A 288,358-nucleotide genomic window follows, 5' to 3' on the forward strand; every position below is an offset into this window, starting at 1 on the left:
ATTTCCTGCTTCCCAGGAATTCTAAATTTTTCCTTGGTTACTTCAGGTTTACGTTGCCGTCACCATCAGCAAGTTTTCTTCGTCTAGAGCAAAAGACGTGACAAAACACATATGAATAAGCTAAAACCTAGAGGCTTTAAAGAACTATGTGGCATAAGTGAAATATTGGCATTTGCAATGTTCTAACATTACTGGAGGAAAAGAACAGAACATGTGAATTTCACCCAGGTTTTCTCACCTGGCTGGCAATTACCCACTTCCTCATGTCACCAGCCTTTGTTATCCTGAGTTTTCCCCATTGTTCTGTGTGTCGGTGGGACTGGCCCTCTGGCCCTTTCTAAATCCATGTTCTCTCCCTCCCACTTTCCATTCCTTTTCCACCTGCCTGGTCCCTTTGAGCAGCAAGCACGTGGTCCTGACACTTTACATGGCCTCCTGCCCACAAAGCCTGTGTCGTCACCCTGAGGCCTACTGCCAGATGGGACCTGCTGCATCTAGTCTCTCTCTAGAATATGCCCTGCTTGGTTCTTCCCATCACTTGTAGAAGTCTTTATTCAGTTGTATGATCAAGAATGAGTCCACACAAATACCAGCACTCAGCGTAGCGCCATGTGGCCTGGCTGTGCTGGCGAGCCTGGCCCCTGAGCCCTCTCTTCTTCAGGCGTGGACACTCCAGGGCTGAGTAGCAGCCACTAAGGAAAATATAGCTCTTGTTTTTGTTCATACTTTACTACTTATCCTTATACAAATGTTTTCCCCTCGCCACATATCATAGAGGGAATCCTAACCCACCTGCTCAACTTCAGTTTCATAAAAATGCTGAAGTGGGGCTGCTGCTTTTATAGTTCTCCAGCCCCCCTCCACATACACACACACACACACATATGCACAGAATTTGGATAAACGTTCTGCCTTGGGATTTTTTATTTCTGTTGCCGTCAAAATACCTGTAGTGAGTTGCATAGTAGTTGGGCTAGCTCAGGAAAAAGAATGCCATGAGAGGTTTTCACTCAGCACTGCATTTCCTACAAGATCTAAAAGCCACTTAGCCTCCACTCCTCCACGCCACCTGCTTTCAGGTGAAGATACACGAGCAGTCACTGGGACTTTCTCTGGGACCCTGTCAGTCTCCTGACAGGTGAAATGGTTGTGGATTTATGAGCCCAAAGATCGGCGTATCCCGTCCGTTTTCTTATTTTCCCAATTTCTGAAAGATAACTGTCGCCATTAAATTGAGAATCTGTCTTAAGATTAGCAATTCTGAGAACTGACTGGATGAGTGTAATTCTGTGATTTGTGAGACATGCATTGAAACAGCCAGCAGAACATTCTGATTATCTGCTAACATTCGAAGAAAATAGAATTATCACTGCAGTTAAAACCTTCTAACATAATCTACTATTTTCGAAATCAAAGTATTAGATGTGCTGCTTAAAGGATGGTGCTACTTCAGAAGAAAAGGAGTTGGCAAGACATCTCTTCACAGATGTTCCCAGAAGCCACTTTGGTGATTCAAAATCCCCTACCCCACTTACTCCTTTCCCACCCCCACCCGCCACTGAAAAGAAAACAATAGGGCCAGCTTACCAAAGTCAGTGAAAATACAGCTAGTTCTCACCCCCAAAATAGGTATTTTTTGGAAGAAAACACCAGAAGTAAGTTATTCTTACAAGAAACCAGAGTAAAGACTCGTCATTCTAAGTCACTGTGAAGGTTCAGACCTCCTGAGCACTCAAGCTCCCTTTACCGGCGTGTCTCCTGTGCCGGCACTGTGCTGAGGGTCTTACCATCTCCTTTATTCTCGAAGGTTCGCAGACTCTGCCCTGAGCAGTAGCCCCTTAATGGAGTCAAGTAAAAGCCCCAGTCACTCCTTCGGTCTGGTAGGATGTTACGGGGATGTCTGCCTGGCGCCGCTGAAGGAAACCTCATTTAACCTGCTCCTCTTTCTTGTGAGCCGCGCTGGCTGGTCCCCACTGAGACCCTGTCACACCGCCGTCATTCCTGTGCCGACACTGGACCAGTGTTGCCATGATGACCTAGACACCAGAGCACCCTTCTCCTTAGCCTTGCTCCTCCGTTGCCGACGGTGACAGGAATGCAGTGAACATGGTGAGGCTTGGCAGCTGTGATGTGAAACCTTGTTTCAAGTCCCTTGTCCCTGTCTCCACCTCGAGGCAGCGAAGATGAAGGTCTTGCCTTTTCCTGGGAAGGAACGCCAGGCTGGCTTACAGTCCGATCCTGAGGGGAGCTCCTTGGGTGTAGTTGTACTTTGTGGGGGCGGAGAATTTGAAAAGCTCACTCTTCCTGTTTTCTCTCTCTTCAGCTCTCTGAGCATTTTCAGAGCCGGTTAGTTTTAGGCATCCTGCTTGTGTGTGGAAGTTTTGCTAAGCCATTCCCACTTGTGAGCGGCAGGGGCCAGGCAGGCGCTTTGGAGAGCCATGGCCTGAGGCCGGCGTTTTGTCAGCATTGGCTGTGGGCTCCCTGTGGCTCAGAGTAAGAACTGCTAACAAGCACAGCCCAGCTCAAGGTCAGCACCTTGGGGCTTGTGTGGCGGATTAGGGCCACGGGCACTAAGCTACTTGGGGTCGCGACTAAAATTCCATGTTTCTTCCTTTTTCCAGCTCTTTTCCTCTCAAAAATAGGTGGTTCTCCAGGGGCAGGCTCTGTCACTTCTCTCTTCTGACCACTTAGTCACACCCTGGGCATCTCCAGAGCCCTGAGCCCTGGAGAGTAGAAACCACCCCAGGAGCAAGGCCTTGCTGGGAGTGGCCCCCTGAGTGGGTCCCCAGGTTGACGGCTGGGGATTGGCAGGCCCTTGTCCCATTCATTAACTGACTCGTGGGGTTTTCCATTATCCGCCCCACCATATAAACCTGCCCCTAAAGTGAAGGGGAGAGGGCATGTGTACCTTCTGCTGTTACACTGATCCCGATCTGGCATCTCTGGTGGCAGCTGGGGACACTGAAAGTTCAGAACGGAGACGGGGACTCCTCCCAAGGAGTGACTCACCAGCCAGGGTGCAGGGCAGAGCTGGTCACAGAACTTGTGTTCTCGTCACAACTTCCCCTCACTTCCAGATCAGGTCTGACCTCAGGCTGGTTGCTGGCTTCCTTTGAGCATAGAAACTGCCTTTGGCTTTATTGGAACTAGGAGCCCAGCATAAAATTGTGAGGGTCATTCTTCCACTTCATCATCAGCTGTTAAACAGGAAACACAATGACATCATTGCTGTGTTTGTAAACAGCAGCCAGTCTAGTGATACTGCAGTGAACTCTTGTTTTCATGCCAGACTCATGGGTAGGGGTGCAGCGTAAACGCCAGTAGTGGGCTTAATGGCGAGCTCGGCTGTGGGCTCCTGTCAGGATAATGTTTGTTATCATTTGCCTCTGAAACCACACTTCAGTATTGTTAGTGAACCCCTTAATCCTGCATCTCAAAAATGGGCACCACGAAGCCAAAACCAAAGCTATGGGGGCGGGGGGGTGGGGAGAGCTCTCTGCAATCAGTGGCAGCTCTGCTCTTGATTGCCCTTCGGTTTTGCCAGAACACTCCTCTCAGAAGGTCCTCCTCTTTTCCTAGTAGTTTTTTCACAGCGATGTCAAGTCTGTGCGGACCACGTCTCACCCCCATCCTGTGGCCGAGCGCCCAGAGCAGGCCACCCTGACTTCTGTGCTGGCTTTTTGCCCTGTCCCTTCCTCCTGCTCTGCAGAACCTCGGAAGACAAAGGCCTCGGCAGGTTCACCCAGGCTGCAGGGTGGGACGCTGGCCCTGCCAGAAGATGCCAAGAACATCATAGTTGCCTCCCCTGGAAGAGCCCACAGCCTTCTCTGATCCCCACGGGCTCCCCTCCCTCCCACAGCCAAGGTCGCGTTGGGTATGCAGTACCTTCCGAGGACGAATTTTCTCTTTGTTTTTTAAGTGCCTACACACGTTACAGACCTCTGGGACCTGCCAGAGAGTCAGCTCGTGCCCTGCCCCTCCCTCCCGGACCCTGCACTTGGCCCTGCCATGGGGGCGGCCCCTCACCAGGGTACCCGGGTTCTGCAGGCGGAGCAGCAGTGAGGGCGGCACGCGGGGCGAGGTGGTCATTGCCCATCAGGCTGGCTTTGTCGCTCTTTCCTCTGCTGCTCCTTTAGGGGTGTTTCTGCTGATGGGGGTCATGGTCCTGTCAGTGAGACTGTTAAGGAGCTTTCTCAGCAAAGTCTGTAGCCGCCAAGTGAGGAAGACAGGAAAGCGAGGCAGTCTCAGAGCAGAAACCCGAGTGTCTGACAGCAGCCGGAAGGTGCGTCCAGACCCCAAAGGGCGAAGGATGAAATAGTCACAGTTAAGAACAGGATGATTCATTTGCCATCATTAGTCACGGGACCCCTGGCTGCCCGACCTCGTCCTCTTCCTAGATTGGAGTGATCAGGGGTCTGCCCTCAGGGGCACAAAAAGGCTGTCGTTGGGAGGGGGGTGGGTGAAACACCATCAAAAGTGCGTCTGTGCAAATGTGTGAGATTGTTTGCTTCTTTTTTAAAGTACCTTCAGTCTGACCTAAATTTGGGGCCTTGATCACGTGGTGTGGACGAGGTTGTTCTGTGACCACACTTGACATCACACCACTAAGCAGTGCTCAGATGATTTGTTGGTGCATTAGAAGGTTTTGCAGAATGGAACAATCCATACCCAGGCACTTTATTTTCATGAGTAATCCAGCATTTTTGTTCAGACAGTGGAACAGCCCACACACCGGGCCTTCCCATTTAACCCATGCGGGCGTTTGCCAGAGGAACCCAGCTGGGTGGAGAGTGAGCAGGTGGCCGGGACTGCCCCATGGTGGCCAGTGAGGCTGTTCTGGACGTGCACTTGTCGGCTCCAGTTGTGGTTGAGACGAGATGAACGTGAGCGAGGCTGAACCAGGGGAGCCGGCCTCGAGAAGCCGCCAGAGGCGGGAAGGGCTGGGAGCTCCCCGTCCTTGTGTGCCGCGGGGGCGGGAAGCAGCTGGCACAGCAAGTTCTAAAGTGGAAAGCGAGTTGCTGGTGGTAATTTGATCAAATACCGCGGACCAGATGCCTGGGGCTGCCTGAAAGCCCGCAGCATCCACCAAACACTGGAGTGTCTGCGGGGGGCTCCCCCTGCCTTCGCCGCCTGTCTTAGTCTTCGTGTCTCCCCTTGGCGTCTCCGGTCTGTCCCCATCTTGTGCACCATGTGCCCCTGAGGGGAGTCGCACCTGTGTCTGAGTCTGCTGTAAGGTGTTCAGTCTACCTCAAGGGGTCATCATGGTCAGCTCTGTCCCATAGCAGTCCTGCCGACGTCGCCACACACACTGGAATGTATATCTGCCCCGGCCCCGCCTTCCCGTCAGTAACCTCCTGACCCCGTCTTTTCCTCTGTCACCACCAACTCCTAGTGCAAATTGGATGCTGCTTTAAATGTGAAAACAATTGTTCAAAAGCTATAAAACCTGAATGAAAGCTAAAGCTGAATTTATAAGCCTTGTTGCATATGAGCCAAAAGTGCAAAAAGCTCTATATAATGAACTAACCTGCCACTCGTATAAATATAAATATATATAAATATATTAAAATCAGACTGTTCTACAAAATTGTGTATTTGTATTTTTGTGTACGTACAATTTTCTGCTAAGCAGAAGGAGGGTGTAGTATAGGGCGCTGTGAGAAGAGATTTCGTTTAATCCTATTGCTTTGTTACTTATTTTTGTTAACATCAGATGCCTGTCTTCGTCTTACGTGTATGACACTGTTTGGAAAGCTGCAGTATCTCTCTTCCTTAGGGCCAGAGTCCATTGGAGAATGAAATCCGGGGTGGAGAGAGTCGGTCTGGCAGGACTGAGGGAGAGAGCACGGCCTCTGAGAAGCAAAAATCCCATTTCTAGAAATCAGCTTCCAAAGAGATTGTCAGATCTGAGGCAGACTCCCCACTGGGTCCGCCGGGAGGGGACGCAGGACCTCTCTGAAGTGAGGGACAGGGCCTCTTATCTCTGGGCCAGAAGTTTGCCCAGAAAGCAGCAGGGGGCTGTGCCTGGCCCTCGTGCCCAGCTCACCGGCCATCCCTGGGCTCCCATCCCTCTTCCAAGTAGTTGCTGCCTTTCTCAGATCAGGTTATAAAACGCCTTCCCTCTGCTGAGCAGCTGGCGCTTCACCACCCAGAGCTCCAGCCCCAGTTCCCTGGAGGGTCTCAGAACCCACCTTCCCGGTGCTAACACACAAGAGGGGGTAGCATGGCTGCCAGTCATGGCCAGAAACCAACCACCGGACAGGCCGGGCCCAAAGAAAAGCTCCGCGTGCCCGGGACAGTTGGCCCTCCCACCACAAAGGCGTCCAGAGGCCCCAGGCCCGGGCCCGCCCCCTGCTGCCCACTCACCTCTCAGCCCCGTGACAGTCCCTCTTGACGTGAACCTTCTCTAGGGAGAGCGATACTGCACCTTCACCTGTGGGACTCATATTTATAACAATGTGTAATGACTGTAGCAAAAAGCCCTTGTTTCTCGATGTAAATGGTCAAAGAAACAAGTGCTCTATTGTATTGATTAAAATAGTTCAAATGAGTCCTGTATCATTGTATCTCCTATTCTGGATTAGTGCCTTTTGGACAGTAGACTGTTCTGTAATTAAAATGTAGTATACTGCTTTTTTGTACAGTTTTGTTTTAATAAAACTTTTTTTTAATTTGTGTTTACTTTAGTATTGTACCTATTAGAGAATAAAATGTATAACTGAACGAAGACTGGCTGGGATTTCTTTGAATAAGAGCAGTCATTTGAAAGTGCCCTGATACTTTTGTTCTGAACATCTGTCCCCTCCTGCTTTACAAAAGGACTGGTTCCCCAGAGACTCAAAGACACTTGACAGAGGTTGAGGGGACAACCCAGCACCACCAGGTTGAGAGGGAATGTCGGCCCCGAATCCAGCCACTTCTGCCTCTAGCCTGTGCTCCCTCTGTGCCTGCCTTGAATTCCCCAGAAGCTATGCCTTCCCATAGCTTTCCTGTCCCCTCACACCATCCTCCTCCATCTTCAAACCACTGGGATGCCGCCTCTTCTCTACCCCGAAGACCACAGCCTTTACTGTGCTATGAACTCCCAGCCCAGGCCACACCCTGAGCACCTCATTTTCCTAAAAGAGCCATCTTTCTTAGGGCTTCACCGCTAGCAGGAAAAAACAAAGTGAGACCAAGCTGCATTTCTTTGAGGCGTCCAAAGATTGGGAGTAAATTCTGTTAAGCAGGACTCAAGGACCAGGTAGGTGCCCACAACCCCCTGTCACCCACAGACTGAGATGGGTTTGCAGGTCCCTCCTCAGAGAAAACTGAGATGTAAACTGTTTTCTTCTTACACAGAATTAGAAAAGACTATACAAAACCTTAACCTTAATGAGGGGCAGGGGGATGTGAGGCCCCTTCTCAACTCCATGCTCCTCTATTTGGGCCAAAATTTTGCTCCTTCTAGTCCTTTCCTTCAGGGCCCACCTGCCCAGCAGCACCCCCTTCCCCCTGAGTCCTCCAAACACACTTGTCTGGAGGAACCTCAACCCCTAAAGCTCAGGCCCCTCCCGTGGGCAGGTGCTCTAGATTCCCCAATGTGGGACTCATCCAGCAACACAAGGCTGGAGCAGGACGGTGTGCCAGTGTTCCCAGGGACCCAGCGAGTCAGTGAAAACATTAAATGTGATGCACACCAGCGCCCATTGTGGGGTCTGAGCAACTGTTAAAAAAAGAAAAAAAAAAAAAAAAAAACCCATACTCTTCTCCAAAGGAGATCTCAAGTTGCATGAGAGTAACAGCTCAAAAAGTAAGATTCACCCTAGGAGCCAGATCAATGTGAGACTCGCCTTAGAGCAGGACAGCTTCTTGCTGCCAAATTTGTCATTATTTGGCAGGGCTTATCTCTGAGAGCAAGTCTTGGCACTTGGGAATATAAACAAGTCACACTAAGATGTGCTCTGATGGCTCCTCCAGTCAGCGTGGCTGCAGCCCTATATCTGCAGAGCATGTCACGATGCAGGGCCACCAGTGCACCCGGCCAACCGTGTCCCACCACAAGCAGGGCCCTGAGGGCCACCTCAGAAGGACAGCTTCTCTACCCTCCCCAGTGCTGGTTCAAGCCTGCACTGAGCTGCAGGTGGGCGCCATGCCCTAAGGATACTGGCCTCGGGGGCAAGCAGGGCCCAACAAATGCTGTCAGGTTTCACAGCCCATGGGGATTAGACCCAGCCCCACTGGCATCCACAGCCACAACCGTCTTCCTCTGAACACTGCGTTGCAGAACCTTTGAAGGTCCACTCACCTCTGCAGCAGTGGAGAGAAGTCCTCTGATCCTCAGGTGGGGAGTCTGACGTGGGAGCCGTGAGGCAGGTCAAGGTGGGCAGCAGAGCCAAGGCCTGAGAGCCAGGACACCCCTGCTCAGAGAAGCAGTCTCCCAGTTTGTCAGTCCAGAAGCTCCGATTACCTTGAGTCTTAAGGCTGTTGGAAAGTTTCTGTTGGTACTTGGTTCCTGATAAAGGTATCCACCAAGGGGTAAAAGACACCACTGAACCAAACCACAAAGAGTGCAGGGCTGGGGAGTGGGCTCAGGGGACTTCCTGCTTCCCTGGCACCCCTCTTCCATTTCTCTTATTTACTTATTTATTTATTGCTTTTTAGGGCCACACCCGAGGCTTACGAAAGTTCCCAGGCTAGGGGTCAAATTGGAGCTACAGCTGCAGGGCTACACCACAGCCACAGCAACGAAGAATCCTTAACCCACTGAGCCAGGCCAGGGATCAAATCCGCATCCTCACTGATACTAGTCAGATTCTTTCCACTGCATCACAACGGGAATTCCTCTTCCATCTCATTCTTGAAAAGTCCCACCTTGATCACCCAGAACCAGGCCACCCCAGCCTGAGGGATAGTCTGGAATGAGCCCAAACATCACTGCCTCAGCGTGGAGGAGGGGAAAGCAACCAGACAACCTCAGACAAAGGCAGGAAATCATATGGTTTTATTTAGAGGCTGCTGGTCATACATGGAAAGGCATATATGGTACAAAATTACAGAGGTTTAGTTCATTATACAATACAAATCATTAAATCTTTACAATTTATTACAGAGTCTTTGGATTTTTTTTTAACTCCCATTTCACAGGTAGTAAATCAATCTACTCCCCCAGTCAAGATACCCATAGTATTTACAAAACTCCACACAGAGAGCCGCTCCAACTCTCCCCAACACGTTCAGTGTCAGCAGCAGGCAGAAGGCACGCGGGCTCCTCCAAGAGAAGGAAGCACATGGGAACAACGGAGTCAAGGTTTCAGGCTGCGCAACCTGTCCTGGAGGTGAGGCACAACCGACGGCCGACCTCAGGCCAGTGCGGCCCATCTCAGCCAGGAGAAGGAGTACGTGACCTCCTGGTCAGTTCCCCATACAGGGAACTTTAACCCCAGAGGAGGAAATGCAAGGAGGTAACGGGGGCTCTGAACGCCTCCTCCGCCTTTCTGACTCCAAAGGGCCCCAGTCACGGTGACGCCCTCACTAAGCCACAACAGGCCTGTCCCACCAACCCAGTCCAGACATACCCACACCCACCAGCCGGGTTTTCTGCCCTGGGGTCTGGGCAGGGTGACCTGGGTGGGCACCGTAGTAGAGAGGCCCAGGAGAGCTTCCACTGGCTTTGACCCGACCTGGCCTGGCCTCGGGCAGCCTGGAGCCACAGATGAACAGTCCCTCCTGCCATCTCACTAAATCCCAGAGCCTGACCTGTGAGGGACAGCATCTCCAATCCTAATGCTGACATCTACTTAAAATTAGGTGGCTTGTTAGTAAGTCAAGGACAGACGACAGATGAAAGGCAGGAGCCCCTCCCTATGCACCCACCCAACACTCCTAAGCCTCACCCTCCATCCAATAAACCCAGGGTGCCGGGACTGCCTTCGGTTCAACCAAGTGACAGAAACAGCGCAACCCCTCATCCCAAATGGCCTGACCATCCCGAGCTGGTTCTGTGAGGCTGCAACACCCTGTTACAGGGCAGATGGCCCCAACGAGTATGTGACTCCATAAATGGCGATGACAAACACCCAACCACCTTCCATTCCTATAGCATCTTCTCTCCAAGGCACTCAGTGCACAACTGCCCCCGGGGCAGGTCACCCAAGGCCTGGGGAGTGGGCTGGTGCCCCTGTCAGTGGACCAGTGACGGTGTCCACGGAGGGGGAATCTTGCACTGAAAACAGGTCTGAAGGTGAACGCTGGTGCTGGGAAGGTTACCTAGAAAAGCTGGCATGGAATTGAGAGCACTTAGAACAGGGACACGCCTGTCAGGTGCTCCCCAGACACCAGTGCAAACAGGAGGCAGGACATGCAGAGTCCCCTCAGATAGACACAGGAGCCCCGCCGGCCCTCATGACCTGGGGCTCTGGCAGCCCCACTCCCCGGAGAGAGACGCAGGCTGCACAGCAAGCCACTAGCTGAGGCACTTCTGTCCCCCAGCCCTTGCTCACAGTGCAGCACCGGATCCCTCGGTGAGAGGCAGGGAAGGCGGCTGAATGTTCAGCACCAGGCTGCTGGGATCCCACCTCGGCCATACCAGAAGCACCGAGGAGTAAGGAAGGGGCCCTGGCCCAGGGCTGACCTGGTGGAGCAGAGTGGTACTCTGGGACAGCTCCTGTTGTCCCCATTGCTGTCCAGGCCCGCCTGGCCCGCAGCTCTGCAAGGGACCCAGGGACACAGCGGGGGGCCACAGGTAGGGGCCAGGCTCAGTGGGCATCAGGGGCCAGAGCCGCCACGAAGCTCATCTGGTCTAAGGACCTTCCCAGAGCCAGAACCGCACCAAGTAAGGCCGCACTGCCTCTGACCGGCTTTGTCGCCGACCGCAGAAGCACAACAAAATTCTCCAAGTTTTCCCTGTCAGCGTAGAGTAAGGCCACTCGTGCATCTGTGTTAAAGGACACAAGGAGCAGCACTGTCCTCAGTCCCCCCCAGGAACCTCCAACTGAGGCAGGGGGCTGGCAGCTCCCAAGTGGTCACAGAGGCCGGCAATGTGCTGGGCAGGCCCCGGGCACTCACTCGCACTGGGCAAGTGATTGTGGCTCGCAAATAATTTCGGATTTTGAAAAAAATAAATATAAATAAATATACTCCAAGAACTCTTGTTAAGGGGAAAAAATGGCAAAGAGAAAAAATTTCCCAGGTATAAAGACGTTAACATATCCACAAAGAAACCTCTGAGAAACCTTGTGGAAAGAAGAGGGAAAGGCAAGGGGGCCCAGGGCCCGAGGCACTTAGAGGAGCAGCGCTCAGCGTGGAGGGTGTGGGCCACGGGGGAGAGGAGCCCAGGCTGGGCCAGGCCTTGGGGCAGCGGCAGCGCTGGCCCTGGAGGAAGGAAAGGCACTAATTATGATTATGTTTTAAATTAAGAGGTTAACGGCATCACCAGAGGAGAAAAAAAGAGCAACAGCAGCCCCAAGGTGGGGCCACCCCAGGCCCAGGCCCCTCGCTCCCCACCATCCCGGACCACTCTGGGCTTCCAGAACCTTCCACCTTGTAGCTTGGCTGAGACGTCGCCTTCCTCTCTGGGGAGAGAGAAACGGGAGGAGATCAGCGGCCCTGTGTCGTTGTGCAAAAACCTTCCTGACCTGGTCCCCAGGGAGCAGGCTGACGCCCCTGTAGGGCTGTCCCCGCAAAGGCTCGATGGGGCCCCCGCTCAGCTGGCCCAGGACTTGCGGTTCTCCGGGCTCCTGTGGCTGCGCTCAACCCGCAGCGCAGCGCCCTCGCCCTTGGCTAGAGCCGCCGTCAGCGACGCCAGGTTGGTGGCAGAGCCGGAGAGAGTGGCGCTCCGGCGGGGTTCGGGGCCACCCTGCAGCCGGAGACCCGCGCTGCGCCGCCGGCCCGGGCCCGCCGCCCTGCGCACGCGGCCCGGCCTCACGAGCAGCCCATAGCCCGGGTTGCACTTGAAGTACTGCTTCCCGCCGATGGAGCCGTCGTTCTTTCCTGCGGGGAGAAAAAAGAGGATGTGCAGGTGGCTTCCCGCCCCGCTTCCCCCGCCATGCACCCCAGTCCACGCTGTTCCCCTGGGAACCAGCAGGCCAGGCGGCACTTCTGGGCAGCTCCGGTGGTCACTGCAGACGCACCTGCGGCCTCACGCACAGTCCAGGCCTTACCACTCCTAACACCCACGTGCCACCCAAGCAGAGCCCAAGCCGCCGCCACCCACTGCCAGTGTGGACAGTAGAAGTGCAAACCTAGGATGGATGTGCTTGGTGAAATGATTAAAGTTCCTAAATCGGAGTTCCCGTCGTGGCGCAGTGGTTAGCGAATCCAACTAGGAACCATGAGGTTGCGGGTTCGGTCCCTGCCCTTGCTCAGTGGGTTAACGATCCGGCGTTGCCGTGAGCTGTGGTATATGTCGAAGACGCAGCTCGGATCCCGCGTTGCTGTGGCTCTGGCGTAGGCCGATGGCTACAGCTCCGATTGGACCCCTAACCTGGGAACCTCCATATGCCTCGGAATCAGTCCAAGAAATGGCAAAAAGACCAAAAACAAACAAACAAACAAAAAAACCCAGCTCGTCCCAGGCCAGAGGCTGTATCCTTGGGGCCCTCAGCTCACCTGCCTGCTCCACCTCTCAGGCTTCTGCCTCCATCAGTATTTAATACTTAACATCTCACACCCACACTCATCCAGTTTCCTTTTCATCAGAGCACTTACTAACATCACATTTTGTTTACTTGGCAATTCTCTCACCTCTAAAATGCAAGTCCAGGGAAACGAGGGAATTTGTTTTGCTCACCAGGGTGTCCTCGGAATGCAGGACGGGGACTGGAACAGAGTAGGTGCTTAATATTTATTTGCTGGATGGAAGTGTCTACGTGCTAACCCCTTTTAGCTCTTGAGCTCAACTACAGATAAAAACATTTCCCAACTCTCCTTCAGATTTCAGCAGAAGTGGAGTTTAAAAATTATTCCAGGAGAGTTTCTGTCATGGCTCACTGGTTAACGAATCCAACTAGGAACCATAAGGTTGCGGGTTCGGTCCCTGGCCTTGCTCAGTGGGGTTAAGGATCCAGCATTGCCGTGAGCTGTGGTGTAGGTCGCAGACGTGGCTTGGATCTGGCGTTGCTGTGGCTGTGGTGTAGGCCGGCGGCTACAGCTCTGATTAGACCCTTAGCCTGGGAACCTCCATATGCCGCGGGTGCGGCCCTAAAAAGGCAAAAAGACAAACAAACAAACAAACAATTATTCCAGTCTAGAGTTCCTATTGTGGTTCAGCGGGTTAAGACCCTGACATAGTCTCTGAGAGGATGCAGGTTTGATCCCTGGCCTCTCTCAGTGTGTCAAGAATCTGGTGTTGCTGCAAGCTGCTGCACAGGTCACAGACGCTCAGATCTGGTGTATCTGTGGCTATGGTGTAGGCCACAGGACCCCTGGCCCAGGAACTTCCATATGCCGCAAGTATGGCCTTAAAAAAAAAAAAGAAAAAAAAAATTCCAGTCTGTGCTATACTAGTCTTCGACAGCCTCATCCAATTTATGATATTCTTCACCAAAATTTTTATTTTTATCTTTTTTGTCCTTTTAGGGCCGCATCCGAGGCATATGGAGGTTCCCAGGCTAGGGGTGTAATCGGAGCTATTGCTGCCGGCCTACACCACAGCCACAGCCATGTCAGATCCGAGCCGCGTCTGCGACCTACACCACAGCTCACGGCAGTGCAGGATCCTTATTAACCCACCGAGCAAGGCCAGGGATCAAACCCACAACCTCATGGTTCCTAGTCGGATTCATTTCTGCTGCACCACAACAGGAACTCTGCCAAAACTATTTTTAAAGACAGTGACTTCACAGCTGGGCCTGGGGGCCCCGAAGCAGTCACTGGCGCCTGGGGTGCACAGAGCTCCCCTCTCCCAACTCTCACTCTGCTGGACCAAGAAGAGCTGCTTGCCACTCTCTCCCTCTGCTCCTAGTCTCCTTGGCGACCACCATCATGCCACATAAGCTCTGCTAAACCACAGGCACCACACCTCACCTCATGGAGAGGCTGCCCCTCTGCCCCTGCTACTGGGACACCCTGGTGGGACGGAGAAAGGCACTTGGCTGGCAGATCTCAGCATGCGAGAAGCACACTAAAGTCCTCGTATCTCAAAAGACTTGAAAGTGTGTGTCTGCCCAAAAACTTACACCTGAATATTCCCTGCAGCCTTACTCACAGCAGCCAAAGAGTGGAAGCAAATCCAAATGTCCACCCACCAACAGGTAGATGAACAGCACGCGGGGCATCCTACAAGGGGACGCTATCCGCCATAAAAAGGCATGAAGCGCGGGCAGAGGCCCCAGCTGGATGAGCCTGGGAAACACAGGAAGGGAAGTAAGCCTGTCACTAAAGCCCGTGTACCGTATGAGCCCACTTCCGTGAAAGTCCGGATTAGAACCTTTCATATTGATTCAGACAAAAAGTAGATTAATGGTCACCTGGAGCTTGGGGAGGGTTGGGTTTTGCTAATGGACATGCGGCTTCTTTCGGCGGGTGAAACACCTGTTCTGAAATTAGCTTATGGTCAAGGTTGCCCAACTCTGTAAATATACTAAGAACCAATGAACAGTATGCTTTACACAGGTGGATTTTCTGGTATGTAAATTGTATCACAATAGAGCTATTTAAAAAAAAATGCTGGCCATTAGCTAGCACATGGATGGACCTGGAGGGTATGATGCTAAGTGAAATAAGACAGCGAAAGCCAAATACCACATGATATCACTTACACACAGAATCTAAAAAGTAAAGCAAAGAAGGGAATATAACAAAAAGGAAACAGATTCACAGAACAAACTAGTGGTTACCAGTGGGGAGGGGGAAGGCAGGGGGTGCAAGAACGGGTAGGGGATTAAGAGGTACAAACTATTATGTATAAAACAAATAGGCTACAGGACATATTATACAGCACAGGGAACAGAGCAAATATTTCATAGTAACTTTGGAGTGTAACCTATAAAAACTTAGAAACACCATGTTGTATAACTGAAATTAATTCTGTAAATCAACTATACCTCAATTTGTTTATTTATTTTTTGTCTTTTTAGGGCCTCACCCGAGGTATATGGAGATTCCCAGGCTAGGGGTCGAATCGGAGCTGCAGCTGCCGACCTACACCACAGCCACAGCAACTCGGGACCCGAGCCACATCTGCGACCTACACCACAGCTCATGGTAATGCCAGATCCTTAACCTGCTGACTGAGGCCAGGGATCCAACCCGCAACGTCATGGATACTAGTCGGGCTTGTTAACCACTAAGCTGTGAGGGGAACTCCGATATACCTCAATTAAAAAAAAAAATTCAGGGGAGGCAGAGCAAGATGGCGGAGGTCGACCACACTTTCTCCCACAAACACATCAAAAAACCACATCTAGGAGTTCCCGTCGTGGCGCAGTGGTTAACGAATCCGACTAAGAACCATGAGGTTTCGGGTTCGGTCCCTGCCCTTGCTCAGTGGGTTAACGATCCGGCGTTGCCGTGAGCTGTGGTGTAGGTTGCAGACGTGGCTCGGATCCTGCATTGCTGTGGCTCTGGCGTAGGCCGGTGGCTACAGCTCCGATTCGACCCCTAGCCTGGGAACCTCCATATGCTGAAGGAGCGGCCCAAAGAAATAGCAAAAAGACAAAAAAAACAAAAAAAAACCACATCTACATGTAAAACTACTCACACAGAACATCAACTGAACGCTGGCAGAAGAACTTAAACCTCCACAAAGGGCAAGAAACTCTTGACATAACTGGGTAGAACAAAAGAAAAAAAGAGAGAGAAAAGCAATCAGGATGGGACTAGCATTCCCGAGAGGGAACTGTAAAGGAGAAAAGGAACCCACCTCTTGGGAAGCCACCTAACGGATGAAAGATTGGCTGAGTTGGCGGGACCTCAAAGTCGCCAAGAAAAGCACAGCAGCTGGACTGAGAGCAGTAAAGCAGAGTCAGAGCCGCACAGATCAGCTGAACCACCAGCCTGGACAGCCTGAGACACTAGGGCGGGGGCTGGGCACTGAGACTCAGGCTCTGGAGGTGAGTCGCAGGGAGAGAACTGGGGATGGCATGAGGGGCTAAGGAGCAGTGCACCACGGACTAAGGAGGGGAACGCCATGGCAGAGGGAACCTGGGAAAAGGTCTGGTCCCTCAAGAGGGGCAAAGTGCCACTGTTGGGGAGGGGAGAGGAGGAGGGGTGGGCTCCCATAGGAAACTCCCTGCACCGGAGTGTGTGCAGGCCAGCGGGCTTAGAGGGCGGAGCGGCTCTGCAGAGGCTACGGCTGCAGCTGTGAGAAGCCTCTTGCTCCTCTAAGGGAGATCAGGCACTTCTTGTGCAGGCTATGGGTGGCCAGGCACCTATTGTGTGGGCTAAGGGCATAAGGGGGCTAAGTGCAACATGGTGCCTCTTGCGCGATCCACAGGTGGCAGGGACAGACTGCACCGGTCCTCTCACAGGCCAGAGGGAGGCGTGGCTTGCCACCGCTGGGGGCCTGTGAGTGGGCTCCACCAGCGACCCATCACCTTAGGGATTGCCAAAAAAGAAAAAAAGAGGGCACTGCAACCAAGCACCATACACTGTTGCTCTCACTTCCCCAGGAACACACCCATGCTGCAGCTGCCACTGACAAACGCTCTGGGTGACCCCCAGACACTTGGTTACTGTCCCTTTCTAAGACCCTACAACTAGGAGCAACTGGTGCAGCACCTCCTGTGTGGGCTAGGTAGGACAGGGTGCTTCTTGCGTAGTCTGCAGGCAGCAGGGGCAAAACGCCAGTTATCCCTGATTCCAAAGGTGGGCATGGCCCACTGCCATGGGAGATATCTGAACAAAAATCACTTGCAGCCCCATTCACCTTAAGGGCACCACAGAGGAGGGCATTGTGACCAAACGCCACCTGTTGGTACTCCTGCACCTCCAGGAATACACCCGCCCTGATTCTGCCACTGCCAAACGTTCTGGGCAAACCCACACACCCGATCTCTGTCACTTCCCAGGATCCTGCAACTAGGCGCACCCTTTACAACACCTCATATGTGGGCTAAGTGAGATGGGTTTCTTCATGCATGGTCTACAGGTGGCGGGGGCAAACCACTGCAGTCATCACTGACTCTAGAGATGGTCATGGCCTGTTCCCAATAGGGGTCCTTGAACAGGCACCACCTGAAGTTCCAATCACCTCAGAGGAGGGCGCTGCAATCAAACACAAGCTGTTGTTGCTCTCACTTCCCTGGGAACTCACGCACCCTGCTGTTGCTACTGCCAAATGCTCTGGTCACCTTGAAGATCTGCCAAGAGCTTATTACCACTTCCCAGGGCCCTGCAACTAGGAGTAGCCTGTGCCACCTTCCTGCAGGTCCTTGCTGCTACTGAGAGCCCAACGACCAGGAACTGGCTGCTTGCCCTACCCATTGCCTCCTTCTCCCTAAAAACACACTGAGCATCCCGGAGTTGCTCACAAGAGCCTGCTCACACCAAAGGAAGAGACAGCAAATATTCAAACTCCCACACCAAAAATAAATAGTAACCCCCCAAAAAATACAAAGGGGTATTCTTGCATAGAAGTAGCCTTACAAGACTACAGTTTGGCTTCCCCAAACTCACAGAAAAACACAAGCAGGATGAAGAAGAACAGAAACCATTCCTAGTTAAAGGAACAGGAGAATTCACCTAAAGCAGACAACAATGAAAGAGACCTCTGCAGTCTGAAAGACAGTGAGTTCAAAAGGCAGGTACTAAAAATACTGAAGGAATTAAGAGAGGATATGAACAGTAATGCGGATTCCCTCAGAAAGGAACTAGAAAATATAAGGAGGTGCCAAGAAAAACTAGAAAATTCATTTGCAGAGATACAAACTGAACTAAGGGCAATAAAGACCAGAATGAATAATGCAGAGGAAGGAATTAGTGATGTGGAAGATGAAATAATGGAAATCACCCAATCAGGAGAGCAGACAGAAAACCAAATGAAAAAACATGAAAGCAATATAAGAGACCTGTGGGATAATATAAAGCAGGCCAATCTATGCATAATAGGAATTCCAAAAGAAAAAGAAAGGGGATTGAAAATGTATTTGAAGAAATTATGGCTGAAAACTTTCCAAATCTAAAGCTTACTGGTATCAAGATACAGGAAGCACAGAGGGCCCCAAACAAGCTGAACCCAAAGAGGCCCACACCAAGACATATTATAATAAAAATAGCAAAAGTTAAAGATAAAGAGGATTCTAAAGGCAGCAAGAGAAAAGCAAAACATTAATTATAAGGGAATCCACATAAGTCTATCAGCTGATTTCTCTACAGAAACACTACAGGCCAGAAGGGAGTGGCAAGATATATTTAAAGTGCTGGAAGGAAAAAATTTTCAACCTAGAATACTCTATACAGCAAGAATATCATTTAAATTAGAAGGGGAAATAAAGAATTTTTCCAACAAACAAAAGCTAAAAGAGTACAGCAATACTAAACCCATTCTAAAAGAAATACTGAAAGGACTTTTCTAAATTAAAAAAGAGAGAGGAAAAAAAAGAGAAAAAGAAGAATTAGGATGGAGGAAACCACAGTTGGAAAGCAATCACTTAAATAAGCCAGCATACAGATCTAAACATGAAGATGTTAAAAAAAAAAAAAAAAGACATCAAAATCATACAATGTAGGTAAGGAAAGTAAGAAAATAGAGATTCTTTTTTTTATTTTAAGGGTATGTCTGGGCCTATATGACTATCAGACAAAAGCAAGCACATATAGGAAGGGTTTAACCTGCTTAAAAAACAGGGCAACCACAAATCAAAACCAAACATTACATTCACAAAAACTGAAAAGTACTTAAGCATAAAATAAATGGAAACCATCCAACCCAAAAAAGAAGAGAAACATAGAATCAACTGGAAAACAAGGTTTAAAATGGCAATAAATACATATCTATCAATAATCACCTTAAATGTCAATGGACTAAATGCTCCAATCTAAAGACACAGAATGGCAGATCGGATAAAAAAGCAAAAACCTTCAATCTGCTGTCTACAAAAAACTCACCTTAGGACAAAGTATACATATAGATTGAAAGTGAGGGGATGAAAAAAGATATTTCATGCCAATGGCCAAGACATGAAAGCGGGAGTTACAATACTCATATCAGACAAAATAGACTTTAAAATGAAGCCCATAAAGAAAGACAAAGAAGGACACTATTTAATGGTTAAAGGATCCATTCAAAAAGAGGATATTACAATCGTCAATATATATGCCCCTAATATAGGAATACTTACAACAAATACTAACAGATATAAAAGGAGAAATCAATGGGAATACAATCATAGTAGGAGACTTTAACACCCCACTTACATCAATGGACAGATCCTCTAGACAGAAAATCAATAAGGCAACAGAGATCTTAAAGGACACAATAGAAAAGTTAGACTTAATCAACATTTTCAGGACATTACATCCAAAAAAATCAGAATATAACTTCTTCTCAAGTGCACATGGAACATTCTCAAGAATTGATCACATACTGGGGCACAAAGCTAACCTCAACAAATTTAAGAATATAGAAATTATTTCAGGAGTTCTCATCATGGCTCAGTGGTTAACGAATCCGACTAGGAACCATAAGGTTGTGGGTTCGGTCCCTGGCCTTGCTCAGTGGGTTAAGGATCCAGCATTGCCATGAGCTGTGGTGTAGATTACAGATGCAGCTTGGATCTGGCATTGTTGTGGCTCTGGTGTAGGCCAGCAGCTACAGCTCAATTGGATCCCTGGCCTGGGAACCTCCATATGCCATGGGAGTGGCCCAAGAAATGGCAAAAAGACCAAAAAAAAAAAAAAAAAAGGAATTATTTAAAGTATCTCCTCTGACTACAGTGGCATGAAACTAGAAATCAACCACTAGAAAAGAAATGAGAAGAAACTGACTACATGGAGACTAAACAACATGCTACTAAAAAACCATGGGTCAATGAGGAGATCAAGAAGGAAATTAAAAAATACCTCGAGACAAATGACAATGAAGACACATCCACTCAAAATCTATGGGATGCCACAAAAGCAGTGCTCAGAGGAAAATTCATAGCAATACAGGCTTTCCTCAAAAAAGAAGAAAAATCTCAAATTGACAACTTAACCCAACACCTAAATGAATTAGAAAAAGAAGAACAAACAAAACCAGCAGAAGGAAGGAAATCATAAAGATCAAAGAGGAAATCAATAAAATAGAGATTAAAAAAACAATTGAAGAAATCAATAAAACCAAGAGCTGGTTCTTTGAAAAGGTAAACAAAATTGACAAACCTCTGGCTAGACTCACCAAGAAGAGGAGAGAAAAAATCTAAATAAACAAAATAAGAAATGAAAAAGGAGAAGTCAAAATGGATACTACATAAATACAAAAAACCATGAGAGAATACTATGAATAATTGTATGCCAACAAATTTGACAATCTAGAAGAAATGGACAACTTTCTAGAGACTTACAGCCTGCCAAAACTGAATCAAGGAGAAAGAGATCGACTGAACAGACCAATCACTAGAAATGAAATTGAGTATGTCATAAAAACACTCCCAAAAGACAAAAGTCCAGGACCAGATGGCTTCACAGCCAAACATACAAAGAGGAACTTATATCCATCCTCCTTAAACTTTTTCAAAAGGTTGAGGAAGAAGGAACACTCTCAAAGACATTCTATGACGCCACAATCACCCTAATTCCAAAACCAGACAAAAACACCACCAAAAAAAGAAAACTATAGGCCAATAACTTTGATGAATATAGATGCAAAAATTCTCAACAAAATTTTAGCCATCCGAATCCAACAACATATAAAAAAGATCATACACCACAACCAGGTGGGATTCATCCCAGGTGTACAAGGATAGTTCAACATATACAAATCAATCAACGTCATACACATTAACAAAAGAAAAGTCAAAAACCACATGATCATCTCAATAGATGCAGAAAAAGCATTTGACAGAGTCCAACATCCATTCATGATAAAAACTCTTACCAAAGAGGCTATAGAGAGAACATAACATAATCAAAGCCATTTATGACAAACCCACAGCAAATATAATACTCAATGGAGAAAAGCTGAAAGCCTTCCCACTAAAATCTGGAACAAGACATGGATGTCTACTCTCACCACTGTTATTCAACATAATACTGGAAGTCCTAGCTACAGCAACCAGACAAACAAAAGAAATTAAAGGCATCCAAAGAGGAAGAGAAGAGATAAAACTGTCACTGTATGTGGATGACATGATACTATATATAGAAAACCCTAAGGACTACCCAAAAACTAAGTGAACTGATCAACAAATTCAGCAAAATAGCAGGATATAAGATTAACATTCAGAAATCAGTCACATTTCTGTATACTAACAATGAAATATTAGAAAAGGAATACAAAAATACAGTACCTTTTAAAATTGCACCCCAAAGAAACAAATACCTGGGAATACACCTGACCAAGGAGGTAAAGGACTTATATGCCAAGAACTATAAAACATTAATCAAATAAATTAAAGATGCAAAGAAATGGAAAGACATTCCATGCTCCTGGGTTGGAAAAAATTAATATTGTAAAAACGGCCATACAACCCAAAGCAATTTACAGATACAATGCAATCCCTATCAAACTACCCATGACATTTTTCACAGAACTAGAACAATCCAAAAATTTATATGGAACCACAAAAGACCCAGAATTACCAAAGCAATTCTGAAGAACAAAAACCAAGCAGAAGGCATAACTCTCCCAGACTTCGGGCAATATTACAAAGCTACAGTCATCAAGATAGTGTGGTACTGGTATCAAAACAGACAGACCAATGGAACACAATAGGGAACCCGGAAATAAACCCTGACAACTACGGTCAATTAATCTTTGACAAGAATATAAAATGGGAAAAAGACAGTCTTTTCAGCAAGCATTGCTGAGAAACCTGGACAGCTGCATGCAAAGCAATGAAACTAGAACACGCTCTCACACCATGCACAAATAAACTCAAAATGGCTTAAAGACTTAAATATAAAACAAGACACCATCAAGCTCCTGGAAGAGAACACAGGCAAAACATTCTCTGACATCAACCTTATCAGTATTTTCTCAGGTCAGAGTCCTAAAGCAACAGATATAAGAGCAAAAATAGACCAGTGGGACCTAATCAAACTGACAAGCTTTTGCACAGCAAAGGAAACCAAAAAGAAAAAAAAAAAAAAAAAAAAAGACAACTTACAGAATGGGAGAAAATAGTTTCAAATGATGCAACGGATGAGGGCTTAATCTGTAGAATATACAAGCAATTTATACAACTCAACAGCCAAAAAGCCAACAACCCAATGGAAAAATGGGCAAAAGACCTGAATAGACATTTTCCAAGGAAGACGTACAGTTGGCCAACAAGCACATGAAAAAATGCTCAACATCACTGATTTAGAGAAATGCAAATTAAAACTACCATGAGATACCACCTCACACCAGTCAGAATGGCCAAAACCAAATGCTGGAGGGGGTATGGAGAAAAGGGAACCCTCCTACACCATTGGTGGGAATGTAAGCTGGTACAATCACTATGGAGAGCAGTATGGAGATACCTTAGAAATCTATACACAGAACTACCATATGATCCAGCAATCCCATTCTTGGGCAAATATCCAGACAAAACTTTCCTTAAAAAAGACACATGCACCCACATGTTCACTGCAGCTCTATTCACAATAGGCAAGACATGGAAACAACCCAAATGTCCATCGACAGATGATTGGATTAGGAAGATGTGGTATATATAAACAATGGAATACTACTCAGCCATAAAAGAACAATGACATAATGCCATTTGCAGCAACATGGATGGAACTAGAGACTCTCATACTGAGTGAAGTAAGTCAAAAAGATAAAGACAAATACCACATGGTATCACTTATATCTGGAATCTAATATAAGGCACAAATGAACCTTTCCACAGAAAAGAAAATCATGGACTTGGAGAATAATAGACTTGTGGTTGCTAGGTGGAGGAGGAGGGAGTGGGATGAATGCAGTCCTTGGGGTTAATAGATACAAACTATTGCCTTTGGAATGGATTAGCAATGAGATCCTACTGTGTAGCACTGGAACTATAATCATTTACGGTGGAGCATGATAATGTGCAAAAACAGAATGTGTACATGTATGTGTAACTGGGTCACCATGCTCTACAGTAGGAAAAAATTGTATTGGGGAAATAACTATTAAAAAATTTAAAAAATAAAAGTTAAAAAAAAAAATCTGCAGGACAATGTATTTCCCTAAGTCCTATCCTCAGTCCTAGAGGGCACCTGCTGCCTGTTTTTCTAAAAATGATGATTTCTTGGCTTGGAGGTGAGCCATTTTACAAACTTAAAAGACTAGCGAGCCCACAAGGCTCTTGGATGGTGGGGGGTCCCAGGACCCTGGGGATGTCTTAGGAACACCTGCACCTACACCCAGGTGGTGTGTCTGACCAGAACTGAGCAAGCAGTAGAGCTGTTGTGACAGTTCAAATGCAGATACTTCTGTGACTGAAGAAACAAAAACCAGGATTCAAATTCATTTCAATTAATGTCTTAGATTTCTGAGAAATTTCTACATGTTGAAAAAAGAAAATCTGATTCTTAAACGTTTAAGAAGTTCTTATCTAGATAAAATTTCTGATTTTGAAAAGGACAGTTCTGAGAAGACAGAGATGTGTCCAAGGGCACAGAGCAGGCGCTGGGCAGGGGTGGCGCCAGCCCACAGTCAGCATGGTGAGTCACCTCTGATGCCAGGACCCTGTCCCTAACAAGCACCACTCACCTGAGGGTAAGTCGAGCTCCACTCCGACCCACGTGCCCTCCTGAAAGTCGGTGGGCCCCACGTATCTCACGATGCCCGTCTTGTTGGTGCCCACGGTGACATATTCTCCCTCTTTGAGCCACTCGGGGACTTCACTGGCTTCTTCAGAATCGGAGGAAACGTCCAGCTTTCCCAGGGGCTGTCCCCCGGCGCTGCTGTCGCCTGGCCCCCCAGAGGCTGGCGGATCCTCCTCGGTCCCCGCGGGGCCGCCAGGGTCCCCGCCCAGCATACGCGTGAACGACTTCAGCTCAGAGGTCCGCACCTTCTGGATCCGGAACGGGGATGCGGGGGCGGGCGGCTGGGAGCGGGGCTCAGGAGGCGGCTGAGGCTTGGAGACATCGGGCTCTAGGCCAGCGGCCGACTTCGCCCGGGGCTGGAAGGCGCCCGCTGCCTCGTCCTGCTTCTCCGCTGCCGCCAAAGCCCCTTCCTGGGCCGGCTGGTCCCCAGGGCCGGGTGGTGTGCGGGAAGCGGCAGGGCCGGCAGGACCGGGGCCCGGAGGGGACGAGGCCGTGACATCAGGGCCGCATGCGTCGGAAAGGGTGGCGGTGGAGACACTGTGCGAGAAGTAGCCGCTGGACGCCTCGCTCAGGGGGCTGGGTGGCCCGTCGGCGCCTTCGAGGGCCGGGGAGCCAGAAGTGGTCTTGGGCGCGGGGGCAGCCGGCACAGCCACGTCCGGGGTGACGCGCAACCCTGCGCTCTCTCGGGGCACCTAGAGTGGGGAGGGGAGAATTCGGAGTTACTCTTTACTGCCCAGACTTGAGATGACTTCTGAGGATCAGTGGAGACGTCAGTGCTTCGCTACAGCTTCGATGGTGGGGAGAGAGCAGCCCTGCAGCCTGGAGGTTCCCACACGGTTCCCCAGCTCCTCTGCACGCCCCGCCCTCTGCGTACCAAACAGGAGACCACTTGGCTCTAAGGCCGTGTCTGCCACCACTCCAACTGGGCTGAGCCAGTCACTGCCGGCGCCCCTCATCCCCTCGCCTTTCCATAAACTGGTGATACTACAGCTGCCTATGAAACTGTGATTTCTAGTAAGAAATACATATTTGGTCTCAGTCCCATTCTTGGCACAGAACTCCTAAAACCCTTGGGATTTCCTAAGGGGTAAGAACAATAAAAGTTTCCTGATACTCCTAAGAAGCCCCTTTCGACCACATCTGAGGTTACTTATTAATGGGGTGCCTTCTGGAAAGCCCCCGGAAGGGGGCTGGTGGCCAGGAGGGCTAACCATGTGACTAGAGGGTTGGAACTTTCCATCCCATGCCTAACCTTTGCCGAGGGGCTGGAGGTTTGAATCAGTCACTAAAGGACAATGATTCAATCATGCCTCTGTAATAAGTCCTCTATAAACCCAAAAAGGACAGGGTTCTGAGAGCTCTGTCTGGGCTGGTGAACAGGGGAGAGAGATCTGGACCGTGCTGGGCCCAGAGAGGGCAGGGTGGCGCCCCCTCCTTTCCCACCCTTGCCCTCCACATCATCTGCCTGTTTCCGTGTCATATCCTTTCATAAAAAACTGATACTCTAGTGACTAAAATGTTTCTCTGAGTTCTGTGAGTCCCTCTAGAAAATGAACTGAACCGTGGAGGGTGAAGCCCTTGAACTTGGGACTGGCATGGGAAGTGGAGGCAGTCCTGTGGTACTGAGCCCTTAACGGGTGGAATCTGCTGCTGTCTTTGGGCAGATGGGGTCAGAGTGGAGTTAACTGGAGGGCAACCAGCTGGTATCCGAGAACCGCTTGGTGGTGAGAACCATGAATCCCATTCCATGGTTACCAGAGACACCTCCCACCCCCTGCACTCAGACTAAGAAACAGGTCCCCCTGCCCAACACCGACATCACAGGGAGACTGAGAGGATCACTGGAGGCCAAATGGAAAGGGTGGGCTCAACAGAGACCCTGGAAGTGCAACAGTACCACAGCACAGCTCAACCAGCTCAGGCAGGAAGCACCACCCTGGGGCCTGCAGGCGGGGAGGCCCACGAGCTGGGCCCTTTATCAAAGAGGCCATCTTTCCAGCTGCTGCTCAAGGCTGGCCCCACGTCTCAGGTCAGGGCCTCTGATTCCGGGAGACGCAGGCTGAGGAGCAGCCAGCCCTGCAAGCAGAGGCTGAGCGAGGACAGAGCTGCGCTGGTCTCCCCTCTCCTGCCAGCATGTCCCAGTCCCTCCAGCAGTGACTAGCCCATCTCCCGGGGAAGATGACAGCCACTGTGCGCCCACACGCCATGGTTTCAGAGGTGCGCTAAGGTGTTCTTCCATGATAACTGAAGCCATTTGGAGAGGGTGGTGGATTATCTTTCTATTTCCAATGCACAATGACAGGGGACAAGAGACAGGGTGGGGAGTGGGCTGGTGGGGTGGAGAGGGGTGCTGCTCAGAAAAAGAAATATGTTTTCAATATTTACGGAGAGATTATTTATATCACAGGAATGGCCATTTTCCATTTGAAATACAGGATTTATTTGAACTGGGAAACAGCTGAGATCTATAAGTCTCTTACAGTTACTTGGCTTAACTCAGCAGTTTGATAAATCATACATTTTCACGTGAACTGTCATCTATATTCCTGTCTCCAGAGGCCCTCCTTCCCCGACAAGGCACACTCTCAGGGTACGAAATTAACGGCACCTCTTGAGATTAACAACCCATTTTTGTGATGGATCTCTGGGCTGCAAAATTTACTAAATCCAATAGATCAATAACTGTCACCAGCATAAATACTCTAAAAGATTAGGCAATCCTTCAATCATTTTTCTTTTGCAACTTGTACATGTTTTATTTATTCTGTTCTACTTTATATTTACTATCACTGACCAAGCAGGGAGGAGTACACAAAGAGAATCACAAGAGTCTAGAATCTGAACAATAACTACGGTCCTGAAATAACCTGTGTGAGACCCTGCCACGGATGGGATCTGCTGTCTGCTCAGGGCAGCTAGGCCTGGCCGGAGGAGACAGTCCAGAGACAGTTCCTGAGAGCTTCCTGCTGTCACCCCATTAGCTGCCACTGAACCCTCTGATGTGGGCCTGCAAGTACTCACTTTACACCATGCCTCAAAGAGGTGAAAGGATTCACCCAGGGCCTCCAGGAAGTGAAAAGGCCAGGATCAGAGGTCAGATCCAGGCAACACTGAGGAGGAGATGCAAGGTGGAGTTGGGCCTGATTACCTGCTTTCCCCGAGGAGCCGAATGCACCTCACATCTTCCTCCCGGCCCTGCGGGCGGCTGCTCCCACTTAACATGAGTGGGTGTGTGTGTGGGAACCTCCCTGCCACCTTCTGGTTACCCTTTACCCTGCCATTCCTAGAGCTGCCAGGAGCACCTGGACATGAGAAACCAGCAGGATGCTCAGCAAAGCTGCCCAGGCTGCGCGCACGCAACGCCCTCAGGAGAGGGACTCGGCCCCATTCTGCCCTACCAGCCTGGGGGCCCCAGTCCTGCCTTGGCAAAATAATAAACTGACTCCTGGGGGAGGGGGTGGGGATGTGGATGTCACAGGACTACCTTCAGTTGCATTCGTGCACTCCGAGGATGTCCTAGATGGAAACAGGACTGTTTAGAAAGGAGTGAATTCTTGGCCATCTGAATTCTTTCAAATTACTTGTCCTCTTTTGCTGTTGTTTTAATAAATAAAATTTTCCTATGAAGATACAGCATTTCCTAAGAGAATGAACGCACAGTGGGAGAAAATAGATTTGCTATTCATAAGATCAGAAGTGCTGTTCATCTGCAGGAGATCATAAGAGACTATTTTCTCCCTAGCTTAGCATCAGTCTTTTCACGCTGATATCATGAATCAGAATGAAATGTAAAACTGAGAATTAAGCCAACACTTAGAATAAGGAGATTGTTCTGTTTATAGAAATCGCCTCTGCCTAGCAGTGGGCTATTAAAGCAGCAGACTACATTAGCAGTCAAGCACCTAAAAGTTTAGCAATCATATGATTAACAAGTTGAAAATAGAAAAGTGTAACAAGCAAAATATAGAGGAAGAAGACAGTGACCTACATTATAATGATCAAAATGGGAATGCTAAAATAAAAAAGCACAGGTGTGGACCCAACAATGAGAGCATTGGGGCCACCCGCCGTATGTGGGGCAGCCACCAGTGAAGGCACCACCCCGGCCCGGCTGACTCACCTCTGCCATCCTGGGCATCCCGCCATCCGGGAGGGCAGACTGCACCATTATCCGGGGCACGGGCTGAGGAAACAAATGGACAGGTGGGCACGGGGATCCAGAGAAGCAGAACAGAGATGGCCCGAGAAGGATGCAACTGGACAAAGGAGACAGCCATCGGGGGACCCACCCAAAGTGAACTTTTACAACTTCGAGGAAATCAGACAAGTCACCGCCTAGCAGGCATGAACCCCACCTCAGAATGCTCAGTTCTAAGAGGCCCTGGATACAGAACAGACTCCCACCCCCCAATCCAGCAGGAGTCAAAACGGGGGGCGGGGGAGGGGCGGCGGAGTTTGTTTCTACACCGTACAGGTGTCTTTCCTCTTATTGGGTCTCCAATCTATTATATAGTCCAAACTGTCGGGGGAGATTCCCAGTTCCCTCCCCTGGCCCTGAGGCTCCACTGTCAAGGCTCCTCACACAGAGTCTGCAGGCACTGAGGCTGGACGCCAAAGCCTTGCTTCCTAGTTGGCAGCCCAGCTCTTAGCCGAAAGGAGAAGAGCCCACCTGGAACAAGATGGCCCACTGAAGGGGCTTCTAACCTGAGTTCACACACTAAAAACCACAATTTAGCAATGACACAGCAACATCCAATTACGCTTGGTACTGCCTTTGGGAGAACAGTGCTAGAAGGGATTCATTCTGCAGAGATAAGGGCCCAGCCACAGGAGTAGATACTGCTCTCCCAGAGCACATGCTGTCGAGGGTGAGGACACAGACACATAAGGTCGGCTGTGTGCCAGTTCTAATGGAAGCCAGATAACCGTACAGAAGGCTGCCCTATAGCATGCACTCTGCTTTTATACACTTCAAAAGGTTTCCATAAGCCCACCCTACGTGAAATTAACTGGGGCTCTGAGTCGATGTATAAACTCAGCTCAACAAAGCTTCCAGCCTCAGGTGTACCAGGCCCTGCAATTGCACTGTGGGACACAGAGACCAGAAGGACATGGGCTCACTATCGCTAGAGTGACAATCCAGACTAGGGGAAGGACATGTATGCAAAAAACAAAGACATCAACAATGACAGCTACCAGAATGAGAGTGTCAAAAGCAGAGGTGATTCTGAGGAGCAAGAGATCATCCAGGGACCAGGTCTAGAACCCCTCCATGGGAAAGACTGCACTTTGAGACAGGCCTTGAAGATGGAACGGCTTTTCCCAGGGCCAAGGGACACTTCAGACATGAAGAGCTAGGTGACAAAGGCGGCTGCCTTCTGTATCTGGTGAGTTCCCTCTTCCTACCTCCCTGCCCAGGAGGTCTCAGGAGAGAGAATGACCTAGACTGACCAGCACTGGACAGAAGGAAAGGAGGCTGGAGGTGGGCAGAGAGGGCCCTGTAAGCTTATGGTGGATCTTCATGGCAATGAGGAGCTATCAAACATACTGAATGAAGCCAAGATGAGAACTAGCCTTACAGAATATTAACCCTTAAATAGGGGAGATAGAAAACTTGGAAAGATAATTAAGCAGTTGTTTCGATGCTTCAGTGGAGAGCCAATAATACAAAAGCCTGAATTTGGGTAGTAAGAGGAAAAGGAAATAGAAATGAAAATTCAGAGATATGAAGGGGACTACTAAATACCTGGGAACAACTGGCTAGGGAGGCAGAGGTACCCAGGAAGAACAGGTGATGGTGGCCTCAGCAGGAACAGCATGCACGTGTATGTACATGAGTGCAGGGGCCGGGGGCTGGGCAAGGTGGGGTACGAGCATTCTGTATTTGGCAATGGCTTGTGGTGACTTAGCAACACTAGTAAGGGTACCAAAAAACACCTACAAAGTGTACTGAAATCTTCAGTGTGTCATTTATCCTTCACACATAACAGCTCACATTTCCAAATGGTATTGTTTGCATTTTAATGCTCTTTTACATAGCCCCTGTGCAGGCGGCTGCCTCCTATTTCTAGAGCTCAAAACATTTCAGATCATAAGTTCATTAATCCTTACGACACATCTGGTAACTATTAATAAAAATGACTGCAAAGTATTTGGCAGCTATAAATATTAAGGAGAAGTCCCATGAGGCACATGAATATAATTACCTACATTTCACACTACAGAAACCAAGGCTCAGAGGCATTTGCCTAATGGTTAAATGCAGGCACCTGTGCCCCAGGGGGTCAGTGACAGGGAGAGAAGGGGCTGCATCCTCAGGCCAGCTGAAGCCACAAGTGCGCAGTCTGCGCACAGCTCAAGACTAGTGGATAAGCAGGTCACAGGCAGAGGGCTGCTCAGAAGGGTTTCAGGGGAAAGGTGATGTTCACTTCTCACACTGTATCTTGTCTTTTTTAAACCCTGGCTTTTACCTGAATGAAAGCAGAGCAGACAAGCTCGGAATTTCCTAACTAGGGATAAAAGCTAACTTGGAGACCTCTTTGCGGGAGTACAGTTTTAACTCTTTGCCATGACATGAGAGAACCTCGCCTCTCAAGAGGCTGCACCTTCCCATGCTTATTACGCTAACCTACTCTGAGTCGAACACGTGGCTTCTCTAGAGCCTTCCTGGCGTTGCCCCTTTCACTAGGGAATCATGTTCCTCCTGGGGAAGACCTAGTCATCTCTAAGTTTTAGCTCAAGCATTGCAGGGAGAAATACCCCCGGCCTCCACTATCAACCCTGACACACACACATCACAGCACCTATGACATCGTCCCTCTATCTGCTGACATGTCACTGAGGGAACCCCCCTTGTAACCGCAAGCTCTCTGCAGGGGAGGGATTATGTCTCATTCATCTATATTTTTATTTTTATTTTTTTGACTTTTGCATTTTAGTGCTGCACCTGAGGCATATGGAAGTTCCCAAGCTAGGGGTCAAATTGGAGCTACAGCTGCCACCCTACGCCACAGCCATAGCAATGCTGGATCTGGGCTGCATCTGCGACCTACACCACAGCTCATGGCAACACCGGATCCTTAACCCACTGACCGAGGCCAGGATTGAACCCATGACCTCATGAATACCATGTCGGCTTTTAAAACACAGAGCCACAAAAGGAACTCCAATTCTGAATTTTCCGATGCATTTTTTTCTTGTTTGAAAATGAACCTTTTCTAATAATCACTCCTTACCCTGATTTTGATAAATTCTTTTTTTTTTTTTTTTTTTTTGCTTTTTAGGGCCACACCTGCAGCATATGGAGGTTACCAGTCTAGGGGCCCAATGGGAGCTATAGCTGCCAACCACAGCCACAGTCATGCCAGATCCAAGCCACATCTGCAAGCTACACCACAGCTCACAGCAACTCCGGATCCTTAACCCACTGAGCAAGGCCAGGGATCAAACCCGCAACCTCATGGTTCCTAATTGGATTCATTTCCGCTGTGCCACGACAGGAATCCCCAATTTGATAAATTCTTAAATGTCATTTTATAACAGTTCTTAAGTGAATATGATCCTCTTAGTCTTTTTAAACTCTAACCACTCTCTTAATCCAAGCACAATATAAATACAAGAGGTGTAAGATTTATTTCTGCTATAAATACCCAATAGCCAACCTTTGATTTTTCACTCTGGTAAAGTGAGAAAAACATAAGGAGCACCACCAAGCAGGGACGTGCACATAAATAAAATACTTCCTCATCTTTGACTGTGTTCTGATAAAAGTAATAAACATTAGATAAAATCAGACACATACAATTACCTAAAGAGCAAGAATCAGCAATAGGCTAATCAATATAAATAAAATTTTAAAGGTTATGTTAATCAGAGGCAGGGCGGTGAGGCTGGAAGTGACAGGAGGAAAGCTGGCAGTGCTCCCAGCGCTGGTGCAGATGGACACTCCAGGTACTGCCCAGTGACATCCTCGTGATCCAGCTCACACAGCCAGCCATCTCCCACGCCCACCAGGGGCTCGTCGTAAGCAGCCTATGGCTTTCCAGGGGTTATGGATAAGACTGTGCTGGCTGTGATGACGCCAGTACTTTTATCTGCGTGGCAGTTATAGTTCTTACTTTAAATGAGTAACTCAGCACTTGAATTGATCCTTCAGTCCTTCTGTAAGCTGATCACCTCTAGGTTGCACATCTCGAAAACAGTCATCTCATCTATAGGAGTGCTTTAAGCAATTCCACCTGGTTAGGATGGTGGGCAGTCACCAGCTGGTCCTCACCACAGACACTATTACCCTACCTGCCACATGCTCCTTTCAGTGACACTGATGTGTCAGTCTGTCTGCTCTTAGATTGGAAGAATTAATATTTAAAATAGCCATACTACCCAAAGCAATTATGTTAATGTGACCCTTAGCAAATTACCCATGACATTTTTCACAGAACTAGAACAAATAATCCTAAAATTTATATGGAAACATAAAAGACCTGGAATTGCCAAAGCAATCCTAAGGAAAGAGAACAAAAGCAGGAAGCATAATCCTCCGACTTCAGACAATACTACAAAGCTACAATAATCAAAACAATGTGGTACTGGCACTAAAACAGATATGTGAACCAATAGAGAGCCCAGAAATAAATCCACACACCTACGGTCAATTAATCTTTGACAAAAGAGGCAAGAATATACAATGAGGAAAAGAGAGCTCTTCAGTGAGTGGCACTGGGAAAGCTGGGCAGTCACATGTAAATCAATAAAGTTAGAACACACCCTCACATCATAGACAAAAATAAATTCAAAATGGCTTAAAGACTTAAACATAAGGCACAGCACCATAAAACTCCTACAAGAGATCATAGGCAAAACATTGTCTGACATAAACTGTACCAATGTTTTCTTAGGTCAACCTCCCAAGGCAATAGAAATAAAAGCAAAAATAAACAAATCAGACCTAATCAAACTTATACGCTTTTGCAGGAAACCATAAATAAAAAGACAACCTACAGAATGGGGGAAAATATTTGCAAATGATGCGACTGACAAGGACTTAATTTCCAAAATATACAAACAGCTCATACAACTCAACAACAAAAAAACAAACAACCCAAAATGAGAAGACGACATAAAGAGACATTTCTTCCAAGAAGAAATACAAATGGCCAACAGGCACATGAAAAAATGTTCAACATCACTAATTATTAGAGAGGTGCAAATCAAAATTACATTGAGGTACCACCTCAGACCAATCAGAATGACCATCATTAATAAGGCTACAAATAACGAATGCTGGAGAAGATGTGGAGAAAAGGGGACCCTCTACACTGCTGGCAGGAATTCAAATTGGTATAGCCACTATGAAAAACAGTATGGAGGTTCCTCAGAAAACTAAGGATAGAGTTACCATATGATCCAGCAATCCCACTCCTAGGCATATATCTAGACAAAACTATAATTCCAAAAGATACATGTACCCCTATATTCATAGCAGCACTATTCACAATAGCCAAGATAAGGAAACAACCTAAATGTCTGTCAACAGATGAATGGATAAATAAGATGTGGTACATACGTACAATGAAAATACTACTCAGCTATAAGAATGAAATATTGCTATTCGCAGCAGTATGGATGCAACTAGAGATTATCATACTAAGTGAAGTAAGAAAGAGAAAGACAGATACCACATGATACCACTTATATGTAGTATCTAAAATATGACACAAATGAAGCTATCTACAAAAAAGAAACAGACTCATGGACAAGGAGAACAGACTTATGGTTGCCTAGGGAGAGGGGGTTGTGGGAAAGTTGGGGTTAACAGATGTAAGCTATTAAACATGGAGGAGATATACAACAAGGTCCCACTGTATAGAACAGAGAACTGTACTTTTTTTCCTTGTCTTTTTTACCGCCACATTTGTGGCACATGGAGGTTCCCAGGCTAGGGGTTGAATCAAGAGTTGTAGCCTCCTGCCTATGCCTACGCCACAGCCACACCAGATCCAAGCCCAAATGCAACCTACACCACAGCTCACAGCAACTCTGGATCCTTAACCCACTGAGTAAGGCCAGGCATCAAACCTGCATCCTCATGGATACCAGTCAGATTCAGTTCCACTGAGCCATGACGGGAACTTCATAGAGAACCATATTCAATGTCCTGTAGTAAACCATAGTGGAAAAGATTATTTTTTAAAACTGTGTGTGTGTGTAACTGAATCACTCTGCTATACAGCAGAAATCAACACAACACTATAAATCAAGTATAGTTCAATTTTTAAAAAAGCATCTATGTGCTAAGCACAGGAAAGTGACTTCGTTTCTTCTCACCAATATTACAATCCTTCGTGAGGTTTGAACATACACTTGAATAGATTCTTCCTCTTCCAATCCACCTTAGAAGAGCTTTCCAAGACACAAATTTGACCATGTCATTCTCTGGCTTTAAAATTGTCAATGATTCCTCATTGCCCAGAGATAATTTTTTAAGAAGGAATGGGCAAAAAGAAAAAAAAAGAAGTTATGGTTAGATCCTACTCAGTGTATTTTCATGGCATGACCAGTCTCTCCTTAGAATATTACAGACTTACTCACTCTACAAATATAGTAACTTGCTATTTTTAATCAAATCCAGTGAAATCTCTTAAAATCACAATTGTGCATTACGTGTCTAAAGTGTAAGTCTCAGTTCTGCTACTCACTGGGCTTTGTAACCATAGACAAGAGGCTTAGCCTTCCTGAGCCTCACCTTCCTCTGCATCTAACTCTGCGCTGTCCAGCATGGCGGCCACCAACCACATGGCTTCTGAGCACTTGAAATGCGGCTGGTGTGATTGAGGAAATGAATTTTCTATTTTACTTAGTTTTAATTAATAATATGCAAATCTTAAAGCTGAATTGCCTTTAAGTATGTTTGGAATGGCTTGGGCATGTGGATCTATTTTTTCAACTTTATGAACTCTAAATACAGATCAAGTATTTCTGAGGAAACTTTAGTATCCAAATTGAGATGTGCTAGAAATATAAAATATACAGCTGATATTGAGAACTATGTAGGATAACTCAGTAAGTTTTTAATATTGATTACATGTTGAAATGACAATATTATGAATATACTGGGTTAAGTAAGTTATTTGATCAAAATTAATTTGATTTTTTCTTTTTTTAAATCTGTTAGAATATTTAAAATGACATGTGTAATTTGTATTTTATTTCCATTGGACAGCACTATAGTTGAGCTGATGCATATACAATCCCTGGCACACAGTAAGCACTCAGTACATTTTTAAAGGATCATGGGGGAGTTCCCTTCGTGGTGCAGTGGTTAACGAATCCGACTAGGAACCGTGAGGTTGCGGGTTCCATCCCTGGCCTTACTCAGTGGGTTAAGGATCTGGTGTTGCTGTGAGCTGTGGTGTAGGCCAGCAGCTATAGCTCTGATTGGACCTCTAGCCTGGGAATCTCCATGTGCCACGGGTGCGGTCCTAAAAAGCAAAAAAATAAAAAATTAAAAAAAAAAATCCTAATCACTGGAATTTCGTGTGTTGTCTTCAAAGATATTTCTAGGTTGGCTTATTACAAGCACATTTTTAAACAATCCAACAATTCTCTCTGAAAGCTCCTCTAATAAAAATTGAAAGTTTCGGAGTTCCCGTCGTGGCGCAGTACTTAACGAATCCGACTAGGAACCATGAGGTTGCAGGTTCGATCCCTGGCCTGGCTCAGTGGGGTAAGGATCCGGCGTTGCCGTGAGCTGTGGTGTAGGTTGCAGACACGGCTTGGATCCCGCATTGCTGTGGCTCTGGCGTAGGCCGGTGGCTACAGCTCCGATTCGACCCCTAGCCTGGGAACCTCCATATGCCGCGGAAGCGGCCCAAGAAATAGCAAAAAGACCAAAAAAAAAAAAAAAAAAAAAAAAAAAAAAATGAAAGTTTCTACTTGTTTATTAGTTCCAAAGCCAATCAAGATACAATATTAATTCCATCTTCTTTCAAACAAAGAACTTTGGATTTCCTTAATTTACCCATTTGCAAACAGGAAGCATATGCCTACTACACACTAAAGGCTGTGCCAGGAATGGGGGATACAATGTATTTAAAACCAAACATAAACATAATCCTCCTCCTCAGAAATAGACACTCGGGGTCTGAAACTCAATATTCTTATTTAATTTTAATTATATAAAACAACTAAAAGACCCATTTCTTCTATCAATAAGTAAATTATTTTATCACAGTTGATAAAGGTGAATAAGCCCATCCAAAGAGCTTTTTTATTTCACTCTATTACATACATGTTAGTCCAACTTATTTGAGATCCTATATATAGAAAATTTTAAATACTAATATTTCGGAAAATACTAGTATTGTCAGAAAAGAGACAGCTTATTTTTTAGAATTTAGCTAGCTTACTTTTTAAACTTCTACATAATTGCTAAAATATATGTAATAATGAGAAAAAAATTTGTTTTTTAAAAAGATGTAATAGGGGAGTTCCCGTCGTGGCGCAGTGGTTAACGAATCCGACTAGGAACCATGAGATTGTGGGTTCGGTCCCTGCCATTGCTCAGTGGGTTGGGGATCCAGTGTTGCCGTGAGCTGTGGTGTAGGTTGCAGACGTGGCTCGGATCCCGCGTTGCTGTGGCTCTGGCGTAGGCCGGTGGCTACAGCTCCGATTCGACCCCTAGCCTGGGAACCTCCATATGTAACAGTCACTCCATCCACTTCGTTTTTCAAGTGTCAATGAATGATGAAACACCGAATGGCTGTTAATTTAAAAACAGGGTGTACATCTAGACTGTCCCCAGCTTGGTGTGCCCTGGAAAGCTAAGAATGTTTTTCTGCCTTTTGAAAATGTTGAAAATAAAAGAATAATTTGTGACATGTAAAAATTATATGAAATTCAAATTTAGGAGTTATAAATACATGTTTTATTGCAACAAAACCAGATCCATTGTTTAGGATCGTCTACAGCTAGTTCTCACAGCAACTGTGTGGCCTGCAAAGCCTAAACTTTACCACAAACATCTGCCAACCCCCAGTCTAGAGAATCACGCAAACATATACAATGCCCACTTATGAAAAATGAGTGACAAACCGAGGTCTCATCAATCAACTCCTATACTGCCTGAGACTATCTTCTTTGTTGTTTTTCAGATCAACTACCTATGCTGATTCTGAAGACAGCCTGTCAGCTTAGTGGCTCTATGTATGTCAATATTCATACATTTCTGGTGCAAAGATAAAGGGCAAGGGAAAACAAAACGGAGATAAGATCCTTTTTCTTATTTAGTTATTTAAGATGATGAATCTTTAAGACATCCTGATGATGAGCATTTACACGGCTTGTTTCATCAAAGAAGCCCAAGTATGAAGAGCTTAAAACAGCACCTTAGTGCACAAAGGAAAAATCAGTAGTTGTTTGCTTCTCCCCATTATACATGTGGAGGAACTGCTGGCATGAAAGCTGGAAGAACCATCCAAGCATTTTTTCAACTGTGCAGAGAGGCACAGGGTGGGGCTTTCTCTACCCAAGTCTTTGTCCATCTACCTCACTGGAAGCTGTGTTGAAAATGGAGACAAGCATCTCTTGGTCAGCAAGGCACCCCTAAGCAAACACAAGTCACTTAAGAGGGCAGACAATAAAACAAAGATAGACCAGGAGTTCCCGTCGTGATGCACTGGTTAACGAATCCAACTAGGAACCATGAGGTTGCGGGTTTGATCCCTGGCCTTGCTCAGTGGGTTAGGGATCCGGAGTTGCCGTAAGCTGTGGTGTAGGTTGCAGATGTGGCTCGGATCCCGAGTTGCTGTGGCTCTGGTGTAGGCCGGTGGCTACAGCTCCAATTCTACCCCTAGCCTGGGAAACTCCATATGCTGTGGGAGCAGCCCAAGAAATGGCAAAAAGACCAAAAAGACCAAAAAAAAAAGACCAGAAATGTGTGTTTTTGAGGGTGGGAATTAAATGTGAGCATTAACTCTTTAATTCCCCAAATGAATCGAAGACATCATTTGGAGGACCTGAGTTTGAAGAACATAAAGAGCTTCATCTGAACACAAACTTCTAGATACATGAAAAAACCTATTATGCCAAATTAATTCAATCTAACTAATTAGAGAGCAGGAAGTTCTTTCAATTATTTTATGTGCTGTCTGAGAAACACACTTGAATATGAGTGCAGATTTCATTAATTGCAGTTCATTATTTTCCAGATTAGTTACTAAACTTGCATCAGAAGGTCAAAGACAGCAATTTTGTCAGCTGCCACCTCTTTCAGTGCTGTATCTTTTGCATTTCTGGAACTCAGACAGAAATTGATTACAAACAAAAACACATCTCCCTAAAAGTGGGAAATATAAATCATTATTAATATGTTCAAGCCAAATGATTTTGTAAAATAGAAGAATCTTTGTTTTTAAACACTTTAAAAATTTTTATTCTTCAGAATAAATTAACTTCTATCTTACAAAAAAAGACCCAAGAATTTTTTCAATCTTCTCAAATACTGAAATATGCTCCCCTCTGCCCCACAAAAAACAGAATCTTCATCTGAGAACCTGCTGATTCCAAAGAACAAGTTAATAAACATTAATTTTTTCATTAGAGTTTCACTATGGTTGTGTGTTTGTATCTTTGCATGAGGGATGAAATTGAACATTCTTGTTTGAAAATGTCAAGGACACTCTGATTAAAAGTACTTTTTTTGATAATAATCATTCCTTCATTATACAACTTCTGCCTCTCTTTCATCTAATTTAACAAAGAAAAGGGGAGGAATGACTCATAGAAACAGGGTCTATTCTATTCCTCAGCTCTTACTGGGAACATTTTGGTTTTCAAAATCTTATTTTTAAAAAATAGAAGTGACAGAAGTCCATGGGTTTTTGGAGACTACACTGCCATCTATAAATCACTGTACTCATTCACGCTTGCTAACGTTCTTTTGGTTAATTTCATTTCTGTCGTTCTGTACCTTTCGTCCTGCTGCTTTACTAGAAACATCCTTACACAATTCTTCCCAGTCTTTGGTGTTGATGTCCCCTGAATGCTTATACAGTCAGCACTCTTAGTCATTGTTTGGTCAAGCTATAAATAACTCCCTTAATCCTTCCTCATAAATCATTTCTGATGTGATTCTCTGAAAGACTTTTAGTTGGTCATTGGCTGTCTAGTAGTAACATACCCAGAGCCAAGTGCAATGACCTAAGAGTCACCTAATGATGCCCGAGAGAAGCCCAGTGTGGTATTTAGGTGGGCTGGTATGAGAGTCTTTGTTACTGGGACTCTTCCAGAGAAGGAGTTTTAAGTCTCCAAACTAACTTGGGACAGAAACAGAGAAAGGAAGAATTTTTTGTTGTTGTTGTTGTTGTTGTTGCTATTTCTTGGGCCGCTCCCGTGGCATATGGAGGTTCCCAGGCTAGGGGTTGAATTGGAGCTGTAGCCGCCGCCCTACGCCAGAGCCACAGCAACTCGGGATCCGAGCCGCGTCTGCAACCTACACCACAGCTCACGGCAACGCCGGATCGTTAACCCACTGAGCAAGGGCAGGGACCGAACCCGCAACCTCATGGTTCCCAGTCGGATTCTTAACCACTGCGCCACGACGGGAACTCCGAGAAAGGAAGAATTTTTAATCTTTTGTCATAGCTAGGTGGGAAATGGAGAGAGAAATGGCTTTGAAAATAATGAAAAGGGAAAGTTGGGAGTGGGGCAGAAATGAGAGTATGCTTATCTTACATGGTTTGTTGGGTTACTGCATATTACCTCTGCTGATCCATCTGGGGGCTTCTGTTTAGTTTTTGGTGCTGACTCACATTATAAATCTTAAGTGAGGTAACTACCCATTTATGTTCTCTAAGGTTTTGTTTGTTTTTGTCTTTTGTCCTTTTAGGGCCACAGTGGTGGCATATGGAGGATCCCAAGCTAGGGGCCCAAGTGGAGCTACAGCTGCTGACCTACACCACAGCTGAGGCGAGCCGAGAAAATGCAGGGACTCAAAAAAAGGACCTTGCCTGATGGCAGAAAAACCTGAAGGCAGGTTCTTAACCAAGAAAGGGAGCTCACCTGAATGGTGCATGCCGAAGGTGGGCCTCTGGTCAGGGTAAAAGCCTGCCTGCACGGTACAAGCCGAGGGCAGGCCTCAGGTTACACAGCTCTCACTTTGATGTTGATGGGGAAGAATTGGGGCTTTCCTGGGAAAACAGTTTCCATGTTTGCGCTGGAGAACATGGATTGTTTCTCGGGTGACCTAGTCTTTCCTGTTGTTTTATTTGTTATTCAGTTTTCCTCAGTCTTTCCTGATTATTTACTTATTATTCTTATTTTCCATTCTTATTTTCCTGTGGTGATTTGCGATTTAACAACGTTACAACAATAATATAATACGAATTTCATCCTGAAAGATTTTCCCCTATTTAAATCCAACTTAGTTGAAACATAGTGTTTATCTATTAACTAGTCATATAGTAAACTTTAGAGTTAGGATCTTAATGAGGTCCATAGAAGTTAGCCATATCTTATCCAAAAAACCTAGCTGTGAGTTTTGTCCTTGATTTTAAAAGCTTTTTAGTGATAGCTAGTTTAATTAAGTTGGTTTATATTTACTTACACTGTCTCCCTGCCATAACGCTTTGAAGATAAGCACCAGTCTACAAACAAGGTTTGTGAATGCCAAATTCTTGTGTCTATGGCCTCTTCAAAGTACTAAGTTTAGTTAAGATAGAGATCTTAAAACAGGATGCATAGCTGCTATACCATGTAATAGTTAACCAATGTACTTTTAACACTGTGATGTAATCTGTAGTGAAAAACTGTCTATATAATCAACTACTATTGCCAATAAAGATTGAGCAATCCAGCGCCCTGAAAGAAGGGACAAAGAGGCTGTCTCCGATGCAAAAGCCGACATCCGTCCATCTTCTTCGGGAAAGTGTACACACCCTGGCGGCCGGAGCTGGCCTCTGACACACAGCCACAGCAATTCGGGATCCTTAACCCACTGAGCAAGGCCAGAGATTGAACCCTCATCCCTCATGGGTACTAGTCAGGTTTGTTAACCACTGAGCCACAATGGGAACTCCATTTTCTCTAAGTGTTATGCAATATTATATCAGTAATTATCCCTTCCTATACTGCAGAACTGATCCAGGTTTCTTTTAGGCATATGCACTGATTTCTATTTTTCTGCTATCTATCTCTGATGCTATTCCAAAAACTGCATGTTTTTTTGTCTGGTATTGGTTATTTAATGACTACTTATATAGGCCACTGAAATCAGTGTACTAACAAGGCACTAGCAGCAAATAAAAAAACAGAATCAAAATAGAGAGCAGGTTTCAAAATAGAGAGCAGAATCAGGGTGTTTGTGTATTTTTCTGTGCTACTGGTAAACTGCACTAGATACTTCACATGGAGCTATGGCAAAGCCAGGCATGGACAGCATGGTCTAGGAACATTTATCAGCATGAACTGTGTCCTGGGCTTGCTAGACTGGTGATACAGAGGAAGATGTGGTATCCCTTTATTTTCATAATGGTATCTAACCAAGTCTCCCGTAATCTCTTTGGTAGAGAGAGGGGAAAACATGGGCTGGAGATGGCAGCTCCCAAGCATGTAGGGCTGAAATGTGTTGATCTGTCTGACTGGAGGAGTGATCTCTAGCTGCATGTGACAGAGATCTCTCTTATGCCCTCAATATTTTGTTTATGATTTGAATGCAGACTATGCCCTTCAAAAGTTTGCAGATGATAGAAAAAATGTATTTTTAAAATAATTATTCAAAAAAAAATCTTGCTTTGGAGTTCCTGTCATGGCTCAGTGATTAATGAACTTGACTAGCAACCATGAGGTTTTGGGTTTGATCCCTGGCCTTGCTCAGTGGGTTAAGGATCTGGCATTGCCGTGAGCTGTGGTTTAGGTCACAGACACGGCTTGGATCCGGCATTGCTGTGGCTCTAGCGTAGGCCAGCAGCTGTAAACTCCAATTAGACCTCTAGTCTGGGAATCTTCATATGCCAAGGATGTGGCCCTAGGGGGGGAAAAAAAAATCTTGCTTTCTAAGAAATGCTAAAATCAAGATGGAAAATTTTAGAAATCAATCTAAAGATCCTTATTTGTATTCTTATACTTCAAATAAACAACAACATGATAAAAGAGAAGTACATTGATAAGAGTGTAAACAAACAAGCAAACAGAAAAAAGGAAACACTAACTTACCAGAAGCACAATAAACTAAAAATGCCTGCCTTTAAAAAAATGTGCAATCTGGAGTTTCCGTGGTTAATGAATCAGACTAGGAACCATGAGGTTACGGGTTCAACCCCTGGCCTCGCTCAGTGGGTTAAGGATCTGGCATTGCTGTGAGCTGTGGTGTAGGTCACAGACAAAGCTCGAATCCAGCGTTGCTGTGGCTGTGGCGTAGGCCAGAGGCTACAGCTCCAATTTGACCCCTAGCCTGGGAACCTCCATATGCCGAGAAAAGACCAAAAAAAAAAAAAAAAAAAGTGCAATCATATGCTACTTTGGTAAGCACATTATTCAGAAGAGAAAGATAATAGCTGCACTATTTTCAAGGATAGGGATTGGAGCATCACTCCTGGGCTCTCCACTCTAAGCAAGACCCTGGCAAGACAGCTGAAGAATGATAAGGCATCTATTACATGAGATATAATTGACTAATCTTTAGCTGTTAAGTCTGGAGAACGTCTAAAAGATCACAGAACCTTTAACTCCTGGGCAATAGCAGAAAAAAATGGAGGCAAAGACTAGGTGGAAATGAGCCAACCTTTTTCCTGGCGGACCTGGAGGTTCCACAAGGAGAAAAAAAAATTATCAAAAAAGTAAGAACCTCAACTTTTAGGTATCAGATATGATTTCCAAGTGAACAGGATGCCATTATAGGGAAGATTATTATGAAAAAATTTGGGAAACATTAAAAAAGTCTAGTAAATACAGCTCTGTTCTTGTTGCTGTTGTTTTGAAATTCTTTTGGCACCGAAGTGTTCCAATTCCAAGGATAAAACATCATTTAGGTGGTAACGACTTAAAGCATATTTAACGTGGCCCTACTAAGGAAAACCTCTATATTGATATTGTCATTTAAAATTATAATTTACTTCTCTTAAAGCTTTAACAGAGATAGTAAGGATGAAAAGAACACAAGCATTTCTGATCAACTAAATTCCAAAAGATAACCTCAAGTTTTTCCCTCTTTTGAGGATCTTTCTTTAGTAGAACTTGTAGCAATCTGGGGAAGAAACTTCATAAATATGCCTTAATATCTCAAGTCTCCACTCTGACGTGATTCTCTCACCTCTCAACTGTAACCACAGTCCTTTACACCACTGGATGAAGATTAGTATGTACAAACTAGCTGATATCATAATCTGTGTATATGTCAATGGTCAACCAACATACATTCTCTATCAACCATGCTTCTGCCCTCAAGGATCACATTCCAGAGCGGAGATAACCAATAAACATATAAACTTATTAGCAACTCCTAACAAGAAGACTAAATATGGGAATATACTGTACCATGCATGCTGGAGGCTGCTGTTTTAGTTTGGTTGGTCCAGGCTGCTCTAAACTCAAACATGCTTCCTCAGGACAGCCTTTCTTAACTATTCAAGCAGCAGACCAGTGTACTAGAGTCCCAGTAGCCACACAAAGATGAAGAAATGGCGTTCCAAGCAGAGGAAAGGCAAGTACAAAAACTCTTGAGATCAACAGAAACTTCATGTGTTCATGAGATAAACAACAACAAAAAGGCCAATGTGGCTTTGCACAGTGAACACAGCAGAAAATAAAGGGACTAAAGATTAAAATAAAGGTCGGGGGTGAGATCACAAAGGAAACCATAAGCTGTAGTAAGAGATTTAGATTTTATTCCATTTCAATGAGAAGCAGTAGAAGGTTTCAAGCCATGAGCTAATAATGTAAGGCCGTGGAAGATCACTCTGGCTACTTTGTAAGGCAATAGTGCCAGTTAGACCCATCAGTAGGCTGCTGCAGGAGACAGTGACTCAGGAGATGATGAGAAACTGAGATGGTTAGAAGTCACTGGACTGAAAGTGGTACCTGCAAAATTTTACTGACCCGAAGCAACCAGGTGGACGTTTGTGCTATACACTGAGACTGGCATGTATTTCATGTGTTGGGAGCAAAAAAGACTTGTGAGCTGAAACCAAAAGTAATGCTCTGGACTTGTAAAAGGTGAATGTCTAATTGCTACATAAGCGGAAAAGCTGACCAGGCAGTTAGTGCCAAAGCCTGAGTTGGAGATAGAAATGTGAGAATTGTCAATGCATAAATGGCTGAAGCTGGATGAGATTACCCCAGATGGAGCTCTGGAACACCTGAGAATTATGAAGCCTGATGGAATAAAGGGTCCCAGAAAAGACAACTGAGGAAGACTGAGCAGTCGGCAGAAAGGAAGCCTGGAGACAAAAATGGTGCACGATCATCAAGTCAGATGAGGACTGAGAGGTGCAGCCAAGTGTAGCTCTGGTGACCTTGAGAACAGGGCCTTGGGCAGGGACAGAGGCTTCACAAACCAACAGGACATTTCAGCTCCGCCACTGGGCATCTTCCTTAAGGCCAGTCCTATATTTTGTTTTCATTTATATTGGAAATATCAAGCACTTGGGGCTATTTTCTCCAATACCTTTGCTCATATATGCTCCCAAAAAAAAGTAAACTGAATGAACAAATGTTACTTAATGTAACTTCAATGCATTTCAAGACTGCCTCTCTCAAACTGGACACTACAAGCTGAAGTTATCACCAACCACTAGACTTCTTTCTAAATCACTGCTATTCCTCACATATCCAGAAGAACCAATCACTCATTAGCAAAACAGTAAAAATAATTTCTTATTGAAGCAGGTGATTTGACTTGCTACATCAAAAGCTCAAAGTAGCTTAAAAAGAATAATTATAGCCATAGTAGTCTGATTCAATGACTTCTGATGTCATTCCAATTTCCTTTAATTTATGCAACTCTGTCTTCACCAAAGAGCAATTGAAAAATGGTGGATATCAAACTTTAATGTGAATAAGAATCACCGAGGGTACTCATCAATGCAGATTATAAGGCGCCCCCACGTGAGGTATGGGTTATAAGGTCAGGTTCTATTTTTTTAAGTTACCTTTTTGAAGAACTACCATGGAAATTCTGGCACAAACAGTCTGTGAATCATACTTTGTGCAATAATGATGTAGAAATTTGGAACAGAATCATGTATGCAATAACAAATCCTTGAGAAAACATTTTTTTGCCTACCCTAACCCCCCATTACAGATTCATTTTGATAACTCTCAAGTACCCATTATGTGCCCAGTTAAACATTTCCAAAAATCTTGATTTTTTTCATCCAATATGTGTGCATCTATACTGATGTATATGCTCATATAATGCTAGACTGGAAAAAATATGTATCTGCATATTTTACAAAACTAATACCATCACCCTGGAGTATGTGCTTATAACTCAGGAAATAATTTTAAACAGTTAAGGTCTCAGACAAGGACTAACCTGCATTTCTGCAACTTGAATGTTTAAGTGAATGTGGAAAAGCTGATGTCAAAGACCTATTTCAACAACTGAACCTGCGCTGTATATGCGTTTTGAATGAGTAAAAATAAATCCTCATTTATCATTTTCTGCTGAATTCATACCTATATGAGGCTAGAAATTGTTTCCAACAGGTTTCCCATACACCATCGCATGAGAGCAGTTTCCTGATTATTTGGAAAACACTTTGACATTTTCTCTAAAACTTATTCTAAGGCTGGGTGGAGAGTCTTAAGAAAAAAGGGAAAGATAAAGGATCAATTTTCATATTTTAAGTGAAAGAATAAGTAAGCCACAGTAGAGGGAAAAAAAGAGGTTGAGCAGCAAGGACAGGGATGATGTAAAACTGTTTGAAATCAGAAATGAAATCAAGAATTAAAAATAGAATTACATTTTCTGTTTGGCAATACACAAACAACACTAAGTGCACTTCATAAATTTCACTATTGTTGCTCTAAGTGATATTACCATAAATCACATTAGTAGCGTACTCCGCATTTTTTAAAAGCAAAAAGGATTGAGAGTGTCAATAAGTTTAAACAGCTCCGTTATCTCCAGCGAGGGTGGAAGAGAAATTACCAGAGCTTTTACCAGGTCTGAAAGCCCAGCTCTGATGCCCCCACTGTTGCTACCCTCTCCCTCCAGCTTCAGCGTGATGCAGAGTGGCATGGCCAGCGACCTACTGGCGCATGCTCACTGCTGCTTCCTTCGAGCTTTTACCTGATGTGCCAGGGGTGACGGCTGTTTGCCCCTTTTCTCATCACGGATGGGGAAGAGAGACTTCAGCAGCTTCGGCATCTGTGGCACAAAGGATCTTACTGGATTCAAGTAGGAGGCCGCTAGGCTACTGAGTCCTGCCAAAAATATCAAAAAGAAAAGAGATAAGGCAATAACAATTACAGAGACATTTGCTTCACTATAAATTGGCCAAATATCATTTCTAAGCAAATCTAATATAAATAAAAAATATCCTTCAAAATTAACATAAAAAAATAATATTATTAGAGCTACCCTCAAACACAATGGTGTTTCCTTTTCTAATTAAATAACAGCAGCTGGGGTACTTCTCAAATGCTCTAATATCCAGTGTTTCTATTAAATCCAAAGGGTGATCCAGCCCCAGTCCTCATGACTACTGGTCAAGTACTAACTCCTGCCTTAGAATAAAATGAGGCTTTTCTTTTTTTTCTTTTGGTCTCTTTAGGACTGCACTTGCAGCGTATGTAGTTCCCAAGCTAGGGGTCAAATCAGGATTGTAGCCGCTGGCCTATACCACAGCCACCACAATGCCAGATCTGGGCCGTGTCTGTAACCTACACCACAGCTCATGATAACACCGGATCCTTAACCCACTGAGCAAGGCCAGGGATCAAACCTGCGTCCTCATGAGTACTAGTCAGATTCGTTTGCCCTGAGCCATGACGGGAACTCCATTTTAAAATTGCATCACTGGAGTTCCCATTGTGGCGCAGTAGTCAGCGAATCCAACTAGGAACCATGAGGTTGCAGGTTCGATCCTTGGCCTCGCTCAGTGGGTTAAGGATCTGGCATTGCCATGAGCTGTGGTGTAGACTGCAGATGTAGCTCGGATCCCACGTTGCTGTGGCTCTGGTGTAGGCTGGCAGCAACAGCTCTGATTAGACCCCTAGCTTGGGAACCTCCATACGCCACAAGAGCAGCCCTAGAAAAGGCAAAAAAGACAAATAAATAAATAATAAAATAAAATAAAATCATATTGCCAATAACACACATGTATACGTTCTCCATCTAGAATTTAAACTCTTCGAAGTCTATATTATTCCACTTTAATTTTTCATGCTGTTTACTGAATGAAGATGATGAAACTGACCTTTCAGGAAGACAGTGGTGTTGGGGTTATTTTTATAAGACAGGGATAGATGCCCTGAACCAACCATGTTCTTACTTGCTCTTAGTTACCAAAGGCTGGGAGGTTAGATGTGCAGATAATGCTTATGGTATAAGAAGACTTCTTTCTCCTTAGTGAATAAAACTAAATTTTTAGGACAATCTAATCCAAGTCATAAATGAATGATTTAAAAAAAAAAACTGTATCCTAATAACTCTTAAGAAAGAATAAGCCAGGAGTTCCCATCATGGCTCAGCGGAAATCAATCTGACTAGTAACCAGGAGGACACAGGTTCCATCCCTGGCCTCGCTCACTGGGTTGAGGATCTGGAGTTGCCGTGAGCTGAGGTGCAGGTCACAGATTTGGCAAGGATCTGGCGTGGCTGTGGCTGTGGCGTAGGCCAGCGGCTACAGCTCCAATTTGCCTCTAGCCTGGGAACCTCCATATGCTGAGAGGGCGGCCCTAAAGAAAAGAGAGAGAATGAACAAGGCAGTCAACCTTGAGTATGTGAGGTTGTGTACCTCCACCTCAATTCCATGCTGGCCCCTGAGATGATGCAAGTTCATGGTCACACAGGTGGTACAAAGACCTATAGAGTTGTAAGGTTTTACACTGTCCATAAAGGAGAATATTTTTTTTTTCTTTTTTTAAGACTGCACTCACAGCATGTGGAGGTTCCCAGGCCAGGGGTCAAATAGGAGCTAAGAGCTGCCAGCCTACACCACAGCCACAGCAGTGGAGGATCTAAACCGAGTCTGCGACCTACACCACAGCTCATAGCAACGCTGGATCCTCAACCCACTGAGCAAGGTCAGGGATTGAACCCACAACCTCATGATTACTAGCTGGGTTCGTTAACCACCGAGCCACGAAAGGAACTCCCATAAAGGAGAATATTAACCCTAAGTAAACTATGAAAAGTTATGTAAGATATTTTGTAATCCTGAGCACAATCACTAAAAAATAAAGCAAAGAGATAGCTATATGACAAGAGATACGTCAAAACTGAGTTCTAAAATGGTGATTTCTAAGAAAGTCAAAATAGGAATGAAACAAAAAAGAGGAGACAAACAGACAAAAAGTTTAAGTTGAATAAAGAGGCAGAAGATATAATCATCTAAATGCTGAGAAAAAATAACTAGGGACAATCTTGAGCTCCCTGGTACCTCAGTGGATTAAGGATCTGGCATTGTCACTGCTGTGGTATGGGTTCAATCCCTGGCCTAGGAACTTCTGCATGTCATAGGCATGGCCAAAAAAAAAAAAAAAAAAAAAAGAGAGCACCAATCTAAAGTTTTACATGCAGTTAAACTAACATCCTAGAGTAAGGATGACCCCTAGTTAAATATCTAGCCAATAATCAACCAAAGGCTGCATCTATCACAAAAGGAGAGACAACCAGACATGATGTGTCTCCTAAAGGAAGCATATAAAACTACCCATTCATTTAACGTACCTCCCACCCCTCCCACAAATTAGCCTGAATCTGATCAATGCTGAAGCTCTAACTACCAATTTCCAGGAAATACCTGAAACAATCATGTTTAAATAACCTGATGAGAGGGAGTTTCCATCCTGGCTCTTTGGAAACAATCTGACTAGTATCCATGAGGATGCAGGTTCCAACCGTGGCCACCCTCAGTGGGTTAAGGATCTGGCATTGCCGTGAGCTGTGGTATAGATTACAGAGGCGGCTTGGATCCCAAGTTGCTATGGCTATGGAATAGGCCAGCAGCTACAGCTCTAACTCGACTCCTAGCCTGGGAACTTCCATATGCTGTGGTTGCCGCCCTAAAAGGACCAAAGAAAAAAAAAGTAACCTGATGAGAATATCACCAGCAAAAATAAGAATGTGCAGCATGTACCATACACTCTGATCTCTTCAACAAATACAATCTAACATGGGAAAAAGAGGAAGAGGAGCATACAGACTAAAGAGGCCTAAGGCACATATCATCTAATCACAATGAGTGAAACTTACTTAGATTTTCATTTAAAAAAACTAAGAGATATTCTTGATCCAGTTGGGGAAATCTAAACCCTGACTAGATGTTTAATGATATTTTGGAATTATTTTTAATTTTTCTTAGGAGTGAAATGTTAGTATAGGTATTGCTTTAAGACTCACATATATTTACAAATGAGATAATATCTGGGATTTGCTTCAAAGTCATCCTGAGAGTGTGGCGATGTAGTGGGAATTCAGATAAAAAAGATGGTGATGCACTGATCATTCTGAAACTAGGAGGGGCACTTGAGGGCACATCAAGTCGCTCTTTCCACTCTGTATGTCTGATATTTTCCATAAAGGATTCTTCAAAGTGAAAGCAAACTAACAACTTTAATATAGCAAAGAAACAGTTTATTACTAAAAAAAGATGGCTACTAAAAGCACTAATGACGGATATTCACTAAAAAAGAAACTAAACTTGGAACTGTGGAGTGAGGTATAAGAAGCAATGATGAGCAGAGCAAAGTAGTAAATATGTAAAGCAAGTAAACTCTGATTTGAATTTTTTAAAAATTTACAGAATTTTAAAACAGGGTAGTAGCTTATGATCAAGTAATTTCACTCCTAGGTATTTACTCAACAGAGATGTTACAAAAAGACCTATACAAAAACAAGCTTTATTTACAGCAGCCAAAAACTGGTAACAAACCACATGTCCATAAACTAAAGCACTGATTAAAAATTGTGATAAAAAAAAAAAAAAAAAAAAAAGGGAGTTCCCGTCGTGGCGCAGTGGTTAACGAATCCGACTAGGAACCATGAGGTTGCGGGTTCGGTCCCTGCCCTTGCTCAGTGGGTTAACGATCCGGCGTTGCTGTGAGCTGTGGTGTAGGTTGCAGACACGGCTCGGATCCCGCGTTGCTGTGGCTCTGGCGTAGGCTGGTGGCTACAGCTCCGATTCAACCCCTGGCCTGGGAACCTCCATATGCCGTGGGAGCGGCCCAAGAAATAGCAACAACAGCAAAAAGACAAAAGACAAAAAAAAAAAAAAAAAAAAGTGATAAATTCGATTATGATAGTGAAACATCTCTCAGCAATAAAAAGAATAAATTATCGATACATGCAAATGGTATGGATGATTTAAAGAAATATACTCAGATATGTTGAGCAAAAGAAGCTAACACAAAAGAGCATATACTATATGATTCCATTTACATGAAATTACAGAAGAGGCAAAACTAACCTGAAATCAGAACACTGAATGACTGTGGGGAGGAAATGAAGTCATGTAAATTTTCTATATCCTGACCAGGGTATAAGTTACACAGGTAAACACATTTGTCAAAACTCATTAAATATGACCCATATTCAAGAAAAAAGCAGTCAGAAATAGACTATGAGATAGGTCCCCATGTTTAATTTAGCCAATGAAGGTCTTAATAGCAGTTTTTATACACAGGTCCAAGGATGTAAAGAATATGGTCTTAACAAATACACAGATAGGAAAGGAATATCAGCAGAGAAATTTAATAAAAAAAGCAGGCATTCCCGCCATGGCTCAGCAGCTTACAAACCCAACTAGTATCCATGAGCATGCAGGTTCAGTCCCTGACGTCGCTCAGTGGGTTAAGGATCAGGCGTTGCTGTGAGCTATGGTGTAGGTCACAGATGTGGCTTGGATCCGGCATGGCTGTGCCCATGGCCGTGGCCGGCAACTGCGGCACTGATTGGACCCCTAGCCTGGGAACTTCCACTGCAGGTGCAGCCCTGAAAAAGAAAAAAGAAAAAAAAGGCAGCAGCAGCAGCTGCCCTTCCTAACAATTCAGAAATATTGGTATTTTAAAAGAAAAAAAAAAGGCAAATAGAAATTCTAGAACTAAAAAGAACAGTAACTGAAATTTTAAAATTCCTTGGATGTGCTTAACAGAAGAAATATCAGTAGAAATCATCCAATCAGAAGAAATATGAATAAGACGAAAAACTAAAATAGTGCTTCTGTGACCTGTACGGCAATATTAAGCAATATAACATGTGTATGATTAAATTCTCAGAAAGAGTAGAAAAAGCACAGGGAAAACATAAAATGAACTAATAGTTGAACAACTCCCAAATTTGCTGGAAAAATCTCGATGTTCATATTTAAGGATATTAGTGAAACCCAAACAAGATAAATACTAAGAAAACTATACCTAAGCATATCAATGCCCAATTCCTGAAAAGAAAAATAAAGAGAAAAACTGGAAAGTAAACAATATAAACAAAGATATACTACATGTACAGGGAAAGTAACACATGATGAATGAATTCTCACCAGAAAAGAGATCTAAAAGTTAGTGCAACGTCTGAAGTGCTAAAGGAAAACAAGCTATCAACTCAGAATGTTCTATCTAGTGAAAATACCCTTCAAAAAAAAGTGAAACAAAGATATTCTCAAAAGAACAGACCCTTCTCCAGGAAAACTGTGCAATAAGAAATAATACAGGATATTCTCAGGCTAAAGAGAAATAATTATGAGGTGAACCTAAGATCATCAGGAAAGATTAGATAGTGACAGACATAGTAAATATGAAGCAAAATATAAAAGGTTATCTATAGTATCTTAGTTTGCTATAAGATTGGTTATACAAGTGGTTGTTTTAAAAGCAAAAGAATAAAAAATAAAAATAAAATAACGTTGTAAAATGAGTTAACATCTGTAAAAGATACAACAATAATACAAAATAAGAGGAGTAGGGGAACAGGTAAATGGAATTATGCTGTTGCAAGATTCTTATATTTGTGCAGTGGAAGTAGTATATTATTAATTCTAAGTAGACTATGGTAAGTTAAGGATGCCTTCTAGAATTCTTGAGCAAAGACACTAATAAACAAATACAGGTATACCAAAAAGCCAAAAGAAAAAATAAAATCAAATACTACAAAATATTTTTCAATTATCCCAAAGAAGGCAAAAAAGATTACAGTAGAAAATATAAATAAGTAAAAAGGTCAAAAAGAAACCAATACCAACATGGTAGATATAACAATAATATTAGATGTAAAAGAACTAAACATGCCAATTAAAAGGCAGAAATCAATGGACTAGATTTTTTAAAAGCTAAACCTAAATATGCTATCTACAAGAGAATCACTCTTAAGGACAAACATAGGCTAAAATTTAAGACTGAAGAAAAGCTACACCATGCAAGCAACATGCAAAATAAAGTTGATGTGGCCATATTAATATCAAGCAAGACAGATTTCAAAGAGTATTACCAGAGAGATAAAGGGACATTTCATGATGAAAAACATCACTTCATCTGCAAAAAATAACAATCCTAAGTGCATGTATACCTAATTACAGAGTTAGTTTCTAAATAAATAATGCAAAAACTGATACAATTAAGGGAAAAATTAGACAATTTTCACAATCATATTTAGAGATTCAATGCCTTCTGTCAGTGACTGACAGACTAAGTATGGGGGAAAAATCAGTAAGGATACATACAGCAGATTTGAACAAGGTTATCAACCACTTTCCCCTGATATATACAGAATACTATGCCCCAAAGCAAAATAGACCTTTTCAAGTACATGCAGAACATTCACCGAGGTACAACAGCCTCAAAAAATTTCAAAAGATTGAAATTGTGAAGTCTATTCTCTGCCCATAATGAAATTAATTCAATAATAATTCCCCAAAATACATGAAAATGAATTAACATGTAACCATGTTACTACCATGAATCAAAGAATAAATAAGAGGGAAATTAGGCTAACTAGAATGCTAATGAAAGCATTTCATGCCAAAATTTGTGAAATGCAGAAATAATTAACAGAAATCAATGAAATAGAAAATAAAACCAAATGTTGGTTCTGCAAGAAAACTAAGAAAACCGATAAACCTGTCTCCAAAAAAAGTATTTGAGAAAAAGAAACAAAAAGTATCTATATTAGAATAAAAAGATGTAACATAATAACAGATCCTATAAACATTAAAAGGTCAATAAAAGTATTTAAGAAAACAAAAATTATCTATATTAGAATTAAAAGACAGAACATAATAACAGATGTTATAAATATTAAAAGGTCAATAAAGGAGTATTGTAACAATTATGAAAATGAATTCAATAACTTAGATGAAATAGAAATTTCCCTGAAAAAAACATAATTTATGAAAACTTATAAATACAAAAAAGTTAACTTTATATTAAAGAAATCGAAGTCATAATCAAAAATCTTTCTACAGAGAAAATTCCAGGCCCAGACAGTGTCACTGGTGAATCTTGTCAAACATTTAAGGAAGAGGTAATAGCAAGTTTACAGAAAGTCAGAAAAAAAGATGAGGAAATTCTTCTCAAGCCATTTGATGAGGCCAAGATAAACATGACACCAAACCTAACAAAGGCATTGCTGTGAGAAAGTACATACCGATATTCATCATAGGACATACACACAAAAATTCTCAACAAAATATTCAACAAACAAATAAAAGGATAACAAATTATGATCAAGTGATATTTATCACAGGAATGCAAGATAAATTCAACATTTAAAACAATGCAACTCAACATGTTAAGAAAGGGAAAAAATAAAGACAGGCATTAACCAGTAGGACAGTGGTTACCTGGTAGGAAATTCTGACTTAAACTATTTCTGATAGATGCTAAAAATTTCAGAATGGTGACTGAAAAATGAAAGCATTAACTCACCTGGATCAGGAGAATGGTTATTTTGGGGACAACCAGGGAGGGGGGCGGCAGAGGGAGTTATTCCTCTAGACACTGTAGTTTGCGACACGTCCTGTTGACTTTCCCACCGGCCCTATTAAGGACAAAATCAGTAATTTTGATTCATATCGATCAATAAACCCAAAAAAAAAATCTAAAGTTACTGAAGAGAAAATGTTACACATGTAAAGCTTTATTCTCGTTGCAGAATATGATCATTCTGATCACTTAAAATACTTTCCTCTTTAGAAAACTTATCTCCCTTATAAAAATAACTCCTCTCATTTGACCTTCCCTTCCAGTTATAATTTAGTCTCCGAATAGTCTTCCTCCCATATCCTGCTGCTTCTCACAAAATATGGATATAATAAGACATTCCTTTTGAAACCCTCCTTAGGCCGTTTCCGATCTTCAGCCTCAAGATAACCTCTTTCACTTCAGATTCTCGAATGAAACCCAGGAACAACTCCAATACCGTCAGGGTCTCTTGTCTCCTGGAGCATGTCTTTCATCCACTCTCATACCGGTGATGACAGTAAAAATTCTAGAAGAGGATACTAAGGAGCCTCCCACTTTTAATAGGTATTAAAGATGAGTTCCAGTTAAGCCTGAACCAAGTAATCAGAGGTTCCTGATAATGGAAGTCACTGAATTAACAAGTCAAATTGGACTCTCAACTTATGTTGTAAATTCCCATTAAAGAGATTTCATTACATACACCAAGAAAAATGCCCGTCAGGTGATGGACTGATTTACCATGCTAGAACTTGTGGTGAGCCATAGAGACGGTAATCCCACCAAAGCACTTTTTAACAGCAATCCCATCCAGTAAAGAAATAACCCCCAAACAGCAAAAAAAAAAAAAAAAAAAAAAAAAACAGTAATGGTGATGAGATGCAAGTCTTTTCAATGCTGTACATTCACTCCCTTTTGATCCTCTGATAATCACTCTGATTTTTTTTCCATCAGTTTTTTAAATGGTATTTTGTATTAGTTTAAACTAGTACTCCACAGGTGCGTGATCCAAACAATTGCCTGGGGTCCTCATTAGTAATCGCCTGCAAAGTAAGTTCTTCGCTGCTCCTGAAGATGGATCGAGTTGGAAAGCCCTTTAGGTTGCAGATGTGTATTGGAAACCTATCTGCTTTTAGCAGCAATCTAAGTACTGATCATAATAAAATCAATAAGCCCTAAGTGATCTGGATCCTGTTTACCTTAGAGAAGGCCACTTTCCCGGGGAACTCTCACAGCCCTGGATAGTTTTAAAAAACGATATGCTGCTCAGCATTAGGCAGCAAGGAAACAAAAGGGATGTGAAAAGATGACGAGAGAAAGATGTACTCTGAGACACTTCACTTAGTAGTGTTTGTGTTACTATGAGTCACACACTGATCTACATACTTTAATGTTTCGTGACTGTTTTCTGCATTTAAATTTAATTCTCTCTCTGGAAGCTGCAGCTTTGTGTGCTCTGGGACAGCACAATCAGGTGGCTGGACACTAAGGTCACCACTCTTCAGAGCTTCTCAGAAGAAGAAAAGCCCCATGCTTTGTTGGCAGTGTTAAGTTCGTGCAAGGCTGCTCTGAAGACAACTTACTTAGTTTGGGAATAAATCCATTTTCATATTTTAGATTTTTCTTCCTCGTTTGGCAGCGGACATAGTGGCACTCTGTCCCTTAAGAAAACTAAGGAGCTGATTTGGAGTCAGCACCTTAGCTGTTTGGTGTATAACGTGGTCCAATGACAAATAAAGTAGGTGTCACCTCTTCTCCGAGGCACTCTCGGGGCTCTGCTAGCTTCCCGGGTAATTTTCCCCAGCTGGCACTCCCACATGTAATGTTACTCTCAAGTCTGAATGGAAGCAGTAACTCTTGCTGTCTCGTTTATTCAAATACCTCAAGTGAGAACACTTGAAAGGATGCAGAGAGAGCATACACAGCCCCGTAGTCATGCTGCTAGCCCTATGGGAGAACATTCCATCTCATCTGTCTCCCCAGTCGTCATCTCAATCTTGAGGATCTCACTGCCAAGGGTTCCCAGGTCTCGCGGACTAGAGACAAGCACACAGAGTGTCTCAAATCTCTCTGGGATACAACAGGCTCTGCTTGCAAGGGAGCAACAAACACGGATGATCAACTGGGTACAACACTTCTCCACCTTTCCGATGCCCACAGATCTCTGGGGCAACACTCCACCAAAATCATCCGCTATATTCTTTTTCTCTAGCAGTACATGTCCATTCTCCTGCCACAAGTGAAATTTGTGGTCCAGGGTCTAGCAACACAAAATGCACCCCACCCCCCACCGCCGGACAAGGCAATCAGTGTCCTTCCAATGAATCCTATGTGCCTGGCTGCTCCAGAGTTATCCTCCTCTTACTGAAATGTTGGGGAGACAAAAGGGAGCAGCCCAGATGAAGGACTTCAGAGGGAGATGAACTTGGAACAAGGAATAAAAAGGACCTGGGCAGGGACTGGATCTTTCTGCTTTCTTACAAGCACAGCTTCCAAAAGGACAGAGTGTGGCTTTTTTTTCCCCTTCCACCACAGCAATGTACACTCTATTGAAATCTGAAGAGAAAAATCTGTAATGTTTCTGATACTCTTCACATCTATGGGCCTTCAGAATCGGCCACAATGAGGAGATCCAAGAGAGAAAATGCTGGCTTCGTTTTGGGTCCCTAAACTAGCTTCATACTCCTTAGGGATTACTTGTGCTAATGGGCTCAATTCAAAGAAATAAAATCCTATCTGAGGTAACAATTATTTGGAGCTAGCACTGTGCTTAAAGGCAAAGCCCAACAGCGAAAAACACAGAAGGCTCTCAGCCGACCTAAGGACAAGGCCGGTCCCCCTGAGGCACCTCTAGTTTTCCTGTTACTGCTCTCCAGACAGGCACAAGTGCTTTGGGTGTTCCATGAGGAGGTCTGGTTTTGATCAGGAAAGTGACAAAGAGGTAAATAAAGAGAAGTGCCAGTGACATTCCAGGTCCAAAGGTGGCTTCTAATGCAACTAGAGAAGAAGTGACTCATAGCTGGCACCAGCCTTATCCAGGGCCACACTAAGTAACTGCAGTTTTCAGGAAAGTGATGGAACCAAAATGCACAACTCACTTTATTAGCTGAATATTCATTTAAGCTTTTGCCTACTTTTAATCGCATCAAAAACCTCCAATCAGAAGATGATAAATCCCTTATAAGTTATTTAAAAATAATAATTCCACCTAAAATGGCTTTAATAATACCAGTTATTTTTATGTTGACCGAGTTCCTTGCACTGCAAAAGATCACAATGCACAGCCACTGTTTAGATGGAAAAACAATCTGCTGAACTTAATTCTGCACCTAAATATGGGTCCAATCTGGTAGACTGGTCATAAAAAGTTTGCTAATTTTTCCTTATTATCTATAAAAAAGCCTGCCTTACAATAATGATGAACTAGCCAGTAACAGTAAATAACAACATCACTGTGATTAGGAAGATTTTAAATTGAAAAGCTTATCAAGAGTGATTTCTTTTAGGCCATAAGGTGAAATCAAAAGTTGGGAGTAGTTAACAAAATTTAATTTATCTTTTTAAGATTAATTATCTCATCAATTCCATCTCGGTGAAGCTCAGCAAAACAATTCTAATTTTAATATGCAGTGACCATCAATAAATACAGGCATGCAGAATGTGGCTGGCCAAAGTCAGAGTGTTATAGGCCAAAGTGGGAGACTGTTTTTAGCACTTCACCACATCCTCCCACCTCCCCAAGAACCCTGATCCTATCAACTCCTGAAACAAGGGCCCTTTCCTCTGGACTCTGCCCCACACCACGCCCTCTGCCTTACTCACTCCACATGTACTGTCATCTCTCCTCCTACCCGCTGTTCACACTCCTGCTTGGAACCCTTTCCCCCCTTGGGTAGAACTTATCACCTTTCAGCAAGAAGCTTAAGCTCCTCTCTGCAGCTAGGGTTAGGGTTGGTCTCTGAATCATGCCTATGAACATGTGTACCCCTCCCCCAGGCTCCTACTCTTCCTAGGCACGCTTCTAGTTTGGCATCTATGTTCCTTTATTCTATTTACTTGGTGTAGATGAAACACGATCATTTATTTCAAGCACACATACTATCATTTTCTCCATTTAAATGTAAGGAAACTAGAGGGAGATGGAACGCTTAAGAAATATTGGGCACTTTTTTCATGGAATTTTATGGTAGAGGATTTTGACTGGATGGATTTTTTTTCCTTTTTTTTTGGTCTTTTTTAGGGCCACACCCACAGCATATAGAGATTCGCAGGTTAGGGGATGAATCAGAGCTGTAGCTGCCAGCCTACACCACAGCCACAGCAACTCGGGATCCAAGCCATATCTGTGACCTACACCACTGCTCATGGCAACACTGGATCCTTAACCCACTGAGCGAGGTTAGGGATTGAACCCGCGTCCTCAGGGATACTAGTTGGGTTTGTTAGCCACTGAGCCATGACAGGAATGCCTTTGGGCTGGATGGATTTCAACAAAACCCCCAAAAGGCTTGTTTCATATATTTTCCTTAAAATACTTCACTTATACATAACTAGTGACACAATCAATTTTCCAAAAACTCTGCTTCATTTAGATAATCACAACTGTGCTTATCAAGAGCTAAGTGCGCCTATCAATGGACCCAGATCAAGGAGTACCCAGCAAACCTTTCAGAGGCATGGTAGGTGGTCAGTGAACTGAGGAGCTGGAGACCAGTCTACATGTCTATAAACAATGAGATAGATATAGATTTAAGATTTAGATTACTGGTAGTCTGCCTGAAATCATAGGATATATATACCTATAAATGCATTATTTCAGACAAACTTCTAGTAATCTAGATCTTAAAGATGAATCTGATTTTTCATCAACTTCATTGTTCTTCCTAAGTTTTTATACGGAAAGTTTCAAAACATATACAAAAACAGAATGTAGAATATTGAACAAAACTAGAAAGAGCAGTATGAGAGGTCTTTGATAATTACTAAATTGCCAGCCTTCTTTTATCCATACCCTACTCTTCACCAAGATTGTTCTCAAACAACTTCCTGATATCAGACCATTTCATATGATACTTTGGCCTCCTCAAGGGCTAAGGTACCAATACAGAGCACCTTGTTCACAAGTAGCAGCACCAACATCTAATGAGGTCCATCAAAAAATGGCAGGCACAAAACTGTGTTAAATGACATCCAGTTACAACCATGTCAGGTGTGATCCGTTAGGTAAATGATAATGAATGATCTATGCTTAAAACTCTGATAAATTGGGGAGAGCTATGTTAACAAGTAAAATACATTCCACCTAACAATATTTGTGTTCCCTTATTTCTCTTTCTTCTAACAAATATTAACTTCTAGACATAATCTTATTCCTCATACATTTCCAATCATTGTACCAATATACTACTATTAAAAATCTGATACAAGGAGTTACCATGTGGCTCAGCAGAAACAAACGTGACTAGCATCCATGAGGACGCAGGTTTGATCCCTGGCCTTGCTCACTGGGTTAAGGATCCGGCATTGCTGTGAGCTATGGTGTAGGACACAGACATGGCTCATATCCTGAGTTGCTGTACCAATACAGAGCACCAGCAGCTATAGCTCTGATTAGACCCCTAGCCTGGGAACCTCCATATGCCACAGGTACAGCCCTAAAAAGCTAAAAAAAAAAAAAAAAAAAAAGTAAAAAAATCTGATACAAAGTTCCACAAACAGGAAGAATATTTTCAACAGAAATAAGAACTTAAGCAACTAAATTGTTTTTTTAACCTCTAAAAAGTAGAGTGATAATAAGGTCTAGGTAATATTATTTTAAACGACAGATTTTTGAAAAAATGAACCCTAAACACTTTCCAATAAATTGCACATAGTATAGAAAGGTGGGAGAAATTTTGGCATGCAAAGCTAGCATGAGATATTTGAAAGGAGGATGGTGAATGGGAAATAGGTCTAAGAGGGATCGAGAACAATAATAAACACTTACCTTGTTGCTACCTAGACTACAGGATGGAATGAGATCCTGTCGGCTGCCAGACAACTGAATAAGAAATAAAGTGGGGGGTTAGTTCTTCATGTGCAAAAGTACACAAATCTATGGTACTGGAAATACAAGACCTTGAAAACCAAATCCACAGAACATTAAGCAGGATGGTATCAGAGAGGATGTCAAGAGTAAAGTTGCAAACTAGACTAGCGGCCTTCAGGACACTGCTGAGCACAATATTTTTAAAATCTAACTGATAAACCATATTAAGATGGGAGGTTTAAGTAAGGCCAGATACCCAGCTTACACTGAGGTAACAACCACCTGGGCTGAGTGCAAAATGCTTCTTCTGTTCACCCCTTCGTGAAGGGCACCACGTCCCTGGTTACCTCCTGATGTGATGACCCCTTTCTCTGGGTACTAGAGCAAATGTATACACACAAGTCATTTTAAACCTAAATACCAAATCTCTGCACATACCAGCACATTTTAATCTATCATTTTCTGAAGTATTGAGAAGACATTTATGCTGAATTAAAATGGTATTTTTTACTGTCAGAGAATGTTCCCAATCTTTCTGTCTGAGATCACCAGTGATGTCATTCGGTCTCACAGAGGCCACGTGTGCCCTTCAGCTTGACCTCCTCCTACCTCTGGCTGTGATCTCTCCAACACACAGGCTAAGGGTCAGCTGCTCTTTAATGCTGTACCCTGCTTTTTCTTGGTGTGAAGTTCAGACAGAGGTGTACTATTTCTCATATCCGTATCTTTATCAAAGGTAAGGAAAGGAGAGATAAATCACAGGGCCACAAGCATATTTCTTTGTGAAGAATTATTTGTAAGCTTAACATGCATATTAATTATATCTATGTTTTAAAACACAATGAAAAACTTTTGACACTGTAACAAAACAAACCTAACTCATTTTACTCTTTTATGCTACCTGGATGGCCTTTAAGCAACTGAGTCTGTAAACCTAGTCCAGACTTCACGATTTAGAATTCAGTTAAGCCCAGAAAATTCCAAGAGCTTTCCCTGGGCACTCAGACAGTTTTGCTTTAGTCAACTAACAGCTGCCTAACACTTGCAGCCACTGAGTGAGGCACTAGTGACATGAACATCAATGAGAAACACCAGAGAGGACTTCGATGGATACTTTCCCTGTAATATCAGGAAGGACAATGACAGAGGGAAGCACCGATGCCATAGGGGAGAGAAGGGGACGCTTACATTTGTTAAGAGAAGGAAATGACATCCAAGATGAGATTTAAAGGGCAGAAAGGAGTTATCCAAGGAAAGGGGGGGGTGAAAGCAGATCCCAGGCCGAGCAGGGAATGGACCCCAGGTACTCACTCTGTTCACGTTTGGGGAACTAATGCTCCTCCTATTCAGCTTCCCTTTCCCTGTCAGCTGCTCCTTCACAGCAACTTCCTGTCAGCCAGAGGACATGCAGAAGAAAAATAAACATGAGCCGTCTCACCTCCAAAGTCACAGTCTCTAGAGCAGGCTCTAAATAGTTATTTAAATAATGTTACTTCACGCAACAGAATGACCCAGTTCCCATCACTGTGAATTATTCAAAGTTAATTAAACAGTCTGATGGGTTACCTGGATCATTCTTTTCCTTGTCTACTGATGGCCCCTTTGAAACTGGCCAGAAGTCAGCTCCAGGTGAAAGAGTATGAAAATCAGACCAGGAGTTCAAGCTGTGGCACAGCAGAAATGAATTCAACTAGGAGCCATGGGGTTGCGAGTTCCATCCCTGGCCTCACTCAGTAGGTTAAGGATCCGGCATCGCCGTGAGCTGTGGTGTAGGTCACAGATGCGGCTTGGATCCTGCATTGCTGTGGCTGTCGTGTGGGTTGGCAGCTGCAGCTGATTGGACCCCTAGCCTGGGAACCTCCATATGTTGCAGGTGGGGCCATTAAAAAGACATAAAAATGAAAACAAAAACAAAGGCAGACCATTCACTTTTATTTTTCATTAGTATTTCTGGTTAAAAAAAAAAAAAAAGCCTCAATCTTGCTACATTTAGGGTTCCTCAGAGGCTTAGGTTTACAGGTGGCACTTTCCTTTTCCCTTCTAGAAAGCCACTCTGAGGCTGTAGCGGGCAAAGAAGGGCACAGCATTCTGCTCCCAGGCTGCATAGTTCTTCAGCCACATCACTGCCCAGCATCAAGGAATGTGTAAAACACTTTTTTAGCCAGGAAGAGTTATGTATCTTCTTCTACTACTTCCAAGCAACCAGACAGCATTTGGTGTCTTGGAAAAAGGAACTTTCCAAATGTAGTTTTTGCATCTTCAAAGACTTACCTGGAAAATTTAATCTAAATTAAATATGCTCCATTTAGAGGTTTCAAAACTTTAGACCTAACCATACTGTGAATTGCACAAAGTCAAACCCAGGACCAGGCTGGGTTGGCACCTCTGCGACCGTCAGCTGACCTGGCGAAGACGGTCTAAAGTGAGAAGGTTCTCCACCGCTAGCACGCTCCTGAGGTACTTCTCAATGTAAGCCTCCGAGTCAGCAGAAGCTGTGTTTTCAACATTAGCTGCCATCCTTGCTAATGTTTCTCGTTCCTCTACTCCCTGGGCATCCTGCAGAATGGAAAGTTGGATATTAAAACTAAGAACATTGCAGAAGAAAACGTTATAAGAATGTCTTAATCTATACAAACACACACAGAGTACTAACAAATGGGATGCATTCCAAAATTCCATTTTCCTTTTTCTTTTTTCTTTTTCTTTTTTTATTTTTTTTTTTGGTCTTTTTAGGGCTGCACCTGCGGCATAAGGAAATTTCCAGGTTAGGGGTTGAATTGGAGCTGGAGCTACAGCTGCAGGCCTACATCACAGCCACAGCAACGCGGGCTCCAAACCATGTTGCAACCTACACCACAGTTCATGGCAACACCGGATCCTTAACCCACTGAGTGAGGCCAGGGATCCAATCCACGTCCTCATAGATACTAGTCAGGGTCATTACCACTAAGCCACGATGGGAATTCCCAAAATTCCGTTTTTAAGTCAGCTTTTGGAACTCAAAATGTATTCTCTTACAGAAATCATGGTATACATGCTGGTTAGGTTAACTTAAAAGGCTACTTAAACACAGTGCAGGTGAATCAGTAGTTTGATCAACAAAACTGTTCACTCCCATGTCTTTTGCAAACAAAGACACCCTTGGTGGGAAAGGATTTGGTGGGCCAACTGGAAATCTAACCACAACTGTACTTCAGGAACATATCTTGAGGGGCCAGAGGGAGGATTGAGGAGCTGGGGTAACAGCTAGATGTGCGTGGGATCCAAACAACCTTCACAGAGGGCAGATACAGGGATGGAGGGAAAGAACACCTTCACTATAAGCTGCCTCCCACGGACCATATTTTCCAACTGTGGTCTCGATCCCCAGCTCTGGAGGGGCAGAGGCCAAAAGCTAGGAGCCAACCAAGAAAAGAAGCAGGCAGGCAAATTTCCATTCGCTGTGCTTTCCAGCAGAGCTGCCCCCTGTTCCCTCTACACGGCCAGTCCAGGCATATAAATGGGACATTCGAGAGTCAGGGAGGGACTTTTTCACGCAGTTAACTATCTCAAGGTAACCTGGCTCATAACAAAGGACTCTTCTCAGGAAAAATCAGATACTTTACTTGTGAATTTGCTATATCAAAAACTACAAAATACATATCCACGTGCCACTGCAACTTAAGATGCCATCAACTTTAAGAAAAAATATTTTATGTACCACTGAGGAGAAAAAAACAACTCTGCCAATTAACTTAAGGCATCATCAATTGTAAGATACAGTCTAACTTCAAAAGTACTTTTAAAATTAACATACGCCTTAGAACAGATAAAACATGGAAAAATCTGGAAGATGGCCTAAGTTTACAAAACTTTTGTCTCCTACAGTAATTCATTTGGGCCTAGGAATCATCCACATTTTATGATAAAGAGGAAAACAGCATAATTAGAAAAAGAGCAGGACTAGAACTTAGGTCTCCTGATTCTTTTTTTTTTTTAAGCCTCCTGATTCTTGATAGGAAATTTTTACCAATCAACATGGATACTTTATGGTGTCTAAGTGAACAGACATTATCCTCATTTTCTAAGGAAGAGGATAACTGACTTTTAAAGAAATGTACTTATCCACGTTATCCACACCCTTAACAAGATCTCAAACACATCACCTCACAAGCAAAGATGAAGGGAGAAAAGGAAAAACTGAAGCCAAATCACAACAGCCATCCCTGTTTCTCAACGGCATTCGAACCGTTTTATAGAGTTAGGCTCGGACACAACTGCAGAAACTCAGAAATCATTTCAGATACAGAGAACAAGAAACAGTCTCTCACTAAACATGTCAGCATACAAAGAGTAATCTATTTCAGACCCAAGACACTGCAGCTAGTCTAAGTCAAAAACAGGCTCCATTTTTAAATGTTCGGCAGGCTCCACATTAAATAAACAATTACTATTTGCTGTGTGAGCCTAACACTTTGAAGATCCAGGGAGGAATTAGTCTCTATTTGGTATTATTTGAGAGGAAAAAGTGTTCTGTGATATACTAACTCTAAAACAAAGCCTGTGTCATCTTTTCACTCTTCCCCAAACCGATTTCTGTCTTAAAATATATATCGTCCCTCTATTATTCAAATATTCAACAGAATCAATTAACAAATACCAAGCCCTTGAATGAGGAGAATGAAGGCACTGTGGATGGTGTGCTTGGGAGGGATGCTCATCTCAGGGTCCCAGTCCCATTTTCCATCCCCAAGGACAGCAGAGTCTGAACTTCCCCACTCACTCCCTGGTTTCAGAGAAACAATGTAGCAGAAGGAAACCTTCTCCTTCCTCTTTTTCAGAGTCCATTTCTTAGACCCCTCACTTCTTCTACCCTATAAGGAAGGCCTCCTTACTAGCTGTGCAACAACCAGGTGAACAAATCTGCCTAAATCAGAGATTTAGTACCAGAAAGCATATAGAAACTACATCTGCTAGCAAGCTTCCTCAGGGATATTTTCAGCTCCATTTGTTTGATTCCTGTGCATATTTCAATTAGCTCAGAAAGAGAAATAAAATAATATAATCATAATAGCAGTTATAACAGTAATTGCTATAACAACAACTACAATTTATTGTTTAGCATGTGCACAACAATCTGTATATACTGTCTCATTTAATCCTTAAAACCACCCTGTACAAAAGGTATAACTAACCCAATTTGATAAATGAAAAAATTTAGGCTTAAAGTAACTTACCCAAGTTTGTTTCACTAAGAATTGACAGAAACAAGATTTCTGTTTGATCCCAAAATGAAACCCTGAAACTCTATGTTAGGCTGTGTTATCTCCCTTCAAGGGTTACATCCTCTTCTACGGGTAAAAAGGTATTGATTTGCTTTTCAAAAGATTCTTCTTTAACTAAATGCTAAAATCAGAACCTTTCAAGCCACACAAGTACATTTTTCTTTTTCTTTTTTCTTTTTTTTTTTTTTTTTGTCTTTTTGCCATTTCTTGGGCCGCTCCTGCGGCATATGGAGGTTCCCAGGCTAAGGGTTGATTCAGAGCTGTAGCCGCCGGCCTACACCAGAGCCACAGCAATGCAGGATCCAAGCTGCGCTGACACCACAGCTCATGGCAACACCAGATCCTCAACCCACTGAGCAAGGCCAGGGATCAAAGCCGCAACCTCATGGGTCCTAGTCGGATTCGTTAACCACTGAGCCACTACAGGAACTCCACAAGTACATTTTTCTATGAATCAAGTTAAGATTAAGAAATTCCTCTACAAATCTATAACATTTCCCTAAATATACATTTTCATTTTATAAATATTTCTTAGGTACGTGACTTTTCAGGGAGTCATCTCTTTTTACATGCTTATCTTTAATAAATCTGAATTTCATATGATCCTTTACCTCTGGAATATTGGAGACAATTTCAAAAGTCACTCCACAGCCTGGAATAGAACTTCGATGTGACATCTTTTTTAGGAGACTCTGAGCAAAACCCTAGAGAAAAACAAATATGATATGGTTTCTCATCTCAAAGACAAGAGTTTTCATTAACACAGAAAAGGCATAAAGGGAGCTACATTCACTCTAACCTAAAAGAAAAAGAACATATTTCTAATACATATCAAGATCCAAATCATTAAATATAGGTTCCTCAACTTTGTCTTAGTGCCCCAAACCAATTTATATGACCCCTGCCACGTGACAGGTCCTATACCCACCATATGAAAAGTACAGACCCTAAACTCTGGAAACTGGCACTAGGCATCTGGATCAATTCTGCTTAAAGGCCACAGAAATAAGATTGTTGACTTCTACACAATAAAATGACCTTCTAACTAAGATGTAAGCGAGGACTGGTGACTCTTTCCCCTCCACCCCCCCAAGCACGATGGACATCTTGCACTATGAATATTGACAAGTTCAGGCATTAAATTCTTGACCAAAGCAGGATCGTTATGAAGAATGATTTAAGAGTGCATGGTCATTGTTTATGCTGACTGTGCTCTTTGCACGGTTAAGAATTGAACTGTTGAATTAATGCATAGATGACTCATTTGAAGATGCTGCTAAGACTGAACATTCTGCAGAGGTTGAAAAGAGCAGGGATGAGGCCAGAATACAATTGGTGAATAAAGATAAGAAGAAGAGAGAATATTAAACTGACAATGAACCTTTTCCCCATGCAAAAGTGAAGTAGGAAATAGGTAAAAATTCCCAAACAGAAAAGAAAAAACACTGTTTGGTCTCAGAAGTACATATTTTCACAAACTTAGTTAATAATAATTTAATGGTCTGTAGTTAATTTTTAAAAATATTTTAGCCTCTTAGAAGCCATTTCTTTCATCCCTTCCCTCTTGCCTCTACCCTTGCAAGGCTGGAGCCACTGCCAATTACACTGGTCAAAGTACAGCGACAGTTTTGTTTTAATTGGTAGAAAGAGAAGGAATGGGTGCTGCCTTTCTGTTTTCTATTTGCATGGAATTGAGGCTAACCTGCATGTATTAGGGTCATAAGAAAGTCTCTGTTCTTGCTACAAAGAAGCAATTTTTAGGAATGAACTATCTGAATAGAGAGGGAAACTGCCGGCAGTTTCACATTGATACTACCAAATCATTTCAACCAGGGGGAATATGCACCAATGCCTTATCCCTATAATTAAAAAAAAAAAAGTTAAAAAAAGAAGAAACTTGGTGACTCCATAATGCATCTTTTAAGGATTCTGCAGGGCTGGTGGTTATACCAAGTCAGTCTCAGTGCCTGACAACCACAACCTCTGGAATGACAAATAACTCTTCAAAATGCTCCCTAAGAGCAACGTGTCTTTTTCGATCCCTTAAAGACTTCCAAGAAAAGGGAGACTTAGAAAAGAGTGAATGGGAGACACACCATATGACCTGTATTTATTGATGCTGGATGGCCAAGCTAAAGAGCTGCAATTTTAACAGCATTACTGCCAGTCTTCATTTCAAAGATTGATATCAGTGTGACATTTAGAACTAAAGATTAATTTTTAGGGGTGGAGATTACATCTAGGGCTCTGTCAACCATGACTGTACTCTTCTAAATGAAAAGATTTATTTTCATCTTTCCTGGTTTTAGGCCGTATATTGAGAGGAATCCCTAGAATCAACCTACCAGATCCTATCTTTGCAAAACCAAGAGCAGAAATAGTTTATATGCTCATCTAGAAGTTTTCTACAAAACCTATTCATTTTTTATTTTTTATTCACTTATTTATTTTTGTCTTTTTAGGGCCGCACCCATAGCATATGGAAGTTCCCAGACTAGGGGTCAAATCAGAGCTGTAGCCCTGACCTACACCACAACCACAGCAACTGGGGATCCAAGCCACATCTGCAACCTACACCACAGCTCACAGCGACACCGGATCCTTAACCCACTAAGGATCGAACCCAAGTCTTCACGGACACTAGTTGGGTTCATTACTGCCGAGCCACAACAGGAACTCCCTATAAAACCCATTCAGACAGCTCAAGGTCCTTCATAATCTGTCTGCAGCTATGTCGACAGTCACAGTCTCAGCCTCTGCAGCACACCTTGCCCTTGCCTTCCTCACCACCTCTGTGCATGTGTTCCTCCTCTCCATGGAACCCCCACTGACTCTTTCTTGGCCTGCCAACCTCCCCTGTCTGCAGCAGAGCAGCTCACGTGCTACCCTCCCCTCTGAAGCCTTCTCTGGCTGAACCCTCAGCCTCTGTCTGCAGTTGGTGAGCACCTGCACTGTAGCACTATCACAACAGGAAAGAGCCTTCTGTTTATGCACACCTCATCGGCTAGTGGACATTAGCTCTTTAAAGCTGCAGACTATTTCTTTTTCTTTTTCTTTTTTTTGGCTGCACCCACAGTGTGTGGAAGTTCCCAGGCCAGGGATCAAACCCGCGTCACAGCAGTGACAACACCAGATCCTTATGCAGACTACTCCTTACTCATTTTTATTCCAAAGCTCAACAGAGTACTCTCTACAAATACATGAATCAAAGACCTGGCAGGGGTGACTAAAAGGAAAGAAAGGTTTGGAAAATGAAGGGTAGGCAGCACAGACAACAGCACATCTGCAGTGAACCTTCTCATATTATAGGACCCAGATGAAAAGCCAAAGATGAAGCAGTGGCAGGGCTCCCTGGCACCCAAAAGAATGGCTATGACTTGTGATTATGTAATAAACAAGATCCATGCAACAATTTAATGCCATCAGTGTAGAACGAAGTCAGACTGATGTGCGCCAGGATAGAAGCAAGCACGGTTACAGGACAGTCAACAGTCACCTGGAAGGACAAAGCTCAGAGCCTGTTAGGACAGAAGGCCAGACCCAAAGTCGTTTCTTCACGTACAATCAGTGACTCACCTGCCGGCCATGAACATTGACACAAATGCGCTTGCGTAACACCAGCTGCATGTCAGCCGGGTGGCTGAGCTGGACCGTCACCCGCACAATCAGAAACACTCGCTCATCCGCAGGTGTGCCTTTACTGAGCTGTGGGCAGCCGTGCACTGCGGAGTCCCAGGAGGCTTCGGCTTTCACCTGAGGTGGGACAGAAAGAGAAAGAGCAGAGTCAGTCTCACCTGCCTCCTAAAAACCAAAAAAAACCTCACAACGAAGCACCCAAGCTTGGGTTGACATGTAGTGTGCCAGGCACAAGTGTGGTTCTGCTCAGAGAACAGCCTGCAAAAGTAGGTCCTCAAAGGATGTGGGCCCCATCACCTCACCCTGGGGAGCACAGAGCAGGAGTCTCCTGGTTGGCAACTAAAATTTATTTATTTTGAAAAATAAACAAAAAGAAGAGCTGAAAGTTAGTACAATGAATTTTCATCTATCTTTCACGCAGATTCAGCAACTGTTAAAATTCTGCCCCTTTCCCCTTTCTTACACATATACACACAGTATTGTTTTTTTTCCCTGAACCACTTTAGAGTAAGTTACAGACATATAACTCTACATCCCTAAATATTTCAGCAAGTATCTTCTAAGAGCAAAGAATTATCATATTCAGGAAACTTAATGTCGATACTATGCTATCATGTACGAGAGAGTCCATACTCAAATTTTGCAATTATTCTGACCCAGAATCACAAATGGCACTTGGCAGTTCTATCCTTTTAGTCCACTTTAATATGGCCTATTCCGCAGTCCTTCTTGTCACTCATGACACTGACTTATTAGATAAAGGTACAGGCCCACTGTTTTATGGAATGCACCAAGCTTCAAGTTTTGCATCTTCGGAACTCCACTAAGTGAGGACATGTCCTTCAGAGTATCGCATCAGCTTTCCTTCCTGAAAATATTTACAATTTTTCCAACAGACTCAAAATTAGAGAATAAACCTGACTACATACCCATAACTCAGATTCAAACATTATCAAGATTTTGCCTTGCTGGCTTCATCTAGTCTTTTTTCCCCTTTTGACAAAGTCTTTACTAAAGCACTTCAAAGTCAATCCCGAACATTGTGCCTTTTCACCTCTATGTACTTCAGGAGCATTTCCCCAGGCAGTGGCCTACTGCTGACCTGAACTATGAATACTAACAGAGATGTGCTCCACCAGGAAAAGAAGTAAAACACTGAATGGACGTCATTGGACTGCTCTACTCCCTCTGGAAGTGGTTCTACTCTTTCTGGAAATCATAATGAAAGGTTTCATTTAGATTTCTTGAGAAACATAAGCACTGAAATGATTACCTTGCTGATTGTTTCCAAAGGTTCATGGAAAGGTTAAAGAAACTACTTTTCATCCAATCTTCCCGAGTTAGGCTTTATTTACCTCTCCATCATGCTGCTTGACAATCTGTAGTTCAAAGAACTCATCCTCTTCTTCCCCAGTGAGGGTAGCATCCCATCCACCAGCTTCGGGGTCATCAAGATTATCCTGAGAGCTGAAATCGTCAGCTGAAAGCAAAGAAGTTCCATTAAAGAAGAAGATCCTTTCAAAGGATAACCCCTACCAGCTAAATTTCAATGTGCTTAGTATGAGAATTCTTCTGCCTCAGATTTCATTTGCTTTTGGCTCTGAAATCTGACATGACACAGATGATGACCATTAAACAATTCACAGATCTTAGAGATGGAAAGTGCCTCAAGAAATTATCTAATCCAATCTCCTCCTTCTATGCCTTGTTTTACACGGGAGGCAACTGAAGCCAAGAAACCCAAGAGGTTTCTCCAGGTCAGCCCATAAATGTTAATGATAAGATTATAACCCCAATTCCCTGTCTTTTAGTACATCGCAGAAATGAGAATGAGAGTGATTCCAATTATCTGACTGTTAAATTCAACAAAAGAATCAATTGGCTATATGAGCTAGAAGCTGAAGGGTTGCCCTGTGGTACTTTGGTTATTCATTCCAAGCCTGGCCCTCCCAACTCCCTACCCCTCTTGAGCTTGTGAGCAAACATCAAAAGTACCTTTTCTAGTATGTGTGGGCTTGGGTGGACTGAGAATGGGCACAGGCTGAACAAGGTCCTGCTCCTGTCTTGGAACAGCCCTACAACAGACTTCTTTAAGCTTATTCTTTTCTACGTTCTAACCCTCCTAAATACACACACACAGCCTCACCTATCTAGGAAACTAACGTAAGGACAGGCCAGAGTTGCCCTCAGTCTCCAAAGCTCAAGAGAACAAGAGAGGATACAGGGCTGCCTTGAGTGGCAAGACATTAAAACCCCAACAGGTGGACGGACAATGGAAGTGGCAAAGTGGTCTTCTCTGTCTCCGTGTGTACATAAAAATTTCCCACACATATAAGTAAGCTAGCGGCACAGGGCTTAAGTACCTGATGTCTTATAAAGCATTTTCAGCTGGGCAGAAGAAAAACCACTGAGGACATCCAAGCCTGTCTATTTAGGATAGTTCATTTTAATACACAGTTCTTCTGCAGATGTCTTTGGAATTTAAATGCTGGCTTTTAACTTATTTTTAGCTCTTTAATCTACCTTTTCATTGTACCTCCTCCTCAGACAGAATATACGTAAAATGTAGCCACATCCAAAATATTCTACATGAGGGGGAAAAATGACAGTTATTTAAAAAAACTAGGCAGGGATGAATGGCAAAATAACTCGAAAAGTGAGAAATTCATTAGGGAATGCTAAGAAGACACCAGATAAAAGAAAACACTCTACTTAAGCACCACTAGTTACTAGCCCTTTCCAGAGAGAAGTATTTTCCTAAGAATTAAAGAAAAAAATATTTTAAGTGCAGGAAAATATTGCTAGCATCCTAAATTGATGGGAGACCAAAGCACACATAGAAGTATGGGTTGTAGAATGAAATGTGAGAACACATGATGAAACACACCTATTACAATTATAAAGACACTATTCTTCAGGCAATTAATTCTTTGTCAAGTTTTAGAGTCCTCTGACACACAGAAAACAGACCTGGGTAAGGTCAGCCTGTGAAGGAGGTGGTGGTAACACAGGTTTCCCCGCTGTTACAGAGAAGCACCAGCCAATCTGACGATCCCGGCCTGAGGCAGCGGGGAGAAGCAGACGGGCAGTTTGCTGCTATACCAGGGAGGGGGGTGGGGGAAGCGGCAACAAAACCACAGGGGGGTGAGCCGACTTTTTTGGAGCTGGCGGGTCTGGTGGTAGTCTTGCTAACTGGTATGAACCCTCTATCTCCTTATTTAAATGTGGATCCATGATATCTTGTGCAGGACACAGATGAGTGTATTTTGCTAACTGGAGCTAATAAAACCTGGGGCAGACTTGAACTGGCCTTCTTTACCACTGGAGGATGTTGTAAGACAGGGGTTGCATTTGTAGTTGTAAATGGCCTACGGCTAGGATTGAAGGAAACCCAGAACAGGTCTGGTCCAAACCAAGAAACATACAGATTTTGAATATGATGACTAGGCAAGGGGCACTTTGGGCTAATACTGTAGGTTCTCTGGCTTTGCTCTATAGCGCATTTGCTGTCATCATTGAGAAAACTAGAGGTGCAGAAGATGACCGCAACACAGTAGCAACTGGAACCATGACAGGCATGTTATATAAATGTACAGGTGGTCTTCGAGGGGTAGCACGAGGTAGTCTAGCAGGACTAACACTTATAAGCCTCTATGCACTATATAATAACTGGGAGTACATGAAAGGCTCCTTATTGCAACAGTCACTCTGAAGATTGTGCTGGTTTATGAAGGGAGGACACTTTAGTAGTCATCCAGACCAATTTAAAAGCCAGTCTGGAGTCATTCACTCTTCTATCTACAACTACCGTGAGAAACTGGAGAATCCAATTTGCTGGGATGAAGATCACAGATAGCTAACCAGGACTGGCGCTCCTTCCAGCCATTAATGAGTTGAAGCCAAAACCTCTGGCAGCTGAGTAATGTGGTTCTCTTCTCCTTTGAAGAAGATCTTGCACCTCTTTTTTCTTCTACTCCTTGGAAAACCACTTACTCCCAGAATTCAGGTCATCTTGTTGTCAATACTATATCACTACATGTATTCATTTAATGATCCAAGACTGTAATACTGCCCTGTGTTCCGAATAAAGGGTGAAAATCGGAAGGAAAAAAAAAAAAAAAGAAAGGAAACAGACCTGGGGAGTTCCTATCATGGCTCAGCAGTTATGACCCCGACTAGTATCCATGAGGACGCAGGTTTGATCCCTTGACTCACTCGGTGGGTTAAGGATCCAGCCCTACTGTGAGCTGTGGTGTAGGTTGCAGACGCGGCTCAGATCCCGTGTTGCTGTGGCTCTGGCATAGGCTGGCAGCTACAGCTCTGATTTGATCCCTAGCCTGGGAACCTCCATATGCCACAGGTACAGCCCTAAAAAGAAAAAAAAAAAAAAAAATGAGAGAGAGAGAGAACACAGACCTGAACCTTAGGCTTTCAGAATTGTCTAACTGCATGTTTTGTTAGAATCTAAACATTACTTGGACACTAGTTTGTCAGAGGAAAGCCTGCAGAAAGCACCTCTTACCATTTAGGTCAAGGAATATAACAGGAATGTGTGTTTCCATTCCAGGAACCGGAGTCCTAAAACATAATGAACAACAGCACCTCAAATAAAGCAGATTTTCTCCACAGTATATGCTTTGTGACTCAGCCTTAATACATTCAGAGCTATGACAGGTCAACCAATGATAATTCTGGGTACTGGGTTTGCTATAATTTCACGTCAGAGATGCCACAAAGACTTAACTATAACTGCTGCTTCTTTTCCCTGATGTTCTCATGTATAATTATTGTATGCTCTGATACCAGAACTCAGTCTTAAAAGACCCATGTACCTGTTTATACTTGAAGCTCCCTTGTTTAAAGGTACTTTCTTATAAAATTATATACCTAACAGCCCCATGTGGCTTACATTACTATTTTTAATTTCTATAAAGTGGCAGAGAACATTTGCTGACAGTTCAGTTTAAACCAGCACCAAACTCAAAAACTCCTGGAGATGCAATTTTATTATGACTGAACCGTCTTTTAAGGGAATGACCCAAGTAATTAACATATTAACTGTTTTTTTTTTAAATGCTAAGTGCAATGGTACTAAATATTGATTTAGATTCTCAGAAATCTTAATTATTTGGGCCAATAATAGTATTATTTAATAAAACACAGTTTTAGGCCATAGTTATTCCAGTGGTAAAAATAATTTAACACTGCCTCTAATTCAAACAACTTTTTTTCCCACGTGCTATGCTGAGTCCTCCATTAATCAAAGCAGAGGCAAAATTCACAGAGAAAGCCAGCAGCTCCATGAGCACAGAGAACCACCCATCCATACCATTCCGCCGGGGCGCCTGGAATCCCACTGCCAGCCGAGGGGACCATGACTGCGTTCCTCTCCTCGGTCAGGGTCAATCTCATCTCTAGAAGTTGAGCTTCACGGTCAGCATCATCCTCTGTTTTATCTACAACAGTAACAATGAGGGTCATACAGCTATCTCACTCCTCACCTGCTGTCCACACTCTGTCCTGCATGTCAACAGGATGTGCCAATAGCCCAGGAACTGGTCAACAAGGGTTCACTAGCAACTTATTACTTCTCCAAATCTGTAGTTAAAAGTTCACAGTAAAGAGTTCCCATTGTGGCGTAGTGGAAATGAAGCCAACTAGTATCCAAGAAGACGCGGGTTCAATCCCTGGCCCCGCTCAGTGAGTCAGGGATCCAGCATTGCCCTGAGCTGTGGTTAGGTGGCAGACGAGGCTTGGATTCCACATTGCTACGGCTGTGGTGCAGGCTGGCAGCTGCAGCTGCGATTCGACCCCTAGCCTGGGAACTTCCATTTGATTTGAATGAGGCCCTAAAAAGCAAAAAAAAAAAAAAGTGCACAGTAAAAACCTAACTCAAGCTAAAGAGGCTGCTGTACTCTCAGAGAGGACATTTGCAGTGCATGGAAGGCCTACAGTGGAACCACACAGGATGATCACTTCAAGAGTCAGAGGGTTCCAGTGCTTTTGGACAAGAAATCAAGTAATATTAGCACCTTCTTTTACCTATTTTTGAGGGACAATGTTTGCTGCAGGTTCTGTATTTTCTCCTTGCTACAGAGTGAGGGAGATCTATGCAAAGACATCATTACAACTGGATAAATGTGCTTCTGAAAGGATATGAGGCAAATAAGCACCGTCCCTATGCTCTCACCATCCCTATCACCGATGTGTTCATCTACTTGTTTTTATTTTTTTGTCTTTTTAGGGCTGCACCCGAAATATATGGAAGTTCCCAAGCTAGGGGTCGAATTGGAGCTGCAACTGCTAGCCTACACCACAGCCACAGCAATGGTGGGAATCGAGCCATGTCCACAACCTACACTACAGCTCACGGCAACACTGGACCCTTAACCCACTGAGCGAGGCTAGGGATCAAACCTGTGTCCTCATGGAGACTTAGATTTGTTTCCACTGAACCATGATGGGAACTCCTGTTGGTCTACTTTTAATTTCTGTGCCTGCAAATGGGGATTCATTGCATACTGATCTGGGGGGAGGGGAATATTCAAGGTGCTTTTCCTACCATGTTTACTGACAAGCTTTTGCAGTTGTTGATCCAAGTACTCCTGACGTTTTGTTAATGCATTTAGCCATTTTCTACGTAGTCTCTCTAAATCCCGATCCTGGAAGAAAACAAGGGAATAAATAGTAAATATAGTAAAAATAATGTCAAGACAAGATATCTGACGCTCCATCTTACCTTACTCTGATATGTTTCAAAAAAAGTGTTACCCTAACATCTTTATTGCCACCACTAGTTGACTCCACCCATTATTCAGAAACTTTTGAAAATTAAGGTATTAGTGTCCTAGAGTCAGACCATTTCCAAAAGGACCTTCTCTGATCCAGAACCAGTCTCATTTCTGGTGGCTCAAAGGGTAGGACCCCAAACACTCCCACAACTAAGGTCTCTTCGCTGGATCAAAATCACAAATACAGAGTTCCTGTAGTGGCTCAGCAGAAACGAATCTGACTAGTAACCATGAGGTTGTGGGTTCGGTCCCGAGCCTAACTCAGTGGGTTAAGGATCTGGCATTGCCGTGAGCTGTGGTGTAGGTCACAGATGCGACTTGGCTCTTGTGTTGCTGTGGCTGTGGTGTAGGCTGGCAGCTGTAGCTCTGACTTGATCCCTAGCCTGGGAACTTCCATATGCCACAGGGGCAGCTCTAAAAAGCAAAAATAAAAATAAAAAATAAAAAAAAAATCACAAATACTTAGTAATCCCCAAATTTATGTCCCTCAGAATCATCATAAGAACTTTTCAAACTTCTTAACTCCAGTCTTCAACATGTTTCACCAGTCTATACAAGCCATGTAAATGCTTCTCTTCCTTGTTTCCACGGGGTTTTTTTTGAGTGGCAGGGGTGTTAGCCCCAGAGGAACAACTCTACCAGTCAACACCTGCCCATGAGCCCATCTTACCTCATTTCTTTCTGTAATAAAGTTACAGGACTGGGTAGATCAGTGGAATGCTGAGGATAGTGTGCAGATCTGGATTTTACTAAGGCACTTAACCAAATAGCTCATGACATTCTTGTGGACAAGATGGAGAAATGTGCAATGGATCTACTTGGACGAAATTATAAATGACTGAAATATCACATCCAAAGAGCAGTGACTAATGGAATAACGTCAGCTTAATAGAAGTCTCTATGGTTGTGCCACAGGACTCTGTATTTAACCTTCTCTGATACAGTACTTTTATCAGTGACTTATAGGAAGGCAGACATTTTTATCGAATTAGAGTGAAGCCAAACCAGAGGACTGACTACAGTGGATGACATAATCAAGATCCAAAGAGCTCTGATGGTCCTAAAGGATGACTAACCAGACTCAGGAAATAAAACCTAACAGACAACAAAATCCTGCAGGAGATTAGGGAAAGAAGGGGAAACAAACAAAACCAAAGCTTTATGATTCCAGGAAGTGGGAAAAGGAGAGCTGGCTTAAAGTTTGGAAAGTACCTAGGGGGCATAGCCTGGCTGAAGCCCAGAGTGAGGCAGCTCTTCCAAGAGAAAAGGAGAGGAAAAGTACAGGGAAGAGGATCTGAAGAGATGGATCTGTAGGGACCTGGATGGGGAGCCCTGGGTTTGGAAAAGGGTTAAGAGTCACAGCTGATTGTCCCCTACTGGGTTTTTGGTTTGGTTTTTTTGGTTTGGTTTGGTTTGGTTTTTGTCTTTTTAGGGCCGCACCCAGGGCACAGGGAGGTTCCCAGGATAGGGGTCGAATTAGAGCTTCGGCTGCCGGCCTATACCACAGCCATGGCAACGGAAGATCTGATCCGCATCTGCAACCTACACTCCAGCTCACAGCAATGCTGGATTCTTAAGCCACTGAGCAAGGCCAGGGATCAAACCCACATCCTCAAGGAAACTACTCAGGTTCATTACTGCTGAGCCACAACGGAAACTCCCCTACTGGGTTTTAACTTGAGAAAACACAATATTTGAGAAAACGCAGTATTTGTAACTATTAAGTACCAGTTTGGTGGGACTCAGGATGTGTAATTTAGTATTTTAATCAAGCTGATCTTATGTGCTAACCAGTGCTTCATTACCTGGTAGCTGTCCATGTCCTCCTCTTCCTCCTAAAAGAAAAAAAATATATTATGCAGAATCACAACAATTATTTATCCAAGAATCAGGCTAAACTAAACAATCTGAACAAGCATACAAATTTGGGTAAAAAAGAAAAAAAAAAAAACCAATCTGAATCTTTTCCCATATTTTATATTTTCTGATTTACTGAATATGCTTTTTCCTCCCCCACTTACACTCATCCTCACTCTTGGTTTTATAGTTTCCGGGGAGTTGGAGGGAAACCTTGAGTTTCTCATAGCAAAATGAAGAACAACTCCTTTGACCTTTTCGGGAGCCAGTACAATACTTTCCCTGCTGGGTTTATAGTCCCACTCCCCAGGGGAAATCAAACACCTGCTGGCAAAGAGTCTTTACCAGCCAGTAGGGGGTTTCTGCAGTGGGGTGGGTGATGGGGGAGGTTAATCACTAGCAGGCACTAAGGAGTTTCTGGAGGCTGAGATGTTTTAACCCTCAGTTTGCCATGTACCAGAGAAAACCAACAATCTGGTGCAGTGATTTCATGCAAATGCAACAGAGTGTTTTTGTTTGTTTGTTTCTTTTTAAGATATCAAAAGAAGCAAAATACGGAAAGGACTGTTTGTGGAAGGCAGTTTTCTGAGGTTCCGAAAGATTCTTTCGTTTGGGTGGGTCCATCAACAGAAACTTACATGGAAGGTCTCCTGCATCTTGGGTGACCTGGGTGCTCTGACTTTTACACATCCAATGCCAACAGACAATATACACTCTTCCATCAGCGGTAAAGTCCCGGATTCCTGCACAGACTTCACTTCTACTTGAACTCGCCGGGACTGTCCCTGCATCCCAGACAATGATAAGAGTTTCTTAAAACCAATTTGATTTCCAAAAATTTGGCTTAGAGAGACCCCTACAGGCTGATGTTGAAAAGCATTTATCGTTAGAGACACTCTCTCACCATCTTACATGTTTTGTAGTAGTAAACTACAAATTAAAAAACTAATCAGGAACAAATATACGGTTTATATATTTTTCAACAAAAAGAAACAGTAAAAGAAAACATTGTAAACAAAGGAAATGTAAAACGCTAGACAATATAAAATGTTCGACTTACTAGCAAATAACAAAGTAATAAAGCATGAAACATCTTTATTTTCACTTATTAAGCTAGCGATTATCTTTTAAAAAAGCAATTTACAATACTGCCCAAAGTTTATGAAAAAGGAAATTATATCAACTGTTCGTAGGAATATAAATTGGTAAAGCTTTCTGCAGGGCAATTTGCCTTAAAAAGTAAGTATCTCTTGACCCAGCAATTCAACTTTCTATGAATCTGTTTTAAGTAAATAATTATATACGTACATAAAGAATCTTACAGCGATGATAAGAATAACAAAAATAGATACAAACTAAATGTATAGTATTGATAACTGCTTAAACTATAGTATATCAATGAAATAATTACATAGTTATTAAAATACTGCTATAGAAAAACACGCATGGTATTTAAGTTAAAGAGGATGGTGATAACAAGACTTCCTTTAAAAATGCAGATTACCAAACTCAGCGCCTATAGTATGATTCACTTTAAAAAATAAGCAATCACAGTAACAAGAATGATTACACTATCCTGAATTCACTGCTCTAACCCCAGAATAAAATAATTTTAAACCAAGTTGCAAAATGAAGGGCTGACCAAAAGAGAAGCTGTTCTTTCTTTAAGCACATTTCACAATAAATACTATATGACTTTTTACAATGAAGCAATATTATAAAAAAATTCCCAGTATCCCTAAGCACTGATTTCAAAGTTGGTTTATAAATTTTAGGAATGTAAAACAGAATCTGAAAAACAGAATCTGAATATACAATTTCATGTCAGTTACTCTTCCCCTCTTTCATTGGATTTCAATTCCCAAGAGCTTTATATCATCAGGAAAATCAACTTAGGCAATGATTGATCCTATCAAGCTAGATTTAAAGAGATGGGTTGCAGATGTCTTTGATTTAATATTTTCCAAGGACTATGCATCAGATATTTTGTAGAAGGAGTAACTCGGAAAACATTTTAATTGTCTACAATAGTTTAGTCATTTTAACTAGCTACCTTTTGTTTTTACTTTGCCTGAGACAGAAAGTGACCTATTTTGAACAGGGGCCTAAATGTGAATGGTGAAGTAACCACGCCCTGGGGGGAGATACAGGACAAAAGTGTGTGTGTGTGTGGGGGGGGGGTGTAGGAAAAGTCCAAATGGCTTTATGGTCCATAGAAAAGCTTTGAAGAGAATATGTAAATTATTAGATTGAACTTCTTGAAACTGCTGCTATTTGACCATTTTTTAAAACTACAAAACTAGCAAATGCATAGAGTAAATCTCATCAGTTCCCCACCACTACTTCCCTGTTCAATAGGTCCCAATTTTGGCATATGTTAAATTCCAATGAGCCTACCATCCAAGGCCCTCCATGAACTAGCTGCCAAAGACTCTAGAACCTCTTAAGTTACTGCTCTCCAGTTCTTCCTACATGTTACTTTCTACCCAAACGTACCTAATTTCACCCTCTGTATCTTTTATTCTTGCCCTTTCTATATATATATAAAGACTTCCCAGCTTTTGCATGATTCTTTCGGTATCAGGTCAAGATGCACATTCTTCAAAAAAGCCTTTCCTAATAAACCCAACAAATCTTTGAACGCATTTAGTAGAGGTTGCCAGAAGTGCGACAAACACTTAAATACCCAATGTATACCAAACCACAGAAAATTATCTGGTCTTGCCTTCCAGGAGATGAATTTCTAAGGCAGCCAAAGAAGATATATATAGTTTTAACAGATGTTCACAGAAAAAGATGTTCTTCACACCCTTTGGAGTCCTATTTTATGTCTATATCTCTTGCCATAATTTAAACTAATTTCCTTTTGCTTTTAGTGCCTTGTCCATACAAGAATGGATTTGCTAAAATTCATTTGCTAGGGTCAAAGAACAAGTGCTTACAGTTTTCCTCCTCCTAAGAATTCAGAAATTTAAATGTTTAAGCAAACTTTCTTTTAATCTTTTTTCATATTTTGCTTTGAATGGTTTCAGCATTCGTTTTCTTTAGCCATTCTAACACTTTACTACTGTTTTAAAGTATAGAAACTACCACAGGATATAATAGTCTAATAAATGTTGACTTTCTGTAAAGAACAGCAAAAAACAGTATTTGTAAGTCTTACACGTAAATTCCATTAAGATATTCATTCTCAAATTTCACTGGCAGTACAGACACTACAAATCACATCTTTCTGGGGTTAAGTGACAAATCCCACATGTCTCCACTATATTGGTTTCTGACAGGTATTCATACCTATCCAGCTATATTCACTTAACACATCCCCCGGTATCATAGAAAGGTATTTGGTCTTTGTCCTCCATTCTTGGCACAGAGCTCCTAAAACTCTGGAAATTTCCCTGATGATAATGGTGATAGGTGTGTCTTTTAACTATGTGACTTTTCATCTGGTAACTGCTGGCAGCCCCAAGATGGTATCAGGATGGGGCTGGTCACCAGGAAGACCAAGCCTTGATTAGGAGGCTGGAACCTTCAGAAGAGGGGCTGGAGGTGGGGTTAATCACCAAAGGCCAATGTTTTTATCAACCATGCCTACATAATGGAACATCCATAAAAATCTACAAATGATAGGGATGGGAGAGCTTCCTGGTTGGTAAACATATCAGGTGCTGGGAGGGCAGTGCACCCAGACAGGACCCGGAATTTCCTCATCCCTTCTTCATACTGTGCCCCAGGCATTTCTTCCCTTTGGCTATTCCTGAGTTGTATTTTTTAAAATAAACTGATTAACAGTAAGGGAAGGGCTTTCCTGAGTTTTGTCATTCCAGCAAATTACCAAACCTGAGAGTTGTAGGAGCTCTCGACCACAGCCAAGTCAGACAGAAATGTGGGCATCTGGGGTCCTGATAGCTATAGCTGGCGTCTGGAGTGAGGCAGTCTTGTGCTTAAGTATGGGCTGTTACACCTGTGGAGTGTGATGCTCACTCCAGGTGTTTAGGGTCCCAAATGAATTGAATCATACCAACACTCAGTTGGTATCTGCACAGAATCAGAGAACTATTGGGCACCAGAGGGAAAAAAACACTTCTCACCTCCCTGTACTAAGCAATGGGTTCCATATACACTATTACCAATCTTCACACTAGCACCGCAAAGCTCCCCTCCACTTTACACCTGAGGAAAGGTTCTAGGAGGTGACTGAGCTTGATAGACAGTTCAGGCCACAGGACAGCCAGCACCCAACCCTGGCATGTGAGATGCCAAAGTGCCTGTTCTTCCTGCCATGTCACATGGCCTCTCCTTGTCTTTTTAAACGTTCTAATGCTGCTTGATATGTTTATTTCCTACAAATTCAAATCTAAGTCATTCTTTAAAGCTTATCTTTTCCTTACTTAAACTTAACAGAAGCTGATTTTAAATATTATAAGTAGAATTATTTTTGAAAAATGAAATACACATGAAGTGGGAGAGAACTTTAATATAAGAAATGGACGTGGCCAATCTAGATTTCATCATCACTGACATTTCTGCTAAAAGGAATTCAACAATAAGCTTTATGGCACCAAAGAATTCCATGTTAGCATTCACAATTTTATTACCTGCCGGAGCTGGAAGATTCCTCCTGTTGGCACGTCCTTTGCAGAAATTACCTCTACAGGGCAGTATTCACCATTCTCATTCTGTTCCAAGATTTGAACCCAGAATTCCACTTTTCTCGTGACTTCACTCCATCTAGGAAATAGTTGAAGTTCTTGGAAAATCATACATTTCTATTTCAATACAGGCAGCTTAGGGTCCTACACATGAGAATTAACAACAAAAATGACCTCCAAACAGAATTAACTCAGTAGAATTATCTGTAGTTCGATAAGTAATATACAAGCACATACTGGCAAATGTAATTAACAGTGCAGGTCAACAAACAATATCAGAACTAGAAATGGCTCCTTTATTTCATTCAAAAAGCTGTGATAATTATAAATCTCTTTCAATGTGGTTATTCAAAATTCTAAACACTGTTATCAGGGTAGAGAAGCAAGTGCAGTGATTATCTTTTCTTAGAAAAAGGTAGTGCTGTATGCCTCAGTGACAAGTACCTCTGCTGAGGTCAATAAGAATTGAGAAGAAAAATCTCAAGGTTTAATTTAGTATGTGCCAAATATTTCTAAATGCAAATAAAAAAGAGAAAAGAAAATCTGGTTCTCATCTATAATTAGATACAGTACAAATACATGCTCTTTTAATCTTTTCCTTTTAACTCTTCTTTTTAAAATACTGGTCAACAAGTAAGTATTCCTCTTTTCACGACTGATGCAACTTGAAAGAACTTTGAGATAAAGGTAAAATAAGCAAACCCGAATTCCAGAGTATATCTTGATCCATTTTCTCTACAACTGATTAATTGGAAGTATTTCACAATGATAAGCAACCTACTCTCCAAAAACACATTTCACTCTTTATTCTTTACTATCTACATTCTTAACTTTTTATCATCACTCTTCAGAGTTCACTACTCTAAGGAAGCTTTGCTGTGCCATTAATATCCCGAATATAACACCACCCCACGCCTAGAATATTGGTAATGCTCAGGAATGCATGGCCTTTAGAAATGGCAGTATTAACTTCCAGCAATTTTGTAAAAATTATAAATGGAATCAGAAGGATATCTAAAATTCACCTGTCCCGAAGACTGCGTGTTTTTGCCTGGATAATCCCCAAGTCCCATAGGGCTGGGTTTCTCCGAGGATCATTCATCTTATGGCCATAGACTTCAATTGCCAACGCCCCTTCTGAAAGATGCTCAATAAAGTCTTCAGTGATGCTAACGGAAAACTCCTGAAAGAAAGTAAGTACCAAAGAAGAAACATTTTCTGGTGATCTTATGCTACTTACACTGAAATCATATCCTCATTTCATCATGGAGAAGGGAACAAGGAAAAAATGTTTTACTTGGAATGAAATTAATCCAACAACCACATTGAATGCTCGGTTGGCCTAAAGTTCTTTTAACTCTGATTTTTAAAGTTTTCATTTTGAAAATCTAGTGTGAAAGACCAGCACTGTATTCTATTTTGTTTAGCAATGTTTAGGGAGCTATTTTTTAAAGTATTAATAATTATATTAAGAATTATAACAAAGTCAAAGAACCCAATTAAAAAATGGGCAGAAGATCTAAATAGACATTTCTCCAAAGAGGACATAGAGATGGCCCAACAGGCACATGAAAAGATGCTCAATATCGCTAATTGCAAGAGAAATGCAAATCAAAACTAGAATGAAGTACCACCTCGCAATGGTTAGAATGCCCACCATCAAAAAGTCTGTGAATAATACATGTTGGAGAGGGTGTGGAGAAAAAGGAGCCCTCCTACACTGAGGTGAGAATGTAAACTGGTGCAGCCACTATGGAGAACAGTATGGAAGCTCCTTTAAAAACTAAAAATAGAGTTACTATATAGATCCTGCAATCCTACTTCCAGGCACATCTGGAGAAAACCGTAATTCAAAAAGATACATGCACCCCCATAGTGTTTACAATAGCCAAGACATGCAAGCAACATAAATGTCCATAGATAGATGAATGGATAAAAAAGTGTTATTTACACCATGGAATATTACTCAGCCATAAAAAAAGAATGAAATGATGCCATCTTCAGCAACATGGATGGACCTAGAGATTATTATACTAAGTAAGGAAATCAAAGACAAATACCACATGATATAGCTTATATATGGAATCTTAAAAAATTATACAAATGAACTTATTTATAAAACTCACAGACATAGAAAACAAATTTATGGTTTCCAAAGGCAATAGTGGGGGGAGACAAATTAGGAGTCTGGGATTAACATCTACACACTGCTACATGTAAAACAGATAAACAACAAGGACCTACTGTATAGGGAACTATATTCAATATCTTATAATAACCTATAATAGAAAAGATCTGAAAAAGAATATATATATATATTTACATATATGTGAATCACTTTGCTGTACACTTGCAACTAACACAACATTGTAAATTAACTATACTTTGACTAAAAAAAGAATTACAGCAATGGTCTACAATGTCTTAATATAAAAGTTATTATATCCAATAAGATAGCAGTGGTTTTTTCCCCAGTCTTAGGAAGCTATCTCCAATACTAGAAGAGACAAAGGAATAAATAACGATCATCAGTGCAAAAAAATGACCTGATTTTTAAAAACTCTCCAATCTGTTCGTCTTTATAAGACCAATTTAAGACAGCCTTTTGCAATAATTAGGATTAAGCTCTAAAACAATTAATTTTAAAACGGCATAGATTCTCCACTCTTTTCTCTCTTGATCTTTACCACACCAAAAGTAGTACTACGTTTTAAACAGATTAGAAAGAGACCTTTCTCCTGAACACATAACAAAAAAAACCCCTGAGATGGCTCAAGTGAGATACCATAGAAAAAAAGAATCTAGAATCTGACAGTCCTGGCTCTGCTAGTTACTAGCCCTGGGCAAAATGACCTCTGAACTGGCTTCTTCAGCTAAAAAAAAAAGCATGGTCATCAAACAGAACTGTGGGAAAGATCAAATGAAAGAACAACAAAGTGCTGAACAGAGCGTTAGGGGCTCCACAAAGTTAGTTCCTATCTCTCTTCTATCTTCACCTCCTCTAAAACACCAGTTTCTTAACCTCTAGATGACAATTTCTCCAGTAACGCATATAAAATATGAATTCTTTTTAGAAGAAAATACACATGTATACATATATATAGTCACAAAGAAGTTAACTTTTGATGGTGAAGGAGTGACCTGCACTGACACTCTTGTTTTGGGCTTTTCTCAGCTTTACTGGGGTACAACTGCCACACAACATTGTGAGTACTGGGTGTGCCCACAGTGTATTGGTGACACTTCAGTCTTTGTCTCCAACCTCATTCTAAAAAACTATGGATCCAAGACATATATCAGTACCAAATTATTCAACAAAATATGAGTCGGTTTTGTTTTGTTTTGTACCTAAATGCTGACCGAGTCTGGAAAACACACTTACACTGCAATGATCAAAGACCACCATGCACTGAGGTTCCTTGCTGACAGGAGAGGATGAGGTATCTACTTCGGGTGCAACAATTACAGGCTCCTGCTGATCCCAGAAGTCATACTTGCAGAATACAAAGTGGGACAGATGCTGTGGCAATCCAGTGGCCTGAAGTATTTTAACCTGAAAGAAAAGGAAGGCTGTTTATAACTTAGAAAGTTCCAAGAAGCACTATGAGTCACAGACACAGGCTCCAGTCCTGACTCTGCCACTAACAGCTAGTTTACACTGACCAAATCCCATTCAATCCAGGGATGTATTTCTGCATTTGTGAAATGTCTTATTTAGGGAGAGGTTGACATACGGTATCAATGACCTTGAGTATATACAAGAGGATATTTTACAGCATTTACAGGCTGATGAAGAACATTTAAAATTCTAGTTTTGTGAACACAGTAAAGGTGTTCAACACTGCTAATTACTAGAGACATGCCAAGTCAAACTATTATGAGGCACCACTTTGTACCAGCCAGAAAGGCCATCATCAAAAAGTCTGCAAACAACAGAAATGCTGGAGAGGGTGGGAAGAAAAGCAAATGCTCTTTCACTGTTGGTGGGAATATAAGTTGGTGTAGCCACTATGAAAAATAGTATGGAGTTTCCTCAAAAAACTAAAAATAGAACTACCAGGAGTTCCCGTCGTGGCTCAGTGGAAATGAATCCGACCAGGAACCATGAGGTTGCAGGTTCGATCCTGGCCTTGCTCAGTGGATTAAGGATCTGGCGTTGCTGTGGCTCTGGCGTAGGCCGGCAGCTATAGCTCCAATTAGACCCCTAGCCTGGGAACCTCCATATGCTGTGGGTGAAGCCCTAAAAAAGAGACAAAAGACAAAAAAAAAAAAAAAAAAAAAAAAAAAGGACTACCACATAATCCAGCAATCCCACTCCTGGGTGTATATCCAGAGAAAACCATAACTGAAAAAGATACATGCACCCCAATGTTCACTGCAGCACTATTTACAATAGCCAAGACACAGAAGCAACCTAAATGTCCATAAGCAGCGGAATCAATAAAGAAGATGTGGTACATATATATAATGGAATATTACCCAGCCATAAAAAAGAATGGAATAATGCCATTTTCAGCAACAGAGATGGACCTAGAAATTATCATGCTAAGTGAAGTTAGTGAACGACAAACGTCATATGATATCACTTACATGTAAAATCTTAAAAAAAGGATACAAATAAACTTATTTGCAAAAAAGAAAGAGACTCATAGACTTTGAAAACAAACTTATGGTTACCAAAGGGGACAGGTGGATAGGGAGGGATAGACTAGGGGTTTGGGACTGGCATATACACACTGAGGTATATGGAATGATTGGCCAACTGGGACCTGCTGTAGAGCACAGGGAACACTATCCAATATTCTGTGATAATCTATGTGAGAAAAGAATCTGGGAGATGCCCTTGTGGTTCAGCAGAATCGAATCTGACTAATATCCATGAGGACGCAGGTTCAACCCCTGGCCTTGCTCAGTGGGTTAACGATCTGGCATTGCCATGAGCTGTGGTGTAGGTCGCAGACACAGCTCAGATCTGGTGCTGCTGTGGCTGTGGTGTAGGCCGACAGCTACAGCTCCAATTCAACCCCTAGCCTGAGAACCTCCATATGCCCCAGGTTCTGCCCTGAAAAAAAAAAAGAAAAGACAAAAGAATCTGAAAGAGAATGGATGTGTGTACACATATAACTGAATCACTTTGTTGCACAGCAGAAATTATCACAACTTGTAAATCATCTATAGTTCAATAAAGCTTTTAAAAATGAAAAAATAAAATTCTAGTTTTTATATCCTCCTCCTCAGAAGGAGAAAGTTCTCAAACATCAATACCAATCCATCACACTTACTTGGCCTAGGGATACAGCACAAGAACACAAGATGGTTAAGAAAGACGACTGAAGAATGAAAACACTGCATTATCAATGAGCAGAAAATATTCAGAAAAGGGCAAAAAAAACCACAAAACTGTATTTGAATGCACAAAAAGGAACAAGGTTCTCAAGTGGAATGTTACTTGCTACCAGAGCATTGTGGGGGGAAACTTAAAAAGCAGGAACGTATACCTTGAAGATCTGGAGGGGTGAATGGAGGAGATGAAAGCTGGTGACTGCTGACCATTCTCTACAGACATTTCCTGATGCTTCTTGGTGCAGGTTTAGGGAGGAGGGTCAGATCAATGAAATGTACCCTGGACTGCAGGGGGGTAGGGTTTTGTGATAACTATGCGCACTTAGAAATGTGTTTAATTAGACCCAAACACCTCCAGAAGAAATGCCTATGACAGATTTTAAAGTAGCCACACAGTCCAAATGCTGGTTTTGGTAGGCAGCGTCAGGCTAACTTTTAAGTTGGAGTTTTTGTGCTAAGCTGTGATATTTTACAATTCCTCCAACAATGAAGGAAACTAAATTCTCAAATTAATTAAGCTAAATTCTGATTTTATAATCGATGAGGCCGACTTTCACATGACTGAGCCTTGATCACTTATTATACGCTACACCTGATCACTTCCTGCACGTTGCATGATGCACTCTAAACCCCCAGTAAATTAATTAACAATAACAGATTTGAATATGTGGCAAAGCTGATGTGGTTCAGCAACCACAAATCTAATAGTCTGCTTCGGGAGGTATTAATAATGACACAGAAAATCATGCAAAGCAGATGACTATTTTCTTCTATACCAGGCATGTAATGGGTAAGCAACGGATGGGAACTCCTATTATTATTCATTTTTCCCTATGATGGCAACAGGAGTTTAAAACATCTAGACAGCAATTCCCTGACAGCTACGATAGATAGACCAACACATTTTATTCATCCAAACCAAGGAGAGGGATCAGTATTTGGTAATTAATTTTTCATTAAATTTTAGAAACCATCACTTTTTCATTAAGTATTTTTAAATGCTTATTATATTCTTCAAGATAAGGCAATGTGGTATTTGGGAAGATTACAAGATTCTGGAGTACAAAGACCTAAATAAAAATTGCTGCTATGCTATTAGTTTTTTTTTTAAGCAAATTACTTAAATTCTTCGTTTTCTTAGGCTTGGTTTTTCTCCTATGCAAACCAGGAGAGCTATCTAATGATAGCTGTGTGAGGACTAACCACACTGATGAGATACAATGAATGAAAACACTACCAAGCATGAGTGGATGGATGTTCAATACATGTGTTTGTGTTTGTGACTGAAGTCCAGCTGAAAGCTATTTTCTTCCGTAGAAGTTGATCTCAATTTCAAGATTGAAATAAATAAAGCAAGATTTCATTTGCTGGACTCCCGCCTACAGGCAACTCCTTAGGAGAGAGACTACCAGGAAAAAAGGGTGCCGGGAACGAGGAATGTCTTGATCTAGAACACAGGCTTAAGTTTTTGCATACAGAAACCAAAATCACCACCAGGTGTCAGAACACCACAGACTTCAACTTGCTGTTGCTTGAGACACTACAGCACAGGAGGTCAGAAGACACTGATGTTTAGGGTTTTAAAATATACTAATTCTACTTAAGGTAATTAAAGTGATCAATATGTTAATATGAGCAACTTTTTTTTTTTTCCATCACAGAAAAACAAATCTAGGCTCCTTTTAAGGGCCAGTGATACTCCTCACCCATGACATCTTAAAAGTGTCCCCAAACTGGTTTCTTTCTTTTCCTACCGGTATTTTATTATCACATAGTTTGTCTTCCTCCTTCTACAGAAAAGGTGGTTACACACTCAGAAACCACTTCCCACTGAAAGGAATCTGGTTCCCTGGAGAAATGGTTGATTCCAGGTCTGGGGCAAGAAATGTACAGGGCACATCAACACCAGAGAGAGCAGGGAAGCCACCATAGTCTCTGAGGGTCAGGGTTGTTCCCAGGGGTCGAGAACCAACTGCAGAGGCCCCCAAAGGCCAAAGATGGAATCGTTTGAATTTCAATACAGGTAGTAAATACAATGGAGCATATGACATTAAATATATTTAAATCCAAGAATTCATAATATGAAGATCAAAAATTAAAAAAAATCTCGCTGGTCAGTTTTGGATGTTAGTAGGAAAACCAATTCATTATTTGGAAAACTAGTGAATAAAAAGAAATATTAGAGTGTTCACCCTGACTTTCCCATACAAACTGTAGCCCTGAATAGCCGAATGGTTGACAGCAGGGAGATTCACTCTACAGAAGAATTCCAGCTAATAAGTGAATGGATGATGGAAGGATGGTGTCATTCTTTCCTAACTCCTAACGAGATGTCTAGGTAATAATCACCAGCGATTGCTAACATCCCCAGAGAGAACTAGACATGATGTGCCTTCTGATGGAAGGAGACACTGTCCCCCCCAAAACATCACCTTTATCTCTAACTCCCACGTCACAGCAGATACATCTTCACACAGTCAAGAAAGCAATCAGCAAACCCCAAACAATGAGAAAATACAAGACAACAATCAGTTTCTACAATAAACAGATTGTAAGGTAAGAGCATAGGAATGCACATAGAAGGGAGCAAGCACGAGGGCCAGAGCCTGAAGATTAAAATACACACAACAGACCAGAGACCCGCCGACTGAGACAACCAAGGGAAGTTACTTCTCCATATTAAAAAAGCATAAGTTTTTGATTATGATAACATGGCTGGGTTGGTTTCTTTTACTCTTCTTTGAAGATACATAGTAAACTTGGAGTTCCCACGTGCCTCAGCAGAAATGAATCTGACTAGCAGCCATGAGAACGAGATTTGATCCCTGGCCTCACTCAGTGGGTTAAGGATCCGGTGTTGCCATAAGCTGTGTTGTAGGTCGCAGACATGGCTTGGATCTGTGTTGCTGTGGCTGGGGTAGAGACCAGCAGCTGCAGCTCTGATTCGACCCCTAGCCTGGGAACCTCCATGTGCCACGGCTGCGGCCCTAAAAACACAAACAAACAAACAAACTATTCTTGATGAAATATGACATCCCGGATTGCTTCAAAATAATCCAAGGGAAGGTGACAGCAGAGAAACAGCTCATGTATGTGAATAAAATAAGACGGACCATGAGTTGGTAACTGTCGAGGGAGGGAGGGTGAATGGGGAGTCAATGACATCTTCCTCATTGCTTTCCTATATGTTTGACATCTTCCATTAAAATAAAATCTAAATACATTTTAACTTCATTTTTTTTTTTTAAAGTTTAAGCTACCCAGTGACAAAGATACATTTCTCAAGTGAGACAGTATCCTCGTATGTTACTTCATTATGCTACCTTTCACACACTGATCTTTCACAAGGTTGCATCTCTGGTCCATTGCCCTTAAAGTGGACCATTACAAAGTCAGCAAGGCTGTGTCTCCATCTTTGATAATCTTATAACCTCAAAGGAAATGTTCTGAAATCAAGTACAGTACAGTAAAGATTAACCTTTTAGTGAATTAAGAGTTTTACTCCCTCACACTGAAGGAATGGCCCTTCAACTACTACTTGAGGTTTTCCCAATATATACAAAGACCTACAGAAAGTGGCCCAACTCTTTTTGTTTGGGTCTTTTTCTTTTCTTTTCTTTCTTTTTTTTTTTTTTAAGGGCCACACCCCTGGCAGCATAAGGAGGTTCCCTAGCCTGGGAGCTTTAGCCTCCCCATACCTTGCAGCTGATGGCTAACTCACTCCTTCCCAAATCAACCCCAACTCTAAAATGTTCATGGAGAGACAGCACTGGACCTAGGATAGTAAGCTTCCTTCACCTCACCTTTTTTTTTTTTTTTTTTTTGTCTTTTTTGTTGTTGTTGTTGTTGTTATTGTTGTTGTTGTTGCTATTTCTTGGGCCGCTCTCGCGGCATATGGAGGTTCCCAGGCTAGGGGTCTAATCGGAGCTGCAGCCACCGGCCTACGCCAGAGCCACAGCAACGCGGGATCCGAGCCGTGTCTGCAACCTACACCACAGCTCACGGCAACGCCGGATCGCCAACCCACTGAGCAAGGGCAGGGATCGAACCCGCAACCTCATGGTTCCTAGTCGGATTCGTTAACCACTGCGCCACAACGGGAACTCCATTCACCTCACCTTTAAAGGGCCTCCTCCTCCTCATTTGTACACTGTTTTTAAGCTCCTTTCTGATTTCTCCCCCTTCAAAAACCTTTCTAAAGGGTTCCTACAGTGATCCTCAACCCATGGCACTCTGCTCACTATCATGTGCTTGGAAATGCACAAGGGGATGTCTTCCTTGTCGTAATGAATGAGGGGCAGTGGCAGCTATGAAGGTAGTGGCAGTCTAGGAAGGTAATGACCTACTGACATCCACCCAGCAGTTACCCATGACAATGACAATACCACAGCGCCACATGGAAAAGGGAGTTTTACGTAACATGCTCCCCAAGTTCACCCTGAGTCTTATTTTTCCAAATATGTTCCCCAGACCTCTCTGTATTAATTAAAGACCTTTGCTCTATGTCTCAGAACAACCCTTGTCTACCCCTCAGAGCATGTGGATCAGACAATACTGGAGTCTTCTATTCACTATGTGAATCCTACACAGACACACCAACTAAACGAGCTGTTCCTTTAGAGCACGAATCCTGTCTCATTCATTTTCAGATTCCAGAACCTGGCACAATGTCTCAGAGATAACTCTACACACAGTTCGTGAACAGCATGCCTGTGAGGAGCAGAAAGCAAAGGGTCTGGAATTGGGATGGGATGGATTAGCATAAACAAAGGCACGTTCCTGAAGAGGAAACCAAAAAAATGTGGGGGAAAAAAAAAGAAAAAAACAGTGTGCAGAGTGACTCAAGGCCAGAGCTTAAGACCAGGACCAGGGCGGGGTACGTCTCCAGCATCAGAAGGAATCAAGAGGCCCAATAGGAGGAGGAAACCTGTGTGAAAAAAAAAACCTGACTTCTCAGAGTTCCCCTTGTTGCTCACTGGGTTAAGGACCTGACAGTGTCCATGAGGATTTGGGTTCGATCCCCGGCCTTGCCCAGTGGGTTAAGGATCCAACATTGCCATAAGCTGCAGTAGAGGTAGCAGATGTAGCTCAGATCCTGCACTGTGGCGGCTGTGGGGTAGGCCTGCAGCTGTAGCTCCAATTCAACCCCTAGCCTGGGAACTTCCATATGCTGTAGGTGCAACCCTAAAAAAAAAAACCACAAAAAACAAACAAACAAAAAACCTGACTTCCCTCTATAAAGGTTCAGATAAACATGCACGCATATCATTTTAGAGCAGAATGGCCCAGAGGAAAGAGGTGACCTGGCCAAGGCTTCACAGAGGAAGGGAGCAGAAGTACTTGGCTGCTGGGGAAGCCTGGATATATGATGAAATATGGTCTCTAGAACACTAAATATTAAAGATTTATTTAGAGACAGGTATCTCCGAAAAAGGACATAATAATTACTGTCTAAATACCCAAGACAAGCCCCATTTCTATGACTTCTAAGAAAGACTGGGACTCACCATGCATACAAGCTTGTTCTCCTGGGTCTCCTTATCAAAGGAGGCGTCTGGGGCATCATCACCACCGGCAAGTCTCTCCCCCACGTCCCCACTGATGCGCATCACCTCCACATGCAGCCGGCCCGCCACCTACAGCAAGGGGACAAAGCAGAGCCTTTTCCACATTTTGTTCTCTCTTCTGTTTTAGAGTCAAGTGGTCAGGTTGATGGTATAACAGGTTCTAACAGTTACTTTGCATCAAAGCACTTGGAACCATCACCATTAAGCAGTATGGAGACACAGGTATTATCAATACACATAAATGTGGCTTGCCATCATTGATGAAAAACTGTAACAGCAGTTTACTATCACCACCCTGCTGTGTCTTGGACTGTTCTCTGCAGGAAACATGGCATGAACAGAAACCTGTTTACTATCACCACCCTGCTGTGTCTTGGACTGTTCTCTGTAGGAAACATGGCATGAACAGAAACCTAACTTCTCCTTCCTTAATTTAAAAAAATTAAGCTCCCAGGCCAGGGATCAGATCCAAGCTACGGTCTTGACCTAAGCCAAAGCTGCAGCAACACTGGATCCTCAACCCACTGTGCTGGGCCAGGGATTGAGCCCGCATCCCAGAACTCCCAAGACACCGCTGATCTTGTACCACAGAGGGACTGCCACAGAGGGAGTGCCTAACCTCTCCTTTCTGGTTGACAATTGGAACAGCATACTGCAACTTCACATCATAGAAGAGGGACTCCAGGAAGACGTTAGCCACCCCAATGAGACTGTGATTCTCCTGCTCATCATAGAAGGGATCCGCACGCTTGAAGTAAGACCGTATCACCTGTAGAGACCCAAAACATACAACTTCATAAAAATCACTTACAATAACTTAATTCAACCTACAACTTTTTGATGCTGTCTAATAAAGTCATTAAACTTAGCTGAAGTATAGCACTGTGTTACTCAGGCATGAGTGAGCACACGCACACACGCACACACACATACTTCCCTACTCCCATTTAGAATGGTAGTCAGCACCCTTGACCTACGAGAGAGCAGTCCCAATAACACATCATTATTTTCATCATTTCTTCTCCTTTATGTAGAAACTTGCCACCTAAGGACAATGACAACAGAGAAAGCACACACTGGACTAAAAAAAGCAGCAGAATGGAGGAAACTGCTCTTCGTTTCTCACACCTATTCCATTTGTTCCTACGAGCCATCAGACTCACTATTGCTATAAGGTGACTCCCTTACAGATGCGTGGTTTGGTTTTTGCTATTTTTTGTTAATGCTTCATTTCTAAGTTGAAACAGAGAGGAATACAAAAGACAATTTAAAAAATTCACATGTGATCTAACTGTAAGAAGTCATTTTGACTGGTGAATATTTTTATAAAACAAGAGGCTCAGGGAGTAAACAACTTTATGGGGCAACAGGATCAGCAGTGTTGAAAATATGTAAAATATACATAATTCATATTTCTATTTTAAAAGGGACAAGTTCATATTTCTGTTTTAAAAGGCTGACCTAAATGAGGAAACCTGCAACTTGGAAAGAAAGCACCAGAGTTCAGAGCTATGGCACCTACTTTAGGCTCAAAAGACCTTCAAAAAATGTTAACAGTAATAAATACTAAGGTATCACTGATGTTCCTCTCAAAAAACAGATGCTGTAGGCTTATTATTTGCAAGGTTAAGTATGTTGAGAAATGGGAAGAGAAAAGGCACAGTCTCTGTCCTAAAAGAAACGACAGTTCAGTATGGGAGACAGATACAGACAACACCAACAGAAGTCAGAATAAACATAAAGATTCTACTAGAAATTCAGATCACACAAATGAAGATAAGAAAAAAGGAGAGGCCAGAAAAACAGGCTACTAAAATTCTTGATTAGCTAAATGATTTACAAGATTAAAACAAGTATTTTATGTATACAACAACGTATTTTGGACAACTGAACAGTTCTTCCCTAAAATGGGTAGGCTCATTCCTATGTAGCTCCTTCTGTGACCATCAGTTAAGTAAATTTTCTCAAATAACTTACTGGGGTATCTTCTTCACACTCCTTCCACTCCTGATAAAGGTCTCTCATGTCCAACAACCTGTTGTCCAGTTTTTCCAAAGACCAAATTTGCTTCCCTTTTCCTTTTCTTCTCACCTGGATGGCAGGCTCACTAAGGAGAGAGCCTCGCTGTAAAGACAGCCAGAGTGACTTTGTGAAACACAGAGACATCAACACACATCATGCAAGTCAACCTCGAATGTTCTTTATCTGCCAGTCAAATGTCATCAATTGAAACTGAGATTGTATCACTTTTTAATCTGTTCAGTAGAAAACTTCCCAGAAATCTTGCAAGCTTAACACCTTTCTATCCAACTGCATTCAAAATTTAAATTTAAGCATAAATTTAAGTTTAGATTACACTTGGATATAAATTTAAATTCATAATCCACAAGACCAGATGTTTAATGGCAAGTCAAAAATGTCTTATTTAGACCATTATATGACTGAAGAATATCGGTGGTAGAAAGAGCAGCACCAGTGGGGAGGAACGTCAGCTGAGATGGATGGCTAACAATCTTTTACCTTTCAAAGGTTCAAATTTAAAATTTTTCTTGAATGGGCAGTATCTTCATGTGGTACAAAACGGTTAAAGGAGTAACTGTGAAAAGTATCCTGTTTACCCACTGTGAGGCAACAAATGACACCATCTCCCAAATACATATCATTTGAGTTTATTATTAAAACAATATAGAACTAGAGATGCTGATTGCATAACACTGTCAGTGTACTAAATGCCATGGAATTGTTCCCTTTAAAACAACTTTTTTTATGTTATGTAAGCTTCACCTCAAAAAATTATACTCATTAAAGTTTTTCCAGCTTCGAAAAGCAATGTACTTTAAAGGTAGGAAAAGGAGTTCCCGTTGTGGCGCAGTGGCTGACGAATCCGACTAGGAACCATGAGGTTGTGGGTTCGATCCCTGGCCTTGCTCAGTGGGTTAAGGATCCGGTGTTGCCGTGAGCTGTGGTGTAGGTTGCAGACGCGGCTCGGATCCCGCGTTGCTGTGGCTCTGGCGTAGGCTGGCAGCTACAGCTCCGATTGGACCCCTAGCCTGGGAACCTCCATATGCCACGGGAGCGGCCCAAGAAATGTCAAAAAGACAAAACAAACAAACAAAAAAAGGTAGGAAAACTTTTTAAACTTTTTGAAATCATGAAGTGGAAAAAAAAAAACCACCCCTGTGCACCTCCCCCACAGAGATGTACCTATCAGTTATCTAATCAACTGAGATTTACTGGAGAAAATTTTAAACTCTTCTGATATGTCCACTGAGAACACTGGAGAACTGTGAAAGACGCCAGTGTTGCCTTAACATCCTGCCTATTATAATCATTTCCAAAGGAGCAGAATTTCCAAAGCAGCATAATGAAGCAAGGATTTTTATAATTCTGACATTTAAAAATGATCATTCTCTCCAACACTGTAAAGGCCCTTCTACCTTATATTCAGCCAACCAGGGAATGAATAGGAAAATCTTATTAGTGATCCATGGGGAGCGGTTTTCAGAGGAGAAGGCTAGAACTGGGGCTAAATGGCCCTGAGCAAGATACTGCGGTGCCATGATTTGGCCCTCCTGCAAATAACTACAAGGATTGGAAAAGAAAAAAGAAAAAAAAGAAATGTCTGCTCCTTACCAAAAATCACCAGAGGCCAAGAGTAAGGACCACAACAACAGTGGCATTCACAGCATGGACAAGATAATAAGTGAAATAAGAATTCTAAAGTACAAAAAAAAAAAAGGTTTTGTTGGATAAAAAAGTTCAAGACCCAGACTGAATTAAGGAGACTGTCTCCTTAGGAAAATACTTCCTGGCCAGCTCCTCTCTCTGGCTGAAGTCTGAAAATAGTAATCTCTTAAATCACTAATAATGGAGTGGATTAGTAGCCACTCATTAACAATGTGCACCATTTCTACCAGCAATGGAAACAGCTCCAGGAACACACTCCCAGGTGTCTGGGCTGCTCCTTCCAACAAAGACCAAGCCAGGATTCACAGGAAAAGGCTAAAGCTATGCTTAATGGGAACATGTTCACATTTCTGATTTTTCAACTCAAACACTACAGACTACTGGAAGACTTGCTCTTGCTCTTTTCGGTCTTTGAGAAGATGCTGAGCCCTGTACCTTCTGTCCATGATTGGCTTTCCCCTACTAGTGTTTGTCTATGGAATCCCACTGCACCCATGATTTGTCCTACAAATTCCATCAAGTAAAATAAAGATCTAAGAGGGCAAAATCTTTCAAACTACACAATAATATATATCGAAAGGCATTTCTCCATAAAGTAATGACTGTATCACTTCATAATACCTTTATTACTAAAAACATAAGCATCCTATCGGCCAAATATCTACCCTGTGCAAAAACACTGATCTTGATGACATGATGCCATCCAAGAAAGACATGGTCCTTGCTATTAAATTAACAACAGCCAAGAAGGATTCATTACAGCTGTGCTGTGTCAAGAACTATGGGAAAAACAAAGCACATGGACCTCAAATATTTATTCAAATACAAAATTCTACCTAATCCATTAAAAATAATGCATTAACATGATTAAGAGCTATAACAGAAACTAAAAAAGAAATAAAACGACTGAATGGCAAGGATAAAAGATTGTGGTGGGACTTTCCCCCTATATTTTACTAGGTTTCTGACATTACACAAAAAAGAGAGAGATGTGTGACCTTGAAATATCCACAGGAAACAACCAGTGAACAGTTTTCCCATGCCATCCACTGACAAGTAGAAAATTCCCTGCTATAAGTAAAATGAACACCTAACTTGGGTGGGCAGTGGGGAGGGTGGCAGAGTAACAGAATTAAAGGAAGAACCACTTGGGGAAGATTCAACAGGAAAGACGTCTCAGAAATAATTTAAACAAATTTGAAAAAAGGAGTGGAGTAAAATAAATTGGTAGAGCTGGAGAGGCGGGTGGCATTGGAAAGGATATTTCCAATGGATAAAATATGCATATGCACAAAGATAAGTGAGGGGAAGTAAATTCTGCTCAAGGGAAGAGGGCCAGTACAAACAATCTAGACTGCGGAGGGCACGGATGGGGACAAGGACAAACCCCACCACCACCACATCTAAATAACACAGAAGAGATTTTATCCAGCAATAGCTTTGTTTTCTCCATTAAGGGCAACCTCACCTTTCTGTTGGCATCCAGGCTGGAGGCTGGAATCTGGAGGGTTACTTTATACTCTGTTCTTTTATCCAATTCTTCTGCAATGTAACTAGCTTCTCTCACCAACAAATTGGCTTTAACAATTTGTTCCCTCAGCCTCATCAGGCTGTTATTCAGGGTGGCTTCTCTTTAAAAAAAGGGGGGGGCAAATAATCATTAAAGCAGCACATCAGAATATTATAGAATGCATAACACATTAAGGCCACACTGCGAACCAAGCTTTACAACTGTCTCTTGCACACAGGGAATACATCACCAACACGGACTCATGCCCGCACTTGAACATGGGCCTCGTCGTGAGCACTGGCACACACCGGCCAGAGACTATGGCAGAGCCTGGTAAACCTGCCTGTGTATAACAAATCACCTGTGAATCTGGATAAACTGAAGATTCTGACTCAATAGGTTGTGGCGGGGGGAGGTGGCAGTGGGGGCCAAAATGTTACATTTCTATCAATCTGCAGGGGACAGAAATGCTATCAGTCTGCAGACCAACTATGAAGAGCAAGAGGTTAGTTAAGTACAGTCCGTAACAATGGATAAGACACTGAGCGCAACGCTAATTAGCCCATGTAGAGACGACGCTTACGCTCTGAATCTCACTTGGCACCATGCTTTACCTACCTGATAAACCATCTTTCTCTTTTCCTTTTTAAAAAAAGCATCTACCCCTGCTTCAGAACCTAAAGTATAATACAATGATAAAGTATAACTTTTAAGCACAAACATTTGTTTATTCAAATCCAAAAGCCATACAAACTGAAAATGGGGCTGCACCTAACAGGGGCAGTCTGAAATAAATCAGTGCCAACTGACAATTCCCATTTTCTTTCAAAAATGGAGGAAAAGAAAGATAACGCCGAGGGGTTCTTAGCTGTACCATTCTCTTAATATCATTCGTGTTTAAAGCAAGGTCTAGATTTTTCCATTCTGCTACCCAGGTGGGTTCAAGGTGACGAGCACAAGCTACAGGCAGCCAAGGCCCCAAGCTCTGCCTACCTCTCCTCGGCCCACTGCCTCAGCCGCTGCTGAGCACTGGGTGAGTGGAAAGAAAATCTGTCCGTGCTCCGGCAGTTCTGTTTCTCCGGAGACAGCCGTCGCCGGAGCTGTTCTAGTTCGTGTTCATACATGAGCCTCTGGCGCTCCAGGGCAGACCGTTTCTCCTCTTCGTGCTGTTGTTCTAGGCTGTTCAATATGGACTGCATGGGATCTAAAGAAGTTTTTTTTTTTTTTTAAGGTAAATAATAAATAAACGGTTAACTGCACAACATAAAATGACTCAAATGTTGTTTCTCTATTGTTATGCTGTTTGTCATCCTCATTAATAATGTAAGACTCTTAAAGACAGCTTTCCTTACTCCTAATTACTGACTGCAATATCTATTCTCTCAGATACATACCAAACCATCTCCCATATAGAAAAAGCAGGTATGTACCTTCTACACATAACCTAAGACCGAGTTAATGCGCCAGAAATCCACTACACGAGTAAGCCAGTGGCAGTCAAGTTTCGAATCTGGGAGATTGTATCAATGAGAATAAATTTTGCAGTCATTTGTGTATCAGGGCAGAAAGAGTAAGTTTTAGTAAGTATACTAAGTGAAAGCCAAAGACACAAAAGAACTGAGTACAGAGAACAATTGAAGATTTCCTTTTTCCTAACATTTAAAAAGTCTTGGCTACAAACATCTCTAACATTCTACCACCTTTGAGATTCTTAAACGCACGACGGGTCTGCTCACCATTCCTGCCCAGGGCCTTCATGGTCACCTCCATCTGCGCGTACTCGTAACTGAAGTTGATCTCACTGGACACCTCACTGGAGGAGTCTCCGTCTACATCCAGCTGCTCAGAACTGGCGTCATTCTTCATGGACGGGTCTTGTTCCTCATCCTCTCCACTAGCTTTCTTTTTCTTTTTAGGCAAGTTAAGTCTTGGGGGCAAAAAATACAATTTTTTTAAAGAAAGATATGCATTTACTCATTCCATTCATTAAATACTGGCTTCTGCTAGATGCCAAAGGGTTATTACTAGGTATGTACCAGGTCATGACTGTACTCAGAAGCTTATATCCTAGCGGGAGAAGTAAAACATGTGTGTGCAAATGGACGGCAACAGAGAGTATGACACAAGGCCACGTGACCAGCTAGGTGTTAAAGAAAAGCTGAGGACCCCCTTAGGCTGGAATAGCAGAGGAAGAGATGATGGAGGAGGAGGTCATTTGAGCCAAGCCTTAAAGGGTAAGGAGAAAGCAGGGTGTTAGGACAGAGGAACAGCATGAGATAAAAATGGAAATTCCCATAGTCTCCGGAGAAATAAAACACCACAGACGGAGTTCCCATTGTGGCTCAGTGGAAATGAATCTGACTAGCATCCATAAGGACGAAGATTCGATCCCTGGTCTCGCTCAGTGGGTTAAGGATCTGGCATTGCTGTGAGCTGTTGTGCAGGTTGCAGACACGGCTTGGATCTAGCATTGCTGTGGCTGTGGTGTAGGCCAGCGGCTACAGCTCTGATTCGACCCCTGGATTGGGAACCGCCATGTGCCTCGGGTATGGCCCTAAAAAGACAAACAAACATGCAAACGAAAAACAACACAGAGACACACAAAATCTGTACAGCATAAGTTGTGAGAGATAATGGTGAAGAGATGGACTTAACCCAACTATGAAGGCTCTGAATGCTAAGCCAAGCCATCTACACTTGATTTGAGAAAAAAAAATGAAAAATATTTTCTATACACTTTGTCCCCTCTATTCTTTCTTCAATAATCAAAATAGCAACTGGCCCATAAGCAAAGGATCTAGTCAGTGTGATACCTGTAGCACGATGACCAATGACAGGAAGAGGAACAGACCAGGATTTTAATTGTATACCACATCCACCCCCTTGACCTTGCCAACACAACACCAGTTCTATGTGGGAAATGATGTGTGGTCCCAGGTCAGTGTCTTTGTCAACCTCCCTTGTAGCTGAGAGACAAATTCTAGCAAATGAGATGTACGTGGAAGATTGATGGAGACTCTGAGAAGATTTCTGCATTTTCTGATCAAGAGGACAGTTGGGGCTAGTCCTGCCACCCTTCAACTTCATCCTTCTCCTGTGTGCCTGAATTCTGCTTTGACGCCTAGAGTGGCATGGCCATCTTTAGACCACAGGGAAAAGCCAAGACATTGACAAGAGACTTCTGGATGTAGGGCACTTTTGAGAGGCTTGGCCAATGCCAGTAACTATCTTCTTTCAGAATTCTTGTTTTCTTGGAGAAATGAATTATCTGTTTAAGCCATTATAGTCAAGTTGACATTACCTGCAGCTGAAAGCATTCCTAAATCAAGTGTTTTTTATCAAAGTATTTTATGGATTAGGAAACAAAACCACTACTTTTCCAATAAGAAATAAACAAAAAGATAAGCATGTCAGAAAATAATTTTTTTTTTTTTTCCATTTCTTGAGCTGCCCCCATGGCATATGGAGGTTCCCAGGCTAGGGGTCGAATTGGAGCTGTAGCCACCTGGCCTATGCCAGAGCCACAGCAATGCGGGATCCAAGCCACGTCCGTGACCTACACCACAGTTCACAGCAATGCTGGATCCTTAACCCACTGAGCGAGGTCAGGGATCAAACCCACCACCTTATGGTTCCTAGTCAGATTTGTTAACCACTGAGCCATGATGGGAACTCCCAGAAAATAATTCTTATACAACCATCTTCTACTGGGAAATAAAAAGGGGAAAATATGCAAGTAAACAGTATTTTTCCTGAGTGTACTGTCCATGTATACCATGGGATCAAACCATATAGCAAACAAGCATATACACAGTGAATAAATATATATATTCACAAACCAACATATAATTTTTATGGCATTATGTTTACTATTTAATATATATTCTTCTATTTCAGAGTATAATCATCAATGATCTCCCTCTAAAAGCCATGAATAATGTCATACCTGAAGAAGTGGTTGTTTCCCCATAATATCCTGTCCCCATGGTGTAGCTGAACAGGACTGGATACAGAAGAGCCATTTACAAACGTTCTGTGGGCAGAAGAGGGCAAACATGTAAACGATGATTATCTTGATCTTGCCTTTAATTTTTCCAATACAATACAGGCAAAACGAAATCATCAAGTCCCCAGAAATAAAACCTGCCCTTAGTGAATTTTATTATCTGTATTTTCTTCTTTGCTAATTGATTTACCTAACATGCTTATGGTACCAAGTACAATAGATTATTGTCCTCTATTTCTCAAAGTTCTAAATTTGTTATATAGCATATTAAGGAATAAATATGGAACCAGTATAGCCACTAATAAAAAGATGGTGGCGGGGTATATTACAACTAAAATGAGTATATCCAATATACATGGATAAAAAGAGCCACCAACTAACTCAGCTCGGACATATCTACAGGTGTCACTAGCAAAAAACGAGACTTCTGTTAAACTCTGTAACTTCCTACCACACAAAAAAAGTCCATGTTCTATCAACATATAGAAGATTTATAAGATCCACTTGACTGCTTATCTCAACAATAGAGTTCAAAAGAAGAAATGGTGGGTAGAAGGATTACTAAGGAAAAAGTCTGGAGAGGCAGGAAATAAACAGAAAATTATGCACACCACTAGAAGATTGACATTCCTGGAATACCAGTTTCATCATGCCTCTCCCCCACTGAAAGATACATCTGCTTAGACATAGGCTAAAGGTCAATTCTTTAACTTCAAGGCCCAACAAAAGGAAACCCTCTTTATCTCCTCCATTCTCTCGTCTAGTGAATTCTCAACTTAAAAAAAAAATAAAAGCGGGGGGAGAGGGGAGATAATGTTCTGTCCACTAAACATGACTACCTCTTCCTCTGAAGAGAGGCTTATCCCAGTCCTACAACCTAGAATAATAGGGTTCCCCTTCCTCTTCACTCCCCTGAGTCTCACTCAATTTGGTTTCTACTTCTGGCCAAGGAATGGCAGATGCTGAGAAATATGAGAAAAATAGGAAGGATGTAAGGGATTTTGTTTCAAAAATAGTAGAAAGCCATCTGGCTGTATGGCGAGTGGACAAGGAAAAAGATTAGGGTGCTGGTAGGGGTTCCAATCAAGATTTAATGGGGGCTTTACTTAAATAAGGACATGCTAGTGTGCAAAGACAGGAAGGATGGCTCTAAGTAATATTAAAAAGTTAAATAGTAGGAACTTGGTAACTAACCGGTTATCCTCATTAAGTTAATGTAAAGTACACAAGGCCAAATGTCCTCATACCATCCTCAACTAGTGTTCTTTCTTCCTTTTAAAAATTACCGTGACAATGAGACTAATCAAAGTACATTACCTGGTGTTCTTCTGAGGAGTCAGCATAACCTGGCCTTCTGATGTGATGTCTATGATACAATGTTCAGGAAGAATTCCCATTCCACACAGCTGGATATCTTGGGAATTTGCTGAACCTATCAATGTATGTTCCTACAAAAGAATTAAATTCACTGATTAATACTGCATTCTTACAGGTACACAAACTGAAATCATCTACTTTGAGCTCTCATACGTTGCTCCGTTACCTTAGCTAAAAGATTTTTAAAGCAAATGAAGTGGTGGGAGGAATTTCTACCTTTCTCCAAAATTCACTCTACAGTTCTATTTCCTTACAAGGAATAATGCGCTGAGTTGAGTTATAACTTTTAAACCTAAAACTATATTTTTATATCAATGTCTATACTGTATTTGCTTTTTTTCCATTGCAATCTTAATAATTCCAAAATATTTGGAATTAATCTAAATATTTTATACTACTCTCAGAGTATGAACCACATGTCAATAAAGTTCAAAAATACTCATCCGAAAACCCACAGTTACTTAAGTACAACACCTACCTGGTCTCCAGCAAGATAAGTCCATAAAGATAAAGAGCTATTCAAATGTAAGGAGTTTGCTAAAACTAAAGGTATCTTGTGAATAACAGTTTCCCTGAACCTCCTAAAAGATGTGGTAGATGCATTCCTCTCACCACAAACCACCACTCAATTCTCTAACCCCCAATCACCAGCATCACTTTTTGGCAGGTAACTGAGAAAATGGACATAAAAACTGAGCTCCCTCTTATGTGCTTCAACATCTGACTGCCCTTAAGTGTTGACATGACCTGCAAGTGTCCTGAGGCCACCTTCTCCTTCTACACACCTAGATCAGGAGTCAGATGCACAATATTCTAGGCTCTGTGCATCCTACATCGTTACTCACTTTTGCCTTGTAGTGTGAAAGCAGCCACACAATACACAAAGGAACAAGGCTACTCTCCAATAAAACTTTACTTATAAACGCTGAAATCTGAAATTCATATATAATTTTCACATGTCCCAACTATTATGATTTTTTTTGATTATTTCTCCATTTAAAAAATATAAAAACCGGAGTTCCCGTCGTGGCGCAGTGGTTAACGAATCCGACTAAGAACCACGAGGTTGCGGGTTCGGTCCCTGCCCTTGCTCAGTGGGTTAACGATCCGGCGTTGCCGTGAGCTGTGGTGTAGGTTGCAGACGCGGCTCCGATCCCGCGTTGCTGTGGCTCTGGCGTAGGCCGGTGGCTACAGCTCCGATTAGACCCCTAGCCTGGGAACCTCCATATGCCGCGAGAGTGGCCCAAGAAATAGCAACAACAACAACAAAAAGACAAAAGACAAAAAAAAAAAAAAAGATAAAAAATATAAAAACCGGAGTTCCCATCATGGCTCAGCATTTTAAGAACCCAACATGTATCCATGAGGACGTAGGCTTGATCCCTGGCCTCGCTCAGTGGGTTAAGGATCCAGTGTTGCCGTAAGCTGCAGTGTAGGTCACAGACACAGCTCAGATCTGGTGTTGCCATTATCCTGGCTGTGGCAGAGGCTGGCAGCTGTACCTCTGATTCAACCCCTGGCCCAGGAATTTCCATATACTGCAGGTACGGCCCTAAAAAGACAGAAAAAAAAATATGCAAAAACCTTTCTCAGCTCCTGGGCCATATGAAAACAGGTAGGTAGCAAGATTTAACCCATGGAGGTAGGTTGCTGACCCTTGACCACGATGACCTCATCCAGACCAATGGGCTTTAAACGACATCTGCATAGAAATTAAACCACTAACCAGGAACTATAGACTTTAGTTCCATCATGTTCCCTCCTCCACTACCACTTTCCTAGTCCCAGCCACCAGTGGTCTTGCCCACCTGGCACAACCTGGATGTCTAAAGACATTTCAAAGTGAAAGGGCCAAAGCAGCACTTTTGCTTCAACCTCTCCACCACCCACTCTCTTCCCCAAGACCAATGGCACTACCCTACCACCACCCACTCGGTCCACTGAAAAAGCTTAGATGCTATCCCGGAGTCCTCTCTTTGCTTAGCAGCCTACCTCTAGCCCATGTCAATCAGGAAATCCTCACGCACTCACCCTCTGAAACATATCAAGAATCAGTTCATTTTCTCCAGCTCCACTCTCACATGCCAGACCCTTGCCTGGGTGAATACAGAAGGCTCCTACTATTTCTCCACTTCTACATACCTCATTCCATCCACTCCAGTCACAACAGCTGACCACGTGATCCTCTATTTAGAGCCCTCTAGTGGCTTCCAGGGAAGTTCAAATTCTTACCCAGGCTTACACCCTCTGTGATCCGTTCCCCACCAGTCTCTCTTATCCCAGCTCAGCCACACAGGCCTTTCATCTGTTCTCTGAACACACTGACAATTTCCTCTGTCTGAAGTGTTCCTCTTCTGATCTCAATATTGGTAGTTTATATTTCTACCTCAGCTTTTAAGGGCACATCCTAAGAGAGGTGTATCCTGAACCGACAATCAGAAATAGCTACCCTATTACTCTCATACCTGAATTTCCGACATAGCACTGACTTGCACATTTACCATCCATCTCCACAGCTAGCTCAGAAACCCTAAGGGAGCAGAGATCAGCCTGACCTGCACCCTGCCCCCTGTCACTGAATTCTAAGCATGTAGCACAGGCCTGGTACATTTAGCCATTAAATAAATATAAAAGAAAAATAAATGAATAATCACTTCCTTTAGCAATCCCTTCAGACTCAGGAAGAACATTCTCTCCTCTTCCTTGCCAATAACCCTTTCAACTGTGCTCTGGGGAGTTCTCTTGTGGCGGACCTGGCATTGTCACTGCAGTGGTTCAGGTCACTGCTGTGCCTCATGTTCAATCCTTGGTCTGGGAACTTCCATATGCCTTGGGCACAATCAAAAAAAAAATTATATTCTTTGTTCCAATTCTTCTCACCCCTTCTGGGATCTCAGTCTCATAAAAAGCCTTCTTCTGGAGTTCTCATCATGGCTCAGCAACGAACTCAACTAGGATCTATGAGGATGTGGGTTCGATCCCTGGCCTTGCTCAGTGGGTTAAGGATCCAGCGTTGTTGTGAGCTATAGTGCAGGTCACAAACGTGGCTCATATCTTGCATTGCTGTGGCTGTGGAGTAGGCTGGCAGCTGTAACTCCGATTTGACCCCAAGCCTGGGAACTTCTGTATGCCACATCTTCGCCACCGCCCCCCCAAAAAAAGAAAAAAAAAAAAGCTTCTTCCTTTCTATTACTTTCATTTCCCCTTTTCTGGAGGTTTCTTCTCTCAACTATGCTGCAGTAGTGTTTCCCAGGAAACAAAGAGCTGGGATCAGAACTGTACCATGGTACCCTACTGAGTCATTGAGGAGAGTATATAATATACACAAAGAACATTCCAGGCAATTGTCCACTCAATATTGGCTGAGGCTTCCTGGCCAATACCATACTTTCCTAACCTGGAGAACAGGACTTGATGAGGTGGAAACTACAACTAATGCTTTAGTGACATTCGGTGGCAGGACTACAGAATCCATTACACACCTTTCCTGATTCTCCACCTCTGCCCTGTCTTACAACACCAGCTGCAAAGTAGAGAGAAGTTCCAAAAGGGAGGAAAAAATTCTGAAGAGAAAAAGAGCCCAAGACCACTGTAAAAAGAAGAAAAGATCTCCAAAGCACTTGGGTTAGGCCACTTCTATGTATCATCCCTTTCCTCCTTCCACGAGAAAGTCTAGCACAAGTCCTAGACTTTGGTTGTGATGCCAAAACCTTTTTTGTGTACTTGAGGGTGGAGGTAGTTGGGCATACAGAACCAACTCCTACTGTCACACTCCAAGATTAGACACAGGTTCACTCCCATGTCACTGCCTTGCTTTGGTTCTCTTTGCCTGAAATGCTCTTTCCTTCATCTAAATACAAAATAGCTTTAACACCTACTTCTAACTTCATCTACTTACAGGTTTCAGTAGTAGCCTACACTGACTTCCCCCTTCTCTAAACCCCTATTACACTCAGAGTCAGCACCGCAATTTACTATTGCATGAATGTTGGCTTTTTCCTTTATTTATTGGCTGTGTCTGCAGAAGGTGGAGGTTCCAGGGCCAGGGATCAAATCCATCCCACAGCAACAACACCAACCACAGCAGTGAAAACGCCAGACCTTAACCTACTGAGCCGTCAGGAAATTCCATTTTTCCCTTATTTAGATAGTAACCTATACTCTCATGTCTTCTCCAACAACGAACATAGTTCACAATACACAGTGAAAGCTGCTAGGGGTCCGCTGATAAACTCAATTAAAAATCATCAGAGATATCAGCTCAAACACAAAGGTCTAATCCAAATTCTAGAAGGAAAATTTCATATTTTGAGCACTGAGCAAATATATTGAGCACCTATTTTGAGCTGAGCACTGAGCCACGAGAGACAAAAAAATACGCAACATCCCTTGGAGTTCCTGTCGTGGCACAATGGTTAAGGAATCTGACTAGGAACCATGAGGTTGTGGGTTCGGTCCCTGGCCTTGCTTAGTGGGTTAAGGATCCGGCATTGCTGTGAGCTGTGGTGTAGGTCGCAGACGAGGCTTGGATCCCGAGTTGCTGTGGCTCTGATGTAGGCCAGCGGCTGTAGCTCCAATTCAACCCCTAGCCTGGGAACCTCCATATGCTGCATGAGTGACCCTAGAAAAGGCAAAAAGACAAAACACACACACACACACAAACAAACATCCCAAATGTAGACCTTACATTATAAATGACAACATCAGTGTCTCATTTGAAGTTATAATCTATTCTGATTTGGATGATGATTTGCTGGAATCTCAAATATTGAGTTCTAAAAGCTCAAATCTGCTAAAGCCATAAACAAGTTAGACAATAAGCTTTTTAATAAGTTTTTCCTAAGAACCTTTATTGCTCTAAGGACTGCAATAAAAATAACTGATGAGGAAAAGAAAGAAACTTATCATAGGTCAGAACAGAAGCTTATCTAATGAGTAACTAAATGCTGTGAAAGTACAAAGTATCAAGGACACCTTTTCAGTCTCTATGTGATATGTGAGTATAACAACTCTAAAGTATATTGGTTTTAGGGAAAACTTTACCAAATACCTTTTCATCCATTTAATTTAACTTCACTGAAGATGATTCGTTAACTATTGTATGAATGTGTATGTACCTTGCTTCTTTGCGAATCAACTATTCATGTGGCTCTTCTGAGACTTTCCCTTTGATCAACTAAGTCCTAAAAAAGAGAGAGAAGGAGGGAAGAGGAGGTGGGGGAAGGAGATGAGCGGCTTTTCCCACTCTGCAAGCAGGGAGAGGAGCATATTAGTAACAGCCTGCGAGGTCACTCAGCTTTTCCAGTATTCTCAGACAATTTCTGGAGGAAAAGTTAAGTTAGGCAATAAGCAGACAAGTATCTATTGCTCTTTACACATCTAGATAATCAATAATCTTTGATTATTGTGATGTAAAGAAATCACCCTGGCCTAACAGATCCTGGACTCTGAAGACAGCCTTTCAGGAATGAAAGTGAGGAAGGAAGGAAAGGAATCTTTCTGTCTCTTACCAATTCGAATATTACTCGAGAGGAGCCAAACTGCTGCCAACCAAGAACAGCCACACCTTTTTTATTCACCCTGAGTCACTTAGAGCCTGGCCCACAGCTCCATCAACACTGGATGGCTGTAGCCCTGCCATTGTGACCACCCCTACCAGTGACTAATGCAGGCAGGCAGTTACCTTCAATGGGAGTTATGCTTCCGGTAGGATCGCATGCTTTGAAGGTGCTGGGTAATCACAGGTACAAATCTTGATCCAGTGAGTGTGTGTGTATATTACCCTGAAATCCTTCAGAATCACCCCTGCTTCCCCAGCCATCCATAGGTGACTTATGAAAAGACTCAAAATTGCACAAACAAAATAGCTCTCCTGAAAGATTTGGTAGATAATCCAAAGGCATGATTGGAATTATCGTACTATGATCCTATTTCTGTAATTTTAAAATATGTATCAGTATAAATCTACCTATCTATCTATACACACATATAGGAATAGATCCAGTGGATATAGATAAAAATGTTAAATATTAACTGTGGCTGTTGGAAATTTGGGCACTAATCCACCCTTTTATTTCTAATGTTTTGGGGCAGGTTTTATTTTTTGGGTTTTTTGTTTTTGTTGTCTTTTTAGGGCTGTACCTGCAGCATAGGCATATGGAAATTCCCAGGCTAGGAGTCTAATCGGAGCTGCAGCTGCTGGCCTACATCACAGCAACACAGGATCCAAGCCTCATCTGTGACCTATACCACAGCTCACAGCAATGCCGGATTTTAACCTACTGAGTGAGACCAGGGATTGAACCCAAGTCCTCATGGATAATAGTCAGGTTTGTTACTGCTGGGCCAGAACAGGAACTCCCACTCTAATGTGTTCTCACAAGACCTGAAGGGCGGAAAAAAAATGTTTTTAAGGTGTGGAAAGCAGTTCTTCCCTCTAGAAGCTTGGCTTATGTTGGTATAAATCCCCAAGTCCCTCAAAAAAAAGCCTAAAAAGAGAACTACCATATGACCCAGCAATTCTACTCCTGAGTATATATCTGAAAAAGACAAAATCACTAATTTTAAAAGGTACATGCACCCCAATGTTCACAGCAGCATTATTTACAATAGCCAAGGCAAGGAAGTAACCTAAATGTCCATCAACTGATGAATGGATAAAGAAGATATAGTACATATACACAATGGAATACAACTCAGCCAGAAAGAAGAGCCACATTTTGCCACTTGCAGCAACAGAGGTGAACTTGGAGGGTATTATGCTAAGTTAAATAAGTCGAACAAAGACAAATACTGTATATCACTTATATGTGGAATCTAAAAAATACTACAAACTAATGGATATAACAAAAAAGAAGCAGACTCACAGATATAAAGAACAGACTAGTGGATATGGACTGGGAAGTAGAGGAAGGCAATATAGTATTGGAGAAGTGGGAAATACAAACCACGGAGTTTAAGTAGGCTTAAGGATGTACTGTATAACATGGGGAAGAGAGCCAACACTTTGTAGTAACTGTAAATGGAGTGTAACCTTTAAAACTTTTATAGGAGTTCCCACTGTGGCACAGGTGGTTAATGATCCAGCCAAGTCTCTGGTATTGCTGGTTTGATCCCTAGCCTGGCACAGTGGGTTAAGGATCAGGCATTGCCATAGCTACGGTGGCCAGAGATGCTGCTCAGGTTCAATCCCTGGCCCAGGAAATTTCATGTGCTTCAGGTGCTTCTGAAAGAAAAAAAAAATTAAAAATATTGTATAAAAATTGGAAAATAATAAAATCATTAAAAATAAATAAACACATTTCCAAGTCTACCTCAGGACTGCAGGCAGGCTTTGCCTTGCACAAGAGTGCAACATTGTAAAAATAACTTAGCAAAAGGATCTTCATAATCAATGGGGAAAACTGCAATAATTCTGTGCCCAGGACATGTGGAAATTCTCAGGCCAGGGGTTGAACCCACATAATGGCAGCAACCCAAGCTGCTTCAGTGAAAATGCTGGATCCTTAACCCACTGCGCCATGAGAGAACTACCCTGTGACATTTAAATATGTCTGCAAAACCATGAAGAATTCTTTGTTATAATGTATAGGGAAATGAAAAAGTAGTAAAACTAGTATTTTTGAGTACACTGTCATTTAGAACATTAAAAACCTGAAATTAAAAGTATTTTATTTCTTTACTAAAAGGTAATCAAAAATAGTTTGAACAGCGCTTGCCTCCTTCTTCTCAACTTGTAACTCACAACATGGAGTGAGCGTAACTTCCATGACTTGGTGAATTGCCACACTCCTTTCTAAGCATCTACGTTTTATCCTTTGTGCTTCCAACATTGCTAAGTATCTTCAAGAGCTCCTTTCATGCAGAGTGTTCCCTGGTGTCACTGCCTTCCAGACACCTTCATCCTTCACATCACAACCACTTCCGTGATTTACTCCAATCAGTTCTCCTTCACAACTTCCTTTGGCTGCACATCTAGAGCTCTAATGAATGGCAGCAATGTCAGCATTATCTACCAAACTGTTTTCAATGGAATTTGTGTATGTTGTAACTGTGCGAGGCAAAAGCTGCCTGTGCATGCAAATTAGATGCAAAATTACCTTGTGAGTTACATTCTACATACGGTTTGGCCACTATACCTGCTTCTGCCAGTTCTAGACCGAACAAATAAATTGAGGATTCTATTCTAGTAGAGAACCATTTAACCTGAAACTAGAAAGAATGTCAGAGGTAATTTACAGGTAATTTAATCCAGTGCCCTCATTTTGTAGACGGGGTGCTGAAAGTCACTCAATGTTATGAAGTCATCTGCCCAGCATCTAAACTGACTTGAGAATCTGAAGGCAAAGAAATGAAAAACGCTCAGTCTCTAAATTCCTCCATCCCACATCACGGTATCAACTTACTGAAGCAAAAGCTGTTCTTGGACTGTGACCATCCCTTTGAATGTGCTTTGTCATGAATATGTTTTTGTCATGGGTCCAGCCTGGGCAATGAAGAAATCAACACTGCCTCAAACTCTGCCAAAACAAGGCTGACCACATAGTCTGAAACAGAATCCCAACACCTCCACACAAGATGACCAGAAATATTTTGACTGCTCTCCAGAAGTCTTTAAATAGTTCCTTTGTGTAATTTTTTAGTTAAGGAACAGATATGAATCAGGTCTTTTTCTTGTTGGGTGTATGTGTGTGTGTGTTCCAGTTCAAACTTCATCACATCAGAAAGAAAGAGAATTCACAGATTCAAAAATTAAAAGGGCAGAATATTTAAGTTCTATCTCATACTGCGTCTCTCCTGGAGCATATGAATATCTACAGCTGAAATTCTAACACAAAATGCTGCCAACATTGTTTAGAGGCACTGCAGGTGATGTACTAATACATCTTTTTCTCCCCCCAAAGGAAGAGGATAATATAATAAGGTATCAGAGAATGAAATGAGAAAAATGGTATGTAGGGTATTTTATATGTGTATAGTGCTTCTGTTTATAAAGTGCTTCTATACATCCAATCCCATTTAATCTTCCAGGAACCCTGTGAAGTAGCCAAACAGAGAAAACTTCCATTTATAGAGGAAGAACCTACTGGACCAGAAACCCAGGGCATCTCCCTCCTAGCCCAGCGTTGCTCTCACTGCACATAAGGCCTGAGGGTGCACAAACGAGTATTTGTATCAAAGACACAGTTTCACTCAGCACAATATAATGTGGTATAACACTTATGAACAAAGGGCCTTATCAAAATACCACGAAGCAATTACCCCAGATATTTCTAATAAAAACTTGGAAACCAGCCAATGCATCATGAATCCTCAGTCTCTAGAAATGAAATGACACAATTCTCTAATTTTAAAGCTGCTTCCATCTGTACCAGCTTGTCTTTTCACTTCCCTAGTCACTAACTTAGTTAAACCCACACAGATAGTTCCTGTATTATGAGGGAGAAAATTTTTTCCTAATATTAACCACATGTCAGAGTCATATAGTCCATTATAAAATTCGTATGCTCTGGGCTTGGCAAAGGCAACTGGGAAAACTCTGTATTATTTATGTACATGTCTCAGGATTCATGCTCATTCTAAAGTTGTCTCTGTCTTCCTGATATGTCCCACAACCTATAGATTTCAATGTATATGAGTATCCATATATACAGTGTATGTAGGTTTCAAGGTATATTTGGTTTTCTCTGCTCCCTACTCTGACCCTCTCAGTCTCTAAGTGACCTACTTTCTTTTTTTATAAGTTGATATTACAAAATTTCCTAAGAGTTACTGGAAAAACAAACTTCAAAACAAGTGGTCCTCAGAACATAACTTTCTTTAAACATTTCCTCTTGTAAGCAAAGAGACAACTCACAAAAAGAGTGTGGTTCATAGACATCACCAAAACTTTAGTCTACCAATGAAGCATTTAATTTAAAAGTCATTCTTTAAGCTTGAAAGTGATCTACTTAACTTTGGTTGAATCACATTAAATGATAGAGGCTAAGCTACTTCATTTGTTAGAAATAATATCAGAATATCATTTTTTATATTTACAAGGTTGAATGACATCACTCGAAGACTAAAAAGAGAAAGTGATCCCAGAAACTCAAGATTTTTACACATGCCAGCTAATAACCTGCTAACTCGCTATTTATGAATATGCAGGGTTCTCCAAGTTTTAAAAATACACCATGAAAAACAGTTCTATTTCGTGGCAGGAAACAGTAGGAAGGCCTATTACTTCACCTTTAAGTAGTAAACCAGAAGTTCATTCAGAGCAGGATCAGCATTCAGATTAACGAGAAAACATTTATCATCCCCAACTTTAATTCCGGAAGATTGCAGCGATATTCCCAGACTCTCCAGCTGTTTCTGTCGCTCCTGTAAATGTATTAGAGAAGTATTAATTCTGTAGCTACTGAGGCAGCATAATATAAGAAATCTTATATTAGAGTAATTATTAAATAACTTTATAACTCAAATACATTATCTTAGGACATGGCATTATATAGATTACTGCATTTGTTCTTTCTAAACTACATAATGTCTTATTAATTAAAACCTTTTTTAATTTCAAAAATAAAGCCATTTGGAGTTCCCACCATGGCTCAGTGGTTAATGAACCTGACTAGCATCCATGAGGACACCGGTTCGATCCCTGGCCTCGCTCAGTGAGTTAAGGATCTGGCGTTGCCATGATCCGTGGTGTACGTCACAGACGCGGCTCAGATCCCGCCGCATAGGCTGGAGGCTACAGCTCTGATTTGACCCCTAGCCTGGGACCTTCCACATGCCGCAGGTGAGGCCCTAAAAAGATAAACAAAACAAAAAATAGCAACCAAGTGTGTACTAATGAGTTCTTAATTTTCTTTTTTTTTTTTTTTCTTTTTTGTCTTTTCTAGGGCTGCACTCGGGACATATGGAAGTTTCCAGGCTAGGGGTCTAATCAGAGCTGGAGCCACTGGCCTACACCACAGCCACAGCAACTCGGGATCCGAGCCTTGTCTGCGAACTACACCACAGCTCATGACAACGCCAGATCCTTAACCCACTAAGCGGGGCCAGGGATCGAACCCACAATCTCATAGTTCCTAGTCGGATTCATTAACCACTGAGCCACAAGAGGAACACTGAGTTCTCAATTTTCATTCATGAATATATCTAACATCCTGAATTTATCTTTCCCATTTAATTCTCTGTATATGAGCAAATATAAGCATGTTTACTATAAGCATGATCTTTCTAAAAAGCCAAGTATTCAATAAATTCCACTGCTTGATATCCTCAGTGAGTCCCAAGCTGAGATAAAGGCCAAACTCCCTCAACAAAACCCACAGGGCCCTTCAATCTGGCCATTTACCCTCCATGGTCACGTCTTGTCACCCTGCTCTCAAAAGACTGTAAGCAGCTAAGGGAACATCTTCCAGACTCCTGAAGTGTCAAGAATGTTCCCTCTAGCTGAAGGGGTTTTACACCCACTCCTTCAGCAGGTGCCTGTTCTCATACTTGGTAATTGTTTACTTGACCATTTCTCTGTGCGGCATGGACCCCACCTATCCACTGTGTATTCCTAGCACCTAACACAGTACATAAGCACTCAAATTGTCAGTGTGGTAAATTTATTAAAAGTCGGCACAGAGGACACAGAGAGCCTGGCTGACTTGGATCAGATGCCCCCATCCCCAAATGATGTGAAAAGTTCTTCAAAAAATAAATCCATTTAACTTAGTTCAATGATATATTCCCCCAAGTAATTTGACCAAGTACCATTTTTTTTCTCCAAGAGATTTATTAACAGTGTGTGGCTATGCTGCCAGAAATACATTTTAGGAAATGCTAGTCCGTACTGCAAAAGAAGTCAATGACCAATAGCCCAGTGAGAGGAAAACAAAGTTCTGTAGCACTAAGGCCTAAGAGCTTGGAAAATAAGGTGCTGAATTAGGTGTTGGATAAGACTGGGGGTGGGGGAGTCCCTGAGAAAGGGAGAAGGCAGTTAGGTAAAGAAAGATGCTACAGATAGCATCTTTCTAGCACTGCACTCTCACACCTACCCTGCTCTGTATTAGAGCAAAACACCCCAAGTACAAGAGCACTTCCAAGTTAATGTTCATCTTTCGGAGTAGCTCAAAAATGCTCAAACTAGTCCCAAATTGAATAATTATTAGAATAACCCTAATTTATGAAAACCAGAAAGTATGTAATGAGAAGTAAAGCTAACACACAGGTGTATTCTCTTCTGTGTAAGTTGAAGGATATGCTTTAAAATAACCAAGTGCTGGGATACAGATAAAGCAAGACTGGTCATATGCTGATCTTTAATGCAATCAGGTGATGGGCATATGTGGCTAGATTATACTCTTATTTTTATCTGTTTTGAAAAAGATGGTAATAAAAAATGTTTAAAAATCAAATTCTCAGAGTTCCTGTCATGGCGCAGAGGAAACAAATCCGACAAGGAACCATGAGGTTTCGGGTCTGATCCCTGGCCTCACTCAGTGGGTTAAGGATCCAGCATTGCTGTGAGCTGTGGTGTGTGTCACAGACGCAACTTGGATCTGGCATTGCTGTGGCTCAGGCATAGGCCGGCAGCTGTAGCTCCGATTGGACCCCTAGCCTGGAAACCTCCATATGCCGCAGGTGTGGCCCTAAAAAGACAAAAGACCAAAACAAACAAAAAAATCAAATTATAGTCTGCACTAACATAAACCTAACATCCACTTTATGTTACATTATAGCATTACTGTCCTACGACACCTGATATATCAACTGGGTGTGGACAGCACATTTAAAGATGGGATCTACTAGGTAACAAAAGAAGTAGAAAGTTCTATGTATTCTATTCATTAATCCAAGAACAGATGAAAACACTAGGGATTTTTAACTTTAGGAAAAAAAGGGGAAGAGGGAGAGGTGACTTTAACTCTTTGGGTAATAATAGTCCCTATCTTGCAGGGCTGTTGGGAGGATTAAATAAATACTGTATTTAAAAGTGCTGAGCATAGGGCTCAAAATGTAAATATATCAGTATGTATCAGTTATCATTAGTTACTGCCTACAGGTGGAAAACTTATTTTCTTAGCTTTGGAAGAACAAACCTAAGGCCAATGAGCAGAAATCAAAGAATGAAAGATTTTAGAGCTACTGGAATTCCCTGGTGGCTCATCAGGTTAAGGATCCAGGTTGTCACTGTGATTTCTAGCCTGGGAACTTCCGAGTGCCACAGATGTGGCCAAAAAAACCAAAACAGAACAAAAAATAAATAAAATAAAGAGCTACTATCAGAGTTGTCCAATTATTAAAGACTGCTCAACAGGGTATTGAGCTGAACATTGCCATAAATATTTATAAAACAGAGGCTGAATAACCATCTAACAGGAAAGTCATAGAATAAACCTTTCACTAAGTAGATAACTGAACATTTTAGGATTTTCTCTAAATGTTTATGTTCCCACTCCAAGATTTCGCAATTCTACCTATAATAAGTGGCCTAAAAATGAGAGATGGTCACCTCAGATTTAGGTATTTCATATACTTTTACTGAGCTATCATATGGAAGCAAGAAGCTCATAGCCTAAATATCTTCTACTACTAATTTTGCAGTTGGGTAAGTTCCTTAGGTCTGCAAAGCACTTAAGAGAAACGAGTGTTAAGAGCCAGAGGCTACAAAGTAATTATTTCATTTAAAAGTTTTATGACCCTAAAAAAAATTTCTTACATAATGAACAATTAATTGTAATTATGTCTTCTTTATCCTACAGTTTAACTCTGTAAAGTACAGACTCATGGATTCAGATCTTATATAATGGTGCTACGTTTACCATCTTCAAAACTAATAATCAGAAAAGAACCACAAACACGATCAGAGCTGTGCTGCGCCAACTACCACGAGGTTCCTCTCTCCTGAGGCAGGAAGCACGAACCTGGGCAATCTCCTCGGTTTTCCTTAACTTCTCCTCCCAGGTCACAGTCATTTCCTGGATTAGCTTCTCTGACTCTTCCAGCCGGTCCTTCAGCTCTGGAGATTTCATTGCCTATAAGCAAAATGTTTATTTCATTAAATGTCTACGCAACGCCCTGAGAAAAGAATCAGCTAAACCCAGGAGGACAAGAGGAATAGCCTGGCCCCCTCAGCCACAGCTTGCTGAGGCCCCTGACTGCCCGAGACATAAGGACCATTGTCGACTTCAGCATCCAGACTGTATGGGTCCCCTAGTCTCACCCAGTCATCTCATGGGCTTGAAAGGTAGATGTGACTTTTCCTTTTTCTCTAACCTGTTGCTACTATGAGAACTAATTACATTTATGGAGATAAAAAGTTCAAGCTATAAGCTCACATGCCTATTGATTCTACTCTTTACTGATGGCTGTGGATATTTACCCAAGTATACACAGACTAAATTTGCACATGTTGCAAACTGGATGGGGTGCTACTGACACCAGGAAGAAAGAACCAAAATTTCAAAGAAATCTTGATAAACTATAAAATTATTCCTGTTATGATTCAACAGGGAAAAATACAATCAAGATAACTGCTTATACTTTGTAATTTACTGATTTACTACCCGAAAATGGTCATGAGAAAGAAGAGGGCTTACTATGGTCCCAAGCCCAGGAAAGAGTCTCAGAGTGCTGGGAACTCGTAGGAACAGAAACGCTAATTAAAGTAGCATCGTATTCCACTTTTGATTAAAGAGTAAGTATTTGATTTGCGGTTAGAATTGTGTAGGTTTGAAATTCAGTAATAGAACATAAACATCATACATTATAAAATGTACAAAGGACAGTGAAAACAGAGCACTGTAATTAACCTAGAACATGGAAAAACCAGATTATTATGGTGTATAAGAATGCCTTAAGATTTCTATTCTGACTTCAACCCACGAACATATGATACAACAAAAATCTGTTTGAGCCCTCTTCCCATTGGTCTGTGCCTACTTGCCACCATTTGCTGCACTAATATGAAGTTGTACCTATTTTGTTTCAAGTGTCTCTCTCTCTCCCTTCTACTATATGTCTTCTCTTGCCTGCTGCCTATACTGTGGAAAGAAACATTTCCTCAATTCCCTTTATTTTTTCCTCCTATTCAATACCTTTACACCTATAAAAACTAACTAAATTTCAGCCATGACAATTTATTTGTCTTCCTTTATTACTCACCTCAAGTTTCTCTTCCTATAGGAAATTCAAAAATTATAACTGGAGTACTTACGGCGCTGGGAGGAGAAAATTGAAGTTCTAGCTTTGCTAGACTTTTCTAGACCCATACAGTGTTGCTCAGCTGTGCCTTATACCTCTGCTTTGGTCAGTTGCTCACGGAGCTTTTCTACTTCCTCCCGAAGCTCCCGGATAATTCGTGCATTGGGATCTTCATTCACCACAGCATGGTTCACGATGTTCTTGGCACGATCCGCATACCTCAGGGTTGAAAGGGTTTCGTCATAGTTGTCAGCTGCTGGACTCACAGTAGCCACCATGGCTGTCTTGCTGTTACCCCCAAGACTGTCCTAAAGGAGAAAAGAAATTGACTAGCATTTTACAGTTGGGCTAAGGCATCATATAGGAAAGCTGGAAGTCAGAAATGACGAGATAATCCCCCAAGGTCAAATACATGTTTCAGGACAAAGCCAGAATTAAATACAGATATACTGACATCAAGAACCATGCGCTTTCTTCTCCGGCAAGCTACTTTGTTTGCTAGGGGGCGCTTTGGTTTTTGCGAAAGAACAGGGAAATACAATGAAGCCCACATTAATTTTAGTTTAATAAAAATTAATTCTAGTCAATTTGTCCCCTTTTAATGGGCAACATGATAGTATAAGACAGCCCATAATAAAAAAGGATGATTTCTTAAATGCCTACAAAATCTCCCTTGGAAAAACTGAACAACCGTAATACTATTTGGTCAAAGAGTGAATACCTGCAATCCAGTCCATAACACCATGTACTTGGAGGTTTCTGTAAAGCCTAAATAATGGCTCAGAAAAGTGGTGCTGTTACAAGCTATCAAGCACCTTGTAAATTTTTTAAAACATAAGGTACAATTACAGTCTTAAAAAACAAAAGAAACATTGAAGGTACTTCATTTTATTTCCTCTGACAGCTCTTCAGAAACTACTAAAACAGGCTTCAAGTTCTACACAACCACTTCTAGAGTTCAGACAAGGGGCTGAAAAAAGACATTCATCTCCATTATACAAAACCACTAAATGGGCTTCAGGATGGGATCCAACAAATTTTCAAAAATGGCTTTCCCTTGAGAACATTAAAAATAACAAGATAAAACTCAGAATTACAAAACGGGACTTGGGAAATCAAGTCTATGCCACACCATTTCACCACACAAAGGCTGTATGAAATCCAGCCATGGCAGGTGGCCCCAGGGATCCGATCCTCCTGGAATTCATACCCCTATGTCTTCCCTTCCCTTGACTGTGGGCAGGACTTGCTGATCTGCCTCTAAGTAAGAGAATACAGACATGATGGCATGCCACGTGTGAAATTCGATTACAGAAGAATGGCTTTTGTTGTGGGTGTTCACTCTGACGCTGAGCGGAACCACTGCCATGAGGTGAGGCAGTCTTGGGAAGAGACCACAGGAGTGAGTTTGGACACACATCTACTAAAGCCTGCCAACCAGCATTTAGGGGTGCATATCCAACCCCCACAGCCTGGCCAAGGCTAGAGCCATGAGAGACCCACTTAGGACCACTTAGGCCACACCCAGAATCCTGATTCAGAGAAACTATGAGATAACAAATGATGGCTGTTCCCAGCTGTTAAATTTTTGGGTCCACCTGTTATACAGCTATAGATAACTACTAATACATCATCCTATGATGAGACCTACCCTGAAGAATAGATTCAATTAGCCCCTTTCAGTAGTAGAATAGCAGTGAATTGTAGGTTCACAATATTAGACAGATCACCCAAACAGGTCAGTAATGAGGCATTCATTAGATCACAAGAAAGCCAACTCTATCTTTGGGCAACATTAACCAATACAAAATTCTTACTTTTGAAGCTATGAAGTTTTTCCAGTATCAGTATATCTAAAATTTATTTGATTATCTGTGATTTATACAACTTTTGTGCATATACTATTTAGTCCCTAGTCTCTTTGAACTGGATTATTAGAATCCCCATTTGACCAATGAAAGACCAGAGGTGTGTTCTAACTAAGGAGGTTAAATACCCTGCCTAAAGATCCAGAATTAGTAAATTAAAAACATTCTAGCCTGAGATTCTACTCTCCAGTCCAATATGATTTCCACTCCCCCAAAGCTACCCATACTAGCATGGTAACAAAATAACACCTGGCAACACAGAGAGAGTTCAGACCTGACACCTTTCCAAATTGTTTTGTCCTCATGCCAGAAACAAGATAAGTCCCTGGATATTACTAACAGTTCAATGTAATACAAACGATATATCCACTTAATCATCCATTACCAAAAATTTGGTTTTCCACAGAAAATACAGCTAAGATAGTTATATATTTGAAGGAAATACTCTTCAATGCATGAAAAAGGAAGGGAGTATAAGTAATCTGGGCTTTTAAGAAGCAAAGGTGATTTCTGCAAAGCCTGGATGATTGCCTGCTTCACTCCGCTTCTAGACACTGATTTCACATTGCCGGTGCTCAGCTTTGGCAACTTCCAGAAAAATGTCAGGAAGAATCCCATGCATGCTAATGAAATTCAAATGTTATATACCAAGATCACAGGAATTACATTTCAGATTGGAATTCAGTTCACTAGCGACACCATGGTGCAGCACCGCCCTTCCAGAATCACGGCATTCTCCTAGCCCACACGAACAGCAAATGTTATTGGGTAAAAGGCGATTTGTAACAATAACTACCAAAGGAGAAAAGTATGCATATTGTGCTTCAATTTGTGCTGAGAAAAGGAAACTTGGCAAACAACAATACTTGATATTTTAAAAAGCCCTTGTGCATGAGCAACAATATGCTTATATTCAAAAATGGCCTCATGCCATTAGCAAAAAGGAAACAGCAAGAAAAGAACTGGCACTCATTCAAGGAGAAAATATAATGCTTCTTGTTTACGCTTTAATTGTTTAATTAGGCAAATCAGATGAGCCTTGTTTCTAACACGGCAACTGCAAATTAAATGGGCACAAGAATGAAACTTAATTTCCGAAGTCAGAATTTTTAAAGCTGAAAGAACTCTTTGAAGTTACCTAATCAAATTATTTCATTTTACAGAGAAGAAGATGAGACCCAGGAAGACTGACAGAACTTAACAAAGGTCATAATGCTAGTTCAGAGCAGAGTTGAAATTATTCATTCATTCATCTCTTCATAGAGTTTACCATCTAGAGGACAATGCTGGTGGGCAAATACTGTATGATAAGAACTAAAGCAGGGATAAAGACACAATGGTCTGGGAAAACAGAAAAAAAAAAAAACAAAACAAAACAGAAAGCCTAGTCTTGAAAGTTTAGGAAAGACTCCCAGAGAAAGTAACATCTGACACCTAAAGATGAAAAGGCATCACCCACGTAAAGGGGATGGAGGTGGGAAGTAGGAAGAGGGATTGAAGAAAGCCGTAAGAAAGTTCCTAGCAGAGTCAAAAGCCAAGTCCTAGAAGTAAGAGTACTCATTGCTCAGCTAGCACTGATAATGTCAAGAAGCAAAGATTGAACAATGACAAGTATGGAGGGGCCTGGTAAACCACAAGTCTTTAAAGAATTTGGACTATATCGTAAGGGCCTCTGGAGAGTTACTGAAGAGATTTATGTTTAAGAAGAGCATTAGTTTAGATAGACAGCAACCTAACTCTCAAGTATGGAATGGAAAGCTCAAGAAAGATGTTTCGATCACCCAGGCAACAGAAGAAGCCTTCATTATTCATTAGGTAAGTGGAAGTAAGAAGGCAAAAAAGTAGATGAACTCAAAAGATGTTCATTATCTGAGCATTCATTACCAGAAATTATTTAATGTTAAGAGACTTATATTCAGAAAGTTATAGAGAGAAGCAAAAATCACCTTAATATGAAATAGTTCTCCAATGACCAAATGCATCACCCTCCCTGAGAGAAGAGCACTTCTGTCTATCTCCCACCAAATCACCAAGTGTGATGAGTTTCTCTGACTTGAGATGTTGGAACATCAAATGCACAATATAATAATAATGCAAAAAACAAAACTTTACAAAGAAAGTGCAAATCTTATAAAGGGTGAGCAGTTTTATGAATTTAATAAAAGTTATACTATAATAGTACCAATTCAAACAAGAATCAGGGAGAGTTAAACTAATTAAGAATGAAAGAAGGAAAAATCAACAAGGACATAAAAGGCACTTCAAAGGAGAATTATTTGCCTATCAATGGATCCCAAGAGGCTTTGGGAAAAACTGTTTAAACCATGCAATATGTTTTACAAAAATGCCCCTACTTATAATCTTGCTACAAAAGTAAAACATGGTAAAGAAGGTCACGTAGTGTTTCACAGAAAATATGACAAAAATCAAGGAAAACTATTATTTTTTTAGGATAAGAATTAACACAGAGAAGTTACAATTAGAGCCCAATTTTATTAAACAGAAGAGATAACCTGAGCTTTTTAACAATTGTTTAGTTTTATTCTTCAAGTTCAAGTATATTCAACAGTTTCTATCATTATTTGGTAAAAGCAAAGTGCCTCTATTTCTTTTCTTTCTTTCTTTCTTTTTTTTTTTTTTTTTTTCCTTTTTAGGGCTGTACCTGCAACATATGGAAGTTCCTGGGCTAGGGCTCAAGTTGGAGCTGTGGCCACTGGCCACTGGCCACAGCCACAGCACGTCAGATCCGAGCAACCAATTGAGACCTATGCAACCAACGCCACAGCTTTCAGCAAGGCTGGATTCTTAAAAGGCCAGGGATCAAACCCACAGCCTCACAGAGACTACGTCACATTCTTAATCCACTGAGCCACAATAGGGACTGTGGTGCTTCTATTTCTGATGAAAAGAAACCTTTGGTAAGAAGAACACAGCTAAGCACAAGAAGATGGACAGTAAAGCCAGCTCTGGATTCAAATTTTGGTTCTAGCACTTGCTGTTTGTTCTGTGTTCACAGACGCATCTGTAATACGGCAACACCACCATCTGCCCTCCAATGAGGAAGGTGATAAAGCCCATGAAGCAATCTGCATGGTACCTGATGTTCCTAAACCAACTTCTCCTGGCCTCCAGCCTACTCGATAGTCACTCAATAGCTAACCGAGGCCATTTTAACTCTGTCAATTAACTTCACAAAAGATATTTCTTGGAGTTCCTGTCATGACGCATCAGAAATTAATCCGACTAGGAACCATGAGGTTGCAGGTTCGATCCCTGGCCTTGTTCATTGTGTCAAGGATCCGGTGTTGCCATGGGCTGTGATGTAGGTCACAGACATGGCTCGGATCTGGAATGGCTGTGGCTGTGGTGCAGGCCGGCAGCTACAGCTCCGATTAGACCCCTAGCCTGGGAACTTCCATATGCCATGGGTGCAGCCCTCAAAAAGACAAAAGACAATTAATAAAAAAAGAAAAAAAAAAAAAAAAGGTATTTCTTATTCTTGAGTTAAACAGACTAAAGTAGCAACAGGTCATAATAGGACAATAAATATCCTGCCTTTTAAATCAGGCACATTCAGAAATAATCACCAATGACCAGAAAATGTTTCTGTGGAAAGTGGGAGGAAGGAGTATCTTATAAAGATTTCTTCTTGAAATCAAACAAATGAGATCTCAGGGTTAATTATTGACACATGAAAATTGTACAGTGATTTCCTCAGTAATAAAATGTTTTATAGGGAGTTCCCGTCATGGCGCAGTGGTTAACGAATCTGACTAGGAACCATGAGGTTGCGGGTTCGGTCCCTGCCCTTGCTCAGTGGGTTAACGATCCGGCGTTGCCGTGAGCTGTGGTGTAGGTTGCAGACGCGGCTCGGATCCCGAGTTGTTGTGGCTCTGGTGTAGGCCGGTGGCTACAGCTCCGATTCGACCCCTAGCCTGGGAACCTCCATATGCTGCGGGAGCGGCCCAAGAAATAGGAACAACAACAACAACAACAACAACAACAAAAGACAAAAAAAAAATGTTTTATAATAGTATCCCTTTAATTCAAGAGTTATTTATGGGTGGTTTTTAATCATCATTTTTTGTTTGTTTATCCTTTTATTTCAAATTTCTACTTGTATTGCATTTTGGCCAAGTAATAAGTAACCTACCTGATTTTCTACTGTGGAAAATTTTACTTACTAAAAGCTTGCTCAAATGGTATGCAGAGCTTTAGAAAGTAAAGTTGAATACTACCAACCCTTTGATGGAGTGTAGAAACTAAGAGAAAACCCTACTTCCCCAACAAACACAGTTTTCTAAACATGTTATGGAGTAACTCCAAAGCTGTGTCCTCCACCAAGCTGCCTATGCTTCACTTATCTTTATATTCTCAACCTCTAGCTCAATGAGTAACAGGTATTCAATGAATACATTTTTTTTGGTCACACCTATGGCACGTGGAAGTTTCAGGGCCAGGGATCGAACCTAAGCCACTGTGGTGACAATGCCGATCCCTAACCCGTTGCACCACAGGAGAAGTCCAATAAATTTTTTTTTCTTGCTTTTTAGGGCTCCACCTGTGGCATATATAAGTTCCCAGGCTAGGGGTTGAAGACTGTAGCTGCCAGCCTACACCACAGCCACAGCCACAGCAACGTGGAATCCGAGCCACGTCTTTGACCTACACCACAGCTCAGGGCAATGCTGGATCCCCAAACCACTGAGCGAGGCCAGGGATTGAACCTGCATCCTCATGGATATTAGTCGGATTCGCTGCTGCTGTGCCACAATACAAACTCTATAAATTACTGATCGATGAGAAAATAAGCTATCACAAAATTACATAGGACTCAAAATTATTTTTCCATTTAAAAAAAATTAAGAGCATTAGGTAAAATATTTTGTTCTAGGTTGGAAACTTTAAAAGGAGTTAAACTGTCACTAGATTTTACATCCTCTAATTCCCAGTGCCAATCCGCCACACCAACTTTACCAAGACTAAAGGTAATCTTGAAGACTGGAAGAAACCTGGAAATAGTTTCTCTCTCTCTTCATCAAACTCCTAGTACATGTCATTTCCTTCTCTCTCATGGCATCACCAATTGTGTCATGGTATTATGTGGACATCTCTCTCTCTTACTAGGCTCTGAGTGATTACAGGGCAAGGAGTCTTGCATTTCTTTACATTCTCCTCTCAGCACTTCATACAGTTTTCTTCTTCTCATTGCCACTTATCTCATTCATGCTAAATCAATTAACCAATGAATGACCATGTGTTCTATCTACTCTGTAGAAGCAACGCTGACTAGTTATGCTGCAAGCCCCACGGGAAGTCCCATGTGCCCTACTCTGTATCCTTAAACAATACCCTTAAGAGGCTGAAAGCAAATTTAAATGATCATGAATAGTCTTGAACTGAAAGAAATAAACAAGGTCCAAAATGTCAGTTAAACAAAAGGAGATTGTGAGAAGGATGGAGCAGTCCAGCTGGGGCTGGAAGACAATGGAAACTCCTTTCCTATGACTCGCTCAGCTTTCAGATTAGGCTAGTTCCTTGTTCTAGTCTCCAAAATCTCAGCATGCCCCCAAATTCCACTGATTCCAGGTTTTGGTGAAATAGAGAGAAACCAATGCTTAATCCATTAAAACTATGACAATCATGTAAGAGTCCAATGATTATAAATTTGAACACCAATACAGGAAATATAATTGGGAGAAATTAATAGTCTACTCTTTATTATTCCTTTTTGCCAACCACCAAGAGCATCCCAGAAAGGGGGTAAAAAAAAAACTTACTTTGAGCAGCCAAGTGAGAACTGAGTCACGATATGGAACAAATTTATTCTTGCTTTTGCCAGCACCCTGATCCGCTAGGGCTGAGATAACCAGACCGAGGGTTGTGAGGGACCTGCATGGTGCAACAAACCATAATAATCGTAAAAACCTGAGCATATCAAATGTCACATTTTAGCACAAGATTGACTATCCAGATGCCTTTGTACCCACATGAGAACAGCACTGCTGTCAGCATTTTGCTGCTCAGGTTAAAAAAAAAAACATACAGTCTAAAAAAAAAAAAATAATAACAGTCTAAAAGCTGATATCCCTCTAATACTATTATAAGTTATAAAATTGATTTGTTTTTTTGTTTTTGTTAAAAAAAAAAAAAAGTACGCTACAAACCATGAGGTCAGGATAATGACACAAACACCACTTATCTTTAAGAAAGGAGGTCACAGACATAATACAATTAAATAAAACATAGCACAAAAAAAGGCCAGACCCTTCACATAAATATATGATAGCACCGTGTCTGAATAATGGTGTTCTATGACCCCAAGTTGGTTACTCCTGACTCCTTGCTGTGTTCTCCTGGGAACCACAAGGACAGAAAAGATTCCTGCCCACAAGGAGCTAACAATTTAGCTTAAGGTAAGAAAATACAATCATATAAAGAATGTGGTGCACAAAATATTACTTTATAAAGCCCAAGCTTCCTTGAATAAATAAGCACCACAGCGGTCATAAAGAGAAAGCTTGGGAGCTCCCACTGTGGCTCAGCAGGTTACGAACCTGACTAGTATCCATGAGGATTTGGGTTTGATCTCTGGCCTCACTCAGTGGGTTAAGGATCCAGCATTACCATGAGCTGTGGTGTAAGTCGAAGATACAGCTCAGATTCCACATTGCTGTGGTTGTGGTATAGGCTGGCAGCTGCAGCTCAGATTAGCCTGGGAACTTCCATATGCTGTAAATGTGGCCCTAAAAAGCATTTAAAAATGAGAGAGAGAGAAAGAGAGAGGGAAAGCTCAATGTGGTTAGTATACATGTTGTTTGTTCAGACAGTGACACCCACACCAAGATCCACAGCTGGCCTCTGATAGTCCGATTATCTTTGCTCTTTTCCATAGCTGAGACTAGTGGCTCTCAACTGGAGGGTGACCGTGTCCCCGCAGGCAGCAGCTGGCACTGTCTGGTGATATTTGGGTTGTCACAACTCAGGGTCAGGGAGAGAAGTGGCAGGTCCTGCCACTATCTAGTGGGTAGAGGTCAGGGATGCCACTCAACATCCTACAGTGCATAGGACCACTCCCTGGGACAAAGAATTCCCTAGCCCCAAACCTCAATAGGGCTGCATTTAAGAAACCTTTGACTTGACCAAGTCTCTGCTCCTCAGTCAGACCGAGCAGACATCGCAACAAAACATAAAATGGGCTTGGGCCCTTAAAGATAGATATATGAAAAAAAATTCTAAACTATTTATTCTATATAGCCTCAGTTGTTCCAGAATCCTACTCTTTGGCATGTGAAGTTCTTGGGCCAGGGATGGAACCTGTGCCTCAGCAGCGACACGAGGCAGGACAGTAACAACGCTGGATCCTTAACTCTCTGGGCCAAAAGAGAACTCCGAAGAATCCTATTCTTTTAATAACTAAAGACATTTCCCCATCTGGCCATAAAGTCAATAAAACCACAGAGGCAGCTTCTGGCAAACATACTTGTTGATGTTGCTGCCCTCCTTCAGCCTGTCACCTGCCGCTCCTGTTTTCGTGGCTCGCTCGCTGCCAGCTAAGTCAACCAAGCTCAGCTTGCCCACTTTCTCTCCAGATGTCTAGGAAGCAAACAGACAAATGCCAACAAAAAGTTAAAGAATACAGCAAGTGATATATCCCCATCGAATGAGTTTGTTATCTACATTCTTTATTTAAAAAGCATATACTGTTACTTTAAAAGTAGTGTGTGCTGTTACAAACTAAGAAAAGTGTAAGAAAACTATTCAGTTCAGTAGCAGATACACACAAAATGACACACAACTACCAATCCAGACAGAAAATTATCTCAGAAAAATGGTGCTCCCCCAAAATGGTACATCCCGAAGGGAACTCAAAATTTTCATAGAGAAGGAGTTCCCGTCATGGCTCAGCAGAAACTAATCTGACTAGCATCTATGAGAATGCAGGTTCAATCCCCGGCCTCACTCAGTGGGTTAAGGATCCGGTGTTGCCATGAACTGTGGTGTAGGTCGCAAACATGGCTCGGATCTGGCATTGCTGTGGCTGTGGTGTAGGCCAGCAGCTACAGCTCCAATTCGACCCCCAGCCTGGGAACCTACATATGCCACGGGTGCAGACCTAAAAAAAGAAAAAAAATTTTCATAGAGACGTAAACAAAATGCTATTTATAAGGTATTGATTTTAATATATCAAACCATGCTTTAAATTTCACATTTATTTACCAATAATCCTGAGGGAAAACATTTGCATTTCTTACCATATAAAAAAATCTTGACTTTTATACGACAGAAGGATCCCTCAAAAACCCAATGCTTTCTAAAATTTTTCACATTATTCATGATTCCCTTGTTTCATAATTTCAGACATTAAATTTACATACTTTTCTAATTAAGATATCATATACACTGACATTTTCTTTTACCAAAAATGTTCTATTATTAAATCACACACATAACATATACTTCAGCAGCAATATAAGAAATGCAGGAAAGCAATGCCTTAATCTATAGACTGGGTTATTTTTTTAAAAACTTTCCTTTAAAATATACATTTGTATTTATTTCCAGACATAAACACAGTGCTAACAAAAGGACATTCAGCCTCCCAAGTCAAAAGTACTTTTGGTTTAAAAAAAGCTGGTATGTTTTTTGTTTTATGCTGAAAAGGAAACAGAAAACAAAGGACTTTTTGTTATACTAATTTTGCTATGATGGTAAAAGAAGAAAAATACGCTTTCAGCAAATGAAAATCTTGCCAAAATATAGTGCTTTGCCAGGGTGATCATTTTAGCTTTTGGTATCTGAAATTGATTCACTAGAGGATAGTAATAAAACAAGCAAAAATTCACATAAAAAGTAAGAGGGAAAACACAAACGTATGAGTCAACACAGAAGTTTTCACAAGCACAAACATCTCTGGCTCTGTTTACGCTTCATAAGCTTCAAGAACAAATGCTCAAAAACTGCTTCTACAAATCTAGCACTCTTCTAGTCCAAGTTCCCCAACACAACTTATTTCCCTTTTTTTTTCTTTTTTGGCCGCACCTGCGGCATATGGAAGTTCCCAGGCTAGGGGTTGAGCCACAGCCACTGTAGAAGCAACACCAAGTAGATATATTGTGAGCCACACGGGAAGTCCACAACTTATTTCTTCTAATACTGAGCTACAGAAGGTAATACTTCAAAAGAAACTCCTCTAAATCAGCTAGAATATTATGAGCTTACACAGTTTTGACTTTAAAGCTCAAAAAAAATGCCGTGGCCGAGACTGTGGGCCATCAGTTTGTACAACTTCTGTTCCAACTTCCCTTAACTGAAGAGTTAAAAGTTACATCTTTCAGACTCTTTTGCAGCAAGGTTCAGAAAGTGACTTAGGTTCTGTCAATCAGTTATATTTGGTTAAGATTTAGAAAGCAGACACAAAGTGGAGGTCATCCCTCTAGCCCATTTTGGCTTTTTCCTGCTGGGAAGCAGGAGCATGGATATAGGATTTTTCCTAAAAGAGTGTCCCAGCTCACATTCTCCAACTTCCAGGGCTCTAAGAGACAGCCTCACTGAATTCCTATGTCCTGGATCACAGCTCTGGAGTGTATCTGGAACTCACAGCTTGGAGGGCGGCCTAGAGATAGGACCATTCTCGCTGGAGGAGATCTGTGCTGTTCTGGAGGGTATTCCTAGAGAATTAGTCTAGAAGCCACTCCTCAAAAGGTATTTCAACAACTTTGTAATCATCCAGTTCCCTCCATCAAGTCTCTTTCTGTTTATCTAGAGTGGCTTCTGTTTCTTATCCTGAGTCCTAACTAATACACATGTCTGGCTAAGACTTTAAGTCATCTGACACCTGAAGGGAGTAAGGTAAACAAATGATCCACTCTAGAAACTTAAAAAAAAAAAAAAAAAAAAAGGCTCACATATCTGAATACCTACCCCAGACTTCACATCATATAAAGTGTGTGTGAGGGTGATCTTAAAGACTGCGTGAGACCGGCTGCTCTCCTCGTTCATGTTGGTTGCAGCCACAGTACGGGATTTGTTACCCTCCGACATCAATGACTCGATATCCTAAGTAGAAATAAGGCACAGACACACATTTAGTTACCCAATAAACATTAAAACTCTGCTATACTATGAAATGCATTCCAAGTTTCACTACTTAGTCAACCACATTTGGAGCTGACATTCTGTTCTTCAATGAACATCAAGCCCCATAGAGTACCACAGCCATACTCTCTCTGAAAATGCCAATAAAATATGTTGTTTGCTGTAAATGTAGACTAAAGTGGCAGCTCTGACCAAGTTAGAAAAGTTTAGAAGCTACATGTTGAGCCACACAAGATGGACAAATACACCATGCCAATGCTCATCTAATTTAGAAACTTGAAAAAAAAACTTAGTTTCTTTACTTACAGCAATAGAAACAAGAGAAGTTAATTATTAGATCAAATTAGATTATATGAATAAACAGCAAAAAAAGATAATAATAATAATAATTTTCAACCCCTTCATGCAGGAATAGCATTATATAACCACACTGGTATATATCTTATCAGACCTGTTTTTAAAAAATGAGAACACCAAGAGACTAATTTTACGCACAGATGTATTACTTCATTGCCATTATAGCTAAAAAGCAGAGAGCATGATACACTTGAAAGATCAAGGGCTCTTCGTCGTTTTCAATGTAAAAAGCTCTAAAGTAGTTACTTAAGCAATCTTAAATTTAGTTTTATAAATAACAATAGAGCTATAACATCATCTACCTTACAAGGATTTTACTGAGGAAAAAGAAAAATACACTTGTGAGAGAGGCTACCAGTTGCTTCCTTTCATCCCGTCTCCTCTTCTTTCTAGTAAATGACTTCATATTTTTTTTAATTGAAGTATAAATGATTTACAATATTGTGTTAGTTTCAGGTGTATAGCAAAGTGATTCAAATATGTGTGTGTGTAGTGACTCAGATTATATATATGTATATATGTGTATATATATAAGTATATGTGTGTGTGTATATATATTCCTTTTCAGATTCTTTTCCCTTATAGGTTATTACAAAATACTGAGTATAGTTCCCTGAGCTATATAGTAGGTCCTTGTTGGTTATCTATTTTGCAAATAGGTATATGTACATGTTAATTCCAAACTGCTGATTTATCCCTCCCCAGCTTTCCCCTTTGGTAAAGTTTGTTTTCTATATCTGCGGATCAATTTCTGTTTTGTATACAAGTTCATTTTTATCTTTTTTTTTTTTTTAAGATTCCACATATAAACAATATCATATATTTGTCTGACTGGCTTACTTCACTTGGTATGATAATCTCTAGGTCCATGCATGTTGCTGCAAATGGCATTATTTCATTCTTTTTTAGGGCTAATAGTCCAGGTGTGCGTGTGTGTACATGCGCACACATGAGCACATATGCACACACCATCTTCTTGATCCATTCCTCTGCTGATGGACATTCAGGCTGCTTCCCTATCTTTGCTATTGTGAATAGTGCTGCTATGAACATTAGGTTGCCTGTATCTTTTTGAATTAGAGTTTTTGTCTTTTCCAGATATATGGCTAGGGGTGGGATTTGCCAGATCATGTAGTAACTCTATCTTCAGTTTTTTAAGGAACCTCCATACTGCTCTCCATAGTGCCTCCACCAATTTACATTCCCACCAACAGTGTAGTAGGGAAAGGACCCCATCTTCAGTTGAGCACACTGCAGCTGAACTAAGACTACATTTCCCTGATACACTTGCAACTCAGTCAGTCCATTTAACTAAGTTTTAGCAAATGAGACAAAAAGTCATCTGGGAAGCCACATAAACAGAGTAGTCACACTACCAGATCTTGGTCCTGAGCCCATCCTGAACTATGAGAATAAGGGCATTACTACAGAGCTGGCTCTATGTGGGGAGCTGGGAGGAATCTAGCTCCTAAGAGCACCTTTGGACTCACCATGCTAGACCTCTCACCATTCATTCACTTGTCTGATATACTACAACAAGCACCTACTACAAGAAAGATACATTTTAAGATACTGAGTATAAATAATGAACAAAACAGATAATAATTCATATTCCAAAGAACTTATTTTTTTGTTGTTGTTGTTAAATGCAGCCAACTGCATTTAACAACATATATTGCATATGTTGCAAAACACTGAAAATCCAAGATTCTATTTTGCTATATAAATGAAAAATAGTAACATTTAGGGACAAATTCAATGTGATAAATAAAAAGCCTCAAAGTAAAAATATTGCAAAAAGAGGTATAAGTTGGCACCAGAAAGCAAAAAACAACAGGAAAAATTCACAATTTTCTAGCTCCTTTCCAAATCCATTTTTGATCCATTAAATCTTAGAATTCTGACATGTTACGTAAAAACTTTTTTCCTATTTAGCCTGCTTCTATTCATTGGTTCTGAATTACCTAAACATTCCTTGGTTTTTAATCTGTTACCTGTGCATAAATTCTTTATTGAGCCTTTTAATTTTTTAACAAAATGTCTTTTAATTCTTTCCAATCTCTCTGAACTTTCAAAAAACCTCTCCACTGTTGCATAAAAAAGCTCTAAAATAATCATTATTAAAATAACAATACCTAAAATGATATGATAACCTGGAGTTTTCTAAGACTTTTCTTTCACATGCATTATCTCTTCTGACCTCTTCCAGGAAGCCTTCCTGGGTACCACTCTCCTTGGACACCTACATATCCACTTAAGTTAGATACTCCTCCTCCAAACTACCACAAATCCTGAACATGCACCTCTCACTACACTTAAAAGCATATTGTTTTATGGAGTTTCTGCTGTGGCTCAGAGACAATGAACCTGACTAATATCTATGAGGATGTGGGTTTGATCCCTGGCTTTGCTCAGTGGGTTAAGAATCCAGCATTGCCATTAGCTGTGGTGTAGATGCCAGATGTAGCTTGGATCCTGCATTGCTGTGGCTGTGGTTGGCAGGTGCAGCTCTGATTCAACCCCTAGCCTGGGAACTTCCATATACCACAAGTGCGGCCCTAAAAAGCAAAAAAAAAAAAAAAAAAAAAAAAAGCCTATTGTTTTATAATACTTTTATAACATCTGTAAACATCCTGAGGGAATGGACCATCTCATTCATTTTTTTTTTTTCTTTACCACTCAGCAAGCACAATGTCTGGGGTATGATAGGTGTTCAATAAATGTTTACTAAACAAAGTAACTAATGTTTACTGAACAAAGTATCATTGCTCAAATGATAGAATTTGATTAATAAAAAAGGAACTAAAGAAGCTACCTCAAAAGATAAAGACAACCAAACAATTTCCATTCTAAAAATGAGGACAAAGACGCTTGGTGAGACAGAGTAAATGATCCACAGTCATACAGGAGTTGTATGAGAGGACTGTCACCAGATAACATTCCCTGACTCATAATTCACTGCATATTACATCACAGCTCACCCCACCCCCTTTCCCCAGAGAGGAAAGTCTAAAGGATTCACACTAAGCAGAACTGTGAAGTCTGAAAACAAAGAGAAGTAATAACTAAAGCCAATGAGTGACCGTCTCAAATCAGAAACAGGCTTTAAATTCCAACTATTCAACTCATATATTTTATTTCATTAAATCAACAAAATCATAAGCAGTATCATTATTTTATGCACTATTGGGGAACTAAAAAATGTTGCCATTTATCATTTTAAGATATAACTGTAAGGAATATGACAATTTTAGAGCCCATAAAGTATGGGAAAAATGTGTCTCACAAGAGATGAATAGGTACGCCTTGCAATTATGTAAACCTTCTCTCAAAATTAAACTGACCTAATAGCCATAGATAGCTTTTTAATAAAGCTTTCTACAAACAGTGACTTGTTTAAGTGATGCCATCATAAATTTTTTTAATTTCAAAAAAAGATCACAAATTCAACAATCAAAAATTTTACTACAGTGAATTTTAATAGTTTACATAAAAGATGCTGTTACCTTGTAGCTTGTGACAGCCAGTTTAGAAAGTCCATCGACATAGGGTCCCAACACACTGTGCTCTCTGACTTTTAACGTTTGACGGCTTCTGCTCATTAAAAACAAAAGAAACGGTTTTTAAACAGTAACCTGTTTTTAAAAGAACTCAACAACTAAAAACAGATTCTGAATTCAACAAAGATCCCAAATAAATAAAACTAACAGACTTGATCCCAGAAGAATTTAAACCAAAATTTAAAATCTTGACTGGTAAGAAAAACTTCACAACATGGTAAAATATCACACCACTGAAAAGGGTAACCGTGGGATGTCTACCACCACAAAGAATGCAGAGTCGAAGAAATACAAACAGTCTACTTGTCAGATCACAGAATGTGGTACAAAGAGCAGAAACTCAATAAAGGTTCAACTGTGCAAAGAGGAAAACTACAGACCAATCTCAGTCATGAATAAAGATAAACAAAAATGGACAGACAAAAATAAAGACAACAGACTAAATCTAACGGTAATTTAGAAACCTAACATCAGGCTGTCCCAGGGCCGCTAGGTTGTTTTAACACTGAAGAAAAGATTCATGCCCTTTACCACAGTGACAGACTAAAGAAGAAAAAAAAAAAACACAATCATTTAAAAAAAAATTAAAATGAATGAAAAAAATTCAATAAATAAATAGTCATTCATGATTAAAAATAAATAAACCTCTTACAAACAAGGAACTAATAAAACCAGTAAAGGGCACTTGCCAAAAACCTAGAAGCATGTAGTGTATTTAATGATCTCAACCAAAAAACTATTAAGAATATTGTTGATGACTGATTCTATCTCAAAAAAGCTCTTCAAAAATATAAACATTACAGGAGTTCCCATTGTGGCTCAGTGGTAATGATCCTGACTAGTATCCATGAGGACGCAGATTCGATCCCTGGCCTTGATCAGTGGGTCAAGGATCCAGCATTGCTGTGAGCTGTGGTGCAGGTTGCAGACATGGCTTGGATCTGGCATGCCATGGTTGTGGTATAAGTCAGCAGCTATAGCTCCAATATGGCCCCTAACCTGGGAACTTCCATATGCCATAGGTGCGGCCCTAAAAAGACAAAAATAAAAAATAAATAACAAAAAAATAAACATAACAATTCTAAAAAGAGAATATTTATCGATGGTGAGATTACAAGTCATTCTTGCTTTATGCAACGTGTTATCTTCTAATGATTTAGAATCTTACAGCACCCTAGGATCAACCACTGAAAACTTTACTTACTACTATAAAACTGTATATGAAGTAGGTAAGTAATATTCAACTTAGTTCTGATCTCTGGATATATTCTACTCTTTTTGCCTTCTGTTTTTCCCTTTATCTTACAGTTAGTGTATACTGCACTATCTCTTAACTAAAACATAATTACATTACTACATATAGTAGATGGTGAACTAATAAAATAGCTAGGTTTTCCCAAATACTCTTTCACTGAAAAGGGATCACCTTCAGAATTTTTAATCCATTCACTTCAGCTCTTCAGAAACACTATAAAATCCTCAAACTTTCATGGAGGAGACAACGACAGCTTAAGTTTATTGAGCACTTAGTCTGCCCCAGTAAATGGTCTAAGACCTCTGGTGTATCATCCTGGTATACCTCACAAGAGCCCTCTGAGATATTATGGAATGTTAGCATCCTCTGTTTTTAAATGAGGTCTAGAAACCATAAGGAACTTGCTTACTGGGTAACAAGTAGAAGACTTGGATCCACAACTACTAAACTATACATAAGACAAACAAAAAATTACTAAAGACTACTCGCAAATTGTAGATAGTAAAGTTCAAGCTATCTACACAAGCACCATGGAATACAAAACATGAGAATGAAGTCAGCTAAGAATTTCCGGCAAGAGTAGGCCTGGAATCTCAAAGAAAGAGATGCTTAGTGAGGTGAACATACAAGAAAAAGTATTCAAGGCAGAGCCAGAGAAAGTACCACGCGCAGCACAATATTTAGCAAGATGTGGGTACCAAGGCCACATCCTTCCTACCTCTGGGCTCCTGTTCAGCCACACTGGACAGTTGGGGCACTTTCCAAACAACTGGTGTCTCTATACCTCCATGCCTTGGCACGGGCTGTTCTCTCTGCCTGAATCACCTAACTTCCCAGAGGACAACCTCCTACTCTGCAACAAATTCATCAAGCACCCTCTGCGAATCTTCCCTTTTCTGGGCAAAGACAGTCATTCCCTCTTCTCTCTCACCTATTTTGTAGAAGACTCCTTCATAACTTAAAAGCATTGCTGCATTGATTCATAACTATTTCTTTCCAAAACTCCCACTCTGTCCACACTTCTTCCATGATGGCATGGTGCCTGGCATAGTGATCACTTGATAAACATTAAGTAAAGTTGTGTATAGAAACACTAAACGCCAATCCAATCTCATACTGGGAGGCCTGCAGATCATTATCTTTGCTAAAGAGAACAGATGCTGGTGAGGAGTTAGAAGGTTCATTTTTCCATTTTTCCCTTGATTGCATGTCATTGTCACTTACTGACTCTAAGACCATTTTTATTTGGTCATCTTCATCATCCAAACATAACCACATGTCCCGTCACTGCCCTCTGCACTTTCTATAAGCCTCAGCTCTTTCTGTAAGCCTCAGCTCATGTGACTCTTTGACTTTCCAACTACTGTTCTTATACCGTAAGCCATAGGCTGTGGTTATTATCTGTTTCCTTCTCTCTATTGTTGCACTTCCTTAAAATCTGAACTCAGAACTCTGTGCAATGCACAAATTTCCTCAGATCGCTCTTCCTCATTAGCTTCAGTTATGACTTCAGCATGAGGACAGCATTTTCGAAGGCTTTCGAATATCTTTGAGTTACTTCTCTTTCAAAATCTGTGCCATAAAATGGGACTCCGTTTCCCCTCTGAGAACCATTAAAATTAACTGTTTTGTAGTCCAGATTTCATTATTTCTCATTATGCTTATCCTTTACTTCATAGCCTGCAAACTGATGAGTTCCATTTAAAACTTTTTGGTTTAAAACAAACAAAACACCCTGCTTAATTAAGGATGCCAGTGATCCTGATCCTAAGTAACTTAACTATCAGGACATAATTTTTGTGGCTTTGGATATTATCTGAGAGAGGCAGTATGACCCAAACACCTGCTGTTCAACCATGCTTCCTGCTCCATCTCAGCCCAGAACCAGCTGCAAGAAGCCATTTAATGTAACTAAAAACCAATCTCAAAGACAATAACTAGATAAATAACTCTACTAAAGTTCAACAGAAAACATTTCACTTTAACCAATTTATCAAGTCTGTCTGAGTTCACAGTACCACAGCATTAAAGTCTCAAAGTCATTTACCCTTTGGGATCAAGAAGGTCTCTAACTTTTTCATTATAAATTTCCATATAGGACACTTCTACTTTAAAACTCTGCTCTTCATTTTCCTCTTTCTGGGTTCGTTCAAAAAGTCCACTGCAAAGTCTTGGGATTAATCCAGGTTGGTCAGCTGTGCCCATCATGGTGTAAGATTTTCCAGATCCTAAAAAAATGGAAATCATGGTTATTACTGTCTCCCTGAGAAGTTTAAATATATAACCCTCTTTCCATTGCTCATAATAAAACCCTGGCACTTAACAAAATGCCCCAAATAAGGAATATACCAGATATAATGATGACGCTAGTAAGTACAGAAGCTTTCCTATTGCACATACAAAAGTCAAAAGCACACATCTTTTAGGGAGAAAACAAAAACCCTCTTTGACCTTTACACTTTAAAAAATTAACTAAAATTGTGAGGTCTGAATAGTTTTCTAAAATTGAACTGGAAAGATCCATATGATGAACACTCTGTGCCTGCTCCCAACCACTAATCACAGCACCAAAAAACATATGCTATCCCTACAGGCCCCAGAGCAAATTAACTTACTACCACGACCCTTTGGCAACAGTGTAGAAATCAGAGTCATCTTTTACTGCAACATTATTTTCTCCAATATACCAAAAATACATATTCATTACAGAAAATTTAGAACACACAGAGAAAACAGAAAGGAAAAAATTAAATCACTCATCATCCTAACTTAGGTACAATTCTTTCTCCTTTTTGTGATTTTATAAACATCCTTTTAATCACACAAATTGCTGCTTTTGTCACTTAACAATTTATACTACCGTAATACCTAAAACTAACACACCCCTTTTAAGGTACAAGGCCTTTTCTAAGAGTTGGACACATGTTCACTCACTCTGACAACCGTACAGAAGGTCTATAATTATCAGTGTCTCTAGAGGTGTAAGGTTCACAGCTGCCCAGGGGCAAGGGCTGGGCTGGAGATGAGCTGAATGGGCTCAGAGTCTACACTTAAAACCACTACACATACTGTCTCTTGAAAGTATCAAGCATTTTCCCACAAAGGACAGTTTTCAACTGGACAGGCTATATGATATACATACCCTTATAAAAGTGACCCCCTTCACTTTAAACAGATTTCTTTCCTATTGACCCAAGAGGTACACAAGTCAAAACACTTCTTATCAGTCATAGCTGGTAAGATGCTAGCAATAGGTATTCCTTTTGGTATTTTCCTTGTTAGGGTCCTTAAAGCTTAAAGAAACATATTATTTAACAATTACCAGTCTGTCCATAGGCAAAAATACATGCATTGTAGCCCTCAAACGCATTCTGAAGGATATTCTCCCCAAGGCACTTGAAAACATCTTCTTGACCTGAAAAAGACAGAAAAAGGGTGTTTTCAGCCAAAACTACATGTGATTTAAAAAAAAAAAAACAAACCCTCAAAAAAGCACTTTTTTCAGCTTATTTATCTACCAAACAAGATAGATAAATCTTTTTTTTTTTTTTTCTTTTGTCTTTTGTTGTTGTTGCTATTTCTTGGGCTGCTCCCGCGGCATATGGAGGTTCCCAGGCTAGGGGTTGAATCGGAGCTGTAGCCGCCAGCCTACACCACAGCTCACGGCAACGCCGGATCCTTAACCCACTGAGCAAGGCCAGGGACCGAACCCGCAACCTCATGGTTCCTAGTCGGATTCGTTAACCACTGCGCCACGACGGGAACTCCAAGATAGATAAATCTTGACAAAAAGATTAACCTTGACAAAAGCTTCCAAAGGCTTAGGTCTTTCAAGTCATTTCTAGTTAGCACATGACAGAAAACGAACAAGTTCCTGATAATATGAACCTGAATTAATAAACACTAGCCCAAAAAAGACTAATGAACTGAAAATTTTATAAACAATGATTATAAGTATCTGAAATGTATACTTGGGACCTAGGTGGCCCTAATTTCAACTATAAATTACCTAAATTCAACTCAGCCAATGCTTTATTTAGTGCAAGTTCAAAATGATAATATTTAATTACAGGGTCTACAATATCTACCAGTTAGGAGAGAGAGGAAGGTCTGGGACATTTCTTCTAACTTTCAATTACAGATACAGCTAGTAGGGTCAAATTCCCCTCCAGAGGCTAATTTAAATATGCTAATAATCAAATATGACCTTGACAAGTTGTCCAACCTCTTTGAGTCATGAATATAATATGAAAGAACTGGATGCTGTTATGTTTGTTATATTTTGAATGCTATAAATAGCATTCCATTATGCCTCACTTCCTAGTGAATTTACCAGATTAGTTCACCATCACCACACTTCCCATACTGAAGCGATCCTTAAAAGTCATCACTGGACTGGCTAGCCCCAGTTAACCTTAACTTTTTCAAATGGCTATAGTACTATTTCTCATGAGAAAAGCCAATACCATCTGACACTCAATATTGAAGAGATTGCTTAAAAAGAGGTGTTGTAAGAAGTTAGGGATAAAGGAGGTAAAAGACTGCCCTAGCTTCCTAAACCTGTAGTGAAAAGAGTCATGAGACAGTCGTCATCGAAGAGAATAAAAGAATGGAATTCCAGAGCAAATGGAGAGAGAAGATGGCACTCCTCTCCATTAAAGAGAGAAAAGGAACACTGAAAGCCTGATTTATTCAAAATCAGGAGAGGGGCTTGGATTAAACTCAAGGTTTCCTTTCCTCCTTAGCCAGCGTTCTTCTTTCATTACAAACAAGCTGCCTCTCCAGACCACATCACAGATATTGGAGGGAATCCATGTGGCTGCTGCGTGCTGTGGCCCCATGTAAGGCCCAGGGATGCATGTGAGCAAGACAACCTCAACTGTGTGCATATCATCTTATACCAACAGCAGTACACCAGGAATCCCCCATTTCCCAATCAACGTAAAAACTCTAATAGCAAAGACTGGAGGAAGTTCTCTATGCAGTTTCTAAAATTACACAAAATAATACTATTATAGAAAAAATATTAAAACACCTTTCTGTATTATTAGTAGTTAATAAGATGCTGTACACTTACTTGCGTATTTTTCTCTGACTGATTCATCCATGGACCAGAAACAATGATCATATGCAAACACCTGTTGAAAAGTAAAAATAATAATGTCTGTATTAAGAACAAAATCTTAACATACTTGTAATTTTATAGCAATGTCATAACACTGATAACATTGTTCATAATGGTGAAATGAAAACAACTTACTGTCTTACAAGGGATGTTAGTTATTTATGGTGCAGTCTTACAATAGATAAGTAAGCACCCCAGAAATGATATAGATATTTCACATGGAAAACTCTTCACAATGTCAAGTGAAAAAAGAGGAGGTTACACAAAGCAATATGTATAATATGATATGGCTATTACACACACGGTTACGTAGATAAAGTTTATTAGTGCCTAAGATTAGTAACATCTGTTTTCTTCTTTCTCCTTTTAGATATTCTCTATATTTTTTTCTCATCAGATAAAGACAAAGATTTTTTTAAGTAAAATGTAAAGATGATTACTACAGCATGCTGGAAAAGCAGTTTCTTTAAGTAAATTATAACATACACATGGTCAATACTGTAAAGCTTCAAGAGCACAGGAGACTGATGAGAAAATATCAATACATTAATGTAAAAGTTATGAAAGTCTGGACCATGATTCCCTACTTGTTCAAAAATCTATACATAAAAAGTAGGAAGACAAAGTTCCCATCCTAGTTCAGTGGAAATGAATCTAATATTCATGAGGGCTCATGTTCGATCTCTGGCCTTGCTCAGTAGGTTAAGGATCCAGTGTTGCTGTGAGCTATGGTGTAGGTAGCAGGCATGGCTTAGATCTGGCATTGCTGTGGCTATGGCGTAGGCCGGTGGCTACAGCTCTGATTTGACTCCTGGCCCGGGAATTTTCACATGCTGTGGGTGCGGCCCTAAAAAGACACACACACCCAAAAAAGTAGGAAGACTATGCACTAGAAATATTGGAAATATTGGCAGTACCTAGTGCTACGTAGTGGAATACCATAAATTATTTGTTTTGATTTTTATGTTCACTACTTTCTAAAATACACTGTTTTCTTTTATAATCCTTTAAAAGTCTTTTTTACTATGATATTTTAAATTTTTTGGATTTCATGTTTTATAATTCAGTCTCTTTAAGGATTTTAAGCGTAATTGTTTTTAAATTCATTTCGGTTGGCACTTTGGAAGTTTGCTGCGTCCCTTCCTCATGACAGTTTTCCTCCTGCACCGTCTATGTTAGTTGGCAAGCATATCTGAATTGGGAGTTTGTATTTTATGGTTTATGTGATTGCTTGTTTTTTTCCTCTCCCTTTGGCCACTTTTACATGACTAGTTTCGTCGCCCCTTCCAAGTAATGAGGCCCAGATTTGGATCTTTTCAAAGCCCAATGTCTCTACTCCCTCCTATTTACAAAGAAATTAGCTCAATCTTGGTGGCCAAAAAACGTTTTTAAGGCTTCTTTCGTGAAGCTTAGAGCCTCACCTAAGTCAGTTTTCATATTGTGAGCTTCTCTGAATCTCAACCATACATCAGGGCCTCCCTGGTTTTCAAGAGCTAAACTTCCAATCACCTCTGAAAATCTGTGTCGGATTTCAAGACCCAGTAAATATTCTGCTTCAGCCCCAGCCTGCTGCTAGTCCTTGAAGCTACATAAGTTGTTTCTGAGGATAAGGACATGATTTTAAGATTTGACAATATTTTATCTGTCCCTGCCATGAGTTTGCAGTTGGCAGAAGAATGTTTCTGTGTGAACTCACAAGGCTATCTGGACTAGAGGTCTAAGAGTTAAAAATTTTTTAAAGGAAATTAGATTAGGATGGTAAAGTAAATATGCATGGCAATAGCGCCCTCCCCTCTGAAATTAACTCAAAATGACAGAAGGAATGAGCCCAAAGGGTAAAGAACGGAGTTCCTGTGTGACTCAGCAGGTGAAGGATCCAGCATTGTCACTGTAGTGGTCTGGGTCGCTGCTGTGGCACAGGTTCAGTCTCTGGCCCAGGAACTTTTACATGCCACGGGCACAGCTAAAAGAAGGGGGGGTGCAAAGAATGAGGAGAGGAGAGCAAGTTTTTGAAAGCAAGATCTGCTTGCTTATACTTAAACCAGATATTGAGAATCCGTGAAAAACAGTTGCAATGAAACTGATGGAGGTGGGGGGTGAAGTGGAGAGCACAGGCCACACACTGCAGAAGGAGACACTGCAAAGCTAAGGGCAGTTCAGGGAGTGCACCAGGGAAACAGCTGGGTGCAACCAACAGGTTGGCGGGTTAGAAATACCTTTAGAGCAAGGAAGCATCAGAACACCCACATCTTTGCGCACAACAGTGGCACAAGGCATTTGTTCCCTGGGATGGGCAGGGATGGGGGAGCCACGCCAAAAAGGCATGCAGAAGCCCAAGCGCCAACAACGCCTACGATGAAGTGGGAGCCCTGGTGCCCAGAAGCTCTCACCCAGCCTCAGCACACAGTCCTACATTACTAATCCTCAATGCTTTTCCAAAGCTAAACATGCATCTACCAACAGTGGTGGCTCACTGTGTTAGCATTTCTCTAACATAGGGAGAGGAGGAAAAGAAGGAAGATGGAAGGTGGTCCTAAAGAGCTATGGATCAGAACTTCCGGGAGGGCGTACTCTTCAAACTACACTTGTCTGCAGGGTGAGATTAAATAAAATGTGAAGCTCAAATTAACTTTCTTCTGTTCTAGCTTTCAACTCTCTACTCTTACCTTTTGATTCTGCTCTTACAACATTAGGTAACAACCCTCCCGGTTCTTTGCTTTGTAAGCTTTGCTTGCATTTCAATATCCATGTGCACTTCTCAGAGATCAGGCAGGAAATGGCACTCCTGTCCCTAAGCCTACAGTGTTTTTTGGGGTTTTTTCTTTTCTTTCTTTTTTAAATTTAGGGCTTTCCTTAACAATTCTCATCTCCATTTCAGTAGAGAGGCTATCATTAAAGTAACCCTAACAACAAACTCCTGGAAGTGGAGAAGAGACTTGTGGTTGTCAAAGGGGAGAGGGAGGGAGCGGGAACTGGGAGTTTGGGGATAGTAGATGCAAACCATTGCACTTGGAGTGTTTAAGCAAAGAGGTCCTGCTGGATAGCACAGGGAACTATATCCAATCACTTGGGATAGAACATGATGGAAGATAATATGAGAAAAAGAATATATACAATATGTATAACTGGGTCACTTTGTTGTACAGCAGAAATTGACAGGCCAATGTAAATCAACTATAACAAAAATAAAAAATAAAGTAACCCGTACAACAGCTGAGGCCCTGGGGTACAAAGACGTTAAGAACCTGAACCCAGGTGTCTGTTCACCATCAGGCCCTGGGTGAGCTCCCTTCCCCAGTTATAGGGAGGAGCCACGGCCTGGCACAAAGCTGGGAACTGGGAAGTCTTAGTTCTTATTTACTAACAACACCTAATGGTCCTCTTTAAGTTTCAGCCATTTCATAAATTTTTATTATATGTATCTTCCAGCCACAGATTTCCTAAAGCAGACAAGCCCTTTTCTTTCTAAGTAAACATATTCTCTTTTAAAATTAAAAAAAAAATTTTTAATTAAATTAAAATTTAAAAAAACTCAAAAAAATTGTTTTTGAGTAACAGAGAAGAAACATACATTCATTATAAAGCGTCATAACACATAAATATAAAGTAAAAAATAAAGGTCTCCCATTCACCAAGCATATTTCTCCCTAGAGAGAATCTCCATGTTAATAATGTGGCACAGTCCTTCCATATTTTTCACATCAACATTTTCTCTAAACATTAAGATACAGATGAATTAAATTAAACATGGGTAGTTTTTAAATAGTCAGGTAATATTTCCTCACATCCTTCTGTTACCTCCAGCCTCTGCTCCATCAAAAAGTTAAAAAAAAAAAAAAAGCAGAAATAATCCAACATCTTTCCACAGAAAAGATGAGAGAAAAATTAATTTTACATAAAGAGGGAGTTCCCGTCGTGGCTCAGAGGAAACAAATCTCATTAGTATCCATGAGGATGCGGGTTCAATTCCTGGCCTTGCTCAGTGGGTTGAGGATCTGGAGTTGCTGTGAGCCGTGGTGTAGATCACACATGCGGCTAGGATCTGGCATTGCTCTGGCTATGGTGTAGGCTGGTGGCCACAGCTCCAATTTGATCCCTAGCCTGGGAACCTCCATATGCCACAGGTGTGGTCCTAAAAAGACAAAAAAATAAAAATACACATATAAAGAAGTCAGTGCCAAATTAAACTGTTTTTTAATCATTCAGAGTTTTTTGTTGTTTTTTTTTTTTTTTTTTTTTTTTTTTTTACTTCTTAGGGATGCACCAGCGGCATATGGAAGTTCCCAGGCTAGGGGCTGAATCAAACTGCAGCTGAGGTCTACACCACAGCCATAGCAATGCCAGATTCGAATCACGTCTGCAACCTACACCACAGCTCAGGGTAATGTCAGAGAGATCCTTAACCCACTGAGCAAGGCCAGGGATCGAACCCACATCCTCATGGATACTAGTCGAGTTCTTAACCCACTGAGCCGCAACGGGAACTCCCAAGTCTATACATATTTTGGCAACAATAATAGAGAATGGAATTACAATTCAACCACAGATTCTAAGACACAGAATGAAGATAAAAATCTAAATTGCCTAGAATTTCCAGAGAACGATCAATTCAAAAATTCAGTCCTTGTGTCTACTTTGGCACAACCTACTTTCCTTAAGAGATACAGGAAGTGACCTACCCCACTGCAGTTTCTTTAGAATCTGGGCTCAAATCTAAGATGAAAGTGCACTCTCTTGAGGAAGCTGGGGGCAGGTTTCAATTGGCCTGAGAATGTGTCCCCAGCTGTCCCAGGGGCAACATGGATGAGTTTGCCCAGTACAGTTCTGACCATGGTTGGAATGACCAGTTTTGAGCAATTCATGGCAAACAGCAGAGCACAAAAGGAATCTGTGTTGCAGTTGCCAGGAGACTGGCCAGAATTGGTCAAAGTACAAATACAGCTTTTCCATAAACCTCCAATCTGTCTTATGCCAATAAACGGCTTTGGATTTGTGAAGAGGCTAACAGTCTGCATCTTTTTTTTTTTTTTATGTAAAAGTAAGAGACAAAATATTTTTATTTCTGAGAAGAAAATTACCAGTACTTCAAAAATATGCACATAAGATCTTTACAAGCATTACATAATAAACTAAATCTTACCTTTGGCTGGCTTCTGAGTTCCCCAAAGAGATGTCAACATTGACATGAAACAAAAGGGAAAGGGTTAAAATTTTTTTTTTTAGTTAGATGCATTTTAAAGGATAAAATGAAAATAAACATCATATAAATCTTTATTAAGAATACAAAATATAACTTTGAAATGAAACATCAATTTGAAATAAAGGATAAATTAATACTTATTAACTAGTAGGACAGAGTGCTCATTACAGAAGACTAACTTGTATCTCTTAAGGAAAAGTAAGTTATCTGAGCACTGGATAATTTTTAAAGTCCTAACATTTCTGCCTCCTACATGTTACTTATCCCTGAAGACAACTTATAAATATTTAAAAAAACTCTACTTTTTTAGCATCTGATTTTACCTCAAGTAGTCCTTTTTGCTTTGATAAAGCAGCAGCTTACTCTCTATCTATATAGGAACTTCTACAAAAAAATTCTAAGAAAAAAATGGTTAAATTAAAGGAACAACTAATTTTTGCAGTGAGTGACTACTTACTGAATTACTCACTACTCATTCCTCTCTGCTGACCCAGATGCCTTCAACCTCCCTCTCTCTGAAAATGCAACTGGCTTCTATCGCCTCAGGGTGCAGGAATATAACTCAATCCAGTATAATTTTGAGATAGTTTTAAATTTAGAGAAAAGTTGTAAGAAAAGCACAAAGAACTCCCTTCACCCAAATTCACCAATTATTAATGTTGCCACAGCTGCTATATCATTCTCTCCGAGTCCTCACCCCTCTTACACACACAGTTTTTTCCTTGACCGTCTGAGGGTAAGTTACAGACATGCCCCCACATCCCTAAATCTTTCAGTATATAACTTCTAAAAACAATGATGTTCACCTAACAACCACAGGAATAATGCTCTTTCTCAGAGGATCAAAATGCCAAGTCAAACCTGAAATGTGAAAGGAAACTGTACCTGGAAATGCTTCCTTTCAACTGTCTGTGTATCTTGTGCCTCTGTCTCATTAAATTTTCTTCTAAATTTAATACTTAGTTGTATCAAAATGATTTCAGATAAGAACACTAAAATGCCAAGGAAAATTAACAAATGAGTGATAACTGTCTTAACAGATTTTGGAGCAACAGCCAATGTGGCTAACATATAAAGGAAAATAATTTCTCTAGAATGAGAGATAGGGGAAAACTTCCCAACAAAAAGATCTGGGAAATACAAGTAGAGGTAACTGACATATGCTATCATCTTTTTGTAGGTCTTCATAAGCAAAGCAGATGCTCATCAATTGCATAATGTTTAGTTGCAAACCTAGATGGAGATAAGAACAGAGCCAGCATATGTGAAATGCACACATCAGACCAGGTACACTGCATGCTCCTTCATTTAATTTTCACGATAACTTTGAAAGATGCTATTATTATTACAGTTTTTACAGATGAGAAACTTAAGGCTCAGAAGAGCTAAATGACCTAAGATACAACAATAATCTGTGATGGATCTAGGATGCAAAAGTAGGTCTTCCGACTCCCAAGTCCCTGTTTTCTTCCTCTCCCACAATGGTCAAAACAGCCTCGGCAAGTTTCTCTGAGACTTAAGAATCTATGAGTCATACATTAACAACTGCTCCTGGTACAAGAAACATTTCCCAATGTATTAATTTCCTCCATTCTATTACCCAGTAAAAGCTAACCACCTGGTGCTTATGCCAATGTAAGTTCACTTGTTTGTTACATTTAAAAAAACTCCAGACTGTATTTTCTGAGAGAAAAAGAAGATATTTAGCATGATATTTCAATTTTAAGTAAAATACATTCATACAAAAATCAGCTCTTCTTAAAAGATAACAAATATGAAGTTCAGTAATATAGGATACATAGAAGAAGAATCCACAGGACTAACCTGAATCCAGAACATGATAATAAAAACAGAAACATCCCAGTAAATTAATTACAGGGCTAAGTTTCCAGCTAAGGATTCTGGTGGCTACAACAGCAATGCTCAAATAACCTACAGAGCCATTGGAAACCCAAGGATGTAATTACAGCTCTGTGCAAAAATAAATAAGCAAATTAATTAAACAAAACTTTTCAAAGTGTAGTTGCAATCCAATACAGCAATGCCTCACTATTCCAAAATTCCTTATTTAGAAACCTCAGCTATCCAGATCACAGTAGAGATTTAAAAAGCAAAGACAACCAGCCTCTGACCAATCAAAAGAGACATCATAAAGTAGAAGCATGAGAGTCTGATTTTATGCTGTTGTTGTTGTAACTTCATTTTGAACTTTTGCACTTAAAAAAGTTCCAAAAATAGTACAAAGAACTCCTTGTGTATCCTTCAGCCAGCTTCTCCAACTGTTAACATCTTATTATAACCACAGTTAGGATGATCAAAACCAAGAAATTAATCATCATTAATCATCAACACAAGGTTTATGAAATAATCTACAGCCAATCTTATACAAATTTCTTGCTAACTGCCTTAGTGGTGTCCTTTTTCCAGTCTAAGATCACACTATGCATGCAGTTGCTATGCCTCCTCCAATTAGGGATGATTGTCTCTCATGACCCTGATACTTGAAGTGTACTGGGCAATTATTTTGTAGACTGTCCCTCAATTTGGCTTTGTCCAATGCTTCCTCATGACTCAATTCAGGTTACGAATTTGGCAAGCACCACAGAAGTAACGTACTTTTCTAAGTGCATCAATACCAGAGGGTATGTCACTATGGTGAACAGTATGGGGTTTCCTTAAAAAATTAAAAATTGAGTTGATTTTTTTTTTTTTGGTCTTTTTGCCATTTCTTGGGCCGCTCCCGCGGCATATGGAGGTTCCCAGGCTAGGAGTCGAATCGGAGCTATAGCTGCCGGCCTACGCCAGAGCCACAGCAACACGGGATCCGAGCCGCATCTGCAACCTACACCACAGCTCACGGCAACGCCGGATCGTTAACCCACTGAGCAAAGGCAGGGACCGAACCCACAACCTCATGGTTCCTAGTCGGATTCGTTAACCACTGCACCACGACGGGAACTCCCAAAAAATTAAAAACTGAGTTGATTTTTAATTAATCCAGCAATCCCACTTCTGGGCATAAATCTGAAAAAGACAAAAACTAATTTGAAAAGACACATGCACTCCCATTTCACTGCAGCACTATTTACAATAGCAAAGACATGGAAGAAACATCAACATCCATTGACAGATGAAGAAATAAAGAAGATGTGGTATATATATACAACAAAGTATTATTCAGCCATAAAAAGAATTAAAATAATGTCATTTGCAGCAACATGGACAGACCTAGAGATTATCATAATAAGTGAAGCAAGTCAGAAGGAGAAAGACAAATATATGTTATCATTTATATGTAGAATCTTTAAAAATGATACAAAGGAACTTATTTACAAAACAGAAATAGACCCACACATATAGAAAACAAAGTTAACAGTTATCAAAGCGGAAGAAGTGATAAATTGAGAACTTGGGACTGACATATACACACTACCATATATAAAATAAACAACAAAGACCTACTGTAGAGCACAGAGAACTTCATTCAAATATCTTTTTTTTTTTTTTTTTTTTTTTGTCTTTTTGCCTTTTCTAGGGCTGTCCCTGTGGCATATGGAGATTCCCAGGCTAGGAGTCTAATCGGACCTGTAGCCACCAGCCTACGCCAGAGCCACAGCAACACGGGATCCAAGCCGTGTCTGCAACCTACACCACAACTCATGGCAATGTCGGGTCCTCAACCCACTGAGCAAGGGCAGGGACCGAACCTGCAACCTCATGGTTCCTAGTCGGATTCGTTAACCACTGCGCCACAACGGGAACTCCTACATTCAAAAATCTTGTAATAATAACCAATAATGAAAAGAATATGTAAAACTGAATCACTCTGCTATATATCTAAAATATTATAAACTATACTTCAATTTAAAAAACAATACCACAGAATTCCCCGTCGTGGCTCAGTGGTTAATGAATCCGACTAGGAACCATGAGGTTGCAGGCTCAATTCCTGGCCTTGCTCAGTGGGTTGAGGGCCTGGCGTTGCCATGAGCTGTGGTGTAGGTCGCAGACTCAGCTGAGACCCTGCGTTGCTGTGGCTCTGGCGTAGGCCGGCGGCTACAGCTCCGATTAGACCCCTAGCCTGGGAAATTCCAAATGCCTCGGGAGCAGGAGCGGCCCAAGAAGTGGCAAAAAGACAAAAATAAATAAATTTTTAAAAATTTTAAAGAAAATAAAATAAAAATAAAAAAACAATACCAGAAGGCACATGATGACGTCCAGCTCTCACTATTGCTGATGGTAACTCTGATCACTGATTATGGTTGTTATCTACCAGGTATCTCCACTCTAACATTACCAGCTTTCCCTCTGCACATTTTTTTGGGGGTTTTGGGGAGAATGGTGGATTTTAAGACCATGTAAACATCCTGACTGTTTCCACCCATGAATTTTAGCATCCATTGATGAGTCCTGCTCACAACAATTACTGTTCCCCCAGAGGTGACTGTCTAGTCACTGAGATGTTAACAACCATGTGTATCAACAGGGGCAGAAGTGTTTTTAGGCAGAGGATAGTGGCTTAGGAAACAACAAATGATTTGACTGCATACTTCGGATAGAACTGTTATCTATGAATAAACTACTCCCTCCTTTTTATTGACCTGGCTTAGGGGCCTGTGCTCATCTCTCATTTAAATAAGTCGCACCATAAAATTAAGTCGATTTATCTTAATCTTTAGAATGCCACAATAAGAAGAAATTTAGTGATGATTTTATATAAATTAGTAGTCTTAAGAGATTTTTATTAATACTTCTGAACATGACAAAAATAAAGTCAATATTGGGCCCAAAATAAATCACAAAATATTGTGTATGTGTTAAAAAAAAAGCAATGCCACAAAGATGAATTATAAATCAATTTCTACTGTCAACTACCAAAATCAAACATATCCAAATAGCTCTTTTAATTCTGAAGATTTAAATTTCTGAGAATTTCACGAATTAGAAATATCTGGAATCTCTGTATTGAACAGATCCCACTCCAACATGCTTTATAACGGATGTGTTACATCACAATGAGTTTATTCTAATACGGCCATACTATATAATGGTATTGTTTCCTTTCTGGACTTAAGCTGGCAGTACCAGAAACCAAGCAATAATCTGTGTGACGGATCGTTATTTTTCCTTTGTCACCCCTCCCCCAATGTACTTTTCCACATAGGGACTAAAGCTGACCTGCCTAAAAATTTAGACGCTGACTAGACTCACAAAGGAAGATTATCAACCTTTGCTTATCTAGCTAACTTTAAGAAGTACAAATATCACTAAAAGTCCTGGTCACTGTTTTCTCAACATTTGGAATACTCCATTCAATTCTGCAGAATAAATTTTAAAAGCATCATTGATAAAGTAGAACATTTTGGAGAATAGCATTCCAGATGTAGAGAGGTTTAAAAATGCTAACACTGGAGTTCCCGTCGTGGCGCAGTGGTTAACGAATCCGACTAGGAACCATGAGGTTGCGGGTTCGGTCCCTGCCCTTGCTCAGTGGGTTAACGATCCGGCATTGCCGTGAGCTGTGGTGTAGGTTGCAGACATGGCTCGGATCCTGCATTGCTGTGGCTCTGGCGTAGGCTGGCGGCTACAGCTCCGATTAGACCCCTAGCCTGGGAAACTCCATATGCCGCGGGAGCGGCCCAAGAAATGGCAAAAAGACAAAATAAATAAATAAATAAATAAATAAATAAATAAATAAAATAAAAATGCTAACACTGAAGGAATAAATCGAAGAAGTAGAAATATGTAGCCTGGACTGGGGAAGACTAAATAAGAAGAACTGAAGCCATCTCCAGTAGGCCATGTACTCAAGAAAGTTAAAAGGGAGATCTCTTTAATAATTACCACTGCATTAAGAAACAGCCAGCTCCCCATCAGTGGAGCATCTGAAGAGAGAATAAGAAAACATCTGATGAGGATGTTGCGGGAGGAATGAGAAGTCACACTGGGTTACTCCTATAACTTTTTATTTAGAATAAGAAAACAAACATTAAGCCCTCAACAAGTTATATGTTAATACTTCTATCAAAGACACATGCAGACCAATGGTACATCAGAGGTAACCCAAGCTCCAGTTCAAGCATCACCTCCCACACCACACACTCTCCCACACTCTCCTCTCCAGCCAGCTAGTGTCCCACCCACATTCCACATACCTACACTCAGATAATGCCGCTCCCTCTCACATCCTACTCATGTGGGAAAGGTTCAGGCAATTTCTCTCTCCCTCAAGAATCCTTCCACAAGAACCCTAACCAAAAGTGAGTTTCCCTTCCCCAATCCCTGTAATCAGAACTCTCTCTACTGCTCATGTATTACCCAACACTGTCACATGATATAAACTTTTTAATATATATGGGTCATTTCTTCAACAACTATAAGCTTCTGAAGGACAGAATGTATCTTTCAGCATTTATCAATGTCCAACATGAGGCTTCTTGCTTATTAAGTTCTCTAGGTGACCTAGCCTCTCCCTCCATCTCAACCACATCCTGAACCATCTTCCTTTCACCAGCGTTGGCCTTTTTCTTTTTTTTTTTTTTTTTTTTTTTTTTTGTCTTTTGTCCTTTGTTGTTGTTGTTGCTATTTCTTGGGCCGCTGCCGAGGCATTTGGAGGTTCCCAGGCTAGGGGTTGAATTGGAGCTGTAGCCACCGGCCTATGCCAGAGCCACAGCAACGCGGGATCCGAGCCATGTCTGCAACCTACACCACAGCTCACGGCAACACCGGATCATTAACCCACTGAGCAAGGGGCAGGGACCGAACCCGCAACCTCATGGTTCCTAGTCGGATTCGTTAACCACTGCGCCACGACGGGAACTCCCGTTGGCCTTTTTCTAATTGGTTCGGGTACACAGTTTTGAGGTCTCAAGACTTTTTTTTTTTTTTTTAATCTTTTTAGGGCCGAACCTGCAGCATATGGAGGTTCCCAGGCTAGGGGTCAAATCAGAGCTGCAGCCATTGACCTACACCACAGCCACAGCAACACAGGATCTAAGCCACGTCTTGCAACCTACTCCACAGCTCATGGCATCTCAGGGCTTCAATACACAATTTTCTTTCTGCCCTGAAATCCTGAGACTAACTCTTGTTCACTTGTCATTTCTCAGCTTATTTATTATTTCCCTACATGTACTTTTTTTTTTTCCTTTTGTCTTTTTAGGGCCACACCCATGGCATATGGAGGTTCCCAAGTAGGGGTCCAGTTGGAGCTACAGCTGCCGGCTGAGCTGTGTCAGCGACCTACACAACAGCTCTTGGCAACGCCAGATCCTTAACCCACTGAGCGAAGCTAGGGCTCGAACTTGCAACCTCATGGTTCCTAGTCAGATTAGTTTCCGCTGTGCCACGACAGGAACTCCTACATGTACCTTTCTTAAACATCCAGTCTAAATTAGGTCACTTACGTTATTCTCAATCACAGTACTCCTGATAGAATAAAAACATTTCCACCACCATCTGCTCTCTAAAATCATCCCCAAAACAATAAATACAAATTCCATCTTCAATGAAACTAGGAGATAATTATATGAAACATATTATAATGATGACAAAAAATGCACCCAAAGAATGCAAGAAAAGGTCATAATGAGTAGTGCTAAAATATCCCAGAGGGTGAGGGAGAAGGGGCCTAAAAAGTGGAACAACATTCAGGTCAACTACTTCTGATACATAGTCCTTTGGTGAAACTACTTTAAATCAAGAGAAATGACAATCTGACATTGCTCTTCTATTAAAATCTTCCACCTGCACAAACTGCAATTACTTGAAAACAGAAGGACCCCCAAAGAACACAGCCACCGAACCATAACCAGCATATTTCACTACCACAAAACTTTAGAAACACAAAATCCCTGGTTTGTAAATTCCATAAATTCAAACTGCCATACATTTAGATAGCCTCACTCAAAGACTACACTATTAACTCAATCACTTGCAAATCACTTTGTCGTCTCATCTGTCGAACATACAGAGTCTATTTTAATTCAGGTGTGCCCATAAAAAGAAATATATAGTGATTCATTTGTGGAGTTTTTTTGTTTGTTTTGTTTTTCTCCCTTTTTGGCCACACCCACAGCATATGGAAGTTCCTGGGCCAGGGATCCAACCTGAGCAGCAGCTGCTACCTATACCACAGCTGCAGCAATGTCAAATCCTTAACCCACTACACCAGGCTGAGGATTGAACCCACACCTCTGCAGAGACAATGCCAGATCCTTAACCCACTGTGCCAGAGTGGGAACTCCTGTGGGGTTTTTTTAATAAAATATATTTCACATGCTATGTTAACAGAGTAACACACATTCATTTTAATAATTACATGTTAAAATAACTTTAAGGATAGAGAGTAGGATAGACTATTGAAATACTCTTAGACTCCAAGCAAAGAAAACTCTTTAAATTTTCACTTCTTTCAGTATTTGTGGCTATCTCTGGTTTTAAATTTTGTGAATCTATATTTATCCAGTTTTCCTGAATGGATTACTATAATTAGATTTCTCTGGAAAAGGTTTTTTTTTTTAACTGAGTATGAAAATTAATTAACTCTCTAGCCCCTCACCCTTTCTAGACCCAGATTCATATTTATGTCTCCAAACCAGAGGTCACACACTCAAGGTCCACAGGCCCAACATAGCTCACAGCTGTACTTTGTTTAATCCTCACAGTATTCACCAAGAGCAGAAAATCAGAAGATTTCACATTAGGATTTTCTTGAAAATTCAGAAGATCTGGAAGCACTAGACCTAACTTGCAACACACATACCGTGGCTAGATCTGAACTACTGCTCCCTTCCTCATGGCTCTGCAGGTAGGCGGGCAGCTAAGTTTTAAATTCCCGCTATTAAGTAGGCAGAATAGGGTTTTCTTCATGCTCAAAAAAAAACAAAACAAACAAAAAAAAAAAAAAACAGAGCCTCACAAATTCACAACAATAAAGAGAATGTTTCCATATCTAACCCCAAGTACCTAAAAACAGTGCCAGCACAATCCCAACAGGACTATACTACAGTCTCCCTACCCTAGTCAATATACAGTGCCCTTTAGTACGGCAACACAGAATCCTGGCTACCCAAATCCTGAAAAGGAATCCTAAACTCAATGTCACTTGGAGCAGAAATGTCATTAACATCGATAGCTATGAAACAGAATTAAAGCTAAAGCCCTTGTCTTCAGTATAAACAGTGGCAGGTCTATAATTCAGATTTAAATGGAAAGGCTTGGGGCTTCAAAGGGACAAAGCAAACATAAGATGCCTGCTGCACAGACAGTGCTGCATGCTCAAGAATGTTAGATATGGTCATTACCATGGTTTTGATTCAGGACACAATGTTAACGCGGAGATGAAGTCAGCTAGCAAGTTGAGAAAACTAAAGTTTCTAGCTCACTACTATAATTATTCCCCAAACTCATGGCTCAGGAAAGATTTCCTTAAGTGGAAACTCAATTTCCAAGCATTCCCCAGGTAAATACTAATTATAAGGGTATAAACTGATTAGTTTACTAACTGAAGATTGCTGCATTTATCCCTTTCCTGAAATATGGTTTTCAGCTTAGAAATGCCTCTCAAATCCATCCCCTTTCCTTCTCACATTCACCCTTTCATTCAACAGCACTTACTGAGTAAATGTAATGTAAGGTTATGGACCAGAGGAGTTTGGCTCATCTGTTTCCCTCCAACAGTCTCACAGGGAGAGTTTAAGGTGAGAGCTTACTAGAAGCCATCAGCTGTTGTTTGAAGAAATGAAAAGAAGAGAAATGTCAGTTTAGAAAAGCATGGCATTGTAGGGTCATTTATCGTAGGAGCCAAGAGCCCTGGGTTCAACATTTACTAAGAGACTGCAGAATAAGGACAACAAGACACAAGTCCTTGCCCTCAAGGAGCTGACAATCTAGAGGTGAGATACTTAAACCATTAGAAAAATCTTGTATTTGCTGTTCATTGTGAAAGAGATTCTAAACCATTAACTTCCACTGGTGGGGGGCAGTAGTCAGAGAAGTTAAGATCTATTTTATTTTATTTTATTTATTTATTTTTTTGTCTTTTTGCCTTTTTCTGGGTCCAAACCCATGGCACATGGAAGTTCCCAGGCTAGGGGTCTAATCGGAGCTGTAGCCGCTGGCCTACGCCAGAGCCACAGCACCAAGATCTATTTTAGAAAGCTCTATATAAAAATCAGTTGAAATCAGAAAGGTTCAACCTTTTTTGGTGTTTCATGAGCTCACTCCCCAGTACCACAAACACTGACTCATTCAGCCTATCACCTCCTCTGATACTATAAAAATGGTTCCATTTAAACACATTTGCATACATACTTACTAAGGTATGGGGAAGATTAGTCAAAAATTCTCATGAACAAAATATTGTATAATAGAGGAATTCCCATCATGGCTCGGCGGAAACAAATCTGACTAGCATCCATGAGGATGCAGGTTCGATCCCTGGCCTCTCTCAGTGGGTTAAGGATCCCGCATTGCCTCGAGCTGTTATATAGACTGCAGATGCAGCTCGGACCTGGCACTGCTGTGGCTGTGGTGTAGGCCAGCAGCTGCAGCTCTGGTTCAACCCCTAGCCTGGGAACTTCCATATGATATTGGTGTAGCCTTAAAAAAAAAAAAAAAAAAGACAAAAAAATTATGTAACAGTAATAAAATGATGGAATTGTTAAACATGCATGAAAGAAAATAAGTGAGCTCTTTGTTCCATGGATGAATATCAATGGGTCTGTGAGTTTCTGATTTTTTTTTTCCAGGCAAAGGAGCTATGGCTTTCAGACCCCAAAAAGTTTAAGAAATGGTGCTGTGGAGACCTTTCCCTAAGCATTACGGAGCTTCATGTCCTAGCCCAGTGTTTGACATGAGAACACTGAAAACACAAATGGACAATGGCCAGGCCATATATGACACCAGAGGATTCCTCACGCAGATGTGGAGAGGCTGCCCCAGTGAGATATAATATAACTTGCAAGACAGCTTATATTGTTTCTGTTCCCTTATGGCTAATTAACAGGATGTGGCACAAGCTTTGGACAGATACCCAGATGGTGAGCCTCACGTCCACACTGTGTACTAACTAGTAGGGCTGTAAAGAATCCAGGATTCGTACTTAAAGGTTCACGGATCCGCCCTGGGAGAGCCAAGAAGCAGTGAAATCAGTAGTCAGACTACAGTGAATCAGGGATGGATGAGCAGTGTAATTAAGACATGCATAACACACATTTGAAAGTTGCTAAAGATCTTAAAAGTTTTCATCACATGAAAAAAGTTTATAACTATGTGTGGTGTTGGATGTAGTTTTAATTAGACTTGTGATGATCAATTTTCAATACATACAAACATAAAGTTATTATGTTGTACACCTGAAACTAATCTGTTATATGTCAATTATATCTCAATTAAAACAAGAGGATAATGTCTTCTGAGAGATGAAATCTAAAAACAAAAACTCACAGAATTATCATTATATTTTTTTTTAACTGTCAGAAGAATTCCAAATACCTTTCAAGGCCAAAAGCCAGTCCCATCAAGCCAGCCCCTCACACAGAGTGCTACATGGGTAAGAGTTTCTTGCAGGCGACACGGGCACGAGAGTTTGTTCCAGACCTTTTCAGGTGAGGTCACACCCAAACATACCCAATACCACCTCCTTCTGGCCTCACTGCTCAAAATAATGACCTCCAGACAACATCTTCCCTCTCCCCAAATTTATAGACTCCATTTTATTCAGTTTGATGAAAACAAAGTGTGTGGGAGGTAATATTTTTGTCAAACTATTGAGAACTGTTCAAGAGACATTTGGTCTTAAGATATTTATTAAAATGCTTTCCTGAGACTTTTTCTTACCATGGCAATCCAAAATAAAATGATGTTGAGTGACCTTTTTCCTTGTCTTTTCCCTTTAACTTCTTGCTAAATTTATTTAACCCCATTTTTGAATGGGGAATACAAAAAAAAGAATTTTTCAGGAAGTTTTCATTGACATATGAGGTTCAAGCAGAGTACAAATATTTCACAACAACAATATTAATTTTCACTTGCCCTCCAGCAAATTATATGCTAAACTCTGCTGGAGGAAGAGCTGTACCAGATAAAGTCAGACTACATGGAAGAGCTGTACTAGGAAAAGCTGTACCAGGAAGAGTCAGACTACATGGCCAGGTACATAGCGTACAACTGCAGACCAAAGGCACCTAGCTCAGAGGCACAGTGGGGGAGCTAAAGCACAGCCCCTGCTACAATGGCCAAACACTAAAGGTTCACAGCAAAGGAAGGGGCTCAAGGACAAAAGTGTCATTCGGCTTCTCACCAGGCTGTGGCAGCTCCGAGAGATGCCTGTTTCTAATTGGTCTGGTGAGAGGGGCCACTTCTGCCAATGTGCACAAAAGCATCATTTGCTTTATGTATATAAAAAGTACACTGACTTTCAATTATTGTTTGCTATAGGATCAGCAAAAAAAATGTTTCTCCTCAATATTCAACAGGTAGTTAATAATTAGCCCAAAACTCTAGTCATGACAGAATAACTGGTTCTCAAAACTCTAGTCATGACAGAATAACTGGTTCTAACGCTCATGCCATAAATAAGAAAATTGTACAAAAGATATGAAGCAAATGTTTTCAGACAATGGATAACAGGCAGTGTGGGAGTGTATCTCAGAGAGAAGGAAAACAAGGGAGGTGGTGCCTTACAATTGCCCTGCTTCCCACCTAGAGATACTCAGTCCATGAAGAGGAAACCCAAGCCAGAACATGGTAGCCAAAGACCAGAGGTCTGAGAAGCTGAGATAGCAGGAATTTGCTGGCCGGAGAGAAGGAGGACATTCAGAGGAGGAACTCCAGGAATCTGCATGGATTTCCCTTCAGTCTTTGATTGATGCTCAGCTGAACACACAGAAGGTGAGGCTCTAAGAAGCCATTAAAAACTATACAGAAAGAACTACTATTGGAGAAGTAGCTGGATACATGGAATCATTTCCAGAGCTCACTCAGGCTCGGAGACATGAGGGAAGGACAACCAGCCGCAGTTGGAAAGATCTCCTTGAACACTAGCAGGCATCTAGTACAGAGCCCAGAAAAGGGTACAATTTAGGAGGGCTAAACTCACTTTAGAATAAAGGCTATTCTGGCCCCAACATAACACGGCTTAAAAACAAACCAAGATCCAGCCAATCCATGAGTAAACTGCTCACAAGGAGTTTCCAATGCCTCACACTTAGGAAAGCTGGGGCAATGCCTCATTCAATTTGGACTATTCTAACTCAGAATCATGTAGATACAAACCTAGCATAGAGTTATTTTTATGGAGTAACAACTGAGCACCAAGCACTATATTAAGTACTTTATATTCATCATATCTAACAAAAATGAGGATAACTTTTTTTTTTTTTTTTTTTTTTTTGCTTTTTAGGGCAGCACCCATGGCATATGGAGGTTCCCAGACTAGCAGTCGAATTGGAGCTGTAGCTACCAGCCTACACCACAGCTCACGGCAATACCAGATTCTTAACCCATTGAGCAAGGCCAAGGATCGAACCCACAACTTCATGATTACTAGTTGGATTTGTTTCTGCTGCGCCACAATAGGAACTCCGAGATTTCCTCATTTTACACCTGAGTTACTTAGCATTCAGAAATGAGCACAGCTAGTGGAGGTAGAATTAAGATTCCAATTGGGTGTCTGCCTGATTCAAAGCCTACATTCAAGCTGCTGGGAGCAAAGACAAGGTACTCAGCCACTTCCCCATTTCCAGCTCCCGGTGAACATCACTAATGAATCACAAATTTTGTTCTTCACTAAGAGAAACTATAGTATCTATGGCACCACAGGAGGGAATGTGCTAAGAAAAATCATAAAATATTAAAATGAGGGTAAATGTGTCAGAAAACAAAGCAATTAGAAATAAGATATTTGGAAATTACTTAGAATGCTTTACAAAAATAAATGTCAGGAGATGAGTAAATTTGAATTTGAATTTTTAATCAATTTTAATTACATTATTGATATTAATCTCTTCTCCCCCAAACTAACTTGGATTTACATGCTACAAGACCCAAATGTCCTATCACTTTTCTACTAAAAGTAAAACCTAAAATTTGAAGGAAATAAAGACCCCTATTCCTCAATGCATGATTATGGCAGCCCTTTTCTTCTTTCTTTTTCTAGGCAGGATTTCCAAAAGAAATGTTTTATGTCACCCAAAATAAACCAAGCTTCCATCACTTCCATGTTTGTAAGTAATCTTCAAAGGCAAAGGAATAATAAAGAAGTCAAAATAACAAAAGCCTTGGTCATTTGTGGAAAAAGAAAAGAATGAAGATATAGAAAGAGGAAAAAGGATTAAGAATTAAATTGAGGCCACTGGCAGGAAGTAGCAATGTTTTACAGTCTAAGAACAAAGCTACAGAGATAGACATTTTGAGGAACCCAAAATGCCTGGACCAGCAAAAGCCAGAAATCCCCATATTAGACAAAAAGTATTTTTTAAACCACATGCATCTGCACAGTCACCCCAGTTTCTTTATCCTTTATGTGATGTAACCAACTGGTTAACTGAAGGAAAAAACTGGCTAACTGGCTGCTGAAGGAAGATTGGGAAGAGATATTAACTACTAAATATAAACAAATCACAAAGTGAGAGTTCAGTTAAACCTTGGCATTTTCTCAAGAAATTTTCTCATTATCTTTAAAACATGCAATAATTTTAAAGATAAAAATAACCTAACATATTCCAAATAGCTGTTCACATAGTTTTAAGTTTCTTTGGCAGACCATAAAATGATCCATGCTAGATGAACAATTCAATGCCGTTTAGGAAATGTAGAGTTGTGCACCCCCCACCACAATCTACTTTGAAAACACTATCAACACACCCAAGAGTTCCCTCATGCCTGACTGCACTCAGTCCCAGGTCCTTCCCCCAGCCACAGGCAACCACTGATCTGCTTTCTGTCCTTCTTCTTTCAGGAACATTTCACATAAATGGAATTATATAACATGTGGTCTTGGGTATCTGGTGATTCTCACTCAGGCATGCTGAGGTTCATCCATGTTGTAGCATGTTATCAGTTCACTGTGCCTTTTCATTCCTGTGGAACAGTACTTTGTCTATCCTCTCACTAGCTGACAAGCATTTAAACTGTTTCCCATTTGGGGCTATTATGAATGGTGCTACTATGAACACTCAAGAAAAAGTCTTTGTGTAGACATTTATTTTTATTTCTATATAACCATGCAAGTATAGAAACCTAAGAGAAGATGGGTTGGGTCATAGAGTCAGTCTCTATCTACCATTACAGGAATCAAAACTGTTTTCCTAAATGTGTTTACCCGTTTACATTCCCAACATCAACACGTGGGAGTCACAGGTGCTCCACACCTTCACCACCACATACGGCCACTCAAGTGCATATGAAGTGAAGTCACGCTGAGATTTTAATTTGCATCCCCACAATGACCAATGAGGTTGAGAGCCTTTTAAGATGTACTTAGATTTCACTTTAAAGAACAGAAAAAGTCTCACAGTCTAATTTCTATCTCTATTTTTAGACTATTAAAAGGATTTTCCTGGTCAAACCCATTTTTTGCTTATTTTCATTCATAATTATTTCTCTGTACCATTTCTATTATTTTGTTCACTGCTTTTCTCTCTTTAACCACTTCTAAGCTCTTCATGGTCTTTGCTAAGACATTCATTTTTATTTTTGTTGGATACCTAAGAATAAAACTGCTAGGTTATATGGTCAGCACATATTTAACTTCACACCATTTATTGCTTGTTTTATGATCTATAAGTACAAAACTGCCCATTTGAAATTCATGTTGATCTTCTTTTTGGGGTTTTTTTTTTGTTTGTTTGTTTGGTCTTTTTAGGGCCTCTCCCACAGCATATGGAAGTTTCCAGGCTAGGGGCTGAATCAGAGCTCTAGCCGCAGGCCTACACCACAGCCACAGCAATGCCAAATCCAAGCTGCTTCTGTGACCTACACCACAGTTCATGGCAACGCTGGATCCTTAACCCACTGAGCAAGGCCAGAGATCAAACCCATGTCCTCATGGATACTAGTGAGGTTGGTTACTGCTGAGCCAGAAGGGAACTTCCACGTTAATCTTCTTTAAACCAAGCTTAGTATGTATGAATTTATTTTAGTAAATTTTATTTGATTACTAGTGTCCACACTGGATGATTCAACACATACACTTGAGTCATTATGCCAAAGTCAACCTTATCGCATTAAGTCTTGAGTTTCCAACTATTTAGGCATCTATACTCCAATGGCACCATGGACTTAACAGCTGAAATCCTAAGATGTTTGCAATGTACCTGATAAGATAACAAATCATTAAAGATCTATCTTCAGGATGGGATGCTATAGGGAAAGGTACTCAACACTTGCAATTAGAAATCTTTCATTTCCGTTCTGCCTTGCATTAGTTTTGTGAGCCCAGTGGTCACTTAACCTCAGCAAACCTCTCTATTACCTCAGGAACCAGGCTACCACCTACATAAGCTACTTCACACTGCCATCCAGTACCACATGGGGTGGGGAAAGAACGTGGCTTGGGAGCTAGACAGGATGGGGTTCAAATCTAGATTCAATATATGTTTTTGCTCTTACCAGGTCCAAGCACTATGTCCATGTATTCTTTTCTTTAATCCTTACAACCACCCTAAAGGATAGATCTTGTTATCATCCTTATTTCACAAGTAAGGAAACTGAGAAAGATTAAGCAACTTACTCAAATATAAGACTGAGAATTCAAACCAAGGCAAAAACAATACTCTGTCAAAGGTACACAATCAAACGCATGTAGGTCTTATGAGATGATCCCGATACTGAATTTTCTTTCCACTAACAAGTTGCTAGAGCAAATTTCGTATAGTGGCTCATCCTTCCCTGTTTTCGTGGTTTTGTCTCAGTCCTTCTCTCCTTCATGAAGTCTGGTTTCCTGAATGGGCAAGCAAACCTCGAGGCATTATGTTCTAGTCTCAGTAGACTAAGTGCACAGGGAAGGGGGACTCAGGTTGAAAAGGCTTGTCAAGCCTACCTAACGAATAAGCAAATCATTTTCTGTGCAGCATGGAGTGGGGGAGGGGATGACATACAACATGGGAAATGGCTTAGAGAATTTTAAAAAATACCTACATCCTTTGGTTACTTCATGTCCCAAGATATTCTAACTCTTAAGAAGCAGTATAGCATCAACTCAACTAAAATGTTTTGAAGAAAGCAGCAGCAATCTTTTTAGGCATTAGATTGAACGACAAAGAAAAAAAGCATTGGGGAGTTGCTGTCGTGGCTCAGTGGTTAACAAACCCGACTAGTAACCATGAGATTGCGGGTTCGATCCCTGGCCTTGCTCAGTGGGTTGGGGATCTGGCGTTGCCATGAGCTGTGGTGTAGGTCGCAGACAAGGCTCAGAACCTGAGTTGCTGTGGCTCTGGCACAGGCCGGCAGCTACAACTCTGATTGGACCCCTAGCCTGGTAACCTCTATGTGCCGCGGGTAGAGCCCTAGAAAAGACAAAAAAAAAAGAAAAAGCATTGGAAGTTTTTGAATGCAAGAGTAAATGAGGATATGAACTCTTAAGGTTCTGAGGTACACTTGCAAATTAGTTTTGTACACTCACCTTCATACATGAGTGTGTTTGCAATCACCAGACAAAATGCTCAAATATTAATCACTATTCCCATTTCCCAGTAAAAAGGTGACTTGTGCCTAAGACACTTGTATACAACTGCTTAAATTATTTATTAAGCATTCCACAAGTTTAAGTCTGGATTTTTCCATATCTTTACTACAACAAAAGCTATCTTTTATAGCTGTGTGGCAATTACCTGGTACACTTCAGTTCTAATCTTCACACCAGCCCTACTAGCAGGTTGTACACTCTCTAGTTTATAGAGTAATAGGAAAAGACTAGCACAAGGAGGTTAAATAATTCGGTCAGTGGTAAAGCTGCGATTCAAACCTAAGTTTCTCATTCTATAATCATGCTCTTTCTACTTTACCATTCTGCCTCCCTCTCTCCACAGCAAGTGATGTGGGAGAACAAATTAAACACAACCTCATATGTTTCCAGAAACTCGAGGAAGAATACTGTTTGAAATGACCTGATTGGGGGGTGGGGTGGGGGGGTCTGTTTTTTTTCCTTGCATAAGAAAGTGGGCTACAAATGAAGGAAACCTACGTGGATAAACATATACAGTGGCACAGAGCTGCTATGTGACCTTCAGGTGCTTACTAAAAGTCTTGTTTGGGGGAAGGCTGCCCTTTCTCTGGCTCTTGCCCAAACCTATGGTAACTCCAAAAAGCTGGTCTTAAAATGAATCAAGAGTGCCAAGGAGAGACTATATTCCCCCTCATCTCCCTCATGTGGAAGAACAAGAACACTCCTGAGGCCTCTAAGCTACTCACTGTCCTCCTGGGGAAGGGCAGGTCAGTGGTGCTCAGGAGAAGGAACTGGGTACAGGGCTCTGCATCTCCACATCACCAGGCAGACCTGCAGCACCAGCTGGCCTGGGCAGGTCTAATTCAGGGGGAGGTATCAGGAGACCCACCTGGCCAACAGTCCTAAAGCTATTTTCTCCAACAGCTCTCTCAGGACCCCAAATGAAAATAAGACGCAGGAAAACACAGTGGTAAAGGAGGCTAGGCTCTGGAATCGAACTGTCCGATTGTGAATCCTGGCTCCACCATTTACTGTGTCACCTTGAGCAACTAACCTAACCTCTCCGTGCTCCAGTTCCCCTTATCTGTAAAATGTAGATAATGAGAACCTATGTCATAGGATAGCTATGGAGATTAGAACAGGGCCTGGCACATAATAAGTACCAGGTGTTTTATTTTTGCTTTGTATATTTCCTGTCTCTATCTATTGATCCCCATGACTAACTCAGTTCAGAATTGGGGTGGGGGGAAAAAGGAGGTATTGTTTGTGGGCTCCCTAAAATCTCAACAGAGAGAATCTCTTTCAAAACTAAGAGTATGAAGTGAAGTCAGAAAGAGAAAGACAAATACCATGTGATATCACTTATATCTGGAATCTAATATACAGCACAAATGAACCTTTCCACAGAAAAGAAAATCATGGACTTGGAGAATAGACTTGTGGTTGCCAAGGCAGGGGTGGTAGTCGGGGAGAGGGGGATGGATTGGGAGCTTGGGGTTAATAGATGAAGACTATTGCCTTTGGAATGGATAAGCAATTATATCCTGCTGTGTAGCACTGGGAACTATATCTAGTCACCTATGAAGGAGCATGATAATGTGAGAAAAAACAATCTATACATGTATGTGTAACTGGGTCACCATGCTATACAGTAGAAAATTGACAGAACACTGTAAACCAGCTATAATGGGGGGAAAAAAATCAACATTTAAAAAAAAAAAAAACAAAAAAAAAAAACAAGAGAGGATGTAAATATCTTATTTCACTCCTTGGTGAACTAGTTTGGAGAAAACTCCAAAGTAAGAGCTGGTCCAAAGGAGACAAGGCATAAGGCGCCTAGTTTAAAACCTCCGCCAATCCAAAATTCACTTGCAATTGTATGATTTTTTCCCATTGAGACACATTCCCCTCGCCCCCAAGATGGTTCATTATACTTTGTTGTATTATTTGGATCACTCACTAATAATAAATGCTAAAGTTGGGTGGCTTTATCTAATACCACTTTTCCTCACTTCCCTCTTTTATGGGTGTCAACTGAATCCCCCTTGACCTTCTTCAGCTATTTCCTATCTGAAACACCCCCTGCATCTTGGGACATCATGAGCACAGTTATAATGCGTTTATTGGAAGGCATGAGAGAATTACAGCAATTTAAAGATGAAAACATAAGGTTCCCAGAATTCCTTGAATAAGTTTCCTCATAACACATACTACATTGTATTAATTGCTTACAGGTGTGCCTGCAGCTGGCTGCCTGCACCCCAGCTCCTTCATCTTGGTATCTCAGCACTTAAATTTAGCCCTTTGCCTGCCAAATTGTAGGCATTCAATGAATGTTTACTGAAATGAGAGACTAGAGCTTAGGTTAACCAGGACTACATTCTGTCTAAAATAAAATCTTTCCTTATAAGCCTCTCTTCAGATCTCCGGATACCACTTTTCCTATGTATATTCTTTGTCAACATCTTGTCTTTCCTGTATTGGTACACTTTAGACTCTAAACTACCGGTTTCCTTAAGAAAGCGTGATCTAAAAATATAAAAAGGCCAGAAAATGTTAGTTCATCCTCACCGAATTTTAGATAATAGTTATACAGCAAATTTAGAAGGCAACACAAGACAGAAGGTTCTGAGATAGAGACTTTTGGAGAAAATTAATAGAATAGTATAACTAAGAGTTGAAGAGAAAATTAAAGAATATGCTTAAGATTTTATCGTAAGAAAAATAAAGCTATTCAAGTGAGTCATGGTCTAAAATATGGTATAATATGAAGAAACTGATGGAATTTGAGAAAAGAGAACTTATTTAAACTTTATGCTAGAACACACTCCATCCAATAGTCTATAGGTTGTAATAATGAACCCAGAGAAGAACAAGCAAACCCAACACACTATTTGGTTTAGCGCTGAGGGCAATAGGTAACTGGATGGGTGGATGGATGGACAGATGGATGAGCAGACAAGCTGGTGAACAGGCAAATGGATGGATATGTACATATATACATATAAAATAATGTCAACTTAGGAATAAAGCAAGTGGGCCATGAAAGAGCATAGAAAAGAGGAGGGGCAGGGTCTCATATTGAAAAAGAGTGAAGAGACAATGTTTAAAGTTGATTTAATAAGAAATACAAGTTTCAATATGTTATGTAAAAACACCACAGAAATGACCATAGAAGAAATTAAAATAATGTAAAAATCAAATGGTAAGTAAAAAAGCTTGTATATCTAAAGTTCAAATCCCCTCAGAGTCAACGAATATATGTCTAAGATTAATAAATCTAAGTATGCAAACACACCTGGAGCAATACTCATGATTTTTTTGTTCCTGTATCTCCCCCAAAACCTCCTCATATATTTTAAGTGGTTCTATAAAATTTTTCAAAAATGAGTTTAAATAGCTGCAAAGAATATAACTTCTGAGTTATTATTTTTTTAATATTTTTTTTTATTTTCCCACTGTACAGCAAGGGGGTCAGGTTATCCTTACATGTATACATTACAATTACATTTTTCCCCCCACCCTTTCTTCTGTTGCAACTTCTGAGTTATTATAATTTAAAATAGAATTCCTCACATGTATCCATTGGAATCCAAGTATCATAAATTTTTATAAATTTAGATCATGATATTTTATGGTTGATACTATCCACTATTTTTTAAACGAAAAAACTCTTCTTTAATAGTAATTTCATACCTTTACTTCCTTCCCATGAACCCACCCAGTGACATGAAATCATGTGAAGGCAAAGAAATTTAAAAAAACACTCGGCCTCTAAATTCCATCCCACTTTCCACAAAGTATTTCATCCTAATGTAAAGTCTTCTGTTAACCACTCTATCATTCTTTTCTACAAAAACAGCTATATAAATTAAAATTTTAAATTTCTCTGGTTACTCTTCTCCATTGAACTATTAATACAATTATTAGTAGCACACAATGGATCAAAAAATATAAATTTTGATAAACATAATAAGTATATGAAAAAGCATCCTTTAATGGAATGAGTTCATGGGATGTCTATAACTTACTACTATATGAGTCGGCACTGAGTATTAACTCTACTCGCATTTTCTTTTGTACAGAAGTAAAGCACTGAAAACCTTGCTCAAACATCTAAGAGGACTGGACTAGAAAGAGGTTTGTTATAGCAACGTCACTCAAATATTTACACTCTTGTCATGATACATATTTTAAAAAAATCACATAATGATCTACCATTAAATATTATTTTAAGGATCTATAAGCTAATGAATAAATTAGGACTTCTGAAAGGAAAAATTAGAACTACCTGATTTGCAAAAGGAGTTATGACCCAGGTCATAGAGTGCTCATTTTCTCAGTTTCTTGGATAGATGCCAAAGATTTTATCATAACTTATCAAGTTAATCACACCTGCTATTGTTTTACTTAATGGAACTTTGCTTAACCTCTAAAACTAAGAAAGGGTTGAGAAAAATCAAATCTTGTTAACTTCATTATACCTTTGACAAAATAATACTATTTAATAAAATTATTTCACTTTATGATGTGTTTTAAATATATTTTCATCAAAACACTGAAGCTGCATTCAACCTATGGAATAGTTTGCCCTATAAACTAACTAGAATGTGGCTTTATTATCAAATCAGTATTTTACATATCTTATTGAATCTTGATTATATTATCAACATAATCAGGGAAAATTAAACACATTTTCTGTACAAAATAACCTGAGCTCATTTTTAAATTCAAATAAAAGTTTTAACACTCATTTCAAGGAAATCTATATTACAGAACACATTTTGTAAGATAGATTACTAAAAGTAATTAAGAATTTATATACATCCAATAATTTAAAACAGATAAAAGATGGATCAATATGTTGTTTCTCATTAATTGATCTGTAATAATAACATTTAATGAGTAACGAAAACTGGAAGCTATTTACAAAACAAGGAGTATGATAAAGATATGGTATTCTTTGGGCTAATAAATATATCAAGCTGATATATTGAGTCTTTTAAAATAATTGAATAAAAATGAGGAAAAAGGTCCATTAACCTTTTTAAACATCAAGATTAGACTCTTTCTATGTATTTAATGAAAGAGAAGACTACAAGCAGGATTCCAGAACGCCTCACAGATACCAAAACATGAGGATGCTCAAGCCCCTTATACAGAATGGTACGGAATTTGCATATATACTTTGAATCATCTCTAGATTACTTATGATACTTTCACACAATGTAAATGTTACATAAATTGCTGTAAATACAATGTAAATTCTATGTATACTGTGGCCTGATAAGAAATTCTCAAGTTTTGATTTTTGGAATTTTCTGGAATTTTTTTTATTTTTGACCTGCAGTTTGTTGAATCCACAGATGCAGAACCCATAGATATGGTGGGCCGACTATATACAGAACTGTAAATCACTCTGGCAGTGGACATAAAATGTTTTCTGTTAACAGGTAGCAGAAAATATTAAATATTTTATAGCTTGAAATGAGATGAGGATTGACTGTGATTGAAATGAATACTTCATGACATGATTTAATTAAAATAGGTTTCAGCTACCTTATTCAATGAGGTACATCAAAAATCTGAAAGAAATGGCATAAAAATTTGATCTGTATGAAGTCAATGCATCCTAAAAGAACAATTCCTGTTTTCCTATTTGGCTGTTGGAGAGTACTTTGCTTTCCAATGAATGCCTTGTCCTATAGATGAGTATTAAGAATAAAAAGTAATTGTTTCTATTTTTGAGGCTGGAAATCTACAATTTGATAACTGCAATTAACAATTAAACAGGAGGGAGTTCCCATTGTGGCAGAGTGAAAATGAATCTGACTAGGATCCATGGGGATGTGGGTTCAATCCCTGGCCTCGCCTCGTTCAGTGGGTTAAGGACCTGGTGTTACCATGAGCTGTGGTGCAGATAGCAGATTCAGCTCGGATCCTGCATTGTAGGCTGGCAGCTACAGCTACGATTCAACAACTGGCCTGGGAACTTCCATATGCCTCAGGCAAAGAAAAAAAATTAAACAGGAGTTTTGTATTTAAAAACTGTAGTTTAAATCAAACCATTAGATACACCACATTAACAAAAGTCAAAAACCACATGATCATCTCGATAGATGCAAAAAAAAGCATTTGACTAAGTCCAACATCCATTCATAATAAAAACTCTTACCAAAGTGGGTACAGAGGGAACATACCTTAAAAAAAAAATGACCATAAAGTCATTTATGACAAACCCACAGCAAATATAATACTCAATGGAGAAAAGCTAAAGCCTTCCCACTAAAATCTGGAACAAGACAAGGATGCCCACTCTCACCATTGTTATTCAACATAGTATTGGAAGTCCTAGTCACAGCAATCGGACAAACAAAAGAAATAAACAGTATCCAAATTGGAAGAGAAGAGGTAAAACTGTCACTATATGCAGATGACATGATAAAAACCCTAAGGACCCCACACAAAAACTACTCACACAAAAACTACTCAAACTGATCAACAAATTCAGCAAAGTAGCAGGATACAAGATTAACATTCAGAAATCAGTCGCATTTCTGTAATACCAGAAAAGGAATACAAAAACACACCTTTTAAAATCGCATCCCAAGAAATTAAATACCTGGGAATAAACCTGAGCAAGGAGGTGAAAGACTTATATGCAGAGACCTATAAAACATTAATCAAGGAAATCAAAGAGGACTCAAAGAAATGGAAAGATATTCCATGCTCCTGGGTTGGAAAAATCCATATTGTTAAAATGGCCATACCCAAAGCAATCTACAAATTCAGTGCAATCCCTATCAAATCAGCCATGACATTTTTCACAAAACTAGAACAAACAATCCAAAAATTGATATGGAACCATAAAAGACCCAGAATTGCAAAAGCAATCCTGAGGAACAAAAACCAAGCAAGAGGCATAACTCTCCCAGACTTCCGGCAATATTACAGAACCACCGTAATCAAGACAGTGTGGTACTGGTACCAAAACAGACATACAGACCAATGGAACACAATAGAGAACCCAGAAATAAACCTAGACACCTACGGTCAATTAATCTTCGACAAAGGAGGCAAGAACATAAAATGGGAAAAAACAGGCTTTTCAGCAGGTGGTGCTGGGAACACTGGGTAGCCGCATGTAAATCAATGAAACTGGAACACACCCTCACACCATGCACAAAAATAAACTCAAAATGGCTTAAAGACTTACACAAAAGACAAGATACCATCAAACTCCTAGAAGGGAACACAGGCAAAATATTCTCTGACATCAACTTACAAATGTTTTCTTAAGTCGGTCTCCCAAGGCAACAGAAATAAAAGCATAAATAAACCAATGGCACCTAATCAGACTGACTAAGCTTTTGCACAGCAAAGGAAACCATTAAAAAAAAAAAAAAAAAAAAAGACAACCTACGGAACAGGAGAAAATAGTTTCAAAGGATGCAACTAAAAAGGGCTTAATAGCTAAAGTATACAAAAAAAAAAAACTTGTACAACTCAACAGCAAAAAAAAAACAAAAACAAAAACAAAAACCAACAACCCAGTGGAAAAATGGGCAAAAGACCTGAACAGACATGTCTCCAAAGAAGATACACAGGTGGCCAATAGGCACATGAAAAAATGCTCAACATCACTAATTATTAGAGAACTACAAGTCAAAACTACTATGAGGTACCACCTCACACCTGTCACAATGGCCATCATTAACAAGTCCACAAAAAACAAATGCTGGCGAGGGTGTGGAGAAAAGGGAACCCTCCCCTACACTGTTGGTGGGAATATAAATTGGTAAAACCACTATGCAAAACAGTATGGAGGTACCACAGGAAACTGAATATGGAACTCACAGAAAACCAAATATAGAACTACCATAGGACCCAGGCTAGGGGTTGAATCAGAGCTATGGCCGCCTACACCACAGCCGCAGCAATGCCAGATCCGAGCTGTGTCTATGACCTATACCACAGCTCACGGCAACTCCAGATCCTTACCTACTGAGGGAGGCCAGGGATCAAACCTGCATCCTTATGGATGGTAGTCAGATTTGTTTCTGCCAGGCCATGAAAGGAACTCCAGATATATATGGATGCTAGTCGAGATCCTTAACTGCTGAGCCACAATAGAAATGCCCCAGAAATATTTTTAAAGATGTGTGGTACAGTCATATATGCTTCCTTATTGCTGTATTAGCAAGATCTAGTGTTGGAATAATTGCTTTAATTCCAAAGTTGTGATGAGTGTAAATTCAGCATACATGCAGCAGTTGTTATGTGATATGAAAGTAGCTAAGTTTCTGTTGGTGACAAAGCCACTACTAATACATTCATAATTGAGGAGTTCTGTCATGGCTCAGTGATTAGCGAAACCGACTAGGAACCATGAGGTTGTGGGTTCAATCCCTGGCTTTGTTCAGTGGGTTAAGGGTCTGGCGTTGCCGTGAGCTATGGTGTAGGTCACAGATGCAGCTTGGATTCAGTGTTGCTGTGGCTGTAGCTGTGGCCGGCAGCTACAGCTCCTATTAGACCCCTAGCCTGGAAACCTCCATGTGCTGCGGGAGTGGCCCTAGAAAAGGCAAAAAGACAGAAAGAAAGACAGACAGACAGACAGACAGAAAGAAATTCATAATTGCTAAGTTTCAGCTAGAAGTTAGTGAAAATAAAAGTGTGATTTCCCCTCCCCCCAATCCATCATCTTAGATGCACACTCATCCTATCTGGGTTAAGAGTTCCTGCTCTGGGAGTTCGTGTTGTGGCTCATTGGAAATGAATCTGACTAGTATCCATGAGGACACAGGTGTGATTCCTGGCCTCGCTCAGTGGGTTAAGGATGTGGTGTTGCCGTGAGCTGTGGTGTAGGTAACCCAGAGGTGGTTCAAACCTGGCGTGGCTGTTGCATAGACCAACATCTACAGCTCCAATTCAACCACTAGCCTGGGAATCTCCACATGCCATGGGTGTGGCCCTAAAAAGACAGGGAGAAAAAAAAAAAAAAAAAAAAAAAAAGATGTCCTGTTATAGAATGTGCATTCCTGACTAGAATTTTTCCTGTGTTATCTCATCAACCCTGGAGTGTATCTGTGATTAGGATACCAAATGTTAAGTACTGTGTGGACTGAAATTAACAGTTGTCTTTATCACTGTTATTTTTGAATAATTTAGTAGGATGATGAGACTTTACAGAACAAATACAGTGTGTGAACAGTTCCATAGGAGAAAGCTATGAAGTGCTGTGGGATTATGCTGACATATTTTCAAATAAAGAGGATCTTGTCTAAAGACTAATATAAGAGGATCTAGACAGACAAGAATGCAGTGATACTGTGTTAGAAAGAAGTGGAGAGAAGCAGTGAAAGTTATAGTTTACTGTAGTTTAAGGTTGAAAAGGACATCACAAAAAAATATGATTTGGGCCTTGTTCTATCTGGTTTAGATAAAGATATTTCAGATATGGAGACTAGTCTGATGGTGTGCGTGGAGGGTGGGAAGACTAAGAAGGTTCTTCTGCACATGAGTGACATAATTGTCTAGCCACGGCTGTAAGCAGTTTATACATGTTATTTCATCCTCACAGCAGTCCTATTATTATTTGCATTTTTTCAGATAGAGAAACAGGCATGGAGAGATTAAATATCTTGCTCAGAGTCAAAACTAGGTTGTCTGGCTCCGCTGGACTCAGAACGACTCAATACAAGGTTACACTGATGACAGTGTGGAGGGTAGATTAGGCAGGAGCTTGGCTAGAGATAGGAAGATCAGGTCAGAGACTGTGAACATGACACTGGCAAGAGATGGTAAAGGTGGACTGAACACTGAGCATTGAGAGCAGATGAAAATAATTTTTTTCCTGCTGGAAAATCTGCACATTGATGTTTTCAAGTCAGACAGCATCCACAAAATGGGACATGAACGTCCAGTGTTTCTGAGTAGAGATTTTTACCAGGCAGTTTTACATGTGTACTTGGCTGGATGAATGCCTGTGTTACAAGTATCTCTCCCTGACTGAAGAATATTCATTATGGGTGGGATTTTATTGTTGCCTGTGTTTACTGTGAGCACCCCCTTTGGCCACTTGTTCAGATAAGGACACCAGTGGAAGGATTTGCAAATGTTATGCTGTGTGGTAGTGATTAAGCTTACAGTTGTGAAAGGTACTTAGACTTTATTAGGGCAGAGGTAACATTCAGAATCTGGTTCATTTGCTGGCAATCAGTTTGAAAAAACTCAGAAGTAGGAGTGAAAGCTTTAGGTCAAGGGCAGACTTACAAGACATTCAGGTCTGTAGTAGGACTGGATTGATTCACCTGTGATATCAAATACAGCAAACATGCAAATAAGTCCTGACTTTCCTAGGCCCAGGAAAAGAAGTTTCTGGCAGTATAGTGAGTTCTTTAATAGAGGCAGGAGGGCTCTAAGAATGTGAAGTTACATGACTGCCTGGTAGATAAAAAAGTGGGGTCCATCGTCCTCTCCACGCAATAGATGTTCAGAGCTAAGTGGGAATTTTAAAAACATACCTCATCCTCTTTCTGCATTTACAGAGGCTGAGTCATTTGGTTTCTGGTCTCACAGCTTTCTGTTGGGGAAGTCCAGGTTCAGCTGCCTGGCCTCATTGATTTGACAGCCATTTCTCAGGAATCTATGGGAAGATTTCCCTCACCCACACAATCCTTTCAGCCCTTTCACCACTTTCACAGGCTTGGAAAGATGCCTCTTTATCTCAACGCTCTGATATTTCTGGTCAGAAATATCATTGACTTGTTTTTAATCTGCCATAAAGCAGTGAGGGTTTTCAGGTCAATCAAGACTAAATGTTAAAATTTCAGCTTCATGGTCACTCAAATATGTTCTCCTCCACATTCCCATTTTTTCACTTCCATATTTTTTTCATTTTCATGTTGATGGACTAATGGTTTATTTCATTTTTTACATGATTTTTATTTTTCCATTATAGTTGACTTACAGTGTTCTGTCAATTTTTTACTGTGCAGCAAGGTGACCCAGTCACACACATACACATACATACATACATTCTTTTTCTCACATTATCATGCTCTGTCCTAAGTGACTAGCTACAGTTCCCAATGCTATAAGGCAGGATCTCATTGCTTATCCACTCCAAATACAATAGTTTGCATCTATTAACCTCAAATTCCCAGTTTATCCCTCTCCCTCCCCCTCCCCCTCAGCAACCACAAGTCTCTTCTCCGAGTCCATGAGTTTCTTTTCTGTGGAAAGGCTCATTTGTGCCATATATCAGATCCCAGATATAAGTGATATCATATGTTTGTCTTTCTCTTTCTGACTTACTTCACTTAGGAGGAGAGTCTCTAGTTCCACCCATGTTGCTGCAAATGGCATTATTTTGTTCTTTTTGATGGCTCAGTAGTATTCCATTGTGTATATATACTGCGTCTTCCTAATCCATTCATCAGCCATTGGACCCTGAAGTTGTTTGTTTCCACGTCTTGGCTATTGTGAATAGTGCTGCAGTGAACATATGGGTTCATGTGTCTTTTTCAAGGAAAGTTTTGTCGGCATATATGCCTGTGAGTGGGATTGCTGGGTCCTATGGTAGTTCTATATTTGGTTTTCTGTGAGTTCCATATTCAGTTTCCTGTGGTACCTCCATACTGTTTTGCATAGTGGTTTTACCAATTTATATTCCCACCAACAGTGTAGGGGAGGGTTCCCTTTTCTCCACACCCTCGCCAGCATTTGTTTTTTGTGGACTTGTTAATGATGGCCATTGTGACAGGTGTGAGGTGGTACCTCATAGTAGTTTTGACTTGTAGTTCTCTAATAATTAGTGATGTTGAGCATTTTTTCATGTGCCTGTTGGCCACCTGTGTATCTTCTTTGGAGACATGTCTGTTCAGGTCTTTTGCCCATTTTTCCACTGGGTTGTTGGTTTTTGTTTTTGTTTTTTTTTTGCTGTTGAGTTGTACAAGTTTTTTTTGTATACTTTAGCTATTAAGCCCTTTTTAGTTGCATCCTTTGAAACTATTTTCTCCCGCTCCGTAGGTTGTCTTTTTTTTTTTTTTTTTAATGGTTTCCTTTGCTGTGCAAAAGCTTAGTCAGTCTGATTAGGTGCCATTGGTTTATTTATGCTTTTATTTCTGTTGCCTTGGGAGATGTATGAATTAATAAATGTTATATACTAACCTGACACACACAGAGGGCATTCAACAAATAGTTATTGGATGAATTAATAAATATCATATACCTGGCTGTGTATAGGTTTCTCTAACTCCAGAATGTGATTCCTTTAGGAAAAAAAAAAAAAAAAAGATGTAGGGCATACTTTCCCATATTAGGCACCTTGCCAGGTCTGCCATACATTAGATATCAATCAGTAATTGTTGAATGTCTCTAGTTTTGCTCTAATCTGAACCAATTATATTTTTTCCTTTTTTAAAAACTTTTTTTTTAACCCATAAGGTTTTTTTCAAATGTTTAAAGATCAAGAAGAGACACTTCTGTGAAATTTTACAAGGCAAATAAGAAGTAGTGAGTGTATCTGGCTTTGGAGAGATGAGCTTAAGCAGACCTCAATTCAAACCCCAGCTCTGCCACACACTGTGTTGTGTGATGTTGGGAAGTCGTAATACCTTCCTACCTCATTCCTTTTCTGAAAAATTTGAGATCCTCACAGTGCCCATATTTTCTGTTTTAGATATGTCTGTTGTACTTGCAGGTAAAACTCTTGCAAAGGATCCAACACACTGTAATAATAACACTATCAACTATACTTCAAGAAAAAAAATGTAGAATACTAATGCCTACAAATGCTATTTATCATCAACGAGAAGATCCAAAAACTAAATTCTCTGTTCACTTCTCGCTACTAGCCATTTCTGTTATATTTACACCTTTGAAGTGTTCAAAGACCTTGACCACAGAGTTCCTTTGACTATGATAATAATAGCTCTTAACTCAGAATAAGGAAACCAACTCTGAGCAATATTATGCAAATTGATGCTCTTCAGAGGAAACCCACATTCCTGAAATAAACGTCTTGTACCTGCTACCTCACCTAAGATTATTGCCAATTAAAAGCAAATAGGCATGAATTGTTATTAGAACATAATATGAGAGTTTATACTACATGTCTAACCTAGCCAATAAATATTTACTGAGTATCTAGCAAGTACCAGTGTTGTCTGAAGAAAATTACTTAAAATATGACAAAGTTCAATAAATAAAAATTTTATTAAGGAAGTTAATCAGAATAAACAAATCGTGAAATAACAGCAGCTACCATCTACTAAGTACCCAGCATGCATCTGGTATTTTACATAAATAACTGATTTATGCCAAAAGCAACCTTATCAGATCCATATTACAGTGTTCTCATGTCGATTTTACAGAACGCTCAGGGAAGTCATGTAAACTTCCAAAGGCACCGAGCTGGAAATGGTAGTTCCAGAACCCAAACCCTGGTCTGAGCCATATTTCTCTGATGCCCTTCAACCAATCTGCCTTACGAGCAATGATGATGGCTAAATTCCACTAGCAGCACTTCAATCCCAAGGCTCACCTGATGTTTATGAGGTTGATGAATGTAAAAATTAATCCACACTATGAAGAACAGACCCAACCTCTTCCTAATGTTTAAGTTCAGAGTACGGTCAAAATATGTCAGATGAACTATAATCTAATACATAAGCAAGAGAACTCATTCAATACATAGACCAAGCACATACAAAAAGGATTTTCTTGGCATGGATTCCTCAGAAAGCAAAGTAGAAGGTTTCTCATGGATTACAGTCCCAGGGCAGAGGGGGAAGGGAGTGAGCCATGAGGTGTCAGATTATGTCAATGCCAAGTTGGTCAGGGTCCAGTTTGAGCTGGCAACAACAGCCAAGGCTGAAAAGTGATCAAAGGCTCTGGGGAGAGAGAGGCCAAGAGGATCTGAAGCAGTACGTAAGAGGGGTCTGATATGGGAGATAAAGAAGAAATCAGTGTCAGAAAAGAAAGGTAACAATTATGGAAACGGCAAGACACAAAGTCCAAGTTCACTGCCAAGGTATGACTTAATCTTTAACGAGTCTCTGTCCCAGGATCCTACTTTTAGGCAACCTTTCCAATATAAGTGGATGAAGGCAATCATGTGAGTTCGATCCTAATAAATCCAACTTTCAGAGAAAGGACACTCACACAATAGGGTTTTCCTGCACTACTACTTATATAAATTAATTATAATGACTAATGCAAAACAGTACCAAATGTATAAATGAGGTCTGGTTCCTCCCATTACATGGCAGCTTCCAGTCCCCCATGCCAGGGCAGCTATGATTGGACAAGTGACTAAGTAGGAGTAATAGCTAAACAAAGGTTTTGCTTACATATGAGGTTTCTGTTGTGGTAACATTTGATGAGAATAAAGTTGAGCAAGGAAGTTTGTTACACGTGACCAAAACATCAACTCACCCAGTGTTCTACACAGAGTATGTTAAGTCTGACAAAATAATAAAGCGCAATTACAAGAACAACAGCTACTAAGTACAGATTCTTAGGATGGTTTCCATTTTATAGGGTAAAATTTGTTTTTATTTTTTTAAAGAGTACTTGTGTGTGTGTGTGTGTGTGACTTTTTGCCTTTTTCTAGGGCTGCTCCTGCAGTATATGGAGGTTCCCAGGCAAGGGGTCTAATCGGAGCTGTAGCCACCGGCCTACACCAGAGCTACAGCAACGTCAGATCTGAGCCACATCTGCGACCTACACCACATCTCACAGCAACGCCGGACCCTTAACCCACTGAGCAAGGGCAGGGATTGAACCCACAACCTCACAGTTCCTAGTCAGATTCGTTAACCACTGAGCCATGATGGGAACTCCTAAAATTTGTTTTTGAAATACTTGATAATTCTGTAAATGTTTATTCCATTTAAAAAATAAAAAAGATTTGCCTTAATGCAGATTTTTATATATTTTTATGTATTACATATAGATGTATTATTGCATCAAATTAATATAAATATCCGTTTGCAAATAAAGAACTCCAGTTAAAACTGCTTATGCATTACAAACTTGACTTACAAAGACTCGAACTTTCTAGCTACATTAAAAAAAAAGATATCCTGAAATTTGAATTACTACACTTATAACAATAAAAATTAGTCTTGCCATCCTTTTCTCCCTCACGACTACATTCTGCTAACACATGAAATCTTTATAGTTATCTATCTTTTCACTTAGGAATATTTTTAAATTTTGTTAAAATTTTTGACATACAAATGTATAGTCAATTCCATCTTACTGATTTTTGATTTCTCAAAGGTTTCTCGCTTTTTTCAAGTCAATTTTAATATATACTTCTTTCCTGCTTTTTCTGTCTCCTTTAAATACCCTGGTATAGACACAGGAACATCACATAACCCACCCTATGAAGAACAGATCTAGCCTGAGAGTCTCACTCCTGGAGCCCCTTCTTGAAAGGTAGAGTAGAGACACAGAGAAACACAAGAACTAGCTCTCCTTAGGCAGTGGCAACTGTAGGCTGAAGCCCCTCCAATTATTTATCAGTTAAACTACAGTTTAACTGTAGTTAAAGTAGTATCGAATCTTGCATTCTCTGAATACACTCTTACAAGACTTTCAGAGCCTGTCCCAGTTATACACCACTTTATGAGATGTATTCTAAGGACTTTTCACTCTCCTCTTAGGGCAGCAGGACAATATGCATGATGGTTTTTCAATCAAATGTATTGCTTGAGAGCCTATGAACCTAACCCTCTGCTAGATCCTACCACATAAATCCTTTCAATTATAATGATAGATAGGATTCAATTCCTAACCCACAAGGATCTAAGAAATAGTTGGAGAGACAAGACAGGTTTCTGCCATTAGAGACTAAAAAGATTCGAGTGTCCTGGCAGCACATACTGTCCTTCTGCCTGAACCACTGGCTGGGAATCCCTCACTCCTGTTACAGCTCCATCCCACCTGCCTCCCCCTCTCACCACAGCAAAAGCAGAATTCTTCTTCTCCACTCCTATCCTGCTTTAACTGTTCTATTACTTCAGTGACATCAGGTGAGGACCCTTCTAATAATGACAAGACAGAGAGAGCCAAAGTGGAGAGAGGAAGGAACAAAGACCTTCCTTGCTCCTCTGCGGGGTGGATGGAGAGAGGGAAATGGGAGCAGGAGAGCCTTCAGGAACCTGGGGCTTTTCCAGGCTGTCCACCCACAAAGGGAAGCAGGTAGGACTGTTCATCCCCTTCTAGCCTCCAAGTAATCCCACAGAATTTCCTTCTCTATAGCTGCTCATTCTCTCACCCCTCTAGCATCTGAACCTCATTTGAAGGCCCCTCACTCCAAATTTCAAATTCTATCAGTTCTTCAAATCTTCTTGCCACTGTTTATGCAACAATCTCTCTCTACCAAGCGCAAGAGAACAAAGAGAAAGGCTTAGAACCAGGGAATCCCTGGCCCCCTTCCCCAAGAAGAAGGTTAAATTTCTTGATATTCTAAGTTAGAACTCTGATTTCATAGAATTATTTGCCCAAATGTCTTAATAGTGCTATACACCTCAGCTATATCCTGGGCTAAATAGGCTTCTGCAGGGACCTAAAGCTGATTTATAGGATATTGCTAACAAGGGAAAAAATGATTATGTTCTAAAAATTTTGGTGAGGAGCTTAGACAATTCTGATTAGCCTAGGCTAACACATTATCCTTTAGGATCAGAGATTCTCAAATTTTCTGGTATCAGGACTCTTCTAAACTCTTAAACAATTGATAACCCTTAATTGGGGTTATAGCCTATGGAAATTTTTTTAATTAGAAATTAAAGCTGAGTTCCCACTGTGGTGCAGTGGGTTACAAATCCAACTGCACTGGCTCAGGAGCCTCTGGTTCGATCCCCAACCTGGTGCAGTGGGTTAAGGATCCAGCATTTCCACAGCAGTGGCAAAGATTGCAGCTCCAATTCAGTCCCTAGCCCTGGAACTTTCATATGCACGGGGGCAGCTGGGGGCGGGGGGGGGGGGGAGAGAAAAAAGAAATTACAACTGAGAAACGTTTAAAATACATTTTTCTTTCTTTTTTCGTCTTTTTAGGGCTGTACCTGAGGCACATGGAAGTTCCCAGGCTAAGGGTCAAATTGGAGCTACAGCCCTACACCACAGCCATAGCAATGTAGGATCCGAGCCACGTCTGGGACCTACACCACAGCTCACCAGCAATGCCAAATCCTTAACCCACTGAGCGAGGCCAGGGATGTAACCCACATCTCATGGATACTGGTCGGGTTCATTACTGCTGAGCCACAATGGGAACTCCTAAAATACATTATTAATTTATTTAAAATAGAACGCTTTATTACATGCTGGCATAAATAACATTTAAGAAAAATAACAGTATTCTCAAAAACAAAAATACATGAATATAAGTACATATTTACTGAAGAGTAGCACTGTTTTACAACTTTTCCAAGTTTATATGATGTATAACGTTGAACACGATAATTTACAAAGTCATGTCAACAATTATGGAATTCACACAGCTAAATTTAATAAACTTAAGAAAAATTGAGACCATAACATATTTAGAGTGCAAAGGCTAAGGGTTTCAAAAAGTAATGTGAGTCCCAAACGCCAGACCAAGGTCAAGAAAGGACATATTTTTGTGACTGAAGCCAGTAAGGATCTATCTACAAAAAGGGTTGGATGGAAAGGTCCACAGGGAGCAGGCAAATTACATAAATGAGCAAGTCCACCAGCTGGGGACCTGACGAACTCATGACCTTGTCAAAGGAGGCAGAAAGCCTAGTGATGCCAGATTTTCAGGTTGTTTAGGAAAAACTGCAAATCTGAATTTTTATATGAAACCCCCTGATTTTTACATACTGAAACTACAGGCCAAACAAAACACATCTATGGATAAATGTAGTCTACAGCATGCCAGCTTGGAAATGTTCTATCACAAATAGAATTATTTACGCTTCAGGAAATTCTTCTCAAGAATTCTTCTCAAGAAATCTACTCTACAGCATAGTCCACAGCAAACTAAAAATATAATCATGAAACAACACTGGAACAGGGGGCTGTCATCAAAACAAGAAAAGCAAAACAAGGAGTTCCCATCATGGCTCAGTGGAAATGGATCTGACTAGTAGGAGTATCCAGGAGGACAGAGGTTCCATCAGCGGGTTAAGGATCCCACGTTGTTGCGGCTGTCGTGTAGGCTGGCAGCTACAGCTCTGATTAGACCCCTAGACTGGGAAGCTCTATATGCCTCAGGTGCTGCCCTAAAAATACAAAAGAAAAGAAAAACAAAAGCTATGGTGTCATGAGAATAAATGAGAGATTGGATCTAGTGGACAAGAATCTCTCTGACTAGAAAGGTGCTCCCGACATGGTAAAATGGATGGAGATGACCCATCAGGCCCTACCACTATCTTGAGAATAACTCTTCCAAAAATCCAACTCCCCAACTCACAAATCAACTACTAACTGGGGATAACATCAGAACAGGGGGCTTCTGAGAACAGGCACTAAGAGAACAGCTATAATCAATCAAGAGACTTTTATGGAGCACCTTCTATGTGCAAAGCACTGCCTGCATAAAAGACACCCAAGGAGTAAAAAAGTGGTCCTGGCCTTCAAGTAGCCATAGTCTAAAGGGAGAGGAAACAGTCTCAAAACATAGAGGAGAAAGCCAAACTGTATAAGCATTAGGAAACAGGGCAGGATGAACACAGAAAAGATGTCACCCAGGCAGTGACATTTCTTAATTAGTAGAATAAATGCTCTCCATTCAAAAGACAGATTATAGAAGTAGGAGCTGAAGGAAGATTGGTCTGGCATCAGCAGGTTCCAGCAACCAGTTAAAAGGCTATGTTATGATCTAACCATAAGGCAATTACGGTCCTCATGAGGGTAAAAGAGAATAGAAAAGAATGTCAGGATAAAAATACTGACTAGAAAAATCATCAAGATTTGACATCTGACTAAATAAGAAAAAAATATCCTCTGTAACAAATTCATTTATTAATCCATTGACAGAATGATTAATAAGTGAATTTCAACAACCAAGGAACCAGTAAATTAAAATATATATAACCAATCACAATTGTAGACTATATCTGGATGCTCTTCAAAATCAAATCTGCAGAAAAAATTTTATGAAACAACTGAACATGTGAACACTAACTGAAAATGTGATGCTACTCCATAACTTGTTAATTTTTAAGGTATAATAATGGTATCTTGGTATTTCACGTTAAAAATAAGGTATAATAATGGTATCTTGGTATTTCATGTTAAAAATAAGATTAAAATATTTGGGAGTTCCCTGTCGTGGCGCAGTGGTTAACGAATTCGACTAGGAACCATGAGGTTGCAGGTTCGATCCCTGGCCTTGCTGAGTGGGTTAAGGATCCGGCGTTGCCGGTGTGGGTCGCAGACGCGGCCTGGATCCTGCGTTGCTGTGGCTCTGGCGTAGGCTGGCAGCTACAGCTCCAATTAGACCCCTAGCCTGAGAACCTCCATATGCTGCAGGAGAGGCCCAAGAAATGGCAAAAAGACAAAAAAAAAAAAAAAAAAATTTGCAGGTAAAATGGGATTTACTTCAAAATAATATGGGGAAAAGGAAAGAGTTGAAGATGTAACTAGGACAGTATTAGCATGGGTTATGGGGGTTAAGTGACAGCCACACAGAGGTTCATTATACTATTCTGTCTACTTCAGCGTATCTTTTAAAGTCTCCATAACAAAGAGTTTTTAAAAATTACATGCTAATTCAACTTTTACCTACATGATGATCTTTATATAAATTCTACTTCAGTTTTCCTAAAAGTAGAACCAAAGTATTATTGCTTTGTTTCATTTATGGATCAATATGTGAAGACAAAGATTTATTACTTTTAATGATTACCCATTCTACAGAGGTTTTTATTTAATTATAAGTACACATAAATTAGGTTTGACAAAAGTGAAACTCAGGCATTCCCATCGTGGCTCAGTGGAAACAAATCTGACTAGCATCCATAAGGACACAAGTTTGATCCCTGGCCTTGCTCAGTGAGTTAAGGATCCACAGCCATGAGCTGTGGTGTAGGTCGCAGATGTGGCTCAGATCTGACATTGCTGTGGCGTAGGCCAGCGGCTATAGCTCCAATTCGACCCCTAGCCTGGGAACCTCCATATGCCACAGGTGTGGCCCAAAAAAAAAAAAAAAAAAAGTGAAATTCACCGTCACATAACACACTTCCTGAACGAATTCTAAGGAAGTACTTTAAACAGATCCAGAACTCTACACTACTAATCTGCAAAAGAAATCATTTTCCATTTTAGCTAAATATCACCCTCATAAGAAAATGCACAATGCTCAAAATTAAACAATAGAATCATTTCAAATCTGACCCTACAAAAATCTAGCCTGATAAAGTCCATAAGAGAATAATTCAACTTTTCTTTCTAGTTGTTGGTTTTGTTTTTTGTTTTACTGTTATATTTACAGATATTGTGTGCCAAAAATGATTTAACCACAATTTAATGGAATTAAAAATTAAAAAAGATTATCCCAACTCTTAGCTTGAAACCTGGCAAAGAGTTGATATTCAGCTTCTGAATGCATCAGGAAACTTCCTAAGACACTGACACAGCAACTCTCTGGGTTGGACTGGTGTCCCATGTCACATTTCCTCATGAAGAACTGCTACCTCCATCTTTAAAACTTAAGTCTAGAATCTTATATAATATCTGATTTATATCAGCAACAACTCCTATACTGGAGATTGAGAAAAGAACTATTAAAAAAAAAAAAGAATTGCCAAAGAACAAATAAATTTTAAAAACATCAATAGTGGAACTTTGTAGTGTTACTGAAACTTTATTCATAATTAGATATCTTACCTAATATATCATATAGCATCTGCTAATTTTATGCTGAATCCAAAATTCTGGGAAAATTCAGAACATTTAATTTCTATTGGCTATAATTAATCTAGTAACTAACCACACACATATACCCTTGATTCCTCATTATATCAAATGCTAGTATGCAAGCAGTATTTCAAACATGGTGATAAACTCTCTTTTCTTGTATTAAGAAAATAATGTTTATTCCTTCTCATTGCTGTATTAATAAGTGCAATAAAAGTATGATTAAGATACTTATATATCCAACAATACTAAGATAGCATAAATTCTATAATAAGTCTAATATTCGTTCAGACAGGTTTACTAATCGGCCATCATCAAACAGGTCATTTTAGCAGCCTACTAGCCTTTGCTGGTAAAACTCTGAAAAATCTGAATTTATGGCTATTTGATCATCTGCTACTATTAAATAATGCAATGATATGAATTCAACCATACATATTTCGCTCTTTTTAGCTTTGAAGAATCTTCGTGACTCATTTTCACAGCTATGTTAGAAAGTAGAAAATGGTTTGTACACTCAATGGCCATAGCATTTTTTTAAAAGAGAAGGAGGAATCTTCTAAAATTTCTGAGTACATAGAACACTGCTCTCCCCACTTTATCTGACATAATCAGGGTGGACAGGATCCCCCAGGAAGAGCCTCTTTATGAAATTAAAACACACCACATACTATTCTCCAGAGGAGTAAATTCCATTTCAGCAGAATTATTAGCCTCACTCAAGTCATTTCACAGCAGACAGAACAAACAGGTCTATTGTATATACCATAATTACATTTTGCATGACTTCCTTCAATTAAAATCTTTAAATTAGCATCCATATACCAGTAGAGAAATTTTAAAAGTCATTATCTAATACAACCTAATGATGCCTTCCAATAACAAGGAATTAGTCTGAAAATGACTCCATATATTTCAAAGCAATTATTGGCAATAGGCCCTCCCCTCAGAGCTTTAACACAATACATCTGCAAGAGAAATGTATGTACATGAGTCAACCTCACTTAATTCTGCATGTATCTGATATACATGTTTTCTGCATCTATTCATTCATCTACCGGGAACACAGTACTCAGAGCCCCCAAAGAAGGACTGGATGTGCTTTGCTCATATTAGGTACTCATTATTTACATGATGATCTTGACTCAGATTGGATGTCTCGTGTAAACAGTCAAAAGGAATTAAAAGTTTTAATGACCTTTCTGATGAGTGCTGGTGAAGATTAACATCTCAGACATTCTTTTCACCAGACTGGCAGTTAGAACCTTCACACTACCAATTAATCATTAGGTTAAACATAAGCAAACAAGAAGGAGTGGGAAGCCCATAGTTTTACAAGAAAACTATGTGCCTATCTGTGCCATCTACAGCCAATTCCATCCATGCTGGAGAGCCTCTCCCACATGTACTAGCCAACAGACCATTTCACAAAATACCACAGAAAGCAGTGTTCAGGTTAAGATCTTGAGGTCTAACTCTCCAAATGCTTTCTACTTCAGAAAATTCTGGTAATAAATCATAAAGAATTATAAGAGAAACTCTAAAATATATTCACGCTTGTAGTGTTAATAGACACACACACAAGATAGCAAACGGAGGGCTAAAGAAGAAAATGGATTAACTGACCAAGGGATTCAAAAATGTTATTTATACTGAGAATGTCTTTCCCTTTCAGGTTTCAGTCCTGGTGTTTAAAGCGGCACCTCTGAACAGGGGTAGTTCACTGATCCACAGTCTCCAGAGTAGGAGGCCCAGAAAACCATTTTCACAGCCATGCTTGCTTGGAATTCACCCCAAACAATGGGGTGAAGTGTTTTATTTTGTTTTTTTAAGAGGAAAAAAAGAAGGAACAAGGTACTTAATAAAATATCTGCAATTAGCTTTCCTCCCCAAGCTAAACTTGTGGTATTATTTTTGGCTCCTCTTAACACAAATTTTTTTGCCTTTAAAAGTCAGGCATTATACTTTCTGAAGTAGTCAGTCTTTTTTAAGTCACATATCTTCCTGACCTTTTATTAGAAAAAGGCATTTGTGGACACATGATATCGTGCAAACAATCTACAAATACGCCTAGTGAAAAGGTAAAGAAATACAAAGGAAAGATAAGAAACCAAGTTCAGGAAAAATTGTTAACCCGTGGTGGACAAGAAAGGCGTGAAAATTGGAGGCTGTTCACAAAGGCTTAAGTTGTATTGGTAATGACTTGTTAAACCGAGTGATAGGTATATAAAAGCGCTTTATTCTTGAAACCTTTTCATACATTATATTTTTAAAATTTTTGTGCAACTTTTTAAACCCTTACAAGAAGTACCACTCAACAGAAAAGTATACTAGAACCTGAGGTTCCAAAGCAGTAGCCAAGAGCTGAATCTGGCCAAGACCTGTTTTGTTTGGACAGCACAATGTTTTGTTTTGCTTTTTAACTGTAATCTGAATGCCTGCAGGCAGGGTATACACTCTCCAATTAGCCAGTCACCACCATTTTTCTTACAGTAAATGAATGTTCTTTAAAAGTCAAAGAAGGAGTTCCCATTGTAGCCACAGCAGAAAGTAATCCACTAGTAACCGAGGCTCTGGGTTCTATCCCTGGCCTCACTCAGTGGGTTAAGGATCTGGCGTTGCCATGAGCTGTGATGTAGCTTGCAGATGCGGCTCGGATCTGGTATTGTTGTGGCTGTGGTGAAGGTCAGCAGCTGTAGCTCCAACTTGACCCCTAGCCCGATTTGACTTCCATATGCCTCGGGTGTGGCCCTCAAAAAAAAAAAAAAAAAAAAAATCAAAGAAACTGAAATCCCCATATACTGCTGGTGAAATGTAAAATGGGGGAGCCTTTTTGGAAAACAGTCTGGCAATTCCTCAAAATGTGAAGCACAGAGTTACCGTATGACACTACTCCTCAAGAGCTACCTAAGAGAAACGTTAACATATGTCCACACAGGGACTTTTTTACACAAATGTTCACAGCAGCATTATTCGTAACACCCCAAAGTAGAAACAACCCAAACATCTATCAACTGATGAACAGAATATATTATTCCACCATAAAAAGGAATGAACACTGATCAAAGCTATAATGTGGATAAATCTCACAAACATTATGCTAAATACAAGAAGCCAATCACAGAAGACCACAAAGAGCATGCTTTCATTTATATGAAACGTCCGCAACAGTCAACTCTCAAATCTACAGAGAAAAAATGTGATTAATAGGGTGATAAAAATGTCATAAAATTAGATAATGATGCTGGTTGCACAATAATGTGTTCACTTTAAAGGGGTGAATTATAAGATATGATTATATCTCAATAAAGTAGTTTAAAAATAAACCAGGAGTTCCCATTACAGCTCAGCAGTAACAAACCTAACTGCTATGCATGAGGACATAAATTCAATCCCTGGCCTCACTCAGTGGGTTAAGGATCCGGGGTCGCCATGAGCTGTGGGGTAGGTCCAGACGAGGCTCGGATCCCACATTGCTGTGGCTGTTGCATAGGCCTTCAGCTCCAATTCGACCCCTAACCTGGGAGCTTCCATATGTCACAGGTGTGGCCTTGTAAAGACATACATGCGTACGTAAATACCAAAGACATCCATTCAGTTCTTAGAGCTCATGAATTAGACTGATCCTAACTTTAGTTCTCAGATTGTGGTCTGAGGACTCCTGGGGGTTTCCCAGAGTTTTTCAGTGGGTCTTGAGGTCAAAACTACCTTCATAACAATACTAAGACATCTGCCCTTTCACTCTGTTGATATTTACACTGATGGTGCAAAAACAATAGTGCAGAAAACGCTGGCACCTTGGCAAAGTCACACCCAAGTATACTAGTTCCTGACAGTCTTTATCTCCACTCATCCACAGCAAAAACAAACAAACTTTACTGTAAGGAGTTGTGGGCTAAACTAGTCACTTTTTCAGTAGAACAGCATCTTTCCTAGAAACAACTGGCAGTTCCTGTGGGAATATGCATTCCCATTTCCAAATGCACCAAAACACAACTCTTAAGACAACTGTCTCATAAAGTCGAAGCTGCCACTCTCCAACACCTCACTCTCTTTTAAAACAACATTTTAAGTATCTCAATTTTTTTAGCCAGAGTTAGTAGGAAAGTCCTGTTTGGGAGGTAGAGGAGGGATGGAGGGAAAAGGCAGAAGATAAAACTTAGCCTAAGAAACCATTTTGCCCTATCATGGTGACAAACACTAGCATTAACATTTTATTCTAAGATAAAATTGTAATAAGTTTTAAGATATAATTCAAATAAAGTAAGGCTTAGAGATTTACTTAGCTATTTAAGAGGGGGCTATTCTACATCATGGTACTATTGTAACCAGTAATAAAGGGGACTTAGAAGTGCTCCTAAATGCTAAGAATCACATTTGTAAAATCGACCAAGAATAGATAATGAATTACTCACTTATGAGCCCTAAAGAATGATTTGTAAATATGTTGCTGAACATCTGGGAAATCCCAAGGGCCAACCGACCAGCCTAGAAAACTAAATTGATCAGGGCAAAAGGGTAATTCCAAAAAGACATTTAATTGTTCTAGCAATATAATCAGTATGGCTCTGCAGGAGAAAATAAATAGATCCAACCTATCAGTGTGTATCCAATAGTATGCCTATAACAAAAAGACTGGGCTGGTGGATACAAGTATTTCTGTCACAAAGGTGTTCGAGCAGAGTGTTGTGAAAAGAAAGAACCCGTCCTTAATCTTTTCCATATTTAATAAAATGTCCCTTTGTTCTTACCTTATGTTCACAAATAATGTTTTGACCTCGTTCCCCAAGTTGGTTGATATTAAGGAGAAGCCCGGATGGCAGGGATTAATATTTCATTCCCTATGAACATTTAAAATTAGGGGGCCTGTCTCTCTAACAAATGTATGTTAGTCCTTCAGAATCCCACCACCTTTGGGCAAACTAGAAATTAGTTTCTGACTCTGCAAAGGTGATATTTTTGTAGAACTAGGTAATTCTGTGATAGGCACATACACTCGAGTATTGAATATTTTAGTTAAAAACATTTTTACTTACTTTATGAAGTTCTATTATAGCTCACTAAATATACCATGGACTACAACTTAAATATAGGCCATAAGAACTGTAATAGTAAGACTCAAAGTAATGTCTAATTTTTTTATAAGGTTTATTGTACACCAGGCACTGCCACTTTACATATTTTAACTCAATCTGTGTAACAATCTACAGGCAAGTACTACAAAAATCTCTACTTTACAGATGAATAAACTGAGGCAGAGGACAATTAAGCAACTTGCTTCACATCATGCATGTTAAGTAGTACAGCTAAGATCCAATCCAGGATGCCTAGCTCCAAGGTCAGCATTTTTTAATCTCTTTGTTAGCCATGTACTATCAGTTTTCTGAATTTTAAGCATTGTATTTGTCAAAACAGTTTTGAAATTCCATATATATATATATAGCACAGCAAAAAATGTTTCCCAAATTCCCACAATTAAGCTGTTAGGCTGAAAATGTCTTACTTATTCATTTAACAATGGCTTCTATTAGCTTTAATAAGCATAAACATCAAACCATGAAGTTTTCAGAAGTTAATGCGGAATTAAATAAGAATATACAAACTATGATTTTATTTATTTTTATCTTTTTGGCTGCACCCAAGGCATGCGGAAGTTCCGAGGCCAATCAAACCCGTACCACAACTTTGACAATGCCTAACCCACTGAGCCACCAGGGAACTCTCAAACTCATTTTAAAATGTTTCTATGTTCACTTGCAAAATATACTAACTTGGGTTGTTAAGTATACATATAAAATTAGTCATAGTTTTTGATTAATAGGATTGGATACTCTTCTAAATAGAAGTATATTGTTGGAGTTCCCCTCGTGGCTCGGTGGTTAATGAATCCGACTAGGAACCATGAGAGTGCAGGTTCGATCCCTGGCCTGGCTCAGTGGGTTAAGGATCTGGCGTTGCAGTGAGCTGTGGTGTAGGTCCGCAGACACGGCTTGGATCCCACACTGCTGTGGCGTAGGCCAGCGGCTGTAGCTCCAATTAGATCCTTAGCCTGGGAACCTCCACATGCCACGGGTGTGGCCCTAAAAAAAAAAAAAAAAAGTATATTGTAGCTTTTAAGGAAATATTAAATTGAGCCCTTCCGACTAGCAACTGAACTCAAATTACTTTTTTTTTTTGTCTCTTTGCCATTTCTCGGGCCGCTCTCGCGGCATATGGAGGTTCCCAGGCTAGGGGTCGAATCAGAGATGTAGCCACGGGCTTACGCCAGAGCCACAGCAACGCAGGATCCGAGCCGCGTCTGCAACCTACACCACAGCTCATGGCAATGCCGGATCGTTAACCCACTGAGCAAGGGCAGGGACTGAACCCGCAACCTCATGGTTCCTAGTCGGATTCGTTAACCACTGCGCCATGACAGGAACTCCTCAAATTACTTTTTTACGTTAATTTCAAATCCGTGGCTCTTGAGCTTCAAGTATAGCTCTTATAAAACCATAACTTGTTTTATGGGTTAGTCTACAAACTAGACTGCAATTAATCTTATAATTTATGCTTTCCTTTCTATTTTGTCTTGTAATGAAGTCAAACATATACCACTGAACTGGTACATCCCCAAATTTCTATTTTTTCTTTTCACCTTGACATTACATTAAAAGAAAAAGTGCTTCTCATGAGGTGGTCTGTTGTCATACTAGTAACATTGTTTTTTATCTGGGTGCCAGCTACAGGGTTGTGTTCAACTTACAAATATTCATCAAGCTACATATACTTTTCTGTATGTATGGCACATAGTTCAACAAAGAGTTGTTTTGTAAGAAGCTGTGCTTAACTTTACTTCACCAAAAGCCATTACCTACCCGCCTCATTGACAGCTGTCATTTTTTAAAGGTTTTTTTTTTAATCAGACAGTACACCGTAGCACTGAGTTAATATTAAATTTGTGATTTCAGAACATGGGGAAAAAAGAGCCATCCAAGATAGTCTATGGAACCAGAAAGTGCTATTTAATCATTCACAAATCCGTTGAGATTCAAAGATCTCAAAAGGAAAGAAAACCTACGTTAGCTTCTACGTGCTCATTTTATTCTCACAATTACCTTATCAGGTAGACATTACTACACACCTGTGCTGGCTGGACTGTTTTTCCAAAGACAGCCACAGCAATGCATTTCCCACCCATGCTTTTCTTATGCGACACTAATGTCTTTCACTCAGAAATGGATGGGTCTACGTTTCCTCTTAAACTCACACAGACTTTTATACCAGCTTTGAGTAAGAAAACAGCATGAAGTGTTGCTCTGTAACTCCCAAGGTTAGACCCTAAAAGGCAATACTGCTTCCCCCTGGCTTCCTCACACTCACGGGACTCCTGCCCTTGGAACATGCCACCAGATCATGAGTAGGCATCCTGCCGGAAGCCCCAGTGACATCTCCAGCCAACAGGTAGCATCAACTACCAGACCGAGGTGACCAGCTGAGCCTTCTGATGATACCAGCCCCAGCCTTCAAGTCTTCCAGATGGGCCTCAGACAGCAGGGAGCAGAGCAAGCCATCCCTGCTGAGACCTGTCTCAACTCCTGGCCCACAGAAACCACTAGGTAACACATGATTACTGTTGTTTTAGGCCAGTGAGCTTTTGAGGTAATTTGTTACACAGTAATTGAAAACAAAAACACTTTTAGAAGTAAGGAACACAGATAGATAACCATGCCAGCAAGTGGCAAAACCAGAATTTGAATAAGTCATTATACGTAAAGCTCACATTTTTTCCACTGGAGGGTACTGCCTCCAAGATTTTTGTTTTTTGATTTTTGGCAGTGTTTTGTTTGTTTGTTGTTTTTTAGGGCTGCACCCATGGCATATGGAAGTTCCCAGGCTAGGGGTCAAACCGAAGTTGCAGCTGCCGGCCTAGGCCACAGCCAGAGCAACACCAGATCCGAGCCTCCTCTGTGACCTACACCACATCTCATGGCAACGCTGGATCCTTAACCCACTGAGCAAGGCCAGGGATCAAACCCGCATCCTCATGGGTACTAGTCAGGTTTGTTACCAATGAGTCACAACGGGGACTCACAGGTATTGCCTCCAAGTTTGTTCAGTGTTGCCCACGTTTCCAAAGAAAGCAATAGTCTTCAGAGTCAAAGCTCTAAGAGCAATAAACAGCCCCCCAATTAATGTTTTCGATTAATACTCAGGACAATAGGTCATTCAATTAGTAGGCTCTTAAGCCCAGCACCTTTCTTGACACCCTTTCATATCCTAATAGCAGCAAATCCTAGAGATACTCAAGAAATATCTCTACATTAATAACAATAAACCTGGACATTTACAGAACACTTTACAAACCACTTTAACAATCATTCATTTGATCAGAAACACCTTTATGAGACAGGTAAGGCAGGTATCATACAGGTAAGGCTCAAAAAAGTTAATAACCAACAATAACATGGTTAAGTGGGGATTTAATTTCAGACTTTCTGACTCCAAGTCCAATTTAACTCAATTCAAAAGGACCTTTATGGGGTGCCTTCCAGGTGTACTTCCATATGCAACACTGTCTCTCCAAGTATTCTGAAGCATCTCCTTCGCACAGAGCATCACAGCAGGTCCCATGTGTTCTCTACTTCCAGGATCAGCACAAAAACACCTCTGACAGAGCTGATCTCTACAAAAAGCCAGTCCTTCCCCAGGCTGACACAATCCCTACATTGCCATCCAACGACTCTTCCTAATCCACCTCCTTAATCACAATAATTGAAAACTGTCAAAGGTAACATCCTACCCATAAAAATACAGGCCAAATCTCATCTGCTTTTAAGGTCTTCTCTAAGCTGACTCCGGCTTACCTGATTAAATTAATTTTCCTGCACTTGCTGATAAAAAAAAAAAAAAAAATCAAACTAATCTCTTCCTTCCTCCCCACATTCACATTCTTTACACCTTTTTGCCCTCCCTTTTGTTCATGTTATCACCCAAATACAGAAGTCACAAGTATTCATGCCCAACCCCTGGCAGAACCCTTTCCTTCCAAGGCCCTAAGGTCTACTGCAGGTCACTATAGACCATCCAACAACAGTCATCCAAAACAATGTACAATAATTAGGCAGAACAGATTATAGCTTACAAAGTCTTAAAGGAGAGCAATCACTGAGGGCTGCAAAATGCTTTCAGGAAAAAAACAGCACTTGAAATGGGCTCTGACGGACACATAGGATGAAAAGTAGCAAAAAACACCATGCTGAGGAATGACCTGAAGACCTTCTCCTCTACCCCACTTCTTCCTATTTACATCCTACCGAACTCTCTAGTCAGTACCACTTCCTTCAAGAAACCTTCTTCAATTACTTCACAAGCCAACCTAAGTTCTTCTCTCTGAGCTTCTAATACCATTACTGCTTACAACACTCACTCTGGCACTCTGTCATTTCACATTAGAGACCTCGTCTCTTCGATTTGGCAGCAATGCATCTCAACATACCAAGCATTCAATATCTGTTCAACTGAACTAAGTTCAGCAGCCATTGTTGCTTTCAGTCACTTAAAAATCCACTCATCATAAAACTGGCTCTTAACTTACCGGGCATCTCCTTTGGAAAGGTTCGTATTTACAGGATTAAGAATAACCTTGTTTGCATCTACATCCACCACACATTTGGTATGCAAGTCAATTTCTGCCAATAAAAAAAGGAAAAAAAATTAGTTATTTTTGAAGTAATGTATGTCAGAAAAAGCATTTGACAAAAAAAAAAAAAATCCAACACTTTTTCTTTTTTTTTTTTTTTTTTTTTTTTTTGTCTTTTTGTCTTCTTTGTTGTTGTTGTTGTTGTTGCTATTTCTTGGGCCGCTCCCGTGGCATATGGAGGTTCCCAGGCTAGGGGTTGAATCGGAGCTGTAGCCACTGGCCTACGCCAGAGCCACAGCAACACAGGATCCAAGCCACGTCTGCAACCTACACCACAGCTCACGGCAACGCCGGATCGTTAACCCACTGAGCAAGGGCAGGGACCGAACCTGCAACCTCATGGTTCCTAGTCGGATTTGTTAACCACTGCGCCACGACGGGAACTCCCAACACTTTTTCATAATAAAAAACATTCAGTAAACTAGGAATAGAAGGGACTTTCTCAACCTGATAAAAAGTATCTAAAAAACCTGCAGCTAACATCATGCTTAATGCTAAAAGACTGAACAACTTAATCTCTAACATCAGAAATAAGACAAGAATGTCTACTTACTGCAACTTCTGTTCAACACTGTATGAGAATTTCTGATCAGGACAGTCAAGCAAGAAAAACTAATGAAAGGCATGCAAATTGGAAAGAAAAAATAAAACTACTTTTATTTGCACATGATGTGACTTTGTATATAGAAAATCCTAAAACTTAAAACTACTAGAATAAATAAGTTTTGCAAAGTTGTAGGACACAGAATCAATATACATAAATCAATTGTGTTTCTATTCACCAGCCATGAAAAGTCCAGAGGTGAAGTTAAGAAAACATTTCATTCATAATAGCATCAAAAAGATTTAAACACTTAGATAAAAATTTAAAAGAAGTACAAATAGCAATACTCCACAAACTGGCCTACAAATTTCAAGGCAATCTCTATTAAAATCCCAGCTGACTTTTTTTTCCCCAAAGTTAACAAGCTGATCCTAAAAATCTATATGGAAATGCACAAGAATAGCCAAAGAATCCTAAACAAAATACAAAGACAACACTTCTCAACTTCAGACTTAGCACACACAACTGCTGTGATTGTGGTACTAAATATAAGGCAGAAGAGCAGACATACAGATCAATGGAACAGACAGTCCATAATTATACCATCATATTTACGGCCAAATGATTTTGACAATAGTGCAAGAAAATCCAGTGGAGAGAGTACAGTCTTTTCAACAAATACTGCTAGGACAACCTTAACAAAATGAAAAACTTTTGTGCCTCAAAAGATACCATCAAGAGAGTAAAAAGACAACCCCCAGAACTGAGAAAAATATGTGAGTCATATATCTAACAAAGGACTTACATCAGAAAATATCAAGAACCCTAACAACTCAATAATAAAACAATCCAATTTTAAAATGGGCAAAGGATCTGAACGGACATCCCAAAAGAAGATACAAAAATGACCAATGGGCATAAGGAAAGATGCTCACCATCATTAGATATTGGGGAAATGCAAATCAAAACCACAATGAGACAGGAGTTTCCATTGTGGCTCAGAGGTAAAAAACCCGACTAGTATTCATGAGGATGTGGGTTCAATACCTGGCCTTGCTCAGTGGTTAAGGATCCAGGGTGGCTGTGAGCTGTGGTGTAGCTGCAGCTCCAATTAGACCCCCAGCCAGGGAACATTCATAGGCCACAGGTGCGGCCCTAAAAAGCAAAAAAAGCAAAAAACAAAACAAAACAAAAAACCCACAATGAGACACTACTTCACACCCACTAGCCTAACTATAAACCAAAAAGACAGATAATAACGTAAACTAACACAGTATTGTAAGTCAAAATTTTAAAAAAGAAAAATGTAAACTGAATGTCCAAAAAAAAAAAAAAAAGGCTAAGTATAGGCAAGGACATGGAAAAACTGCAACCTTCATACATTACTGGTGGAAATGTAAAATGGTACAGTTTGGCAAGCAGTCTGGCACTTCCTCAATGGTTAAACATAGAGTTAGCATATAATTCCCAGTCCTAGATATATATACCCAATGGAAACTATGTCCATGCAGAAGTTTGTACATGCATGTCCACAGCAATATTATTTGGATATCTGTAATTGCTAAAAAGTGGAAACAAATCAAATATCCATCAACTAAAGAATGGATAAAAGTGGCACATCCATAAAATGAAACAGTACCTGGCAATTAAAAGGAATTAAGGGGAGTTCCCGTCGTGGCGCAGTGGTTAACGAATCCGACTAAGAACAATGAGGTTGCGGTTCGGTCCCTGCCCTTGCTCAGTGGGTTAACGATCCGGCGTTGCCGTGAGCTGTGGTGTAGGTTGCAGACGCGGCTCGGATCCCGCGTTGCTGTAGCTCTGGCGTAGGCCGGTGGCTACAGCTCCGATTCAACCCCTAGCCTGGGAACCTCCATATGCTTCGGGAGCGGCCCAAGAAATAGCAGCAACAACAACAACAACAACAAAAAGACAAAAAATAAATAAATAAACAGAGGTTGTAAAAAAAATATTTAAAAAAAATGAATAAGGTTCTAATACATACTACAACATAGATGAAACTTGTGCTAAGAAGCTAGTCACAGAAGACCATATATTGTATGATTTCACTTATTCCAAATATTCAGAACAGACAAAGAGAAACAAAAATAGACTAGTTACTGCCTAGAGCTGAGGAGTGACTACTAGTAGGTGTTGCAGTTTCTGCTGAGGGTGATGATGTACTAAAATTGTGCTCGTAGTTTTCACAATTGCACGAGCACAATGAGAACAACTGAATTGGCTGAATTATATGATATATGAACTCCATCTCAATAAAGCTTTTTTTAAAGTATAGGCCACATCATGTCTATGTTCTCATATTTTTACATTCTTCTAACTTTTTGACTCAAAGTATCAAACTGTTTCTGTCTGCCTCTGTTACCCAAGATATGCTCTAATGAAAGGAACTGTACTACATTGGAGTCATTTTGGATTTCCCTAAGAACCTTGGCCAAATGTCAATGTCAAATTCATTATAACTTTAGAGTATGTCCATTGCCAGGAGAGATGACTTCTGTTTGTCTGCTTTAACTTATATAACTGAGAAAATACAAACACAAGTTTCCTTCCCTGTGCCTGCCACAACTCATATTATTCTACATTTGTTCTCAAAAATACAATCTAGAAATACAAGAAATTTAGTGGTTTTTCTTTTAGCCAATACATCTTTCAGGCAAAGAGAACTGAAAAGAAAACATCAGAGCTATGTTTTACCCAAGTGTGGAAGACTACCCCCCAAAGGCATTTGTTTCACTGTGATCAACTAGTGTTAAGTCCTTTTTTTTTTTTGCTTTTCAGGGCCGCACCCTTGTCATATGTAGGTTCCCAGGCTAGGGGTCAAATTGGAGCTACAGCTGCCAGCCTACACCACAGCAATGCAGGATCCGAGCATCGTCTGCTACCTACACCACAGCTCACGGCAATGCCAGATCCTCAACCCACCAAGCAAGGCCAGGGATTGAACCCACAACCTCATGGTTCCTAGTCGGATTCATTTCCGTTGCATCACAACAAGAGCTCCTTAAAAGTCTATTTCTAATTCTGTGTTTAAATCCACTCTAAACTATCACAGAAATGCTGCAAGAAAGCCTCAGCCATTATGCAAGAACTTTTCAAGCACGCAGTTTTACTTCTTCCTTTACTTAGGCCCAGAGCTCAAGAAAGTCTGCAAATTACTGTATTTTGTTAATACTACTCCTTAATGGTTTCTGACCGTATTGTACTGGCTAACCCTGTACAGTCAAATCTGTATTATACATACATAAACGCTTTATCACTTCTCCAGAAACTGTGCTGTGACTCAGAATCTACTATCTTACCATCCACCACAAAGTTAGTTTCTTGCAAGAACATTTGGTCTGAGCAAAGGAGCTACATATATAGTTCTGAATGCAGAAATATACATCTAAAATGCATGCCTGAAAAGCATAAATCAAATACCTCCCCCACCCCCATCCCCACTAGAGTTTTGCCTTCACTTCAGATGATCTTGAATTGAGAGAGGCTCCAAATATTCTCATTCAATATATGCAGGCTTTTTCCCTATCCTCTTCACAGCTCCTCCATCCTGCCCCTCATAACTTCATTAGACACTCCAAAAATCCAGAGGTATTAAATGGCATGATTAAAGAACCAATCCCTGGAAAATCCTATATAATTCAAAGAATAACCTAATAACTAATATATCCACAAGCTAAATTCATTTTGTCCTACAGAGTGCAATATTTACAAATGTCCCTACATTTAACACGCACTGGAGGAAGGCTTTAAAATATAAACAATTATCTTCACTTCTTCATTAGCTCAGTTTTTATTACCAAATAAAATTCCCACCCAAACTGTTAAGTGAAGGTTTTCCACAAGACTGTTTAGAATATGGGTGGAACATCTAGGACACACACCCAAGCAAATACAAGCAGTGAGATTTGAGGAAAGTTTAAGGGTCAGATATATGAAAAGCATTTTAATATAAAATGCTATAGTATATGACCAAGTATAACTAATACTGCTACAAGATTCTAAATACGACACTTTCTCCAAGGAAAATCTCTTGCTCTATACTGCTTAGGAAAGCAAAACCATGATTAAATAGCAGTACCAAAGTCAGGCCTTAAATCTAAGCTCGGTTAAAAAAAAAAAAAAAGAAAAAAAAAAGACACACTGTAAAACAACTATACTTCAATAAAACTTTTAAAAATGAAAAAAGAATTTTTTAAAAGAAAAAAATTTAACTGCCTATCAAAAATTCAAAAGTTAAACATCTTCCTAAAAAAAAAAAAAAAATTGGAAAAAAAAAAAAGGAGTGGTGCAGTGGGTTTAAACCCAACTGCAGAGGCTCAGGCTGCTGCAGAGGCAGCAGTGGGTTAAAGGATTCAGGGCTGCCACAGCTGCAGCATAGGTTTCAGCTGTGGCTCAGATGCACTCCCTGGCCAGGGAACTTTCATATGCTGCAGGTGCAGCCAAAAAAAAAAAAAAAAAAGACCAGTGCTACGCACTGCCTCTGAAAAAATTAAGTACACCTGTGCTCAGAGACTCATTCACAGTAACCAAAAGGTGGAAGAAACCCAACTTTCTACCAAGGGATGAACGATTAAACAGAATGTGATATATATATTCAATGCAAGATTATTCAACCTTAAAAAGTAACGAAATTCTGCTAACATGGATGATGAACCTTAAAGACATTATGCCAAGAAAAATAAACCAGCCCCAAAGGGTAAGTTTTGTAGGTTTCCATTTATATGAGATACCTAGAGCAGTCAAATTCGTAGAGACAGAAAGTATGATGGTAGTTGCCAAGGGTTGGGCTGAAGGGGCAAAGGGGAGTTAGTATTTCACAGATATGGAGTTTCAGTTGTGCAAGATAAAAAAAAAAATTCTAGAGATGGATGGTGGTGATGGATGTGCAACAATATGAATACTTAATGCCACTGAACTGCACACTTAAAAACAGTTTAAGATGGTAAACATACATAGCTCACAATTTAAAAAAGCACTAAATATACATCATTATTATAATAAGTAACACATGGACAAGAGTTTATTCCCAGTGAAGCCTAAAATATTAAGATTGGGATTTAATTAGTCCTATTCTTAAAACCAATGAAAAACCAGAGTGATCTTAGAATTAAGTAGCACTATAAGTTTGTCATCACTAATCCAGCTTTCCAGTACTCAGAGCCACCAGTGCTTTGATGTATCCATGAGTCCTTCAAAAAAGAAAAGGAAATTCACTCCACTAACATTAAAGTTCCCTTATTATTTCCCAAACAGGATCCTTTTCTGGGTCAGGTTCCTCAAGATGAATAAAGTATCAACAGCTGACAATTCAGCTCCCTCAGCCAGTAAATTAGTCACCTTGTAAAAGTGAACAATAATTTGAAACAAGTCTTTCTTCAATGCCTAAATCAGCTTCAGCTTGTTCTCCAATGACATCATAGCCAAAGACGGGCAGGGCCTGGGAGACTCCCTTTACATAAGTCATGTTCCATCTGGGGAAGAGAATCATTCCCAGTGTGGACAGAGTACTTCTGAGTTGCCCATTTACTAATCTGCTGTTCTAATTCTCTGGAAAATTAATAATTTTCAAGCCAAATCTACTACTCAGAAATATAAATGAACCTTCCTTTACCTCTCTGTCATTTTCATGAAAAGCTAGCTATAATTCACTATTAAATTCAAGAGGGTCCTTTTTTTTTTTTTTTTTTTTGGTCTTTTTAGGGCCACATCTGCGGCACATGGAGGTTCCCAGGCTAGAGGTCCAATCAGAGCTGTAGCCACCAGCCTACACCACAGCCACAGCAATGCCAGATCCGAACTGGATCTGTGACCTACACCACAGCTTACGGCAATGCTGGATCCTTAACCCAGTGAACAAGGCCAAGGATCGAACCCACAACCTCATGGTTCCTAGTCGGATTCGTTTCCACTGTGCCACTATGGGAACTCCCAAGAGGGTCCATTTTTAAAAGGAAGATAGTAAATTATTTGTAAGGTTCTCATGGTAATTAAGTTGCGAATTTTGCATGCTACGTATGATTCTATTTTCAACTAATTTGTTTCACATGCCTATTATTTCCACATGTGTAGGCATACTATAAATTTGATATTCATCACTAATATTTCATGTATGAAGCACTTGTTTTCCCAACTGGAATGTAATACATTCTTATCTGCAGAATAGGAAATATGACTTAGAGTTCTCTACTATGCTTACAAGTTGTTTGGGACCCTCTTGAGGTGCACTGACTGACCCATAGAGAAAAAAATTAGGTGACGCCACATAGGTAAAAAGTGAATTGGTAGTCTGCTTTCTAATAAGAGATAGGTAAGATTTCCTAATCACCTACTTTTATCCAAGGGAAAGCAGTCAGATACAAAACACATATGATCCCACTTACATCAAATGTCCAGAATAGGCAAACCCACAGAGACAAGAAGTAGGTTAGTGGTTGCCAGGGGCTGTGGGGAGAGGAGAGGCTGTGGAAGTCAGGGAGGCGGGAGTGACCGCTAAAGGGAGAGTCTCTTTGGGAAGATAAAAATGTTCTGGAATCGGATAGTGGTGATGACGGCACAACTTGGCAAATACGCTAAAAGCCACTGAATTATACACTTTTGAAACATGAATTACATCTCAAAACAGCTTAGAAGGAATGGTCCCACTGCCCTCAATGGATATAAAATATGGCTCAAGTCCTTCAACCACATTTCTAAGTACTCACTACTCCAAGGATCCCAGCCAACCCAATTCTTCTTACTTTCAGTTAATAACCTCACATTCTGCCTCAGCAAGAAAATTAAGCACTCCAGTGCCTTTCCATTCTATAGCTAAACTCTTTCCTCTATATTTCAAAATTCTCCCTCTCCATTGGCTATTTCTCTCTCTTTACAACAAAGCTCAAACATCTCCTAGACCTGGGGAGGAATTTTTTTCAAAAAGGGCTGTTCCTAACTACACCCCTAGAAACCACACTTTACCCTTCTTTTTTAATTGAAATACAGTTGATTTACAATGCTGTGTTAGTTTCAGTTGTATAGCACAGTGATTTACTTCATATACACATATATATGAATTTATATATTCCTTTTCTGATTCTTGTTCCTTGTAGGTCATTACAAAACACTGAGTTCCCTGAGCTATACAGAAGGTCCTTGTTGGTTACCTTAATATATAGTAGTATGTAGATGCTAATCTCAAACTCTTAATTTATCCCTTCTTGCCCTTTCCCCTTTGGTAACCTTAAGTTTGTTTTCTATGTCTGTGAGTGGAATTCTAAATAAGTTCATTTGTATCTTTTGTTTTATTTAGAGTCCACCTATCAGAGATATCAAGTGATACATGTCTTTGTCTGGCTTACTTCACTTAGTATGATCAACTCTAGGTCCACCCATGTTTCTGTAAATGGCATTACTTCATTCCTTTTTGTGGCTAAGTAATTCCTACATGGAGCATCTTGAAAAAAATACTTATATTCACTGCCTCCACATGTGTACACCACTTATTTCTCAGCCCACCACCAACATTGATTTCATTCAGTCAGTCCAAATTATTCTTCTGACATTTTTCACCCAGGCCTCCACATCACTTTCACCTGCTTTTCCTTATGCCTCTCTTCGTGGCCTGTGTGACCTCCTCCTTCACACGTGCCTTAATTTTGGTGTTCAATCTTCTAAATACAGCAATGGCTTCCAAATCTACACGTAACTCCAGTCCCTGAGTTTCAGACTCCTGTACAGCAGCTTTCTAGATCCATCCACTTGGCTGCATTCCAGAAACTGAAACTCAATAAGTCTGCTGAGTTTCCTCCAGGCAGGCACTCATCTTATTTGTAGTTGTAGGTGCAGTGCAAGGCACGTGATAAGCAGTGACTAAATACTGTTGAATGTCCAAGAATAGAGCTCATAATTTCCCACACCTCCACCCTAAAACCTGCTTCTCCCACATTTCTGATCTCAGTTACTGATTCCAGCAGCCATTTACTTAGTCATCTAAACCAGAAGCTTTGCAGTCTCCCTCGTTTCCTAAATCTCAGCTGCTTTCAAACCACCTTGACATGTCCTTGTTGAGTGTATTTAGAAAGCAAGGCCAGAAACACTCTTCACCCCCACCCACCTCTCAGAAATGTGCCTTCAGCGAGCAACCTTCAGGAAAAAGGGCAGGCTTGCTCACCTCTTAAAAGTAACAAAGTGCCCCAGCTCAGTGTCCCTCAGATGCAACCCAAACCCACTGCTCACGCAGCATCCACCTGGACCCCTCCATGTCACCCCTGTGGGAGCTGCAAGCAAGGGGTGCTGCTCCCCACTGGCTAGACCTTAAGTCCTCTGACTCAAAAGTCTCATGTCTTCCTCCAGCATCTATGAAACAGTAACAAGCTAACTTATTAGCCTGTGAGCAAGGTAAAGACACACATATTAATTTATCTTCCTAAAGCATCACTTTATCAGTGCCACTGCTCTATCTGAAAACCTATCCATTTACAATAACACAGAAGGACCCTGAGGGTATAATGCTAAGGGAAGTAAATCAGAGAAAGACAAACACTGTATAATTTCACTTATATGTGGAATATGAAAAACAAAACAAAACTCATAGACACAGGACAGACTGGTGGTTACAGAGGGGAAATGGGTTTGGGATAGGCAAAATGGGTGAAGGGGTTTAACCGGTGATGGATGATAACTAGGCTTACTGTGGGGATCACTTTTTAGTGTTATATTGTACATCTGAAACTAATGTTATATACTTATCTTAAAAAAAGAACACCTATGGGAGTTCCCGTCATGGCGCAGTGGACTAGGAATCATGAGGTTGAGGGTTCGATCCCTGGCCTTGCTCAGTGGGTTAAGGATCCGGTGTTGCTGTGAGCTGTGGTGCAGGTTGCAGACGTGGCTTGGATCCCACATTGCTGTGGCTCTGGTGTAGGCCGGTGGCTGCAGCTCCAATTTGACCCCTAGCCTGGGAACCTCCATATGCCTCGGGAGTGGCCCAAGAAATGGCAAAAAAGACAAAAAAAGGAACACCTATACTTCTCCAGCTGAGACCCTTCTGAATCTGTGTGTGCCTCACCCCATTAACTTCATACCCCCGGTCCCCACAAGCCCTTCTACTTCACTTCCATTCCTCACTTCCTATATTCTTGCAGCATTTCCAAGAAAGCACAGAATTTAAAGGGCTGGGGCTCTGGAGGTGAACTGCTAAGGCTCCAAACCCCAACTTCTCCCATTTATAGTTAAGAGACTTGGGGCAAGTGACTAAGCTTGTCCAAGTCCCCATTTTCTTATCTGTAAAATAAGGTTATGGGCCATTCTCTGGTGCATAAGCAGGTTAAGGATCCAGAGTTGTGACTGCTATGGCACAGGTTCGATCCCTGGCCCGGGAACTTCCTCCTACTGAAGGCCAGGGATGGAAGTTCTGGGAAAGGGAAATTTCCAAAAAAACAAACAAATAAACAAAAATAAAGGTATGGTATAAATTCTTCCTGGCAATTTATAATGATTAACTGAAATCATCTAGTTCAGTGCTTGGGACAGTGCTGGCGCACAGTAACCTCTCTTAACTGTTCATAATACAGGTAATGTCTCCTTGCTGCTGTCTGAATTTTTACAACTAATTTCCTCACTGTTCTTGCAAACATCTTGCTAGTTCCTACATCCACGTTTTGTTGGGTAAACAACTCATGTGGTGCCCCACCTGCCATTCCTTCCTCCCTGCCAAATGCCTTCAACCCATCCCACATCATTCTCAAGTCCCCCCCCCTTTCTTTTGTTAATAATGCACTGTCATCACTGCGTTATGGATATACGTTCTTATACTTGACTCATCTGTGTATCTCTTATTATCAACAAGACAGAGAGCTCCTTTGGTAACAGATCATGACTTATGCTTCTCATGCGCATTTTGAACATCATGCAAGCTTGGGAATGCAAGGTCCCTCTAAAGACCACCACGTTCCATATGCTGGCAAAAGCAGAGGGTTTAATAGCAAAAAGCTGAAAGTCAGGCTCCAAAATACTGGCTTGGTAATTCTAGGAAAGTTATTTAACCCGAGATTCTGCTAAATAGAAATTCCACTAACTACCTTTCAAAGTTTTGTTTGAAGAATAATATATAAAAAGTAATGAACTCTGTAGCTCACCAACAGAAAACTCTTTAAAAAGCAGCTATTATTTTTTTCTTCCATCAACACATTAAATTGAATCACCTGATTCATTAATACTAGCTTTTAAAGGTATCTTCTGAGAGTTAAAGCCCAGTACCAATTAAGACATGGATTTTGTGTCCTATACATCAGTTAGTTTCACACACTTCCCTAATGATTACACTTCTCTTTGCCAAGTTTTTTGGGGGTTTTTTTGGTTTGTTTTTTTAAATAACTTCTGTTGAACACAAGAAGAAGCTGATCAGCAAGCACAGAGATCAATAATAAATCCATTTCCACTCAAACAGCTCAATTCATCTGCTTAATGAATAGTTCTGTCAGTGGTTTCTTCCATCTTCAGAACTTAAGAGATGGAAAAGTTGACCTCAGTCATTGTTCTATGGAAGTGAGGGGGTGAAAGTAAAGGCCAATTCTAACAAATTTTGATTCGATAAGCCTGTACTTTTCTCGCCAAAAGCTCTGGGCCTACGTGTAGAAATCCCATTTTCAGTTACTGAGTTGACAGTAGAAACAAAGGAATGTTGTCACAGATGTGTGTCTCATTCTCCATTAGCATATCAAGCAGATGCTAATACAACAAGCATCTTCTGTTTTAGAAAAAGGCAGAAATTTCCGTCCACAGTCATCCTTAATTACAACCCAGTTCTCTCTCTCTGAGAAGGCTTAGGAACCACCCGTGATCTTGGGGTCAAAAACGGCTTCCTATTGCAAACAGACTCTCCCACCCTACCTGCCCCTTGATTTCCCAGGGCGCACCTGTGTGCTCAATGACCACCAGGATTTTCTAAGCTTCCCCTAGATCCTCGGTTTCACCTGTCTTTGGATTTTCAACTGCTGCTTGCTTCTGACCGGTCGGTCTCCTTACTCTCCCTATTCTTGCGGCATCGTTTTCACCCCATGCTCTTAAACACTGCCAGCTGTGCCCTGCCTCAGTCATCCACCCAGACCCTCCATCATGCCCTGAGATCCAGCAACCTTTCTCCATCATGCCTGTACCCAAGATGCACAGGGAAACTCTAAACCCAAAAGCTGGAGTTCTGGGCCAAGCTAGCTCTCAGGGCTCCCTGCAACTTCCCCTGTCCTTCCCAATCGCGTCCTCCTCCAGTCAGTCTCACAGAAGCCTCCTGTCTGGCAGGCTTATCTTGTCTCTGCTGCCTAAACTTGCCTGGCTCATTCCTGCTTCCATGTCTTCACTCTCAGGCTGTACTTCCTCCTCCAAGAGCCAATTTCCCCCCTCTGCTCCCACCGGGCACCCATTCCAGTCCTAAACTTGCTCCCTAATCACCAGGCTTTGAGGGATCTTTGACACCCCTCAATTCCTGTGTCTCCCTACTGCTCACCTGGCATTTTTAATAACCAGCAATCTGCTATAGGTGTTTACCTTTTAATCTTTTCACAAGCCAGTCACTTCCTCATGAGCATAAACCATAAAGCCCACTTAAAAAAAAAAAAAAAAACTGAATACGACGCTAAGAGAAAGTAAGAGAAAATATTTAGGAAGTAAAATTCCCCCAATAAGAACAATCTCATTTTTTTTATCTTTCTAGCCTTTTTACATAGGAATCACAACAGTAGATTCAATCACATAGTTGCACTCTGTTTTACAATCTGCTTTTTCTGCTAAAATAAAAAGTCTTCTTTGTTAAATGGTTTTGATTTTTATCATTTTTAATGGCTACATAAGTCTTATGTACTGAGATACCAGACCGTGACTCAAGCAATGACTTTTATTAGACATTATTGTGTCTTTCACTGTATTGGTTCTTCTTTGTCACGGTATCAAGTACTGAAAAATGCAAAACAAACCTTTGAGAAATATCTGTTAAGTTTATTGCCCATGCTCCATAACACACGAAATAACCCATTTCACTGTTTTTTCTCTCTAGCTAAATATCTAATGTTTTTCCAGTTGCATCACCTTGGACTAGGTAGACCAAGATATTTCCCAAATTTTTTTATATAGATTTGCTAGTTAATTTCATACATATTTAAACATAGGAAGCCCCTTGAAGCCCCTTGAAGAAAGGCAGTAAGATCCCATACTATCTAGGATCAGGTAGATACGTGGCAGGCATTCGATAAATATTCCATATTTTTTAAGCCTAACATTATAAAATACTGCATTCCTGAACAGGAGAGTGTCACTGATCTAACTAGTGCCGTCAATTACGCTTGTAAAACTTTCAGCTCACTTAATAATTAGATCGGTTAATAATGTATGAACAGGTGTTCCTTACAGTACACAGAACACAATCAAGTTACCTGGTGAGTTGTACAAGTTTGAGACATGACATCAAAAGACAGAACTGCAAACAGAACTCCCAGATCTCATGACAAAATGAGTTTAACCACTTTTACTTTAGCTGTTTAATGTCAGATAAAGAAATGCAAAGCTAAAAGTTGCACTGTTACTATGTAAAAGTACATATGCATGTGAATACAAACTGGAATAAAAATAAGAAAATGAATGTGTATTGTTTTTCATTTTATTTATATTTATTTATTTGTCTCTTTGGTCTTTATAGGGCCACACCTGCGGCATGTGGAGGTTCCCAGGCTAGGGGGTCCAATTAGAGCTGCCAGCCTACACCGCAGCCGCAGCAACACAGCATCCGAGCCACGTCTGCGACCTATACTACAGCTCATGGCAACGCCGGATCCTTAACCCACTGAGCGAGGCTAGAGATCAAACCCGAAACCTCATGGTTCCTAGTTGGACTGTTTCCGCTGCACCACGATGGGAACTCCTGAGTATTGTTAAAATAGAAGAATGTTGGAGGCTTTTTCATTATTTTTTGTTTTGTTAGTATCATGTTAAAATGCCTATCAAGAAATATATTCCCGGAGTTCCCTAGACCCCTAACCTGAGAAGCTCCCTATGCCGTAGCCCTAAAAGGACAAAAGACAAAAAAAAAAAAAAAAAAGAAAAGAAAAGAAAAATATTCCCAACAAAAGCATATTTATTAGCCATTACAGTTCTCGCTGTTATTGAGGTAGGGCCTAAAGCTTAATGTTCAAATAATTAAGTTTCCCCAACCCACACAAATTTCAGATTTTCCTCAGAAAGTAGCAAATGTGATTTCAAGTATCAGTCTATAGAGTAAAACTACATCATCCCAGGAACCCACTCTCATCTCATTCTCACTTGTGAAGAGGGATTTCTGAGGTTGCTTCCTGCACTAACCTGCCAAGAGAGAAACAATTATGACTAAAAGTTTACCACTCATCATCATGATATACTATTATTTACTACATTAATTTTCCCAGAAGTAATAACTGGTCAAAGTAATGATTTTTTAAAAAAAAGTTGGTAGAAAGGAATATGGCTTTGATTTAGCCTTTTAAAGGTAACTCTACACATTAGTTTTAAAAATCACTGGCTTTAGAATTCCACTACATTGCATTCCATGATAACCTCTAGATTTATATAAATGACTACTTGACAACAAAATAGAGAACTACTTTTAATTACCTGTAGTAATCACTGAAAAGTCCTTGTGAATTCAGGAAATGTAAGGCTAGGTAAGAGATAGCACTAAATGAATAAAGAGGGACTTTACCACAAATAATGCACTTCTATTTAAAGGGTAGTAGATCTACGCATAAAGCTTAATTTTAAGGTGAGTTCAGCCAAAGGAACAGCTAACATCTATTCCACAGCTAAACGTATTATTCTATGCACCCCTTGAAACTCTGATACTGACAATTATTACAGTCTAATCAATGACAATGTATAAATAAAAAGGATAGTACTTCCCCTGGAAAACTGAAACTCAAGGTGGGAGGGGGGTGAAGAGGGAAGGACTTTAATTATCTGAGATAATTGGTCTCTGGTGCTGGTGGGTTAACTGTCTTTTTTGGCACTGACATTTCCCAAGTTTTTTGTAAACAGGGAATTTTTTAAATGTGCTGAAATCATCCTTTCAGAATCGAATCCCAGGTAAGTTGTGTTTTCTGTGCTTTGTTTTTACCATCACTGTGATGGTAATAAACTTGAGATGCATTTAAATATAGCTGCCTGAACACTTTAAGAACAGACGCTTTCCAAAACTTTCAGGTTCATCTAAGTTCTCTCCTTTTGTCAGAACGTGGAATTAGTGAGGCAAAGACTGAAGACTCAAAACATGGCGGAAGTCAAGAACTTAAAGTAATTAAGCTCTTAGGGAAAATTCTTCAGCCTTAAGCCAACCTAGCAAGGGAAAATCACCAACTCAAAAAACAAAAACAAACAAAAAAAACCACACACAACAACCAACTTCCTCCAAGAGGACAAACCAAGAAAGCATATGTCAATCTGTTGACTGTGTGTTATATCTCAATATATACAAAAGACAACAAAGGAAACTAGAAAGCAATACAATTTCTGCACTTGATTATGAAGAAGTTGCCAAAACGATTTAGAAAATGATTCTGGTGCACCCATGATTCAGATGAGTTGAGTCTTACAATTGAAAAATTATTTTCTGGGACTATAATGATCCTACTACATCGCCCGGTATAGGAGGTGTTTTCACTATATCCCATTTAAAGTAACCTGCCCAGCCACGCTGCTAGTTAGGCATTAAAGTCAAGGCCCAGCTTCAGAGTTGTGTCGGTGTTTTTTCCATTCCATTTGACTGTCTAAAGAGTATTTCAAATGTACTCGATTTATCTGCTTTTCTCTATCCTCCCTGCAGAATTGAGAGAATGTCTGAAAGATACAATTTCACAAGAATCTTGGCACCTTAGCTATTTATTGTTGAGAGATGACGAGTATGACTTCAAGCAAAAGCAAAACTTTCTCAACAGTCAAAAAAAGCAGAGGGCAAGGAAGGGGACCAACTCTTCAAAGTTCAATCAAAGTATTTACAAGCCTTTATGACCGTCCAAGTTTAAGGAACATAGTGTGAAAAGCCAAGAGGAAGGATTTTTGCACTGGAACGCTTTCTTAGGAGTAAACCAAATTCCCCGCCCTCCTTCCTGACGCGGACCTCAAGAGTGCAGAGTCGGGGCCTGGGGTCTCTAACTGTCCCTGCCAAGCCAAAGGGTGAGAACCCGAGGGGCGGGGGCCGCTCTGACAGCTGGCGAGCCGAGAGCCCAGGCGCGGTGGGGCACAGGGCAGGGGCCCGGGGAGAGAAGGAGGAAGCGAGCCCGGGGCGCGGGACGCGGGCGCCCTCCTGGAAGGGCAGGGAGACCCGAGGGCGAAAGGGCGCCGGGGAGGGGCGGGCGCGCCGGCGGAAGGGGCAGCGGGCCGGGACGTGGGGCCCGCGGCGCCCCGGGACGCTGTGCGGGCGAGGGGAGGGGCGTCCCGCGCAGGCGGGGCGGGCGCAGTGGGGGACGAGGTTTCGGGGTGCGCAAGCCGCCCTCCCTCCCAACACGGACTCCAGGGGCGGGGCCGGCCGGACCCCACACGGCGGTCGTGGCCAAGGGAAGGGAGCGCCAGGCACCTGCCGCCTCCGCCGCGGCGGACCCGGGCGGGCTTGGCTCTCACCTCTTCGATTCATGGGCCGGATCCGGACAGCCACTTTCACTTTGGAGTCGCCCATCCTGCCGCCGCCGAGGCTCTCGCTCCGGCTTCCGTCTGCCGCGGCCACCGGGCAACTCCTCGGGGCTGACCGGGCGGGAGGGGGCTGCGGGCGGGAGGGGCGGGGCCGGGGTGGGGTCTGAGGAAGGGGCGGGGTTGGCCTTGGGGCTCCCGGCGCTCCCTCGCTGCATGACGGGACTTGTAGTCTCCGAAGGGGGTCGTGGGCGGGGCGCGCTTCCCTCTCTGGAGTCTGCAAAAGCGCGTCTGCTGCTACACCTTGATTACTTACCCCCGCCGTTAGTGCTGACATAAACTGTCGATGAGCTGATACCGCACCTGAAAATAGTTGAATAGATGGCATTCGAGACCTTGCAATGGCTTTCAGACTCATTTCCTGCTAATTTTAGTGTTTGATCCCTGGCTCAAATTATTGCCACTGTTTGTATTGCCCACCTGGTCTTGTTTGCTGAAATCATCCAAAACAAGTTAAAAATTACCCCTTTTGGAAGTCTTCATAAATCCACAGGTTATCCTATACCAACCCATCCCCATTTCTTCCAGTCAAGACCTTGGGCTCTGGCATCAATCTGGGTTCAAATCCACTCTCAGCACTTTGCAACTGTGTGCCAAGGCAATAGATTTGACCACTCCGCTTGCCTTTTCATATGTAAAATGAAGACAATAAGAGTGCCAACCTAGAGTTTCCTTGATGGCTCAGCAGTTAAGGAACCTGACTAGTATCTATGAGGACTTGGGTTCCATCCCTGGCCTTGCTCAGTAGGTTAAGGATCCGGCATTGCCTACAGCTGTGGTGTAAGTTGCAGATGCAGCTCGCATTCCCCGTGGCTGTGGCCAACAGCTGTGGCTTCCATTTGACCCCTAGCCTGGGAACTTCCCTATGCGTGGGTGCAGCCCTAAAAAAGCAACAATGACAGCAAAAAAGAGTGCTAGCTTTAGAGGATTGTTGTAAGGTTTAATGAGTTAGTATAGGTAAAGCTCTTTAAAAACTCCCTGGCACATAAGTGCTCAATAAATGTTAGTCATTCTTTTTGCTGTTAAAAGCAAACTATGTCTCTCCTATCTTGTGTTTTTAAAACCGTATCTTATATGTGTAGCCTAGCCTGCAGTAGAGACCCAATAAATATTTATTACATGAATGAATCAATGAAGCCACACTAAAATGTGCTTGTTGTTAGGCCCTAGCAGAGATGTTAACTCTTGCCTGCAAATATGTTCTATTTGGCATAATGGTATTGGCCAGCACATGAAAATCAGGAGATTTTTACATGCAATGTTGGGCCTACATTACATATTGGAAATGCTGATAGGAACTGAGTAGCAATGGTCACCTTTATAAGAGGCAGGTGAGCTTGGATATATTTAATGATGGAACAGAATTCAGAACCATTTTATAGATGAGTAAATATAGAAAGCTTGCAAGACTGGCCTTTTACGAACTGTGCTGTTGTTGAAAGAGCTTCAATACAAGCAGAGTTGTCATAAAGGTTAAAAATACCTTTAAGAGGAATGTAATTTTGACACATACCAGGACATGGATGAACCTGGAAGACATTACCCCAAGTGAAATGAGCCAGACACAAAAAAGCAAACACTTTGTGATTGTGCTTATGTTACATATTTTCCCACAACTCAGGGTAAAACATTGTATCATTATGTTGTACACCTGAAACTAGTATGTCAATAAAAGTTCATTTAAAAAAGTAAAAATAAAAAGTAGAATAAAAGGTTAAAAATAGAAAATGCAACCCCAGAAACCCCTCTTTACAGGAAGGGAATTTCTTTCTCAGAAGCACTTCCTCTGAGGTTTCAGAAAGGCCTTCTTAGCTGAAGAAGTAGTTTTTAGTACTGTAAATCTTTCATTTTTACAACCCTATAAACAAAATAAGAACAAATTTAGGATTGTCAGCTTTTTAATTTTACAAAGCAAATTTAAAAACTAATGGACACAAAAAGGCTATCTACTATCACTATCATTTAAACAAACAAAAAAGTCGCAAAGAATTTATTTTTATGTTGAAATCTTTTACTTGATGAAAAACTTCACTATTGTCCTATACTCTGATTTAGTGTTGAAAAAACTTTCACCATGCCCCATAGACTGATTGCCAGGGTTGGGTATTCTGGTCCTAAGCAGATTTCCTATTAACCATCTCATCACCTACAGGTTATAACAAATAAGGTTTCCCAAAGTGCCAAGGTTCCTGGGCATCCATTGTTTACTTTATATCTCTTTTATAACCTGGTAAATTTTGTTTTTAAAAGGCCTGTTCCGATGCCAGATGTCAGCTCAGATCTAGCTTTTTAAACAGAAACAAGGCAGGCAGAAAAAGAGAAGGCGACCAGTTTCTATGGGAACATTGTATTTAAAATTAAGCTCAAATTTCAGTGAGGAAGAAGCCCCTTGGGGAGTTAAAGGGGGATGGGGCATATAACAGGGAAGAGGTGAGGACTTTCTCTAAAGTTCCAAAATTATTTAAGTTATCCTGGAAACTTTCGACTGGAAGAAAATGTCAGCTTTCCAAGAGAAACACCCGTGTGGGCTGCTCTCCTTTTTAACCTGTTTTTCACTCCACTCTCCCTCTTTTGACCTCTGCAATAGAGGTGAGGACAGAGGATTCTTAGAGGAGAGAGCCAGAAACTAGGAATGCCTTTATCTCCACCTTGAAAACCTCACTGTGATAGTGAGAGGGAAAGAGCTGAGATGCAAGTTACAACCTGCAGCCCTCGGGGAGTTGGGGGTTTTCACACCAGGTAACCAGAGAGCGGTCACCTGGCTGGGGCTGCTGGCTCAGACTCCAACAGGAGAGAGGAGTGTCAAGGTGTCTCTCTTTTCAACTATTAGAGGAAAAAGAGAAAAAGAATTAATAAATAAGGTACTCCCTTGGACCTAAAGCAAGGACTTAAGAAATCGACCAATAGTTACGGTGTAGATACTGCAGTCAAGACATTGGTGAATTTGAATTGTTAAATTTCTTGGCATTGTTGACGACATTTGTTAAAATTTTACCCTGCCCCTTTGCAAACCTATTCATTCTAAAACCGATTTCTGGAGTTCCCATCATGGCTCAGGGGGTTAAGGACCTGACATAGACTTTGTGAAATGCGGGTTCGATCCCTGTCCTCACTCAGTGGATTAAGGATCTGGCGTGCCACTCAGATCTGGTGTTGCCCTGGCTATGGTATAGGCTGGCAGCTGCAGCTCCAATTCGACCGCTGGGAGCTTCCATACGCCACACGTGTGACTGTTAAAAGAAAAAAATAATAAATAAAACTGACTTTTAGTTTACTATTTTGTCTTTTTAGGGCATATGGAGGTTCCCAGGCTAGGTGTCTAATTGGAGCTGTGGCCGCCAGCCTACCCCACAGCTCACAGCAATGCTGGATCCTTAACCCACTGAGCAAGGCCAGGGATCAAACCCATGTCCTCACGGATATTAGTCAGGTTCCTTAACCACTGAGCCCCAAAGCAAACTCCTAGCTTACTTGTTGCTTTGATCCACAGTTCCTGATGGTCCCTCCATAGGCTGGGGAAGACATTTTGCCCTCTTTCTAGAAGATCATCACTTAACAGAATAATGAGAACATACTGAATGCTCACTCCATGCCAAACACTGCCTACGCGTTCTACAAGTATTAATTCACCCAATCCTCACCCTAACTCTATGAAGCAGTGGCTATTACTCTCCCCACATTACAGACAGGAAACTGGATCTGACAAACTTACCACAGCTGCCAGTATGCTGCCGTTGTGCTCTGACCTCCACGCTATGCTACAATCCTTCAGGATGGGAAGGTCTCCGTGCAGGTTGTTTAGCCCACAGGAATTCACAAACATCTAATTTTAACTATTCTACTTTCCAAAATAATTTCTAAAACTCCACTACTGAAAAAAAGTGGGAAGTGTATACTAAATTCTATTTGTGACCTTTAAAAAGGAGGGAATGATTGGAGTGCCCTGGTGGCCTAGCAATTAAGGATCAGCATTGTCACCGCTGTGGCTCAGGTTCAATCCCTGGGCAGGGAACATCTGTACACTGCGGGGGCGGCCAAAAAAAAAAAAAAAGAAGGAATGAGCTAATCACTTTATCAGGGTAAATAAGGATTTGCCTGCATGCCTCAGACTTAGCTTTGCCATAACGCTAAGTTTTCCCAATGAAAATTGTCTCTGCCTGTCTCCCCAGCTATACTCGGAGCACAGAACCGTTTCCTTCTCAGGTCTCTTTATCTCTATCCCCAAGTATGATGCCTGCTACTTAGTAGGCAGGCACTTAAAACATTTTGGGGAATGAAGATATTAACAACCCAGCATCAAGATTAACTGCAGACAGGTGAAATGACTTACCTCAAATCACATAGCTAGTAAGCTGCAGGGTTGACATTGCAAACAAAACTTGGATTCCAAAAATCTATGCTGTTTCCATAAAAAAGGCCATCCCTATGTGTCCTCTTATGCATTTTTCATGTTAGTATTCTTTCCTACATTGTGAATGCTCAGTGGAATTAAGTCTCAATAATAGCATTTATTTTCTAGATGTTATTTATCAAGTGCTTACAATGGGCCAGGCATTGTGCTCATCGCCCCATATACATGATCTCATTTAATTTTCACAACCACCCCATTAGGTTGGCACTGTTATTACAGCTCTTGACAAATGGGCAACTGAAACTTAATGTGGCAAGTTAACTTGTACACTGTCCTGAGTGAGGTCCCTAAATGCAAATTCAGGGTCCTCTTGTGTGTCCTTGCCAGGGCAGGGATCTTCAGACCCACTGGCAAGACCCCACCCTGCTTCATGTAGCATCTGGTCCTCTGCTGGGCCCTCAGCCTTCTCAGACACTTCATCAGCCACCCACTGGCAGGGCCACACCTGGATCTGGCCACCCTCTAAGACGGCTCCACCTATGAAACTCAGTAACTCATCCACCTCCTCAACCTCATCCATCCCCACTCTCCTCCTCCCAAGGACCAACGCACTGTTCTTAAGCCTCCAATTCCTCAATTTATCCCTTTCCTCACACTCAAGCTCCCTCAGGGGTTCATTTTTTTTTTTTTACGTCTCTAGTTAAACCTCCCTCTCGGTCACATCATCTCCACCACTCATGTCCTGTGAGTTCTTAAATTTAGGTAATTTCCCTTTCTGCGTGTTCTCATACTTGGCCAGTGTAATATCACGATTTATAGGAAATACATATTTGGTCATTCAGATTGAGACGGGAGGGAAAGGGGCAGGGCGCAACCTTTAAGAGAATGACATTCCTGTGGAGGAAACGACAAAAACTGGTTAGAACTAACTAGGTCCAAGATGGCAGAAGGTTCGAATTCCAGTATAACTGGAGCTTCCGTCTGTGCTCATTGTAATACATTAGCATCTAAATGACACACCCACAGGTGCCAAGACAGTTCCAAGATGACCATAAAAGGCCAAAAAGTAGGTGATGCCCCAATTACTGGAAATCCCCTCCCCTTCCCCCAAAAGAGTTGGGATAATTCTCCCACTTGAAAGCCTATGGAGTTACCCAGCCCAGAAAAGACCCAATGTCTCAGCTGCTCTAACCTTCTAAGATGACCCACATCTGCCTATGGAATGTGTCTCTCTCTAAATAAAGCTGCTTTCACCTTACTACGGCTTGTTCTTGAATTCTTTCCTGCGAGAATCCAAGGACCCTCCCCTGGAGCCTCGTCCCAGGGACGCCTCCGAGACCTGGGGACAGGACCATCCTCTCCTGCCCCGTTTTCCTGCAACAAGATGACCAAAATATACTTCTCCTGTATATCTGATCTCCATCCACAGTTGCTTTGAGGGCGCCCAACTCCTTAAACCCTTGGGATTTCCTAATGGTTGCGTGATCAAGGTGTCTCTCGTTTGTGTTAATGATGTGACTTTTGGAAAACACCGAAGGGTGGGGGATGAGTACCAATGGAGCCAACCTGTGATTAGATCTTGGTGGGGTGCGGGGGAGGGGAAGAGGGGCTGGAAGTTGAATCAATTGCCATTGGCCAATGACTTAGTCAGTCATGTGTATGTAGTTAAAGCCTCCATTAAAACTCCTAAAAGGACAGTTTGGGGGCCCTTTTTTGGAGTTTCTGCCTAGGGAAACAGTTTCCAGGTGGGTTTTGTGCCCCCTTCCCTTTCTGGGCCCCAGGCCCCACAAAGACAGAACCTCTTTTGGGGGGGGGGACCCTGCCCTATGTAGCTGTTCATCTGGCTATTGATGCATATCCATTAATATCTTTTTATAATTAGTCATCTAGTGAGTAAATGCATTTTCTTGAGTTTTGTGAGTCATTCTAGCAAATTCATTAAACCCAAGGAGACGATTATGGGCACTTCCAGTGAACACTTGGGGAGAGTTTAGTGTGAAATCTGGGGGTGGGGGGTGCTTTTAGTTTTTGATCTTCAGAGATATTTCCTCAATAAAGACGGCAAAGCAATGTTTGAAAGAACTTCCGGGAGTTCCCGTCGTGGCGCAGTGATTAAAACGAATCCGACAAGGAACCATGAGGTTGCGGGTTCGATCCCTGCCTTTGCTCAGTGGGTTAACGATCCGGCGTTGCCACGAGCTGTGGTGTAGGTCGAAGACGCGGCTCGGATCCTGCGTTGCTGTGGCTCTGGCGTAGGCCGGTGGCTACAGCTCCGATTGGACCCCTAGCCTGGGAACCTCCATATGCCACGGGAGCGGCCCAAGAAATGGCAAAAAGACAAAAAAAAAAAAAAAAAGACCTTCCATCCCACTGCTCATGCTTATTTTATTCCTGGAATTTTCTGGAATACTTGAAGCCTTTCTCTTGCCATGCCTCTTGTACCTGTTCCATCCCACTGCCCTCATCCTATTCTAAGTGTCTGCAGTTCTTGCTTTGAAAGCCTCTGCATGACCCCTCCCCTAAAAAATACCTCTGGGCAGAAAGTATCCCTCCATCCTGTGCACAGGCTTCACTTTGGGGGTCGCAGAATTGGGTTTTTCCTGAAAGGGTGAAGCCACAACTCTGTGGCTTAGGACCCTGAATGGAATTGTCTGGATTTTGAGCAATTTCAATGATGTTCGGAAGAGTCCTCTCGGGTGTTGGAGGTGAGAGGTGTCCCCTGCTGTGTGCTAGGTAGGGTGGACCCAGGCCAGGCCCTCTTTCCCTGGGATCTCATTTGGAATGAGGTAGGGTTCGTGAGCCCCAGAGAGTGAGGTATACCTTGTAAACATGATTATTTGTGTTTCCTGTTTCCCTTTCTTATTAGCAAATTTTTCTTAAATGTGTGTGTATTTGACCTATGCAAGGAGGAAGCAAAGGAAGGGACTTTTGGACAGAGCTTTAAAAGAGAAGACGTCTACCTCTGAGGCCAAGGTGGTAAAGGCAGTGGGAATGGGGAAAAGACCACAGTATGAGTCAAATCAGAAGTAAAGATTTCAGGAGTTCCCATTGTGGCTCAGCAGGTTAAGAACCCGACATATTATCCATGAGGATGTGGGTTCCATCCCCTGACCTCACTCAGTGGGTTAAGGATCTGGCATTGCCTTGAGCTGTGGTGTAGACCACAGATGCAGCTCAGATCCTGTGTTGCTGTGGCTGTGGTGTAGGCTGGCAGCTGCAGCTCCAATTAGACCACTAGCCTGGGAACTTCCATATGTGATAGGTGCAGCCCTAAAAAAGACCAAAAAAAAAAAAAAGAAGAAGAAAAGACTTGAGATCCCTAGGCTCTGCTCCAGGAGAGTCCACTCTCCATGCAAAGCCTACAGCACTGGGTGTTACTTTATTGTGAGAGGCAGATCCCCTCACTGGCCCCCTCACCGCTGGGCCCTCTCTCTCACCCCTGCTTTTGCTCTGCCTGCTCTCACTCATGTTGTCCCCTTGCCTGGGGTGTCCTCCCTCCTTCTGCCAATTACCACCTAACCAGTTATAAAGTCACCCTTCCCTAGGCCTACACATGTCAGTGTTCCCTTCCAGAAGCTTCTAGCTCTGTACATCCTAAGCATCAGTGACAAGGCCGCATAAGTAATGTGGGGACGGCTCCCCTTCTCCAGGTAGGTGGGGAGCTTATACCGGAGATGCTGTCTTCTCATCTTTGGCGTTGCTCCAAGCGACAAGCACACCACCAACTTCAGTCTATACCAGGAGACTGAATTATTCCAGTTGAAAAGGCACAGAGTGGAAGAACCAGGAGGCAAGTGAAGGGCTCTAAGTAATTGTTTTGACTGATATTCCAGGAAAGTCCAGGAATAAAATAAGCAGGATGGTGCAGTGGAAGGTCTTTCAAACGTCGCTTTGCCCCCTTTTTGAGGAAATATTTCTGAAGATCAAGAACTACGAGCCCTCCCCCCACACACAGATTTCACACTAAACTCCCCCCAAATGTTCACTATCTCCATGAACATAAACTTGGGTCCCTCTTTGTTGAAAAGTGTTTGGAAAGAACAACATCAGTAATGAATCTCTCATAGGCATCGTGCATCCCCATAAATCATTTAGGGACAGAGGTCGGGAGAGGGTATTCTTCTGGTATTATTCCAGGCAGATTGTACAGTTCAGGCCCCATTAGTGAGCACAAAAGGACATCCATAAAATATTCAGAGGCTGTGGTACAAACGAACTGATGCTGGGGGAGGGGAGTCCCCCGCCTCAGGGATGAGATTAGTCAGATCTCTGGTTGCTGCAGTCGACTCCCTGAAGCTCAAAGGTTTCCACAGCTCAGCGAAGAAATCTGATCGAGAATTTAAAGGGATGTTTTTGAAATCACAAGAGAAAGGGGGAGGTGACCTCGGAGCGGACACTTTGGCCCACATCTCCAAGCCAGAGGAAGAAGCAAAGAAGCTACTGACTCCATGCTAGAAAGGCCCTGTGAAGAAGGACATGACCCTCCCTGGAGAAATACTGGATAAAGTTAGAGTTGGGGGGGTGGGGAAAGAAGTCTCCCAGAAAGATCCTGGGGGAAGAATCCCTGCTGTCAAAGACACTCTCCCTCTTTTATTGATATTTCAATTACATATAATTCCGTCTAAGCAATATTTGATCGTGAACATACTCAATGCAAGGTACTTGCCTGATAAGGAATCAGAAAGTGAGGATGACATGGCCTATGTTTCCAGGTTAGAATTTACTTGAAGATAACGATGCTCCTCCAAAGGAGGAACCTATCCGTCAAACTCCTCCTTTGATACTGGCAGGTAATTAAGATCCTGTCTCCCCAGGGAATTTGCCACATGCTGCAGCTGCAGGTGGCGGGGGTGGAGGCCTGAGTGTAGCTGGGGAGAGAGAAGGATCATTCTGAGTCACCCTAGATTCGGATCTAGAAGGTGTCACCTCTGCAGGAAACGTGAAGGCAGGGTGCCAAAATCCTGATACTGGAGCCAAGAGAGGTCAAGAGGAAATGGCCCAGCCTAGGATGGATGCCTCAAGTGGTTTGACTCTTCTGGACACTGGGCATGAAGAGGTTAAAAAAAAACCCGGCAGCTGCAGCCCAGGGCTCTGTAATAGGAAGTATTACAGAGTTCATTTTTCTATGCCACTGAAGGAGAATTTTTTTTTTTTTTTTTTTTTTTTTTTTTTTAGCTGAGACCCAATCTGGAAGTTATTCTACCCACTAGAAAGCCAGAGGCTATAAAACCCTCCCAGTGACACAGTGTGACTCAGAAGCAGCTGAACAAGGCCGGGGACCGAGCGGGGACAGCTGCAGCTGGCTCACACTTTGGCATCATCTGTGGAGAAGAGCAAAACCTCCTTAGAAATGGGGAAGGATGGAGGCTGCCTTCAGCCATACAACTTCGAGACAAATTCAAGGCTTTCCTGTAAAAACCTGAAAAACAAGAGAAAACGCGAAAAGCAAATATTTACCTGAGCTCAGCAAAGAAAGAAGTCATCAGTAATCATAAAATACTGAGAAACTGGTTCAAGGTCTGAGGGCAGAGAGACGGGTCTGTAGTATGCCAGAGCCTTACTCTTAGCCCTGCACAAAACTGCTTCTTCAAGGAGAAAAATAAAAACAGGCAGCTCGGAAAACACACATTTCTAAAGTATGTCCAAAGAATTCACCAAAGATGGAAAGAACAAGCAACAAATTGGAAAGTTTTGGCAATATATGCCAAACATAGTTACAGTTCTTATTAAAAACAACAAAAACAGAAAGCGCCCAGTGAAAGGTAGCAGGCTGTTTCCTAAGGAAGAAATGTGGAAGGTGCTTAAAATACACAAATGTAGCACTTTTTAAAAGGAGCGTGAAGAATACAATAGGACTAATTAAACAAATATTCTGGATAAGCAATGACATCCTGCTGTATAGCACTAGGAACTATATCAAGTCACTTATGATGGAGCATGATAATATGAGAAAAAGAATGTATGCATGTATGTGCGACTGGGTCACTTTGCTGTATAGCAGAAAAATGACAGAACACTGTAAACAAGCTATAATGAAAAAAATAAAAATCATTAAAAAAAAACCCCATATATTAACCTATATTTAACCCCAAAGCAAAAAGACATGTTTCTTCTTCTCCTGTACTATCATAGGGTATTTTTACTTTTTCTGTTTACTTTTACAATAACCTGGAACATCCTCCTTTGCTTTTATGTCGTGACAGACTGAATGTACTCAAACATATAACTCAGTTGACTTGTAGATTAACTTACCAAGCACACATTACCCTAATTCCTGGTGTCAGTCTTGTGAGATGATTTAAGCTAAACATCCTCTTGACAAAAGCATTACACCTGGATTTTAGAATTTTAGTGACCAGTGACAGCAGGGTTTTTGACTTCTGGGAATTTGTTGCTCGCTTGACAGAAATGTTCGTCCGCTCTGTATCCATCAGCTAGTCGTGGTAAGTCAGCTGTTTGTCAACAATGTCCTTTACATCTATACATTCACCTGCCCCTATTGAAAATGTCCATCATCTGTGAACACTCCAAAGCACCCTGGATGTAGCATCATGAGTTAAATTTCTCTCAAGGAAACTGATTTTTAAAGCATGGATATAATCTGAATTTGCGAAGAGGAAATTGGATTCCAGGGAGGGAGGGGGGATAAGTTAGGAGTTTGGGATTAACAGATATCCACTACTATATATAAAGCAGGAATTCCCACCTTGGCTCAGTGGTTAATGAACCTGACTAGTATCCATGAGGATGGGGGTTCAATCCCTGGCCTCGCAAATCGGGTTAAGGATCCAGCCTTGCTGTGGGCTGAGGCGTAGCTCACAGGTGCAGCTGGGATCCTGAGTTGCTGTGGCTGTGGCGTAGGCTGGCAGCTGTAGCTCTGATTAGACCCCTAGCCTGGGAACCTCCATATGCTATAGGTGCAGCCCTAAAAAAACAAAGGAAAAAAAAAAAAAAAGAAAGAAAAAAGGAGATAACCAACAAGGACCTCCTGTATAGCACAGGGAACTCAATACTTTATAATAACCTATAAGGGAAAAGACGTTGCAAAAGGATATGAATATATATATATATATATTTGATGTACACTTGAAACCAACACAACATTGTACATAAACTATACTTCAATTAAAAAAAATAAATTTAGGAATTCCCAGGTGGCACCTTGGGTTAAGGATCAGCTGTTATCATTTCTGTGGCTTGTGTCATTGCAAATGTAACAAATAAGTTACAGTTTTAGTAAGGAAATGAGAAAGTCCTATTTATTTAGGTGCCCTTTTTTGGTGACTTTTTTTTGAGTTCTGAAGCAGTCTTATTTATAAAAAAAAATGCCTCATAAAAAAAGAAAAGAAAAAAGAAAACAGCAACAGCAGCAAAAATGCCTCATGAAAACGTTTTGTCACTACGTACACATAACATCAAACAATTCATCCTTGGCTGGACTCCTCATGGCTTCTTCAAAGACCATCAAAAATTTTGGAGGAACAGCATACAAATTTCTGTTTTACAGTCATTCTTTTTTCCATTCTATTTTTTACTTTTTTTTTTATTTTTTTTTATTTTTTTTGTCTTTTGTCTTTTTGTCTTTTGTTGTTGTTGTTGCCGTTGTTGCTATTTCTTGGGCCGCTCCCGCGGCATATGGAGGTTCCCAGGCTAGGGGTTGAATCGGAGCTGTAGCCACCGGCCTACACCAGAGGCACAGCAACGCAGGATCCGAGCCGCGTCTGCAACCTACACCACAGCTCACGGCAACGCCGGATCGTTAACCCACTGAGCAAGGCCAGGGACCGAACCCACAACCTCATGGTTCCTAGTCGGATTCGTTAACCACTGCGCCACGACGGGAACTCCTTTTTTTTTTGTTTTTTTTTGGATATGCCTGTGCCATGTGGAAGTTCCTGGTCCAGGGATCTAACCCGAGCCATAGCAGCGACCTGAGCCACTGCAGCGACAACACCGAATCCTTAACCTGCTGCGCCCCAAGAGAACTCCCTTTTCCCCATTCTTATCTTCATCATATTTTCAAATCAGAAAAAGATAGCCTTCTTGTCCCTCATTTTGAAAATATAATTTTACAGACAACATTTAATAGCATTTAACAGCAGCAATGATAGCCATCCTAAAGGCATATGTCTAAGAAGGCGACCTTCCTACATTTCTAAGAAGTCAAATATCTCAAGTACTCCTGGAGTGTTTCAGGAAACTGAAAAGTGACTAAAACTTTCACAATGAAAACCTCAGTTTCAGAGGTAAGCAAATCGCATTCCTCTTTAGCAATATTTCGTGTAACGTATGCAAAACACTCAGCGGGAAAGGTCTTTTTTCACTGTCTTTGATAAGAAATGTATAGAATGAATGGAATTTGCCAAAATTTACATTTGGACTCTGTGCCAAATAGGCCTAGAGATAAGCAAAGTTCAGTTTGCAATAGGATAATATATCAATCACCTTCTGTTTTATGTTTTCTGTAGTGGCACTGAAATCATCATAGAAACCAAGAAGATGATTTGAGATTCCATTTTTCGTATCAAAGTACCCAGGAAATAGAAACTACTTTTTTGTTGGTGAGTATCCTGTTAGAGTCAGTATCTGGGGCCTATGAATTAAACTGGCCACAGATTGATTAACAGGAGAAAAGGCACATTTTTTTTTTTTTTTTTGTCTTTTTAGGGCCATACCTGTGGCATATGGAGGTTCCCAGGCTAGGGGTCAAATTGCAGCTGTAGCCACCGGCCTACGCCAGAGCCACAGCAACGCAGGATCCCTGCCACATCTGCAAACTACACCACGGCTCATGGCAACACCGGATCCTTAACCCGCTGAGCAAGGCCAGGGATGGAATCTGTGTCCTCATGGATGCTAGTCAGATTCATTTCCGATGAGCCATGACAGGAACACCACAATTTTTACTTAATATTAATAGGTATAGATGTTCACAGAAAAGAAGTGAAGCTCAAAGAAGTTAGACTCGGGCTCTTAAATACCATTTTAACAAAGGAAAGGAAATTTGGGCCTCAAGGGATGATAAATTATAGAGAGGTACCTAGGAAACATGTGGGGAATCCTTATTTTAGTAAGACCTGTTATGCAGAGTGCTCTTCCTGGTGCAAGGGGTGGGGTGGGGTGGAAGGTCACCTTTCTCAAGGGAATATCTGTTCCTTGCACTTAGCACATGGGAGAGGGCAGAGAATTCTTCTTGCATCTGCTGTTTCTCAAGGGCATATTTTGGGGTGGCATATCCGGATCCCCTTCATTTACCAAAGTTGCTCTGATTCAACCCATCACCTGATACACTGTAGAAAGCATAATGGTTGGTAATTTTTTTTTCCTTGTCTTTCGTCTTTTTAGGTCTGCACCTGCAGCACATGGAAGTTCCCAGGCTAGGGGTCAAGTCGGTGCTACAGCTGCCGGCCTTCGCCACAGCCACAGCAACTCCAGATCCAAGCCGCGTCTTCGACCTACACCACAGCTCAGGGCAATGCCAGATCCTTAACCCTCTGAGCGAGGCCGGGGATCGAACCTACGTCCTCAAGGATATGAGTCGGGTTCATTAACCGCTGAGCCACAATGGGAAATCCTTGGTTGGTAAGTTCTGCCAGAATCAGCTCTACAATGTAAAAGGGCAATGCATTTGTTTTCAAATTTTCATCTTTTGTTTTCCCCACAGGACACTTGGAATCAGGAAATCACTTCACTCGGTTTCATAGAGCAGTCAAGGAAACAGCATGAGAATGTGTGTTCCTTCATGTGGCAGACACACACGAAGTCAGGGGCAACTCCTTTCCACTAAGCACTGGCATCTTGGAGAAACAAAAAACTTTGCATTGATTTAGACAGACTTACCTGGATTAAAAAAAAAAAAATCTTTGGTCGCACTAGTGGCATGCAGAAATTCCTGGGCCAGGGACCAAACCTGCAGCACTGCAGTAGCCAGAACCACAGCAGTGAAAACACAGGCTCCTTAACCTGTTGAGCCACCAGGAAACTCCTTGTCCCAGATTTCTAAGATTCCGTCTCCATTTGTGCCTTTACATCCTTTTCCACCATGCTCGACCCCAGGGTATTTTCTGCACCTGTGCAGCATGCTGTGTTTTGGTTACTTACATCCCTCATCACATACCTGTGTGCTTCTCTCCCTCATTCAAATGTCGTGGTCCTTTAGCCTTCTTTTTCAGTGACATCTAGGTCATGCTGGTGTTGGTATTGTAATCTGAACTCTTAGAAAACACGGCCACAATATCCACACTGTTAAAAATTAAACTGGCACTCAGTACAAGCAAATTCCTCATATAAACAAAGCACAAGAGTTACTCCAGGGGCCAAGTCAAGACAGACTGTGGGAGACCCCATCGTGGCTCAGTGGTTAACGAATCCAACTAGGAACCATGAGGTTGCAGGTTCGACCCCTGGCCTTGCTCAGTGGGTTAAGGATCCGGCGTTGCCGTGAGCTGTGGTCTAAGTCACAGATGTGGCTCGGATCCCGCGTTGCTGTGGCTGTGGTGTAGGCCGGTGGCTACAGCTCCGATTGGACCCCTAGCCTGGGAACCTCCATATGCCACGGGAGCGGCCCTAGAAAAGGCAAAAAAGACAAAAAAAAAAAAAAAAAAAAAAAAAAGACAGACTGTGAAAGCTTGAGATGATGAGGCACTTGAATTGCACACCTAAGTCACATCACACCCATCGATGTAACAGGGTTGAGGGAACTGAAAATCACAGCAGCCAACAATCAGCTGTCAGTGGTCACAGAAGGTGGGTAAAACATGCCACATCCTTCTGCTACTAAAAGAGCATTGCTTTCAGCCCTTAGGTTTCGGCTGCCATTATGGGTTTTGTATTTTTCTTCTAACATTCCACACTCATGCTGAAAAGCATCCTTCCTCATGTACCGGAGAGGCATTTCCTGGAATGTGGGACTTTCAGTGCTAAAACCACAGAGGGACAGTCCTTGTAAAAAGAGCACTTGCAGGTTTTTCTGGAAGGAAGTATATCTTGGTGCATCTTTTCTGGAGAGCAGCTTAGATGTGAATTTCAAGAGCCTTAAACATGTGTAACCTTTGAAGCCGTCATTCCACGTCTAGGAAATTTCTCTTAAGGTAATAAGTCGAGGGGTGATAAACAGTTATGGTTGTGGAGAACCAACTGGGTTTTACTTAGTATTCAAAACTGTTAAATAGTCCAAACTTGTAGCTATAGGGAAATGGTTAAATAAATTGTGACTTTTTTTTTTTTACAGTGAGAAGGAGTAATGAAATGAAATCATTAAAATTCATCTTTTGGGAGAATGCTTAGTGATGTATATTCTAAAAATATTAGAATATTATAATATTAGAAACATATATTCTAGCGATAATTCTAAGAGGCAGTTTAGAGTATGAACCCATTTTTACCTAAAATAATGCATTTATATACATACGCATGTAAATATACAGTAAAAGTAGAAATATTCCAGAATGGTACATTAGTGGGAGAATCATGGCTAATTTTAATTTTCTATTATAATTTTCATATTTTCCCTATTTTCTGTAATCAACAAAAATTTCCCTGATGATTTTTTGCTATTATAACATTCTATTATTATTATTATTATTATTATCATTATTATTATTTGCTGTTCAGGGTCGCACCCACGGTGTATGGATATATCTAGGCTAGGGGATGAATCAGAGCTGCACCTGAGGCCTACGCCACAGCCATAGCAACTCAAAATCCGAGCTGCACTTGATACTTATGCTGAAGCTTGCCCCAGCATTGGATCCTTAACCCACTGAGTGAGGCTAGGGATCAAACCTGAATCCTCATGGATACTAGTTAGTTTCTTAACCCATTGAGCCACAATGGGAACCCCCATTCTTTTTTAGGGCTGAGTAATTTTCCATTGGATAAATATACCACAGCTTCTTTATCCATTCCTCTGTCAATGGACATTTAGATTGCCTCTGTGTCTTGGCTATTGTGAATAGTGCTGCAATGGACAATGACCAGATTTCTTGACTAGCCACTGTCTTTTCTTTTTTTACATGCTGCATAGAGAAGTTCCTGGGCCAGGGGCTGAATTGGAGTTGCGGCTGCCGGCCTACACCGCAGCCACAAGATCAGATCCTTAATCCACTGAGTGAGGCCAGGGATCAAACCTGCATCCTCACAGAGACAATGCCAGGTCTTTAACCCGATGAATCATAACATGAATCATGAAATTCAAGCTGTTGTTCATTCAGATGCTCCTCTGCTCTGACTTGGAACCACTGTCTCTTTCATGGATGAGGTGGCCAATTAATTCAATATTCCTTCAAGCCCTCTCTTGTAGATTTGTCTGATGATTTTTAAAAAAATAATCAGATAAAACGTTTTAACACCATCTGAAGGCCAAGCATGAATGTTAATTTTCTGGAAATAGCAATAAAGTAAGGAAATGACTTTTTTTTTCTATTTTTTTTTTTGAGTGTCTTTTTGCCATCTCCTGGGCCACTCCCGTGGCACATGGAGGTTCCCAGACTAGGGATCTAATCGGAGCTGTAGCTATCAGCCTACACCAGAGCCACAGCAACATGGGATCCGAGCTGTGTCTGTGACCTACACCACAGCTCACGGCAACGCCAGATCCTTAACCCACTGAGCAAGACCAGGGATCGAACCTGCAACCTCATGGTTCCTAGTTGGATTCGTTAACTGCTGAGCCACAATGGGAACTCCAGGAAATGACTTCTTATTGCAGACTAGTATGAGAAGCTGATAATGTAGTAAACCACGAAAAAAACAGGAGACTCTGAAAAGAAATGTTTCTAAATTTCCCCAAGATGAAGAAAAGAAATTAATATCAAAATATTACCCTAGGAGTTCCTGTCGTGGCTGAACAGAAATAAACCCGACTAGTATCCATGAGGATTCGGGTGCGATCCCTAGCCTTGCTCAGTGGGTCAGCAATCCTGCATTGCTGTGAGTTGTGGTGTCGGACTCAGACATGGCTTGGATCTGTTGTTGTTGTGGCTGTGGCACAGGCTGGCAGTTGCGGCTCCAATTCAACCCTAGCCAGGGAAACTTCATATGCTGCAGGTGAAGCCCTACAAAGCAAAAACAAAAACAAAAACAAAAACAAAAACAAAACCCACCAAAACCCAAAACAACAAAAAAAACCCACTACTCTGTATTATTTATAGTTGTAATTTATATAATTATGTTTAAGCCAACTGTAGAGTAAATCGTACCTTGTTCTCATCCTATAGTGTCTCTTATTCATTTTTCTTTTTGGCCATACCATGCAGAAGTTCCTGGGCCAGGAATTGAACCTGAGCCATAGCAGTGACAATGCTGGATCCTTAACCTGCTGCACCACAAGGGAACTCTGGTATCTCTTATCCCCCCCCCCTTTTTTTTCTTTCCTTTTTTACAGCTGCATTTACAGCACATGGAAGTTGCTAAGCTAGGGGTCAAATTGGAGCTGTAGCTGCCAGCCTACACCACAGCCACAGCAACACCAGATCCGAGCCGCATCTGTGACCTACACCACAGCTTGCAGCAACTCTGGATCCTTAACCCACTGAGTGAGGTCAGGGATTGAACCCACATCCTCATGGACACTATGTTGGGTTCTTAACCCACTAGGCAATAATGGGAACTCCATATCTCTTATTTATTTATTTGTCTTTTTTGCCTTTTCTAGGGCTGCTCCTACAGCACATGGAGGTTCCCAGGCTAGGGGTCTAATTGGAGCTGTAGCCATCGGCCTACGCCAGAGCCACAGCAACACCAGATCTGAGCCACGTCTTCGACCTACACCACAGCTCACGGCAACGCCACACCCTCAACCCACTGAGCAAGGGCAGGGATCGAACCCACAACTTCATGGTTCCTAGTCAGATTCGTTAACCACTGCGCCACGATGGGAACTCCCCTTTTTTTTTTCCTTCTATATCTCTTATTCTTGATGGATATTTTAGTTGCCTTGACAGTCTTGAGTTTAAGAATCCCTTGAGGGGGCGTTCCCGTCGTGGTGCAGCGGAAATGAATCTGACTAGGAACCATGAAGTTTCGGGTTCGATCCTTGGCCTTGCTTAGTGGGTTAAGGGATCTGGCATTGCTGTGATCTGTGGTGTGTGTTGCAGACGTGGCTTGGAACCTCCATATGCCGCAGGTGCGGCCCTCAAAAAGATAAAAGAGGAGTTCCCGTCGTGGTGCAGTGGTTAACGAATCCGACTAAGAACCATGAGGTTGCGGGTTCGGTCCCTGCCCTTGCTCAGTGGGTTAACGATCCGGCGTTGCCGTGAGCTGTGGTGTAGGTTGCAGACGCGGCTCGGATCCCGCGTTGCTGTGGCTCTGGCGTAGGCCAGTGGCTACAGCTCCGATTCAACCCCTAGCCTGGGAATCTCCATATGCCACGGGAGCGGCCCAAGAAATAGCAACAACAACAACAAAAGACAAAAAAAAAAAAAAAAAGATAAAAGACAAAAATAAATAAATAAGAAACCTCTAAAAAAAAAAAAAAAAAAAAAAGAATCCCTTGAGGGATCTACTGGATGGATTCATGAACCAGATTGCCCTCAGCTGACAAGTGCAGAAGGATGGAGGTGCCCAAAGTGAGCAGATGTGAGAAGAAGCACTGCCTTCTCCTAAAATGGGACTTGTCCCTCATGACCCAAAGCAACAAGGGAAAAGATGACACATCTCATGTCTATTGCTATTGCAGGGGCTTTGATTAAACAGCAAGGTCCTTCCAGATTCGTGATGCAAACATTCTGTGAAGAAGCTGTGTAGGTATTGACTCCTGGTCACCTGTAACCTTCTTTCCCTCTCCATCACCTGATAAGGGTTGATTTGGTTCTGAAATCTTATTCTTGCTCTCACTATAAAAGTAATTCTGATTGGGGTCCAAGGGCTGTATGTGATAAAAAGGGAAAAAGCAAAACTAGATGAGAGCTGGAGTTCCCACCGTGTTGCAGTAGGTTAAGAAACTGACTGCAGTGGCTCCGGTCACTGTGGAGGTGGGGGTTCAACCCCTGGCCTGGCACAGTGGGTTAAAAGGATCTGACATTGCTGCGGCTATGGCTCAGATTCACTCAATCTCTGGCCCAGGAACTTCCCTATGCTGTGGGTGCAGTCATAAAGTTAAACAAAACAAAACAAAACCAAAAAACCAAAAACCAAACAAACAAAAAATGAGGTGAGAGAGTAAGGAGTGGAAACCATGGTATTAAGATGGGGGGATCGTGGTGTTTGACAATCTACCAGAACGCCCTATGTATTACCCCCAGGCTTCCCAAAACACACACAAAAAGGTAAATTGTGTTGGGCAACACCCCAAACTACCCCCTCCCCCTTTCCGTGGATTAACTTGTTCCAGACTTGTTTCTCCCTTATTCCATGTTCACCTTAACACCCAGTTCTTGAGCAGAAAAGTAAGTGGAAACCAGCCACCCAAGGCACCATTGACCAGGACTGGGGGGCTGGGGTGGGGTTAGAACTGCGAGATGAAAGCTAAAGGTTATAGAAGCTCAGGAGGCTAGGACCCATCAAGGTGACACTCAGGAGGCAAAGCTCTAAGTGCCACCGAAGTAATGGATTCTTGCTAGTCTGGGACCAGGAAGAAGCCCAGTGTGCAGGAGATTCCAACACCAGTCTAGGGGTCAATAGGTCACTGCAAGTCAGAAACTGGTTCTCTGTCCAAGATGTTATCACTAAACCATAAACTGGATCAAGAATCCAGGAAGTTAAGAGGGTGGGTCTAGGAGTGTTTGTGGCCTGATGGGAAGACAAAGCTTATTTTCCTCTTTACACATCCTCCAGGGCTGGGGCAGGTGTGCCTGGGCCTAACCCAGGCCAACTGGGAACAGGAACAGCCAGCTGAGGAGCGAGAACTTGAAAACTGTGTGGTTGCAGGTGAGTGGGCACGAAGATTCTACCAGGTGTGACAAAGCAGAGGTGCCACTCACCACTGGCTGCACCATAGTCTCCCTGGGAAGCCTTTTCAATCCCAATGTCCAACCACACCCCAGACAAATTAGATGGGAATTTCTGGGGTTGGGTGTTGGAATGCTTGACAAAGCACCTCAGGCGATCTTAACATGAAGCCAGAACTGGAAAGCACTGAATTAAAGGCAGGTTCTCAGAACTGTTCCTGACAAGAGTGATTCTGATAAGAGTCATTTTCTTGTGACCAACTGGTAATTACAAAACATGCTTTTACAAAAATAGTGTTTAAAGAACTATTTAAACAATAATAGATGTGTTTTTAAAAATAGAGATAAATCAATAACTATGGAAGCTAAGAAGAGTTGGAGCTTTGTCCAAATTAAGCAGATCCAGGAGTTTGATCTGGGAGTGATATGACACAAGTGACAACTTAGGAAGAATAATTGGATGCTGATGTGTAGGGTAGAGCTGGTTTCTTTCAGCAAAGAGTTATTTACCGTGGTAGCTAGCATTTATTGCTCAAACCTGCCAACAGCCCCATAGGGGGCTTGTGGTACCTTGTTTTATGGATGGAGAATCCAACGGTGAGCTAGGTTAAGTGACTTGCCCAAAGTGGGGAGAAAAAAAGAGCAGAGTTAGGATCTGAATCCAGAATTCCCTTCAGGAGCACTTTGCCGGGCCACCTGTCACATCATGAATGACGGTGCCTATGTATTCTTTGGGAACACACAATATATGTCACAGTCCTTCAAGAGGGGGTAGATGGGTCAAGATATACCCACCATGGTGATGATAAATTCTTATTGGTGTTCTGAGGACACCCGTGGGACATGGCTAAGCCTGTCGTGAGGAGTGATGCTGGAAGAAACAACAGGAGACTTGTCTTTAAAGGAGGGCAAAAGAGTGGAAATCAGGGAGGGCAGTTAGAGAGCCATTGGGATGTTGCTGTTGGGATGGGAAGGAGGAGTCATTCTTCCCCTCGTTTTCCCCCCTCTTCCTGGATTTGGAATAAAAATACATTTGGAGGCCACTGATGAGACTAACACTCCAGGACCCTCCTGAAGCGAAGAGGCCGAGGAGAGTTTGACGCTAGGGCAACACCGCCACCTGGTGGACAATATTTTTATTGCAGGCAACGTGCCTCTGCGGTGGACTTTTATAACATTAACACTCCTTTTCAAATCATCTGAATTTTGCCGACTGTTAACACATATTTAGCACTTCCTTAACATAAGTTAGGAAGCTCTACCTAAGGAAGCTTGCCTGCCCGATTTTGAAAAGGAAAAAAGGACCACCCTACCCCGAACAGACGGCAGGACGACCCTGGCTGAGACTGGGGTTTCCCCAAACCAGAGCTTCTGGATCCCAAGGGAACTGGGAAGTCAACAAGGGTCTCAGACTTCCTCCCTCTTGTCCTTTCTTCCTTTATCTCCTTTCCTCCCCTCCTTAATTCTCTCTTTTAAATTTTCAGCGTTTTAATAACTTGTTTTACATTTATCTGAGGCCATTTTGGTGTGGGGCAGATAGAATTTTATAACACTGCTTATCTCAGAGTGACCCAAAATGTATGGTAGTTATCATTTGTGCGTTGTCGTAAATAAAAACTGGAAACCCAAGTCGATTTTAATAAATTCAGTTTGGCAGGCAAACAGTTTTTTGACGAAAAGCTAGAGCTTCTGCTTTGGGGAAGGGTAAGTGCTGCCCTCTAGTGGACATATCTTAACATTACAGTCTATGAATGAGGCTCGAACAGGAGAGCAAGGTAAAAATTCTGCTTTGGGGAAGGGTAAGTGCTGCCCTCTAGTGGACATATGTTAACATTACAGCTCATGAATGAGGCTCAAGGAGAAGAGAAGGTGCTTGATAAGACTTCTGCAAATACTACTATCTTCTTCTTTTGAGGATTCCTTTGAGCTCTTAAAAATTCTCAATTTCCTGAACAACATTCCACATCCCAGAATCCACAAAATATCTGCACTGTTCTGGCTAATTTAGCTTTTCTATCTCCTTCCCTTTTGCCTACGTGTAGCCTGATCACAGTTTCCTGTCCAGAAATCTGCCAGGTATCCCACTACCCAGGGTTCCTACCAATTCCATGCCCATTTCTGGCTGCTGGGGAAGGAGGTGAGGACAACGGGTATGAAGACACATTGAGCAACTTCTCTTCATTGTGATCATCAAGGACCATTTGTTGGTCTTCTACTCTTGCAACAAGTATTCATTACTTCCTAACACATACAGGCCATTTATACAAAACACGTTAGTGAGCAAGACCCAAGAAGTCATTATTCCTGCCTTAAATAGCAAGGCAAGTGAGGATGAAGCAGTGTAAAGACTTTGGATGGGGAACGAACTAGGTCCAAGTCCTGGCCCTTCCCAAATGCCATGGGAGCAGTAGAAATATCTCAGTCCCTCAGCTTCCTGAACTGTAAACTGAAAGGGTTAGATTAAGTGAGTTTTAAAGATAAGTTTAGGGAGTTCCAGTTGTGGCTCAGTGGGTTAAAGACCTGACATAGTCTCTGTGAGGATGAGGGTTTGATTCCCCGGCCTCCCTCAGTGGGTTAAGTATCTGACGTTGTCACAGGCTGTGGTGTAGGTTGCAGATACAGCTTGGAGCCAGTGTTGCTGTGGCTGTGGTGTAGGTTGCAGCTGCAGTTCCAATTCGACTCCTAGCCTGGGAACTTCCACATGCTGCAGGTTAGGCCAGGAAAAGAAAAGGAAAAAAAAAAGTTTAGCTCTACTTTGGATGATTTACATTGTCTGGACTCTTTTTAAAATTTCTATTCAGAGGTACCTCCTCTGAGGATTTAGTTATTTGTTAGTGTATAACCATGCCTAGGAAGTGGTCTCAGACCTGTCAGATATCTGATTGCCTCTTACTAGTGGTGTGTTATCAGTTCTTTATTGTGAAACATATTACCCAAAGCTTAGTGGCTAAGAACAACAATGTTCGTTACCTCAGTTTCCATGGGTCAGGTGTCTGGCTGTGACTGAGCGGGATTTCAGATGTCAGTGAGGGCTGTGGTCTCATCTGGCAGCTCAGCTTGGGGAGGATCTGCTTTTGTGCTCTCATGTGTGGTTGTCGGCAGACCTCAGATCCTTAAGGGCTGCTGGGTTGAAGACCTCAGTTTCTTCACATGGGCCTCTCCATAGGACAGCTTTCCCCGTGGTAACTTCCTTCATCAGAATGAAAAAGAAAGAAGAGTCTGTTTCTGTTTTGTAGGTAGGACCGTTTGCACCACATTTTAGATTCCAGATATAAGTGATCTTACATGATATTTATCTTTCTCTTTTTTGACTTATTTAGTATAGAATCTAGTTGCATCTTGGTTGCTGCAAATGGCATTATTTTGTTCTATTTTATGGCTGAGTAGTATTCCATTGTATATGTACTATGCTGTAGAGCAGACATTGACACAGTACTGTCAATCAACTGTACTCTAATAAAAATTTAGAAATTAATTTAAAAAAAGGAAGAGGAAAGAAGACCCAGAGAGAAAGAGAATGAGAGGAAAGTTGGTCTTTGGTAGCCTAATCTCAGAAGTGATATCCCATCACTTTTGCTGGATTATTTTGATTACAGCCACTGGTTTTAGCTCATTCCCCAGGGGATGGGAAAGCACACAGTGTGGTGGGGATACCAGGAGGCAGGGATCTTTGGAATCTCCTTCAGCAGCTTCCTGTCATATGTGTGACTTCAGGAGCGTGAATGTCTTTGAACCTCGGTTTCTTCCATCGTAAAATGGGTATAGCAACACCCATTCCATAGGTGTGCAGTAAGAAATAAATGCAGAGTCCTAGGCACCTAGTAACTAAGAACCCAATGACCATTACTTGTGGTGTATTCCCAGTGGAAGGCCTTCCACAGAAATAGCTGCGGAACTGAACCACTCAGGCTGTTTCATATTTTCTTCCCAAATAAGTTGTGAACTCTCTGAGGAGTAGATGCAAGTAGAAAATAATAGAAACATGATGATTTATCTTACCCGTAAAGCTATAAATCAAAATAACAAAATAATCTTTAAGCCCCCAATTACATCCAGGAAAGAAAATTAAATAGTCATTGGCATATTGGTTTCTGTATTTCTCACTGTTGTATTCCTAGCACCACAGCATCTGGTTCATAACAGACAGTTAATAAATATCCCTTGAATTATATACTGTTGTGTTTTTTTGTTTGTTCGTTTGTTTTTTTCCTTTTTTTTTTTGTCTTTTTGCCATTTCTTGGGCCACTCCCGCGGCCTATGGAGATTCCCAGGCTAGGGGTCGAGTCAGAGCTGTAGCTGCCAGCCTACGCCGGAACCACAGCAATGCAGGATCTGAGCCATGTCTGCAACCTATACCACAGCTCACGGCAATGCCAGATCCTTAACCCACTGAGCAAGGCCAGGGAGCGAACCCGCAACTTTATGGTTCCTAGTCAGATTCGCTAACCACTGCGCCACGACAGGAACTCCTATACTGTTGTGTTTTATAAACTGATTTCCCCACAAAAACTGACATACCATGGTTCTTTGACTTAAAAGGACAACAAACTTCTTGATATCACAGGGAAAGTTATTAAAAAGAAAGAACTAGACATCATTGTTTTATCCTGTTTAAGCTGGGAGTTTTTACATGGAACACTGAGATTTCTGGTACTAAGAAGAAAAGTTCCCAGGGGAGGACAGTTTGAATGGTGGCCTTAATCTGAAGCTCAAAGGGCCATATCTTTTTTTTTTTTTTTTTGCCATTTCTTGGGCTGCTCCCGCGGCATATGGAGATTCCCAGGCTAGGGGTTGAATCAGAGCTGTAGCCACCAGCCTACGCCAGAGCCACAGCAACGGGGGATCTGAGCTGCCTCTGCAACCTACACCACAGCTCACGGCAACACCGGATCCTTAATCCACTGAGCAAGGCCAGGGACCGAACCTGCAACCTCATGGTTCCTAGTTGGATTCGTTAACCACTGTGCCATGACAGGAACTCCAAAGGGCCATATCTTTTAAAACATTTTTAAAAAATGTTTTATGGAAATATAGTTGATTGGTGGTGTTGTGATAATTTCCGCTATACAATAAAATGATTCAGTTATACATATACACATGTCCACTCTTTTTCAGATTCTTTTTCCATACAGCTCATCAGAGTGTTGAGTAGAGTTTCTGGTGCTACAGAGCAGGTCCCCGTTGACTATCCATATCCAATAGTGCACACATGTCAAAGGATCTTATTTTTAGGGCAAGGATGAACTGGCCTCCAAGGGATTTGTCCTCCAGGTTTCAGGCATCTGGTTTTGGATCTCAGGCAGTGTCTGGGCTGGTGGTATCTGCACACCAGACAGGAACAAATGCAGATCCCCTCTGGGGAAAAGCAGCTTCCTCTGAGGCCTTAAATACTTCCTATAAGTAATTCTTCTAGTACAGTAGCAGGACACAAAGGTAATAAATGCAAAAGGGGAACAGAACTGTGCCTGAGAACCAGAAGAAACAGGATGAAGCCTACAAAGGCTCACGCTGTTGGAATCCTCAGGCACAAGTAAAAAACCATGCTTACTATGTTTGAATAGATAAAAGATAAGCTTGAATATACTTATGGGGAAGAGGAAATAAACAGCAACCACAAAGTTAGTTTAATAGAAAAAGAACAAAATAGAGACTCTAAAGGGAAAACACACAGTAACTGAAATTAAAACTCAGTGGATGGGTTCACCACCAGGTTAGATATAACTGAGGAGAGGATCGGTCATTTTGAAGAGAGGTCTGAAAAGTTTTCCAGAAGTTAGCACAGCAGAGCAAACAGATAAAAAAATAGAGAAAAACAATAAGTTTCCACTGTGGCTCAGCAGAAGCAAAACTGACTTGTATCTATGAAGACACAGGTTCCATCCCTGGCCTTGCTCTGTGGGTTAAGGATCTGGCATTGCTGTCAGCTGTGGTATAAGTTGCAGATACAGCTTGGATCTGCTGTGGCTGTGGCGTAGGCCGGCAGCTATAGCTCCAATTCGACCCCTAGCCTGGGAACCTCTGTATGCTATGGGTGTAGCCCTAAAAAGACCAAAAAAACTTCCCCCAAACCTCCAAAAACAAACAAAAAACCCCACAAGAAATGAAAGGGAAAAAAAAAGATTAAGAGATAGAGTGAAAAGGCCTAACATCTATTTAATCAAATTTATATAAGGAGAGGTTTGTAAATGGGGCAACAGCAATATTTGAAGGAAAAAAGGCTAAGATTTTTCTAGGAATTTCTAGAAATGTTTGGAGACACCAACCCAAAGATGTAAAAACCCAAGAATCGCAAGCTCATTCAATAAAAAGAGAACACACTGAGATTATAATGAAGCTTAGAAGACCAAAAACAAAGAGAAAGACCTTAAAAGCAGTCAGAGACAAAAGATCTTCAGAGGTGGCAGCAAGACTAACAGCTGACTTCTCAAAAGCAACAATGGAATACAGAAGACAATGAGATGTTGTTAATATGTAAAAGAAAATATCTGCCACTTTTATATAGGAAACACATAGGTCAAGAATGAGGATGAAATAGAGATTTTTCTTACAGATATACAGAGAGGGTGTTTGCTATTATCAGAATCTCAATAAAGCAGAAAACAGAAAAAATGTGATACCAAATTAAGAAATGAATAAAGAAAGAAGTGGTAAATACCTAGATAAAATCTAAATGAACATTGATTAGATAAAACTATAATCATATCTTGTGAGATTTAAAATAAAATTAAAATACATGACAATAATAGCAAATATGCTAGAGAGGGATAAATGAAGTTAAAATATTCTAAAAATTTTTAATTGTCCAAGGAAAAGTAAATATTGACTAACTTTAGAATTATGCATGTTTTATGCATGTTTTAATTTCTAGGTATCCATTACATAGAATCAGAATATATAACTTATAATCAGCAGAGGGAAAGACAGAATGAAAAATCAGAGTCAAGTGAAAAAAATAAGGAAAGGGGAAAAAGAAACAGCATTGATGAGATGACTAGATAAGGCACACCTTGCTTTATTGTGCTCTGTTCTATTCAGTGACACTGTGTTTTTTTTCTTACTTTCTTTTTTAACACAGAAGATTTGGGCTGTACCCCATGGGCCTGCAAGCCTTGTGGTTGCCCAGGTTGAGATAGAAGAAAGAGCCCACAGACAGTTAACAGAGACATGAATGGTTTATTGGCTAGGAGATCTGAAACAAAAGTCCTAGAGCAACACCCCTGGATGCTGGACGGCAGGCAGGACATGGCGGCAATCTTTGCTTTTCAGAGGGAAGGAGGCTACCATTTATAGGGGGAAGTGACATTAGGCAGGCTTATCAATTACCAGGGACACCAGAGGCTGTCTGGGAGGTAAGTACATAGGAAGTTACTAATTAAACTTCATAGTTAAGAGGATTGGATAACCTTCTGAGAGAAGCAGAGACTGGTTGAGCAGGGGATGTTCAGAGAGCAAGAGAATAGCCAACTTGAATGGCCTGAGCATACACCTGCATTGTCAAGTGATGGTTAGCAATTTTTGGCAACAAGGTATTTTAAAATTAAGGCATGTCCATTGTTTTTTAAGACACAATCCTGTTACACACTTAATATAGTGTAGTGTAAATGTTGCTTTTATATGGGCTGGGAAACCAAAAAAAATTGGCTGACTCTTTATTTGCTTAATGACAGTGGTCTGGAACTGAACCCGCAGTATCTCTGAGGTCTCGCTGTACTAGATGCAAACCCAAATATATTAGTGATTAATGTATATAATAATATGAGCATTAAATATAAGTGGACTATATGTTCCAGTTAAAAAAACAAAGATTGTTAGAATCTAAAAAAAACAAAAGCAAAATCAGATCACATGCTCTTTACCAGAGATGCTGTTAAGCATAAAATAATGACAGTATGAGTAAAAGGATAGCATATTAGTTTCCTGTTTCTGTTGCAACAAATGATCACAAACTTAGTGGCTTGAATAATACCAATGAGGTCAACCTGGGCTAAAACCATGGTATTGTCAGCACTGTGTTCCTTCTGGAGGCTCCAGGGGAGAATTTATTTCCTTGCTCTTTCCAGCTGGTAGACACCTCCCACATTCCTTGGCTCAGGAACACTTTCTTCATCTTCAAAGCCAGCAACATTGGGCTGAACATTGCATCACACTGGCCCACACTCCTCTTCTGCTTCTCTCTGCTGCTTTAAAAAGCTCTCCTGATGACATTGAGCCAAACCAGATGATCTGGGAAAATTTCTCTCTCTCTCTCTTTCTCTCTTTCTTTTAAATGGCTGAACCTGTGGCATATGGAAGTTTCAGGTCTAGGGGTCGAATTGGAGCTGCAGCTGGGGCCTACACCACAGCCATAGCAACACTGGATCTGAGCCACATCTGCAGCTTGGGGCAACACTGAATCCTTAACTCACGGAGGGAAGCCAGGGATTGAACCCACATCCTTACAGAGACTATGTTGGGTTCTTACCCCTGTGTGCCACAGTAGGAAGTCCAAATTTCTCTAATTTAAGGTCAGCTGATTTTAAGCATGTAACCTATTGTATTTGCAGGTTCCCCTTTTCATGTAACCTATTGTATTTGGAGATTCTGGGGATCTGGCGTCGCTGTGAGCTATGGTGTAGGTCGCAGACGTGGCTCGGATCTGGCATTGCTGTGGCTCTGGCATAGGCTGGCGGCTATATCTCCAATTAGACCCCTAGCCTGGGAACCTCCATATGCCATGGGTGTGGCCCTAAAAAATAAAAAAAGAAAAAAAAAAAGAAAAAAAAGAAAAAACAAAAAGATAGCTAACAAAACAAGACACAGACAAAACAAAGAACAAAGCTTCAAAAAGCAACACACTTGGAGTTCCCATAATGGCTTAGCAGTAAGGAACGTGACTAGTATCCATGAGGACTCAGACTTGCTCAGTGGGTTAAGGATCCGGCATTGTTGTGAGCTGTGGTGTAGGTCCAAAAGTGGCTTGGATCCACTGTTGCTGTGGCTGTGGTGTAGGCCTGCAGCTACAGCTCTAATTGGACCCTAGCCTGGGAGCTTCCACATGCCACAAGCACGGCCCTAAAAAAACAAAATCAATAACAAACAAAAAAAACCCACCAACCCCCCCCCACACTTAATAATGAAACTCTCCTTTTTTTAAAAACTTTCCTAATGACTTTTTATTTTAAAATTATCAACAGAAATTTATGAATAACTTAAGTACTTACATTTAAATAAAGACTCACATGTGCATTAGGTAAATACTGGCCAGATGTAAAGGTGCCTATGTGAGCACTTATCAGTAGGCAATGGTATTAATGGTTATTTAAATTTTCTTCTTTTAAAAAAATTTTTAACTCAATGAATTTTATTACATTTATAGTCGTACAATGATCATCACAACCCAATTTCATAGCATTTCCATCCCAAACCCCCAGCCCATGCCCCCCACCCCCCAACCTGTCTCATTTGGAAACAGTAATTTTTTTAAAGTCTGTGAGTCAGTATCTCTTCTGCAAAGAAGTTCATTGTATTCTTTTTTAAGATTCCGTATATAAGTGATAGCATATGACGTTGGTGTCTCACTGTCTGACTCACTTCACTTAGCATGCTAATTTCTAGGTCCATCCATGTTGCTGCAAATGCCATTATTTCATGTCTTTTTATGGCGGAGTCATATTCCATTGTATATATGTACCAAATCTTTATCCACTCCTCTGTCGATGGACATTTAGGTTGTTTCCATGTCTTGCAAACCACCTTTTTTTTGAGATGAGGAACAAGGTTTCATTCTACTCAACACTTTCTGGAAGTCGTAATGAGCACAGTAATGCAAGAAAAACAAAATAAAAAAAGAGAAAAAAATTGTCATTGTTTGTAGAAGATCTGGTTGTATACCTAGACATTCCACAAGAATTTATAGTTCAGAGATTAATGTTCATGAATGTTTAGCCAAATGACTGCTTACAAAAAAAAAATCAATCTACAGAAAGAGTCTATATTTCTAGCTAGTCACAAACAGAAAAAGGAAAATATTTAAATATAATTTATAATACCATGAGAAATATGAAGTACATCAAAATATTTGCAAAGCCTTTACTGAAATAAAGAACTTATCCTGTGAGATAGTAAAGCATATCTAAATCAGTGGAGAAATATACCATGCTTATAGTTTTGAAAACTCAGTATTACAAAATGTTATGTCTACTCAAGTTTATCAGTAGATTCAATACAATCCTTATCAAAAATCCAAACAAGTTTTTGGTGAGAACTTGATAATTATAAAGTATATATAGAAATACAAAGGGCCTAGAAGAGACAAGACACTCAAGAGAAACTTGGTTGAATCAGTTATAAGTTGAAAAAATTATAACAACAAACACTGTGATACTGGAATAAAAATAAGCAGATAGATCACTGGAACTGACTATCCAGAAACATTTATGGATACTTGATGTATGCTACAGTTGCCCATGTAGATGAATGGAGACATAATTTTTTTTTTCTGGAAAAGGTGTCAGGATGAGTAGGTGTCCATGTGGGAGAAAATAAGCCTGAATTCCTCTATTTAGCATCATTTGCAATGAAACATTTCTAGGTGGATAAAATAAAAGGAAAAATGGATAATAGACACTATAGGAAAATATTTAAGGATCCTGGAATATTTTTATTTTTTATTTTTATTTATTTATTTATTTTTAAATTTAATTTTTATTTTTTTTTACAGAATAAAATACATATATTTAAACACAATTACATTCACACAGATTATTATATCATGGATCTTAAGAATCAGATTAAGTGACTCCCTCTGGAGAAGTGGAATGGAAAATATGCTGAGACAAAGAGGAAATTTATTCTATACTTTATCCCATTTTGTATGGCTTGCATCTTTGCTATTTAGTATTATCTATTACATTTCAAGTTTTCTTTAAATATTAGCATTATGTTAAAATTGTGTATATTATGCAACTAAAATTTATAAAGAAGAGAGCCTTATATACCATTAAATATTTTATATAGCATAATAAAAAGAATAACTTAACTGGTAAGAATAACAAAGATAATACACCCTCTGAAAATAAGTAAAACATAAAATGCATAAATTGGTTAAAAAACAGTGTAACTATATAAATATGTCCTCACAATTTGTTACATCTTATTGATTCTTCAATATAGGCATTGCACCATTCTAGGTGATGTGATACACAAGACATTATAGACCTTACATTGTACCATGGAGAGAAATGGTTATTAATAATACAATTGTAGAACTGTATTATTTAATTGTACATTTGCATTATTTAATTATAATTATCATAAATTCTTTGATGGAGAGGAAATCAGAATCAGATCTAAGGAGACTTCAGCATTCCAAGAATGATGTCAAATGATCCCCTTCATGGTGGATTATGCCCTTATTTACTATGAGATATATTTCTTCTCCAGAGATTCCTTATTTGTGTGTCAATTGTAGATTTTTGGTTTGCAATTATTCTGAAGTTTTGATATAAGAGTCTGTAGGTATATGAGATTGTTTTAAGTTGTTGTTCTCTTAATTGCAAGTTTATCTCTAGTGTCCTGCATTTGTACCCACCTCTTCTCATGATTTCTGATTTTGGTGGTATAATTGTGCATGGATGATTTCATATCTTTACTGTATATATACCTTTACTGGTGAGCCTTGTCATTTGTGGAATTTTTGTTTCCTGTTGCTGATCTTTTCTTTCCTGCCTAGAGAAGTTCCTTTAGTATTTGTTGTAAAGCTGGCTTAGTGTTGCTGAATTCTCTCAGCTTTTGCTTATCTGAGAAGGTTTTTATTTCTCCTTCAAATCTCAGTGAGACCTTGCTGGGTAGAGTAATCTTGGTTGGAGGTTTTTTTCCTTTCATCACGTTAAGTATATCATGCCACTCCCTTCTGGCCTGCAGAGTTTCTGCTGAAAAATCTGCCAATAACCTTATTGGGGTTCCCTTGTATGTTATTTGTTTCTTTCCCCTAGCTGCTTTCAAGATTTTCTCTTTGTCTTTAATTTTGGTCAGTTTGATTATTATGTGTCTCAGTGTATTCCTCCATGGGTTTATTTTATATGGTACTCGTTGTGCCTCCTGGATTTGAGTGAGTGGTTCCTTTCCCATGTTAGGGAAGTTTTCAGCTATTATCTCTTGGAATATTTTTTCTGTCCCCATCTCTCTCTCTTCTCCTTCTGGCACCCCTATAATATGGATGTTGGTGCATTTAATGTCGTCCCAGAGTTCTCTGAGACTCTCTTCATTTTTTTTCAAACTTTTTTCTCTTTTCTGTTCTGCATCCGTAATTTCCACTAATCTGTCCTCCACCTCACTTATTCGTTCTTCTGCCTCCTGTATTCTGCTGTTAGCTGCTTCTAGTGAATTTTTATTTCAGTTATTGTATTTTGCATCTCTTCTTGTTTAAGTTTTATATCTGTATCTCTTTGGTTAGTGTTTCCTGTAAGGTATCCATCTTTGCCTCCAGTTTATTTCCAATGTCTTGCATCATCTTCAGCATCGACAGTCTAAAGTCTTTTTCCTGGAGGCTGAGAATCTCCTCATTGCTTAGCTGATTTTCTGGGGTTTTTCCTTTTTCCCTCATCTGAGTTATAGTTCTCTGTCTTTTCATTTTTATAGGTTTTTGGTGTGGTGAACTTTTTTACAGATAATAGAGTTGTAGCCTCTCTTACTTCTGATGTCTGGCCCCTCTTGTGGCTGAAGTCAGTATGGGGGCTTGCTGTAGGCTTCCTGATGATTGGAATATTTTTAATATTTTTACATAAGACACAGAAAGTTCCTTACCTCATGGTCAGGAAAAGACTATATATTTTACCATGTAAACATTAAGAATTTCTATGTATCAAGACTTTGTAAAAAGTTTTAAAAAGCCATGGAAAGGAAAAAGATATTTGTTGCAGTGCATATAATTTATTAAGGACAGATATCTGGAACATTAAAAAAAACTTCTGTTAAGTCAATAAGAAAAACAGCCTTTCCCCAAATGATCAAACCTTGAATAAAAGGAAATCCAGATGTCCAATCAACATATGAAAAATTGTTCAACCTTCTTTAGTAATCAGGGAATGCAAATTTAAACCATTGTGAGATATCAATATACATTCATGAGTTGGGAGAAATAAAAATGTCCAACAACTATCAAACATTTAAAGAAAAATTAATACCAATTATTTACAAACTCTTCCAAAAAATAAAAAAATAAAAAACCCTGCCAAAAACAAAAAAGGAGGGAACACTTAATTTCATGAGGCTAGTATTGTTCTGATACCAAAACCAGATAAAGATCACAAGAAAAGGAAATTACAGGCCAATAAATGTTATGAACATCGACATAAAAATCCTTGACTAAAGACCAAGAACTAGAACCCAACAATATGTGAAAAGATTATACACTGTGATGACCAAGTGGGATTTATTCCAGGAGTGCAAGATTGATTTGATATTCAAAAATCAATTAATGTAATACACTGCATCAATAGAATAAAAGACAATAATATAATCATCTGAATAGAGGCAGAAGAACATTTCATAAAATCCAGCACCTCATCACAATAAAAGCACTCAACAAATCAGGAATAGAAGGGAACTTCCTCAATCTGATAAAGGGCATCTATGAAAAACCTATGGTTAACATTATACTTAATGTGAAAGCTTTCCCCATAAGTTCAGGAGCAAGACAATGATGCCCACTTTTGCCACTCTAGTCAACAGGTGCTAGAGTTTCTGGACAGGGCAATAAGGCAAGAAAATGCAATAAAAGGCATATAGACTGGTGGGGAAGAAATGAAAGTATTTGTAGATGATATGATCTTATGTATAAAAAAATCCTAGGGAATCCGTTAGAAATCTTTCAGAACTAATAAATGAGTTCCACATGGTTGTAGGATACAAAGGTCAATATACAATGATTATTTGTATTTCTATAGTAGCAATGAGCAAACCAAAATTGAAATTAAGAAAACAATTCTATTTTCAATAGCACCAAGAAGAATAAATACTTAAGAATAAATTAACAAAAGTTGTGCAAAGTGCGTATCTTAAAAATGAGAAAACTTTGTTGTAAGAAATTAAAGGAGGCCTAAATGAAAAATATTCTATGTTCATGATTAAAAAGACTTATATTGTTAAGGTGGCAATACTCCCCAAATTGATATACGTATTCAGCACAATCTCTATCAAAGTCCCAGTTGACTTTGCAGAAATCAGCAAGCTGATCCTAAAATTCAGATAAAAATTCAAGGACCCATGATAGCCAAAACAACCTTGAAAAAGAAGGACAAAGTAGGAGGACTCACACTTCCTGATCTGAAACTTACTACAAAGCTACAGTAATCAAGACAGTGTGATATGGTGTAAGGATAGACATAGATCAATGGAATAAAATTGAGAGTCCAGAAATAAGGCTTCACATTTATAGTTAATTGATTTCTGACAAGAGTGCCAAGACAGTTCAGTGGGGGAAAGAATTGGACTTTCCATATGGCTCACAACGATAGGGGAAAGAATTATCATTTCAGCCAGTGGTATAAGGACAACTCGATATATGTAAATAGATATCTGCATGGAATGAAATTGGATTCACACCTCACACAACATACAAAAATTAACTCAAAATAGGTAAAAACCTAAATGTAAGAGCTGAAATTATTAAACTCTTAGAAGAAAACATAGATGTACATCTGCACGGCCTTGGATAAGACAACTCTTTCTTAAAAAGGACACCCTACACATAAGCAATAAAAAAAAATACAGGCAAACTGGGCATCAAAATGTTAAACTTTTGTGCTTCAAAGGACACTACTATGAAAGTGAAAATCCATAGTATGGGAGGAAATCTTTTGCAAATCATGTATCTGGTAAGGGAGATATTTATGTATATCAGTAATAAAGAGAAAAATAACCCAATTAAAAATTAGGCAATGGGTCTGAATATACATTTCTTCAAAGAAGATATACAAATTGACCAATAGGTACATGGAAAGGTGTTTAACACCCTCTGCTATCAGGTAAATGCAAATCAGAACATAAAGAGATACAAATTCACACTCACTGGAATGGCTATTATACAAAAGACAGCACCAAGTGTTGGAAAGGATGTGGAGGAATTGGAACCAGCATATGCTGCTGGTAAGAATGTAAAATGGTGCAGCTGCTTTGGAAAATAGTCTGGCAGGTCCTTAAAATGTTAAGCACGGACCATATGATCAGGACCTCTACTTCTAGGTAAATGCACAAGAGAATGAAATATATCCACACAAAAACTCATACATGAATGTTCATGACAGCATGTTCATAATAGCCAAAATAGAGAAAGAACCCTAACATTCATCAACTGATGAGTGGATGAATAGTAATAGCCGCACAATGGAATACTATTTAGAATAAACATGAAATACGAATACATGCTACGTACGACATGGATGAAACCTGAGCAATAATGCTTAGTGAAAGACACCAGTCTCAAAGGTCACACATTGTGTGATGCCATTTCTATGAAATGTCCAGAACAGGCAAATCCATAGAGACAGAAAGTAGGCAACCACTGTTGCCTAGGGCTGGGCTTGGAGGGGAAGAGCACAGATGGCTGCATGGTTTGGGGTTTTGTGGTAATGAAAATGTCCTAACATTTTAAAAATACTTTTTAAAGAGTTTTTATTTTTTTATTAAACATTTTTTTTTTAGCTACACCCACAGTGTGCGGAAATTCCTGGGCCAGGAATCAAACCCACACCACAGGAGTGACCTAAGCCAAAGCAGTGACAATGCTGGTCTCTAACTTGCTGAGTCACTGGGACACTCCTATTAATTCTTCTTTTTTTTCAACTTTATTGAGGTCTGACCAAAAAATACAATTGTAAGATATTTGAAGGACATTGTGATTTGATATAGATATAGAAATGTCCAAAAATTGATTGTGATGATGAAAGCACAATTCTGTGAATATACAAAAAACACTAAATTGTATACTTCAAAAAAAGGTAAGTTTTATGGTACGTGAATTGTATCTCAGTAAATTTCTTTTCTTTCTTTCTTTTTTTTAAATGTCTTTTTGTCTTTTGAGGACCACACCTGCTGCACATGGAGGTTCCCAGGCTAGGGGTCCAATTGGAGCTGCAGCCGCCAGCCTACACCAGAGCCACAGCAACTCAGGATCCCCGCTGTGTATGCGACCTCCATCACAGCTCACCACAACGCCGGATCCTCAACCCACTGAGCCAAGTCAGGGATCGAACCTGCAACCTCATGGTTCCTAGTCAGATTCGTCAACCACTGTGCCATGATGGGAACTCCCGTAAATTTCTTAGCAAACAAACAAACAAACAAACAAACAAAAACCAACTCTGACTACACCAAGTGTTAAGGAATCTAGAGAGCAATGGGAACTCTCAGGTGCCATTAGTGGGAGTTGCAAATTAGTGTTACCACTTTGGAAAGATGTTGGCAATACTATCTAGTAGTTGAAGATACACATCCCTAAGCTTAGTAATTTCACTCTTGTGTATAGTAACCTGGGGAAAACTGGATGCACATGTCCCAGGATACATTTACAACAACAATAGCATGACTTGTAATACCTCCAGCCTAAATGTCCATCAGTAAAATGTATAATTAAATTGTGGTACAGTCATGTAATAGAAACCTATCAAGAAAGAGAATGAATGACCTAGAACAAGTCTCAGCAAACATGGATGAATCCTAAAAACTTAATACTGAGGGAAAGAAACAAGGCACAAAAAATACAGACAGTCCATTTTTATAAAGCTCATTTACCTAAAGCTCAAAACCAGCTCAAACAAAAGTTTAGCATTTAGGAGTATATCCGTACACGATAAACATGTAAAATTGAAAGCAAATGATTACCTCAAAAATCAGGATAGTGTTTACCTTCTCTTTCTGGGGAAGAGACACACAGGGGGTTTGGGGACCCCTTTCTTGGACGTGGTGTGAGTATAGCTATAGGGTTAATATCATTCATTAAACTGTACATTTATATATTTTTATCTTTTTCTGTATGTAATAAGATACAATAAAAAAGGTCAAGGAAGAGTTTGAAGAATGTTTTGGAACTAATAAAGGGAACATTTTATGAATACTTTAAACCTACTTAAAATTTATTTATAGGTATTTGGAGTGAAGCGGGGAGAATGGTATAAGCTTACATAGAAGGCTGCTCTCCTGACCCAGAAGTTGATATATTGCATTATAAACAAAGGAACTCATTACCTGTGGTGCCTGGATGGGGCTATCTTCTGCAGTTCAGGAAGGGTTTAGATGAATTGATGGAAGGGAGCTCTCAAAGGGTGATACATAGTATAAATTCCTAACCTTTTGAAGAGGGTGTTGAGGAAAGTAATTGGATTCTCTTCAATGTGTTTCTTGTGGCTGTTGTCAGTTAGGAAGACACACTGGATCGATGGAGGGGCCTGACCCAGGAATTCGAATCTCATTTTCTTCTGTAACAGCAGAAGACATAATTCTACCCCAGAGGATCTCAGTCTGTGTTCTGTGCCCAAAATGAAGGTTGCAGCTGATCAACCAGGGTTTGCCATGTGAACGAGGACCAGAGCTGATTCTTGGTCCCAGTTTTCAAGTAATTTACAATCTGACTGGGGAGACAAAAGTGACACACCTAGATAGAAACTTTAAATTTTGAATTATGTGGTTTTAATTATAAATGTATTAGGAGGGAATATATTTGCAGATGCCATGCCAGAAAAATTTACAAAACAAATAGAAAAATACAATAAGCTAATAGAAAAATGGGCAAAGGGCCTGAATAGGCAGTTTGCAGAAAAAGGAAATTCAAACATCAATAAGCATATGAAAAACTGCTCACCTTCACTCATAATTAAAGAACTGCAGATCAAAGTGACAAGGTATTTGTTACCACCTATCAGATTGGCAAATATTTACAGGTTTGAAAATAGCCAGTGTTGTGGAGGATGTAGGGAAATAAATGTTGTTGCTGGTAGGAATGTAAATTAGTATTTACTAAGTCTTAATTAGTATAACTACCTACTGAATTAATATTTACTAATTACTAATTATATCAGTACAATCTTTTTGAAGAAGAGTTGGTGCTATCAACTAAAAAAACAAAACAGAACAAAACCACATACACTTTGACTCAACAATTTGAGTACTTGGAATTCAGCTCTTGGGTGTTCTCTTAAAAGTATGGCAGTATAGACATACTTTCTTAGGTAGTGTCAGTACTTGCTTCTATGGAGAGGAACTGAGTAGCTGGGGGCTAAGCAGGGAGAGTGGAGAGGGGATTATAGGAGAGAAGGGGAGCCTTTTTATTTTACCCCCTTTTGTACAGTCAGTTTTTTTTTTTTTTTTTTTTTTGGTCTTTTTGCTATTTCTTAGGCCGCTCCCACGGCATATGGAGATTCCCAGGCTAGGGGTCTAATCGGAGCCGTAGCCACTGGCCTACGCCAGAGCCACAGCAATGCGGGATCCGAGCCGCGTCTGCAACCCACACCACAGCTCACAGCAACGCCAGATCCTTAACCCACTGAGCAAGGCCAGGGATCGAACCCTCAACCTCATGGTTCCTAGTCGGATTCGTTAACCACTGCGCCACGACGGGAACTCCTAGTTAGATTTTGAATTGTGAATGTATTTCTTGTGTTTTTAAAATAAGACTTTAAAAAAGGACTTCGACCTAAATCCATGGAAACATTATTATATCAAAGAACTGAAAATTATCCCAAAGTCCACCAATAGGGGGCTAGTTATGTAAATATACAAATGGTGAAATACTACATAGCTGTTTAAAAGAGGCAAATTCCAGGGAGTTCCCTTCATGGCTCAGCAGTTAACTAACCTGACTATGATCCATGAGGATGAGGGTTTGATCCCTGGCCTCACTCAGTGGGTTAAGGATCCGATGTTGCAGTGAGCTGTGGTGTATGTTGCAGAGGCAGCTTGGATCTTGGTGTGGCTATGGTGTAGGTTGGCAGCTGCTGCTCCAATTCAACCCCTAGCCTGGGAACTTCCACATGCCTCAGGTGTAGCCCTAAAAAGCAAAAATAAAATAAAATAAATTTAAAAAAGAGGCAAATTCCATCAGATGATGCATGCAACGAAATCAAGCTATGAGGATGTGTACAGGGTTTGATCCCTGGCCTTGCTCAGTGGGTTAAGGATCCAGCGTTGCAGTGAGCTGTGGTGTAGGTGGCAAATGCAGCTCAGATCCTGTGTTGCTGTGGCTGTGGTGTAGGCCTGTGGCTATAGCTCTGATTACACCTCTAGCCTGGGAACCTCCATATGCCGAGGGTGCAGCCCTAAAAAAACAACAAAAAAAAGACCAAAAAATGCATATTTATGTATATTCTTTGGGGTGAACTAAGTTGGGGAGAAAGATCAATCTTTGTTTTGCAAGTTCTATATTGGAATATTTTACTTTTCGCTTTGGTACATATAATCTTGAAATATTTTAGGAAAGATCTTCAGGAGATCATTAATTCAGCAAACACTGACATTTGTTGTGTTCCAGATTCAGCCCTAGGGAGACAGGATGAAGACATGAAAAGACAGAACATGTTTCCTGGAAGAACTCATTCAGTCCAGAGCCCGCAAAGGAATCTGTAGATAAATATGACATAAGGGAACAGGCTCCTGAGAGAGAGTAACTGATGCTCTCTGGAGAAGACTTGGACTTTGGAGAATCTATGAGGGTTTCCTAGGCAGAGAAGTGCATGTTGCTCTAATCCAGGCAAATAATGATCTGGATCAGCTTGGGGCAGTGGTGGTGGGAATGCAGAAGAGCTGTTGGAAAAGAGTTGGAGAGCTGTTTCAATAGCAGAATTGACCCAAGTTAGAGGACTCATGGGGATGTAGGCCACTGGGGTTAAGGGGTGAGGGAGAGAGTTATTTCCATGTGATTGGGTTAGGGACATCAACTGCATTTGGTATATTTACAGATCAGCAGAAATTGCTATGTGCATGTTATGCATTGGGAGGCCAGAAATGCGCATTGGGAGGCCATAAATGTACAACAGGGTCCCTTCCTGCAAAGAGGAGTAGCATCTTGATAAGAAAAGGATTACTGTACAGCAGAAATTGGCATGCTGTAAATCAGTGATACTTTAATATAAAATAAAATAAAAAAGAAAAGTATTATTGACTTCTATTGACCACTGGTCTAAGCTGACACTTCCATTTCACTAAAACATGCCCTTTCCCCACAACCACTCAACTGCTCCCACACAGCATGTGTTCAAGAACACCAGCAGTGTCCTCAGCATGAAGCATTGCTGCTCTAGAGCCACGCTGTCTGGCTTTGCCATTAGGCTGTATGATCTTTTTTTTTTTTTTTAATTTTTTAATTTTTTTAGGGCCGCACCCAAGGCATACGGAGGTTCCCAGGCCAGAGGTCGAATCAGAGCTATGGCGGCTGACCTACGCCATAGCCACAGCAACGTCAGATCCAAGCTGGGTCTGCAACCTGCACCACAGCTCATGGCAGTGCTGGATCCCTGACCCCCTAAGCGAGGGCAGGAATCGAACCTGCATCCTCATGGATACTAGACGGATTTGTTTGTGCCGCACCACAATGGGAACTCCAGGTTGTATGTTCTTGAGCGAGGGACCCAACTGCTCTATGCCTCACTTTCCTTATCTGTAAAACAGACATGATAATAACACGTGTCATCAGGCTTTCATGACAAACGATAAAGGTGTGTAGTGCTGGACACATATTCATGCACAATGAATGTGATCTCTTATTATTGTTATTTTATAAAAATTATGGGGACAGGAATTCAGATCCTCATCAGCAGAGCTCCTCCTAGGTATTTTAAGTTGTGAGTAGGCAGCTATGTTATGTGAGCTATGAAGATGAAATAGGTACATGCAGGGTTTGAAAATAAAGTTTGCAACAAAAGTGGCCCGACCCTCAGGATGTGTTTGTTGTGCCACATGGTAACTAGTCATAAACAGTAAGACACTCATGGAAATAAAAATAATTAATGTTATTTTAACATAGCCAAACTACGTGCTTCTGGGGTCAGCTACAGGAGGGAAGAGCTTAGACTAATGGAGGGAGAGAAAGAAGAAAATTTTGTGGTGCCAGCATCACAAGATGGGAAGATGCCACTCATTTCTTTGCTTCTGCCTGTTCCATGTCTTAAGTAATTTAAGGGCAGCCTTAAGTTGAATTGCACTGTTCCATGAGACTGGGCAAGTCTGCCACTTGGGGTCTCAATGGGTATTTGAGTTCCAGACCCCATTTCCAGAGGCAACTGCCATGAGCAGTTTCCCGAGTAGCTTTCCAGAAGTTGTCTACACGGGTGCCATATGCATAGCCTCAGAGCCTCAGTTTCTTCATCTGAAACATGAGGATAATGTGCTTCTGTCATAGGGTTTTCATGTCATAGGGTTATCGTTACTGTAGCCAGAAGGCAAGGGTGTGCTTGAAGACAAATGGAATACAAATGGAATAATGTCAAAAAGCCACAAAGGGTCTGACTTGAAATATACCCATTGGTCAAATGTGTGATAATTTAGCAGCAAAAATAATAATGACAATAGTTGATCACAACACATTGATTTTTAAGTTGTAGTTAAAAACACATAATGTAAAATCTACCTTTTTTTTGGGTCTTTTTGTCTATTTATGGCCCCACCTGCAGCATATAGAGGTTCCCAGGCTAGGGGTCAAATTGGAGCTGTAGCTGCCAGCCTACGCCACAGCCACAGCAATGCCAGAACTGAGCCACATCTGTGACCTACATCATAGCTCATGACAATGCCAAATCCTTAACTCACTGAACAAGTCCAGGGATCAAACCCACATCCTCATGGATACTAGTCAGGTTTGTTAACTGAGCCACTGAGCCACAACAAGAACTCCCTTTTTTTTTTTTTTTTTGACCACACCTGTGGCATGCAGAAGTTCCTGGGCTAGGGATCAAACCTGCAATATAGCAGTAACAATGCTCGATCCTTAACCTGCTGAGCCACAAGGGAATTCCTAAAATCTAGCATCTTAATCATTTAAAATTTACAATTCAGTAGTGTTACGTATATTCACATTGTTGTAAAGAATTTCCAGAATTTTTTCATCTTGCAAAGCTGAAAATCTACACCTCTTTAACATCAACTTCCCTTCCCCCCTGTCCCCCTCAAACCCTGGTAATCACCACTCTACTTTCTTTTTTTCTTCTTCTTTTTTTTTTTTTTTTTTAGGGCTGCACATGCAGCATATGAATGTTCTCAGGCTAGGAGTCAAATTGGAGCTGAAGCTGCCAGCCACAGCCACAGACACAACAGCATGGGATCCGAGCCATGTCTGTGATCTACACCACAGCTCACAGCAATGTTGGATCCTTAACCCACTGAGCAGGGCTAGGGATCGAACCCACATCCTCATGGATACTAGTTGGGTTCATTTCCACTGAGCCACAACGATGAACTCCCAACACTCTACCTCCTGTCTCTATGATTTTGACTATTTAATTAATTAATTTATTTACTTATTTATTTTTTGGCTGCCCCATGGCATATGGAGTTCCCTGGGCAGGGATCAAGTCCGAGTCACAGTTGTGACCTAAGCCGAAGCTGTGGCAGCACCGGATCCCCAACCCACTGTGTCAGGTGTCCCACTGTTTCCAAGACACTACCAATTCCATTGTGCCACAGAGGGAACTCCAATTTGACTATTTTAGATACCTCACTTAAGCGGAATCATTCAGTATTTGTCCTTTGTAACTGGCTTTCATTTATCATAATGTTCTCAGGGTTCATCCATGTTGTAGCATGTGATAGAATTTCCTTCCTCCTACAGGCTAATATCCCTGTCTACCACACTTGTTTACCCATTCACCTGTCTTGACATTTCTATTGCTCCACCTCTTGGTTACTGTGAATGGTGCTGCTATTAACGTGGGTGTGAAAATACCTCTTTGAGACTCTACTTTCAATTCTTTTGGATGTATACCAGGAAGTGCAATTGCTGGATTAATTTTTTGAGGAATTACAATACTATTTTCCATAGTAGTTGCACAATTTTATAATCCTGCCAACTTCTCTACTTCCTTGCCAATACTTGTTATTATTGCTTTTTATAATAGGCATCCTAAGGGGCATAAGGTGGTATCTCATTATGGTTTTGATTTGCATTTCTCTGATGTTAGTGACATTGAGCATCTTTTCATATGCCTGTTGGCCATTTGTATAATCATCTTTGGAGAAATGTCTATTTCAGTCTTTTGCCTTATTTTTATTTTATTTATTTATTTATTTTTTTGTCTTTTTGCTATTTCTTGGGCCGCTCCCACGGCATATAGAGGTTCCCAGGCTAGGGGTCGAATCGGAGCTGTAGCCACCGGCCTACGCCACAGCCACAGCAACGCGGGATCCGAGCCGCGTCTGCAACCTACACCACAGCTCACGGCAACGCCGGATCGTTAACCCACTGAGAAAGGCCAGGAATTGAACCTGCAACCTCATGGTTACTAGATTTGTTTCCACTGTGCCAGAACGGGAACTCCCTTTTTATCTCTTTTTTTTTTTTTTTAACTTGTTGATTTGTCTTCTTGTTTGGCATTGCACTTTTTTTTTTTTTTTGGCTGCCCCATTTCATATGGAGTTCCTGGGCCAGGGATCAGAACCCGTGTCCTGAGTGCTCCCAAGCCACTGCCAATCCCTTTGTTCCACAGCAGGAACCCCACAGTTTTTCTTTTTTGCTAAAATTTCTCCCTTCATTAAGGGAGGTATCAGTTTCCAAATACTCTGAAGCATGTTTGTAACTGAGCTCTGTATTGCTTTGTGAAAGCATCTACCCTGTGTGTATTCTTGCCACATTGTCACAGGTCCACTGATAGACGTTTCAAAGTTCTATGGGAAACGTGGGTTCAACTCTGTGCCTTTGAGGCCCTTGGCCTCTTCTTCCTCTGATGCAGTGTTTCAAACTAAGAAATCAACTCTTGGGGGCAAATCACTGTCACCTGTCAGCTCAATAAAGCCATCGATTATATCAAGGACTAGAGGAATGCTAACGCATTTCAACCATTTGAAACCAAACTGTCAAACCAAAAATTGTCAACCAGTTATTTTATCTTTCACAGCAAAACTGCCTTACGGCCAATTAGTTATGCAGCCAAAATATTTTCAGCAAAAATGCTCATGGCAGAGATGTCCACAGTAAAGACGCTTATAGTGAAAATACTGAACAGCATGCCTAATATTTTCAGATATATTATTTGTAAATATTTTCTCCCACTTCATAGGCTGCCTTTTCACTCTGTTGATACTGCCCTCTGAGGCACAAGAGTTTTGAAGTTTGATGCAATTCTATTTGTCTATTTTTGCTTTTGATGTCATATCCAAGATGTCAGTGCCAAATCCAATGTCGTAAAGATTTTCCTCTTGTCTCCTCTAGGAGTTTTATAGTTATGGGTTTTATGTTTAGGGAATATATTGATTTTTGAAATTTCCATGAGGCCATGTATATAACTAGAATAAAGATAAAAACAAAATTAATGGTAGAAGGAATGTTATAAAGCTATCATTTCTAACTTCCAATGTAATAATTGATTCAGGTAAGGATCATTGATAGATGAATAAGTTTGTTGAGGAATAAGATATTCTCATGTTCTCGAAGTGTCACTCCTCAGAATCTACCTAATTACCAAGGGCAATTAATTAACAATGTCTCTTTAGAGTGGAGAAAGCTGGGAGTCATCACCTGGACTCAGGGGTTAAATTTAGCAACACTAATGATGGGACATCTTGACATTCTGTGCCTCCTGAAGTGATGCAACAAGAAGAATGCAACATCACCTAGGATGTGCTCTTGTCAAAAATGTTTAACATGAAACTAAGCAGGAGGAAGCAATCAGACAAATCCAAAATGTGAGCTCTTCTGGACAAAATATGACAGCTGGACAATTGGCCTGAACTTGGATATAATATACTAATATATGGATATATAATAATTCTTACATTTAATGATTTAGTAATTAAAAAGGCAAGGAGATGGTTCTAACTTAGAAGTTAGAAAGACAAAACAACAAACACAATGCATGACGTTTGATTGGATCTTATATCAAAATCAAAACAACAAAAGCAACAACTAGAAGAAATATTCCTGCACAACTGCAATTTCTAGAATAGTCCTTGGTACATAGTGGGAATCTGGTAAATGTCGAGTGAGTGATTGATGGTCATAGTGGTGGTGGATTGGGTGGATAGGGGATTTGGTCATTCAAATACCAAGATATGCTGGGTTCATGTTATTACATTTTTTTGGGGGGGCACACCTGAGGCATATGGTAGTTATCAGGCTAGGGGTCGAATTGGAGCTGGAGCTTCAGGCCTATGCCACAGCCACAGAAACACCAGATCAGAGTCACATCTGTGACCTACACCACAGCTCATAGCAATGTCTGATACTTAACCCACTGAGTGGAGCCATGGATTGAATCTGCATCTTCATGGATACTAGTTGGATTTGTAACCCACCGAGCCACAACAGGAACTCACATGTTATTATTCTTATAGTAATAAATAAGCTAAAATGCAGTAAGAAGGAAATGTATTGTTAATGAACTCAGAGAACAACAAAGGAAATTTTTGGTAGAGAAAACTGAGCAGGGAGTAAGGATGTAAGGAAGAAGCCCAGAGACTCTGGGGCCAGTGATAAGGGGCTAAAACCAAAAGAACACTAAGTGTGAAAGGAGAGGCATTTCTCCAGGAGGAAGGAGTTTTCAGGCTAAAAAATCCCGAAAAAAGTAAAGCTTTAAAAAAATGAAATGAAGGGGATTAAAAAAAATGGGTGAGACTCTGGTGGGGGAAGTTGATTATGGTGGAGGCTATGCATGTTTGGGCACAGGGGGTCTATGGGAAAATCTATACCTTCTGCTCACTTCTGTAGTGAACCTAAAACTGGTCTAAAAAAATGAGTCCATCAGATAAAAAGTGAGGGAGAAGGGAAGGATAGGGACAGACAGTGACCTTTTCCTCTCCCTAAAATGTCTCTTCAAAGAAAAAAGTATCTCTTGACAAGCTGTAACTCATTCCTCCACTTGACATTTGGAGATGGTTTGAGAAATCTTGCCGATATATCTGGGGGGTTGCATGGTAAAGCCTGCCTAATCCCAGGCTGGAAGGGGTGGGTTTCTTTCCTCCTGACTTCTGAAGATGCCTTTCAGAGGACTATCACTTGGCCTCATAAAAACATGAAAGGAAAAGTGAGCTTCTCTGGACGAAGAAAGGCAACGCTGGGTGGAGTGGGGGTGGGTGGGCCCCCATGCTGGGCTTCTCTGGTGACCTATGCCTCCATCACTACGTCACATCTTCAGAGCCCTGTTGACATAAGTCCATGCAAATGCATTAGCATTTCTGTCTCAGCAGATGTCTGTTCAGCAAGAGAAAGTCCACCTGTTAAAGTGTGGCCTGACCCAAAAACCTGTCCACCGAAAATAGAAAGCCAGCCCTTGTATGAAACCAACCTCTGAGAAGCAATAAGCCTTTCTTTCTCTTCCTGCCCTCCCACCCCGGGGACACCCAGTGACCTACAGGTAGACTGTAACAGCCACATGAGAGAGAAGCAGCAGGAAGAGGAGAAGAGGTTGGTGAGTTAGTGTATAGTTTATCAAGAGTGGGAATCATCATGCTTTACTTTAAAATCTTTCTGTATTATTGACCCATTTTAGCAATATTTGCAAAGTCACTTTATTTGGTAGGACCTACAGTCATACGGCCTGATGCCTGTGAGCTGTTTTTTTTTTTTTTTTTTAATTGAAGTATGGTTGATTTATAATGTTTTGCTAGTTTCAGAGGTATAGCAAAGTGGTTCAGTTTTATATATATATATATATGTTTCTTTTTTCAGATTATTTTCCCTTGTAGGTTATTACAAAATATTGACAGAGTTCCTGTCGTGGCGCAGTGGTTAACGAATCCGACTAGGAACCATGAGGTTGCGGGTTCGGTCCCCGCCCTTGCTCAGTGGGTTAACGATCCGGCCCGTGAGCTGCGGTGTAGGTTGCAGACGTGGCTCTGGCGTAGGCAGGTGGCTACAGCTCCGATTAGACCCCCAGCCTGGGAACCTCCATATGCCGTGGGAGCGGCCCAAGAAATAGCAAAAAAAAAAAAAAAAAAAAAGACAAAAAAAAAATATTGAGCACAGTTCCCTTGCCTATGAGTTTTTAAGCTGCCCAAAAAGTGTGAGACCTAGAAAAAAATTTATATCTCCGAAATTAAGAAAAAAGGAAAAATTAACAGATATTGGACTAAATATTGCCTAATATAATTTTATAACAGTCGAATCAGGAATTAAATTTATTGTTCATAAAATTTCATTGCATTCAAAAACTATCTGTAGCTTTGATTTTCTCACTTCACAAGAATTCCAGTACATGCTAAATGATTGCTGAGAATTCATATGCAAATTAAATGCATTCCTTGGAGCGAAATAATTTCAAAGGCAACTTAGAAAAATCCTTTACATTTTTTACAGCAAAACCATATTTAATCTGAGCTGGAGGTACATTTTACAATGTTTGGTGTAATGTAGGATGGGGCTGTAAGAATAGATAGATGAAATATTAGAATGATAATATATGCAGATATTTACCTGCAAGGATGTTCATCACAGTGTGATTTACCTACAAGGTCATTCATCACAGTGTGCTTTATAATAGTAAATAACTTAACCTAAATGCCCACCAACTGGGGACTAGTTTAACAAATGATAGTACCACAAAATGGATACTAGATAATACCTCACTGAACACAAAGTCATAGGAGAATATTTAATGATCTAGAAAGATATTCGGACCATATTAAAATAAAGAACAATTTGGGGAGTTATTCTGTGGCCCAGAGGGTTAAGGATCCAGTGTTGTCAATGTAGCAGCTTGGATCACTGCTGTGGTTCAGGTTAAATCCTTGGCCCAGGAACTTCCGCATACCATGGGTGTGGCCAAAACAACGACAACAACAACAAGAACAACAAAAAGCCAGTTTGTACAGTTTGCTCTTGTTTGTAAAAGAAAAAATATTCTTAGGAAAAAGACTGGCAGGAGATATTCCAACACAGTAATGACTGGTGGTTATCTCTGGATGGTAGAATCATGAGTTTTCTTCTCTTTTTAAAAATTCTCTCTCTCTCTCTCTCTCTTTTGGCTGCACCCAGAGCATGTGGAAGTTCCCTGGGCCAGGGATCAAATCCAGGCTGCAACTGTGACCTATGCCACAGCTGCAGCAACACTGGATCCTTAACCCACTGCACCACAAGGGAACTACCAAAACTTCTCTAAATTCTCTAAATTTTCTACTATGAGCATTTATTATTTCTAGAAAGCAGACAGGTAAGATTTATAAAATGAGGACTCTTAGATGACAGCTCTTTCTCTGATAATTAGTAAATTCTAACCAAAGAAGCCTATGTATAGGCATGGATTGATTTAAATTGCTGACATTTGCCTCTCTTATGTGAGTTTGAACATCATGGATGTATTTAGATATAGATTTTTGACTGAATAATGGCAACAACCACTCATATCACAACCAATAGTAAGAATAAACTGTTTAAAAAATAAATTGAATTTTGCTGTATTTCAATGTCTTCTTTTTTTTTTTTTTTTTGGTCTTTTTTTGTCTTTTCTAGGGCTGCACCCGTGGCATACGGAGGTTCCCAGGCTAGGGGTCTAATCGGAGCTGTCTATGCCAGAGCCATAGCAACTCAGGGTCCGAGCCATGTCTGCAACCTACACCATAGCTCACGGCAACGCCGGATCCTTAACCCAATGAGTGAGGCCAGGGGTCGAACCCACAACCTCATGGTTCCTAGTAGGATTCGTCAACCACTGAGCCATGGTGGGAACTCCATCAATGTCTTCTTCTTACACTGAGGATAAGATTTTAAACCTTTATCACAGCTATCCCCATCTCCCCAACTCTGTTTGTATCTCCAGGGTCATCTTTGACCTCTCACAGCTCCAGTGTGAAAATCTGTAGCCACAGAAAGATGTCCCTATCACACTGGTGAGGAAAAAGCAGATTAAGAAGCAGGTTTGGCTTATTTTCATTTATGCAAAATAAATACATATATTTTAGTTTGTATATCTGCATCTGCTCAGAGCTTTCTGAAAGTATATACTCAAAATATATTTAACAGTGGTTACCCCTGGATGGTGTAATTTTGAGGAATTTAAAAAATACATAGTTTTCCGTAAAAAGAAAAAAATATAGTTTGAAACTCTTACAGAGATAAAGTGCCATTTTTACAAAATAAATCTGTGACTCCTACATTGGTTCAATCATTCTTGTTTGATTCTAACAGCTCTGATGGAAAAGAGCAAGTTAACATCTCAAAAATTACATTTTAAAGCAGGAAATTTATGAAGATTGTTCTAAGGTGGTAGGATGAAGTGGGACTGCTGAAATATTTGGGTTCATTTCGTGGAGGTGTGTGTTTGGTCTCAAGGCAAATGTGACTGTGGAGCATGTTATGGGGGTGGGGGGTGGGGGGGGGTGGGGGGGGGGAAGCGTATTCGTTGATGTTTTTTCCCAGGTTAAGAGCTCTGGCCGTCCATTGCTAAGGCCACTCTTCTTCCCTAGAAGGGCACAGGGTTATCCTCCCTTAGGCAAGAATCACAAATGTCCCAAGGGGCCCACCACCTTGGAGGAGGGCACCAATATGAAGGCAAAGCACAGGAAAGAAGAAAACCACCTCTGAGCACTGAACCTTCAACATTCAATTCAAAGGGCTCTGGGAGGTGCTATAGAAAGACGGTTAACTGGAAGGGTCTAGGGCCAGAGAAGCTCTGTCCCAGGCCTGCCCTGCCACTCAGCAGCTGTGGGACCTTCTCAACATTCCAGACACCATGAAGTGCAACTCAGTTCCCACATCAGTGAAGGACTCACTGCCCCAGCTGTTGGAAGTGTGGTCAACAGACTGTCTACAGCCATCAGCCCCTTTGAGGTCTGCCTCAGTGCAGAGCCACTTTGCCAAAGTCCATCCTTCTGAGGGTGAGGCCAGGCCCTTACACCTTCACAAAGAAGGGAGAGAAAGTAGACCATGTTGTCAGGGGCCCCCACGACTGATTGAGAGGGGGTATAAAGACCTGGTCATCCATCCCAGCTGAGTTTGAAGCAATTCTGAAGAACCAGTCTAGCTCCATAGCTTTCCATGGGTTGCCTGAGGCCAGCAGTGGGTCGCTTCAGAGCTCAACTTCTCCTTCCATTCATTCCGGATCTCATCCCCTCCTTCCATGGGTGTTGACCTCAAGGTTACCCTCTAAGTGCCAGGCTAACCCACCCCTGCTCAAGGGCACTCCCTAACAAACATGTTGCCGAGTAACTCCAGAGTATGCTTCTTGGGGAGCCCAACCTGGGGCAATTAAATTACTTAATCACTCTGAGCCTCCATTTCTTCATCTATAAAAGATGATAATAACAGTGCCCATTGCATCAGGTTGAGAATGAAATCATGAAGGTAAAATGCCTGGCACATGATAATTACTCAATAAATGGTAATCGTTATTACTGTAATTAAAGAAGAAATAGCCTATCCTTGACCAATCACCATCATCAAGTTTATCAGATAGTTTAGACTCAAAGAGAAGGGTCTTGAAGACCTGGACGTAAGGTAAACATACATTGGTGGAATACAAGAAGGTTTGGAGCAAGATGTTATTAAAAGAGGCAGTGTAAAGGAGGTGCATCTTCCTAATAAAAGAGTCAGTCAGTAGATATCTGGTTTACAAGTTTGGTCAGCACAGGTTGGCTCTGGAGCATCTGGCCACTTTTGAGCAAACTGACCAAACTGAGGTTCTGGCCTGTGATGCTGAGAGAAGCTGGAGCTGCAGTGTCTGCATGTTCCAAGCATCCTAGACGGTTCATCCCCTCCATGTGTCATATCTGACATAGGGTATGATGGCTCACACTTTAGGGCTGTGGATCTGTGCCAGGCCAGGCCCTCACACCTTCGCAAGGAAGGGAGAAAAAGTGGACCATGTTGTCAGGGAAGCCCAGGCCCTCCCCACTGCCGTCACTGTCTTCTGCTGACCTCTGCTCACCCTGCACATTTCCTGGGTTTTGGCATCTGGCTCCTGGCCCTCCCCACCCCCATGTCTCCCATCATACCGCGCATGTGTAGCTCAACGCAGAGCAGGAGAGTGATCAATGACATTATAGTGACGGGGACTTTTTGTTCCCTGGGTTGTTTTTGTATCTGCCTTGGCTGCATTTTCCTCTAGAAATCTGTGTCCTGGGTATAGATTTGGCTTTGGGAGAGCTGTCCATCTGGATTTGTTTGATTGTAAAGTGCTGTCTTGTATTTAAAGCTGTGGTTATCCATGATGAAGCGCAGACCTGTGGATGTGGTTTTCTGGTCCAGAGATGGCACAAAGCCTCTGGGGCTTAGATGAGTACAGGCGGCATGGGGTCTGTGAAGTCATCTGGTGTTCTGAGACACCCGATTTGTCCCCAGGCTCTGGCAAGTGAAGCTGGGAGCAGCCTGTGGCTGCCAATCTCTTTACACAGAGCCTATAAATTCTAGAAATCTTACTTTGAAGATATCATTTAGTTAGCACATAATTTTTCTGATGGTTTATTGACACGCAAAACTAATGTTTGCAATACTTCAAGTTTGGACTAGTGTGCAGTGATGGTCTGCCATCTGGTATATTTGGGGAATAATATAATTCTCTTTCTTTTAAAAAAAAAAGACAATCCTACAAAGAGAAGGATCACTTTCAAGGTAAATCTTTCTACTATATACTACATATTTCTCCACCTTTTTTCAAAAAATTTCTATCATTATTGTATATTAATTATTTGCCAGCCCTTTACATACATTATTGCATTCGGCCCTTAGCAACCCTGCAAAGTAGGTATCATTATCACCATTTAGCCAGTAAGAAAAGCAGAAGCTCAGAGAACTTATGTAACTTGGCTAAAATCACATGTTGGGTGAGTGCCAGAACGGGGATTTGAATCCAATTTTGTCCAACTCAAAAACCCATGTTATTGCTCCCACACTGTGATAGCTCTCCTACTTTTTACAAATTAGAGATTATAACCATATTGTTAACCTTTACTTCATGTGTTAGGGACAAAAATTATAAAAATTAGTGATAATGCAGTGCTGAAGTACTGACTTAGGTGAGACCCTTGGCTGAGGTAACAGAAATCCAGTGGCATTTTCTCAAGCAAAGAGAATTTATTAAATGACACAGTGTGCACTGCAAGATATGAGGGCAATGTGCAGATGGGTCTCAGGAATGAACTTGGACTTAAGGCTCAAACTTATCAGACCTCCTCCATCCCTTATCTCTGCTCTGCTCTGTGCATCTGTTTCTGTTTTCTTCTTTTTCTTTCTAAAGACCAGTCTGAAGGTAGGCAGTCCAGGACTGCATATTATCAATGTTGTCAAAATGACTATACTACATAAGGCAATCTAAAGATTCACTGCAATCCCTGTTAAATTACCAATGGCATTCTTCACAGAACTAGAACAAAAAAATTTTAAAATTTGTATGGAAACATTTTAAAAGATCCCCAATAGCCAAAGTTATCTTGAGAAAGAAAAACAGAGCTGGAGCTGGAGGAATCATGCTCCCTGACTTCAGACTTTATTACAAAGCAACAGCAATCAAAACAGTATGGTACTGGCACAAAAAAAAGAAAGATCAATGGAAAAGGATAGAAAGCCCCAAAATAAACTCATGCATCTATGGTAAATTAATCTACAACAGTGGAGGCAAGAATATACAAATGGAGAAAAGACAGTCTCTTCAATAAGTGGTGCTGGGAAAACCAGACAGCTACATAAAGAATGAAATTAGAACATTCTCTAACATTGCACACAAAAATGATCTCAAATGGATTAAAAAACTAAGTGTAAGACCAGATAGTATAAAATTCCTAGAGGAAAACAAAGGCAGAATACTCTTTGACATAAATCACAGCAATATCATTTGGGATCCATCTTCTAGAGTAATGAAAATAAAAACAGAAATAAACAAATGAGGGAAGTTCCCTTGCGGTGCAGCAGGCTGAGCAGCAGTGTTGCTGCAGCTGTGGTGCAGGCTGCAACTTCAGGGCAAGTTTGATCCCTGGCCTGGGAACTACCATGTGCTGCAGGTGAGGCCAAAAAAAAAAAAAAAAAAAAAAGAAAAGAAAAGAAAAAAGAAAAAAAAATCTCCCCAAAAATGTGACCTAATTAAACTGAAAAGCTTTGCACAGCAAAGGAAACCATAAATAAAACAAAATGACAAATGACCTACAGAATGGGATAAAAATTTTGCAGATGATGTAACAAACAAGGGATTAATCTCCAAAGTATACAAACAGCTCATACAGCTCAATATCGACAAAACAAATGACTCAATCAAAAAATGACCTAAATAGACATTTCTTCAAAGGAGACATACAGATGTCCAAAGGCACATGAAAAGATGCTCAACATTGCTAATTATTAGAGAAATGCAAATCAAAACAACAATGAGGTATCACCTCACATTGGTTAGAATAGCCATCATCAAAAAGTTTACAAATAACAAATGCTGGAGAATACACAGAGAAATTAAGAACCCTCCTACACTGATGGTAGGAATGGTGGGAATGTAAATTGGTGCTGCCACTATGGAGAACATTATGGAGGTTCCTTTAAAAACTAAAAACAGAGCTACCATATGATCCAGCTATCCCACTCCTGGGGATATATCTAGAGAAAACCATAATTCAAAAAGATACATGGGGGAGTTCTCACTGCGGCACAGTGGGTTAATGATCCAGCTTATCTCTGTGACTTTGCTGTTCGATCTCCAGCCTGAATCCTGGGTTGTGTTGCTGCAGCTGTGGCACAGGTCATAGATTCAGTTTGGAATTCAATACCTGGCCGGGGAACTTTCACATGCCGTGGGTGCAACCAAAAAAAGGAATGCAAAATAAAACAATACACGCACCCCAGTGTTCATTGCAGCATTATTTACAATAGCTAAGACGTGGAAGCAAACTAAATATCCATCAACAGATGAATGGATAAAGAAGATGTGACCTCTCTCTCTCTCTCTGACACACACACATGCACACAGGAATATTACTCAGTTATAAAAAAGAATGAAATAATGCCATTTGCAGCAACATGAATGGACCTAGAAATGGTCATACTAAGTGAAGTAAGGTAGACAGAAAGACAAATATGATATGATGTCCCTTATAAATGGAATCTAAAAAACGCGATATAGGAGTTCCTGCCATGGCACAGTGGGTTAAGAACCTGACTATAGAGGCTTGGGTCGCTGCAAAGATGAAGGTTCAATTCCCCAGCCCAGCACAGTGGGTTAAAGGATCCAGTATTGCTGCAGCTTCGGCATAGGCAGCAGCGGTGGCTGAGATTCAATCCTTGGCCCAGGAACTTCCATATGCCATGTGTGTGGCCATAGCATTTTAAAAAAGTTAAAAAAAAGATGCAAAAAAACCTTTATACAAAACAGAAATAGACCCAAGACATAGAGAACAAATTTATGGTACCAAAGAGAAAAGAGGGGAGGGATAAATAGGAGTTTGGGCTTAACATATATACACTCCTATACATTAAATAGATAACTGATGAGGTCCTACTTCATAGGACAAGGAACTATACTCAATATATACTTTTTTCTTATTACGATAGCACCTGTGGCATGTGGAAGTTCCTAGGCTAGGGGTTGAATTGGACCTATAGCCCTATGCCACAGCCATAACAACACCAGATCCAAGCCACATCTGTGACCTATGCTGCAGCTTGGGGCAAGGCCAGATCTTTAACCCACTGAGTGAGGCCAGTGACCAAACCTGCATCCTCACAGAGACTATGTCAGGTTTTTAACCTGCTGAGCTACAATGGGAACTCCATATACCTAATACTTTGTAATAAACTATAAGGGAAGAAAATCTGGAAAAAATAGATGTATGTATGCATAACTGAATCACTTTGCTGTATATCTGAAAGCAACACAACATTGTAAATCAACTACTCTTCAAAAATTTAAAAAAGAAAAATATGCTGGAGTGTCCAAGAGAAATAACTGCTTATATCTGAAAGATAACTGTAAGAATATCTGTATAGCTTTATAATAAAGCCAAAGAGCAAATTACCAAAATGTACATCACCTGAAGAATGTTTAAGTAAATAGTCATATTATTCATAGAATGGAAGATTACTTAATAACACCCTCCCACCAAAAAAGGAAACAAACCCCAACCCAAGTTACTGCCACATGCAACAAGGTGAATCAATCTCATAGGCATAAGGTTGAATGAAAGAAGCCAGATACAAAAGAATACATACTTCATTTCATTTATATGAAGTTCAAGAAGAAACATGAGAAGTCAGAATTGTAGTTACTCCTGCAGGGGGGTTATTGATTGAGAGGGGCCATGCAGAGCCCGGGAGCACTGGAAATGGCCAGCCTCTTGCTCTAAACGCAGGTGTACACATATGTAAGTTCATCAAGAGATACTCTTATTGTGCTCTCTTCTCTATTTATATTAGACCTCAGTTTTTCAGAAGGTAAATATATATGGCACCGAAAAGGAAATTTTCTATCTTTTCCAAAACAAAAACAATGTATTATTATTTATTAACAAATAAATACTTGTAAATGGACTAATAGTTTCCACTATCAGCTCATGACTGTGTTGCACCGTGGTTCTCAATTCTGGCTATGCATCAGCATCACTTTTATTTTTTCTTCTTTTTTTTAATTTTCAGGGCCACACTTGCAGCATGTGGAAGTTCTCAGGCTAGGGGTTGAATCAGAACTGCAGCTGCTGGCCTATGCCACAGCCACAGCCACAGCAGATCCGAGCTGTGCCTGCAACCTATACCAGAGCTCAAACACTGGATCCTCAACCTACTGAGTGGGGCCAGGGCTTGAACCCACAACCTCATGGATACTAGTAGGGTTTGTTACCATTGAGCCATGATGGGAACTTCAGCATCACTTCTGTTTTATTTTTGTTGATTTTAGTTTGATTTTTGGCATACACAATCTATGTAGCTGGTTTAATACTCAACAGATTTAATTAAATTAATTAATTTATTTTTGCTTTTTAGGGCCGCACATGTGGCATATGGAAGTTCCCAAGCTAGGGGTCGAATCAGAGTTGCAGCTGCAGGCCTACACCAGCCTACAACGATAGCAACATGGGATCTGAGACACGTCTTTGACCTACACCACAGCTATGGTAACACTGGGTCTTTAACCCACTGAAGGAGGCTAGAGATCAAACCTGCATCCTCATAGATACTAGTCAGTTTCTTAAACCACTGAACCACCACCAGAACTCAACAGATTTTAAAAGGTATGCAGTGAAAAGTTGCTCTCTGACCCCAATCTCTCAGTCACTCAGAACTCATTTAGAGGCAACCACTATCCCTAGAGTCTTTTTTTTTTTCCAGCTACATCTGCAGCATATGGAAGATCCTGGGCTAGGGGTTGAATCAGCGCTGTAGCTTCAGTCTATGCCACAGCCATGGCAGCACTGGATCCAAGCTGCATTTGCAACCTATACCACAGCTTGCAGCAAGGGCTGATACTTAACCCACTAAGTGAGGCCAGGGATTGAACCAGTATCATCTTCACAGAGACAGCGTCAGGTCCTTGACCTGCTAAACCACAATGAGAACTTCCCTAGAATCTTATAAATCCTTCCAGAGATATTTTATGTCCAGATAAGTAAAGACATGTATACATTATCATCTCCTACAATGTAAAAAGTAGCACACATATTTATATCAATTTCATTCATATTGCACTCTGTCTTGGAGATTTTTTCCTTATTAGAATATAGACAACTTTCTCAGTCTTCTAAAAAAGTGTTTGCATAGCATTCCAATGTATGGGCATCCTGAGGACTTTTAGAAAATGCTCATGCTCTGGTTTTTCCCTGGATATAATGCATCAGAGGTGATACCTGGGTATGATGTGCAGACAGATGTGGGACCATGGGTATAGTTTATGGGCCTCTTTCTTCTTCAGGCTATGACAGCAATGATGCTGGTTTCCTAGAGCTCAGAAAGCTGGTTCAGGAAAGTCCAATAAATTCCTTCCTCCTGATGAACAGAAAGCAGTCATAGATAAGACTCTCATTAGCAAGAGAGACAGTGACAGGAAATTGAGAAAAGCTGGCTGCAAGCCCTGAACCCTTACACAAGAGTGGGGTGGGGGCGGCTGTGTGGTGCAGTCTCCAAGTTTGCAGACATCCTAGGTCTTATCAGGTGGTGAGAACACAAATTAACACTCATAAGGAAGCTTTTTCCAGATTCTCTGAGCTGCAGAAAAACAGCAGATGAGTTTTAGGATGGACGAATGAAAGACGGAATATAGAGAAAAATAATAATCCAAAGTATACTTTTAGCTCCTTGGGCTATAATATGTCTGCACACAGTATGAGATCATTCTCCGAGCTTATCAGCTTCCAGTAGCCAAAGACACTGACTACAGGTAAGGCCCAATCAGGAAAAGTATTAGAGATTCAAGAGGAAACACTGTCCTACCATCATAGTATGGTATTTTTCAGTCTGAATTCTATGTGGAATTTTGGTGAATAAATCTCAGAAAAAAATTCTAGGACTCAAGAAAGGCACTTAAAAGAGGGCAATGATGGGAATGAAAAAGGGAACAAAGTATTAGGCTTTTGAGTATGGTAAAATTGTTGGCTGATGTGCCTATTTAAAAAAAAAAAAAAACCCATTTCCAAATCGGATACAACCCAGAAGTCCTTCAGTGGGTGAATGGTTGAACTGTGCTACACCCCCCACTGTGGAATACTATTCAGTAATGAAAGGAAAAAGACTATTGATGTGTGCGACTACTTGGGTGGACCTCAAATGTCAAAAGGTTACATATTATATGGTTCCCTTTATGCAACATTCATAAACAAAATTATAGAGATGGAGAACAGCTTCGTGGTTACCAGGGGTTGCAGGCAGGAAGAGAAGTGCTGGGTCTATAGCAGGGGAGCATGAGGGATCTTTGAGGCAACGAAACTGTTTTGAGGCTTGTCAGTGGTGGTGAATATACAAATATACACATGGGATAAAATTTCATAAAACTAAATGCACACATGTGAGCACAAGCATACACATGCACCTGAGGGCTGTTTCCCAGTTTTGATATTGTACCATAGTTATGCAAAATGACCCCTAAAGAAGGAGATGGGGTGAAGGGTACAAAGAGTCACTCTGTATTATTTTTCACCACTGCACGTGAATCTGCAATTATCTCAAAATTGAATTTAAAAAAATAAATATTCCTAGGATGTTAGTGCTAGAGGAAAGTAGAAATGGACAAAGCTACATTGATATTGATTTTCATCCAATTCAAAAGGGGCAGCACTTGACCTTTCATACGAATAGATTTAAAATCAATGGAACTGTGTACCTGATCCTATATTGACTAATGAACTTATGAAATGTATTCACCTAAGAGACGTCAGAGGCTAAAGATATAAATATACTTCAAAAAACAGTAATGGCTCTCTCAGACACATTAAGACATTTTGGAAGCTTTCCCAACCTTGGAGCTTGATGTCACAAAGAAGAATTACATACTTTCACAACAGGGTCACAATGTAAGAACTGTTCTGAGAGATGTAAAAATTAATCCAGCCAGCATTTGCTGAGCTTCTCCTATGTGTCAGGCACTGTCCCAGGCATTCTGTGTTAGAGAGGCAGAAGACATGGCCCTCTCTATTACCTAGAGTTCTTCTGCAATGTTGCACATGTTCCACTGTTCAGGAATTCAATGCTGGTGACATTATTTATGGAACCGAAATAAATGTCATCCTGACAGATATTATTTTTAATGATATCCTGATTAATAGTCACACTTGAGGCTGTTTTAAAAATGGAAGCAGTCACCATGAAGTGTGATAGGAATTACCCCAAAATAGACCATTTTATCCTCTGTGCATAATTTAGACCATGGCACTCTGAATGCAGCGAAGAGCGTGAGGATTGTGAAAGAGCTGATTGGGAGCTTTTAGAAAGTAGGGCCCATGTCTTATTATCTCTGCATCCCAGAACTTAACAGTGTGTGCTTGGTATGCACCAGGAGCTCAGTAGATGCTGAGTTGACAATCTACTGGCTCTTTTTCCTCTCATTTTATAGTAGTTTAGGCCAGGAGGAGGTGATGGGGCTTTGCCATAGATGACTGGAAACTGATTTAGACAAGTGTCAGCAGGATGTAAAATAAAATAAGTGAATGGAGATTTCAATGGCCATTGGCACAGGGCTGGCTTGTACCTGTGCCTGTGGAACACCTTTGGCAATCAGGCCTGCAACAGCTCATGTCTGCACAGTGGCTGCTCTGCTACCATGAACTTGAATTTCTTCTTTCTGGGTATAGGAACAGAATTCCACCCGCTCACTCTTTTCTGTCTAGAGGCAGTGTGGGGATGTGCCTTGACTGACCATTTAGCTTTCATGTAGAGATTAGCCTGGCATCATAACATTAGAAAAATGATACCATGGCAATGGGAAATCAATCTGAATATTTCTTGGTGGTGAGCTTCCCAGAAGAAAATTCTCAAAGAGACATGGGAGAAATTGAAATGGCTTTTATCATCCTTGGTCTTGTTGACTGCCACCGAAAGCAATGTTTTTTTCTTTGATCTGTAAGAGAAAATGACAAAACCTACCAATATGGAAGAGACTATGCAATGATATGCGTTTTTGGGCAGAAGTGGATAGTTAGATAAATTCTGAAAGATTAAAAAATAGGAGTTCCCGTTGTGACTCAGTGGTTAACAAATCTAAGAACCACGAAGTTGCAGGTTCGATCCTGGGCCTTGCTCAGTAGGTTAAGGATCCAGCGTTGTCGTGAGCTGTGGTGTAGGTTGCAGACGTGGCTCGGATCCCACGTTGCTGTGGCTCTGGCGTAGGCCGGCAGCTACAGCTCCAATTTGACCCCTAGCCTGTGAACCTCCATATGCTGCAGAAGCAGCCCAAGAAATGGCAAAAAGACAAAAAGACAAAAAAAAAAAAAAAGATTAAAAAACACCATGAGCTCTTTGGAGAAATGTCTATTAGGTATTCTGCACTTTTTTTTGATTGGGTTGTTCTTTGTTGTTGAGTTTTATGAGTTGTTTGTATGTTTTATAGATTGAGCCCTTGCTGGTTGCATCATTTGCAACTATTTTTCCCCATTCTGTAGGTTGTCTTTTTTTTATGGTTTCCTTTGCTGTGCAAAAGCTTGTAAGCTTTATTAGGTCCCATTTGTTTATTTTTATTTTTACATATATTGCCTTGGGAGATTGACCTAAGAAAACCTTTGTATGGTTTATGTCAGAGGATGTTTTGCCTATGTTCTCTTCTAGGAGTTTAATGGTATCATGTCTTATATTTAATCTAAAATAGGGCATAAATGAACCTATCTACAGACAGAAACAGACTCAAAGACATGGAGAACAGACTTGTAGTTGCCAAGGCGGAGGGGGTGGGATGGACTGGGAGTTTGGGGTTAGTAGGCGAAAACTATTACATTTAGAATGAATAAGCAATGAGGTCCTACTTTATAGCACAGGGAACTATATCCAGTCCTGTGGGATAGGTCAAGATGGAAGATAACATAAGAAAGGGAATATATGCGTGTTATTTTGGATTATTTTGCTGTTCAGCAGAAATTGGCACAACATTGTAAATCAACTATACTTTAATTTAAAAATTTTGCTAAAAAACAAAAAAACCCCAAGTACTTATTCTTTTATTGATTGTAACACTTTTCTGTTGATGTCCAACTAGTGTCAGAGAAGGCCTAGAGCACTGTAGAGTGGAGCATCTCTTGGACCTCTCACTAGAGGGACCATAATTGACCAAGGATCCTTGGTACTTAGCTCTAGAATCCATAGCAGTATTTGAGCTGAGTTTACGATTCCCACCAGGAGGTGCCAGCCAATGACTAAGAGTACAAGGATACTAGGACTTCTCAGATAGCTGGCTTTGGAACCAGTACTCCCTACCAGCCTTGTTGAAACTTCTTAGAATTCATGGCAGTCTAGGATGCTTCCACCCAACCCCTTCCTTCTCTCTTTCTTCGACATGGGGTCAGATTTTCTTTGATGTCTTACATGGCCCTCTGGCCTTTTGGGCTCCTTCCCATTTGCTTTCCCATAAGCATCTCTCCTAATAAAATTACTGTAAGCTTAATCCCTTCTTGGTGTTTGCTTCTCAGAGGACCTAGACTAACACCAGTGGTATTGAGAGTGGTCTGACAGAAAAGGGGGCAAGTTGTAGGTGTGGGCTTGGATTACCCACAACCCAATGTATGAAGAGGAAGTTTAGGAAGTGGGATATGGATAGTCTCTGGTGCAATGTGTGGCTCAATTGTGAAAGATTTCACTGGTGGGCACTTGGAAAATATCATGGTGGAGGGGAATACAATGGCAGATATGATGATGCAGGAATTTGAAAAATATGGGGGCAACACTGCCTACAAAGACAGTGGAATTCACTGTTTACTGCAGTGTTGTACATATGCCCTGCCAAAGGTTAATAAGAGGATGAAGGCTCTTAACAAGCAGAGAAAGGCTAAGTGCAAGAGCCAGAATGTCTTGGTGGTAGTTCACAAAGAGGCCTTGCTATCCAGAATGGAAAGGCAGAGACACTTGAGTGGCAGGTTGAAGAGCATTTTGTGAGTCATGCCTCCAGAGATGTTCCATGCTCAGCTAAGGCAGGTGTATTATGCAAAGCACAGGGCCTTGGGAAAATCTGTGCTATGGATTGAACTGTGTTTCACCCAAATTCATATATTAAAGCATTAATACCCAATGTGACTCTATTTGGAGTTAGAGCTTTTAGGAGGTAGTGAAGATTAAATGTAATTATAGAGATGAGGCCCTAGTCTGATAGGACTTATAAGAAGACTAAGATTTCTCTTTCTCTCTGCCACCCCTTCCCTACATCATGTGAGGACACAGCAAGCTAAGAAGAGAGCTCTCATCAGAAATGAAATTGCCTGGCACCTTGATCTTGGACTTCCCGGCCTCTGGAACTGTGAGAAAACACGTGGTTATTGTTTCAGCCATGCCATCTCGGGTGTTTCTTATGGCAAGCCTAGGAAATTAAGGCAAAATGGGACCCTGAACCATAGGACAGAAGCATCTGCATGGATGTTGAGGATGTTAACTCTAAAGCTACCCCTGGACTCTGTGGGCTTGCAGAGGTAGCCCACACTTCTCTATTAAGATCCAGCACCACCACCACCATGCTGGAGGGTGTTGCAGAATCCTCTCCCCTACAAGGCACCTGGTTCTCCCCTAAGGAATTGCTCTCACTTCTTCTCCTGGCTTCCAGGTTGACAACTAGTTAAACCTCAGCATAGATTTGAATCTGGCTGGAGATGTGCTGAGCCAGATGAGAGTTAAGAGAGACTCTTGACTTAAAGAACTATAAAAACTAGTCAGTATGTACTAGAGGGAGCCAGGGGGGCATATCTGAGATTGGACTTTAGGGATGCTTAATCAAAAGTGCTGGAATATAAGGCTGGATAAATGAGAATGTATTGACTTGGAGGCACTTTCATAGAACATAAGATTTAATACCCTATTGAGGATCTCAGGGGATGGAAAAAATTTACTGCTTGTTAGGGTAGCTCTTAGAAGTCTTAGCACTCTTAGAAACCAACACTGAACCAAGTGGAAAATGCCTGAGTCACTCTGAAGGGTGGTAGTGGAAGGCATAGAGAAAGTGAATGTGCTAGAATGGATATGTAACACAGGGTCAGAAGGTCCACTGGGATTATCTTCCGCGAGAGCACCTAGAGGATACACCACTTACCAAGGGCATCAGGAATGAAAAAGTTCAGTGAGGGCTCTCCTATGCAGGTTAAGAGAGATGCATACAGCAATGGTGGTCCTTTTAATTTGCCAGTCTGGGCCTTACTTAAAGCTTATCAGAGCCTTTAGAGAATGACTGTAGACTACAACAAGTTTTATCAAATAGCGACCTTGATTGCAGCCACTCAATTGAATATGGTATCATTTTTAGAGCAGATTAACCAAGCTGAAGCTACATGGTATTTGGCCAGTGATTGGTGAATGCATCCTTTTCCATTACAATTATAAAAAAGGATCAGAGAAGTTCCTGCTGAGGCACAGGGTGTTAAGGATATTGCTGGAGCTGCATGTATCACAGCCATGGATTGGATTCAACATATGCCACAGGTGTGGCCATAGAAAGAAAAAAAAAAAGAAAAAGGGATCAAAAACAGTTTGCATTTTTGTGGGGTGAGCAATGTTCATTTAAAGTTCTGCCTCAGATCTAAATTAACTCTTTCAGGTAGTCCAAAGGGTTTGGATTACACCATTACACTGATGACATTCTGCTCACTAATCAGAGTGAGCAAGAGGTGGTTAGTACACTAGAGGCCTGGGTAGGACACATGCACTCCAGTGGGTGGTAAGAAAGCCCTGTGAAGATTCAAAGATTGGTCACTTGAAGTAAAGCTTTTAGGAGTCCAGTGGTCAGGGGCTGGTTCTTCAAAATAAAGAAAAACTGAGTCTGCTGCATTCCTTACAACAATAAAGAAAGTCTGGCACTGGGGTGTTCTTTGAGTTTGGAAGTAACACATTCCATTCCCAAGAACAATGATTCTGACTCATATACAGAGGATACTGAAGGCAACCAGCTTTTAGTGGGACCCAGAGAAGGAAAGAGTAATTCAGCAAGTCCAAGTCATTGTGTAATTGCCATGCCACTTGGGTCATACAATCTAGCAGATCCTATGAGGCCAGAGGTGTCATTAGTAGAGAAAGACACACTATAGAATTTATGGCCAGCACCGGGAGAGTCACAATAGAGATCTTGATATTTTAGAGCAGAACAATGCCATCATACCCAGAGATTGATGTGCCCTCTAAGACTGAGCCTTTGGCACATTACTGTGTCATGGTCGAGAAGGAACACAAACCACAGGGTACCTGATGACTCTACTTTTGGAACTGCCTATTGTGAGCTGGGTTCTGTAAAGTCTGCAAAGTAACAAATTGAACAGCTGTAGCTCAGCATAAAATAGAAAGCTACATTCCAGGTTGAGGCTTAGCTGGACCGGGAGGCATGAATCAACTCCATGAGCAAGTAGCCAAGATCCCCATACTGGGACCTCTCTCAGTCAAACCAGTGCCCCTCCTCTGTGGTCATACCTATGGCTGTATACATGATCCTGTATAGGTGATTAATATCATAAAAATGCCCATACTACACAAAGCAATCTACAGGTTCAATGTAATCCTTCTCAAATTACCCATGACATTTTTCACAGAACTAGAACAAACAATCCAAAAATTTATATGGAACCATAAAAGACCCAGAATTGCAAAAGCATTCCTGAGGAACAAAAACCAAGCAGGAGGCATAACTCTCCCAGACTTCAGGCAATATTACAGAGCCACAGTAATCAAGACAGTGTGGTACTGGTACCAAAACAGACATACAGACCAATGGAAAAGAATAGAGAACCCAGAAATAAACCAGACACCTACGGTCAATTAATCTTCAACAAAGGCGGCAAGAATATAACATGGGAAAAAATCTTTTCAGCAAGTGGTGCTGGGAAAACTGGACAGCTGCATGTAAATCAATGAAACTGGAACACACCCTCACACCATGTACGAAAATAAACTCAAAAATGGCTTTAAGACTTAAATGTAAGACAAGACACCATCAAACTACTAGAAGGGAACATAGTCGAAACATTCTCTGACATAACCTTACAAATGTTTTTTTTTTTTTTTCTCCTTTGTCTTTTTAGGGCTGCACTGGCAGCATATAGAGGTTCCCAAGCTAAGGGTCTAATCAGAGCTGCAGCTGCCAGCTTATGCCAGAGCCACAGCAATGCAGGATCTGAGCCGCATCTGTGACGTACACCACAGCTCATGGAAATGCTGGATCCTTAACCCACTGAGTGATGCCAGGGATTGAACCTGCAACCTCATGGTTCCTCATTGGATTCGTCTCCGCTGTGCCACGATGGGAACTCCACAAATGTTTTCTTAGTTCATTCTCCCAAGGCAACAGAAATAAAATAAAAAAAAAAAAGACAACCTAAGGAATGGGAGAAAATAGTTTTAAACAATGCAAATGACAAGGATTTAGTCTTTAAACTGTAAAACAGCTTATGCAATTAGCGGCAAAAAAAAAACAAACCCAACAACCCAATGGAAATATGGGCAAAAGACCTGAATAGACATTTCTCCAGAGAAGATACACAGATGGCCAACAGGCACATGAAAAAATGTTTACCATACATCACTAATTATTAGAGAAATGCAAATCAAAACTACCATGAGATACCACCTCACACCAGTCAGAATGGCCATCATTAATAAGTCCACAAATAACAAATATAGAAAAGGGTATGTGAAAAGGGAACCCTCCTACACTGTTGGTGGGAATGTAAATTCATACAACCACTATGGAAAACAGCATGGAGGTACTTCAGAAAACTAAATATAGAATGACCAAGTGACCCAGCAATCCCACTCCTGGGCATTTATCTGGACAAAACATTCCTTGGAAAAACACATGCACCCATATGTTCACTGAGGCACTATTCACAATAGCCAAGATGTGGAAACAACCTAAATGTCCATTGACAGATGAATGGATTAAGAAGATGTGATATATATATATATAATGGAATATTACTCAGCCATAAAAAGAACAACATAATGCCATTTGCAGCAACATGGATGGAACTAGAGACTCTCATACTAAGTGAAGTAAGTCAGAAAGAGAAAGACAAATACCATATGATATCACTTATATCTGGAATCTAATATATGGCACAAATGAAACTCTCCAGAGCAAAGAAACTCATGGACTTGGAGAAGAGACTTGTGGTTGCCAAGGGGGAGGGGAGGAAGTGGGATGGACTGGGAATCTAGGGTTAATAGATGCAAACTATTGCATTTGGAGTGGATACTATACCTAGTCACTTGTGATGGAACATCATGGAGGATAATGTGAGAAAAAGAATGTATATATGTGTGTGTGTGACTGGGTCACTTTGCTGAACAATGGAAAATTGACAGGACTCTGTGAACCAAATATAATGGGAAAATAAAAATCATTTAAAAAATCATAAAGAATATCAGCTGAAAGAGAAAAACACAAAGCTTAGTTTACAGATGGGTTGGCTTGATATGCGGGAGCAAATTAAAATGAGGTGATAACCAAAGTAGATTTACAACAAAAGCTAAAGTAACTTCTTTAAGCAGAAAGAAAAGGCCACAACTGGAAACAAGAAAATGATGAAATGTGAAAGCTCACTAGTAAAGACAAACATACAGTGAAGATAGGAAATCACACACAAATATGACATCAAAACAGTAATCATGAGAGGAGAAGAGTACAAATGCAGGAAATTAGAAATGCATTTAATATTAAGAGATCAACTTAAAACAATCACATGTATATATAGTCTGTTATACAAAAACCTCAAGGCAACTGCAAACTGAAAATCTGTAAGAGATATAAGTACAAAAAGAAAAAGGAATCAAAACACAACACTAAATATAGTCATCAAATCACAAGAGAAGAGAACAAAAAGGGAAAGAAAACACCTACAAAACAAATCCAAAACAATTAACAAAATGGCAATAAGAACATACATATTGATAATTACCTTAAATGTAAATGGATTAAGCTCCAACCAAAAGACATAACCTGGCTGGTTGGATACAAAAATAAGACCTGTTTATAAGAGATCCACTTCAGATCTAGAGACACATAAAGATTGAAAGTGAGGGGATGGAAAAAGGTACTCCATGCAAATGGAAATCAAAAGAAAGCTGGAATAGCAATACTAACATCAGGCAAAATGACTTTAAAATGAAGACTCTTGGAGTTCCTGTTATGGTTCAGTGGTTAATAAACCTGACTAGCATCCATGAGGATGCGGGTTTGATCCCTGGCTTCACTCAGTGGGTTAAGCTTCTGGCATTTGTGTAATGTGTGGTGTAGGTCACAGACATGGCTTGGAGCCAGAGCTGCTGTGACCATGGTGTAGGGCAGCATCTACAGCTCCAATTCAACCCCTAGCCTGGGAAACTCCATATGCCATGGGTGCTGCCCTAAATAATAATAATAATAATAAAAGACTCTTACAAGAGACAAAGAATGACATACAATTGTAAATATATATGCACCCAATATAAGAGCACCTCAATACATAAGACAAATGTTAGCAGACTTAAAAGGAGAAATCGCCAGTAACACAAAAATAGTGGGGGACTTTGACATTCTACTTTCATCAATGGACAAATCATCCAGAAAGAAAATTGATAAGGAAATAAAGGCCTTAAATGACACATTAGACTGGTTGGACTTAATTGGTGTTTATAGAGCATTCCATCTGAAAGAAGCAGAATACCATTCTTTCAAGTGCACAGAGAATATTCTCAAGGATAGGTCACATCTTGGGCCACAAAGCAAACCTCAGTTACATTAAGAAAACTGAAATCACATTAAGCATTTTTTCTAATCTCAACACTATGAGATTAGGAATCAACTGCAAGGAAAAAAATCCTTCAAAACCCACAAATGTGGAGGCTGTACAATATGCTACTAAACAACAAATGGATCACTGAAGAAATAAAAAAATACCTAGAGACAAATGAAAATGAAATCACGTTGATCCTAAACCTATGGGATGCAGCAAAAGCAGTTCTAAGAGGGAAGTTTATAGTGATATATGCTTACCTCAGGAAACAAGAAAACTCATAAATAAACAATCTAAACTTACACCTAAAGCAACTATAGAAAAAGAACAAACAAAATCCAAAGTTAGTAGAAGGAAAAATATCATAAAGATCAGAGCAGAATTAAATCAGAGAGAGAATAAGGAAACGATAGGAAAGATCAGTGAAACTAAAACTGGTTCTTCTTCCTCTTCCTCCTCTTCCTCCTCTTCTTCTTCTTCCTGCCACAGCATGCACTGGCTTAATGTGGGATCCCAGTTCCCAGACCAGAGATTGAATCCAGGCTGCAGCAGTGAATGTGCTGAGTCCTAACCACTATACCACCCTGGGAACTCCCTAAAAGCTGGTTCTTTGAAAAAATAAACAAAATTGATAGACCTTTAGGCAGATTCATCAAGGAAAAAGGGAGAGGTTCCCAAATCAATAAAATCAGAAATAAAAAAGGGAAGTTACAACAAACACCACAGAAATACAAAGGACCATTAGAGAATATGATGAGCAACCATATACCAATAAAATGGACAGTCTAGAAGAAATGAACAAATTCTTAGAAAGATACAATCCCCCAAGACTGAACAAGGAAGAAATAGAAAATATGAACAGACTCATTACCAATACTGAAATTGAATCGATAATTTAAAAACTACCAGCAAACAAAAGTCCAGGACCATATGGATTCATAGGCTAATTCTGTCAAACATTTAAAGAAGAGTTAGCACCTGTCCTTCTGAAACTCTTCCAAAAAATTGCAGAGGAAGGAACACTTCTGAGGCCACCATCACCATGATACCAAAACCAGACAAAGATACTACAAAAAAAAAAAAAAAAAAAAAAAAAAAAGAGAGAGAGAGAGAGAGAGAGAGGGAGAGAGAATTACAGGCTACTATCATTCATGAACATAGATGAGATGCAAAATCCTCAATAAAATGCTTGCAAACAAAATTCAACAATACATTAAAAGATTATACACCATGGTCAAGTGGGATTTATTCAAGGATGCAAGAATTTTTTAATATCTGCAAATCAATCAGTGTGATATACCACATTAACAAATTGAATAAAAATCATATGATCATCTCAATAGATGCAGAAAAAAATTTTGATAAAATTCAACATCTGTTTATGATAAAAACTCTCCAGAAAGTGGGCATAGAGGGAATGTACCTCAACATAATAAAGGCCATATATGACAAACCCATAGCTAACATTATACTCAATGGTGAAAAGCTGAAAGCATTTCCTCTAAGATCAGGAACAAGACAAAGATGTCTACTCTAGATACTTTTATTCAACATAGTTTGGAAGTCCTAGCCATAGAAATCAGAGAAAAAAGAAACAAAAGGAATCCAAATTAGAAAAGAAGTAAAACTGTAATTGTTTGCAGATGACATGATACTATACATAGAAAATCTTAAAGATGCTACCAGAATACTGTTAGAGCTCATCAATTAATTCAGTAAAATTGCAGGATACAAAATTAATACACAGAAATCTCTTGCACTGCTATTCACTAACAACAAAACATCAGAAAGAGAAATTAAGGAAATAATCCTATTTACCATTGCATCAAAAAGAATAAAATACCTAGGAATAAACCTACCTAAGGAGGCAAAAGAACTGTACTCTGAAAACTCTAAGAGGCTAATAAAAGACATTGAAGATGACACAAATAGATGGAAAGATATACTATGTTCTTGAATGGGAAGAATCAGTAATGGTAAAATGATCATACTACCTAAAACAATCTACAGATTCAATGCAGTCCCTATTGAATTGCCAATGGCATTTTCACAGAACTAGAACAAATTTTTTTTTTTTGGCCTTTTTCATTTTCTAGGGCTGCTCCCTTGGCATATGGAGGTTCTCAGGCTAGGGGTCCAATCGGAGCTGTAGCTGCCAGCCTATGCAAGAGCCACAGCAACGTGGGATCTGAGCTGCATCTGCGACCTACACTACAGCTCACGGCAATGCCGGATCCTTAACCCACTGAGCAAGGCCAGGGATCGAACCCACAACCTCATGGTTCCTAGTCGGATTCGTTAACCACTGAGCCACGACGGGAACTCCTAGAACAAAAATTTTTTAAATGTGTATGAAAACACAAAAGACCATGAATAGCTAAAGAAATCTTGAAAAAGAAAAACAGATCTGGAGGAATCAGGCTCCCTGATTTTAGACTATACTATATTAATAAAAAGAGCATGGTACTGGCACAAAAACAGACATGTAGATTAATGGAACAGGATAGAAAGTCCAGAAGTAAACCCAGACAACTATGGTCAGTTAATGTATAACAAGGGAGGCAAGAATATACACTGAAGAAAAGTTGGTCTCTTCAATAATCAGTGCTGAGAAAACTGTACAGCTACATTTAAAATAATGAAATTGGGGAGTTTCCTGGTGGCCTAGTAGTTAAGGACCCAGCATTATCACTGCTGTGGCTTGGGTGACTGCTGTGGCATGGGTTCAATCCCTGGCCCAAGAACTTCTACATGACATGGGTATAGTTAAAAAAAAAAAGAATGAAATTAAAACATTATCTAACACCATATATAAAATAGACTAAAAATGGATTAAAAACCCAACTGAAGAGCAAATACTATGAAACTCCTAGAGGAAAACAGGCAGAAGTCTCTTTGACAGAAATTGCAGCAATATCTTTTTGGATCTACCTCCTGGAGTAACAGAAATAAAAGCAAAAATAAGCAAGTGAGACCTAATTAAACTGAAAAGCTTTTGCACAGCAAAACAAAACAAAAAGACAACCTATAGAATAGGAAAAAATATTTGCAAATGATGAGACCAACAAGGGATTAATCTCCAAAATATACAAACAGATCATATAGCCCAATAGCAAAAAAATCAAACAACCCAATCAAGAAATGGACAGAAGTTCTAAATAGATGTTTTTGCAAAGACATACAGATGGCCAAAAGGCACTGAAAAAGTTCTCAGCATCGCCAACTATTAGAGAAATGCAAGTCAAAACTGCAATGAGGTGGCGTTCCTGCTGTTGCACGATGGGAGGGGTGCTGTCTTTTTTTTTTTTTTTTTTTTTTTTTGGTCTTTTCAGGGCTGCACAGGAGGCATATGGAAGTTCCCAGGCGAGGGGTTTAATCAGAGCTGCAGCTGCCAGCCTATGCCACAGTAATGTGGGATCTGAGCCACATCTGTGACCTACATTACAGCTCATGGCTATGCCAGATCCTTAACCCACTGAGCAAGGCCAGGAATCAAAATCACATTCTCATATACTAGGTGAGTTCATTACCACTGAACCACAATGGGAACTCCTAGATCGACAGTGTCTTGGGAGCACTGAGACACAGATTCAATCCCTGGCTTGGCAGAGGGGGTTAAGGACCCAGAGTTGCTGCAGCTGTGGCTTTATTTGAGACTGTGGTTGGATCTGATCCCTAGCCTGGGAACTCCATATCTGCAGGGTGGCCAAAAAAACAAACGCACAACAACAATGAGATATCCCCTTACACTAGTTAGAATGGCCATCATCTAAAAGTCTACAAATGATAAATGCTGGAGCGGATGTGGAAAAAAAAAAAGAACCCTCCTATGCTGCTGGTGGGAATGTAAAATGGTTTAGCCATAATTTGAAAAGATATATGCATCCCAATATTCATTGCAGCACTATTTACATTAGCCAAGACATGGAAGCAAACTACATGTCCATCAGCAGATGAATGGATAAAGAAGATGTGAGACACACACACACACAATGGAATACTACTCAGCCATAAAAAAGAATGAAATAATGCCATTTGCAGCAACATGGATGGATATAGAGATTATCATACTAAGCAAAGTAATTCAGACAAAGAAACACAAATATCATTTGATATCACTTATATGTGGAATCAGGAGAAAAGAATACAAATGAACTTCTACACAAATAGATCCATAGACAGAGAACAAACTAATGGTTACCAAAGGGGAAAGGGAGGTGGAGGGATAAATTAGGAGTTTGGGATTAACATATACACACTACTATATATAAACTAGATAACCAACAAGAACCTACTGTATAGCACAGGGGACTATATTCAATATTTTGTAATAACATATGAGGGAAAGGAATCTGAAAAAGAATATATATAGATCTGAATTATTGTGCTGTACACTTGAAACTAACACAACATTGTAAATTGACTATACTTCAATAAATCAAATAAAAAATAAAAAGGGGTGACAGTCACTATCAGAGATGGCCTGGAAACTCAGTGCACAGAGAAAATCTTTCCAGTGGACAGAGCTGTGAGCAGTGTACCTGGTCATACACTGTGTGTGGAAGAAAAAGTGGTTGCTGTTGAGAATATATGCAGATCCTGGGCAGTGGCTGAAAGACCTCAGAGGTAAAGGCATGTGGGTGTACAAATGAGAGCAGACATAAAATGTGAAAATTTTTGTGGCATACTTTAATGTCCACCTGGAAGCATCCACCATGGAAGAGGTTCTGAACAATCAATTAGACAAAAGTGGCTTGGCCAGTGATTTCAGCTGTCATTGTTCACCCCAAAATGGGCACAAAAGGCACAGGAACAGATAACTGATATAGCACAGTTCCTCAAGAATACCAGCTTGAAAGGGCCAGCAGTTCATTATCACAGGGGTAGATACTTATTTGGGGCATAGATTTGCCTTTCCAGCTCACAGCATCTCAGCCAGCACCACTATCTGGGAACATATAGAAATCCTCATCCAAGGTATGGATTCCCATACAGACTAGCACCCAACTAAGGAACACACCTTGCAGCTAAGGAAGCTCGGATGTGAGCAATTGTATCACATATCACACCATCCCAAGGCAGCTGGCCTCACCAGAACCCTGCAGTGGCCCTCTAAAGGAGCACATGAAGTGCAAGCTTACAAGAAATATCCTGAAAGAATGGGGTATCATTCTTCAGTGCCCAAAGACATATATATGACATTGTGTGCCAAAAAGGAAAAATACATAAGTCTGGAAACTGTGGAATTAATTAAAGAAATGTTAGCTAAAATTGGAGTTGAGACAGATTTGTAGGGGGAGGTCTCATGCCCTGCCATGTGTTGTCAATTATTCCAAAGAGGAGGAGATGTATGCCTACATCTGTGACAGGAAGATGTTGTCTACTTTACTATTCAGCAGGAAGGAAAAAAAAAAAACTCTCTGCCCCATGGTAGCCTAGCCACTTAGACTGTAGCAACACCACCAATGAGAAGCCTCCATACTTTGGACTCCCAGATTCCTCCAATGGGCTCTTTGGTTATTACAGTCCTTCCCAACTCTTCCTTTCCCCATTTATTTATTTTTTATTTTTTAATTTTTATTTATTTATTTTTTTGTCTTTTGTCTTTTAGGACTGCACCCACGGCATATGGAGGTTCCCAGGCTAGGGTTTTAATTGGAGCTGTTGCTGCCAGCCTACACCACAGCCACAGCAATGCCAGATCTGAACCACGTCTGCAATCTACACCACAGTTCGTGGCAATGCCAGATCCTTAACCTACTGAGTGAGGCCAGGGACCGAACCCTCAACCTCATGGTTCCCAGTCGGATTTGTTTCCACTGCACCACGACAGGAACTCCCTATTTATTTATTTTTAAAATTGTATTGAAGTATAATGGATTTACATTCCCTTTTATTTTTATTTTTTATTTTATTATTATTATTTTTTTAGCTATTTCTTGGGCCACTCACGTGGCATATGGAGGTTCCCAGGCTAGGGGTTGAATCGGAGCTGTAGCCACGGGCCTACTCCAGAGCCACAGCAACTCGGGATCCGAGCCGTGTCTGCAACCTACACCACAGCTCACAGGCTGGATCGTTAACCCACTGAGCAAGGGCAGGGACCGAACCCGCAACCTCATGGTTCCTAGTCGGATTCATTAACCACTGCACCACGACGGGAACTCCCCTTTTCTTTTTAAAAGCAAGTTCCTCTTCCTTGTTCTCTGGGTTTTCTCATGGTCCACCATAGTTCACATATCCCAAAGGACAATTCCTCTGGCCATTTCCAAATAAACTTGCTTTTGCTGGTAAAAGAACTGCTTATTATATTATTCAAGCTCACTTTTTGGTGTCAGAAGTGAGATGCAAAGGAGGCAAACCCTGAGAGATATACCCACCAGAACTGAGTGAGGTACTCACACCAAACTCCTGTGTGCATTGCTTCCATGAGTAGCCTCTTGCTTTCAGTTTGGTGAGTCTTCTCTGAGATTTTGAGTTCTGCTCTTTTTGCATTTTGAGCTGAGTTTATTTTGGATCTGGACAGGCTTTGTCCTATCAGGGGAAAGATTTCATCCATTCCAGTTTAAGGCTTTGTCCTTGGTGAGAACTTGGTTGCTTTCTGAAATGCATTTAGTGGCGTTCCCTTTTGGGGATTAAACTAAATGGAATCCAAGAATTTGCTTTGTGTTTTTTTGGGGGGGTGATGGGAGCTGTGCCTGCAGCATGCGGGTGTTCCCAGACCAGGAATCAAACCCATTATCACAGCAGCAATCTGAGCCACAGCAGGGACAACATGGATCCTTAACCTGCTGAACCACCAGGGAACGCCTACTTTGTGTTTTTAGATTCTTCTACGGATTTGGGCTAGGATTCTAGCAACTTTCTTGTTTTTTCAGAACTTAGGAAAATGGGATCCCAGTCATCTAAAAAATGTTCTAAGATCAGCTTGCTTTTGAGGACTCAGGCTCATTTCACATTTATAACTATAGCCTTCCACGTGCACATTTTTAAACCAAGTGATGTGAACAAACATAGTGATCTAGGATTACAATGGTTGTTATTGAGAACTTCTGATTCCTCCAAATTCTTTTTTTCTTAAGATTAAATTGGAGTACTGCAGTTCTAAAATGAAGCAAAATGAATGGTATATTCCCTTTCTTTTTTGGCCAACACCTGCAGCATGTGGAAGTTCCTAAGGCCGGGGATCAAATCTGCACCAAAACAGTGACCTGAGACACTTCAGTGACAACGCCAAATCCTTAACCTGCTAGGCTAACAGGTACCTCTGATAATAATTATTTTCTTTGGTACCTGGAAGGTTCCAAATGTGTGAAAAACTGTAAAATTACCTCTTTGCAAGATACCATTTCTAAATTGGCATAAACAACTAAAAAACGTGAAAAGAATAAAATGGCTTCTGAAGCCTCAAGTTTCTTGTGTTCCCTTTCCCGACTTGTCTCACGTGCCATCTTGTATGTCTTCCCTGGCAGCCGTTTTATGCTCAGACTCATCCTTCTCTCTCCTCCTTGTGAAAACCTGCCCCTTTAAAATCAGACCCTCTGTGGAGAAAAGGGAACACTTCTACACCACTGGTGGGAATGGAAATTGGTGCAACCACTATGGAGGAGAATGTGGAGGTTCCTTAAAAACTAAATATAGGAGTTCCCGTCGTGGCGCAGTGGTTAACGAATCCAACTGGGAACCATGAGGTTGCGGGTTCGATCTCTGCCCTTGCTCAGTGGGTTAACGATCCGGCGTTGCCATGAGCTGTGGTGTAGGTTGCAGACGCGGCTCGGATCCTGCGTTGCTGTGGCTCTGGCGTAGGCTGGTGGCTACAGCTCCGATTGGACCCCTAGCCTGGGAACCTCCATATGCCGTGGGAGCGGCCCAAGAAATAGCAAAAAAAAAAGACAAAAAAAAAAACAACTAAATATAGAACTACCATATGATCCAGCAATCCCATTCCTGGGGATATATCCAGAAAAGATTCTAATACACGCAGCCCAATGTTCACTGTAGCACTATTTACAATAGCCAAGACATAGAAACAATCTAGATGTCCGCTGACAGAGGAATGGATAAAGAAGATGTGGTATGTATATGTATACACACACACACACACATATATACATACATATGTATGTATATATAGTAATATTATTTAGCCATAAAAAAGAATGAAATGCCATTTGTTGCAACATGGATGCACCTGGAGATTATCATACTAAGTAAGACGGAGAAAGACAAATATCATATATCACTTTTATGTGGAATCTAATAAAAATTATACAAAGGAACCTTTTTTTTTTTTTTTTTTTTTTGGCTTTTTTTGGGCTGCACTTGCAGCAAATGGAGGTTCCCAGTCTAGGGGCTGAATCAGAGCAGCACTTGCTGGCCTACACCGCAGTCACAGCAATGCAGGATCTAAGCCGCATATATGACCTACACCACAGCTCACAGCCATGCCAGATCCTTAACCCAGTGAGCAAGGCCAGGGATCAAACCCGCAACCTCATGGTTCTTAATCAGATTCATTTCTGCTGCGTCACAACGGGAACTCCCAAAAGAACTTATTTAAAAAAAGAAACATATATTTCAAAAGCAATCTTATGGTTACCATAGATGAAACCATTGGGGGGAGGGAAGAATTGGAAGGGTGGGAATAACACATACACACTACTGTATAAAACAGATGATTAGTAAGAACCTATTGTATAGCACAGGAAAATCTACTCACTAGTTTTTAATAACCTCTATGGGAAAAAATAGATATATTTATATGTGTGACTGATTCACTTTGCTGTACACATGAAACTAATACAACATTGTAAATCAACTACACACCAATAAAATTAAATTTAAAAACTAAATAAAATCAGACCCTCTGAGGATCCAAATGCTAGTTCCTTAATTACCACTTCTAAGTTAACTGGTGCAAATAAACAACTAGAAGGAAAGATTAAAATAGCAATTGTCCTAGGTGCTTCACAATACATAAAACTCCTAGGAAAAAACTCTGTTTCTTTCTGTTTGTTGAAGAATTTGGTAAATCATCCATCCTATTCAAAAGGGGGAGGCTTTGTTTTAAATAATTCCACCTAAAGGGGCACCCTTAAAAGAGAGAATCTCAAAGCTCTCAAGAGACATTTTTTGATTGAATGCAGGAGTTTCTTAATGACAAATTGACTCTCCAAACATCTCTGACAGGATCCTTACAGCATGCAAACCAAACCAAATGAACCAACCAAACAAAAACCTTTGGCCATTTGAGGAAGCAATCTTAAATTAGTCCATCTTCCAGAAAAAAAAAAAAAAAAAGGATCCAACTACTCTTTTGAGTTTTTATCTGAGACATGGCTAGAATCTAAGACAAAACTACAATATCCCTATTTGCATCTGTCTGTATGTATTTGTGTGTGTGTCTCTTTCTATATATATGTTTTGTAGATGTATGGTTTTTTTCTTTTTTTTTTTTTTTTGCCACACCTGTGGCATGACAAGTTCCCAGGCTAGGGATCAAAACTGGACCACAGCAGCGACCCTAGCAGCTGCAGTGACAACGCAGATCCTTAACCCTCTGAGCCACAAGAGAACTCTGGATGTGTGATATTCTTTAGCTTTAGATGGTTCTACTAAGATTAATTGGTAAAGCACTCTATTTAACTGGCTTAAAAGCAAACAATACTTATATGAATCAAAGAAATATTACAGAAAGTGACCTAAAATGCTCTTCCAGTTCACATGATCTAGGATTAAATTTTAGTAAGTAAAAGCCAGGTAAGTTGTTATTTTAATTAAAACAGGCATGTCTTTGAAATTATCCATGCTGAAAGGAGGAATGTCGGCATATAATTTTCATTCTATCTCGTTT

The 288,358-nt window shown here is 41.0% G+C and overlaps 1 protein-coding gene, 1 long non-coding RNA gene and 1 pseudogene across 8 annotated transcripts; 2 read left to right on the plus strand and 1 right to left on the minus strand.

The window, feature by feature from the left end:
- Positions 1-8,965: 8,965 nt before the first annotated feature.
- KIF13B (kinesin family member 13B) lies at positions 8,966-210,866 on the minus strand. Of its 7 annotated transcripts, XM_084997775.1 has the most exons (40): positions 210,754-210,866; positions 194,478-194,571; positions 146,275-146,287; positions 141,087-141,147; positions 139,332-139,424; positions 138,057-138,237; positions 134,701-134,788; positions 130,664-130,798; positions 128,223-128,335; positions 126,520-126,631; positions 118,967-119,179; positions 117,593-117,703; positions 113,919-114,053; positions 103,629-103,759; positions 102,252-102,338; positions 100,042-100,232; positions 99,299-99,509; positions 98,264-98,426; positions 95,086-95,232; positions 93,728-93,877; positions 93,049-93,177; positions 85,581-85,751; positions 83,224-83,381; positions 82,145-82,277; positions 78,185-78,331; positions 77,495-77,524; positions 75,461-75,560; positions 74,228-74,354; positions 73,421-73,476; positions 70,254-70,378; positions 68,839-69,015; positions 65,874-65,966; positions 62,402-62,554; positions 61,310-61,387; positions 59,957-60,010; positions 53,938-54,049; positions 46,148-46,281; positions 27,980-28,042; positions 23,804-24,551; positions 8,966-11,970 (listed from the first exon to the last, which is right to left on the minus strand). In XM_084997775.1, the coding sequence occupies exons 1-40, from the start codon at positions 210,806-210,808 to the stop codon at positions 11,684-11,686; spliced, it is 5,559 nt and encodes a 1,852-aa protein (XP_084853901.1). In that variant the 5' UTR covers positions 210,809-210,866; the 3' UTR covers positions 8,966-11,683. The 7 variants fall into 7 exon arrangements, 6 of the variants coding, with proteins under 6 accessions (XP_084853901.1, XP_084853904.1, XP_084853902.1 ...); XM_084997778.1 differs by lacking the exon at positions 146,275-146,287; XM_084997776.1 differs by lacking the exon at positions 27,980-28,042.
- LOC146396481 (uncharacterized) lies at positions 31,113-37,525 on the plus strand. Its single transcript, XR_014828452.1, has 2 exons — positions 31,113-36,346; positions 36,566-37,525. It is a non-coding gene; the product is annotated as an uncharacterized LOC146396481 (long non-coding RNA).
- Positions 70,511-72,610, plus strand: LOC102159521 (mitochondrial import inner membrane translocase subunit Tim23 pseudogene; annotated as a pseudogene).
- Positions 210,867-288,358: the final 77,492 nt, after the last annotated feature.

Source organism: Sus scrofa, chromosome 14 (genome assembly GCF_054392235.1).
Source record: "Sus scrofa isolate SSC_HxYL_T2T_F1_AM1 chromosome 14, Sscrofa_HxYL_maternal_Yorkshire_Landrace_v2.0, whole genome shotgun sequence".
Taxonomy (NCBI): domain Eukaryota; kingdom Metazoa; phylum Chordata; class Mammalia; order Artiodactyla; family Suidae; genus Sus; species Sus scrofa.

What these genes read in the sequence shown, in the direction of transcription:
- KIF13B (XM_084997775.1), bottom strand. Translation starts at nt 210,808, where the DNA reads ATGGGCGACTCCAAAGTGAAAGTGGCTGTCCGGATCCGGCCCATGAAT. An exon ending in TTCTGGTTTACTACTTAAAG is followed by an intron (nt 103,760 to 113,918) that starts GTGAAGTAATAG and finishes ATTCTTTTGTAG; the next exon opens with GAACATACATTGATAGGTTC. An exon ending in GTAGTCTAGGTAGCAACAAG is followed by an intron (nt 54,050 to 59,956) that starts GTAAGTGTTTAT and finishes TGTCCTTAATAG; the next exon opens with GGCCGGTGGGAAAGTCAACA.